Genomic DNA, 288,358 nt, shown 5'->3' on the forward strand with positions numbered 1-288,358 from the left:
TTAATAGCTGTGTGTTGAGTTATTTTGAGGGGACAGCAAATGTACACTATTATACAGGCTGTACACTCACTACTTAACATTGTAGCAAAGTGTAATTTCTTCAGTGTTGTCACATGAAAAGATATAATAAAATATTTACAAAAATGTAAGGGGTGTACTCACTTTTGTGAGATACTGTATGTATATATATATGCTTATATGTGTATATCTGTATGCATGTGTGCACATACACACGTACACATATTTAGACATATATACACATTGGAGGCCTTTCCAGTCAAACACTTTGCCATATACCATATCCCTTTTAAAACATTTTTTTTTTATTATTAAAATGTGTACATGTTAGTGTAATACTTTATTTGAATATGTTTTCGGGGTGTTTTGTGAATTTGATTTTTAATCATTACACTTTACGTTAGGTCTCAAGTTGCGCTAAATATTCTAGTGCAGTTTTGGCTTCACTCAAGGGCAACCTATGACTTTCAACTTGTAGTATGAGCGATTTAGCTCGTTCGCAATCTCCATTGAAAGAATAGGTTGCGCAAGAGCAATGTCAGCCTTGCCAACCCTTTTCTGGTAAATGCGGTTTACCATGGACTTGTAATATCAAGTCGAGTACTAATGTTTGCGCGGTCCAGCGATATTGCATATCATGAACTGCGCTATCATTAGTGAGCCACTTGTAATCTGCTCATAGACAAGACAGGGACAGAAGAATTAGAGACCTGCACCTCTAACCAGTTTCATGCAAATATATTTGTCCTAGTCAACTTTCAAAATAATTGTTCAGTAATTTATTTATTTATTTATAAAATATTTTACCAATAAGGATACATTGAGATTTCTCTCGTTTTCAAGTATGTTCTGGGTCCTCAAAACATTGCATTGATACAATAGGGTACAATAAAATACAGAAACAATAATAATACATAATATATGCAAAATTTAACAGGTAGGAAATATATAATCAACCATGACAGGTGTATTCTGATTTGAGATATGTAGAGATGAATCTCTTAAAGGATTTTAGGCTTGGGAAAGGCTTGAAAGTGTGCGGGAGGTCGTTCCATAATTGTGGTGCTCTGTAGGAAAAGGAGGATCGAGCTGCTTTCTTTTTGTATGGAGGCAGACTAAATAATGTGCTGGTACTGGATCGGAGGTTATAGAAGGTGGGAATAGCCGGGGAGAGCATTCTGCTCAGTTAGGGTGGGAGCTTCCCAGAAAAGCTCTTAAACACAAGGCTGGAAAGATGGAGGGTGCGCCTGGATTCCAGCGACAGACAGTTTAGTTCTTTTAGCATATCACAATGGTGGGTCCTATAGTTACATTGTAGCACAAAGCGGCAGAACAAGTTATACAATGTATTTAGTTTATTAAGGTGAGTTTGCGGTGCAGGTGCGTATACTACATCCCCATAATCCATGATAGGCATCAGCATTTGCTGTACAATCTTTTCCTTTACTGTAGGGCTGAGGCAGGATTTGTTTCTGTACAGGGCACCTAGTTTTGGATAGAGTTTAGATGCAAGTTTTTCTAGGTGGAGGCCAAAAGATAGATTGGGGTCTAACAACATACCTAAGTATTTGAAATAGTGGACTGTGGTCAGTGTGCAATTTGATTTTGTTTTGATGAATAGATGGGAATTTTGTAGTTTGTGTAATTTTGGTACTGTTCCAAAGATCATTGTGACAGTTTTGTCAGTGTTTAGGAAGAGTTTGTTTTTTGAGATCCATTTTTCTGCCTCTGTGAACTGGTCTTGGAGCACTGCCTCAAGCTGCTGCAGATCGGATTTGCTTGCATAGATTAACGTGTCATCTGTGTACATGTGTACAGTTGAGGATTTTGCAGACATTTGGCAGATCATTTATAAATAATGTGAATAGTAGGGGGCTGAGAATGGAACCTTGGGGAACACCACACGTGTCTAGGAGAGTGAGTTGCTGTCAGAAATGGAGACATATTGTGATCGATCCGATACATATGATCGAAACCAGGTTAGCGGACAATCACCAATACCTGAGTTTTTTTAGTTTGAGCAGTAGTATGTCGTGGTCTACTGTGTCAAAGACCTTTGCAAGATCAAGGAAAATTGCTTCAGTTAGGACTCCTTGTTCCATGCCATATTGTGGAACATCTAAAAATGGACCACTAAATACTGTATTTCAAAAACTACAACTTCATATGTTCATAGTTTATAATTATTGTTAAGAAATAAACTAACAAGTTTAAGGTAATTGAGTTTTACTGTTCCCAAGATAGAATCACTTTAAAAGTGACATTTATAGTAGGATCACTTGTTACAAATCTTGAGGGCGTTAGTTCATGTGTTTCATATAAATAACATTGTGCTCATGCACATGGAATTAAGAGTCAGCACTAATTGCCTGAACTGCAAGTCTGTCAAAAGAACTGAGATAAGGAGGCAGTCTGCAAATGCTTAGATACAAGGTATTTGCAGAGGTAAAAAGTATATTTCTATAACAGTTTTGGTTATGCAAAACTGGGGAATAGTAAATAGAGGGATTATCTATCTTTTTAAACAATAACATTTTTGGTGTGTACTATCCCTTTAACATTTTTTTCTCAGATCTTCCAGAATAGTTGGTTGCATTTAAAAACATGCACAATAGAATAATTTCTTGTTGGACAATAGCTTAAAAAATGAAAATAGCTTAAAAAATGATTACTCTGCTCTTAGGTATGAAAAAAAATTAATTTTTATTTATGAATCATGAACTATTGCTTTAAGGCATTGTAGAGAATCAAACTTCAATCGGCAGTTAATTTAAAGGGACAGTCTACTCCAGAGTTTTTATTGTTTAAAAAGATAGATAATCTGCATCATAACAGATACAAAACCTACGGCTAGATTACGAGTTGTGCGTTAGGGTTAAAAAGCAGTGTTGAGAGGTCCCAATGCTGCTTTTTAACGCCCGCTGGTATTATGAGTCTTGAAATGACAGACTCACTGCTCACTTTTTTGGCCAGACTCGGAAATACCGCAAATCCATTTACGTCAATTGCGTATCCTATATTTTCAATGGGACTTGCATAACGCCGGTATTACGAGTCTAACCAAAAGTGAGCGATAGACCCTCTCCTGTCAAGACTGATAACGCCATAGCATAAAACTCTTAACTAAAGTGCTAAAAAGTTCACTAACACCCATAAACTACATATTAACCCCTAAACCGAGGCCCCCCACATCGCAAACACTAAAATAAAATTTTTAACCCCTAATCTGCCGAACCGGACATCGCCGCCACTATAAAAAATATATTAACCCCTAAACCGCTGCACTCCCACATCACAAACACTAGTTATATTATTAACCCCTAATCTGCCGACCCCAACGTCGCCGCCACTATATTAAATGTATTAACCCCTAAATCCAAGTCTAACCCTAACCCCCCTAACTTAAATATAATGTAAATAAATCTAAATAAAATTACTATCATTAACTAAATTATTCCTATTTAAAACTAAATACTTACCGATAAAATAAACCCTAAGCTAGCTACAATATAACTAATAGTTATATTGTACCTAGCTAAGGGTTTATTTTTATTTTACAGGCAAGTTTGTATTTATTTTAACTAGGTAGAATAGTTATTAAATAGTTATTAACTATTTAATAACTACCTAGTTAAAATAAATACAAATTTACCTGTAAAATAAAACCTAACCTAAGTTACAATTACACCTAACACTACACTATAATTAAATTAATTACATAAACTAAATAAAATTAATTACAATTTAAAAAAAATATCTAAAGTACGAAACCCCCCCCACTAAATTACAGAAAATAATAAAATAATTACAAGATTTTTAAACTAATTACACCTACTCTAATCCCCCTAACAAAATAAAAAAGCCCCCCAAAATAAAAAAAAGCCCTACCCTACAGTAAATTACAAATAGCCCTTAAAGGGCCTTTTGCGGGGCATTGCCCCAAAGTAATCAGCTCTTTTACCTGTTAAAAAAAAGTACAATTTCCCCCCCCAACATTAAAACCCACCACCCACACAACCAACTCTAATCTAAAACCCACCCAATCCCCCCTTAAAAAACCTAACACTAACCCCTTGAAGATCACCCTACCGTAAGATGTCTTCACCCAACCGGGCAGAAGTGGTCCTCCAGACGGGCAGAAGTCTTCATCCAAGTTGTACAGAAGAGGTCCTCCAGACGGGCAGAAGTCTTCATCCAGACGGCATCTTCTATCTTCATCCATCCGGTGCGGAGCAGGTCCATCTTCAAGACATCCAACGTGGAGCATCCTCTTCTTTCTTCGTGCGATGACTGAATGAAGGTTCCTTTAAATGAAGTCATCCAAGATGGCGTCCCTTGAATTCCGATTGGCTGATAGAATTCTATCAGCCAATCGGAATTAAGGTAGAAAAAATCCTATTGGCTGATGCAATCAGCCAATAGGATTGAAGTTCAATCCTATTGGCTGATCCAATCAGCCAATAGGATTGAGCTGGCATTCTATTGGCTGTTCCAATCAGCCAATAGAATGCAAGCTCAATCCTATTGGCTGATTGCTATCTTGGATGACATCCTTTAAAGGAACCTTCATTCAGTCGTTGGACGAAGAAAGAAGAGGATGCTCCACGTCAGATGTCTTGAAGATGGACCCGCTCTGCGCTGGATGGATGAAGATAGAAAATGCCGTCTGGATGAAGACTTCTGCCCATCTGGAGGACCTCTTCTGCCCGACTTGGATGAAGACTTCTGCCCGTCTGGAGGACCACTTTTGCCCAGTTGGGTGAAGACGTCTCATAGTAGGGTGATCTTCAAGGGGTTAGTGTTAGGTTTTTTTAAGGGGGGATTGGGTGGGTTTTAGAGTAGGGTTGGTTTTGTGGGTGGTGGGTTTTAATGTTGGGGGGTATTTGTAATTTTTTTTTACAGGTAAAAGAGCTGATTACTTTGGGGCAATGCCCCGCAAAAGGCCCTTTTAAGGGCTATTTGTAATTTAGTGTAGGGTAGGGTTTTTTTTATTTTGGGGGGCTTTTTTATTTTGTTAGGGGGATTAGAGTAGGTGTAATTAGTTTAAAAATCTTGTAATTATTTTATTATTTTCTGTAATTTAGTTGTTTTTTTTTGTACTTTAGATAATTTTATTTAATTGTAATTAATTGTATTTAGTTTAGGTAATTTAATTATAGTGTAGTGTTAGGTGTAATTGTAAGTTAGGTTAGGTTTTATTTTACATGTAAATTTGTCTTTATTTTAACTAGGAAGTTATTAAATAGTTAATAACTATTTAATAACTATTGTATCTAGTTAAAATAAATACAAAGTTGCCTGTCAAATAAAAATAAACCCTAAGCTAGCTACAATGTAACTATTAGTTATATTGTAGCTATCTTAGGGTTTATTTTATAGGTAAGTATTTAGTTTTAAATAGGAATAATTTAGTGAATTGTATTAATTTTATTTAGATTTATTTAAATTAAATTTAAGTTAGGGGGGGATAGGGTTAGATTTAGATTTAGGGGTTAATAACTTTATTATAGTGGTGGCAACGTTGGGGGTGTCAGATTAGGATTTAATAAATAAAATGTAGGGTTCGGCGATGTTGGGGGCAGCAGATTAGGGGTTCATAAGTATAATGTAGGTGGTGGCGGTGTCCGGAGTGGCAGATTAGGAGTTAATAATATAATGCAGGTGTCTGCGATGTCGGAGGTGACAGATTAGGGGTTAATAAGTGTAAGATTAGGGGTGTTTAGACTCAGGGTTCATGTTAGGGTGTTAGGTGTAGACATAAAATGTATTTTCCCATAGGAATCAATGGGGCTGCGTTAGGAGTTTTACGCTGCTTTTTTGCAGGTGTTAGTTTTTTTTCCAGCCGGCTCTCCCCCATTGATTCCTATGGGGAAATCATGCACGAGCACGTTTGACCAGCTCACCGCTACCGTAAGCAGCGCTAGTATTGAGGTGAGATGTGGAGCTAAATTTTGCCCTTCGCTCACTTTCTTCTAAAAACCCATAATACCAGAGCTGTCTGCAAGTGAGCGGTGAGCTTAAACTGCTTATTAGCACCGCACCCCTGTTAACGCAAAACTCCTTATCTAGTTGCTAGTCTTTTAAGATAGAAAGAGTTTAAGGATTGACTTAAAATGAATTCTTAGTTAAAACCACGCTTTACAGAAGTTGGTAGCATCAAGTTACAAAAGTTTGTCCTGTTTTGTTGTGTTTTGAAATGTTTTTTAGTCGGTTCTACTCATATGACCTACAGGTTAATTGATAAGGGTATATATATTCCATGGGACATGGTGAAATTTTGCTGAAGAAGTTACTACTTTTTGCTAACCAAGAGTTTAGGGATGGATCCACACTACTTTCTGCTCTACAGAAGCTGGTAACCTCAAGTTATAAATGTTTGATCTTGTTCAGTGGTGTTTTGAAGTGTTTTAAATTCTGTTTCCCACATATTACTTGTAAATCAATTTACAAAGACATATATATTCCACAGTCCATGTTGAAATATTGCTTAGATATAACCAGAGCCGAGGGCCCCAGAGAGGTGCGCTAGTAAGTGGCAAATATGATTCCCCTGATGGTGGCAGCACTCCCGACAGAGGCAGTTGAGGATAGGTACTGTCCTATTTGGCGCCTCTCTGTTTCTGTCTTCTACAGGATCTATCACCAAATATTGTTTAGGGAGTTTTTGCTTCTAGCTAACTATATCCACTATATTTATTTTACCTCATGTTATTAAAGGTTTAAAAACTCAGTAATTAAACAAAATCATAGAGGGAGATGTCAATACCTCTAATAATATACCCATGGTTCATAGCATCTACATAGATAAATAAGGCATGGGTGTCTAACTAATTTGTATGATCCCTGTAAGGTGGCCTATGGCCGGGGCTGCTAAAGGGTAGAATAGATTAAGTTAAAGGGCCACTAAACCCAAAATCTTTCTTTCATGATTCAGATAGAGAAAACAAATTTAAACAACATTACAATTTACTTCTATTATTTATTTTGCTTCATTTTTTAGATATCCTTAGTTGAAGAAAAAGCAATGCACATGGGTGAGCCAATCACACGAGGCTTCTATGTGCAGCAACCAATTATCAGCTACTGAGCATATCTAGATATGCTTTTCAGCAAAGAATATCAAGAGAATAAAACAAATGAGATAATAGAAGTAAATTAGAAAGATGTTTAAAATGGCATTCTCTTTCTAAATCATGAAAGAAAAAATGTGGGTTTTATGTCCCTTTAACACTTAACTTGACACCTTTTGCCATAAATCTTAAGAACCAACTCACTCATTTACTCACTCATTTACTTCCAGCAATTTTAAGACCCTGGACGCTCCACTTTTAATACACCCACTTGAAGGTGATAACATCTCATTTGCCTTTATTTTATTGTATAAGATGAGATAAAGTTCCAGAGCCCCAAGTTCAAATGCCCATACTATCCCACACTCCCTAGACAGAGACAACACTACATTGAACACCATTGTGGATATATCTACTTCTTCTTTATTGTAATACCTCAGATATAACATCATACTCCCATGCTCACTAGCTCATATTTCCCTATATCCCCCCCCCCCCATATCACTTAGCAACTATAGCCCTATACTTTCCTATCCCTTTGTTTTTCTATTAAACCTTATTCCTATAAACACCTACTATTTCAACCTTGTTTGATTTTGCTAAAGACCCAAGAGAGGTCTGATCTATTATTGTTGGGGCCAAGAATGAAGTACAAAGCATTAGAGAAGATGGCTTTATTGGTATATAAGTATACCAAGTAAACAATATAACTAATAGCCCACCCTAACCCTCCTAGCACTAGATAACATTATAGTGTCTAAGATTATAAAGGTGTATAAACAATGCATGCATTATTCTTCTAAAGTCGTAAATTTTGTGATACATCCTATTGTAATAACTTTCACAAATGCCATGTACAACCAATGTGTGACGTGTACTTTCATGTGATGTTAATAAAGCTCTATTGGAAAAAAAAAGATAGATAGATAGATAGATAGATAGATAATCCCTTTATTACCCATTCCCTACTTTTGCACAGACAACATGGTTATATTAATACACTTTTTACCTATGTGATTACTTGTATCTAAGCCTCTGCAGACTGCCCCTTTATTTCAGAGCTTTTAACAGACTTGCATTTTAGCCAGTCAGTGCTGACTCATAAATTACTCCACAGGAGTGAGCACAATGTTATCTATATGACACAGATGAACTAGATGTGAAAAACAAAGGCTTAGAAATTTGCATATGAGCCTACCTAGGATTAGCTTTCAACAAAGGATACCAACAGAACAAAGCAAATTTGATGATAAAAGTAAATTGAAAAGTTGTTTAAAATTGCATGCCCTCTCTGAATCATGAAAGTTTAATTTTGGCTGTCCCTTTAAAATAGATCTTGGTAGTTTCAAGGATAAAAGGGCTTTTGTGAATTAAGAATTAGTAAGAAGAGCAACTTTATTTAGATAGTCAACACATTTCGATTTTTTTATGTATTATTAACAAAGAATAATATCTCTTAAAAGATGAGTACAATTTTCCTGTATCTGATTTTATGCCATTAGGACTGTACTTGTAAATAGTTGCAAAAATAGTTGAATAGAGGTTGCCTTGTTTTTAAAGGGTTTAGCAAACTTATTGCTTCCAGATAGCAATTCTTATTACTGCCACTAAAGTGGAAATGATGCACTAGTAATCAGAGATAAATCAGAGATAGAGAATATGATTCTAAACAACTTTCCAATTTAGTCATATCATCTAATTTGCTTCATTCTGTTGGTATTATTTTGGAAGGAGCAGCAATGCACTACTGGGAGTAAGCAGAAAGCCAATATCTGTGCAGCCACCAATCAGCAGCTTCTGAGTCTACCTAGGTATACGTTTCAACAATGGATACAAATAGAAAACAAATCATATTAGATAACAGAATTAAACTGAAAGCTATTTAATATTGCATTTTCTATCTGATTCATGAAAGAAAAAAAAAAAGGGGTTTCGTGTCCCTTTAAGCTAAGAGACAGTAAAATGAAAGAACGTTGTACCTGAGTGCACCTGTTTATTTCCCAATGAGATTTGCCAGAGTAGTCCAAAAGACTTTGGTGAATATGAAAAACTGAAGAACACACAGACATACATTTTATTTATCACATTGATAAACATACTGAAACGTTATGAAGCTAAAACTTGCTTTAGATGAAGATATAAGATTCTGATTCAGTAATGTTTCTTGAAAGCGTGTTGTGAATTCCCTGCTGTTGCCTTGTATGCGTCTTCAGTCAAGGCCTTGGCATCTGCTGACCATGAAGAAGAGATTACTCTTGTTGATTGTGTCCTTAGGCCTTGCAGAACTGTTTGTTCTAAGTGTGATAGACTATTTTAATGCATAATACAATTAATCTTGCCAATGATATTTTGGCTCTAAGTAATCCTTTTCTGTATCCTTGAGGGATCAAAAGCAGTATCTTTGTTCTTCTTTGCTTTTGGTGTAAAAATATAAATCTTCAAACCACATCTGAAATATGTGATGATTAATGTCTCAAGTAGAACCAGAAAAAACAAGAAGAAAGCAATCTAAATATTTGGTATGCACGTAGCAAACACTCAGTACAAGAATTCCTGGACAGATTTCTGACTTCTACTTTAAAATGGTGTTTCTTTCTGCAATGTTTAATAATACAAATGTTTCAATATCATAGAAAATGACAAATTGTAAGAATTATTTTCTGGCTATATGCAAAAGGAGGTCAGTGCTCGGGACAAACGTGATTTATTCAGTTTCTTTAGCCTCCATTTTTTCAAGAACCTTTTGTGTACCTTTTTGTAAAGGTTTTAACCAAAGCAATAAGAACATTCAAAGCTGGCGTAGAAGCTCTAGAGAATGACTTACTACCATTGAAGATTCTAAAACCTTTTAACTGGACTTTGACAAAATAGTTTTCCTGGGATTGACAACCTTAAAGGGGCACTGAACCCTATTTTTTTTTTCTTTCATGATTCAGATAGAGCATGCAATTTTAATCAATTTTCTAATTTACTCCTAGTATCAATTTTTCTTCATTCTCCTGGTATATTTATTTGAAAACGCAGGAATGTAAGTTTACGAGATGGCCCATCTTGGATTCAGTACCTGGGAGTGCTTGCTGATTGGTGGGTACATTTAGCGACCAATCAGCAAGCGCTAACCAGGTGCTGAAACAAAAATGGGCTGTCTCGTAAACTTACATTCCTGCTTTTTCAAATAAAGATACCCAAAGTCCAAAAAGAGGCAGCACCACCATATGTATCAAAACTTCTTCTTTATTTATTCCATGAACAAGGAGCAGATAACCTTGCCTGCTCCTTGTTGATGGAATAAATAAAGAAGAAGTTTTAATACATATTTTGGTGCTGCCTCTTTTTGGACTTTGTGTTTCTTAAGGTATGCAGTAACCTTTGGCATGCACACCTCTACTACTTTGTTGCTGGATTATACTAAGGACTCAAATAAAGATACCAAGAGAACAAAGAAAAATTGATAATAGGAGTAAATTAGAAAGTTGCTTAAAATTGCATGCTCTGGGGCCTATTTATCATATGTAAAGGTTATGAATTCTTATTGGTGCGCAAAATGTCCCTTGCATAATCACCTACCTGCTCCCAAAAACAGATATAATAATAGAAAAGATTAAAATGGTAAAGTTTGGTGAAAGTGCGCTGGCAGCAACAGGGGATAATATAAAACTAATGTAAGCAAATGTAATCTAGATATAAAATAATAAAAGATCAATACATCAAACAGTAGATAAAATACATAAACATTTATTATAATGGACACAAAATGTATAATATCACAGATCTATGACCGATCCTAAACAGTTAAATTTTAACCCCTTAATGACCAAGGACGTACGCCACACGTCCTCAAAAAAAAGACAGTTAATGACCGAGGACGTGTGGCGTACGTCCTTGGTCTGGAAAGCAGCTGGAAGTGATCCTGCTCGCTTCCAGCTGCTTTCCGGTTATTGCAGTGATGCCTCGATATGGAGGCATCCTGCAATAACCCCCCTTGGCCATCCGATGCAGAGAGAGCCACTCTGTGGCCCTCTCTGCACCGGACATCGGTGGCCGGTATCGTTGGTGGGTGGGAGCAAGTCTGGGAGGCGGGTGGGCGGCCATCGATGTGCCGAGTGCAGAGAAGGTGGGCGGGATCGGGGGCGGAACCGTCGGGAGCGCGTACGGGAGCGCGCGCGTGCACGGGGGCGGCGGGCGGGCGCGTGCACGGGGCGGGAGCGGGAGGGAACCGCTACACTACGGAAAAATAAGGCTGTGAAAGGTTAAAATTATTTGTAAAATAAAATATTACATATAAACAGCTAAGGGATCTGGAAGGGGTGGGGGCTGGTCTTGGGGGGGGGGAAAGCTACACTTCAGAAAAGGGATTTTTTTTTTAAAAAAAGGCACATTTGTTACTAAACTGGGTACTGGCAGACAGCTGCCAGTACCCAAGATGGCGCCCATTAAGGCAGAGGGGGAGGGTTAGAGAGCTGTTTGGTGGGGGATCAGTGAGGTTGGGGACTAAGGGGGGATCCTACACAGCAGCATATGTAAATATGCCAAAAAACCCCCCAAAAAAAGCCCAAGTATAGCTTTAATTTTAGTACTGGCAGAGTTTCTGCCAGTACTTAAGATGGCGGGGACAATTGTGGGGTGGCGGAGGGAAGAGAGCTGTTTGGGAGGGATCAGGGGGTCTCATGTTTCAGGTGGGAGGCTGAGCTCTACACTAAAGCTAAAATTAACCCTGCAAGCTACATAATTAACCCCTTCACTGCTAGCCATAATACACGTGTGAAATGCAGCAGCATTTGGGGGCCTTCTAATTACCAAAAAGCAACGCCAAAGCCATATATGTCTGCTATTTCTGAACAAAGGGGATCCCAGAGAAGCATTTACAACCATTTGTGCCATAATTGAACAAGCTGTTTGTAAATGATTTCAGTGAGAAACCTAAAATTGTGAAAAATGTAACGTTTTTTTTAATTTGATCGCATTTGGCGGTGAAATGGTGGCATGAAATATACCAAAATTGGCCTAGATCAATACTTGGGGTTGTCTACTACATTACACTAAAGCTAAAAGTATCCCTAAAAGCTCCCTGCATGCTCCATAATTAACCCCTTCACTGCTGGGCATAATACACGTGTAGTGCGCAGTGGCATTTAGCAGCCTTCTAATTACTAAAAAGCAACGCCAAAGCCATATATGTCTGCTATTTCTGAACAAAGGGGATCCCAGAGAAGCATTTACAACCATTTAAGCCATAATTGCACAAGCTGTTTGTAAATAATTTCAGTGAGAAACCAAAAGTTTGTGAAAAAATTAGTAAAAAAGTGAACGATTTTTTGTATTTAATCGCATTTGGCGGTGAAATGGTGGCATGAAATATACCAAAATGGGCCTAGATGAATACTTTGGGATGTCTACTAAAAAAATATATATACATGTCAATGGATATTCAGAGATTCCTGAAAGATATTAGTGTTCTAATGTAACTAGCGCTAATTTTGAAAAATAATGGTTTGGAAATAGCAAAGTGCTACTTGTATTTATGGCCCTATAACTTACAAAAAAAGCAAAGAACATGTAAACATTGGGTATTTCTAAACTCAGGACAAAATTTAGAAACTATTTAGCATGGGTGTTTTTTGGTGGTTGTAGATGTGTAACAGATTTTAGGGGTCAACGTTAGAAAAAGTGTGTTTTTTTCAATTTTTTCCTCATATTTTATATTTTTTTTTATAGTAAATTATAAGATATGATGAAATTAATGGTATCTTTAGAAAGTCCATTTAATGGCAAGAAAAACGGTATATAATATGTGTGGGTACAGTAAATGAGTAAGAGGAAAATTACAGCTAAACACAAACACCGCAGAAATGTAAAAATAGCCTTGGTCCCAAACGGACAGAAAATGGAAAAGTGCTGTGGTCATTAAGGGGTTAAAGACTAAAAAATAGGCATGCCTAGGAAAAAATACTTTATATTAAAAATGATATTACATAGAATAAAAAATGAGAGACCACACATATGACTTATTGGCAAATCTATAAAAGTGGTGCACCACTCCTATATATCAGAATAATGCTGCGGTTTATAACTTAATACGATATGTCACCAATCCACCTTATATAATTTGGAAAGTTAAAAGTACATTTATTTTATGCACAAATATCAATGCAAAGTCAAACTTTGGGGAAAATTGTGAGTATAAAAGTTAGATCGTTTCAAAAAATGGCTTGTCCCATATAATAATGTGTAATCCTTTAGATATATGTACCTGTGTGCTTTTCTGTTTCCTAACTCGTTGTTACAAAGTGCCCAGTCTTAGTTTGGTATAATGGCTTGTAGGTAGGTTGTGTGTGTAACTCGCACTATCGGCTACTTTACCTCTAGGTGCCTGTCGGTCTGTTTGTGGGTATGTCTCCTCCACTCACCGTCTGGCACAGGTAGCGTTGCAGCCCCACAGATAGTCGGTGACGTCACACGCCAATTCATCCTCTTCTGAAAGTAGATCCGTCCCAATAGGGAAAAAAGCTTCAACTCTGCGCAGAGCGTATATGTTGTTATAGACGGGGAAAATAGTGCTAATGCAATCCTTTGCAATCCTTGGTCCCTTTGTGTTTCTTGTGTTGGGCAAAGTTAGATTAATGTAGGTAATGCAACCATCAACGCATCTTGAGAAAGCCACGACAAGTGGTGAAACGCGTTGATGGTTGCATTACCTAAATTAATCTAACTTTGCCCAACACAAGAAACACAAAGGGACCAAGGATTGCAAAGGATTGCATTGGCACTATTTTTCCCCGTCTATAACAACATATACGCTCTGCGCAGAGTTGAAGCTTTTTTCCCTATTGGGACGGATCTACTTTCAGAAGAGGACGAATTGGCGTGTGACGTCACGACTATCTGTGGGGCTGCAATGCTACCTGTGCCAGACGGTGAGTGGAGGAGATATACCCACAAACAGACCGACAGGCACCTAGAGGTAAAGTAGCCGATAGTGCGAGTTACACACACGACCTACCTACAAGCCATTATACCAAACTAAGGCCTAGATTTGGAGTTTGGCGTTAGCCGTGAAAACCAGCGTTAGAGGCTCCTAACGCTGGTTTCTTACGGACTCCGGTATTTAGAGCTCATTTACCGACACTCAAAAATCACCCAAAGCACAAATCTCTACCGACAGCTCAAACCCAGTAGTTAACATACACCGACAAAATAAACAACCACGAATCACAAAACAAATATTACACAAACTATACTTACACTCATACAAACACAACACTATATTTATTTTTCAGATTTAATAATTTTTCTTCAAAATACAAAGGATCAAAGTTGCGAGATCTCGGGTGTTAGAAAAAAAACAACACAAATCCATTTTCCCATTGACTTACATTGACACACGGGAAAAGACCCTCATATAGCTACATCTAACTAATAAGATTATCACAAACATACACTCATCGATGCATACAAAAAATATACACCACATTACATACACAAACAAGTTATTTATTACAAAATTAACACGATTTAGCTACTTTTTCACACAAGCTCATGACGTCACTCACTTTACGAGGAAAACCAGTCTTAGAAAAAAAAAATGACCAAAATTTGGAGCCTCCATTGACTTCTATGGGGAAGATGTGCTTGTGCACGTGAAAGACAGATTTCCCTAACGCACGCAAATAGCGTAGACCTAAAAACTCCAAATACCAGCGCTAGAAAATACATGCTTTTCTGCGTTAGACCCAGCTATGATAAATAGATCAAGAAATGACTATTTCCCTATGGTGGACTTAGGGATTTTACTTATTGAATATTCACAACACCATTAAATTGTTTCAGACTTTTATATTACATCAACTACAAATCAACATCACTAGTAACAAACTTTTTAAAAAAAAATATTACATTTAAACGGACACAAAAATAATTTAAACTTTTCAGGATTCACAAACAGTACACAATGGGAAACACCTCTCATTTACCTTTATTATTGCATTTCATTTATTCAACTCATATGCTTGCAGCAATTGCATATCTACATAGGCTTAACACATGATCAGTCATGGATGCACATACATTACTTTTGCCATTCACTCATACATGTGCATTCAAATGATGGGGGAAAAACACATTACATTCTCTACAAAACAGAACATATGGATTTTAATGTACTTTTAACATCATGATTCCATCACAATATACCATTAGGAATTACGTACAAGAAGAACATCATTACACAAGATTACAGATGTCACTTTATGGGAAGGAACAACAATGCCAGACCGCTATATAGAAGTCAGCATATGTGGGACACAATCACAATATATACGTAGATGTACATAACACGCATCACCCATCACGCAACCACAAAGCACACATTTAGATTTTATTCAGCACACAATAACAATGTAGCACAATACAACAACACAATGAGGATTTCAGAACTACATAGGCAGGTTAATAATATGATGACGTCATTAGAAGATTCAACCATACACATTACAGATTCACCACTGTACCGCCCCTTTCTGAACTTTAACACTCAATACTACAATACAACATATACGTAAATAACAGTTTTGAACAGCATTATTAGGGAGATTTGAATGGGACAATTAATAAATATTGTCAGATCGCAAATCACTTATATATATAATACTACAGATGACAGCCGGAAGTTATTCAGTATTAGTGCCATTTGAAAGGGACGCATACAATATTGACATCTCGGCAATCACTTATATATACAATACTACAGATGGCAGACGGGAAGTTCGGAATTATTATTGCGATTTTAAAGGGACGCATACAATTTTGACAGCTCAGCAATCACTTATATATACAATACTACAGATGGCAGACAGGAAGTTCGGAATTATTATTGCGATTTTCAAGGGACGCATACAATATTGACAGCTCGGCAATCACTTACATATACAATACTACAGATGACAGCCAGAAGTTATTCAGTATTAGTGCCATTTGAAAGGGACGCATACAATATTGACATCTCGGCAATCACTTATATATACAATACTACAGATGACAGCCGGAAGTTAGTCAGTATTAGTGCCATTTTAATGGGACGCATACAATATTGACATCTCGGCAATCACTTATATATACAATACTACAGATGGCAGACGGGAAGTTCGGAATTATTATTGCGATTTTAAAGGGACGCATACAATATTGACAGCTCGGCAATCACTTATATATACAATACTACAGATGGCAGACGGGAAGTTCGGAATTATTATTGCGATTTTAAAGGGACGCATACAATATTGACAGCTTGGCAATCACTTATATATACAATACTACAGATGGCAGACGGGAAGTTCGGAATTATTATTGCGATTTTAAAGGGACGCATACAATATTGACATCTCACCAATCACTTATATATACAATACTACAGATGGCAGATGTTACTTTATCGTTTTCAAACAATGTTGCAGCAACATTGATCGATCACATTCGATGCACATTATACACAACTATGCACTTTCATTCATGTTAGCCTGGACGTGTGCTTGTTACTATAAGATCGCGTTTAAGAAATATTGATTACGCATATGATCAAACATTACAAACATGCACTGTATGTGTGATATTTGACACTTTCACATTGAGATTCATTGGGGGAAAACAACATTTCAGCCCCCCCAAAAAAAACGCCCACTTTGAAAGCATTCGCGCCGCTCACATACAAACAAGTGAATACAATCAGCAATCATTACAAACTCACTACCATTGGACTAATTGTACTATAAATCCCCCAAACAACATGGCCAAAGCATCACTTGTGATCCACATCAGATCAAGTGCATACCTTGTTACGCTGTTTTGAAAGATGGATGACGATGACATGGTAGACGCTGCTGGTGCTTCTATTGGCGAACTAGCTGTTGATCGAATCAGGCAGTCTCGGCGGCTCAGACTGAGACGAAGGGGTCGTCTGGTTCGAGGTCCTCGTGTCTATAGGGTGAGACCCACCTTGGAAAACATGAGCGACTTTGAGGTTTATGATAAGTATCGGCTCAATCGCGAACAGCTCATTGGCCTTTACGATCTTCTTAAACCTCATTTGGAGCCACGTATAAGAATAAGGACTGCTCTTCCCGCCATGAGTAAGATGCTAAGTTGTCTATACGTCCTGGCCTCCGGGAGTTTTCAATCCGGAGAAATGTACATGCATGGTCTGTCTCAAGGTACATTCTCTGTGGTGTTTGATAACTTTCTGGATGCCATGGTACGTATCAGTAAGCATTACATAGGATTCCCACAAAATGATGGTGATTGGAGGCGCCTGAAGCGGGAATTCTTTGATATTGCTCAATTGCCCAATGTCTTGGGAGCCATAGATTGTACCCACATTGCGCTGCGTGCTCCAATTGATGACTTGCCCTTCAGAAATCGCAAACATTTTCATAGCCTCAACGTGCAGTATGTTTGTGACGCACAGATGAGGATTATGCATGTGTGTGCGAATTTTGGAGGGGCTTGTCATGATGCCCGCATCTTCGCTCAGTCGTCCCTGTGGAGACCGTTTGAGGAAAGACAAATGCCCCCTGGTTATCTCGTTGGTGAGTATTTGTGCACAACATGGTTAATTAGTTTGACAATTGCCACTGTAGTTTTAAAATGTTAGCGTAATGTTCAGCTATAGGATGCAATTTAACCATTTATTTCTTTTTCCGCAAATGTCTAGTTTTAGTTCAATGCAGATATGTAGCATGTCTTACCTTAAATGCTCAGATAGAGAATGCAATGTAACCATTTAGTTTGCATTTTACACAAGGTTTGGTTTAGGAGAAATATGCATATGTAGCATGTCTTAGCTGAAATGGGAAGATATTAGCTCATGCAATTTAACCATGTCATTGTCTCTTTCCGCAAATGTCTAGTTTTAGTTCAATGCAGATATGTAGCATGTCTTACCTTAAATGCTCAGATAGAGAATGCAATGTAACCATTTAGTTTGCATTTTACACAAGGTTTGGTTTAGGAGAAATATGCATATGTAGCATGTCTTAGCTGAAATGGGAAGATATTAGCTAATGCAATTTAACCATGTCATTGTCTCTTTCCGCAAATGTCTAGTTTTAGTTCAATGCAGATATGTAGCATGTCTTACCTTAAATGCTCAGATAGAGAATGCAATGTAACCATTTAGTTTGCATTTTACACAAGGTTTGGTTTAGGAGAAATACGCATATGTAGCATGTCTTAGCTGAAATGGGAAGATATTAGCTAATGCAATTTAACCATGTCATTGTCTTTTTCCGCAAATGTCTAGTTTTAGTTCAATGCAGATATGTAGCATGTCTTACCTTAAATGCTCAGATAGAGAATGCAATGTAACCATTTAGTTTGCATTTTACACAAGGTTTGGTTTAGGAGAAATATGCATATGTAGCATGTCTTAGCTGAAATGGGAAGATATTAGCTCATGCAATTTAACCATGTCATTGTCTCTTTCGCAAATGTTTAGTTTTAGTTCAATGCAGATATGTAGCATGTCTTACCTTAAATGCTCAGATAGAGAATGCAATGTAACCATTTAGTTTGCATTTTACACAAGGTTTGGTTTAGGAGAAATACGCATATGTAGCATGTCTTAGCTGAAATGGGAAGATATTAGCTCATGCAATTTAACCATGTCATTGTCTCTTTCCGCAAATGTTTAGTTTTAGTTCAATGCAGATATGTAGCATGTCTTACCTTAAATGCTCAGATAGAGAATGCAATGTAACCATTTAGTTTGCATTTTACACAAGGTTTGGTTTAGGAGAAATACGCATATGTAGCATGTCTTAGCTGAAATGGGAAGATAGAGAATAAGATTGAACTAGATTATTCTTTTAAAGTACAAAAATTTGATAGTGGATTATCGTGTACAAAAACTTTTATTGGAATCAAAATACTATTTTGAGGATTCAGTTTGAATTATGTTCTGTTCATAATTTATAGGTGATTCTGGGTACATGAGCCGGCCTTGGCTTATTACCCCCTTGCGTAGCCTGACTGATGTGTCTGAGGAGCGCTACAATAGGGCTCATAAGAGAACCAGGGCGGTGGTTGAACGGATGTTCGGGCTCCTGAAGATGAGGTTCAGGTGCCTGGACCGGTCGGGAGGAGCCCTCCAGTACAACCCAAAGAAGGTGGCTAAGATCGTTGTAGCCTGTAGTGTCCTGCATAATATTGCACAGCGGGCTGGGATGCTGCAGGGCGTCCAGGCGCACTGAAACCTCCTCAGAGATGAGGAGGATAATCCTGTTCTAGAGGGGCCATTCCGGGACGAGGGGCTCAATGTCAGAGCAGACATCATCAACCGCCACTTTAGACGGTAAATAATAGAAGTTAGACTGGAGTATAGTCAATAGATGTGAACTCTAGGGAAATGACAAGTAGAGAATTGTGCAAACATGTTAGGATTGTTCATCAAATGCTAAAAATGTGTTTGATTTATTAATATAGGTGATGCTCTGGTCATTGGGTCCTGTAGCGAGTCTTTGCCACCTGGTTTTTAAAGAGGACATCAGCTAGTAAGTATAAATGTATGGATTGTTGCTGGCATGAATTGTACACAAATACATCATATGGCATACATTTTCAAAACTAGTATTTAGTTTACACATTACTTAAAATGTACATACTCAGAAAGGGATCCTCTAGCATAACTATCCTCTAGCATGACTATGGTTCAATGTCACACATTAGAGGTTCGTTCTGCTCAATATGACTCATCTTCACACTTGATAGAACATAACACAAGATGCTACACACGCTTAGTAAGCTAGTAACAGAAATTTATTCTGAAATGGGGGGTGGGAGAGGGGTACTGAACTGATTCACACACTTGTAGTAATTTTTATTAAACTTTTTCTGCCATTAGGGAGCTGACTTAATCTAAAGACTGAAAGGGAAGAATTAGAAGCCTGACAGTAAAGATTGCCCAGACTGACAGTGGAAAAAGCCAAGATTGAAATTGAAGTATACCAATGGGATCATGTCTGGCATTATCTTTCCAATCAAGACATGTTCACATGGTAAGTGCCAACTATTTGATAGAATAAGGCTGTGGAGGCATCCTATTGGAGACACTTAGATTATTTTCTAATTTTTAGATGGTATTTCACAGTCCTCTATTTTTGAAATGATGAATAAGGCACCTATTGAAGATCAACTGTTTACCCCTGAATTGACTTTCAAAGACCATGCATTATCCAGGTTGGTGTACCAATGCATGCTAGTGAAGAATGTTGAATATTAGTAGCTTACATACATTAGTCATATTTAGTTCATAATTAGATATTTAGGGATCACAATCAGACACTTAGATGATTTTACTTTTTTAGATGGTATTTCAGTCCTCTATTTTATGAACTGATGAATAAGACACCTATTGAAGATCAACTGTTTACCCCTGAATTGACTTTCAAAGACCATGCATTATCCAGGTTGGTGTACCAATGCATGCTAGTGAAGAATGTTGAATATTAGTAGCTTACATACATTAGTCATATTTAGTTCATAATTAGATATTTTGGGATCACAATCAGACACTTAGATGATTTTACTTTTTTAGATGGTATTTCAGTCCTCTATTTTATGAACTGATGAATAAGACACCTATTGAAGATAAACTGTTTACCCCTGAATTGACTTTCAAAGACCATGCATTATCCAGTTTGGTGTACCAATGCATGCTAGTGAAGAATGTTGAATATTAGTAGCTTACATACATTAGTCATATTTAGTTCATAATTAGATATTTAGGGATCACAATCCGAAAAAGGAATACATATTATAGTTGATATAGAGGTATTTGAATGGACATGAAATATTACATTTATGTTCAGCATACATATATATTTATAATTGGAATGTGATATACATTATTATGTATAATTCGAAATTCTGATATTTAAATTTAATTTTTATTACACAATATAATGGTGTATGTTTATTTTATTTATTTTTAAATTTAAATCATAAATATCTTGATAAAATGTTGAACAAAGTTAGAGCATAGACACAAGATGATTGTAAATGTATTTTATGAATATTTGACAACGTGTGTATTAACTTTGTAAAATTTTGTTTTTTAATTTCAGTTTGTCATCTGATGACTTCCAGGAATATTTTTTTGTTTTTGTTTCAAAAACGTTTTTTATTTAAAATGGTAATAATCAACATTTTATTATTAAATACACTCTTTTGAACAGATTATAATAAATATCCATATAATCTGTCAATAAAAAACAATTTGACTCCCATGACTGGTAGACATGTGCACCGCTAAAAAATTCGGTTCGTTTTCGGTTCGGATCGATTCGGACTTTTCGAATTTCGTTTCGGATCGAATCTGATTCGGCAAAATTTGAATAAATTCGTTTCGGATTTATTCGGATCCGAATAAATTCGTTTCGGATTTATTCGGATTCGGCTGAATTCGGTTCTATTCCGTTCCGAAATTCGGTATGTTTTTAGTACACTAACACCCATTTAGTACACTAAGTCACTAACACCCATAAACTACCTATGAACCACTAAACCGAGGCCCCCCCACATCGCAAACCCTATAATAACATTATTTAACCCCTAATCTGCCGATCGGATATCGCCGCCGCCTACATTATAGCTATTAACCCCTAATCTGCTGTCCCTAACACCGCCGACCCCTACATTATAGTTATTAACCCCTAATCTGCCTCCCCCAACGTCGCCGCAATCTAACTACAAGTATTAACCCCTAATCTGCCGACCCGATATCGCCGCCGCCTACATTATAGCTATTAACCCCTAATCTGCTGTCCCTAACACCGCCGACCCCTACATTATAGTTATTAACCCCTAATCTGCCCCCCCCAATGTCGCCGCAATCTAACTACAAGTATTAACCCCTAATCTGCCGACCAGATATCGCCGCCGCCTACATTATAGCTATCAACCCCTAATCTGCTGTCCCTAACACCGCCGACCCCTACATTATAGTTATTAACCCCTAATCTGCCCCACCCCAACGTCGCCGCAATCTAACTACAAGTATTAACCCCTAATCTGCCGACCCGATATCGCCGCCGCCTACATTATAGCTATTAACCCCTAATCTGCTGTCCCTAACACCGCCGACCCCTACATTATAGTTATTAACCCCTAATCTGCCCCCCCCCAACGTCGCCGCAATCTAACTACAAGTATTAACCCCTAATCTGCCGACCCGATATCGCCGCCGCCTACATTATAGCTATTAACCCCTAATCTGCTGTCCCTAACACCGCCGACCCCTACATTATAGTTATTAACCCCTAATCTGCCTCCCCCCAACGTCGCCACAATCTAACTACAAGTATTAACCCCTAATCTGCCGACCGCAAATCGCCGCCACTATAATAAATGTATTAACCCCTAAACCGCCGCACTCTCGCCTCGCAAACACTATAATACATTTTATTAACCCCTAATCTGCCCTCCCTAACATCGCCGCCACCTACCTACAATTATTAACCCCTAATCTCCCGCCCCCAACGTCGCCGCTACTATAATAAGGTTATTAACCCCTAAACCTAAATCTAACCCTAACACTAACACCCCCTAACTTAAATATAATTTAAATAAAACGAAATAAGTTTACTATAGTTAAATAAATGAATCCTATTTAAAACTAAAGACTTACCTGTAAAATAAACCCTAAGATAGCTGCAATATAACTAATAGTTACATTGTAGCTATTTTAGGATTTATTTTTATTTTACAGGCAACTTTGTATTTATTTTAACTAGGTACAATAGTTATTAAATAGTTAATAACTATTTAATAACTACCTAGCTAAAATAAATACAAATTTACCTGTAAAATAAATCCTAACCTAAGTTACACTAACACCTAACACTACACTATCAATAAATTAACTAAATAAATGAATCATATTTAAAACAAAATACTTACCTGTAAAATAAACCCTAATATAGCTGCAATATAACTAATAGTTACATTGTAGCTATTTTAGCATTTATATTTATTTTACAGGCAACTTTGTATTTATTTTAACTAGGTACAAAAGCTATTAAATAGTTATTGACTAATTAATAGCTACCTAGTTAAAATAATTACAAAATTACCTGTAAAATAAATCCTAACCTAAGTTACAATTAAACCTAACACTACACTGTCATTAAATAAATTAACAACAAGTACCTACAATTATCTACAATTAAATAAACTAAAGTACAAAACCCCCCCACTAAATTACAAAAAAAACAAACACTAAATTACAAAAAATAAAAAAATATTACAAGAATTTTAAACTAATTACACCTAATCTAAGCCCCCTAATAAAATAACAAAGCCCCCCAAAATAAAAAAAATGCCCTAACATATACTAAATTACAAAAGTTAACAGCTCTATTACCTTACCAGCCCTGAACAGGGCCCTTTGCGGGGCATGCCCCAAAGAAAACAGCTCTTTTGCCTGTAAAAAAAAAACACAATCCCCCCCCCACATTACAACCCACCACCCACATACCCCTACTCTAACCCAACCCCCCTTAAATAAACCTAACACTACCCCCCTGAAGATCTCCCTACCTTGAGTCGTGTTCACCCAGCCGGGCCGAAGTCTTCATCCGATGGGGCAGAAGAGGACATCCAGACCGGCAGAAGTCTTCATCCAAGCTGGGCAAGAAGAGGTCTTCCATCCATCATACAAGTACCAAAATACAAACAAACACTAAATTACAAAAAATAATAAAATATTACAATAATTTTAAACTAATTACACCTAATCTAAGCCCCCTACTAGCTATTAATATAGCTTCAATATAACTAATAGTTACATTGTAGCTATTTTAGGATTTATATTTATTTTACAGGCAACTTTGTATTTATTTTAACTAGGTACAATAGCTATTAAATAGTTAATAACTATTTAATAACTACCTAGCTAAAATAAATACAAATTTACCTGTAAAATAAATCATAACTTAAGTTACAATTACACCTAGCACTACACTATCATTAAATTAACTAAATAAATGAATCCTATATAAAACTAAAGACTTACCTGTAAAATAAACCCTAATATAGCTGCAATATAACTAATAGTTACATTGTAGCTATTTTAGCATTTATATTTATTGTACAGGCAACTTTGTATTTATTTTAACTAGGTACAATAGCTATTAAATAGATATTTACTGTTTAATAGCTACCTAGTTAAAATAATTACAAAATTACCTGTAAAATAAATCCTAACCTAAGTTACAATTAAACCTAACACTACACTATCATTAAATAAATTAACTACAAGTACCTACAATTAAATACAATTAAAAAACTAAACTAAAGTACAAAACCCCCCTCACTAAATTACAAAAAATAAAAAAATATTACAAGAATTTTAAACTAATTACACCTAATCTAAGCCCCCTAATAAAATAACAAAGCCCCCCAAAATAAAAAAAATGCCCTACCCTATACTAAATTACAAAAGTTAACAGCTCTATTACCTTACCAGCCCTGAACAGGGCCTTTTGCGGGGCATGCCCCAAAGAAAACAGCTCTTTTGCCTGTAAAAAAAAACCACAATACCCCCCCCCCCACATTACAACCCACCACCCACATACCCCTACTCTAACCCAAACCCCCCTTAAATAAACCTAACACTACCCCCCTGAAGATCTCCCTACCTTGAGTCGTGTTCACCCAGCCGGGCCGAAGTCTTCATCCGATGGGGCAGAAGAGGACATCCAGACCGGCAGAAGTCTTCATCCAAGCGGGGCAAGAAGAGGTCTTCCATCCATCAGAAAAGTACAAAAAAACAAACAAACACTAAATTAGCAAAAATAATAAAATATTACAATAATTTTAAACTAATTACACCTAATCTAAGCCCCCTACTAGCTATTAATATAGCTTCAATATAACTAATAGTTACATTGTAGCTATTTTAGGATTTATATTTATTTTACAGGCAACTTTGTATTTATTTTAACTAGGTACAATAGCTATTAAATAGTTAATAACTACCTAGCTAAAATAAATACAAATTTACCTGTAAAATAAACCCTAACCTAAGTTACAATTACACCTAACACTACACTGTCATTAAATTAACTAAATAAATTAATCCTATATAAAACTAAATACTTACCTGTAAAATAAACCCTAATATAGCTACAATATAACTAATAGTTACATTGTAGCTATTTTAGCATTTATATTTATTTTACAGGCAACTTTGTATTTATTTTAACTAGGTACAATAGCTATTAAATAGATATTTACTGTTTAATAGCTACCTAGTTAAAATAATTACAAAATTACCTGTAAAATAAATCCTAACCTAAGTTACTATTAAACCTAACACTACACTATCATTAAATAAATTAACTACAAGTACCTACAATTAAATACAATGAAATAAACTAAACTAAAGTACAAAAAAAACAAACACTAAATTACAAAAAATAAAAAAAATTACAAGAATTTTAAACTAATTACACCTAATCTAAGCCCCCTAATAAAATAACAAAGCCCCCCAAAATAAAAAAATGCCCTACCCTATACTAAATTACAAAAGTAATCAGCTCTATTACCTTACCAGCCCTTAAAAGGGCCTTTTGCGGGGGCATGCCCCAAAGAAAACAGCTCTTTTGCCTGTAAAAAAAAACACAATACCCCCCCCCCACATTACAACCCACCACCCACATACCCCTACTCTAACCCAAACCCCCCTTAAATAAACCTAACACTACCCCCCTGAAGATCTCTCTCTACCATGTCTTCACCCAGCGGGCCGAAGTCTTCATCCGATGGGGCAGAAGAGGACATCCAGACCGGCAGAAGTCTTCATCCAAGCGGGGCAAGAAGAGGTCTTCCATCCATCAGAAGTCTTGATCCAGGCGGCATCTTCTCTGTTCATCCATCCGGAGCGGAGCGGCAGCATCCTGAAGACATCCCACGCAGAGCATCCTCTTCTTTCTTGATCCGACGACTAGGTGACTGTACCTTTAAGTGACGTCATCCAAGATGGCGTCCCTTGAATTCCGATTGGCTGATAGGATTCTATCAGCCAATCGGAATTAAGGTAGGAAAAATCTGATTGGCTGATTCAATCAGCCAATCAGATTCAAGTTCAATCCGATTGGCTGATCCAATCAGCCAATCAGATTGAGCTCGCATTCTATTGGCTGATCGGAACAGCCAATAGAATGCGAGGTCAATCTGATTGGCTGATTCCATCAGCCAATCGGATTGAACTTGAATCTGATTGGCTGATTAAATCAGCCAATCAGATTTTTCCTACCTTAATTCCGATTGGCTGATAGAATCCTATCAGCCAATCGGAATTCAAGGGACGCCATCTTGGATGACGTCACTTAAAGGTACAGTCACCTAGTCGTCAGATCAAGAAAGAAGAGGATGCTCTGCGTGGGATGTCTTCAGGATGCTGCCGCTCCGCTCCGGATGGATGAACAGAGAAGATGCCGCCTGGATCAAGACTTCTGATGGATGGAAGACCTCTTCTTGCCCCGCTTGGATGAAGACTTCTGCCGGTCTGGATGTCCTCTTCTGCCCGATCGGATGAAGACTTCGGCCCGCTGGGTGAAGATACGGTAGAGAGATCTTCAGGGGGGTAGTGTTAGGTTTATTTAAGGGGGGTTTGGGTTAGAGTAGGGGTATGTGGGTGGTGGGTTGTAATGTGGGGGGGGGTATTGTGTTTTTTTTTTACAGGCAAAAGAGCTGTTTTCTTTGGGGCATGCCCCCGCAAAAGGCCCTGTTCAGGGCTGGTAAGGTAATAGAGCTGATTACTTTTGTAATTTAGTATAGGGTAGGGCATTTTTTTATTTTGGGGGGCTTTGTTATTTTATTAGGGGGCTTAGATTAGGTGTAATTAGTTTAAAATTCTTGTAATTTTTTTTATTTTTTGTAATTTAGTGTTTTTTTTTTTCGTACTTTAGTTTAGTTTATTTCATTGTATTTAATTGTAGGTACTTGTAGTTAATTTATTTAATGATAGTGTAGTGTTAGGTTTAATAGTAACTTAGGTTAGGATTTATTTTACAGGTAATTTTGTAATTATTTTAACTAGGTAGCTATTAATTAGTCAATAACTATTTAATAGCTATTGTACCTAGTTAAAATAAATACAAAGTTGCCTGTAAAATAAATATAAATGCTAAAATAGCTACAATGTAACTATTAGTTATATTGTAGCTATATTAGGGTTTATTTTACAGGTAAGTATTTAGTTTTATATAGGATTAATTTATTTAGTTAATTTAATGACAGTGTAGTGTTAGGTGTAATTGTAACTTAGGTTAGGGTTTATTTTACAGGTAAATTTGTATTTATTTTAGCTAGGTAGTTATTAACTATTTAATAGCTATTGTACCTAGTTAAAATAAATACAAAGTTGCCTGTAAAATAAATATAAATCCTAAAATAGCTACAATGTAACTATTAGTTATATTGTAGCTATATTAATAGCTAGTAGGGGGCTTAGATTAGGTGTAATTAGTTTAAAATTATTGTAATATTTTATTATTTTTGCTAATTTAGTGTTTGTTTGTTTTTTTGTACTTTTCTGATGGATGGAAGACCTCTTCTTGCCCCGCTTGGATGAAGACTTCTGCCGGTCTGGATGTCCTCTTCTGCCCCATCGGATGAAGACTTCGGCCCGGCTGGGTGAACACGACTCAAGGTAGGGAGATCTTCAGGGGGGTAGTGTTAGGTTTATTTAAGGGGGGTTTGGGTTAGAGTAGGGGTATGTGGGTGGTGGGTTGTAATGTGGGGGGGGGGATTGTGTTTTTTTTTTACAGGCAAAAGAGCTGTTTTCTTTGGGGCATGCCCCGCAAAGGGCCCTGTTCAGGGCTGGTAAGGTAATAGAGCTGTTAACTTTTGTAATTTAGTATAGGTTAGGGCATTTTTTTTATTTTGGGGGGCTTTGTTATTTTATTAGGGGGCTTAGATTAGGTGTAATTAGTTTAAAATTCTTGTAATATTTTTTTATTTTTTGTAATTTAGTGGGGGGGGGTTTGTACTTTAGTTTAGTTTTTTTAATTGTATTTAATTGTAGGTACTTGTAGTTAATTTATTTAATGATAGTGTAGTGTTAGGTTTAATTGTAACTTAGGTTAGGATTTATTTTACAGGTAATTTTGTAATTATTTTAACTAGGTAGCTATTAAATAGTCAATATCTATTTAATAGCTATTGAACCTAGTTAAAATGAATACAAAGTTGCCTGTACAATAAATATAAATGCTAAAATAGCTACAATGTAACTATTAGTTATATTGCAGCTATATTAGGGTTTATTTTACAGGTAAGTCTTTAGTTTTATATAGGATTCATTTATTTAGTTAATTTAATGACAGTGTAGTGTTAGGTGTAATTGTAACTTAGGTTAGGGTTTATTTTACAGGTAAATTTGTATTTATTTTAGCTAGATAGTTATTAAATAGTTATTAACTATTTAATAACTATTGTACCTAGTTAAAATAAATACAAAGTTGCCTGTAAAATACATATAAATCCTAAAATAGCTACAATGTAACTATTAGTTATATTGAAGCTATATTAATAGCTAGTAGGGGGCTTAGATTAGGTGTAATTAGTTTAAAATTATTGTAATATTTTATTATTTTTGGTAATTTAGTGTTTGTTTGTATTTTGGTACTTGTATGATGGATGGAAGACCTCTTCTTGCCCCGCTTGGATGAAGACTTCTGCCGGTCTGGATGTCCTCTTCTGCCCCATCGGATGAAGACTTCGGCCCGGCTGGGTGAACACGACTCAAGGTAGGGAGATCTTCAGGGGGGTAGTGTTAGGTTTATTTAAGGGGGGTTTGGGTTAGAGTAGGGGTATGTGGGTGGTGGGTTGTAATGTGGGGGGGGTATTGTGTTTTTTTTTACAGGCAAAAGAGCTGTTTTCTTTGGGGCATGCCCCGCAAAAGGCCCTGTTCAGGGCTGGTAAGGTAATAGAGCTGTTAACTTTTGTAATTTAGTATAGGGTAGGGCATTTTTTTTTATTTTGGGGGGCTTTGTTATTTTATTAGGGGGCTTAGATTAGGTGTAATTAGTTTAAAATTCTTGTAATATTTTTTTATTTTTTGTAATTTAGTGTTTGTTTTTTTTTGTAATTTAGTGGGGGGTTTTGTACTTTAGTTTATTTAATTGTAGATAATTGTAGGTACTTGTAGTTAATTTATTTAATGACAGTGTAGTGTTAGGTTTAATTGTAACTTAGGTTAGGATTTATTTTACAGGTAATTTTGTAATTATTTTAACTAGGTAGCTATTAATTAGTCAATAACTATTTAATAGCTTTTGTACCTAGTTAAAATAAATAAAAAGTTGCCTGTAAAATAAATATAAATGCTAAAATAGCTACAATGTAACTATTAGTTATATTGCAGCTATATTAGGGTTTATTTTACAGGTAAGTATTTTGTTTTAAATATGATTCATTTATTTAGTTAATTTAATGACAGTGTAGTGTTAGGTGTTAGTGTAACTTAGGTTAGGATTTATTTTACAGGTAAATTTGTATTTATTTTAGCTAGGTAGTTATTAAATAGTTATTAACTATTTAATAACTATTGTACCTAGTTAAAATAAATACAAAGTTGCCTGTAAAATAAAAATAAATGCTAAAATAGCTACAATGTAACTATTAGTTATATTGCAGCTATCTTAGGGTTTATTTTACAGGTAAGTCTTTAGTTTTAAATAGGATTCATTTATTTAACTATAGTAAACTTATTTCGTTTTATTTAAATTATATTTAAGTTAGGGGGTGTTAGTGTTAGGGTTAGATTTAGGTTTAGGGGTTAATAACCTTATTATAGTAGCAGCGACGATGGGGGCGGGAGATTAGGGGTTAATAATTGTAGGTAGGTGGCGGCGATGTTAGGGAGGGCAGATTAGGGGTTAATAAAATGTATTATAGTGTTTGCGAGGCGGGAGTGCGGCGGTTTAGGGGTTAATACATTTATTATAGTGGCGGCGATTTGCGGTCGGCAGATTAGGGGTTAATACTTGTAGTTAGATTGTGGCGACGTTGGGGGGGGGCAGATTAGGGGTTAATAACTATAATGTAGGGGTCGGCGGTGTTAGGGACAGCAGATTAGGGGTTAATAGCTATAATGTAGGCGGCGGCGATATTCGGTCGGCAGATTAGGGGTTAATACTTGTAGTTAGATTGCGGCGACGTTGGGGGGGGCAGATTAGGGGTTAATAACTATAATATAGGGGTCGGCGGTGTTAGGGACAGCAGATTAGGGGTTAATAGTTATAATGTAGGCGGCGGCGATATCGGGTCGGCAGATTAGGGGTTAATACTTGTAGTTAGATTGCGGCGAAGTTGGGGGGGCAGATTAGGGGTTAATAACTATAATGTAGGGGTCGGCGGTGTTAGGGACAGCAGATTAGGGGTTAATAGTTATAATGTAGGCGGCGGCGATATCGGGTCGGCAGATTAGGGGTTAATACTTGTAGTTAGATTGCGGCGACGTTGGGGGGGGCAGATTAGGGGTTAATAACTATAATGTAGGGGTCGGCGGTGTTAGGGACAGCAGATTAGGGGTTAATAGTTATAATGTAGGCGGCGGCGATATCGGGTCGGCAGATTAGGGGTTAATACTTGTAGTTAGATTGCGGCGACGTTGGGGGGGGCAGATTAGGGGTTAATAACTATAATGTAGGGGTCGGCGGTGTTAGGGACAGCAGATTAGGGGTTAATAGCTATAATGTAGGCGGCGGCGATATCGGGTCGGCAGATTAGGGGTTAATACTTGTAGTTAGATTGCGGCGACGTTGGGGGGGCAGATTAGGGGTTAATAACTATAATGTAGGGGTCGGCGGTGTTAGGGACAGCAGATTAGGGGTTAATAGCTATAATGTAGGCGGCGGCGATATCGGGTCGGCAGATTAGGGGTTAATACTTGTAGTTAGGATTGCGGCGACGTTGGGGGGGGCAGATTAGGGGTTAATAACTATAATGTAGGGGTCGGCGGTGTTAGGGACAGCATATTAGGGGTTAATAGTTATAATGTAGGCGGCGGCGATATTCGGTCGGCAGATTAGGGGTTAATAAAATAATGCAGGTGTCAGCGATAGCGGAGGCAGCAGATTAGGGGTTAATAAGTGTTAGATTAGGGGTGTTTAGAGACTCGGGGTACATGTTAGGGTGTTAGGTGCAGACTTAGTGTTTCCCCATAGGAAACAATGGGGCTGCGGTGTTAGTTTTTTTTCAGCCGAAACTCCCATTGTTTCCTATGGGGAAATGCCGAATCTTAACGAGCTAATTCGGATTTATTCGGAGATACGGCAGCTATTTCGGATTACTTCGGTAGATTCGGAAGTATTTTAATTCGGAAATCCGAATCGATCCGAATCTCCGAATTTACTGAATTTACCGAATTTCCGAATTAATCCGAAACAAACCGCACATGTCTAATGACTGGTAGTTGTCTATTTGACAAGCACATGCATAAGATCAAATAATGCATTCATTTTAGAAAATCCACTGATTCAGAGAATATTAAATTAAACTATCTTTTTTAAATTAATTGGGGAGTGAGATCCATCGATGCTTTTCTTTTGAAATTCTTAGATGTTAAAATAAATTCGGATATGTAGTCAAAACTTTACATAAATTATTTCGTTTCACTTTTAAGAAGGGGAAGTGGTTCACTTACATTAAAGTGACAGTGTTGTTGAATGTAAAATTAATTTTATAAGATCTTGTATCTTCCTTAGGTATCTCAAAACATTAGTTTATTAAATTTATAAATGTTTACTTTTATAAATGGTAGGTCATTTAACTTCATATTTTTCACAAGCTAGTTATTGGATGCCATGTTAATAGATTTTATTTTCTAGTGGAGTCATTTAAAGGGACATTTAACTATAGTTATTAATATTATGTATTTTTTAAAATCTTACCTCTTGGGTTAGACATCACATATCTATATATAATTTTCATTCCCCTTTAGTTTCTTTTGACAATGTTAAATCAACATTCAAAATGTTTTGGTCCTTAAAGGGACATTCACAAAGTATATTGTGTCTTGATTTTTAAAAAATCATAAAAGAATTTAAACATATTTAGAAAGTACTATAGAATTACATTCAGTCTTTAAATATACTTCAAAAAATATACATCAATGCACATATCTTAGTCAATTACATAAGGCAACTATGTGCAACCAACAATCAGCATCAAAATAGCCTATCTAGATATGTATTTAATCCAAGAATATATATAATTACAATCTAATGATTGAATACCAAAACATATTAAGTTGTTCAAATATTATAATCTTATCCAAAATGCATACATAACATATAGCTTAATGTCCCTCTAAGCTGAAGACTGCGAAATACATCCATTACAATATATATTTCAGTCAGTGTGTAAAACAATCCAGAAGTTAATCTAAATATGCTTTACTCATATGTTATACTAATTTAGCAAAAGGAAGGTGGCTAGGTTTATGATTTTTCAAGCATTATTGTGAAATGTCTCTTTAAAGGGACATGAACTCAAAATATACTTAAAGGGAGACAGTTAAAAAATTAATGATTTATACATTCTGAATGAGTATTCTATTTTAAGCAACTTTAAAAATTGTCTCATATTATCAATGTTCCTCGTGATGTTGCTATCATTACTTTAAAAATAAGGCATTAAATAGATAATTTATTTGCTTCAGTACTCTGGACAGAACTTTTTTTTTTTTGGTTGGATTAATTGATCCAACAATCATCAAAGACAACCCAGGTTTTTTTGCAAAAATTGTCCGTAATCTAAAATATCATTATTGATTTGCAAAGAAAGATAACAAGATAATTCTTAACATTTGAGAATCGGATTAAATTATAAAGTTGCTTAACATTTCATGCTCAATCTGAATCACGAACGCTAAATTGTTTGGACAGTGTCCCTTTAAGAGATTTAAAGAGTGTATTTACTTCTCTTCTTATCTTGACATACTTTGCTTGAAAAGCATATCGAGATAGGCTCAGTAGATGAAGATTGGTGGATGCACAGAGATGCCTTATGTGATTGGCTCAACCATGTGCATTTAAATTTCTTCTGTTGAGGATATCTAAATACTAAGATAAATTGAGTTACATTTTAAAGTCTAAACAATTTTCTATCTCTACAGATCTTTTGATACAATTGTTTGTTTGTAATGTCTATTTAAAAATAAAGACGCCATTGCACAATAACATATATGAGCACTTCAGACAAATACAAGCTCAAGGTTTATTTACTAATAACAAACAAACCTGTAGTTTAACATTTATAAACAGATTATACAAGTTACGGACATTATAACCTGAATTTGAACATTCAGAAAGATTGCGTGAGAAACGGATCTTGAAACACCAGATTTGCATCTTTAAACATTAGAGTCTAATGTCACGCAATAGCACACAATCAATGTGCATTATGAAATACATTTAATAGAGCAATGTCAATACTTCACAATAAGTCAACAAATTGACTTAATGAACAATAAAGACATACAATATTAAATGTGTATTTGTATTAAAGAAACAGACCGTTATTAAGCCGAAAAATGTATACAACATTTAATAATGTGATAGTATTAGATTTTAAAGAGAATTTAAACATTAATATTTAACGGATCACGGATATTAAATCTGCGTCACACATATCCGCATGACAGGCCCATGAGTTACAAATAAGTCTACATGAAAAATGAAGTAACAGCACCACCAGGAGGTATGTGTAAGGAAGTTACTAAGATATGAAACAATAAGGAACGGCCAATCAGAGTTCATCACACAAACACAACTTGAGTCAGGATGGTCTCACAGACATTCTAACAATATTTCAAACTTTTATCCAATCAGATGTACAGATAACTTGTCCCATGGTGCATCTCATGTTTACTTCACCATATAAAAGTCCATTACACGTTGCCATCTTTGTCAGTTCTATAATGCCTGCAGGCAGTTATATATTTATAATATAATATAAATATTTATATTAGACAACCTAGCAGGCATGACGTCTCCCAGGTTCACCAAGCCAGAGAGTGCTGCACTGGTCCACGCCGTCAAGGACTTTTATCCCCAGCTGTTTGGGAACAAGAGGAGGTCGACAGATGCGCCTGTTAAGAAGGCCCTCTGGGAGTCTATCACCAATGCTGTTCAATTGGTGTGTGACGTCCAGAGGAGCCAGGATCAAATCATGAGGAGATTCGGAGATATGAGGTTGCGCTTGACAAAAAAAGTCAACCTCATAAGGGACTGGGTACAAGCCCGTAAAAGAGGGGGCCAAAGAAAGGCCCCGCGGAAACTATACCTACTCCCTTATGAGGTGACTTTATGCGAGCTCCTCAATCTCCGGGTCCCCAAAAGATTTAGATCCTCGCCATCCTCGGCCTCCTCTTCTTCCCTCCCAGCTGCGGGATCTGAAAGTCCTGACGCGGGGGCCAGGGCAGCTGCTTCTCCGTCCGGTGGCCTGGGAGGAGCTGATAGAGAATCTGAACCAGGTAACTATCCAACTTCATATAATATCTTAATATTTGATTATTTTTTTAAAAATGTGTATATAGTCAGATACTAAACCTATACAGATCTCACAACATACACTACATATGATGTTTAGATATCTGATTTTAGATTAGTGACACATGAAATAGGAATGATGTTTCTTGCGCTCTACAGAATATGCGTCACAGAGCAAAAATTGAATTGCGCATACACGTTAACATGGGTTTGCTGTAAGTGGCATTGCTTTATACATGTTGGTCAAATGACGGATGCGTAATTCAGCTTGGAATCATTGCGCAATGATCTTGAAAATTAGAATTGCGCATACACGTTAACATGGGTTTGCTGTAAGTGGCATTGCTTTATACATGTTGGTCAAATGACGGATGCGTAATTCAGCTTGGAATCATTGCGCAATGATCGCGAAAATTAGAATTGCGCATACACGTTAACATGGGTTTGCTGTAAGTGGCATTGCTTTATACATGTTGGTCAAAATGAAATGTGAATTATTATATATGTGAAGAATACAGTATTTTTATTTTCAATATTATACATAATAAAAAAAAAGCAGAATCAAAAACAAAAATAACATATGCCCATCAATTGATGAGAATTAAATAACACCAAAAAATAATTAAAGCTACAGTAAACAACACAACTGATTAAAAATAAGAGTACAGGATATATTTATCATGAATTTAATTGAGGAAACAATTAACTCATGGGACTACCAAAAGATTAATAGTTTTTAATTGATTTGCTAATAATGTAAAGATTTTAAACATGGCATGATTTGTATTAATGATATCCAATCCTCATTTAATATATTACAGATCTGGATGTTGGTGCTGGATCCTCAAGCCAGGGCTTGTCACAGTATGGTATGTCTCATTTTAATTGACATTTGTCTTAGAAACATGGACAGAACATTACATACTAAATCCACATTGTTCAATATTTATATGTATCTGAAAAATGGATTAGTAAAATATTTACAAATAAGAATTAAAAAAAAAAAAAACAGAGGATTACATTGTAAGACTACTCTGAATTTTTATCAAATTTAAAATATCCCATCTATTCTGGATATCTTAATTTTAATGTAAGATTCTTTGAATGTCCAATTTATATTCTTCCCTTGTGTATTGCTTAATCTTATTTGTATAAATTTTTAAAAAACTCACACTTTTGCATATGATTTGTTTTTAAAAATATAGATTCCATTGATTGCGTCATTTAAGGGACATGCCAACGAAATTTTACATTGAATAATTTGTAAACATGATTTTATTGTTTTGTTTAAACATTTTATGAGCTACATTGGTTCAGTCTATTGTTTTAGTTCTTCTAAAAACATATTGATTTTGGTTTAGGTTAAACAATGCATTACTGGTATTATCCGGCTGTTTTTTTATGCATAAATTGGCATTGGGTCAAAAGTTAAAATCATGTGTTGAGATAACAGTAGTACATAGTTTCAAAAAGTATACAATTACACATTTAGAGCTTCATGTCCCTTTAATAGATGAAAATTAAATAATTCTTAGGATATCCTTAAATAACATATTAGATTCGAATTGCATGCTCAATCCCATTCATTACATCAACATATGGAGTAGAGAATTCATTAACACCAACCTTGTCAAATCAATATATTTTTATATTAAAGGGACACTGAGCTAAAATTATTAATGTTGTCATTCAGATAGAGCATGCAATATTAAGCAACATTTAAATATAATACTATAATCATATGTGAAATATTCTATTGCTAAATCTATTTTAAAATCAAGAATGTATGTTTATCTGCAGCTCAATTTTGGTTGACCAACCTGGGTTTTTATTGATGATTGGTGGATACCTTCAACAAACAATATTTATTGAATCCAATATTGCTTATCTGCCTTTAAGATTAAAATGTAGCAACATTAAAATTATAATAGGAGTCAATGTTAAATCATTTGGAACAGTTTGAACAGTGAAATCAATGATTGAAATAAATCATGTCAGTGTCCCTTTAATAAACAATTGATTTATTAATCCTTACATTCTTTGGATTAGACAATATTGATATATAATTCACATATTCACTGTTGGAGTTACTTTCTAGATATAAGCATACTCTAACAGCACCATGATTACATATTTGTACTAATCAATTTGGTTTGGTATTGTGATCAATATGTGTTGTGTCCTTAACAAGATTACTGTACATTGCACAAATGGATCGATGTGCCACATGTCTTTGTTTATATTTGTCAACAGCTGTTATTCAAAATGTGGTTTGTGTGTATTCTTTGAAGAACATTGCTCAATGGGTATATTTAGATATGCAATAGCATCGTATGAGATGAGTTTGATGTCTAATATAGTCAGAAATTAAACATATGTTCAATACATCATTTTTTACAGAATCCCCTTGATTCAATCAAGCATTTTATTTTATAATGACTGCTCTATTCTTCACATTTTAAAGTTGATTATTCTTATAAATCGATACAGATGTGATTTAGTGCTATCCCAAATGTGTTCACTAATATATATCTATATCATTCATAGAGAGAGTTGGTGTGGGGAGCCCAGAGGAATCCAGCACTGACACAGAGCCGCCTTTGCGGTCGTCTGGTAAGTCCATTGACTCATTTATATGTCATTGAAGGTGTATTGGTAATCAATATTATGAGCATGATTCTGATGAAGCATAACATTTGAAACAAACATATAATTGACTCCTCTGATTATATATTAATTTTATTTGAATATTGAAAGATTAAGAATTAAAACTTTCTTAGTCTACACCTTTGTTATTCAGAAGATTTATAGCATATGTTTGTTTCCATGTTCATTTTTGAAAACAATCATCAAGTGATACTCACATGAGAAATCTTAAATGTTCAATGTACTATGCTTTTATGATTTTAAAATTAATACAAACAATAAATAGAAAATCTGAATCATTGATAATAACAAATATAATGTCATTTGTATGCTCCATCAAAATGATGTAAATCATAACTTTGGGTGTGTATATCTTTAATGCAACATTGATGTGTGTCTTTGAGCAACAGTAACATATGTTATAATATCTGATCTTAACGGGTACACAACATGTTATGTTTTACAGAGATTGATTTAACATGTGGGACGGAGGAGGAAGAGGATCCCTTGGAGTCTGATGGTATGTGAAATATATCTAACATATATCCAACATTTTTTTTTTATTGGAAATCATTTTATTGAAGACATTCAAAGTCTACAGCTTTTGCACTTTAAAAAGGAATATTATTTGTCTGTTCAAATACACTACTGCCCCCTTTATATATCAGGCAGCATGAAGATATGCTTGGATTTGTTTAAATATTTGGATTGGAAATTCATGCCATCATGATGTCACATGCATATTCTAGGGCAAACCACAATAATAATTTTAGAATTGTACAGACAGTCATTGATATTCATCTGAGTGCCTATATGCATACCATATCCTCATGTCATCATTGTTTAGAAATTCAAACACACTTCTAAGTATATTGCAAACATAATCAAGTTGAAATGCGTTGATTTGATTTCATGATGTATGAGATGTTAATATATTTATTATATTTATTTCAGATGGATCCTCTGCTTCTGTTCATCATTGTTCCTCCCCTGCCCAGTCCCCTGCCCAGTCCCCTGCCCAGCCCCCTGCCCAGCCCCCTGCCCAGCCCCCTGCCCAGTCCCCTGCCCAGTCCCCTGCCCAGCCCCCTGCCCAGTACCCTTCCCCTCCTGGCCCTTCCCATTTGTCCTGTCGTATCCCTCCCAAAAAACGCCCCTTCATCCCCCTTCGCCGCTCTCCCCGTCTTTTGGCCCGTACAGCTAGCCCAGCTGCCCAGCCCCCAACTCACCACTCCCCAGCTGTACGGGCTACCCCAGAGCAGCAGCCCATCCCTCCCCAACCCAATCCCATCCCCCCCCCCCCTGTCTCAACCTTCATTGTCCTGGGTGTCGGATTGTCCTTCCCAGGCACAGCTGTAAGTATCATTCAAAATCAACATTATAAGATACTTAAAGGTACACTGACTGAAAATTTTTAAATTGTGATTCAAATAGAGCATGCAATGTTAATCAAATTTATAATTTACTACTCTTATCAATTATTCTTCATTCTCTTGCTATATTTATTGAAACAAAGAAATGCCTATATTTTGTTTTTATTTTAAAAAATATGGACATCATTTCTTTATTGTTGGATGGATGTATCCATCAATCAGCAGGGACAACCAAAGTTGATAAACAAAAATGGCCTGCCCTATAAACTTACATTCTTGCATTTAAAATATAGCTCGAGAATTCAAACATTTAAAGAATACGAGTAAATTAATAATTCTTTTTAATGTCATGCTCTATCTGAATCAGTAACTAAAATATTTAGGTTTACTGTCCCTTTAATTTGATATCACTACATATACCAATCACCACTATTTGTATCCAAATATTTATGTCCAAATGATCATACATTATCTCTTGTATAACCCAGTGGGAATGTAATTTCTTCTGGTTGCTATGTTTACACAGCTTGTCCTCAACGCCAAAATGTTTAAGGATAGGTGTGCCTACCACAGTATAACTAAAATCTTAAAATTGCTAATGTAAGTACAATGTAAATCCTTTAACAAGATTTAAGACACTCAAGCTGTAAAAGTGGATCATCAAAAACCAATTAAAGGGGACAACATGTTGGATTAAAATGTCCATTTAATGGTTTAGGTCTGTCTGAATAACATATTTCATGTGTAAATAATCAATGTCAACAAATTAATTAAAAAAATTATTTGTCTTTATGATGACAATGTATATTTGCTTTTTATTTTGTCTGTTGTGTAATTATCATTAATATTTTATTTATTCTTTATTTTAGGCTGTGACTCAACATGGCTCATGCTAGAAGGTATAGCATGCGTAGAGCAGGCCGTGTTGAGGAACACAGCTGTCCTGAGAGGGATGAACAACACCATGCAGGCACAGCTCCAGGTTCAGGATTTGACTCTGCGGCACATCATGCGATTAAATTCAATGCCTGAATCTGGAGCTGGACATGCACAGGACGATGAAGGGGATGACCAGTAAGTGGCCCTTGGCAACTCTCTTCATGGACTGTGATGCACTCTCTTACCTTGTCATATGGCTCAAATGGGGCTATGCTGGCCCTTGGCAACTCTCTTCATGGACTATGATGCACTCTGTTACCTTGTCATATGGCTCAAATGGGGCTATACTGGCCCCTAGCAACTCTCTTCATGGACTGTGATGCACTCTGTTACCTTGTCATATGGCTCAAATGGGGCTATGCTGGCCCTTGGCAACTCTCTTCATGGACTGTGATGCACTCTGTTACCTTGTCATATGGCTCAAATGGGGCTATGCTGGCCCTTGGCAACTCTCTTCATGGACTGTGATGCACTCTGTTACCTTGTCATATGGCTCAAATGGGGCTATGCTGGCCCTTGGCAACTCTCTTCATGGACTGTGATGCACTCTGTTACCTTGTCATATGGCTCAAATGGGGCTATGCTGGCCCTTGGCAACTCGCTTCATGGACTATGATGCGCTCTGTTACCTTGTCATATGGCTCAAATGAGGCTATGCTGGCCCTTGGCAACTCTGTTCATGGACTGTGATGCACTCTGTTACCTTGTCATATGGCTCAAATGGGGCTACGCTGGCCCTTGGCAACTCTCTTCATGGACTGTGATGCACTCTGTTACCTTGTCATATGGCTCAAATGGGGCTATGCTGGCCCTTGGCAACTCTCTTCATGGACTGTGATGCACTCTCTTACCTTGTCATATGGCTCCAATTTTCCTGATATTTACATGATTATTTATAAACGTTGTTGATGTTTTCTGACATACTAATAAAAGACATGTCATTGCACGATTCTTTGTCCTCCTTATTCATGTCATTGATTGAAATCTCTAGTTTATCTGGTTGATCCTTAAAGGGACCTTACCAAAAATAATGGTGTTTCCTGAATCATATATGTAATACAATTGTAAATGACTTTAAGATTAACATCTCCAATGTAATTTTATTATTTGTCTTTATATATTTTTCGAAAAGCTTTATCATTGCATGATTATGATTAGCATAGTAATTGTTTATATATGTATATATAGATAGTTATTTGTGTATATATATATGTATATTTCAAATTTCACATCCATGTGTGTATTTATAAACTCTGCATGAATTGATGCACCTTTAACAAATGATCTGAGGATTGATACAATGATATAATCCCTGTAAAGTGTTCATGTTATTGAATTAGTATTGTCTCTGTGTATCCTCTTTTTATAAATAAAAATCATGTCCCTTTAAGTGATGGTGAGCACAATTGTTAATGAATGTATTTCCATTTCTAAAGCGTTTTTGTCCTTTTTACATGAATAAGGACATATAATCTTATTAATAAACAATCTTATTGTAATGTTGACAGCACATGTATTTCATTTTCAATTCTATCTTATTGTAAAAGTGTAACCAAATCAATCTCTGTGTGTAATGCGCATATTTTAGATGAGGAATATTTTTCCCCAAATATTTTTAAAAAATACTTCTCCTCCCATATATGGCTATAGGTAGGCTGACCATATTTCAACTTGAATAAATGACACGTTTGATCAATACATGTGTCATTATTGTTATTCCAAAACAATCTAAACATATCTTAAAACATCAATGGCATATGTATTTCTCATGTGTATCTTTTAAATGTTAAAGATATACACCATAGCTATAGTTAAAGGGACAGTCAAGTCCGAAAAGATGATTCATGATTTCGTGACATTCCTAGATAGCAATCTAGACACATACTAGTTACTAAAATATAAATACGTTTCTTATTGATATGCCAAGCTGTCAACTGAGTCCTTGTATTGTCTGCGGTTTTTCAGTGATCTCGGATGCGCCATGTTGCTTAAGACGTCACCTGCCAGGCTGTCCAATGATTCCTTGTATTGAGTGACGTTTTTACGCGATCAAGGATGCGCCTTTTTTTGGTTTGCGTTCTTACGCGATCAAGGATGCGCCTTTTTTTGGTTTGCGTTCTTACGCGATCAAGGATGCGCCTTTTTTTGGTTTGCGTTCTACGCGATCAAGGATGCGCCTTTTTTTGGTTTGCGTTCTTACGCGATCAAGGATGCACCTTTTTTTGGTTTGCGTTCTTACGCGATCAAGGATGCGCCTTTTTTTGGTTTGCATTCTTACGTGATCAAGGAAGCGCCATGTTAATTAAGATGTCACATGCAAAGGTAAAAAAACGTCTGATTGTATTACGTATTCCCGCAATATTTGTTTGTGCACGTTAAACACGTTTGTGAATGAGAAGACAGGTTTAAAAACATGGCGAATATGGATTTTTTGCATCATGTTACATTGTTGACCTATAGCTGATAAAGACCACCACATTCTCTTTTGCTGGATGTCTGGTTGAATAAACGAACGAAAGCAAAATGTTTTCATGCATAAGATATTTTGAGGCAAGTGCAAATCTCTATAGTCCATGTTGTTTAATATGTTGGTCTAACAATATGTTCCTTTTTATGAAAAATGACTGTTGTGTTTAATGTTAAAGATATCTAATTCATAAATATGCGCTATTGTGTTAGAATCAAGTAATCAATATGCATTTATCTTTATCATATGCTAAATATATGATGCCGACTTCTTCTAAATGTAATTTCGTCGTATATTTTATTAAAGGTTCATTAGACATTAGAGTGGAAGGAAGAGTACTGGGACGACCAAGGTGAGGAGGAGGAGGAGATGGCCCGGCAGGAGGAGATGGCCCAGCAGGAGAAGATGGCCCGGCAGGAGAAGATGGCCCGGCAGGAGAAGATGGCCCGGCAGGAGAAGATGGCCCAGCAGCAGGAGGCCCAGCAGCAGGAGGCCCAGAAGCAGGAGGCCCAGCAGCAGGAGGCCCAGCAGCAGGAGGCGGGCCAGGAGGCAGACCAGCATGCGCCTCCCGGAAAAAATTAAACATCTCTTGGTGTAGATTAAAGGTTCTGTTTTGCCCTTCTTCTATTCGAGTAAGTATGTTTATTATTTGGTTTTGGCCTTCAATTATTTTGTTTTGTCCTTCAATAATTCCAGTTCGGCCTTCTATATTTTGTATCCTGGAGTTACGCATCTGGTCTATGTAGTCTAGTAGAACCCGCACCTCCGCTATTTCCTCTTGTTGTGCTTGGCGGGGTACCCGTGCACGGCGGGGTGCGGGTCCTTGAGGGGCCTCTGGTTCCGCGGCCTCCTCCTCTGCTTCCGGGGCCTCTTCATCTGCTTCCGTGCCCTCTTCGTCACGGGGGGCCTCTTCCCTCCGAGGTGGAAATTCCTCCCCACCACTCTCATCCCGGGGAGAAGGAGGAGGCTGTATTTGCTGTGCTGCCTCCTCCCCAGACTCTGTATATTAGAAAAATAAAGAAATGTATATATTAGCATATTTCCAAATCAAGCTTTAAATGACTTAGCTTACGATACAATTACAAATGCAGCCTCATTAACACACTTTGAAATCTAACAATCAATACGATTTCCGCATTTTCTAAACAGTGTTTGTGATATCTCTGGTCAATCTGAATGTTTTAGCATTTGTTTTCAGTCTGTTTAAATGCACACCTAACCTATAGCCTAGATACTGATGTAACTGCAAAGTAATTGTGAATGCGTGTAAACAACGTTATAGCATTAATCTGATCCTTAAAGGGACATGAAACCCAATGTTTTATCTTTCATGATTTAGAAGCATACAATTATAATCAACTTTCTAATGTACTTTTCTTATCTATTTAGCTTCATTCTCTGGATATTCTTTGCTGAAAAGCATATCTAAATATGCTTAGAAGATGCTGATTGGTAGCTGAATATAGCTGCCTCCTGTGATTGGTTCACCGTGTGCATGGCTATTTCTTCATTAAAGTATATCTAAAGAATGAATCAAATTAGGTAATATAAGTAAATTGGAATGTTTTTGAAAATTGTATTCTCTACCTCAATCATGAAAGTAAAGGTTTGCGTATAGTGTCCCTTGAAATACATTCGTATGTGAATTTATTCTTAAATGAGCTTACCGTCAGATGAGAATGGCAGGTTCCCGGTATCAATTCCTCCGATACCGACTGCATCCACCTCGGAGATGCTGGGACGCAACATTTCCTCCCATTGGCAGGACTCGATTTCCAGTGCAGGGCCGCCACCGATTCCTGCGGCATGTCGGGCCTCCAGGCTTAACTTTTTCTTGAGATCCATCTTGCAGTCCCGGTATCGATGTTTTATAGAGTCCATATCTCTATTCCGTCCACCCACGGCATTGACTGCATTCCTTATCTCATGCCAGAGCTTCCTCTTCTCAGTCGGGGTAGTCTTCTGATGCTGCAGCCTCCTTTACCTGGCCATATAGGCTTCTACGAGGGCCTCCTTCTCCTCCATCGAAAACCTCGCCTCCCTAGTCGCCTTGGCCTTCCCCTGTGATGATGCCCTCTGTTTCCCGGACTGTGAAGCCCTACTCTGTCCGCCACTGGGCCCAGCCACTTGTTCATCTTGAACCAAGTGGCTGGGTCCACCCACCGCTTCCACCCCCGCTTCCTGCCCCCCTTCCTGCTCCCCTTCCTGCCCTGTTCCTCTCCCCCTCCCTCTCCTCCCCCCTCTACCTCTCCCCTGCCTGCCCTCCATCTCTTCCCTAAACTAAACCCCAACTAAGCAAAACAAAAGTGAGTGTGATCAAATGAAAGGGGGTCAAAATAAAGAACTAAAAAGACCAAAAAAAGTGCTGAAAGTGTGAAAGGGATATAAATAAAAGAGGGTAAGGAGTATTTAAATGAACAAAATGAAGAAGAAGACAAAAAGGAGGATATGTAAACTAAATGTAACTAGGGTATGGGGATGGTATGGGGTATGGGATAAGAGTAAATGGGATTACAGGGAATGGGAGTACAGGGAATGGGGTATGGAGTGTAGTATGAGAGGGTATGGGGTATGGAGTGTATGTAGTGTTATTGATAAGTGTATGTATGTATTGAATGTGTTTGCGTGTAAATGTGTTAAGTGTACAGAAAAAGCACTCGCTCGCTAACTCACACTACTACTAATTCTCACTAACTCACACTACTACTAATTCTCACTAACTCACACTACCACTAACTCTCACTAACTCACACTAACTGACTCTATCACACTACCACTAACTCTCACTAACTCCCACTACCACTAACTGACTCTCTCCCACTACCACTAACTCCCACTCACTCACGATAACACTAACAACTGACTCTCTAACACTAACACTACTTCACTCACAATAATGCACAAACTCTCTAATCTTAAACCTCCAATCTCCAAAGACCCACCAGCAACACAGTCAAAGAAGCCATGCTTGTGTGGTGCTTATATACCCTGTGTAAATGTTTAATGATGTACCTATTTGCGTTGTAAATTGTGTTCATGTGTGCTTTATTAGCAATTAGTATTTGTGCAATGTGTATTAGGTGTGTGAATTTGCGCATGCTCATTTTGAGTTAGTATTTGTGGAATGTGTAGAATGCGATGATGTCATAGTGGTCGTTTTCTATAACATTGTCCAATAGTATTATGTTTAAATGTTAATTTGCGATGGTGTGGTATTAGTGAAGTGTTGTATATGTATGTTTGTCCTAATATATATTGATATTGAATGCGATTATTTTGCTAGTGTATGTATTTTTTTTTTCTTGTTGTTATTTTGCGTATTTCCGCATCTTAAAGTATATGCGTATTCCGTGTATTTTATTTCAATCAAATTCCCCCCGCTTGTGAATGTGTAATGCTTCTGTGCTTTGTTTAGTGATTGTTGTTGTGACATTTGCGGCGTGTTATTGTTGTGCATGATGTGGTATGCGTCATATGACCGAGCTGTGCGTATTTCTCGCGAGATCGAGTGTTAGATGAAAAATGCGTGTTTGTTTGCATTTCCATTGATCTCTATGGGAGACTGTCTAACGCAGGCAGGATTCCGCGTGTGAAATACACGCGTTAGGAGTATCGATAGAAGGTTTTTTTTAACTCTAAATACCGGAGTCATAAACCACGCGTAGCGTTAACAACCCATCTACCGCCAAACTCCAAATCTAGCCGTAAGACTGGGCATTTTGTAACGAGTTAGGAAACAGAAAAGCACACAGGAACATATATCTAAAGGATTACACACTATTATATGGGACAAGCCGTTTTTTGAAACGATCTAACTTTTATACCCACAATTTTCCCCAAAGTTTCACTTTGCATTGATATTTGTGCATAAAATAAATGCACTTTTAACTTTCCAAATTATATAAGGTGGATTGGTGACATATCGTATTAAGTTATAAACCGCAGCATTATTCTGATATATAGGAGTGGTGCACCACTTTTATAGATTTGCCAATAAGTCATATGTGTGGTCTCTCATTTTTTATTCTATGTAATATCATTTTTAATATAAAGTATTTTTTCCTAGGCATGCCTATTTTTTAGTCTTTAAAATTTAACTGTTTAGGACCAGTCATAGATCTGTGATATTATACATTTTGTGTCCATTATAATAAATGTTTATGTATTTTATCTACTGTTTGATGTATTGATCTTTTATTATTTTATATCTAGATTACATTTGCTTACATTAGTTTTATATTATCCCCTGTTGCTGCCAGCGCACTTTCACCAAACTTTACCATTTTAATCTTTTCTATTTATCATATGTCTGTCGGAACAGTCAAATAAAGTTTAGTAAAGTATATGGCAGTTAGTGTTTCTTTTTTTTTTTTACATATTCTCTTAAGCTACATTATCTGTCCTACTTATCTGTGACTAGGGATGGATGAATGTGCTGGAATTGTAATTCATTTGGTAGAATGAATAGTCCTGTGGATATTCGTTTTGGACATTTAAATATTTATAAGAATGAAAATCGATTACAGTTCGGTAATCGAATGTTACTTTCGTTTGCGAATGTTCATAATGAAATTGAGTATCCAGATTTGAAATTTCAAATGTAACATTCTATTTAACAAATGCTATTCAGAAGTTCAATAGTTCATGTGGTAGGGAATTTAGTAAATGATACAAATATATCAATTTAAATGTTTCTATTTCAAATATTGCATAATTCGAATATTGCAGTTAAAGAGAGTATTAGAAATACTAATACAAATATATAGATTTGAATTTTTTTATTCAAATATTGTATATTTCGAATATTACATTTAAAGAAAGCATACATAAAATGAATGTTAGAATCTTGTGCAAACATTTGAAATTCAAAACGAACGAATGTGTTAAAATTCGTTTCAATTTTCAAATGTTGCAAAACATTCACCTTTTCCTATCTGTGACACCTTTAGCCACTAATGTCTCTAGATACCCTGGTTGAGAATCACTAGATTAGATATTATACCTAAAATGCTAAGGGCCCAATAACCTAAAGATCTCTGAATCTTAAAAAAATCTGAAAGAAATCTCGCCAATACTAAAGCTCCTTCATTAATGGGACAGTCTACTCCGTACTTCAGCTTACTTATAACAATTTCTTGTCCCCATGTAATCCTCCTGCATCCAGTTAAACATAGCGCCGGTCCAACTTTATAGGTATTTTAAAAAAGATATATTCACTTACACTATATTTTATTGCAGTAGTCTTTCTGAAACATTACACATGCGTGGCTGCATGTAACCGCACGTGACCACGTCATAGAGCTTACAAGTGAGTCATTAGCTGCAGCAAAACAAAGAGACTGGCAACGCTACCTGTAGGGAGGAGTTTGATGGCGATTTACAAATGGCAGAGTAATGGAATATTTAAAGAAAAATACTTTAATGTTCAATCAGCAGTATGTGGCACAGGATGCAAGAGCATTACATGGGACCATCAAATTGTTATAGGTAAGCTGTAGTAAATACTGGTCCAAACTCTTTTCACAACATTACCATGTTACAGCCAATACTAAGAAAAAGGGAGTATCTATCCTTGTCCATTCATCTCTTAGATCTCACCCATGATGACGGTACATATCTAATCCTGAGAGGACAACTCAATGACACTGATATCACCCTTTGCAACATCTATGCTCCTAATGAGAAGCAAGAGGTATTCTTTAGACACATTTCCCATTTGCTAACTCAATGGTCCCACAGCAAAATCATCTTGGCAGGGGATTTTAACATTACCAAGGCCTCTACAGCGCCATCCCAAAATGGCTATCTCTCTAGCAAATCTCAATGACAAAACCACACCATTAAGTTAATACAAGAATACTTTGCACCCTCAGACATAATAACCTCAGACAACACCTTTTACTCAGCAGCTCACAAAACATATACCAGAATAGACTAGATATACACTAGCCAGGTATTACAGCCATTACTTTTATCCTCAGCAATACATACATGTGCTGGTCTGATCATTCAATGATCTCCCTTCTTCTAGATGGCGTTCAGGACAGGATGAGAGATAGATCATAGACATCATCTTGACCCTATCTACTTTAAATATCCTCCAGCTCAAGAACAAACACTAAAACAGCTGACTGAATATTGGAGCTTAAATATTGATACCACATCTAACCCACTATCCACATGGGCCACCCACAAAGCTTACCTTAGAGGATTATTAATACAAGGTAAAATATTCACATTAAACAGAAAAAAAACTACAAATATCTCAACTCCATACAGAAATAAAAAATCTGGAGGAACAGCATTGGCTAACACAAAAACACTCTAATCCTTCAGACCCTCCAAACTAAATGAAACTCACTGGCAAAGCTACTGACTACCTATTCAACCAGAGCTATACAAAAATCGAAAGCTGCCAGTATATAGCAGGGTTACAATACAATTTATTTAATAATTATTCTTTAAAATAACCCCCTATTAAAATGCATATATGAAACAATTAAAATTCTTTAGATTAGTTAAAATTTATAGACAGATTAAATTATATTTATAGAAACCAGATTATGGCCTCTATTTATCAAGCTGTCAACCGCAAATACTCTGGAATTTCGCAGCGTATTTGTGGCGAGCCTGATTCGCCTTAGTTATCAAACCCTACAGACCGGCAAAAGTAGAATTTAGTGACGTAACATACGATCCGCCGGACTCAGTCCAACACAGATCGATGCTTACGCCACTGCAGATGTTCCGAATGCAAGTTCGGCTCTATCTGACTACTTTTGCTTCTTATCAAATAACTACCAGGTACGCTCGGCACTTTTCCGGTCCAGCGTACCTGGTTTTCAATCCGCCGCCCTGTAGGCAGCGGCGGATGCCATAGGGATCAATGGGAGTCTGAAAGCAGCAAAAGCTCATGTTCGCTGCTGCCCGATATCCCATTGATTCCTATGGTAATGTCTACACCTAACACTCTAACATGTACCCTGAGGGGCCTAGTTATCAAGCCGTCAACCTCAAATATGCTGGAATTCCGCAGTGTATTTGTGGCGAGGCTGATTCGCCTTAGTTATCAAAGGCTAGAGACCGGCAAAAGTAGAATTTTGTGACGTAACCTTCGATCCGCCGGACTCAGTCCGACACAGATCGATGCTTACGTCACTCCAGATGTTCCGCACACAAGTGCGGCACAATCTGACTACTTTTGCTCGTTATCAAAAAACTAGCAGGTACGCTCGGCACTTTTCCGGCCCAGCGTACCTGGTTTTCAAACCGCCACCCTGGAGGCGGCGGATCCCATAGGAATCAATGGGAGTCTGACCATAGCGAAAGTACAAGTTCGCTGCTGCCAGACATCCCATTGATTCCTACGGGAGATGTCTGCACCTAACACCCTAACAGGTACCCCGAGTCTAAACACCACTAATCTGTCCCCCCTACACCGCCGCAACTAAATAAAGTTATTACCCCCTAAACCGCCGCTCCCGGAGCCCACCGCAAGCTACTCTATACATATTAACCCCTAAACCGCCGCTCCCGGAGCCCACCGCAACTGTAATATATGTATTAACCCCTAAACCACCGCTCCCGGAGCCCACCACAACTATAATATATGTATTAACCCCTAAACCGCTGCTCCCGGACCCTGCCGCAACCTATATTAAATTTATTAACCCCTAATCTGCCCCCCCCCTACACCGTCGCCACCTATAATACATTTATTAACCCCTATCCTGCCCCCACTACACCGCCGCCACTGTAATAAATGTATTAACCCCTAAACCTAAGTCTAACACTAACCCTAACACCCCCCTAACTTAAATATTAATTAAATAAATCTAAATAATATTTCTATTATGAACTAAATTAATCCTATTTAAAACTAAATACTTACCTTTAAAATAAACCCTAATATAGCTACAATATAAATAATAATTATATTGTAGCTATCTTAGGATTTATTTTTATTTTACAGGCAAATTTCAATTTATTTTAACTAGGTACAATAGCTGTTAAATAGTTATTAACTATTTAATAGCTTACCTAGCTAAAATAAAGAGAAATTAACCTGTAAAATAAATCCTAACCTAAGTTACAATTAAACCTAACACTACACTATCATTAAATAAATTAAATAAATTAAATTAACTACAAATAACTACAATTAAATACAATTACATAAACTAACTAAAGTACAAAAAAAAGCTAAGTTACAAAAAATAAAAAAAAAATAGGTTACAAACATTTAAAAAATATTACAACAATTTTAAGATACTTACACCTAATCTAAGCCCCTAATAAAATAACAAACCCCCCAAAATAAAAAAAATGCCCTACCCTATTTAAATTAAAAAAGTTCAAAGCTCTTTTACCTTACCAGCCCTTAAAAGGGCCATTTGTGGGGCATGCCCCAAAGAATTCAGCTCTTTTGCCTGTAAAAGAAAAATACAACCCCCCCAACATTAAAACCCACCACCCACATACCCCTAATCTAACCCAAACCCCCCTTAAAATAACCTAACACTAATCCCCTGAAGATCATCCTACCTTGAGTTGTCTTTACTCAGCCGAGCAGCGATGGAACCGAAGAGGAGACCCGGAGCGGCAGAAGTTATCCTCCAAGCGGCGCAGAAGAAATCTTCCATCCGATGAAGTGATCCTCCAAGCGGCGCTGAAGAAGTCTTCCATCCGGGCGATGTCATCTTCCAAGAGGCACTGAAGAAGTCTTCTATCCGGGCGATGTCATCTTCCAAGCGGGGTCTTCAATCTTCATCCCGCCGACACGGAACATCCTTCTTTCCCAACGGACTACCGACGAATGAAGGCTCCTTTAAGGGACGTCATCCAAGATGGCGTCCCTTCAATTCCGATTGGCTGAAAGGATTCTATCAGCCAATCGGAATTAAGGTAGGAAAAATCTGATTGGCTGATTGAATCAGCCAATCAGATTCAAGTTCAATCCGATTGGCTTTTTTTATTTTTTGTACTTTAGTTAGTTTATGTAATTGTATTTAATTGTAGTTATTTGTAGGTAATTAATTTAATTAATTTAATGATAGTGTAGTGTTAGGTTTAATTGTAACTTAGGTTAGGATTTATTTTACAGGTAATTTTGTATTTCTTTTAGCTAGGTAGTTATTAAATAGTTAATAACTATTTAATAACTATTCTAACTAGCTAAAATAAATACAAAGTTACCTGTAAAATAAATATAAATCCTAAGATAGCTACAATGTAATTATTAATTATATTGTAGCTATCTTAGGGTTTAGTTTACAGGTAAGTATTTAGTTTTAAATAGGAATAATTTATTTAAGTATAGTGTAGTGTTAGATGTAATTGTAACTTAGGTTAGTTTTTATTTTACAGGTTAATTTCTCTTTATTTTAGCTAGGTAGGTATTAAATAGTTAATAACTATTTAATAGCTATTGTACCTAGTTAAAATAAATTGAAATTTGCCTGTAAAATAAAAATAAATCCTAAGTAATAATTATTATTTATATTGTAGCTATATTAGGGTTTATTTTAAAGGTAAGTATTTAGTTTTAAATAGGATTAATTTAGTTCATAATAGAAATATTATTTAGATTTATTTAATTAATATTTAAGTTAGGGGGGTGTTAGGGTTAGTGTTAGACTTAGGTTTAGGGGTTAATATTTTTATTACAGTGGCGGCGGTGTAGTGGGGGGCAGGATAGGGGTTAATAAATTTATTATAGGTGGCGACGGTGTAGGGGGGGCAGGATAGGGGTTAATAAATTTAATATAGGTTGCAGCAGGGTCAGGGAGCGGCGGTTTAGGGATTAAACTATTTATTTAGTTGCGGCGAGGTGCGGGATCAGCAGGATAGGGGTTAATAACTTTATTATAGAGGGCGACGGTATAGTGGGGGCAGGATAGGGGTTACTAGGTATCATGTAGGTGGCGGCGGTTTAGGGGTTAGTAACTTTATTTAGTTGCGGGGGGCTCCGGGGCCGCCGGTATAGGGGGAAGAACAGTGTAGTTAGTGTGGGTGCTTAGTGACAGGCTAGCAAGAAAGCTGTCAAAAAGCCAAAGAGCAGCGAGATCGGATGAGTGATAACTCTCGCAGTCTGCTGCTCATCGCCCCGTACTTGGTGCGCAGCTTTTTGACAGCTTTTTTGATAACTTAGGCAAATTTTTGCAGTTCCGCGGCGGCGATGTGAGGCGAGCTTAGGCGGGCGTATTGGGCCGGCGAAGGCAGGAAAAGTAGACACGTTGATAACTACCCCCCTGAGTCTAAACACTCCATAATCTGCCCCCCCTACACCACCGCAACTAAATAAAGTGTTTATCCCCTAAACCGCCGCTCCCGGAGCCCACCGCAACTAAATACAGTGTTTAACCCCTAAACTGCAGCTCATGGACCCTGCTGCAACTAAATAAAGTGTTTAACCCCTAAACCGCCGCTCCCGGAGATCACCGCAACTAATTAAAGTGTTTAACCCCTAAACCGCCACTCCCGGAGCCCACCGCAACTAAATAAAGTGTTTAACCCCTAAACCGCCGCTCCCGGAGATCACCGCAACTAATTAAAGTGTTTAACCCCTAAACCGCCGCTCCCGGAGCCCACCGCAACTAAATAAAGTGTTTAACCCCTAAACCGCCACTCCCGGAGCCCACCGCAACTAAATAAAGTGTTTAACCCCTAAACCGCCACTCCCGGAGCTCACCGCCACCTATTAGTTATATTGTAGCTATCTTAGGGTTTATTTTATAGGTAAGTATTTATCTTTAAATAGGAATAATTTATTTAGATTTATTTAAATTATATTTAAGTTAGGGGGTGTTAGGGTTAGACTTAGGTTTAGGGGTTAATAAATTTAATAGAGTGGCAGCGGTGTAGGGGGGCAGATTAGGGGTTAATAAATATAATGTAGGTGGTGGCGGTGTAGGGGGGGCAGAATAGGGGTTAATAAATATAATGTAGGTGGCGGTGGGCTCTGGGAGCAGCAGTTTAGGGGTTAAACACTTTATTTAGTTGCGGTGGGGTCCGGGAGCGATGGGTTAGGGTTAATACATATAATGTAGGTGGCGGTGGGCTCCGGGAGCGGCAGTTTAGGGGTTAAACACTTTATTTAGTTGCAGCGGGGTCTGGGAGCGGCGGTTTTTGGGGTTAATACATATAATGTAGGTGGTGGTGGGCTACGGGAGCGGCGGTTTAGGGGTTAATACATATAACGTAGGTGGTGGTGGGCTCCGGGAGTGGCGGTATAGGGGGTAAAACAGTATAGTATAGTGTGGGTGTTTAGTGACAGTATACCAAGAAATCTGTAAAAAAGCCGAAGAGCAGCGAGATCGATAACTGTTAGTTAACAACAGTCCACTGCTCATCGCTCCGTACTTGGTGCGTGGCTTTTTGACAGCTTTTTTGATAATTTTGGAGAACGTATTCAGGTCTGCGGCAGCAATGTTAGGAGATCTTAGGTGAACGTATTGGTGCCGTCGAATGCAGGTAAGTTGACAGCTTGATAAATAGAAGCCTATGAATCAAATGATACACACTTAAACTGTTACAATATTCTATACAAAGATAATAAAAAAATATACCTTTTAAAATCAACCTTACTCACAATGAATCGCATTAAGATACCAAAATGAAATACCAGAATATGGACTGTTAACTTAACAATGCTTAGTTAGACAATATAACAAAATACTTTAACCTCCAATTGATATGCCAATTTATCTGAACTGAAATAACTTCATTTAGCTACAATAAAGCAAATTCTTAAATATATAGTTGCAAATATAAATTGCTTAGCACTAAATATGACTAGTTTTAAACTACACAGGACTATGAACACAAGCTTAAAATACAAAGTATGCTCTTTAAATTTACCAGCTGTAATCTAACTATAGCCTTAAGATTGCCCGTGATTTAAATATTATATATATTTAACAATTTCTTATACTTTACCAGATCACCAGTTTGAGAATTCAGTTAATATCCAAATATGCTTATCGTCATATGTTTTAGGAGTATTATGCCCATTTGTTAGAGAATTAATCTTGATAGTCTCTTATCCACAAAGAGTGTCCCAATGTATTTGTCTTACAGAAAACTGTGTTTGCACACTGGTCTCTCTATAAGCAAAAATGGCAACAGCAGGATTGCAAACAGTCACCAACCAAATTTTTTCCACCAAGATCTTTTCTCTCTCTGTGCGGGGAGTTTTTGTCTGAGGCAAAACTCCTCCTCATTTCTTAATCAATCGATAGATTTGGATACGCTCTTTTCTCTGATTGGCTACTGGGAAATTTCATTTTCAACAGCCAAATGCCTTTTGGCTATAATACTGGATTTAGGCCATCGGGGGCAGCAGACAAGACAGTTTCATTTTTAAACTGCTAACAGTAAATACAGTTCATATATAATTTTATTCAATATACTATATTTTCTAGTATTAATAATTCATGTGTTCCATGTGTATTGGATTATGTCATACTATTTATCCTGAGTAGTTCAAGACTAGATATGATATATTTCTCATAATATTTTAGAAGATGCCATTAAAGTTGCATTTGATTATTGTTGTCCAATATTTATATAGATACAGTATGCTCCACATTCAGTACACCTCTTGCTGAGTGCACAAACACATATGACACAATTTACAGCACCAACTACACATGCACTTGTCAGATGCCTGAAAAATAAAAAGAATAGGTTATTAATTTTGAAATAAATGGGTTAATATTTATATATACCAATGCAGTTATTATTCCATACAGCAGACATTTATCCAATATAGTATGTTTCAGATCAATACATGTTGTCACTATAACTTCATATGAAGACTTAGTCACAGCATTCCCACATGTATGTAGGTAACTGAGTTCAGATGCCTTACGTGTATCCAGTTGGTTCAGGGGCAATTAACAGGTCTGTGCTAATTACTATATTCTAAGAATCTCTGTCTGCTTATCTGACTTATTCACAGACTCTTGTCTCCAACATCCCATGATGTATGCTGGCTTGGTTGATCATCAGGCCCATGTTTATTATCCCCTGCGGAGCTGTGAGCTTCAAAGGCCAAATTAGTGATTGAACAATTGTATAATTTAGCATATTGAGTGGAGAGGGGAAGAAAGGTTTAAGTTGAATCCTGATATGTAATTAGCAAGGCATCGCATGTCTGAACCTCAGATTTGCAATACACAGAATGTATCCAGCAAATTGTATTAAGCATGCTCAAACTTAATATTTGATAGATTGCATACTTTATCTTATTATATAGATATGTATTATCCACTGACATTTACAGATACCCTGACAAAGTCCAATACTACATATTCACCAATAAACCAGACACATTTTTAGCTCATAAAATACTAGCTATCCCTAGCATTCAAAAGGCAGATTGAACCCTCACTTCCCTCCCTCAGGGAATAGTGGATGAGTTTGCCGAGTACTATGGAAAATTTTATGATGGCAAAAAGGTACTTCAAACCCCTAATATAGAAAAATCCACTACTAAATTTCTCTTAGAAACCCAACTGCCAACTATATCTGAAAAAGATCTTAATGCAGATATTATGATCTTAGAAGTTATTCAGGTCATTAAAGAACTAAAACCGGGAAAGGCTGCTGGCCCAGACAGCTTTCCTTGGGAGTATTACAAATAATTTAAAACGACCTTTATCCCCCACCTTGCTAAATTTTGTAATTATATCCTAGAAGGCCATGAGATTTTTTATGAATTTCTCCAAGCTAAAATAGTGGTCATCCCCAATAAAGACCTCAAAATATTCACCAAGATTCTGGCCAAATAACCTAAATTGATTCTGCCTTCCATTATACACCCAGATCAGGTGGGTTTTATAAACTAAAGGGAAGCCCCAAATAATATCAGACAGATGGTTAATATAATAGATCATCTCAGCAGGACTCAGACGCCTTCTCTGCTTCATTCTCTGGATGGGGAGAAGGCATTCAATAGACTAGATTGGAAGTATATGTTGGCAGTACTAAATCATAAGGGATTCGAGGGCCCCTTTCTGAAAGCCATCCAGGTTATTTACTCTTTACCAACGGCACAGGTTTCATCGGCGGGATATAAATCCAAATTATTCCCCATCCTCAATGGCACAAGACAGGGGTGCCCACTTTCACCCCTAATATTTGCCTTCTGTATTAGAACCATTTGCAGCAAGAATAAGACTATTCCCAGATTTCACAGGAGCAAGAATATTGAACAACAATTATAAACAGACCTTATTTGCAGATGACATCCTACTAACCATCACCAAGCTCCTCATAATAGATAAATTACAAACATATCAGGATATAATGTCAACCTAGACAAATGTGAGGCAGTACCAGTAGTTATGCTGCCCCATACAAAAAAAGGCTATAGAGATTAAGTATGACATAAAATGGGCAAAACATTCTTTAAAGTATGTGGGCATAAATCTAACAATCCAAAGTAGTCAATAATATAAATATAACTATATTCCAATTTTTAAAACTATCTGACAGGATATTCATAATTGGAGAGCCTATACTTTTTTCCTGGTTAGGACGATTATCAGCAATAAAAATGTATTCCCCTGTCTACTATATCTCATTAGGGCCCTGCCAATTAAAATATTGATTCAAGAACTAGCCACATTACAAGAGGAACTACTATCTTATAACAGAGGTAACAAAATGGCCAAAATTTCGCCATCAATTCTGACGCAACATAAAACAATGGGGTGGGTGGGCGTTCCTAATCTAATCAACTACTATAGAGCATCCAGAGTGGCTCAAACATTGCTATTAGATAGACAATCTAGGGATACTCTCTGAAGTACCTTAGAAGCTGAATTGGGGGGATTGGATTATTTGGATGCCATCCTATAGAATAAACAAATGCAAAAAGGACATCTACATTTGCATAGATTCCCTATTTTAGAATCTACCTCACATTCATTACTAAACATACTAACCTTTTACCCTACACTCTTTGATGATGCCCATTCGATACCTGCTACCAGCTGACACACACAGGTCAATAGTGGGCAAATAAAGGATTATACAGGGTGGCAGACATAATAGATAATAAAAAAAACTCATGACCTACACCCAAATACAAGTCAGACTAGCTCCACAAAACCTACACTGGTATCTCCACTGTGTCTCCAACTGTCCTCCTCATTACAAATATTTCTCACTGGTGTCTTATTTCAACTCATTACAATCGTAGAATCTCTATACAGTTCGAACACTAGATTGAAACATTCTATATTTAAAGTGTACTTAGCCATTCAGACATCCTTTAATAACACTAAAAGCTCACTCATGCTAAAATGGGAAGAGGATCTAGGGGTCCAATTGTAGAAGCAAACATGGGACAAGATATTTAGCTAGGTTGGTAAGGGCCTTTTGAGTGCAGATTTACGAGAAAATTCTATAAAGACTTCTTTTCGCTGGTACCTAACTCCAGTAAAGACATCACATATAGACTTTATATAAATAAAAAGAGAGAAGCGCTCAACCTGGGAACGAACAATAGCATAATAGCTTGTTCTATGGCTAGTTTCCACCCTAGAAGCAGCCTCTTTTTGCTCAATATGTGCCTTTCACAGAGAAGAACTTTCCTATAGCATATCAGTCTAATCCTGACTTCACAGCACAGTCCAGCCCCGAAATACAAGGCAATCCCTCTCTGAACAAGAGAAACAGCAAAACCCCAGATGTACGTTTCAGCCTATTGTGGGCCTCGTCAGTGAGGTGCAGCCATATCCCTCTAGGCACACTGAGCAACGGGTCCAAGTCTGGATTCCCGCATCACACTTAAGAAGACTTCCCTAAGTGTCATAATTTGCATAAATAAAAAGAGAGAAGCGCTCAACCTGGGAATGAACAATAGCATAATAGCTTGTTCTATGGCTACCACCCTAGAAGCAGCCTCTTTTTGCTCAATATGTGCCTTTCACAGAGAAGAACTTTCCTGTAGCATATCAGTCTGATCCTGACTTCACAGCGCAGTTCAGCCCAGAAATACCAGGCAATCCCTCTCTGAACAAGAGAAACAGCAAAACCCCAGACGTACGTTTCGGCCTATTGTGGGCCTCATCAGTGAGGTGCAGCCATATCCCTCTAGGCACACTGAGCAACGGGTCCACGTCTGGATTCCCGCATCACACTTAGGGAGACTTCCCTAAGTGTCATATTTTGCCTGGTATATCGGGGCTGGACTGTACTGTGAAGTCAGGATCAGACTGATATGCTTCAGGAAAGTTCTTCTCTGTGAAAGGCACATGTTGAGCAAAAAGAGGCTGCTTCTTGGGTGGTAACTAGTCATAGACCAAGCTATTATGCTATTGTTTGCTCCCAGTTTGAGCGCTTCTCTCTTTTTATTTATGCAAATTATGACACTTAGGGAAGTCTCCCTAAGTGTGATGCGGGAATCCAGACGTGGACCCATTGCTCAGTGTGCCTAGAGGGATATGGCTGCACCTCATAGACGAGGCCCACAATAAGCCGAAACGTACGTCTGGGGTTTGCTGTTTCTCTAGTTCACAGAGGGATTGCCTGGTATTTCGGGGCTGGACTGTACTGTGAAGTCAGGATCAGATTGATATGCTTCAGGAAAGTTCTTCTCAGTGAAAGGCACATGTTGAGCAAAAAGAGGCTGCTTCTTGGGTGGTAACTAGCCATAGAACAAGCTATTATGCTATTATTCGTTCCCAGGTTGAGCGCTTCTCTCTTTTTATTTAAGCACTAGACTTTGTTATAGAGGATGTGGTGACATAGGCACCTACAGACATATGTGGTGGGATTGTGAAGGGGTTCAGGAGATATGGCAACTCTTGTCAAGCTTACTTAGTACACTGTTATATGAAAATGTACAACTCACTATCTCTCAGGCCCTGCTACATGAACATATCCGGAAATTCAATAAAGCCATTAATGCTTTTTTAGGATACTATGTACAATCACTAGAACTTGTATAGCCAAATACTGGAAAACGGGAGTACCCACCTGGTTAGAAATAAGAAATAAAATAAACCTAACATAAAGGATGTATGAATCAGTATCCTGGGTGCTGGATACAAGAGATTCCTTCCATAAAATATGGTTCTATTGGATAACTCTATGGGGGATATTTATCAAAGGTCTGTCAGACCTGATCCGACAGTGCGGATCAGGTCCAACAGACCTAGCTGAATGCGAAGAGCAATACATTCTCCGTATTCAGCATTGCACCAGCAGCTCTTGTGAACTGCTGGTGCAACACCGCCCCCCGCAGATTTGCAGCCAATCAGCCGCCAGGGGGTGTTAATCAACCTGATCGTACTCGATCGGGTTGAATTGAGGCGGACAGGGTTATGGAGCAGTTGTCTTTAGACCGCTGTTTCCCAACTGCTGCTTAAACACAGGCCCTCAAGCTCCATCCGGAGTTTGGAAGATGGGCCTCTATGACTTGAAGTTTATAAATGTACCTTTATATTCTATAGCCCAACAGGAGATTATATTCAATAATACAAGCTAATTATAGGGATGATTGTTTATCCGAAATTAATATGTGTAAACGAGAATCGACATTTAATTTGTTTTTAGAAACAATCAAACATCATTTTTTTATTTACTTTTCTGTTAATCTGTTTTGTTGTTTATGTGACTGTTACAACCTTTTTCCTAGTATGTTATCTATGGTAGCTAGATGCGATGAGGAAGCTGACATCATTGTATTCTCTTTTTGGACTCTCTTGGAGACATTGAAGAGTGGGGGATAGCTCCTTCATCATTATTAAGGGGAAATGTTGCAGTAAAAGGAGAGTTACCTTTAAGTGACTTGCCTCTTCATCCCAAAGACTTGATTTATATACGTTAAACAGTATTGGAAAGAAAGGCAATGTAACGTTTTGTTTTCACTAAATTGTAAACACATTTCATTAAAAACCTGTTCAATAAAAAAGATTTAAACATAAACAGTTTTTACAACTGTTTTTAAAAACTATCGCCTAGATTTAGAGTTTTGTCGGTAAAGACCCACGTTGCTAACGCTGTTTTTTTCCCCAGCGCACCCTTAAGACAACGCTGGTATTTAGAGTTGTCTAAATGGCTGCATTAGCCTCAGAAAAGGGAGCATTGAGCATAATTTAGCTCCACTTCAAACCTCAATACCAGCATTGCCTACGGTAGCGGTAAGCTGGAAAAACGTGCTCATGCACGATATCCCCATAGGAAACAATGGGGCTGAGCTGGCTGAAAAAAAGCCTAACACTTGCAAAAAAGCAGCGTTCAGCTCCTAACGCAGCCCCATTGTTTCCTATGGGGAAACACTCTCTAAGTCTACACCTAAAACCCTAACATGAACCCCGAGTCTAAACACCCCTAATCTTACACTTATTAACCCCTAATCTGCTGCCCCCGCTATCGCTGACACCTACATTATACTATTAACCCCTAATCTGCCACTCCGGACACCGCCGGAACCTACATTATCCTTATGAACCCCTACTCTACTGCCCCTAACATCGCCGACACCTATGTTATATTTATTACTCCCTAATCTGCCCCCCCCAACGTCGCCGCCACCTGCCTACACTTATTAACCCCTATAATAAATGTATTAACCCCTAAACCGCCACACTCCCGCCTCGCAAACACTATAATAAATTGTATTAACCCCTAATCTGCCCTCCCTAACATCGCCGCCACCTACCTACAATTATTAACCCCTAATCTCCCGCCCCCAACGTCGCCGCTACTATAATAAAGTTATTAACCCCTAAACCTAAGTCTAACCCTAACACCCCCCTAAATTAAATATAATTTAAATTAATCTAAATAAATTTACTATAATTAAATAAATTATTCCTATTTAAAACTAAATACTTACCTATAAAATAAACCCTAATATAGCTACAATATAACTAATAGTTACATTGTAGCTACTTTAGGATTTATATTTATTTTACAGGCAACTTTGTATTTATTTTAATTAGGAACAATAGCTATTAAATAGTTAATAACTATTTAATAGCTACCTAGTTAAAATAATTACAAAATTACCTGTAAAATAAATCCTAACCTAAGTTACAAATACACCTAACACTACACTATCAATAAATGAATTAAATAAATTACCTACAATTAGCTAAACTAAAATACAATTAAATAAACTAATCTATAATACAAAAACAAACAAACACTAAATTACAAGAAGATTAAACTAATTACACCTAATCTAAGCCCCCTAATAAAATAAAAAAGCCCCCCAAAATAATAAAATGCCCTACCCTATTCTAAATTACAAAGTAATCAGCTCTTTTACCAACCCTTAAAAGGGCTTTTTGCGGGTCATTGCCCCAAAGTAATCAGCTCTTTTACCTGTAAATAAAAAAACAACCCCCCCCAACATTAAAACCCACCACCCACATACCCCTACTCTAACCCACCCAAACCCCCCTTAAATAAACCTAACACTAATCCCCTGAAGATCTCCCTACCTTGAGTCGTCTTCACCCAGCCGAGCCGAATTCTTCATCCAAGCGCAGCAAGAAGAGGTCCTCCATCTGGTAGAAGTCTTCATCCAAGCGGGGCAAGAAGAGGTCCTCCTCCTTTTTGTTTTGTTTTTGGGGGGTTTAAGATTAGGGCTTTTAATGGGCCGAAAGAGAGCTTAATACCTGATTAAGGGCAATGCCCATACAAATGTCCTTTTTAGGGCAATGGGTAGATTAGGTTTTTTAGTTAGGTTTTTTTATTTTGGGGTGTTTTTTTTTTTTTAAAAAAACAGGGTATTAGAATAGGAATTATTTTTTAATAATTTTTATTATTTTGGATAATTTGTATGTTATGTTTTGTAATGGGATTTTTTTTTTTTTTTTTTTTTGGGGGGGGGTGTTTTTTTTTTTTTTTAGACTAGGCATTTTTTTTTTAATGGGCCGAAAAAGCTGAATGCCCAAACAAATGCCCTTTTCAGGGCAATGGGTAGATTAGGTTTATTTTTATTTTGTTGGTTATGGGGCGGTTGTAATGTTAGGGGGTGATTGTTTGTTTTTTGCAAAAGACCTGTTAACTTTAGGGCAATGCCCTACTCTCTCCTAATAAAGGCTTTTTGAAGCTGAAACCGGTAGACGTACCCTGATTGGCTAATTTTTTAAAATTTCCCGGTCAAGCATTACAAGCATTTCAAGTTGAATATACAGATGCCGGTAAGGAGTTCACTGTGAGGAACAGAGGAAGGAAGAAGCAACTCAGTGACAGGTTCAACGGAGCAACTGAGTGACATTAATCACTTGCACAAAGATACTTTATGACCCAGCAATGGATTCAACTACAGAGGTCTGTGTGATCACGCAGCTTAAATAAGCTGAGAGGCTGACACACAGGACAGTGAAGCACACAACATCACCAACCTAGGTGATAATAAGGTATTTTAAATCACCCATCAAAAGACACATATCTATATGCACTATCAGTGAAGAATATTATTATTTATCACAACTAACTCTGCACTATCACTATTGGAACAAAATGGACATACAGCACCTGGAGACATTCTATTCATCTTAATTCTGGCACTATCAATTAATAAACATTTCTGCTTGAAATATATATATTTTTTTGCTTAAGATATATATATATTTTTATTCTTTTTTTTTGCTTGCCTCATTCTTTTTAGATTTTTTAAGATTTGTTTTACATTTCATAGATTTTTTCACTTGGTCCACCTGAGAGTATTATAGCTTTTTATTTGGTTAGGATCCGGATCCATGCAATAGCTTTTATTGTAATATATTCTTGTATTCTTGTTAAAATAAACATATTAATTATTTCAATACACAAAGTTGTCACTTATGTCATTATACATAAGATCTATTGATTTTGGATGTTGATTATAGACTTTTAATACACAATTTTAATACACAATTTTACAGTCTAATGGTATTAGCCTATATGTACTACATCATATATTTCAAGTAGAAACCCTATTGCTGTATCTTTGGTGCTACTCCCCATTCCTTTGTTTTATAATGCCCTACAAAATGCCCTTTTAAGTGCCCTTGGCAGTTTATTATAGATTAGGGTTTTTTATTTTGGGTTTTTTTTTTTTAACGGGGTATTAGAATAGGAATAATTTTTATTATCTTGGATAATTTTGTTTGTTATTTTTTGTAATTATAGCTTTTTTATTTTTATTTATTTTTAGTATTTATTATTTCTTGTAATTGTAGTTTTAATTTTTTTTGTAATGTTAGTTTTTTTATTTTTGTAATGTTAGGTTTTATTAGTCTAAGCTTAGGTTTTATTTTTATTTCACACGTAAGTTTGTATTTATTTCTAAATAGGTAGTTAGTTAATAATTGTAACTTTAATTTAGGTTTATTTTAATTATGTTAAAGTTCGGGTGTGTTAGGTTTAGGGGTTAATATAGTTTAATTTAGGTTGTAGCGATGTGGGGGTTAATTGGTTTAATTAGTGTTGGCGATGTTGGGGAGCGGCAGTTTAGGAGTTAATAGGGTTAGTTAGTGTTGGAGATGTTTGGGAACGGAGGTTTAGGCAGGGGTCCAGGCAGTAAACCAGGCGGAGGTCCAAGCGGAGGTTCATCGGTCCGACATGGAGGTCCTCTTTATGCGATCGTCTGCTGCACACTGAGAATTCAATGCAAGGTACCCCTTTTATATTGGGGTACAGTTGTATTCCTATTTGTTGAAAATTTTAAATCAGCCAATAGGAATTAGAGCTGCTTAAATCCTACTAGCTGATTTAAACAGCCAATAGGATTTAAGCAGCTCTCATTCCTATTGGCTGATTTGAATTATTATTATGTGATATTTAACAATACAATTTTATACTCATGTTTTTGATTCAATATTTTATTTGATCCTTTTTATACCATTTTTAAATTATTATAATAATAGATTTAAGCAGCTCTCCTTCCTATTGGCTGATTCATCCCAAAGACTTTATTTCTATACATGTTACCCAGTATTGGAAAGAAAAGCAATGTAACCTTTTGTTTATATCACTAAATTGTAAATGCATTTCTTTTAAAACCTGTTTAATAAAAAAGATTCAAACATAAACAGTTTTTACAACTGTTTTTAAAAACAGTCAGTTAGATTACGAGTTGTGCGTTAGTCTTTTAACGCTAAAAATATGGCATTTTTAGCATTAAACCGGCATCGCAGCCATTACAAATCTTGTCGGTATAGCTGTACTGCAAGCCTTTTAGCCTGTACCACAACGTCAGTACCGCAGTCGTAAAAATTACATTTTTTCATGGGATTCCCATAGCGCTGCCATTACGAGTTTTGCGGTGAGGCTAAAAAACCTGCGTTACAGCCTAAAACGACAAGATCCGTAACGCAATCTAAAAGCAGTAGTTATGAGTTTTAGGCTACAAATCTCTTACAAAAAACTCATAAATAAACTGCTATAAAGTACACTAAACACCCATAAACTACCTATTAACCCCTAAACCAAGGCCCTCCCACATCGCCAACACTATATTAAATTTATTAACCCCTAATCTGCCGCTTCCGACATCGCCGTCACTAAAAAGAATTATTAACCCCTATTCTGCCGCTCCCCGACATCGTCAATACCATCATAAAGTTATTAACCACTAAACCGCCGCCCGCTCGCATTGCAAACAGTATTTAAATATTATTAACCCCTAATCTGCAGTCCGCCCCACTATACTTAAGTAATTAATCCCTACACCGCTGCCACTATAATAAACCTATTAACCCCTAAACTGCAAGCCCCCTCACAGCGAAATATACTAAAGTAAACTATGACCCCTAAACCGAAAGCCCCCCTAACTTTAGATTAAAATTACAATTTCCCTATTCTAAATTAAATTAAAATTTACCTGTCAAATTAAAAAAAACTAACAATTGAACTAATATAATTATTAAACTAAAATTAAACTAACTACCAATTAAACTAAACTAAACCACACATTAAAAAAATCCTAACGCTACTCTAAAAATTAGTATCTAATTACAAAAAATAAAAAAAGAGTAAATTACAAAAAAATAACAAACACTAAATTACCAAAAATAACAAACTAAATTATCCAAAATAAAAAAGAATTACACCTAATCTAATAGCCCTATCAAAATAAAAAAGCCCACCCAAAATAAAAAAACCTAGCCTACAATAAACTACCAATAGCCCTTAAAATGGCCTTTTGTAGGGCATTGCCCTAAGTTAAACAGCTCTTTTACCTGTAAGAAAAAAATACAAAGACCCCCCCAACAGTAAAACCCACCACCCAACCAACCCCCCAAAATAAAAAAACCTGACTCTAAAAAAAACCTAAGCTACCCATTGCCCTGAAAAGGGCATTTGTATGGGCAGCTCTTTTGCTGGACAAACCCTAAATTTAAAAAAAAAAAAAAAGTCCTGCTTGAATGATCTTCATCCAGACGGGACAAAGTCTTCATCCAAACAGCCTCTTCAATCTTCATCCCGGTGACGAAGTCCTCATCCAAGCGGCGAGAAGTCTTCATCCAGGCAGCCTCTTCAATCTTTATCCAGGTGGCATCTTCTATCTTGATCCTGGTGGCGCGGAGCGGGTCCATCCTGAAGACATCCGGCACAGAGCATCCTCTTCATACGGTCGCCACCATATACTGAATCTTCAATGCATGGTACGTGATTCAAGATGGCATCCCTTGCATTCCTATTGGCTGAAAAATTTGAATCAGCCAATAGGAACTAGAGCTGCTAAAATCCTATTGGGTGTTCAAATCAGTCAATAGGATTTCAGCAGCTCTCATTCTATTGGCTGATTCGAATCAGTCAATAGAATGAGAGCTGCTTAAATCCTATTGGCTTATTTTCAACAGCCAATAGGATTTAGCATCTTTAATTCCTATTGGCTGATTAAAAATTTTCATCCAATAGGAATGCAAGGGACGCCATCTTGAAACGGCTCCCTTGCATCGGAGATTTAGTGTACGGCGGCGGCCCTATGAAGAGGAGGCTCTGCATCCGATGTCTTCAGGATGGACCCGCTCCGCGCTGCTGGGATCAAGATAGAAGATGTCGCCTAGATGAAGACCGAAGAAGCCGCCTGGATGAAGACTTCTTGCCGCTTGGATGAGGACTTCACCGCCTAAGGGCCCCCAAAAGGTCCTTGGTAGTTTATTCTAGATTAGTCTTTTTTATTTTGGGTTGTTTTTTTTTTTTTAAAGGGTATTAGAATAGAAATATATTTTTTTGTTGTTGATAATTTCGTGTTTTTTTTGTAATGATAGGTTTTTAATTTAACTATTAGTTATATTGTAGCTAGCTTAGGTTTTATTTCACAGGTATGTATTTAGTTTTAAATATGTATTATTTAGTTAATAATTGTAAGTTTAATTTAGCTCTATTTTAATTATGTTAAAGTTAGGGGGTGTTAGGGTTAGGTTTAGGGGTAGGTGTAGGGGTTAATAGTTTAATTTAGATTTTTGCGATGTGGGGGGGCTGGCGGTTTAGGGGTTAATAGATTTATTTAGTGGTAGTGATGTGGGAGGCCAGAGGTTTAGTTGTTAATAGCTTTATTTAGTTGCAGCAATGTCAGGGAGCGGCGGAATAGGGGTTAATAGATTTATTACAGTGTGTGCAATGTTGGGGTGCAGGGGAATAGGGTTAATAACTTTAGTATAGTGGTGGCGATATCGGGAGCGGCAGATTAGAGGTTAATAGTTTTATTTAGGTGGCGGCGATATCAGGAGCGGCAGATTAGGGGTTAATAACATTATGTAGGTGGTGGTGATGTCAGTGGGGGGCAGATTAGGGGTGTTTAGACTCAGGGTTTATGTTAGGGTGTAAGGTTTAAACGTTAGGTTTTTTTTCCCCATAGGCATCAATGGGGCTGCGTTATGGAGCTTTTCTTTCATCGCAGGTGACTTTTTATTGACTCGCTCTCCCCATCGATGTCTATGGGGAAAGCGTGCACGAGCACCATAAAAAAGCACCATATCGCACGCACAAGCCGGTTTTTAAAAACTTGTAATGGCTGCACTATAGGGGTTAAAAAACACAACTTTTGTTGCGTTCGTTAATTTCTCTATATCGCGCATAACTCGTAATCTAGCTAAGTGTCTCTTAAAAAGTAGTGTTCCCATGCGGTATAAAATTGTATTGTTATATATTACATAATAATAGTTCAAATCAGCCAATAGGAATGAGAGCTGCTTATATCATATTGGCTGTTTAAATCAGCCAATAGGATTTAAGCAGCTCTAATTCCTATTGGCTGTTTTTAATTTTTCAACTATTAGGAATGCAACGGTATCCCAATATAAAAGGTGTACCTTGCATTGAACCCTCCGTGTGCGGCAGATGATTGCATGAAGAGGTCCTCCACGTCGGACAGATGAACCTCCGCCAATACCTCTGCGCATCAATCGCTCTGCCACCGCAGGGATGAAGAAGATGCCGGTCCCGTGAAGGATGAAGATGGAGCCACCTGGATGAAGATGCTTCTCCGCTGGGATGAAGATCTTTCACCGGACTTCAGCGACTGTGAGTACCGATTTTGGGGTTAGTGTTAGGTTTTTTTTTTTTTTTTTTTTGGGGTGTTTTTTTATTTTGTTTAAGATTAGGGCTTTTTTTATTTTAATTGGCCGAAAAAGAGCTGAATGCCCATTTAAGGACAATGACCATACAAATGCCCTTCTTAGGGCAATGTGTAGATTAGGTTTTTTTATTTTGTGGGTTTGGGTAGGAGGGGGTTTGTAATGTTAGAGGGTGTTTTTTTTAAATATTTTTTGCAAAAGAGCTGTTTAACTTTAGGGCAATGCCCTACAAAAGGCCCTTTTAAGGGCTATTGGTAGTTTATTATAGATTACATTTTTTTTTTTGGTGGTGTTTTTTTGTTTTTTTTTAAACGGGGTATTAGAATAGGAATAATTTTTATTATTTTGGATAATTTCGTTTGTTATGTTTTTGTAATGGTAGTTTTTTTTATTTTTTTGTAATTTAAGTGTTTATTATTTTTTGTAATTGTAGTTTTATTTTTTTTTGTAATGTTAGGTTAGGTTTTATTAGTGTAAGCTTAGGTTTTATTTTTATTTCACAGGTAAGTTTGTATTTATTTTTAAATAGGTAGTTAGTTAATAATTGTAACTAATTTAGGTTTATTTTAATTATGTTAAAGTTAGGGGGTGTTAGGTTTAGGGGTTAATATAGGTTCATTTAGGTTGTTGCAATGTGGGGGGTGGTGGTTTAAGGGTTAATAGGTTTAGTTAGTGTCGGCGATGTCAGGGAACTGAGGTTTAGGGGTTAATAGGTTTAGTTAGTCTTGGCGATGTTTGGGAACGGCGGTTTAGGGGTTTGTGATGAGAGTGGGAAGTGACGTCACGGATAGGGGTGTGGTTTAGGAGTCGTTATTGTCTATGTCGCAGTTACCAAGTTAGATGTGTTGTACAAGCTGTTTACTTCTATGCTCTGCAATAAAATAGCATTTTACCTTCTATGCTGTGTCCTGCATCTCATGACATGGTGTCAGAAGTACTTGCCTGCGCTTCTGTTTCCTGATTAATGACGATGTCGAAGTTTACCCCACCTGAGCCTTTTGATTTCTCTCAGCCTGCAGCTTGGTCCACATGGCGTCAGCGGTTTCAATGCTTCAGGATTGCTTCCAAGCTGGACAAGGAGTGGTGAAGTACAAGTTAATTCTCTTTTATACTCTATAGGGAAAGATGTGGAGCCAGTGTTCAATACTTTTACTTTCCAAGAAGGGGAAGAATTTGACTTTGAAATAGTTATAAACAAACTCAGTGCTCACTTTGTGCCCAAAAGAAATGTGATTCATGAAAGGGCTTGTTTTCACAAACGTGCTCAGCGTGTGGGAGAATCTGTGGAGTCATTTGTGCGCAGCCTGTATGAACTAGCTGAATTCTGTGAGTTTTGTGTTGCTAAAGAGGAGCAAATCAGAGACAGAATAGTCATAGAAATTGCAGATGCTGAAGTCTCACTGAAGCTACAGTTGGAGGCTGATTTAACATTGGATGGGGCTATTAGGATGGCCCGCCAGAGTGAACTGGTGAAAAAGCAAAGTGCTGATCTGAGGTCCGAGAGTATTGTGGATGAAGTGCAGCAGTTCAGGAGAGCTGCTAGTGAAAGGCACAGTGTGAGCGGTAGACAAAGGGCAACAGATAGGCCCAGAAGCGGATGGGCGCAGCATGCTCGCTGCACGCGGTGTAACCGTACCTATGATAAGAGTGTTGTATGCCCTGCTAAAGACAAAAGATGTAGAAAATGTAACCGAACGGGCCATTTTGAAGTGGCGTGTAAAACTGAATACATTAAGGAGATGCAGGTGGATAGTGTCCACGAGGGTCAAGAAGTGTCCTTTGTAGGGTCTGTTGTTGAATGGTCTGGTTCAGATGAAGATTGGTGGGTTACTCTTACTGTAATGGGAGCCAAAGTTGCCTTTAAGATAGACACAGGAGCAGGCATCACTGTTATGTCCTTTGCAGCATTTATAAAACTGCTTCGACAGCTTCAGCTGGTGAAAGTTACAACAAAAGTTCATAGTCCTGGTGGCCGCATCGATGGTGCAGGGAAATTTCTTGCCAGCTGCGAGTACAAGCAGAGGAAATTCACCATGTGGGTACATGTGATTAGAGGTCAGTGTGTTAACAACCTATTGAGCAGAAAAGCAGCCTGTGGTTTGGGCCTGGTCGCCAGAGTGAATGAGATTTCAAAAGACATGTTTGGTGAATTGGGCTTACTGAATTGCAACCCAGTCCGAATATCACTTAAAGGTGACGCAGTCCCATACAGCATTACCACTCCTCATAGAATTCCGTTTCCGCTCATGCCTCAAGTGGAGAAGGAACTTCTGCGTATGAAGAATATGGGAGTTATTGAAGAGGTTGTTGAAGCAACTGACTGGTGTGCCCCCATTGTGCCTGTTGCGATAAAAAACGGCAGGTTCCTTCCAGATCTATCCACAATACTACACCCTATCACAGAGTTGCTAAAGAAAGATGTTGCCTGGGTCTGGGGACCTTCACAGGAAGAATCTTTTGTGCAGGTCAAGTCCCTGCTGGGGTCTGCCCCAGTGTTGAGGTTCTACGACCCTTCTAAACAGACTGTGGTTAGTGCTGATGCGAGCAGTTATGGGTTAGGGTCCACCCTTCTGCAGTTGAATGAGAACAAACTACAGCCCATCGCCTACTGTTCCCGTACACTGATGGCTGCTGAGTCAAAATACGCCCAATTTGAGAAAGTTTGCCTGGCTGCAGTTTGGGCCTGTGAGCGCTTCCAGTGTTACCTAGTGGGTTTAGAGAAATTTAGTCTGGAGACTGACCATAAACGGCTAGTCCCTCTAATCAACTCCTGCGATATTGACAAAACACACCTAAGATGCCAGAGACTTTTGATGAGGCTGCTCAGGTTCAACGTTTAGGCATTGCATGTTCCAGGGAAACAACTGGCAGTGGCAGATACACTTTCCAGGATCCTGCTGGCTGCTGCTGAAGAATCTTCAACGCAATCAGATGTGAAAGTGTATGTAGATTCAGTTCTGGCATCCAAATCCATTTTGTCAGGGAAGCTAGAGCAAATAAGAAAGGAGACATATTTAGATACTGACCTTCAAGAAGTTATTAAGTACATAAAAGAAGGTTGGCCCGAGAGCCGGGCAGCCTGGATGTCATTAAGATCTTACCAGTCAGAAAGGTCGCAGCTCACGGAGCTGGATAGGTTGGTGCTGTTCCAGGACAGCATTGTTATTCCTGTTAGCATGGCACTAGGTGTTAAGCAGGATTCATGATGGCCACTTGGGCATTACAATGTGCAGAGAAAGGGCAGCTACGGCAGTATGGTGGCCTGGGATCAGTTTTGACATTGCAAGCCATGTGTCAAAATGTGCTTTTTGCCAGGAAAACCAGCCTACTAAGAGAAGGGAGCCCTTGATTTCTATTCTGCTGCCTGCAGGCCCATGGCAGAAAATAGCTGCTGATTTGTGCAAACTGCACGGGAAAAAGTACCTAGTCGTGATTGACTACTATTCCAGGTATTTAGAGATTGCACCCTTGAATGAGATCACAAGTCAAGCCGTTATCACTCGTCTCAAGAGCTTGTTCGCCCGGTGGGGCATACCAATGGAGTTAGTGAGTGATAACGGAATGCAGTTTGCTTCCACGGAGTTCAGTTCTTTCAGCAGTAAATATGATTTTGTCCATTCTACGTCAAGTCCACATTACCCGCAGGCCAATGGAATGGCTGAAAGGGCAGTTCAAACAACAAAGTTCATTTTGAAGCAGTCTGAGCCGTACCTAGCCCTCTTGGCCTATAGGGCGACTCCCATTCAAGCCACGGGTTTTAGCCCAGCACAGCTGATGCTAGGACGTCTGTTTCACACCACTTTACCCTATTTGGGTGTCTTCCAGCCAACTAGCTCTATTCCTCAGGACGAGGCCCTTAAGAGGGATGAAGAGGCTAAAAGGGCTATTGATTCTTCTATGACAGGAAACATTCTGTGAGGCCCTTGCAGGAGCTGAATGTGGGGCAAAGTGTCAGAGTTAAACTGGATGATGAGAAGAAATGGAAGATGCCTGCCACAGTAATTGGATGCTGTCCAGAACCAAGGTCTTATGTAGTCCTTACTGATGGATGGACAGTCACACGTCGAAATCAAAGATATCTTCAGCCAGTACCTGAGAGTTTGGGACTGGATGCCTTAATACCACTGCCGGTGGTATCCCCTGTTTTAAGAGGGGTGCCTTCCCCTCAGCAAGATCACAGCGGGGCTACTTCTCTGCTTCCAGCAGACTCTCAATCACCTTCTTCTGTATCAGAGGACAGTTCATGTAAAATGACATCAAGTGGAAGGGTGGTGAAACTTTCAGCCCGATATCAGGATTAGCACTAGTTAGAGCAGTGACCGGAAGTATGGGCAGAATAATCCCATGGTCACTGTGGACTAGGGTAGTCTACCCCGATGTTCAAGTCAGGATTGTATTTCATGTTGTTTATTTATATTCTCTTTAACTTGTTATTTGTTGAATACTAAACAAAACTATTCCTGTATGCTTTTTGTATACCTTGTTATTTGATGTATTCAAAAAATAAATACATAAATGTATGCTTTGTCCTTTGAAAAGGGAGAAGATGTGATGAGAGTGGGAAGTGACGTCACCAGATGGGGGTGGGGTTCAGGGCCGTTATTGTCTATGTCGCAGTTATCAAGTTAGATGTGTTGTACAAGCTGTATACTTCTATGCTCTGCAATAAAATAGCGTTGTATCTTCTATGCTGTGTCCTGCATCGCATGACAGGGTTAAAAGGTGTAGTTAGTGCCGACGATGTTTGGGAACTGCGGTTAAAGGTTTAATAGGTTTAGTTAGTGTTGGCGATGTTTGGGAACAGCTGTTTAGGGGTTAATAGGTTTATTTAGTGTTTAGTTAGTGTTGGCAATGTCGTGGAATGGTGGTTTAGGGGTTAATAGCTTTATTAATAGCTTTATTTAGTGTCAGCGATGTGTTTCACACCACTTTACCCTATTTGGGTGTCTTCCAGCCAACTAGCTCTATTCCTCAGGACGAGGCCCTTAAGAGGGATGAAGAGGCTAAAAGGGCTATTTATTCTTCTATGACAGGAAACATTCTGTGAGGCCCTTGCAGGAGCTGAATGTGGGGCAAAGTGTCAGAGTTAAACTGGATGATGAGAAGAAATGGAAGATGCCTGCCACAGTAATTGGATGCTGTCCAGAACCAAGGTCTTATGTAGTCCTTACTGATGGATGGACAGTCACACGTCGAAATCAAAGATATCTTCAGCCAGTACCTGAGAGTTTGGGACTGGATGCCTTAATACCACTGCCGGTGGTATCCCCTGTTTTAAGAGGGGTGCCTTCCCCTCAGCAAGATCACAGCGGGGCTACTTCTCTGCTTCCAGCAGACTCTCAATCACCTTCTTCTGCATCAGAGGACAGTTCATGTAAAATGACATCAAGTGGAAGGGTGGTGAAACTTCCAGCCCAATATCAGGATTAGCACTAGTTAGAGCAGTGACCGGAAGTATGGGCAGAATAATCCCATGGTCACTGTGGACTAGGGTAGTCTACCCCGATGTTCAAGTCAGGATTGTATTTCATGTTGTTTATATATATTCTCTTTAACTTGTTATTTGTTGAATACTAAACAAAACTATTTCTGTATGCTTTTTGTATACCTTGTTATTTGATGTATTCAAAAAATAAATACATAAATGTATGCTTTGTCCTTTGAAAAGGGAGAAGATGTGATGAGAGTGGGAAGTGACGTCACCAGATGGGGGTGGGGTTCAGGGCCGTTATTGTCTATGTCGCAGTTATCAAGTTAGATGTGTTGTACAAGCTGTATACTTCTATGCTCTGCAATAAAATAGCGTTGTACCTTCTATGCTGTGTCCTGCATCGCATGACAGGGTTAAAAGGTGTAGTTAGTGCCGACGATGTTTGGGAACTGCGGTTAAAGGTTTAATAGGTTTAGTTAGTGTTGGCGATGTTTGGAAATGGCTGTTTTGGGTTAATAGCTTTAATTAGTTTCGGCGATGTTGGGGAACTGCGGTTTAGAGGTTAATAGGTTTAGTTAGTGTTGGCGATGTTTGGGAACAGCTGTTTAGGGGTTAATAGGTTTATTTAGTGTTTAGTTAGTGTTGGCAATGTCGTGGAATGGTGGTTTAGGGGTTAATAGCTTTATTTAGTGTCAGCGATGTGGGGGATGCAGTTTAGGGGTTAAGAGGTTTAGGTAGTTTTGGCGATGTGGGGGGAGGGCGGTTCAGTTAATGTTGGCGATGTCGGGGAACTGAGTTTAATAGCTTTATTTAGTGATTTAGTTAGTGTCAGCGATGTCGGGGTCTGCGGTTTAGGGGTTAATAGCTTTATTTAGTGTCGACGATGTGGGTGGCGGTGGCGGTTTTAAATAATTTTGTTTCGGCATTTGTCGGCAAATTAGTTATGTTAAATTTAATGGTTTTTTTGGATCCCTTTGATTTTTTTCGGTTCCATTCTTTATTCATATGCATTATTCTATTCTAAACGTCAGAATAAAATAATGCATATGAATAAAGAATGGATCCGAAAAAACAAATAGATCCGAAAAAACGATTTAACTTAACATAACTAATTTGCCAAAACAATTTTTTTTTTATTTTAAGTGTGATATGAGCTTTATTTTTATATTGTTTTTCTTCTTTTTTTTCTTTCCTTTTTGACTTCTATATATTTTATTGATATATTCAGTAATACAAAGATAAACGCCTAGATTTAGAGTTTTGCGTTAGAAGGGGTGCGTTAGCTACGCGTGTTTTTTTCCCCTGCACCTTTTAAACAACGCTGGTATTTAGAGTTTTCTGAAGGGCTGTGTTAGGCTCCAAAAAGGGAGCATACAGGCATATTTACCGCCACTTAAACTCCCAATACCAGCGTTGCTTATGGACGCGGCCAACTTAAAAAACGTGCTCATGCACGATTTCCCCATAGGAAACAATGGGGCAGTTTGAGCTGAAAAAAAACCTAACACCTGCAAAAAAGCAGCGTTCAGCTCCTAACGCAGCCCCATTGTTTCCTATGGGGAAACACTTCCTAAGTCTGCACCTAGCACCCTAACGGGCAACTTTGTATTTATTTTAACTAGGTACAATAGCTATTAAATAGTTAATAACTATTTAATAGCTACCTAGTTAAAATAATTACAAAATTACCTGTAAAATAAATCCTAACCTAAGTTACAATTAAACCTAACACTACACTATCAATAAATAAATTAAATAAACTACCTACAATTAGCTACAATTAAATCAACTAAACTAAATTACAAAAAAAACAAAACACTAAATTACAAAAAAAAACAAAACACTAAATTACAAAAAATAAAAAAAGATTACATGAATTTTAAACTAATTACACCTACTCTAAGCCCCCTAAAAAAATAACAAAGCCCCCCCAAAATAAAAAAATGCCCTACCCTATTCTAAAATAAAAATTTAACAGCTCTTTTATCTTACCAGCCCTTAAAAGGGCCTTTTGCGGGGCATGCACCAAAGAAAACAGCTCTTTTGCATTTAAATAAACATACAATACCCCCCCAACATTACAACCCACCACCCACATACCCCTAATCTAACCCAAACCCCCCTTAAAAAACCTAACACTAAGCCCCTGAAGATCTTCCTACCATATCTTCACCACGCCGGGTATCACCGATCCGTCCAGAAGAGGCAACGAAGTCTTCATCCTATCCGGCAAGAAGAGGTCCAGAAGAGGGTCCGAAGTCTTCATCCTATCCGGCAAGAAGAGGGCATCCGGACCGGTAGAAATCTTCATCCAGGCGGCATCTTCTATCTTCTTCCATCCGGCACGGAGCGGGACCATCTTGAAGCAGCCGACGCGAATCCATCCTCTTCTTCCGGTGACTCCCGACGAATGAAGGTTCCTTTAAGTGACGTTATCCAAGATGGCGTCCCTCGAATTCCGATTGGCTGATAGGATTCTATCAGCCAATCGGAATTAAGGTAGGAAAAATCTGATTGGCTGATTGAATCAGCCAATCAGATTCAAGTTCAATCCGATTGGCTGATACAATCAGCCAATCAGATTGAGCTTGCATTCTTTTGGCTGATCGGAACAGCCAATAGAATGCAAGCTCAATCTGATTGGCTGATTGGGGGAGCCTCTACAGATCGGTGATACCCGGCATGGTGAAGATAAGGTAGGAAGATCTTCAGGGGCTTAGTGTTAGGTTTTTTAAGGGGGGTTTGGGTTAGATTAGGGGTATGTGGGTGGTGGGTTGTAATGTTGGGGGGATATTGTATGTTTATTTAAATGCAAAAGAGCTGTTTTCTTTGGGGCATGCCCCGCAAAAGGCCCCTTTAAGGGCTGGTAAGGTAAAAGAGCTGTTAAATTTTTATTTTAGAATAGGGTAGGGCATTTTTTTATTTTGGGGGGCTTTGTTATTTTTTTAGGGGGCTTAGAGTAGGTGTAATTAGTTTAAAATTCATGTAATCTTTTTTTTTTTTTGTAATTTAGTGGGGGGTTTTGTAATTTAGTTTAGTTGATTTAATTGCAGCTAATTGTAGGTAGTTTATTTAATTAATTTATTGATAGTGTAGTGTTAGGTTTAATTGTAACTTAGGTTAAGATTTATTTTACAGGTAATTTTGTAATTATTTTAACTAGGTAGCTATTAAATAGTTATTAACTATTTAATAGCTATTGTACCTAGTTAAAATAAATACAAAGTTGCCTGTAAAATAAATATAAATCCTAAAATAGCTACAATATAATTATTATTTATATTGTAGCCATATTAGGGTTTATTTTACAGGTAAGTATTTAGTTTTAAATAGGATTAATTTATTTAATAAGATTTATTTAATTTCGTTAGATTTAAATTATATTTAATTTAGGGGGGTGTTAGTGTTAGGGTTAGACTTAGCTTTAGGAGTTAATACATTTATTAGAGTAGCGGCGAGGTCCGGTCGGCAGATTGGGGGTTAATACTTGAAGTTAGGTGTCGGCGATGTTAGGGAGGGCAGATTAGGGGTTAATAAAATTTATTATAGGGTTTTTGAGTCGGGAGTGAGGCGGATTAGGGGTTAATACATTTATTATAGTAGCAGTGAGGTCCGGTCGGCAGATTAGGGGTTAAAAAGTGTAGGTAGGTAGCGGCGACGTTGGGGGGGGCAGATTAGGGGTTAATAAATATTATGTAGGTGTCGGCGATGTTAGGGGCAGCAGATTAAGGTTACATAGGGATAATGTAGGTTGCGGCGGGTGTGCAGTCGGCAGATTAGGGGTTAAAAAATTTTAATAGAGTGGCGGTGATGTGGGGGGGCCTCGGTTTAGGGGTACATAGGTAGTTTATGGATGTTAGTGTACTTTAGAGCACAGTAGTTAACAGCTTTATGAACCGGCGTTAGCCCATAAAGCTCTTAACTCCTGACTTTTTTTTCTGCGGCTGGAGTTTTGTCGTTAGACTTCTAACGCTCACTTCAGCCAAGACTCTAAATACCAGCGTTAGAAAGATCCCATTGAAAAGATAGGATACGCAATTGACGTAAGGGGATCTGCGGTATGGAAAAGTCGCGGCTGGAAAGTGAGCGTTAGACCCTTACCTGCAAGACTCTAAATACCAGCGGTAGGCCAAAACCAGCATTAGGACCCCCTAACACTGGTTTTGACGGCTAACGCAGAACTCTAGCAAAAAAAAAATACACGTGGGATGGTAAATTTACAGTTGTAACAGTTGTTTGTTTGATACAGGTTAAACAATCAATATCACACCATGTCATGCTTAGTTATCAAAAGTCCTATGTAACATACAAAAACATCAACATGGTTATGCATAATTTGGAGAAAGGAAATGTACACCTGTTGATAGTATACTGTTGGAGCCGTGAATCCCATCTAAATTCCTTCTTTTAAGCCGTTATTGTATGGAGAGGGGGATATGGGAGGCAAATATGGAAGGAAGAAATGGGTATGATGGGATATAAAAAAAAAAATGTTTTGAGGGATAAAGGTATACTATACAGATTGGGGATTCGGTGGAAATGACAATTGCGCAAGATCCACCGGATCTAGCTTCTATTAGATTTTAAGGCCACTCCACAGGTCAGGCATCCCTTGGTGATTGTCCTGCTTGTCAGTTTTTAAATAGTGGAAGCGCTCTAATCCTAGCAGCTCAGATGTTTGTGAGCGCCATTTTTGTAATGAAGGGGGGAGTGGTAGATTTCCAATGTCTAGGGATCATTTTTTTGGCGCTGTTAATCATAATGAGGAGAAGTGATGTTTTAATGTCATTTTGCAGTTTGGGTATTTCCAGGAATAAGAGTGTGTTGAAATTCAGTATTATTTTAGTGTCAGTGACTGTGGACATGGAATTAAACACTTAATTCCAATATTCTGTGAGAAGAGGGCATGGCCACCAAATATGGTGCATGGTACCTCTTTGGCCACATCCCCTCCAGCATCTATCGCTAATGTGGGGAGCAGTTTTATGGAGTCTGGAGGGGGTTAAATACCAGCGACTCAAGAACTTGAAATGTACTTCTTGTATTGTGGCAGATGATGAGGCCTTGATCGCTTGTTGGAAGGACCTATGCCCCATTCTTGGCTCAGGGTCCATACCAGTCTCTGTGTTCCAGGTCCATACGTATGCAGGCAGTGTTTGTTCGTCTGGGAGTAGGAGGATTTTGTATGAAATACAAACATGTGCCTTTAGTTGTGTACACAACTTTTCGAAAGGTGTAAGATCGCAATGTAATTTAGATTGGTGTTTGTGTGTTAAAATAAAATGTATGAGTTGTGATCGGGATAGCCAGTTGAGAAAGAGTGTTTTGTCCCAAAGTTGTAGTTTCTCTAAAGTTATGTTTTTCGTTGTTCAATTGCAAAATGCAATATTCCATCACTTAGGCTGTATGTTGGTCTGTTGAGAATGTGTTTGCTGCATAAAGGTAGGTCCAGATTTTCTCTGATAGGGAGTAGTGGTGAATAAATGGAAGAGATTTGTGGGTTTGTGGCTATAAGCTTGTCCCACTCCCTAAAAGTTTCCGATATGGTTGGGTAATGGAATATTGTGTCTGGTCGCTTTCTGTGTTCCATCCAAGCTAAAGTTGCTACATTGCCCTTTTTCAGTATATAATTATCTAATTGAACCCAGGCCTTTTAGCCCGAGTTGTGGCTCCAGTCCATTATCTATCTGCTGTAAGGTAATAGCTTTCCTATAGAGAGCCAAATTGGGGACTCCCAGTCCTCCCCTCCCCCTAGGCAGGCACATAGTCTGTCTACTCACTCTGCTTCTCCCTCCTCGCCCTATACAACTGTCTATGAGAGTTTGTAGTTGTGGGAGGAATTTTATGGGTGTGGGAATAGGCAAGGTTGGGAATAAATATAATAAGCTAGACAGAATATTCATCTTGATGATTCCTACTCTGCCCAGCCATGATAGGAGTTTATTGTTCCATGAATTTAGGTCTCTAGAAATCTCACTTTTTAGGTGAACGTAGTTGTATGAGAATACATTCTTGGGATTGTCGGTGAGATAGATGCCTAGATATTTTAGTTTGGATGTAGCTACTGTAATTTGGAATTTTGAGACTAGTTGATCAACAAGTTGTGGGGACGATGAAATATTAAGTAGTTCAGATTTTGATAAATTAAGGTGAGGTGCAATACCATTAGCAATTCTGGTATTGTGGTGTCTATGTTAGATAATGTAAAAAGGATGTCGTCTGCATACAAAATGAGTTTATTATGTAAGTTGCCTGTTCATATTCCAGTGATCTTTTCATTGAGATGTATTTTTTGGGCTAGAGCTTCAAATGAGAGAACAAACAGTAAAGTTGACAACGGCACCCCTGTCGGGTTCCGTTAGTTATGTTAAATGTATCAGACAATACGCCTTTTGCCCTCACCCTGGCATTTGGAATGGAATACAGTGAGAAGACCATGTGTAAAATAGTTCACCAAAGTTCATCTTGGTCATTACCTGCCTAAGATAGAGCCAATCCACTCTATCAAAGGCCTTTTTGGCGTTTGTTGAAAAGAGTGAGAGGGGAAGAGAGTTATGTTTGGTGAAATTTATAATGTGTTGTATTCTAATGGTGTTGTCCTTTGCCTCACACCCCGGGACAAAGCCCACCTGATCGGTGGATATTAGTTCTGGGAGGATTTTATTTAGTCTGTTGGCCAATGTTTTTGCTAAAATGTTCACATCCGTATTCAAGAGTGAAATTGGGCTGAAGTTACTTGGACTGTTGGGGTGTTTGCCTGGTTTGGGTAACACAGAGATATAAGCCTCAAGCATCCGTTGTGGTAGTGTCTTGGTTTTAGTCAAATCATTAAAAAGGGTAAGAAGGTGTGGTACAAGAAGGGTTTTAAAAATGTTGTATAATTTAGGGGTGATTCCATCGGGTCCCGGGCTTTTCCCAGATGGAAAGTCTTTTATGGCTTGTGCTATTTCTGTGTTTGTAAGAAGTGAGTCCAGAGCAGGTGACTCCTCTTTAGTGAGAGTACTGAGGGGTAAGTCTTTTAGGTAATCTGCCATGAGTGATTGTTTATTTGCATTCTGTGAGTTGGTAGTGGTGTCTGCAACAGAATTTAGATTGTACAGTGACTGATAGTATTGGCGAAATAAATTAGCTATACCTTTGCTATCCTTAACCTCCTTAGAGTCGCCTGTCTTAAGGGAGTGGACGAATGATTTATATTTTTTCTGTTGTATGGATCTGGCCAATAGTTTGCTGGGTTTGTTACCTTCATCTTTTGTCTATTAATTTTTTCACTCTAATTTTAATCAGCTTCCCCTTATAACACACTTATGTGCTTCCCAATTATTTGGACTGGAGGTGTCTGTGTGTGTATTGAGGGTGAAGAATTCTGTAATTGCTTTGCCTATAGTTTCATTTGTGAGTGGGTCCAGTAGTAAATAGTCGTCTACTCTCCATATGAATTCAGTCAGTGGGGTCTAAGGCCAGACTATGGCACAGGAGACTGGGGCATGGTCCGTCCAAGTAATTGTGGCTACTTCGCACTTAGTCATAGATGATAGTCCAATTGAATCTGTAAATAAGTAGTCAATGCGTGAATACTTTTTATGGACACTAGAATAATATGTGTAGTCCTTTTTCGTAGGGTGCAGAGTGCGCCAGATGTCATGGAGGTTAAGGTCAGTTATGGTAGTTTTGACTGATTTTAGGATGTTTTTAGGAATGCTGGAAGTGTGGTTTGAGGTGTCTAGTAGTGGGTTAGGTGAGAAATTGAAGTCACCGCCCAGCAGTACCATCCCCTTGCGATGGTTTAGTAAAAGGTGTGAAATCTTTTTAATGAAACAATGCTGTTCGTTATTGGGGGCATAGATGTTGAAAAGGGTGAAATAATTCCCAAATAAGAGGCCTACAATTAAAATTTAATGGCCCTCTGGGTCATTAATTACCATCAGTGGTTGTAAAAAGATGGACCTGTGGAGCAACACTTCCAGCCCATTTCTTTTGTGAGTATTAGAGGCAAAAAATGTGGTGGGGTATTTGGGATTGGACCATTTAGGTTCTTTCTCTCCTGTGTTTCCTGTATAAAATTATGTAGTGGTTAAGTTTTTTTGCATTCCCTAGTGGCGATTGACCTTTTTCCAGGGCTATTCAATCCCATGACGTTTATTGTGGTTACTGTTATGGTGTGGTCAGAGTGGATAGGTGGTTTAGAATGCGCCATGACTGAAAGCTATATGAAGAATATGTGTAGTACTCGATCCCTGGGGAAGGGGAGAGGGAATAAGTGGTAGGTATTAGGAAGGGTAAAGGGATTATCTGTAGTCAATGTTCAGGTGGGTAGAATGTAGGAAGGGGGATATTTATTATCAGGGTATTAACGTAGATTTTGTATTAGTGGGAGGGGGATATAGTATATCGTTGGAGTGGTAGAGTAAAGATACTCAGTGGTATACTAAAGAAAAAGACAAAGGTGTCCCCATGGCACTTGTGTGCTTTGTGTCATTACTTTGAAGTTTTAGAGGCAGAGAGTGTAGCAAATTTAACATTGTTGGCATTTTACTCCGCGACAGGGGAAGCCTGGGGAGCCAGCAACTTTTGTGTATAGTAGTGTTAGATAGGTATGTGGAACAACGTAAGGAGGAAATGAATCACAGGGTAAACAACAGGTCAAACAACAACAAGTTAAACAATAACATCAATGTTCAGCCCAAGGCAACTATTTATTAATTCCTTTTAACCCAACCTGCAAGCCCTTGGAATATAAGACATGCTCTGTAGATTCGATATCTGTCTTGGTCAACTGTTGTATCAAACCCGATTGCTAAAATGTTTCAGAGTTGTTTCAACAATTGTCCCAGTGTTTAACTTTAATAACTCGGTGAAAAGCATTATATTAAACTATTCATGTCTGAACACTCGGCAATCTGTGGGACTATAGGGTTGGCACTGAACAATTTTAAAACTGTGCCTAACTATGGCATGATAACAATCTTACCTGTGTACAGAACAATAGTCAACAATTTACTGGGATTAGTTAAAAATGGTAAAATGGAAAAGGAAAAAAAAAACAACTTGGGTCCCAGTTCTTTGTAACTCTGCCCGTCAGCCTCCGGGACTTACAGTGTGTTCAAAAGGTTCAACATCTGTCTGGTTTGGCATACACACCCATCCCAACAGCAATAGTGTCCCAGTGTTGCCCGTCTGGTGTACAGGTGATTAGCTGTAGTAACCCGTGTTCACCATACATAAGTGTTTTCTGATGCCTTCCCATCTGCTGGCGATCCTTGGGCAAGCAGGCTACCCAAGAGAAAGGAGATGTGCCCTATGTGGGTCTCTCTAAGTCATCCGTTGTTGTTCTCGGTGGGGAGTCGTTGTTTGAAGAAGATGGAGACTGTGGCATTTCAATTGATAATTCTCGGCAGAATTGTTGGAGGTCATCTTCTGTGCGATATATCACATTTTTATTGTCCTTTGAACCAATCATAGCCACCGGAAAACCCCATCTGTATGGTATCTTATGTGTTTGCAGTATAGAGGTGATATGTGATAAGGATCTGCACTTCTGCAGCATCACTGGGCTTAGATCACTGAAGATTTGTATTGGAATGCATATTGAAGTGGTTGTTTTGCCCTGGAGTTGCGTAATATGTTCTCTTGAAAGTTGAGCAACTTGAGAATAATATCTCATGGCTGGCTTTAGGAGGTGGCCTGGGTCGCAGCGCCCTGTGCACTCTTCCAATAGGGATGTCTGTTGAGTTTGGAGTCCCTTTAATGGTCCTGAATAGGTTTTGGAGATACCCCCTATAGCAGTAGGAGAAACAGACTCTGGGACACCCTTCAGTCGCAAATTATTGCGATGGTTGCGATTGTCCAGGATAAAACTATCCTGAGAGGTCACTTTAGTGGTGAGCTGTGTTAGATTAATGGAAGTAGATGTCTGGTCATCTTCGACCACAGTGATCCTGTATTTCAGTGAGGATATATCTTTATTAAGTTCTTTATATAATGTGCGTACCTCGTGATTTACTACCTTTATGTCCTCTTTAGATGATAAGTGACTAAGATCTTCTTTGGTAACGTAGTTTGGGGGTATGGTGTCAACATTATGTGTCTCCGCCATTGTGGTCTGTTGGCCGCTTGTAGCTTGGCCCGTAGGTGCAGCTCCCTGCAATTCCTTTGGCTTTAGATAGTGGCCTAATGTTCTGTTAGTATTGGCTTTCTCCCCTCTGGTTTGCTTTTTATTGGGCATCCCAGAGTGTGTTGTTTAGGGTATAAGACAGTCAATGTGATGCCTTCTCAGGAAGGTAATAAGAAGATGTACTATAACTGTGCCTTCCTGTGCTGGGTGCTTCAAAGAGAAATATTCCAGATAAAGTACAGCATGTTGCTCTATGAGTGAAAGCCTGAAAGAGCTTACCACCTTGCTGGGGGCAGGGTATTATTTGCTATGCAATTTTGGGCCTGACCTGCCTGCTGGCCTAAGATTATAAGCCCCAGAGTGAATGTTAGGATGTTTTAATGGGTCTGTTACCGATGACTTAAGATTTAATGTTGAGGGCTTGTTTATTTTGCCCTATTCAAATTTCCAAGTGTGTCTTGTGCCTCTTTTATCAGGAATATTTGTTTAAGTTTTTATTCCCCTCAGAGCTACCCACGTGGCTGATGGCTGCCACCTCTGCAGTTCATTTCTATCCCACCTTTACTGTGTGATTCCGGTGTTATTTGTTTACCTGATCTGCCGGTTGTGTTGCACTGTCATGCACAGCTTTCATCCAACGGCCACACTGATCACTGTGGACCATCCCATAGGCCCCGTGGCACAAAAAGTGTGTAATATGAGCATGTAGGACTTCCATTACTACCCACAACAGCACCCGGTACACAGGGGAACAGCAAGGATCACATCTGGTGACTGTGGTGTTGCGGCATTGAACCAAAGGGACAAGAGGACCCTTGCCGTTCCCCTGTGTACCGGGTGCTGTTGTGGGTAGTAATGGAAGTCCTACATGCTCATATTACACACTTTTTGTGCCACGGGGCTCAGGAGCTTTAACACAAAGCTGCCTTCGGCCTGCGTGGCTAAGCTTCGCCCCAACATTTTTTTTTTTAAAACTTAACTAAACTAATTTGCTGAAAGAAAATGATTTATTTAACTAATGAAAATGAAACGAAACAAATTTATTAGCTTCGCACATGTCTATTATGTTCTATGAGAGACATCTCGCAACTTGCAGGGACGGTCACTTGTTTTTGGAGACTTCCATGAGGGCAGCACCTGTGAATGCTATTTTACATCTGATCTGGAGATTGTACTATAATCAGGCCTTAGTCCTTACCTAACGGTTTTGAAAATCATAATATATAGAAAAAAGTAAATCAAATACAATGAATCTTTACTTTTGTATATAGACAATTCGCTATAACTGTTAAAGGGACATTATTCATTTGTTTTTCATCTGAAAGAGAATGTTTTAAAGTGTTTTAATATTATTATTATTATTATTATTTTTCCTTTGCTGAATAAGCCAAGCAAAAGACCTAGATGCACAGAATCAAAATTAAACTTTGATGATTCAAATAGAGAATACAAATCCATTTTACTTCTATCAGATTTACTTTTTTCCCTTTATAAACTTTGTTGTAACAATATTTCAATGTTACCCTCTAGTGTTTAACAATATATAACTTTGTTAAAAACATTGTTAAAGGGGGCGGGGCGGGCCACGCAGCGCAATGGCCGTGTAAATGTTTAGCTCTTAGGACTCACTTCAATCAATTTAAACAATCAATTTAAACAGTCACTTAAATCAATTTTAATTTAGTGGCAATCTTCCTAAAAATAAGCCTAAAAGTCTCGGAAGGGGCACTTGCCTACCCAGCATCTAAAATGGAGGTGAAATCCCGGAATCTGCGGAAGCAGAGTGTCTACACAGACGGCTTTGCCTTCTCTCGTAAGGAAACAGAGAGGAAACTGCTGAAGGCAGGTAATCCAACGATCGCTCTCTGCATAAAACAAAAGGCAGACTTGGCGATTTTTATCCTCATAACCCCGCAGGGTTCAAAAGTTGGTAAAAATAATTGCTGCAGTATCTGGGATCACTACAGAGAATGTATTACTACGCCACAGCCATTATAGGATCCTGAGGTTATTACACACATGGCAGACATATAATTTAATTAGCACAGCATTATTCTTCAGGCTAACTCAATACAATATTAAAGTCCTACCTACTTAATGTGGAACAACCAACTATCATTTGTCAGATGAGAGTAGGAAAGAAAAGTGGAGGAGTTGCTCTGTATGTAAATGAAAATATAAAGGTTACTGAAATTGTAGGAACAAATGATGAGGTGGAAAGTATTTGGGTGACTTTGGAAATTGGAGATAAAAATGTTTTTAGAATAGGGGTTGTATATAGGCCTCCATTGCAGGATGAAAAACTGGACAATCTGTTATTAGAAGAAATAACCAAAATAAACCTGAAGGGTAAGGTTATAGTACTGGGGGGCTTTAATTTGCCAGATATAGACTGGAAGATTCCTTCTGCTAGATCAGCTAGAAGCAGGTATATTCTTGAATCTCTGCTAGGGGAATCACTTGAGCAATTAGTCAAGGAACCAACTCGTAAGGAAGCTATATTAGATCTAATACTTACAAACAGTGATACAGTTTCAGATATGTCTGTAGGTGAGAACTTAGGATCCAGTGATCATCAATCTGTTTGGTTTAGTATTCATGTGCAGGAACTGTCCACCCAGACTAAAACAAAAGTTTTAGGCCTAGATTTGGAGTTTGGCGGTAGCTGTGAAAACCAGCGTTAGAGGCTCCTAACGCTGGTTTTAGGCTACCTCCGGTATTTGGAGTCATTAAAAAAAGGGTCTAACGCTCACTTTTCAGCCGCAACTTTTACATACCGCAGATCCCCTTACGTAAATTGCGTATCCTATCTTTTCAATGGGATTTTTCTAACTCCGGTATTTAGAGTCGTGTCTGAAGTGAGCGTTAGAAATCTAACGACAAAACTCCAGCCGCAGAAAAAAGTCAGTAGTTAAGAGCTTTCTGGGCTAACGCTGGTTCATAAAGCTCTTAACTACTGTACTCTAAAGTACACTAACACCCATAAACTACCTATGTACCCCTAAACCGAGGTCCCCCCACATCGCCGCCACTCGATTACATTTTTTTAACCCCTAATCTGCTGACCGCCACCTACGTTATACTTATGTACCCCTAATCTGCTGCCCCTAACACCGCCGACCCCTATATTATATTTATTAACCCCTAACCTGCCCCCTACAACGTCACAGCCAGCTACCTACAATAATTAACCCCTAATCTGCCGACCGCAAAGCGCCGCCACCTACATTATACTTATGTACCCCTAATCTGCTGCCCCTAACACCGCTGACCCCTATATTATATTTATTAACCCCTAATCTGCCCCCCTCAACGTCGCCTCCACCTGCCTACACTTATTAACCCCTAATCTGCCGAGCGGACCGCACCGCTATTATTATAAAGTTATTAACCCCTAATCCGCCTCACTAACCCTATAATAAATAGTATTAACCCCTAATCTGCCCTCCCTAACATCGCCGACACCTAACTTTAATTATTAACCCCTAATCTGCCGACTGTAGCTCACCGCTATTCTAATAAATGTATTAACCCCTAAAGCTAAGTCTAACCCTAACACTAACACCCCCCTAAATTAAATATAATTTTAATCTAACAAAATTAATTAACTCTTATTAAATAAATTATTCCTATTTAAAGATAAATACTTACCTGTAAAATAAATCCTAATATAGCTACAATATAAATTATAATTATATTATAGCTATTTTAGGATTAATATTTATTTTACAGGTAACTTTGTATTTATTTTAACCAGGTACAATAGCTATTAAATAGTTAATAACTATTTAATAGCTAAAATAGTTAAAATAATTACAAATTTACCTGTAAAATAAATCCTAACCTAAGTTACAATTAAACCTAACACTACACTATCATTAAATTAATTAAATAAAATATCTACAATTACCTACAATTAAACCTAACACTACACTATCAATACATTAATTAAATACAATATCTACAAATAACTACAATGAAATAAACTAACTAAAGTACAAAAATAAAAAAGAACTAAGTTACAAAAAATAAAAAAATATTTACAAACATAAGGAAAATCTTACAACAATTTTAAACTAATTACACCTACTCTAAGCCCCCTAATAAAATAACAAAAACCCCCAAAATAAAAAATGCCCTACCCTATTCTAAATTACTAAAGTTCAAAGCTCTTTTACCTTACCAGCCCTGAACAGGGCCCTTTGCGGGGCATGCCCCAAAGAATTCAGCTCTTTTGCCTGTAAAAAAAAACATACAATAACCCCCCCCCCAACATTACAACGCACCACCCACATACCCCTAATCTAACCCAAACCCCCCTTATATAAACCTAACACTAAGCCCCTGAAGTTAGGTGTCGGCGATGTTAGGGAGGGCAGATTAGGGGTTAATACTATTTATTATAGGGTTAGTGAGGCGGATTAGGGGTTAATAACTTTATAATAAAAGCGGTGCGGTCCGCTCGGCAGATTAAGGGTTAATAAGTGTAGGCAGGTGGAGGTGACGTTGTGGGGGGCAGATTAGGGGTTAATAAATATAATATAGGGGTCGGCGATGTTAGGGCAGCAGATTAGGGGTACATAGGGATAATGTAAGTAGCGGCGGTTTACGGAGCGGCAGATTAGGGGTTAATAATAATATGCAGGGGTCAGCGATAGCGGGGGCGGCAGATTAGGGGTTAATAAGTGTAAGGTTAGGGGTGTTTAGACTCAGGGTACATGTTAGAGTGTTAGGTGCAGACGTAGGAAATGTTTCCGCATAGCAAACAATGGGGCTGCGTTAGGAGCTGAACGCGGCTTTTATGCAGGTGTTAGGTTTTTTTTCAGCTCAAACAGCCCCATTGTTTCCTATGGGGGAATCGTGCACGAGCACGTTTTTGAGGCTGGCCGCGTCCGTAAGCAACTCTGGTATCGAGAGTTGCAGTGGCGTTAAATATGCTCTACGCTCCTTTTTTGGAGCCTAACGCTGACATTCTGTGGATTCTCAATACCAGAGTTATTTTTATGGTGCGGCCAGAAAAAAGCCAGCGTTAGCTATGCGGGTCCTTACCGACAAAACTCTAAATCTAGCCGTTAGACTTTAGGACGGCAGATCTTTCATTAATGGGAGAGTACCTAAAAAAACTATTTAAAAGGGAAAACTCTTATTACAGGGGTTCAAGAACAGTGGGAATTTGTGAAAGGTGCCATTTTAGATGCAACCGCACACTCTATTAGACATGTCTGTAAAAGTAAAAGAAAGCGGAAACCAATTTGGTTTTCCAAAGAAGTAGCACATGCTGTAAAGACAAAAAAGATAGCTTATAAAAATTACAGACACACACAAGCAGATGATGATATAAAAATATGGAGACTCCAACAAAAAAAGACTAAGCAGTTAATTAGGAAGGTTAAAGCTCATGCAGAAGAGAAGATAGCACAGTCAGTAAAACAGGCATGATTAAGAGGTGTTAACCTCGAAACGTCGCTACCTTATATGTCCTAATAAAGATTATTTTTATTATTGGAGAGCTGTGGACACCCTCTTTGTTTTGGACTATTACCTGGTGAAAGGGCAGTTCACGTGTCTTCGCGGGCACTCCACTCCTTTAGTGCTGTTCTACTCCTGTTTGTTTGTATCAGTAAAACATGGGGACAAAACATTCTTTAGATATATCAGTGAAAGAAGAAAAAATAAGGTAGGAATAGTAAAATTGAAATCAGTTGATGGTAGAATAATAGAAGGAGATAAGCAGATTGCAGACTGTCTCAATGATTACTTCTGTTCTGTTTTCTCAAAAGATTGTGAAGATACAATGTCTACATTAAGGGATGCTACGAAAAATAGAAACAAGCTTAACAGTAATCTTTTTACAGAGGATGAAGTTTTGTTAGCATTATCAAAAATAAATGTTAAAAAGGCAGTAGGTCCTGATAATATTCATCCAAGGGTTTTAAAAGAACTTCAATCAGTGCTAACTGTCCCATTAACTGATCTGTTTAATCAGTCACTATTAACAGGAGCTGTCCCAGATGATTGGAGAATAGCAAATGTAATACCTCTTCATAAAAAGGGCAGTAGAGAAGAATCTGGCAACTACAGGCCAGTTAGTTTAACTTCAGTAGTAGGGAAATTAATGGAAAGCCTCTTAAATGAAAGAATTATGACTTACATAAAGACAAACAATTTAGAGGACCAAAATCAGCATGGTTTTACTTCAGGGAGATCATGTCAGACTAATCTAATTGACTTCTTTGATTATGTAACAAAAGTATTAGACAGGTGTGGAGCAGTTGATGTAGCATATCTAGATTTCAGCAAAGCATTTGACACCGTCCCACACAATAAACTAACTCACAAACTGTATCTCCTGGGTCTAGAATCAAAAATTGTGAACTGGGTAGAATGCTGGCTTAAGGACAGAAAACAAAGTGTCTTAGTAAATGGAGTTCATTCAGCAGAGGGGGCTGTTACTAGTGGTGTTCCTCAGGGGTCAGTTCTGGGGCCTGTTTTGTTTAACATATTTATCTGCGATATCAGCAAAGGGCTACAGGGGAAAGTATGTCTCTTTGCAGATGATACAAAAATTTGTAACAGAGTGGATGTTCCAAGGGGGGTAGACAAAATGAGAAGTGATATACAACAATTGGAGGATTGGACAAACGACTGGGATCTAAAGTTTAACACAGCAAAGTGTAAAATAATGCATTTAGGGAAGAAAAATCCAAATGTTAATTACACTTTACTGACTGTTACAGATGAGGAACAGGACTTGGGAATTATTATTTCAGATGATTTAAAACTTAGTAAACAATGTAGTAATGCAGTGAGTAAGGCTAGCAGAATGCTTGGATGTATTGGTAGAGGTATTTGCAGCAGAAATAGTAAGGTTCTTATGCCACTTTATAGATCATTAGTTAGGTCTCATCTTGAGTATTGTGTGCAGTTATGGAGGCCATATCTTCAGAAGGATATTAACAAACTTGAATCTGTGCAAAGGAGGGCTACCAAAATGGTACATGGTCTAAAAAATAAAACTTACCAGGATAGGCTCAATTACCTAAATATGTATAGCTTAGAGGAGAGAAGGGAAAGAGGTGATATGAAAGCAACTTTCAAGTACATTAAAGGGTTTAGTAAAACTGAGGCTGTGGGTATTTTACATAAAATGGAAAATTCAAGAACAAGGGGTCATGAGTTCAAGCTAAAGGGTAGTAGATTCAGGAGTAATTTGAGGAAGCACTTCTTTACAGAAAGAGTGATTGAATTATGGAATAAACTTCCTCAAGAGGTAGTAGCAACAAACACTGTGGGGAACTTTAAAAATGCATGGCACAAGCATAAGGCTATCCTACGAACTAGATAAGTTTATACTGTTAGGTAAGGTCGGGCAGACTTGCTGGGCCTATGGCTCTTATCTGCCGTCAATATCTATGTTTCTATGTTTCTATGTTTCCTGTATATCCTGTTCTCACCATTATCCACATAGTTAAACTGTATCCCTTCTCTACATAGATAGCACTAGGGACACACTGGTTGGAAATTATTATTAAAAGTTGAAATGCCGGAATTATTAAATCTGTGTCTATTATATAATGTTAAAATTTACGTTAAACCAAGAAACTGTACGTTCATTGAATATTGTATGCATCATTCTTAAAGCTATGTACAAATACCAGGTTGCCACTGATACAAGTCAGTTCAATGAAGGGTAATATACTCCATAGAAAATTACCTGATGACTCATAAATAACCTCAAGATCCATATGACACTTTACTCTATACTATTTCCCCCTCCTGCATATTAATCTTTACCATATAGGCAAGTTACACCTTTAACGCCAATGCCACTTAAAGACTTTATAACGTTATATATTTATATATACATATATCCTAATATTTTAATGTTTAGGAGCAGCGGTGAGGATACAACCCTCACTAACTTTTCAGTTTTTAAGTTAACTGTCCGGTCCCTTTGATTACTACACTAAACATTCTTGCTAGTGATTGAATAAGGACTGAAGAATCTTCACAGCTATACAAGAACACCTTGTTGACATTAGCACTAATTTCTTTAATTGGACATTACATCAGATTCCAACCTTCCTGCCCACGAGTTGAGTGGTGATAGGAGAAAACTGCATTTCCAGACGTAGGAGTATCTAGACACATGCTTCCCTTAACCCTCCTATCCTTTTTTTTTCTTTCCCCTCTCCTTTTCTACCACTCCTTTTTTTTTGGACTGGCACATACACCATATCTTAACTTCGTAACACTAAACACCAAGGCCTAGATTTAGAGTTTGGCGTTAGCCGTGAAAACCAGCGTTAGAGGCTCGGTTAAACGCCGGTTTATAAAGCTCTTAACTACTGTGCTCTAAAGTACACTAACACCCATAAACTACCTATGTACCCCTAAACCGAGGTCCCCCCACATCGCCGACACTCTAAAAAAAAATTTTAACCCCTAATCTGCCGACCGCCACCTACGTTATCCTTATGTACCCCTAATCTGCTGCCCCTAACACCGCCGACCCCTGTATTATATTTATTAACCCCTAATCTGCCCCCCTCAACGTCGCCTCCACCTGCCTACACTTATTAACCCCTAATCTGCCGACCGCAAAGCGCCGCCACCTACGTTATCCTTATGTACCCCTAATCTGCTGCCCCTAACACCGCCGACCCCTATATTATATTTATTAACCCCTAATCTGCCCCCCACAACGTCGCCTCCACCTGCCTACACTTATTAACCCCTAATCTGCCGACCGGACCTGAGCGATACTATAATAAAGTTATTAACCCCTAATCCGCCTCACTAACCCTATCATAAATAGTATTAACCCCTAATCTGCCCTCCCTAACATCGCCGACACCTAACTTCAATTATTAACCCCTAATCTGCCGACCGAATCTCGCCGCTATTCTAATAAATGTATTAACCCCTAAAGCTAAGTCTAACCCTAACACTAACACCCCCCTAAGTTAAATATAATTTAAATCTAACGAAATTAATTAACTCTTATTATATAAATTATTCCTATTTAAAGCTAAATACTTACCTGTAAAATAAATCCTAATATAGCTACAATATAAATTATAATTATATTAGAGCTATTTTATGATTTATATTTATTTTACAGGTAACTTTGTATTTATTTTAACCAGGTACAATAGCTATTAAATAGTTAAGAACTATTTAATAGCTAAAATAGTTAAAATAATTACAAATTTACCTGTAAAAGAAATCCTAACCTAAGTTACAAATAAACCTAACACTAGACTATCAATAAATTAATTAAATAAACTACCTACAATTACCTACAATTAACCTAACACTACACTATCAATAAATTAATTAAATACAATTGCTACAAATAAATACAATTAAATAAACTAGCTAAAGTACAAAAAATAAAAAAGAACTAAGTTACAAAAAATAAAAAAATATTTACAAACATAAGAAAAATATTACAACAATTTTAAACTAATTACACCTACTCTAAGCCCCCTAATAAAATAACAAAGCCCCCCAAAATAAAAAAATGCCCTACCCTATTCTAAATTACTAAAGTTCAAAGCTCTTTTACCTTACCAGCCCTGAACAGGGCCCTTTGCGGGGCATGCCCCAAGAAATTCAGCTCTTTTGCCTGTAAAAAAAAACATACAATACCCCCCCCCCCCAACATTACAACCCACCACCCACATACCCCTAATCTAACCCAAACCCCCCTTATATAAACCTAACACTAAGCCCCTGAAGATCATCCTACCTTGTCTTCACCATACCAGGTTCACCGATCGGTCCAGAAGAGCTCCTCCGATGTCCTGATCCAAGCCCAAGCGGGGGGCTGAAGAGGTCCATGATCCGGCTGAAGTCTTCATCCAAGCGGGCCAGAAGAGGTCTTCCATCCGATTGAAGTCTTCATCCAAGCGGCATCCATCCGGAGCGAAGCGGCAGCATCCTGAAGACCTCCACCGCGGAACATCCATCCTGGCCGACGACTGAACGACGAATGACGGTTCCTTTAAATGACGTCATCCAAGATGGCATCCCTCGAATTCCGATTGGCTGATAGGATTCTATCAGCCAATTGGAATTAAGGTATGAATATTCTGATTGGCTGATGGAATCAGCCAATCAGAATCAAGTTCAATCCGATTGGCTGATCCAATCAGCCAATCAGATTGAGCTCGCATTCTATTGGCTGATCGGAACAGCCAATAGAATGCGAGCTCAATCTGATTGGCTGATCAGATCAGCCAATCGGATTGAACTTCATTCTGATTGGCTGATTCCATCAGCCAATCAGAATATTCCTACCTTAATTCCGATTGGCTGATAGAATCCTATCAGCCAATCGGAATTCGAGGGACGCCATCTTGGATGACATCATTTAAAGGAACCGTCATTCGTCGTTCAGTCGTCGGCCAGGATGGATGTTCCGCGGTGGAGGCCTTCAGGATGCTGCCGCTTCGCTCCGGATGGATGCCGCTTGGATGAAGACTTCAATCGGATGGAAGACCTCTTCTGGCCCGCTTGGATGAAGACTTCAGCCGGATCATGGACCTATTCAGCCCCCCGCTTGGGCTTGGATCAGGACATCGGAGGAGCTCTTCTGGACCGATCGGTGAACCTGGTATGGTGAAGACAAGGTAGGATGATCTTCAGGGGCTTAGTGTTAGGTTTATTTAAGGGGGGTTTGGGTTAGATTAGGGGTATGTGGGTGGTGGGTTGTAATGTTGGGGGGGGTTATTGTATGTTTTTTTTTACAGGCAAAAGAGCTGAATTTCTTGGGGCATGCCCCGCAAAGGGCCCTGTTCAGGGCTGGTAAGGTAAAAGAGCTTTGAACTTTAGTAATTTAGAATAGGGTAGGGCATTTTTTTATTTTGGGGGGCTTTGTTATTTTATTAGGGGGCTTAGAGTAGGTGTAATTAGTTTAAAATTGTTGTAATATTTTTCTTATGTTTGTAAATATTTTTTTATTTTTTGTAACTTAGTTCTTTTTTATTTTTTTGTACTTTAGCTAGTTTATTTAATTGTATTTATTTGTAGCAATTGTATTTAATTAATTTATTGATAGTGTAGTGTTAGGTTAATTGTAGGTAATTGTAGGTAGTTTATTTAATTAATTTATTGATAGTCTAGTGTTAGGTTTATTTGTAACTTAGGTTAGGATTTCTTTTACAGGTAAATTTGTAATTATTTTAACTATTTTAGCTATTAAATAGTTCTTAACTATTTAATAGCTATTGTACCTGGTTAAAATAAATACAAAGTTACCTGTAAAATAAATATAAATCCTAAAATAGCTCTAATATAATTATAATTTATATTGTAGCTATATTAGGATTTATTTTACAGGTAAGTATTTAGCTTTAAATAGGAATAATTTATTTAATAAGAGTTAATTAATTTCGTTAGATTTAAATTATATTTAACTTAGGGGGGTGTTAGTATTAGGGTTAGACTTAGCTTTAGGGGTTAATACATTTATTAGAATAGCGGCGAGATTCGGTCGGCAGATTAGGGGTTAATAATTGAAGTTAGGTGTCGGCGATGTTAGGGAGGGCAGATTAGGGGTTAATACTATTTATGATAGGGTTAGTGAGGCGGGTTAGGGGTTAATAACTTTATTATAGTAGCGTTCAGGTCCGGTCGGCAGATTAGGGGTTAATAAGTGTAGGCAGGTGGAGGCGACGTTGTGGGGGGCAGATTAGGGGTTAATAAATATAATATAGGGGTCGGCGGTGTTAGGGGCAGCAGATTAGGGGTACATAGGGATAATGTAAGTAGCGGCGGTTTACGGAGCGGCAGATTAGGGGTTAATAATAATATGCAGGGGTCAGCGATAGCGGGGGCGGCATATTAGGGGTTAATAAGTGTAAGGTTAGGGGTGTTTAGACTCGGGGTACATGTTAGAGTGTTAAGTGCAGGCGTAGGAAGGGTTACCGCATAGCAAACAATGGGGCTGTGTTAGGAGCTGAACGCGGCTTTTTTGCAGGTGTTTGGTTTTTTTTCAGCTCAAACAGCCCCATTGTTTCCTATGGGGGAATCGTGCACAAGCACGTTTTTGAGGCTGGCCACGTCCGTAAGCAACTCTGGTATCGAGAGTTGAAGCTGCGTTAAAAATGCTCTACGCTCCTTTTTTGGAGCCTAACGCAGCCTTTATGTGGACTCTCGATACCAGAGTTATTTTTATGGTGCGGCCAGAAAAAAGCCGGCGTTAGTTTTTCGGGTCGTTACCGACAAAACTCCAAATCTAGGCCCAAAGGTCTTAACACACCAGAAAAATGGTCAATGATAGGCCGCAAACTTACCAGATTGCAAAGCGATGTAGCATTTCTACAGGAGACACACTTCAAAAGGGGAAGAGAGCCAAAATGGTCTAATACTAAATATCCCACAGCGTAATTTGCTTCTGGCCCCCAAAAACGAAATGGAGTTGGTATTATATTTAAACACACAATACCCTTTCAGGTGATACAGGAGGAAAGGGACCCAGAGGGCAGATACATGATTTTAATAGGATTATTATATGGGAAACTTACCACACTGGTAAATGTATATGCTCCTAACATTAAAAAAAACTCTTTCCTATGACTAGTCAGCAACAAAATTCTAGACTGTACAAAAGGTGCCCTAATCATTGGAGGCAATCTTAATTTTCCTTTGGATCCCCTCATGGATACATCCAAAGGGAAAGCAGCCACCAGCAAAAAAATAATCAAACAATGCAATGACAGATTGACAGATCTTGCCATACATGATGTATGGCGTACCTTGCACCCAGGTAGACAGGACTTCACATTCTACTCGCATCCCTACCAGACCTACTCCCGCATAGATTACTTCTTTATGGACCAGATGAGTCTTGCTCACTTGGTGAGCTTCAATATTCTTCAAATATCATGGTCAGATCATGCTCCAGTTAGATGTCGAATGAAATGGCAGTCCATAACGGACTGTCTGTTCATGTGGAGGCTAGATGATCATATCTTAAATAATCTCTTGGTCAAACTAGAGATAGAAAATGCAATTCAAGAATATTTCACACTAAACGTCACAGAAGACTTACATCCAGCTAAAATCTGGGAAGCACATAAGTGTGTCCTTAGGAAAGAATTAATTAAACAAAGAGAAAAGATACTTCGACAAAATAGGGAAAATTATAACACCTTATTATTACAAATCAAAACATTAGAAACTGCACATAAAAAGAACACATCAGACACTGAATTACTCTCCAAATTGAAACAAGCTAGAGAAGCAGTTAAATTGCTGGGAAGAGGCAATTATTAGGAATTGTAAAGATGATATATGGCAGCTAGGGAGGCCAGAGAGGTTGGATTTGCAATAGTTAAGGTGGAAAATAATGAAAGAGTGAATTAAAAGCTTATTTGTGTCTTTTGTGAGAAAGCAATTAATTTTGGGGATGTGAGGAGTGAATGAAAAATCTCAATCAAGTGTGACCCCCAAAGCAATGGGCAGGAGGGGATGGGGTGATGGTGATATCAACAACAGTTTGGGGTAGGGATCTTGGAAGAAGGGAGTAATAAGGAGCTCAGTTTTAGAGTTTTAGCTTAAAGGGACATTGAACCCTATTTTTTTTCTTTCATGATTCAGATAGAGCATGCAATTTTAAGCAACTTTCTAATTTACTCCTATTATCAATTTTTCTTCGTTCTCTTGCTATCTTTATTTGAAAGAAAAGGCATATTTTTTATTGTTGGATGAATGTATCCACCAATCAGCAAGGACAACCCAGGTTGTTCACCAAAAATTGGCCGGCATCTAAACTTACATTCGTCATTTCACATAAAGATACCAAGAGAATGAAGAAAATTTGATAAAAGGAGTAAATTATAAAGATGCTTAAAATGTCATGCTCTATTTGCATCACAAAAGAAAAAATGTGGGTTCAGTGTCCCTTTAAGCTGGTGAGACGACATCTAGTATGAAATATTTGTCTCACAGATTAATTCATAAGGAGGGGAACAGGTCTGTTACAGACATGTATATTAGGACGTCATCAGAGTACATTTAATACTCCAAAATTGTATTGTTTAAAAAGATAGATAATCTCTTTATTACCCATTCCCCAGTTTAGCAAAACAACATGGTTATATTATATAGATCATAGTAAACTTTTTACCTATGTGATTATCTTGTATCTAAGACTCTGCAGACTGCCCCGTTATCTCTGAGCTATTTACAGACTTGCATTTTAGCCAATTAGTGCTGACTCATGAATAACTCCACGGGATGATCACAATGATATCTATATGGCACATATGAATTAACAGTGTCTTGCTGTGAAAAGCTATAGGGGCCCATTTATCAAGCTCCGGATGGAGCTTGAGGGCCCATGTTTCTGGCGAGTCTAAAGACCGCTGCTCCATAACCTGTCCGCCACAGACATTGCCGCAATTCAACACGATCGACTACGATCGGGTTGATTGACACCCCCCTGTTGGTGGCCGATTGGCCGCGAATCTGCAGGCGGCGTTGTGAGCTGCTGGTGCAATGCTGAATACGGAGAGCGTATTGCTCTCTGTATTCAGCGAGGTCTGTTGGACCTGATCCGCACTGTCAGATCAGGTCCGACAGACCTTTGTTAAATAAGGGCCATAAAATGCACTGAGATAATAGATGGTCTATAATGGCTTAGAGACAGGCATAAATTTAGAGTTTTAAAGGTTATACTGTATATTAATATAACAATGTTGGTTGTGCAAAGCTATGGAATGTGTAGTAAAGGCATTATTTATCTTTTTTAAAATTAAACATTTTGGAGGAGCCTGACCCTTTAAAATAAATGCTCTGTCTCAAACATGTTTAAATTTGACTTTCATGCCCCTTTAAATTTGAACAAATTTTACTTTTCATGCAAAAAATATGTTTAACATGACCCACAGACGCTTTACCATATACATCATTGAACATATTTGAGTATTAAGTTTATTTTTTTTATTTATTTAAATCAAAGTTTTTTTTATTAAGGTAATTAGTAATACAATCTTCATATCCTAACAACATGAATAATATCTCCACAACAGAAACCAATCAGTTGACCTTAAGTATAAGAATCATAATAGGCAAGAAGCAATATGAAGACTATTCTTGGTGCAAATATGGAAAACCAAATTTCTAATATGGAACACAAATATACATTGCCAAACTTATATTGATACCGTAGGTTTTTATTTTGTTGAACAATATTATTGAAGTACCTCTTTATTAGGACATACTACATAGTAGGATGATACTTTAGACTAAATTACTTAGGGTAATATCACATAATCTTATATGAAAGGTACAATTCTTTATTGTAAATTATGTAACATTTGATAATAAAGCAAATGAAATAGTAAAATAATATTGAAATAATATAATGTAATATCGTGAGGATGTTTGGGGTAGAAATACAATTAAAAAAAAAAAGAGATGAATATTGGGATAAAATTGAATAAAGTAAATAATAGGAGGTGGAAGTAAAGAGACATGGAAATCTGAAATATAGGAGTGACTGAAGAGTGACATTAACAATTAAGTCTTTAGTGGGTCATTATCATGCATCCCATAAGGAACAGTCATTTAGCTAAGGAGTAGCCATATCCCTTGTGCCTTAGACAGAGTGTCACCTTATGTTAGGTATAATGGAGTGATGTATACATCCGGTGCAATTTTACCCCACACCAGTTCTTAGATTTATTTGGCTTCTAAGACCCTGATAGTTTTCTAACCGGTGGTTGCAAAAGTTGGAGCTGTAGAAGACATGTGCATTGGAATGACCATGGAACATCTTTTTACAAATGAATGGTGCTGGGTCCTGTGTAAGGCAAAGACCAATGCTGTGTTCAATAATCATGCAGTGTTCCATCATGTCAGCTGAGGAAAGTCGGGTCTCATCCACAAGCTCGTGGTGACGTCCACCAAACACTCACATTGCTGCACCCTTAGAGCAATAATGGAGGAACTCCCGCTGCCGGCTTTAAGAAAACCTTCTTGTTCCGGAACCCGGTAAGAGGTTTCTGATGTTTCAAGGATATTTCCAAGTGCCAAGAACTCCATGTCTGATGTGGGTGAGGATGCATTGCTATTCTCAGAGTTGCGATCGTGTGCATGTGTGCCACAACAGTTAGTGATATCCCAGGATAGCTGTGCATGATAAACATCCAGAGAGTCACTCAGATTTTTAAAGAGCAAAAGCAGTGTGATCTCCATGTCTTCCTCAGTTTAGCTCATGTAGTACATTTCAGCAGTTGGTGTATACCTGCTTGTTTGCAGCCTGACCCGTGCTGCCGGGGAGAGGATGAGATATTTTCTTGGTAGGCCACCGTCTAGAGATTAAACAATCCCAAACACAGCAAAAGTGTCACTAAAACAGCAATGATTTAATAAAGATCTATTCCGTAGATGATAATGCATCGATTTATAGCTGTAACAAAGGATGATGCTGTAGATTCTATGGGATAATCTATGAATTTCTTTGATCTCTCTTGCAGGCTCAAAATTGCGGCCGGCCATGACCGTTGCTTAGACACGCCCCCCAAGTTTATTTTTAAGTAGCCATAAGTTTACAAAATGGCTTCCAATAATTAAAATGATACTGTGAGTGACCTTTTTATGCAGAAATATATATTGTGCTAACATTTATAAAATCTAAGAACAGATATTGGGCTAGACTAGAAGTGGAATGGTATATTGCATTTTTGCGATCATGGAAACTTACGTTTTTTGCCCTAGTCGTGCAGCGCTTGTATTAAAAGTAAAAAAAATTTTTTGCGCAAGCGTTAACCCGACTAGCGCAAAAATCTGAACATCGAATATTGTGTGCGCATTAACGTATTCCCCCATAGAAGTCAATGAAGAAAATAAAGTGGGAGAAAAAAAAAACACCCAACTATTGTCCAAACATCATAACAAATTCTCGTTAACCCAACATGAAAATATGAATACTTAATATTCCAATGTTCTTAACATAACGGAATATGTTCTATGTTAAATATTTCTACATATCTTTGATGGTATTTTAGTACAATATATATTTATACCTCTCTCTCTCTCTCACTCTCTCTCTCTCTCTCTCTCTCTCTATATATATATATATATATATATATATATATATTTATATAAACAAAAACTTTCAGAACCCAGCACTCAGTTTCTCCAGATTTGTAAATCAACTGCCAGGGTGCACGTTCGATATGATAGCATAAAATGTCCTGTAACAAACCGCACTCACTGGTCTTCTCTTTACTGTGTCAAATCATTTATTGTGATGTTTCAGGGTTTCCCCCTTCCTCAAACAGATAAACACAGTACAAATTCTTACCCTGAATCCCCCAATATACACACACTGTTTCATCACCTATCTCAGCTCTGCCAAACTGGAAGACACCCAGCGTTCCACCAGCACAAATGCGCATGCGTGGTTCAAACTACGGAGTCACAGGCCGGCCAACTGTGTCAAAAATCAAAGCAAAAATAATTACCATACATATAACAATCCTGTCATCGCTCCGTGCTGTCAAACCTGCTTTGCTATCTCGTCATATTGATACATTATACAGCATGCAATCAAAATTTTATATATACATTTCTAACCACTGCATATACGTCTGAAATAATGTTTAAATATACATATGTGCTTAATTTTCAGTATGTTTTATGGTGTATCCATATTTAAAGAACTACAACATTTGACTAATACTTCAACTACCTATAATAAATATATGCATCCATCATGCTCAATTTCTATATTCAAATTCACATTTTGAGGCAAATTCTGCATATACAGAAAACCTATAGATTTACAGAAAACAATGCATGTCACAGTAGGTATTTAGACGACCAAAGTGTCCAGCTTATGTATCCACTTTGATTCACACTGTAGCAATTTCTAGGCCCTATCTCCCCCTCTGGGTAGTTTTGGTACATGATCTATAATTATGTACTTTAGGGTAGATACATTGTGTCTCTCTCTTGCAAAGTGTCTTGCCACTGGTTGTTCTGAGTCTCCTTTTTCTATTGCTGATCTTATGGCCGAACGATGGTTAGCCATCCTTGTTCTCAGATCATCAATGGTTTTCCCAACGTAAAATTTCCTGCAGACACAATGCAAGAGATAGACTATTAATGTAGTGGTACATGTCACCCTGTGTTTGATCCATAATTTACTATTGGTCCATGGATGTATAAAGAGTGCACTTTGTGTGAGTCCATTACATGTGGTGCACCCTGCACACCTAAAACATCCTTTTTGTGGTTGTCAACCACATTGATGGCATATATGCGGTTTTATTATCCGGTCTCATCAACATATCTCTCAAGGAGCTCCCTCGTCTGTAGCTGATTCTTGGTGGGTCAAACTCCTGTAAAGATAAATTTGGTTTACTGTTTACAATGTACCAGTTCTTGTGAAGTATATGTGTATAGTTCTTTTTTTCAGGGTTATACTGTGTGACAAATGTCATGCGTTGTTTTGATTCCATAGTACTGTTGGTTTTAATACCTTTAAGGCTTCTTCTTGTGTCATATCCAATGCCACATGGTAGGCTTCATCAATGTTGTATTATCTGTGTTATTGACTTATATCTTTGATGTACAAATTTCTGGTACATCTGTTGTAGTTGTAGTTCTTTACCTTCAGCTTTGGCATTGTTCCTTACCACCTATCTAAACTGTGATATAGGCAGTGATTTTTTGCTCCCTGGTGGGTTACAACTGATTTGCAACAACATAGAGTTCCAATCAGTTTCTTTGGAATATAACATGGTGCGTAAACCTTTGTCCTCTTTACTGATTCTTAGATTTAGGAAATCTATTGTATTCAAATTCCATGTAACTTTAAACTTCATGACTGTATTGGCCTCATTTAATCTCTCTAGCTACTTCTCCATTTCAGTCACTGTTCCGCCCCAAACCACAATCAAGTCATCAACATATCTCTTGAATATATTGATGTTGGGGTCCTCAAAGATGTCTGGTCTTTTCCTTCTTCAAGATTACCTAAGAACATGTTGTGGGACAGAGATGTTAATTTTATATTAGTAACAATAATAACTATTAGAACACTTTTTTTTAAATATTGGACTTCCTGTAAAACACCTTCTATTTCAGAGGTGAGGAAAGTATTATTAGATGCATCAATTAAAGCTGCTTATGAATTAAAACTAGGGGGGTCCTCAAGAGAAAAATTTTGTAGAAAATGGAAGGTCTTTGTGTGTTCCCAGGGTAATGATTTCGTACATTATATAGAACAAATTATCAATATAAAGTTAAATTAGAGAGGGGATTGGGGGAGGTAGGGTGGGGGAGAGGAGAGGGAGAGAAATATAAAAAAAAAATTCTTTTTTTTTTCATTCTTTCTTTTCCTCTTCTTTTAGATTATGACTTGGGCTGTCCGGGAAATGCTATTATATTCTATATAAGAAGAATTTTCTTCTGATTTGTTTGTATGTCTTGAGCTTCTGTTTATAATTTTCTTTTATGTTCCTTTCTCCATTGTATGGAGAAATGTTCGTTATTTCTGTTTTTGTATGTAATAATAAAGTAAAAGAAAAAAAATAAGAACATGTTGGCATACGATGGGGCCACATTCGACCCCATTGAGGGTGCCTGCCACTTGCAAGAAGTAATTGCGTTCAAATTTAAAATAGTTATATCTGAGACAGTAATTCAACAACTGTACTAGTACATCCTCTGGGGGACCAACTTAGGGATGTCTTCATGTTTCCTCAATGACAGCTTTCACCCCTTCATCATGGGGGATTACTGTATATAGACTTGCAACATCTAAAGTCATGAGCATATCTTGTTCGTTGATGTTGGTTAATCCCGGCAGTATCTTATTTAATTGTGTCGAATTCTTTAGATAAGACGGTATGATTTTTACCATGGGCTGCAGGATTCTGTCCAAATATGTGGCAATGGGTTGCAGAATAGACCCCCTTGCCAAAACAATGGGCCTACCAGGTGGCTTAGTTGAATTTTTATGCACTTTAGGATAAGTGTATAAAATGGGTATAATTGGAAAATCAACCATCAGATACTTCTGTATTTATTCCATCTTCATTTAGCCCTTTCATATATCCATCGATCTTTTCTTTGAATTCTGTAGTGGGATCCTTTGTTAGTTTTTTATATGTTAGAACATCAGTTGGCTGTCCCAATATTTCCGTCCGGTAATCCACATAATCATGCAACACCAATGCCCCACCTGTGTCCGCTTCCCGTATCACCAATTTACTATTGTGGGTAAGCTCCTTTAGGGCCGTTCTCTCACCCTTGGTGAGATTATTTCTGATACCCTTTTTGTAGTTATTACTCGTCTGCAGCATTTCATCAGTAATTAGTTGTGTATAAGTTGAACTACTCGGATTACTGCTCTTAGGGTCAAAGGTACTCTTTCTTTTTAATTCTTCAGTGTTGTTAAAGTATTCTTTCAATCTTAAAGATCTCAGGAACTTATAAGTGTCCACCTGTACATCAAAATCCTCTGTATATGTTGTGGGGACAAACGAGAGACCTTTGTTTAATACCCTTGCTTCATCACTAGTCAGTTGGCGGCTGCTCAAATTAATAAGGTTGCTGTCCTCTATTTCTTCCCCTGTCGCAGGGGTCTGCCTCTTGTGTTGGTTCTTATGCCCACCCCCCTACTGCTGTGGGGTCTGCTCTTATCTTTAGCAATGTATCTGTATGTATCTCTATTTTAAATATCATATCTTTGAGCACTTATAACTTTTTGTGCAATATTTTTTAACATAATTTTGATGGTGTTATCATGAGTGTAACTGTTATTTGTAATGTATTTTTGAAGTGTTTTGTGACAGTTTTAATTTTGCAAAACAGTTAACCTCAGCTCTGAGATTGTGGTAAGAATTGTAAATTAAATCGCAATTGATTTTGCTCAATTTAAAACGCATCACGAAAACACGATATCACTTGCGCAAAAACATTGGCGCCTCACTTGTAATTTAGCCCACTGTGTTTGATTTTATTAATTTAAGCTGATACATAACATTGCAGAATAGTAGACATTGTGCCTTGATTAAAAAACGCAGTAAACAGAAGACACATAAAAATGCCTTATACCAGTAAAATCTCCCTGAAATTTAGGAACAGCTGGGGATTTTGTTTATGATTCATTAAATTCACATCATTCCAAAGAAATCTTCCTGCCGCTTTATCTCTCGTGCTGCAGTTGTGTCTCCAGAAATGCAGTTTCCTGATTACTGTCAGCCCAGACAGACAAGGTTTTGGCTATAGACTCACTTTCACTACATGGATATTCATAAGAATTAAAACATTGACATTGTTTTCCATTATCAATATTGCTGAGTTTTCTAAGCAAAAATCATCAACATTCAAAACGGTAGCCTAAAGCTCTGCATAAAATATGCTAATTATGACAAGATGTTTGGTAGGGTGATGTTTACAGGTTTACCTTTGTATGCATTTGATCATATAAATGACATGTTATAAATCAATGATCACCTTAAAAAAAAAGATTCTTCCCTCCAGACATTATGCACTTGAATTATACAATTATCATGGTTACTGTGCATTTTAACACCACGTTACATGATTTGTTGCAGAAAATCTAGCAGTACATGTTAAACATATTTATAATCAACAGAAAGAGAAGTAGGCAGGACAGACCAAGCCCTGGGGACATATATTTAAAACTACAGCAGAGCCGTGAAGTATTGGTAAAAACATAAGAGATGAAAGGTATGTTTGTTACAGACACGTGAACATATATGTCTTTTAGACTATATTACTTTAATAAATTGCCAGCAACTTGCACGGAGAAAATGAGTACAATTATTCAATAAGCATTGAAGTTTTTAGTAAATGAGTTTGGTGATCCTGAAGAATGACTCACTATACAAACTTAATTGGTCGAAATCCATAATCTAACAAGTTAATAATTACAGCTCATAATTCCTTGGTGGAAAGGGAGTGGAGTACATTAATTAATGGAGGGCAATTTGATCCTGTGACAGAGAGGTGTTAGAGTTTCTCACTGTTTTCCCATCTACCAGTGCTAAGGTGATTTCAAAGGCTGAGAAAGAGGTTAGCATCCTAGGACCTCTCTCCTGGTAGGTTGGTTGTTTTGCACACAGTTTGGGGGTTTGCAGGAACCCTGGCAGCAAGCATTGGGCATTTAAAGTGAAAGTAAGCCCTAGCGTTGTACAAACGCTAGGATTTACTATTGAAACAAATAAAGGGCACTTTCATTCATGAAGTATAAGATACTTCATGTAGAAAGCTCCTTTATTTGATTCAATCGATCGCCGTTTTTAGCTGCTACAGCAGCCCACGGCTAAAAAAAATTTTGCCTAAGAGGTGACGTTTTCACCTCTTAGCCAATAGCAGTGCGGTAAATCCGGCTTGGCGCCCATGGGAGCCGGATTTACCGCACTGCTATTGGCTAAGAGATGAAAACGTAACCTCTTAGCCAAAAAATTTTTTAGCCGTGCTCTGCTGTAGGAGCTAAGAGCGGCAAGTGATTGAATCAAATAAAGGAGCTTTCTACATGAAGTTTTATACTTCATGCATGAAAGTGCCCTTTATTTGTTTCAATAGTAAATCCTAGCGTTTGTACAATGCTAGGGTTTACTTTCACTTTAAGGGTGCTGGACTTTTGACTGTTTGAGGTTGGTTGTTTTGGCCAGGCCCTTTCGTAAACGGACTCCTCAACTGAGTACATTATTCCTCAGAGTTTCCAGTGGGGACTTTCCCTGCCCTCAACTTCATATGTAGCTACTGTTTAAGAGTTGATTATATTCCACAAGCACTTACTTTTCCATGGCTAACCTACTGGTGCAGGACCCCTTCTAGACTACATCCTTAGGAGCCTATAGAAGTGCGCTCTCATGAGCACAATGCTTCCCAGCAAGAAAAAAAAAACCTACAACAGTGAACTTGTAATACCAGTACACATAAGCGTGTGTTGGTATTACACGTAGCGCTAATATAACTTTCATGGAAGTGATATTTAGCACTCCACTTGTAATCTGACCCGTAGGGGCATATTTATCAAGCTCTGTATGGAGCTTGATGCCCCGTGTTTCTGGTGAGTCTTCAGGCTCGCCAGAAACACAAGTTATAAAGCAGCGGTCTAAAGACCGCTGCTCCATAACCTGTCCGTCTGTTCTGAGGCGGCGGACAGACATCGCCGGAAATCAACCCGATCGAATACGATCGGGTTGACTGACACCCCCTGCTAGCGGCCGATTGGCCTCGAAACTGCCGGGGGCAGTATTGCACCAGCAGTTCACACACAAGAACTGCTGGTGCAATGATAAATGCCGATAGCATATGCGCAATATCAGATCATGTCCGCTCGCACAATGATAATTCGGCCCATTAGTGTTTAATGCCCATGTACCTTGCTGTATATACAGAAATTGTTGTAAGGATTTATTGAGAGGGGTTAGGTGATATTACTGGGCTATACATTTTACAGTTCATAAAGTTAAAATGAAATAAAATCTTATAATTATACACAGATTATATAACCATTTAGTTACTTTTGCAGTGATTTATTCCAAAGCATATATGTAGTTTTCTAAAGAAAAAAGAGGGGAATGGAAAAATAAATCAAATCCTCAGAATTCCAGGAATATTAAGTGTCTGATTAATCAACTAATGCAGAATTAATCAGTAAACTCATAAGATAAATGCAGAATAAATACAACTGCAGTATAGGGAATGATGCCAATTGTATGAGCCACTCTCTCTGTATTAAGCTTTGGGTATTTACATGCACCAGATGATGAATATATAAGCTCTGGATAACAACAGAAATGTTAGTTAATGTATATATTTCCACATGTTAAATGCCTGCTGTGTAGTAGTTTAATTAATTCTCAAATCTGAAATGTAACGTCAAAATAATTAAACAAATGTAAAACGGTTAAATATTTTACAGCATATTTAAATATTTTAAATATTTCATATATATTCTATATGTTACTAGACCAGATTAAAAAATTATTTAAGAAATTCTATCCCACATTCTGTGATCAAATGTTAAACATGCGGCTCCCCTAACAGACACATGTAAGTAGAATGCACATGCATCTGACATGTGCACATGCTCAGAGTATGGGTGGTAATATCTGCCACGACATCACTGGCATTCCAAGCAAGTATCCATGTATCAGATACGCCTCCACACAGCTTACATGTGTAAAGCTGAGGAAACAGTGTATTCAAGAATAGTCAGCAGAAAATGTATAACTATGTATAACTATTCTCATAAGTAAACAAAAATGAATTGAAAAGTTGAAATGCATTACTGTGTACTGAAATAATTTAAATACAGTACGTATTTGTTTTAAAGAAAACACATGCATTCACCTATATATTCACACTAATACCATATTACATATATACATTACATACTTATACCCCCCCCCTCTCTCTCTCTCTCTCTCTCTCTCTCTCTCTCTCTCTCTCTCTCACACACACACACTATTCAAACAGCTGACTCACCAAGCTCAAAAATAACTCTTAGGGAGCATCAGAAGAGTCCAACTGCAGAATGACTCAAGGAAGACCGAGCAACTGCAATACCCAAGGGCCAGATAAACAACTTGCAGATGAGTCTACACATGAGTCACAAGAGGTTAAAATTCTGATACCAAAATATACAGATTTAATGCAGAACTCTTTGATAAATACCTCTAAAAATGGTTCAAATGTAAACCTGTACAAAACATTGTTTCAGACAAATCATTCCTTGCAATATATATATATATATATATATATATATATATATATACACAAACAAAGGATACTGGAAGATATTAAGCACTAAAAAATAGTTAATGTTAATGAGTCCTCTGTAAGCTGTATTCCAGATATTTAAAAAGCTGAAAAAGCTATCCAGTTGAGAGTGTTAGATTTAGAAAGTCAATGTGACATATATACAAGTGGTGTCGATATAGAATGGTTCCCGTGATATCCCTTCTTGTGTTGTACTCACAATGAGGTAAGGATACTGCAGCATGCTGTTCAATGGCACCATTTGTTCCTACGTGACAAAATTCCTCCACTGTTCAGGAATTTTGGAAGAGGACATGTGTCTATATTGTCTCAACGCATTGTGAAGAGGATGGTTCGGGTAGCCAAAATATCTCCAAGGATCAAAGATGGAGAATTGCAAAAGTTAGTTGCGTCTTCGGTTTAGAAAGTCTCCAAAACTACAATGTGACATTACCTATATCACCACAAGTTGTTTGTAAGGGTTTCAAGAAAAAAACATCTACTCTCATCCAAAAACAAACTCAAGCATCTTCAGTTTGGGAGACTTCAAATGGGATCGGGTTCTATGGTCACTGAAAACAAAATAGAGCTTTTTTTGCAATAAACCCAAGAGGTGGGTTTGGCGATCACTGAGAGGTAGCAATATGGAAAAGTACCTGATGCCCATGGTTAGATATGGTGGTGGCTCTGTAATGCTTTATGGGCTGCTTTTCTGCCAGAAGAACTGGACATTTTGTTAGGATACATGGCATCATGGACTCTATCAAATATCAACAGATATTAAATGAACACCTGACTGCCTCCACCAGAAAGCTTAAAATGGGCAGTGGTTAAATCTTCCATCAGGACAATGATCCAAAACATACATCAAAATCAACATAAAAATTGTTTACTGACCACAAAATCAAGGTCCTGCCATAGCAATTCCAGTCCCCTGACTTGAACCCCAAAGAAAACTTGTGAGGTGAACTGAAGAGGAGAGTTCACCAGCATCGATCTCAAAATTTGAAGGATCTGGAGAGATTCTGTATGGAGGAATGTTTTTTGATATCCATATATACAGTGGGGCAAAAAAGTATTTAGTCAGCCACCAATTGTGCAAGTTCTTCCACTTAAGAAGATGAGAGAGGCCTGTAATTTTCATCATAGGTATACCTCAACTATGAGAGACAAAATGTGGAAACAAATCCAGACAATCACATTGTCTGATTTGGAAATAATTTATTTGCAAATTATGGTGAAAAATAAGTATTTGGTCAACTACAAACAAGCAAGATTTCTTGCTCTCACAGACCTGTATCTTCTTCTTTAAGAGGCTCCTCTGTCCTCCACTCATTACCTGTATTAATGGCGCCTGTTTGAACTTGTTATCAGTATAAAAGACACCTGTCCACAACCTCAAACAGTCACACTCCAAACTCCACTATGGTGAAGACCAAAAAGCTATCGAAGGACAACGGAAACAAAAATGTAGACCTGCACCAGGCTGGGAAGACTGAATCTGCAATAGGCAAGCAGCTTGGTGTGAAGAAATCAACTGTGGGAGCAATAATTAGAATATGGAAGACATACAAGACCACTGATAATCTCCCTTGATCTGGGGCTCCATGCAAGATCTCACCCCGTGGGATAAAAATGATCACAAGAACAGTGAGCAAACATCCCAGAACCACACGGGGGGACCTAATGAATGACCTGCAGAGAGCTGGGACCAACGTAACAAAGGCTACCATCAGTAACACACTACGCCGCCAGGGACTCAAATCCTGCAGTGCCAGACGTATCCCCCTGCTTAAGCCAGTGCATGTCCGGGCCCATCTGAAGTATGCTAGAGATCATTTTGACGATCCAGAAACGGATTGGGAGAATGCCATATGGTCAGATGAAACCAAAGTAGAACTGTTTGGTAGAAACACAACTCGTTTTGTTTGGAGGAGAGAGAATGCTGAGCTGCAACCAAAGAACACCATACCTACTGTGAAGCATGGGGGTGGCAACATCATGCTTTGGATCTGTTTCTCTGCAAAGGGTGACTGATCCGTGTACATGAAAGAATGAATGGGGCCATGTATCGTGAGATTTTGAGTGCAAACCTCCTTCCATCTGCAAGGGCATTGAAGATGAAATGTGGCTGGGTCTTTCAGCATGACAATGATCCCAAACAAACCGCCTGGGCAATGATAGAGTGGCTTCGTAAGAAGCATTTCAAGGTCCTGGAGTGGCCTAGCCAGTCTCCAGATCTCAACCCCATAGAAAACCTTTGGAGGGAGTTGAAAGTCCGTTTTGCCCAGCGACAGCCCCAAAACATCACTGCTCTAGAGAAGATCTGTATGCAGGAATGGGCCAACATACCAGCAACAGTGTGTGACAACCTTGTGAAGACTTACAGAAAACGTTTGACCTCTGTCATTGCCTACAAAGGATATATAACAAAGTATTGAGATTAACTTTTGATATTGACCAAATATTTATTTTCCACCATAATTTGCAAATAAATTCTTTCCAAATCAGACAATGTGATTGTCTGGATTTGTTTCCACATTTTGTCTCTCATAGTTGAGGTATACCTATGATGAAAATTACAGGCCTCTCTCATCTTCTTAAGTGGGAGAACTTGCACAATTGGTGGGCGGCTGACTAAATACTTTTTTGCCCCACTGTATATATATATATATATATATATATATATTATATATATATATATATATATATATATATATATATATATATATATATATATATATATATATATATATATATGTGTGTGTGTGTGTGTGTGTGTGTGTGTGTGTGTGTGTGTTATTATTATTATTTATTTAAATGGGGTAATTCTTTATTGAAAAAAAATATGTTCAATTACTATTTCCTATGGACAATGTCTTTGGGGCAGCATTTTAATCTTAAATGAGGTTAACGTATAAATTAGTGCTATTGCTACAAGCCAGAGGCAACACAAATATAAAATGATCATTTTTAGTGAGGTCGGGATTAGTTAAGAACAAAAGTGAAGTTTACATACTTATAGACTAGCACCAGAATCAATCAGCCGACAAGGGCATTACTAAATAACTTTTGAATAGTGTAATTCAAAAAATACTAAGAAAGAAAAGAAGGATCTCTATTTTAAAAGATCCTTGCAGAAAGACAGGAATACAGCACTCTTTTACTTAGTCAAATAATGTTCAGTTTATTCTTAAATAGAATGTAGGATATAGAATTGCAAGTGCGACAAAATCACAAACCCATTCATACATAAAATCACACCAAAAGCAGATTTGATCTATCCAAAGGCATATATTGTTGAGATTCCTATTGTGACAAGTATTTGGTTATATCATATTAAATCTTTTTGCACAATTAGGAGTCTTTCTTCTAACAGTATTGCTGGATGTCTCTTAAGCATGCTTTTTACTAACTTTGTTCCAGCTGTGGCCACTAATTTTTGACCATCTATATCTTTTTGTGTGCACACATAATAGACTCAACAGTGGACTGTTTAATAAGCTGAAGCTACAATATATGCCTTTGGATAGATCGAATCTGCTTTTGGTGTGATTTTATGTATGAATGGGTATATGATTTTGCTGCACTTGCAATTCTATATCCTGCATTCTATTTAAGAATAAATTGAATGTTATTTGACTTAGTAAAATAGTGCTGTATTCCCTGTCTTTCTGCAAATATCTTTTAAAATAGAGATCCTTCTTTTCTTTATTTTTTTAAATATTTCTGATACGGGTATGCACCATTTGTATTACATTTAATAGGAAAGTATATATATATATATATATATATATATATATATATATATATATATATATATATATATATATAGCAAGTAAGAGACAGCACTCTGTGGTCCGGTTCTGATGAAAACGTCACTGAATAAACTACATTGTTTGCTGTAACTAAGACAGTACTGTCTCTTACTTGCTGTACCTAATCTTTATTCAGCACTCTGGCTTTGAAAGACTGTTTGTGAGCGTGCACCTTTCCTCGCTCCTTTCAAAGCCTTCTTTGCCTAAATAGTAAAATCTAAACTTTTTGAAGCCTTCCCTGTCTGCAATAAAGTTTTTCCAACCTTGCATTAATCTTACAATTTTTTTCTGCCTGCATTTGTTTTTTTTATTAAAGGGACACTGAACCCAAATTTTATCTTTCGTGATTCAGATAGAGCATGCAATTTTAAGCAATTTTCTAATTTACTCCTATTATTACATTTTATTTATTCTCTTGGTATCTTTATTTGAAATGCAAGAATTTAAGTTTAGATGCCGGCCCATTTTTGGTGAACAATCTGGGTTGTTCTTGATGATTGGTGGATAAATTCATACACCAATAAAAAAATTGCTGTCCAGAGTCCCGAACCAAACAAAAAGCTTAGATGCCTTTTTCAAATAAAGATAGCAGGAGAACGAAGAAAAATTGATAATAGGAGTAAATTAGAAAATTGCTTAAAATTGCATGCTCTATCTGAATCACGAAAGATAAAATTTGGGTTCAGTATCCCTTTAAATTGATGGTAAACTTAGTGCAATCACTAAGTACAGTCTGATAGACCTACATTTGAAATGATTGCATACATTTTTTAACAAGGCTTAAAAATATTTACCTTTAATTAAACAATTCTACTTACAGGTCATCTGCTGCCAACCCCTGGCTTCTGTGTTGTAGTTTTTTTTTCTTGTGACCTTTTTCACAGTCACCCAATCAACAGATGTTTTCTATGTGGGGACTTCCTAAACTGTTCCACACATGCCCAATATTATCTCTCTTACTGAAGCGACATTATTAATTATGTATAGAGCAGGTGGGACCGCTCTATACGTCACTACACTACAGAAAAATGAAATGCAAGGGGGAGGAGGGAAAAATAAAAATGGAATAATAAAAACATATATTTTACATCAACATAACATAAAATAAAAAATACAGATGATTAACCAATTAACCCAATATGACGTCATGTGGTACTTTGCCTATTGTACCACATGACGTATATAGCTCCAGCTGTCTTGGCTGTAAAGTAAATGAGCTCCAGGCATCTGTCTGCATATGGAACTGGAGCTTGATTGGTGCTCCGGTTCCATATGAAGGCAGATGTCAGATCGTTACAAACGGTGACACTGTGTGTGTCACCGTCTTTACCAATCATCTGCTGGTGCCGGCGGGTGGTGTGGGAGGTAAACCGGGAGGCAGAAACATAGGGAGGAGGGAGTGGGATGGCCTTACACTGCAGAAAATAAAAATAAAGGGAAAGGGATGGTTGGGGAGCTACACCACAGAAAAAAGTTGGGATGGGGGGTCCCTAACTAATGATCAACGGAGTAAAAAATAAATATATATATATATATATATATATATATATAGTTTATATATATATATATATATACGTATATATATATGTAATTTATAGACACTGACTGCCCGTACTAAAGATGGTCGCAAGTAGTGGGAGGAGGAGGGTTAGATAGTCATTTGGGGACATCAGGGAGGTGGGAAGGTTGAGGAGGATCATTACACTGCAAAAAAAAAATATATGTAAAAAAAAAAAAATTAAAATAAATAATAAACTTCATACTGGCAGACTGACAGTTCCTAAGATGGTGGTGACCAGTGGGGGGTGAGGGAGGGAAGAGAGCTTTTTGGAAAGGATCAGGGGGTGGGAGGTGTCAAGTAGGAGGGCAATCTCTACATTAAAGCTAAAATTAACCATACCTGATTAACCCCTTCACTGCCGGAAATAAAGTAAGTGTGGTGCGCAGTTGAAATTAGCAGCATTCTAATTACCAAAAACCAATGGCAAAGCCATATATGTCTGCTATTTCTGAACAAAGGGGATCCCAGAAAAGCTTTTACAACCATGTGTGTCCTGATTCCCCAAGGGGTATGTAAATAGTTCCAGTGAGAAACCCAAAACTTGTGAAAAAGTAAAAAAAAAAATTATATTATCGCATTTAGCAGTGAAATGGTGGCATGCAATATACCAAAATGGGCCTAGATCAATACCTTGGGTTGTCTACTTAAAAAAATATATATAGTTTTGACAAGTAAATAAAAACCAAAAACATGAATCTAAGGCCTCTAGTTATCAAGGTCTGGCAGACCTGATCCGACACTGCAGATCAGGTCCGCCAGACCTCACTGAATACGGCGAGCAATACGCTCGCCGTATTCAGCATTGCACCAGCAGCTCACAATGGGCCGCCAGCAGAGGTATGTCAATCAACCCAATCGTACTCGATCGGGTTGATTTCCGGCAATGTGTGTCCGCCTGCTCAGAGCAGGCGGACAGGTTATGGAGCAGCGGTCTTTGTGAAACACGGGGCATCAAGCTCCATGATACATATGCCCCTATTTCTGTTTAAATGGAGTGATAGCAAAAATGCTAAAAATTCTCCGTTATTTTGGGTGTTCTTCTCTGAAAGCCCTGGTAGCGAAGGGGTTATTTAAAAATGTGACCTAGGAACTAATGATAGGTTCCAAAGAATTAAAATTTACCATCACTTTAAAAGGATTGCACATTTATAGTTTTCAGACAAATGCAATGAATAACAAAACTAGTTTTTTTTTTTTCATTTGTTTGAATCTGAATACACATCTTGGAGACCTCACACGAAAAGGTGACAAATGACCACAGAGAGCCATCACCTAGGACACTAAAAGAAAAAGCTGACAATATGACTCAGATTCCAATTATTGTTTAGCTGCACTTATATAAATCAGATAAATGTTATCATATAATTCATTAATATATGCACGAGGCTCATCCTTTCAGCTGTCCCGGGACAGACATACTAATATGCTGCTTAGAAATCCTTTACAATGGGATGTGGCTACTGAGGAGCTTTTGAGGTAAAATATCTTTCTTTTTTACATAGAGATGTTCAGGTGATATTTTCTAATCAGCTTTTTACAGCTATGCTGCATCACTTTCAAGTGTTTAAACATTTGGTTATTATGGCCCTTTAAGTAATTAAATCAGAACAGTTAACGGAGTAGTACAGAGAAGATCTATATGATTTTGCTCAGAATTTGTTTAATCCAATCTCATTATCCACATCCATGTCATACAGTGTTTATTTTTTAAAATACTTACTATTTAACCCCTTAAATGCGGATGATGACAGGTGGTTGCCATCCACACAATAATTTAAGTGCAGATAGGGGGGGTGATTTCGGAGCTGATCACGGCCCCCTGCACCTACCGCAAAGGTGGCCAAAAGGCTCAGGATTGCCAAGGAGAATAGCTGCAGGGAGCTTAAAGGGACAGTAAACTCCTTGACATTTGTATATATAAAATGTTTTGCTATGCAAAATTAAACAACTTTCCAATGGCATTTATTGTGCCCCCTTTCATGCAATTTAGCTCTGAAATGTAGCAATTTCTAATTCTCAGAACTTGAAATGCACCCTGCTGACTGCTCAAGGCTAACTCTGCTACATATATGTCTCTTATTGGCTTTGTCAGATAACAACTGCAAAACAATGCACTTTATACTAACTTTATTATGGAGGCTAGCCTCATTGTCTGTGGGATAAAGCCCAGGCTGACTCCTCCAAATAAGGCAAAAAAAATGGAGCTTGTCTATTGAATAATAATTGACATAAAAAAGAGTGTTAATTTATTTTGAAAACACTTAGGTTTGAGTGATATGTTATTTTATATCAACACAACAGAAATGTCTTGTAACTACAAGGTGCTTACTGTCCCTTTAAGTCCTAGAAATACCCAAAAGCCGCTGCTTCATAACTTCTGTTTCCGGCGAGCCATCAGGGGCATCACGCGCCATACGGAGCTTGATAAATATGCACCTTTGTGTTGTAGATTTCTCATATGTCATGATATATACATAAAAATAATGGTACCATTTAAATCTGCTTGATTTGCTGAAAAAACAAACAAAAAAAACCCCAATATATAACGAGTGGGCTTCTCACTAAATAAGTATGTAAGTAGGGCTTAAAGGGACAGTCAAGTCCAATATAAACTTTCATGATTCAAATAGGGCATGTCATTTTAAACAACTTTCCATTTTACTTTTATCACCAATTTATCTTTGTTCTCTTGGTTTTCTTAGTTGAAACCTAAACCTAGGAGGTTCATATGCTATTTTTTAGACCATGAAGGCTGCCTCTTATGTGCATACATTTTGACAGGTTTTTTTTACCACTAGAGGGTGTTCATGTCATATAGATAACATTGAGCTCATGCACGTGAAGTTACCTAGGAGTAAGCACTGATTGGCTAAAATGCAAGTCTGTCAAAAGAATTTAAATAAGGGGGCAGTTTGCAGAGGCATAGATACAAGGTAATCACACAGGTAAAAAGTGTATTATTCTAACTGTTGATTTTGCAAAACTGGGGAATGGGTAATAAAGGGATTATCTATATTTTTAAACAACAAAAATTCTGGTTTTGACTGTCCCTTTAAATATAAGCAGCAACTAAAAACTACAAAACAGCCCAGCTCTAATGTGAAATGGCTGAGCAGTTAAAGGGTTAGGAAATTGTTTTATTGAGCCAATTTCATAGCACTCTTTGTGAGGAGCTTAGGATGTTTGGAACTCAGAATGCAGGGACAGATACACTGAACAACATAAGTCTTTTTTAAAGCTTTACTAAATGAGAAGTAAAAGAACAGTTGGTAGTTTAAACTGAAGATCACAGAAATAGCAGGTTAGAACATAGGCCCATGGCAGAACACTAAAGTCTTATTCAAGTTTCAGAATACTTTAGTAGGTTGTAGTAAATCCAGTGGATACTGATACTTGAATAGTGCAATACACCCAATGGTATAGAAGGTGAGATTGTTACAGGATACCAGGTAGGTACAGCAGGCACAGCTGGTTTGAGCAAAGCTTTCACTGGTACAAGTACAGGAGACTCAGCAGGCACAGGATACCCAGCGGGTACTGTTGGTAAGACTGTCATGGGATACCAGGTAGGTACAGCTTCAAGAACAAGGTGAGCATATGCAAGTACAAGGTAAGTATGTGTGGTCTCTGAAACAAGGTGAGCATATACTGAGTCAGATATCAGTTAAGTGTGCTTGGATTTCAAGAACCGGGAGAGCATATGCAGGTACATGGTAGGTAGGCAGGCTTTAGGAAAAAGTTAAACTTTCAATAACTCAGGCCAGAGTTCCAGTAAATAGGACTTGGCCTCTTCAAATCTAGGCAGCGCCTAGAGAGCTACAGCAGCTGTTGGAGTTGAGTCTCGACTTTACCCTCGGCATTCGACAAGACTGGGAGCGGGGGCGGCGCTGACTGCAGGTAAAAACATGACACCCTTCATGATAAATAAATCATAAGAGGTAAGCAAGTGAAACCAAGAACCTTGTGGGTGGGAACTAGAAAAATGACTTTGTATATTATTTATTGCTAATGATGCATTAATATTTATTCATTGATGTATGTGCTTACTATACTGCTGATGAAGGGATGCATGGCCATTGATTTATTGCAAGGCCCTGAAACTGAAACCAAGACATTCAGCTTGTCCACCTATTAACCAGTTTGTATTGCTACTCAGCTCAGCTGAGATTATGTGTAAACACCTAAGGTTTACAGCCAAAATAGACATCACCTGGGAAGAAAACTATAAGAACAATGTGTAAAAGATGGCATATAATCCTATAAAATAATCCTATAAAACACAACGCACTTGGAGGCTTTGATAATCACTTTAGTGCAGTCTGTGGCTCACCTGATTGTTGACAATACTTCCAGGTATTTGAAAATTCTCCTTAACTGTTTCAGTATTATTGTAATACTAGCAATTTCATCTGAAAACTGTAAAATGTGTAAAAGAGTTTACTATAAATCTTAACATCTTAGCCAATAGTTGATACCTCTTAAAAATCTTTCCATACCTCAATGACTGAAGCATACCCTGTGTAGTAGTACACCGGGCCTTCTCTCAAGCTTACGCCTGTCTGGGGTTAATAGCAAAATGGAGTCCATTTTCTCTCCCTCACATTCTTACATCCTGTCTTTCCTACTGATCAGTATCTCTCACAGACTGATACTCTCAACAATCCCTCTTACATCAAGTCTTTTGTCCCTCCTAAGCATTCACCACAGTTGCATCCACATTTCTACAAATAAAAAATCCATGTTGCCGATGACTGCCTTGTATAATTGTGTCCTAACACTTTAAGTTTGTTTAAGTTTAAAATTAAACCTTTCCTTCTCATCTTGCATAAATCAGTGCTGCTTAAAGACAATTTTAATAACGAGCCTTGCGGGGCTAACGAGCCTTTTTTTCCCACCGCTCCCTTAAGACAACGCTGGTATTAATGTTTTTTTTAAACCTGACGTTAGCCGCAAAAAGGTGAGCGTAGAGCAGAATTTAGCTCCACATTTCACCTCAATACCAGCATTGCTTAAGTCAGCGGTGAGCTGGCTAAACGTGCTCGTGCACGATTTCCCCATAGGAAACAATGGGGCTAAGCTGGCTGAAAAAAAAACTAACACCTGCAAAAAAGCAGCGTTCAGCTCCTAATGCAGCCCCATTGATTCCTATGGGGAAATTAATTTTATGTCTGCACCTAACACCCTAACAGGAACCCCGAGTCTAAACACCCCTAATCTTATACTTATTAACCCCTAATCTGCCGCCCTCGCTATCGCTGACACCTACATTATATTATTAACCCCTAATCTTCTGCCCCCAACATCGCCGCCACTTACATTATAGTTATTAACCCCTAATCTGCCCCCCCAATGTCGCCGCAACTATATTAAATTTATTAACCCCTAATTTTCTGACCCCAACATCGCCGCTACTATATTAAATTTATTAACCCCTAAACCTAAGTCTAACCCTAAGTCTAACCCCCTCAACTTAAATATAATTTAAATTAAACTAAATAAATTTAACATAATTAAATAAATTAATCCTATTTAAAACTAAATACTTACCGATAAAATAAACCCTAAGATAGCTATAATATAACTAATAGTTACATTGTAGCTAGCTTAGGATTTATATTTATTTTACAGGCAACTTTGTATTTATTTTAACTAGGTACAATAGTTATTAAATAGTTATTAACTATTTAATAACTACCTAGCTAAAATAAGTACAAAATTACCTGTAAAATAAACACTAACCTAAGTTACAATTACACTATCATTAAATAAATGACCTAAACTACCTTCAATTAATTAAAATTAAATTAAATAAACTAAATTACGGAAAACCCCCCACTAAATTACAGAAAAAAAAAGAATTACAAGAATTTTAAACTAATTAAACCTAATCTAATCCCCCTAATAAAATAAAAAATCCCCCCAAAATAATAAAATTCCCTACCTTATACTAAATTACAAATACCCCTTAAAAGGGCCTTTTGCAGGGCATTGCCCCAAAGTAATCAGCTCTTTCACCTGTAAAAAAATACAATACCCCCCAACATTAAAACCCACCACCCACACACCCAATCCTACTATAAAACCCACCCAATCCCCCCTTAAAAAAACCTAACACTACCCCCCTGAAGATCTCCCTACCTTGAGCCGTCTTCACCTAGCCGGGCACAAGTGGACCTCCAGAGGGGCAGGTCTTCATCCGATCCGGGCAGTAGAGGTCCTCCAAGCAGCAGAAGTCTTCATGCAAGCGGCATCTTCTATCTTCATCCATCCGGAGCGGAGCGGGTCCATCTTCAATCCAGCCAACACGGAGCCATCCTCTTCAAACGACGTCCTAACACTGAATGAAGGTTCCTTTAAATGACGTCATCCAAGATGGTGTCCCTTGAATTCCGATTGGCTGATAGGATTCTATCAGCCAATCGAAATTAAGGTAGGAAAAATCCTATTGGCTGATTGGATCAGCCAAATAGGATTGAGCTTGCATTCTATTGGATGATTGGAACAGCCAATAGAATGCGAGCTCAATCCTATTGGCTGATCCAATCAGCCAATAGGATTGAACGTCAATCCTATTGGCTGATTGGATCAGCCAATAGGATTTTTCCTACCTTAATTCCGATTGGCTGATAGAGTCTGATCAGCCAATCAGAATTTAAGGGACGCCATCTTGGATGACATCATTTAAAGGAACATTCATTCAGTGTTAGGACGTCATTTGAAGAGGATGGCTCCGCATCGGCTGGATTGAAGATGGACCCGCTCCGCGCCGAATGGATGAAGATAGAAGATGCCGCTTGCATTAAGACTTCTGCCGCTTGGAGGACCTCTTCTGCCAGGATCGGATGAAGACTTCTGCCTCTCTGAAAGGTCCACATGTGCCCGGCTGTGTGAAGATGGCTCAAGGTAGGGGGATCTTCAGGGGAGTAGTGTTAGGTTTTTTTTTAAGGGGGGATTGGGTGGGTTTTAGAGTAGGGTTGGGTGTGTGGGTGGTGGGTTTTAATGTTGAGGGGTATTGTATTTTTTTTACAGGTGAAAGAGCTGATTACTTTGGGGCAAGGCCCCGCAAAAGGCCCTTTTAAGGGCTATTTGTAATTTAGTATAGGGTAGGGAATTTTATTATTTTGGGGGGATTTTTTATTTTATTAGGGGGATTAGATTAGGTGTAATTAGTTTAAAATTCTTGTAATTCTTTTTTTCTTCTTCTGTAATTTAGTGTTTTTTTTCCGTAATTTAGTTTATTTAATTTAAATTTAATTAATAGTAGGTAGTTTAGGTAATTTATTTAATGATAGTGTAGTGTTAGGTGTAATTGTAACTTAGGTTAGGATTTATTTTACAGGTAATTTTGTACTTATTTTAGCTAGGTAGTTATTAAATAGTTAATAACTATTTAATACCTATTGTACCTAGTTAAAATAAATACAAAGTTGCCTGTAAAATAAATATAAATCCTAAGCTAGCTACAATGTAACTATTAGTTATATTGTAGCTATCTTAGGGTTTATTTTATAGGTAAGTATTTAGTTTTAAATAGGATTAATTTATTTAATTATGTTAAATTTATTTTGTTTAATTTAAATTATATTTAAGTTAGGGGGGTTAGGGTTAGACTTTGGTTTAGGGGTTAATACCTTTAATATAGTAGCAGCGACGTTGGGGGTGGCAGATTAGGGGTTAATAAAATTTAACTAGTGTTTGTGAGGCGGGAGTGCGGCGGTTTAAGGGTTAATATATCTATGGCGATGTCCGGTTGGCAGATTAGGGGTTAATATATTTATTAAAGTGTTTCCGATGTGGGGGGGGCTTGGTTTAGGGGTTAATAGGTAGTTTATGGGAGTTAGTGTACTTTGTAGCACTTTAGTTAAGAGCTTTATGTTCTGGTGTTAGCCCATAAAACTCTTAACTACTGACTTTTAAATGCGGTAGGAGTCTTGACAGGAGAGGGTCTACCGCTCACTTCTTCCAAGACTCGTAATACCAGCGTTAGGCAAATCCCATTAAAAAGATAGGATACGCAATTGACGTAAGGGGATTTGCGGTAGCCTCGAGTTGCGGAAGAAAAGTGAGCTGTACACCTGTACCTGTCAGACTCGTAATACTAGCGGGCGTTAAAACTCGTAATCTAGGCGACTGTTTTCTTACAATAAAATTTTATTTGAAATATATATCATAGTTCTGTGATTGTGTAAGTAATTATACAATTTAGATGAGAACAGGAAGGGGATGTGTCTGTTGGAATGGGGACTAGGCTTGCATAATGTGGATAACTGAAAAAATGAAAAGACCATAACCTTATTGAGAAGAGGCTAGACTTATGTTAGAGTTTATAGACAAATAATAATCCTATAACAACCATCATTAGTTTTAATGCTGAGAGGTCAATTGTTTTTACTAGGAAGCAATGTCTCAGGACCTGATGAGCTAAAGCTCTCTGTACTTGTGAGATTCTATAAAAAATGTCTCCAGTATTATGAAGCCCCTATACTAATTCTCTAAAGGCTGCTTTTACATTGAGAACAGGGATGGGCGAATGTAGTGCAAGTGCAATTCGGTTGGTAGAACAAACAGTCCTGTGGATATTCATTTTGGACAATTAGAAGTTTGTTAAGAACAAAAATCCTTAAAAAATCGAATGTTATTTATGGTTTTCGAATGTTACTTTTATTTTTGAAAGTTCATAAATAGATTAAATATCCAAATTTTCGAAAATTTGAATGTAACATTCGATTTAACAAATGATACTCAGAAGTTTAATAGTTCATGTGGTAGGGAATTTAGTAAATTGATATATAATAGATACAAATATATTTTTCTATTTTGATGATTGCATAATTTGAATATTAAATGTAAAGAAAGCATTAGAAATACTATTACAAATATATCTATTCAATTTTTTCTAATTCAAATATTACATATTAAAAAAAATAATTGAATTGAATATTAAAAATAAAATCTATACTATAATCGTGTTTGTAATGCGTCCGTCTGTGTCGCCAGTTGCGCACGCATCCTCAAAGGAATGTTGGCTGTACGAGTCAGCCAAAAAAATCCACCTAGATGCTCTGGATGCAGCGTAGGCAAACGAAGCCGTAAAAAAAAAAAAAAAACGCAACCGCACGAAACAACGAAAAAACATGTAACCATCGGCAAGAAATAAAAAAAAAAAACTGCCCGCACAAAGCATAACACAAAAAACCTAACCTCCCACACGAAGTATTAACAAACATGAAACCGCCAACATCACAAAATAATAAAGTAATTAACCCCTAATCCGCAAATAAGATAATTAAAATATTAACCCCCTAAACCAACAAACCCCCACATTGCAATAAACCTAATTAACCTATTAACCCCTAAACCGACAAACCCCCACATCGCAATAAACCTAATTAACCTATTAACCCCTAAACTGGCAAACCCCCACATTGCAAAAAACCTAATTAACCTATTAACTCCTAAACCGCAATCCCCCACAAAGCAAATAACTAATGGCTAAATTACGAGTTTTGCGTTAGGAGTGGCTTGGTACTAACTTGCAAGTTATTGTCACCGCTCACCTCCCTATAGCGCTGCTATTACAGGTTTGCAAAGACCTGGCGTTAGCAGGCAATATTGCAGTGTAAAGCTCCATTGAGCTCCATACCACACTCCAATACCAGCGCTGCTGTGAGCTGGTTTTACGTGCTTGTGCACGATTTCCCCATAGACATCAATGGGGAGAGCCGGCTGAAAAAAAGCCTAACACCTGCAATAATGGAGCGTAAAGCTCCGTAACGCAGCCCCATTGATTCCTATGGGGAAACAAAATGTATGTTTAAACCTAACACCCTAACCTAAATCCAGAGTCTAAACACCCCTAATCTGCTGCCCTCAACATCGCCGACACCTACATCACACTTATTAACCCCTAATCTGCCGCACACGACATCGCCGACAACCTACATTACACGTATTAACCTCTAATCTGCTGTCCCTAAAATCGCCGCCACCTACCTACATTTATTAACCCCTAATCTGCCACCCCTAATGTCGCCGACACCTACATTATACTTATTAACCCCTAATCTGCTGCCCCCAACATCGCCGCCACCTACATTACCCTTATTAACCCCTAATCTGCCACCCCTAACATTGCCGCGACCTACAGTACACTTATTAACCCCTAATCTGCCACCCCTAACATCGCCGTCACCTTCCTACATTTATTAACCCCTAATCTGCCTCCCCAATGTCGCTGTCACCTACATTAGAGTTATCAACCCCTAATCTGCCGCCCCCGACATCGCCTAGCACCCACTAACTTTAATGTAGTTAAAATAAATCTAAATAAAACCTACTATTAATAACTAAATAATTCCTATTTAAAACTAAATACTTACCTATAAAATAAACCCTAAGATAGCTACAATATAACTAATAGTTACATTGTAGCTATCTTAGGTTTTATTTTTATTTCACAGCTAAGTTTGTATTTATTTTAACTAGGTAGACTAGTTAGTAAATAGTTATTAACTATTTAATAACTACCTAGTTAAAATAAATACAAACTTTCCTGTAAAATAAAACTAAAACCTAACCTTAAACTACAATTAAATAAATTACATTAATTAAATACAATTAACTAAATTACAAAAAAAAAACACTAAATTACACAAAATAAAAAATAAATGATCAAATATTTAAACTAATTACTAGGGATGAAAGAATGTGTTTATATTCAAGTTCGAATGTTAGAACGAATGTTATTGTAGAAATTCGATTTACATAATAGAATGTTGATAAGAACGAATATTCTTAAAAATTCGATTTTTGAATGTTATTTACAGTTTTCGAATGTCACTTTCGAATTCGTATATTATATTTATAAAACACAATTGTAGACTAGAAACACTATTTCAAATTCGAATGTCACATTCGAATAGAATGTCATATTCAAATTGAATATCACATTCGAATTTGAATATTACATTTATAAAGCACAGTATTAGACTAGAAATACTATTTCAAATTCGAATGTCACATTCGAATCGAATATCACATTCGAATCGAATATCACATTCGAATCGAATATCACATTTGAATCGAATATCACATTCGATTCAAATGTCACATTCAAATTCGAATATTACATTTAAAAGCACAGTATTAGACTAGAAATAATATTTTGAATTCAAATGTCACATTCGAATTCGAATGTCACATTCGAATTTGAATATTACATTTAAAACAGTATTAGACTAGAAATACTATTTCAAATTCGAATGTGACATTCGAATGTAGCATTCAAATTCAAATATTACTTTATTAAACACAGTTGTAGACTAGAAATACTATTTCGAATTTGAATGTCACATTCGAATTCGAATATTACATTTCAAAATTGAATGAATACTTAGCAAAACATTCTATTATTCAAACAAATATTTTTGAATTTTATTTAAAAATTCAAAAATAAAAATTCGAAAATAGAATGTTATATAAACATTCGAAATTAGATTCGAACGAACGAATGTATCAAAATTCATTTTAAATTTCAAATTTTTAGAAACATTCACCCATCCCTACTAATTATTCCTAATCTAATAGCCCTATCAAAATAAAAAAGCTCCCGCAAAATTAAAAAAAACCCTAGCCTAAACTAAACTACCAATAGCCCTTAAAATCAGCTCTTTTACCTGTAAAATAAATACAAACACCCCCCCAACAGTAAAACCCACCACCCACACAACCAAACCCCCCCAAATAAAAACCTATCTAAAAAAACCTAAGCTCCCCATTTGGATGGGCATTGCCCTTAAAAGGGCATTTAGCTCTTTTTCAGCCCAAACCCTAAGCTAAAAATAAAACCCACCCAATAAACCCTCAAAAAAACCTAACACTAACCCCTGATCCACTTACAGTTTTTGAAGACCCAACATCCATCCTCAACGAAGCAGCAGAAGTCTTCATCCAAGCAGCAAGAAGTCCTCAACGAAGCCGGGAGAAGTCTTCATCCAACCGGGCCGAAGTCTTCATCCAAGTCGGCATCTTCTATCTTCATCCATCCGGCGCGGAGCGGCTCCGCTTGGATGAAGACTTCTGCCGCTTCATTGAGGATGGATATCGGGTCTTCAAAAATTGTAAGTGGATCTTCGGGGGTTAGTGTTAATTTTTTTTTAAGGGTTTATTGGTTGGGTTTTATTTTTAGCTTAGGGTTTGGGCTGAAAAAGAGCTAAATGCCATTTTAAGGGCAATGCCCATCCAAATACCCTTTTCAGGGCAATAGGGAGCTTAGGTTTTTTAGATAGGTTTTTATTTGGGGGGTTTTGTTGTGCGGGTCGTGGGTTTTACTGTTGGGGGGTGTTTGTATTTTATTTTACAGGAAAAAGAGCTGATTTCTTTGGGGCAATGCCCCTCAAATGGCCCTTTTAAGGGCTATTGGTAGTTTAGTTTAGGCTAGGGTTTTTTTTTATTTTGGGGGGCTTTTTTATTTTGATAGGGCTATTAGATTATGAGTAATTAGTTTAAATATTTGATCATTTCTTTTTTATTTTGTGTAATTTAGTGGGGGTTTTTGTAATTTAGTTAATTGTATTTAATAAATGTAATTTATGTAATTGTAGTGTAAGGTTAGGTTTTAGTGTAACTCAAGTTAGGTTTTATTTTACAGGTAAATGTGTATTTATTTTAGCTAGGTAGCTAGTAAATAGTTAATAAAATAAATACAAACTTACCTGTGAAATAAAAATAAAACCTAAGATAGCTACAATGTAACTAATAGTTATATTGTAGCTAGCTTAGGGTTTATTTTATAGGTAAGTATTTTGTTCTAAATAGGAATTATTTAGTTATTAATAGTAGGTTTTATTTAGATTTATTTTAATTACATTAAAGTTAGGAGTGTTAGGGTTAGACTTGGGGTTAGGTTTAGGGGTTAATAACTTTAGTATAGTGGCGGCGATTTTGGGGGCAGCAGATTAGGGGTTAATAACAGTAATGTAGGTTGCGGCGATGTTAGGGACAGCAGATTAGTGGTTAATAATATTTAACTAGTGTTTATGATGCGGGAGTGTGGTGGTTTAGGGGTTAATATGTTTATTATAGTGGCGGCGATGCAGGAGGGTCTCGGTTTAGGGGTTAATAGGTTTAGTGGTTAATAGGTAGTTTATGGGTGTTAGTATACTTTTTAGCACTTTAGTTATGAGTAGGGATGGGCGAATGTGTTTATATACGAATTTGAATGTTAGAACGAATGTTATTGTAGAAATTCGATTTACATAATAGAATGTTGATAAGAATGAATATTCTTAAAAATTCGATTTTCGAATGCTATTTACAGTTTTCGAATGTCACATTCGAATTGAATGTAACATTTGAATTCGAATATTACATTTATAAAACACAGTATTAGACTAGAAATACTGTTTCAAATTCGAATGTGACATTTGAATTTGAATGTCACATTCGAATTCGAATATTACATTTCGAAATTGAATGAATACATAGCTAAACATTCTATTATTCGAACGAATATTTTCGAATTTTATTGAAAAAACTAAAATAATTGGGAAAGAGAAGAGCATCTTAATGGGTGGACCTAAACCCCTATAATAATATGGAGATGTCCTTTATAACTGACATAAAGTATTTGCATCAAGTGAGAGTTTATAAAACATCTGTTATTTGGATGAGGGAGCAGTAGTAGTAGGACTTATCCTTATCATATTTGTGTCACCACATCTTCATTATTAGCATTGCTAGCACATAGGTAAAAGAACATGTCACCGGATATAAGTGAATAAAAATTAGAAACATATATTAATATAAGTGAACTAAGTAACTGAACTGAGTAACGATATGTAAAGATCATCTTACAAATAGTGAGTTTAGGGTCACTGATTGACTGCCACCTTTTATCCTATTCCACAGTCCTCAATCTAATGTGGAAATTGTGAGAAAAAACATGCAGCATTAGAAAAGGGGAAAACCCCCAGGATCAAGCTAAAAGGTAACAGTGCCAGTTCGGAAAGGACTGCAAATATCACTGTGATCTCCGGTATTTTTATAGGGGTATTAGTTAAGGTTTCATTTTTTTATTTTGGATAGCTTTCTTTATTTTTTTCTGTAATTTAACATTTTTTATTTTTAGTGAAATTAGCTTGGCGGTTTGGATTTTTTAAACATAGACTGCACTCTGGGCAGGCTTATCGACTAGTTAGAAAACAGAATTTATGCTTACCTGATAAATTTCTTTCTCTTGCGATGTATTGAGTCCACAGATTCATCCAATACTTGTGGAATATTCTTCTTCTCAACAGGAAGTGGCAAAGAGAGCACCCACAGCAGAGCTGTCTATATAGCTCCTCCCTTAGCCCCACCCCCCAGTCATTCGACCGAAGGTTAGGAAGAAAAAGGAGAAACTATAGGGTGCAGAGGTGACTGAAGTTTTTTAATAAAATACACTACCTGTCTTAAATAGACAGGGCGGGCCGTGGACTCGATACATCGCAAGAGAAAGAAATTTATCAGGTAAGCATAAATTCTGTTTTCTCTTGCAAGATGTATCAAGTTCACGGATTCATCCAATACTTGTGGGATAATACCAAAGCTTTTGGACAAGGATGAAGGGAGGGACAAGACAGGTACCTAAACGGAAGGCACCACTGCTTGTACAACCTTTCTCCCAAAAAAAGCCTCCGAAGAAGCAAAAGTATCAAATTTGTAAAATTTGGAAAAAGTATGAAGCGAAGACCAAATCGCCGCCTTACAAATCTGTTCAACAGAAGGCTCATTTTAAAAAGCTCATGTGGAAGCCACTGCTCTAGTAGAGTGAGCAGTAATCCTTGCAGGAGGCTGCTGGCCAGCAGTCTCATAAGCCAAACGGATTATGCTTTTCAGCCAAAAATAAAGAGAGGTCGCCGTAGCCTTTTGAGCTCACCGTTTTCCAGAATAGACAACAAACAATGAAGATGTTTGACGGAAATCTTTAGTTGCTTGCAAGTAGAACTTTAAAGCACGAACCACATCTATGTTGTGCAACAGACGTTCCTTCTTGAAAGAAGGATTAAGACACAAAGAAGGAACAACAATTTCCTGTTTGATATTCCTATTAGAAACAACCTTAGGAAGGAATCCAGGTTTGGTACGCAAAACTTTCCAAGATAGAAGCTTAATATCTATGGCATGCATAGGTTCAAACGGAACCCCTTGAAGAACTTCAAGAACTAAATTCAAACTCCATGGCAGAGCACCTCTTAAACTTTACCAGCTTCCTATGAGTACAGGCAAAGAGAATGACTGGGGGGTGGAGCTAAGGGAGGAGCTATATAGACAGCTCTGCTGTGGGTGCTCTCTTTGCCACTTCCTGTTGGGAAGGAGAATATCCCACAAGTATTGGATGAATCCGTGGACTCGATACATCTTGCAAGAGAAATATAATTACATTACATGAATGTTAGAATGTTGTACAAATATTTGAAATTGGAAACAAACAAATGTGTTAAAATTTGTTTCATTTTTTGAATGTTGCAAAACATTCGCCCATTCCTAATTGAGAACAGTGTGTCTTGCAAAGGGGTATTCCTTGTATTTAAGTAAATTAAAGTGAAGGTCAATTTACGAATATTGCCCCACGGCATTGCATAGACATTTAAAAATTAAGAAGGGTTTAAATCATGAAAAGTTTTAAATTTATATATATTGAAGAATTATTACCTATTTACCACTGCGACAATAAGCGCAGCTCTTCAGTTTGCCATTTTGTCAAATTGACAGACGTGACATTTAAGCAAAGGGGCTGAATGCCCTAGTGGGGGGGGGGGGACAAGAATCCTATCAGCCAATCGGAATTCGAGGGACGCCATCTTGGATGACGTCATTTAAAGGAACCGTCATTCGTCGTTCAGTCGTCGGCCAGCCAGGATGGATGTTCCACGTCGGAGGTCTTCAGGATGCTGCTGCTCCGCTCCGGATGGATGACGATAGAAGATGCCTCTTGGATGAAGACTTCAATCGGATAGAAGACCTCTTCTGCCCCGCTTGGATGAAGACTTCTGCCGGATGGAGGACCTCTTCTTGCTCCGCTTGGATGAAGAATTTGGCTCGGCTGGGTGAAGACGACTCAAGGTAGGGAGATCTTCAGAGGCTTAGTGTTAGGTTTATATAAGGGGGGTTTGGGTTAGATTAGGGGTATGTGGGTGGTGGGTTGTAATGTTGGGGGGGGTATTGTATGTTTTTTTTTACAGGCAAAAGAGCTGAACTTCTTGGGGCATGCCCCGCAAAGGGCCCTGTTCAGGGCTGGTAAGGTAAAAGAGCTTTGAACTTTAGTAATTTAGAATAGGGTAGGGCATTTTTTTATTTTGGGGGGCTTTGTTATTTTATTAGGGGGCTTAGAGTAGGTGTAATTAGTTTAAAATTGTTGTAATATATTTCTAATGTTTGTAAATATTTTTTTATTTTTTGTAACTTAGTTCTTTTTTATTTTTTGTACTTTAGTTAGTTTATTTAATTGTATTTATTTGTAGGAATTGTATTTAATTTATTTATTGATAGTGTAGTGTTAGGTTTAATTGTAACTTAGGTTAGGATTTATTTTACAGGTAAATTTGTAATTATTGTAACTATTTTAGCTATTAAATAGTTCTTAACTATTTAATAGCTATTGTACCTGGTTAAAATAAATACAAAGTTACCTGTAAAATAAATATTAATCCTAAAATAGCTATAATATAAATATAATTTATATTGTAGCTATATTAGGATTTATTTTACAGGTAAGTATTTAGCTTTAAATAGGACTAATTTATTTAATAAGAGATAATTAATTTCGTTAGATGTAAATTATATTTAACTTAGGGGGGTGTTAGTGTTAGGGTTAGACTTAGCTTTAGGGGTTAATACATTTATTAGAATAGCGGTGAGCTCCAGTCGGCAGATTAGGGGTTAATAATTGAAGTTAGGTGTCGGCGATGTTAGGGAGGGCAGATTAGGGGTTAATACTATTTATTATAGGGTTAGTGAGGCGGATTAGGGGTTAATAACTTTATAATAATAGCGGTGCGGTCCGCTCGGCAGATTAGGGGTTAATAAGTGTAGGCAGGTGGAGGCGACATTGTGGGGGGCAGATTAGGGGTTAATAAATATAATATAGGGGTCGGCGGTGTTAGGGGCAGCAGATTAGGGGTACATAGGGATAATGTAAGTAGCGGCGGTTTACGGAGCGGCAGATTAGGGGTTAAAAATAATATACAGTGGTCAGCGATAGCGGGAGCGGCAGATTAGGGGTTAATAAGTGTAAGGTTAGGGGTGTTTAGACTAGGGGTACATGTTAGAGTGTTAGGTGCAGACGTAGGAAGTGTTTCCCCATAGCAAACAATGGGGCTGCGTTAGGAGCTGAACGCGGCTTTTTTGCAGGTGTAAAGTTTTTTTTTCAGCTCAAACAGCCCCATTGTTTCCTATGGGGGAATCGTGCACGAGCACGTTTTTGAGGCTGGCCGCGTCCGTAAGCAACTCTGGTATCGAGAGTTGAAGTTGCGTTAAATATGCTCTACGCTCCTTTTTTGGAGCCTAACGCAGCCATTCTGTGGACTCTCAATACCAGAGTTATTTTAAAGGTGCGGCCAGAAAAAAGCCAGCGTTAGATACGCGGGTCCTTACCGACAAAACTATAAATCTAGCTGTAAGATAGCTACAATGTAATTAATAATTACATTGTAGCTATCTTAGGATTTATATTTATTTTACAGGTAACTTTGTATTTATTTTAACTAGGTACAATAGTTATGAAATAGTTATTAACTATATAATAACTACCTAGCTAAAAGAATTACAAAATTACCTGTAAAATAAATCCTAACCTAAGTTACAATTAAACCTAACACTACACTTCATTAAATAAATTAAATTAATTAACTACAAGTAGCTACAATTAAATACAATTAAATAAACTAACTAAAGTACAAAAAATAAAAAAAACTAAGTTACAAAAAATAAAAAAATATTACAAGATTTTAAAGCTAATTACACCTAATCTAAGCCCCCTAATAAAATAATAAAGCCCCCCAAAATAAAAAAATGCCCTACCCTATTCTAAATTACAAAAGTTAACAGCTCTATTACCTTACCAGCCCTTAAAAGGGCCTTTTGCGGGGCATGCCCCAAAGTATTTAGCTCTTTTGCATGTAAAAATAAATAAACCCCCCCAACATTCAAGCCAACCACCCACATACCCCTACTCTAACCCACCCAAACCCCCTTAAAAAAACTAACACTAACCCCCTGAAGATCATCCTACCTTTAGCCATCTTAAGCCAGCCGACCACCGATGGAACAGAAGAGGACATCCGCAGCAGCCGAAGTCATCTTGCAAGGGGCGCTGAAGAGGTCTTCCATCCGATAGAAGTCTTCATCCATGCGGCATCTTCAATCTTCATCCATCCGGAGCGGAGTGGAGCCATCTTCAAACGAGCCGACGCGGAGCCATCCTCTTCCAACGACGCCTACCCGACGAATGGATATTCCTTTAAGTGACGTCATCCAAGATGGCATCCCTCGAATTCTGATTAGCTGATAGGATTCTATCAGCCAATCGGAATTAACGTAGGAAAAATCTGATTGGCTGATGCAATCAGCCAATCAGATTCAAGTTCAATCCGATTGGCTGATCCGATTGGCTGATCGAATCTTGGATGACGTCACGTAAAGGAATATCCATTCATCGGGTAGGCATCGTTGGAAGAGGATGGCTCCGCGTCGGCTCGTTTGAAGAAGGCTCCGCTCCGGATGGGTGAAGATTGAAGACGCCGCATGGATGAAGACTTCTATCGGATGGAAGACCTCTTCGGCGCCCCTTGGATGATGACTTCGGCCGCTGCGGATGTCCTTTTCTGTTCCATCGGTGGTCGGCTGGCTGAAGACGGCTAAAGGTAGGATGATCTTAAGGTGGTTAGTGTTAGGTTTTTTAAGGGGGGTTTGGGTGGGTTAGAGTAGGGGTATGTGGGTGGTGGGTTTTAATGTTGGGGGGTTGTATTTTTTTTTAAATGCAAAAGAGCTGAATACTTTGTGGCATGCCCCGCAAAAGGCCCTTTTAAGGGCTGGTAAGATAATAGCGCTGTTAACTTTTGTAATTTAGAATATGGTAGGGCATTTTTTTATTTTGGGGGGTTTGTTATTTTATTAGGGGGCTTAGATTAGGTGTAATTAGCTTAAAAATCTTGTAATATTTTTTTATTTTTTGTAACTTATTTTTTTTTTGTACTTTAGTTAGTTTATTTAATTGTATTTAATTGTAGCTACTTGTAGTTAATTAATTTAATTTATTTAATGATAGTGTAGTGTTAGGTTTAATTGTAACTTAGGTTAGGATTTATTTTACAGGTAATTTTGTATTTCTTTTAGCTAGGTAGTTATTATATAGTTAATAACTATTTAATAGCTATTGTACCTAGTTAAAATAAATACAAAGTTACCTGTAAAATAAATATAAATCCTAAGATAGCTACAATGTAATTGTTAATTACATTGTAGCTATCTTAGGGTTTATTTTACAGGTAAGTATTTCTTTTTAAATAGGAACAATTTATTTAATGATAGTGTAGTGTAATTGAAACTTAGGTTAGTTTTTATTTTACAGGTAAATTTGTCTTTATTTTATCTAGGTAGCTATTAAATAGTTAATAACTATTTAATAGCTATTGTACCTAGTTAAAATATATTTAAATTTGCCTGTAAAATAAAAATAAATCCTAAAATAGCTACAATATAATTATTAGTAATATTGTAGCTATATTAGGGTTTATTTTATAGGTAAGTATTTAGTTTTAAATAGGAATAATTCATTTAATAAGAGTTATATTTATTTAGATTTATTTAATTAATATTTAAGATAGGGGGGTGTTAGGGTTAGTGTTAGACTTAGGTTTAGGGGTTAATAATTTTATTATAGGTTGCAGCGGTGTAGGGGGGCAGGATAGGGGTTGATAAATTTATTATAGGTGGCGACAGTGTAGGGGGGGCAGATTAGGGGTTAATAAGTTTAATATAGGTGGCGGCGGGGTCCGGGAGCAGCGGTTTATGGGTTAAACAATTAATTTAGTTGCGGCGGGGTCCGGAATCCGCAGGATAGGGGTTAATAAATTTATTATAGGTGGCGGCGGTATGCGGGGCAGGATAGGGGTTAATAGGTATTATGTAGGTGGCGGCGGGGTCCGGGAGCGGAGGTTTAGGGGTTAATACATTTATTATAGTTGCGGCGGGGTCTGGGAGCGGCGGTTTAGGGGTTAGCATGTTTAATATAGGTGGTGACGGTGTAGGGGGGCAGATTAGGGGTGTTTAGACTTGGGGTACATTTTAGGGTGTTAGGTGTAGACGTTTCCCATAGGAATCAATGGGATGTCGGGCAGCAGCAAACATGAACTTTCGCTATGGTCAGACTCCCATTGATTCCTATGGGATCCACCACCTCCAGGGCAGCGGATTGAAAACCAGGTACGCAGGGCCGGAAAAGTGCTGAGCGTACCTGCTAGTTTTTTGATAACTCCCAAAAGTAGTCAGATTGTGCCGAACTTGCATTCGGAACATCTGGAGTGACGTAAGAATCGATCTGTGTCGGACTGAGTCCGGCGGATCGAAGCTTACGTCACTATATTCTACTTTTGCCGGTCTGTAGGGCTTGATAACTTAGGCAAATCAGCCTTGCCACAAATACGCTGCGGAATTCCAGCGTATTTGAGGTTCACGGCTTGATAACTAGATGCCATTGTGTTAAATATTGTAATGAAATTGTTCTGTGAAAAATGTATTTTATAGAAATATTAACAATTTAAATAGAAATCATGCAGGCGGGAAAAAAGTATTTAAGGTGTACAGCAGCAATCTAAATACAACTACACTGCACATGCAAAAATGCTTTGAAATTACTAAATTGGTTTCCTTATAGTAAATTGAGTATCACTTGGCTGAACAGGGGCGTCCAATGGGTGTAGCTGTTAGTTCTGGTTTCTTTCTATAAACATTTTTTTCTGCAGAGCATGCTGTTTTATCTTGCATAATGAAAGGTGACAGGATTGTGTCAAAAGAAACAACACAATAGCCTAATAGAAAAACACACAGACACACACACACACACACACACACAGACACACACACACACACACACACACACAGGCACACACAGACACACACACATCAGAGTAACAGGAAGTCTCAAGCTTACTCCCATACAGTGAGCTTCATATTCACTTATCTTTAAACTTTATTAGCTGTTAGATATTTAGATGGCGTTTTGTTCTAAACTTTATTGTAGAAGGTGTTCACTTGGTAATACCACAGCTTTTGCTGGCCTACACTTACTGTGAGTCTTTATTAAAACAGTCACACAGGATGTTTTGCATATTTTTCAATATGTATGTTGCAGAAGGATCAATGACTGGGCAGGGCTACAGACTGTATAAAATCAGCATTCTCTTATCAGGATGCCAAGCTTTACCACGTTTGATTTTCAGAGCATTTTTACTCATTTGGGAGTGACATAAATTCAGAGTGGAAGCTGATATAAAACGTCTTGTAAGAAAGGCTGATTTTTTTTTAATGTTTCGCACTAATGAAGCATTTGAATAATTGTTCTGTTTCGATTTGTTGTAGATTTGTGATCCAGCTCTTTAATTCTTCTTTCGTGCTTTGGTGATCTATATTGCATCTGAAACGTGTGTAATTGCAAGATGTTGATAATTTGATACTTTTGTTTTTTATATAGCAATTTCACTGGGTAATGGACATCTGGACATCTGCTATACATTTTTTTTTTAATTGTGTAGAAACAATTATCTTCACTGCTGGCTTTTAATCATCCTTTTATCTTATCTATCCATCTCAAACAGTCTAAGCTATTGAAGCCATGCCAAGCCCCTCCACTTTCTGGCAGTGTTTTGATTCTGTCCCCCCGACCAACAAACTAAATTCAGCTCCTGATATGGTTGTTTGTATATGTTTTGATCCCTTTTTTATATAGTGTTTTGATATAGTTTTATATTTATGTTGTGTATGTTTATATTTCTCAATGGTTCACATATCTAGACTTTAATCAAGGTTAAAGGGCTATAATATCCAAATGTTTAAACACTTGAAAGTGATGCAGCATAGCTGTAAAAAGCTGACTAGAAAATATCACCTGAACATCTCTATGTAAAAAAGAAAGATATTTTACCTCAAAAGATTCTCAGCAGCCATATCCCATTGTAAATTACTTCTAAGCAACAAATCAGTATGTCTGTCCCGGGACAGCGGAAGGAGTGAGCTTACGTGCACTTTCATCTTATTTCCCTATTCAGCTTAAGGAAGTTTAAAATGAAATCTCATGAGAGTTAAGTCAAATCTCATGAGATCACAGTAAAAGAGTTCATGACCTCAGCACTGTTGATGCTGATTGGCTGCTGTTCATTTCTTCATTTTTTTTTTTTTTTTACCTGCAGCTGAGCAGCAGTTGAGTATAACTTTTTACACAGAACTTACTCTGCTGAGCTGAGGAGATTGTGAGGTAAAATATCTTCCTTTTTTACATAGAGATGCTCAGGTGATATTTTTCTGTCAGCTTTTTACCGTTTTACTGCATCAGTTTCAAGTGATTTAGCATATGAGTATTATGTCCCTTTAAACAATTTTTAAGAAAGGTCATGTGCTATTGCTTTTTTTCTGAAAGTGAACAAATAGCCTATAATTAACCTATCAACTGAAATACAATTCTGGAATAGAAGAACAGAAGAGCGCATCCACGACTCAAGGTAAAAAGTATAACATCTTTAATATGAGCACATAATCAACTGCACTTACAAGAAATTAAAATTCAAATCGCCTTGATTTACAGGTATGCGGATCTGGCTGACAGATCTAGCTTCCAGCACTGTTATCCCTTGTTGATTTAATCACTATCCTCCGCTTAAGGCAAGTGTAGTAATAACGATTTCTTTTTTCAGAAGTTAAATATCGTCTGTAGACCGTCCTTGTCTAGGGCATAGACAAGGACGGTCTACAGACGATATTCATATGCCTATATCATATTAAAGATGTTATACTTTTTACCTTGAGTCGTGGATGCGCTCTTCTGTTCTTCTATTCCAGTGTATCGTTGCCTGAGCACTCCTTAGTGCTCAGTGAATGTGGAAGCTGCACCATTGATTCACCATAACAGGAGAGCTATCCTTTGGAAGCTAAGACCGTATACTTTAGTAATCTATCCATATTCCCAGAGCCACGAATGTAAGTTGCGGTTAGTGGATCTTTATTATAAGACTTTGATATCTGAAGAATAATCATAATAAATAAATAAGGGGGTCATGTAGAGCGGGACCACCTATTTTATTATTGTGTTTGTATGTAAATATACTCAGGACTGTAATATTACAATTTTTTATTTGTTACACTCATTAACATTGATTGGAGCAGCTATTTCGCTGCCTATTATTAATTGAAATGTATTATTACTACACTTTGAGGCCCATTTATCAAGCTCCGTATTGAGCTTGTGGGCCCGTGTTTCTGGTGAGTCTTCAGACTCGCCAGAAACAGCAGTTATGAAGCAGCGGTCTAAAGACTGCTGTTCCATAACCCTGTCCGCCTGCTCTGAGCAGGCGGACAGGAATCACCACAATTCAACCAGATCGAATACGATCGGGTTGATTAACACCTTCCTGCTGCCGGCCCATTGCTGCAAGTCGGATCAGGTCCGCAAGACCTTTGATACGTAGGCCCCTGTGTGTCTATTATTGTGCTTTCAGTTAGCGCAGCTGAAGATTTGGTTGTGTCATTTTTTTTAAATAGAATTCTGACTTCATATGATTGATGATATGTTTTTACCGGACAATATTTCGGGTATTGGGAAGTAGATGTATGCTTTCGTCAGTTTTGTTCACTGCCGAATACGGAAGTAGGAGGCTATTTTGGGGATTTGGCTCTTTTCGTAGCCGAATATCCTCTTGTGCAAGTGAAACACATTAGGATCTGTGCAAAACCAGATCTTAGTGTGTTTCACTTGCACAAGATATTCAGCAAAAGAGCCAAATACTGAAAATAGCTTCCTACTTCTGCATTCGGCAGTGAATGAATCTGCCAAATGCATATCTATTGGGAAGTCCACTGTTGACGGTACTATTTATATCCTACTCATAACGGAGGGCAATTACTTTGAATGTGAAGTTTATTAATTTATTTGCCTTTTTTATGTTTCAGCAAAAACTTTTACGAAGAAGTGCATAAAATTTTGTATAAAGCCATGAAGTGACTTAGGATAACAAATGATGACACCACTGCCACAAGTCAGTTTGTGAAATTTATGCCCCATTATATCTGCCCATAAACTGCAGTGTTATTATTGTGAAGTGGAAGTGTCTAGGAGCAACATCAGTCCAGCCAGGAAGTGGTAGACCACGCAAACTCTCAGAGTGGGGACATGGAGTGCTAAAGTGTCTAGAGTGTAAATATCTCCTATCATCTGCTGCATGAACTTATTACAGAATTTTAATGTTCCTCGCTCCTTAGACATTCAGTAATTGTCCAGTGAGCCTGATCCCAGCATGCATTGCAGTATACCAGTATCTAGACCCCATTTTATTTGACTACTACTGTACTGCTGCTGAATAGCTTCACATTTAGGCTTCCAGCAACAGCATGAGATACACACTGATCACAGCGTGTATCACATGTAATGGAGACACTCCATTGACCGGCATGCAATCACAGCAACACCAATGTCCCTGTAATTGCTAACCTGGGGTGGTCGCCATTATGCTATTTGTGCAATGGCTCACTTGCTCTGTCTTGCTCTCTGAGAACCCAAGACGCATGGACAGTACAGTGCACGGCATATATCAGTAAGTGCATTTGACATTAAGAGGTTAAAAGATTCCTTCTCAAAACCACTGTGGGACTCATTATCCAAGTCCTATCACAATGGGCTACCCAAGTAGGATATTCTTGGACGTGCACAGAGCACACATATGCATTGCTAGTTAGTTCCGGAATCTCATAATAACTAGCATAATGACAGGCAGCACTGAGCTAAGAGGAGACATTACATCTCATTGATGATGGAATAGATTATTTTAGCTGATGTTATCGTCTGCTGTGAGGACAAATGTACACTGTATATACAGTTCATAATACCCATTAAGGCGCATGTGATTGTTAGTGTGTGTTTAATTCATGAATATGCAAAGTAGCTATTGGATATGGCATGATGATTGTCTACTTGATTTTCAGGATGAACTGCCTACTTTTGAGAGTTAGTCAGAAATTACTATAGCTATTTTATACGTTTTATTATTATTAATAATCCATCAGTTTTTAAACATTGTTTATTGAAAAATGTTATGACCTTTTAATATATAGCACATAATTCATGAAATACTCCGCTACTTGTGCACCATCGGCTTAGTGCTTAAGCAATATCTGACATACATTTTACTGTGTATCCTTTGCTGTAGCTGAAGCATTTAACTACTGATATCTAGCTGAACACATCAGATCAGCCAATGACAAGAGTCATAAATGTGCAGCCACCAATCAGCAGATAGTGCCAGATAGTGCATTGCTGCTTCTTAGCCTATCTATGATTTTCAACAAAGGTTACCAAAAAACAAGTTATGTTTTGGTTTCATGTCCTTTTAAGGCTGCTTTGCCAAGACAGGCTTCCTTTTTGATAACTTGCATCTTAGGTAGTAAAATTGGATTTATAGTTTTAAACAATGTATCAGTTTAGTCTTCAGCCTGGGAAAAGGGGGATTTCTGTTACTGAGTCAAATAATTGTGTGATGCTCTTTGAGTTATATACCAACATACTATTAAGATGCACTGGGGACCTTTGAGTTATATACCAACATACTATTAAGATGCACTGGGGACCTTTGAGTTATATACCAGCATATTATTTAAATGGCACTTGGTGCCTTTAAGTTATATATCAACATACTATTCAGGTGGTACTGGGTCCCGGTTAAATTTTGTATATCCAGATTATTCTGACAGTTACTTGCAGAGCTGTGGATCTACATTCTAAGTTCTTCACATTTGGCGGGGATGGGCTATCCCCTGTTATGGGACCAGGTATTCTAAATATGAATGGAAATGGTCCCTACTGCTTAGTTGACACCAGAACTGGGGCTTTTCCACCAAGGTTTGCCGGGTGTCTCAACAGATTCTCCTTTTGGTGATAGAATTTTCTTTAGTAAGAAACTGGTTGAGAAATTATGCTCATTCTTGGGCACAAATTTGGGTATGGTTAATGATATTAGAAATATTGAAGAATATGTTAAAAAAATCTGCTCTGCATTGTGAGATATGGATGCTGTTGGAAACACACATACAGTAGATATGTCTGAGAGATGTTGAGGGGGGAATGTGCTTCTGTGTGTTTGTTTTGTTTCAGGAAACAAATTAAGTATATATATATATATATATATATATATATATATATATATATATATATATATATATATATATATATATATATATATATATTTCATAAACAGGTACTGCATTTGGCCAAATGGTGATAAGCCCAGGAACCGCTTCAAGGTATCTTATTATCTTGGTCTCTAACCTACAACCACACATGCTAGCTTTCAACCAAACTGAGATGCACTCAAGGGTGTCACAGACAAATGTTTATGTTCCCTAGACACATACAAAACATGGAAATGAACTATAGACTCAGACTAGTAAGGGAATATATGTCATACTACTGGTATGAGACCAATAGGAAATTCACAAGATATCAAACACAACACACAGAATAACTAGCACACAGTTAGGCAAAATGAACAGCTAGATGCATTATATGGTCAAATGGGGAATGACTCAGGAATCGCTCCAAGGTTTTTTCATACTTTGATCCATACTCTACAGCAACATATGCTAGCTAGATTGTTGTGTTGGATATTTTTATATGATTTTCTTTCCTATGGGCTTTGCACCCAAACTTGTGTGAGGGTAACTACCTAAATAGCTAAATGCAAACACAGCTGGATGTGATTGCTAGAGAGCACTCAGAGTTGTACGTTTTGCCAGGGTACTCATTCCAGTTTGACATTGCAGTCTATAAACATGATTGGCTTATAGCATTTTATAATTCCATGGTCTGTGTGTGCTTAGCTAGTGAGTTGCTATTATTTCTAGAGTGACCATATATGATGAACTTTCTGATGTGCTTCTAATATTTCTGCATTGTTACCTTGCACTACTTGCATTTGTTTGGTACCATAGTATTGTTTATTTATATTTTATGGTATGAATTCTTATATTATGCTACAACAAAAAAGTATACATTTGTGATGTCATTGGTTTATTGATGATTGCTTTGAGAAAAAGCATATACAGAGTGTCCACAGCACCTTTTCTTAAAATAAATCCTTCATTGCGACAGATAAAAATACACGCAACATTTCAGGCCGTTCAGCCCTTAATCATGAATCATTAATGTCTCAAAGGCCTGAAACGTTGCATGTATTTTACTCTGTCCCAATAAAGGAATTATTTTAAGAAAAGGTGCAGTAGACACTCTGTGTATGCTATTATAAGGGTGAGGTTCTTGCAGAAAACCTTAGCCTTTATAAGTACATTTGTTACTCTTTTGCTGGGAGATACATTGTGTATATTTTTGGAGAAAAAGAGAATAAACATTTAATCCCAGAACTGTTACTGCTCTTTTTTGGTGAGTATTAATACTGAAATATCAGATGTATCCATCAAAGGTGCTAATGAGCTGTTTTGTTGCTTAGTCTATCAGTCAAATGATCATTTCAGCACTTGGAGTGGCTTGTTATGCCGATAGTATAACTTTGACACTTATATTTTGCCTCTGTTTCAATACCCCTAGCACTGACACCACCACTCTTATACCACGCAACCTTATCGCTTATCTCGTACACCACTCCCATAAAACTGGCAGATCCCGTTAATTGCTATGTTCAGATGCTAATCTATAGACACTGTTACCCCATTCCAAAATACTTCAACTCATCAAGAAAACAAATTATAGCACCATCAACGGAGTTAGAAACCCATTAGAATTAGATAACAATACAACAGAAAAATGTAGTTAAATACACAAACAAAAATGAAAAACAGGCATATCTAATTTTTTTCAAGTAGGTTGTCTCAAGGATTTTCAGGAAACTTCACGAAAGCAAAATTCGACAGATAATTCATTATTGATGAGTATTTTATAATTCATTTTTTTAGCTTGCAATGTATAATTAAAGGGACACTAAAGTCAAAATTAAATTTGTATGGACTACTGGATAGAGCATGACATTTTTAACAACTTTCCAATTTACTTCATTTGCCAATTTTGATTAGTTCTTTTGGTATCCTTTGTTAAAGAGTAATTATAGGTGAGTTTAGGAGCATGCACATGTCTTTAGCCATCTGGCAGCGTGTGTGCAACAGTGTTTATAGCAAAGTTATACATAGTTGCAAACACAGCTTCCATATAATGTAACATACACTTAATATCAGCAGAGTTTACAACTATGTATAACATTGTTTTAAGCATTTTTACTAACACTTACTTGATCACGCGTCTTAGCTCACCTAGGATTACTCTTTAACAATGGATACCAGGAGAACCAAGCAAAATTGATAATAGAAGTAAATTGGAAAGTTGTTTAAAATTACATGCTCTATCTGAATCATGAAAGTTTAATTTTGACTTTACTGTTCCTTTAATTATATTATGTAATTTTAAAAAAAAAAATCATAATTTTTTATTGAAGTCATTAGTAAAATGACATTATCAAATGACTTTATATAATACAGATTTCTGAAAGAACGATACACACAGAGAAAAGTACAATAATAGTCATGCTATAAGCGACATTCAGTAATATCTGTCAAATTGAGACCTCTGTTTTTCCATTCTATAGTTGTCCCCCCAGTGGCAAGAGGTCATTTGTACCTTGTCCAAATTGGCAATGTAATTAAAAGGGAATCTAGTATGCTATTTTAATTATATTTATCTAAGGTAAAACATATTGCAGCCAAAACTAGTATTTTTCCCACCCCCCATTTACACTTGGGCCACTCTTGGACCCCCAAAAGCAAACAGAGATGTATTGGGGTTATGGGAGAGGAGGATCAGGCTTTGATTAAAGACTGGCTCAGTGAATGCTTAATAGGAGCCCTGGCTTGCAGTAATATACTAAATATATACTGTATGTGTATTTTGCCAGGTCCACCAATTATGGTCTAATTCGATATTTCAAACTGGATATTCAAGAGATTAATGCATGATCCGGGGAAACATATTGGGAGCTAAATGTTTAATTGTGTGTCATATACAGAATTTGCCAATGGATTCAGTGTTAGAATGACTACACATAGGGCCCTGGTCTTATGCATGTAGAAAAACTCCTATATGATAGTTGTATGTGGGCTATAACGGCTAGATTTAGAGTTTTGTCGGTAAGGACCCGCGTAGCTAACGCCGGCTTTTTTCTGGCCGCACCATAAAAATAACTCTGGTATTGAGAGTCCACAGAATGGCTGCGTTAGGCTCCAAAAAAGGAGCGTAGAGCATATTTAACGCAGCTTCAACTCTCGATACCAGAGTTGCTTACGGACGCGGCCAGCCTCAAAAACATGCTCGTTCACGATTCCCCCATAGGAAACAATGGGGCTGTTTGAGCTGAAAAAAAAACTAACACCTGCAAAAAAGCCGCGTTCAGCTCCTAACGCAGCCCCATTGTTTGCTATGCGGAAACACTTCCTACGTCTGCACCTAACACTCTAACATGTACCCCGAGTCTAAACACCCCTAACCTTACACTTATTAACCCCTAATCTGCCGCCCCCGCTATCGCTGACCCCTGCATATTATTATTAACCCCTAATCTGCCGCTCCGTAAACCGCCGCTACTTACATTATCCCTATGTACCCCTAATCTGCTGCCCTAACATCGCCGACCCCTATATTATATTTATTAACCCCTAATCTGCCCCCCACAACGTCGCCTCCACCTGCCTACACTTATTAACCCCTAATCTGCCGACCGGACCTGAGCGCTACTATAATAAAGTTATTAACCCCTAATCCGCCTCACTAACCCTATAATAAATAGTATTAACCCCTAATCTGCCCTCCCTAACATCGCCGACACCTAACTTCAATTATTAACCCCTAATCTGCCGACTGGAGCTCACCGCTATTCTAATAAATGTATTAACCCCTAAAGCTAAGTCTAACCCTAACACTAACACCCCCCTAAATTAAATATAATTTACATCTAACGAAATTAATTATCTCTTATTAAATAAATTAGTCCTATTTAAAGCTAAATACTTACCTGTAAAATAAATCCTAATATAGCTACACTATAAATTATAATTATATTATAGCTATTTTAGGATTAATATTTATTTTACAGGTAACTTTGTAATTATTTTAACCAGGTACAATAGCTATTAAATAGTTAATAACTATTTAATAGTTACCTAGTTAAAATAATAACAAAATTACCTGTAAAATAAATCCTAACCTAAGTTACAATTAAACCTAACACTACACTATCATTAAATTAATTAAATAAAATATCTACAATTACCTACAATTAAACCTAACACTACACTATCAATACATTAATTAAATACAATATCTACAAATAACTACAATGAAATAAACTAACTAAAGTACAAAAAATAAAAAAGAACTAAGTTACAAAAAATAAAAAAATATTTACAAACATAAGGAAAATCTTACAAAAATTTTAAACTAATTACACCTACTCTAAGCCCCCTAATAAAATAACAAAGCCCCCCAAAATAAAAAATGCCCTACCCTATTCTAAATTACTAAAGTTCAAAGCTCTTTTACCTTACCAGCCCTGAACAGGGCCCTTTGCGGGGCATGCCCCAAGAAGTTCAGCTCTTTTGCCTGTAAAAAAAAACATACAATACCCCCCCCAACATTACAACCCACCACCCACATACCCCTAATCTAACCCAAACCCCCCTTAAATAAATAAATAACACTAAGCCCCTGAAGATCATCCTACCTTGTCTTCACCATACCAGGTTCACCGATCCGTCCTGGCTCCAAAATCTTCATCCAACCCAAGCGGCCAATCAGATTGAGCTCGCATTCTATTGGCTGTTCCGATCATCCAATAGAATGCTAGCTCAATCTGATTGGCTGATTGGGTCAGCCAATCGGATTGATCTTGATTCTGATTGGCTGATTCCATCAGCCAATCAGAATATTCCTACCTTAATTCCGATTGGCTGATAGAATCCTATCAGCCAATCGGAATTCGAGGGACGCCATCTTGGATGACGTCCCTTAAAGGAACCGTCATTCTTCAGTTGGACGTCGCCGGATGAAGATGGGTCCGCGGTGGAGGTCTTCAGGATGGAGCCGGTCCTCATCGGATGAAGATAGAAGATGCCGCTTGGAAGATGATGGTTGCCGGTCCGGATCTACTCTTCTTCCCGGATAGGATCAAGACTTTGGAGCCTCTTCTGGACCTCTTCAGCCGCCGGAAGATGGATCGCCAGCCCCCGCTTGGGTTGGATGAAGATTTTGGAGCCAGGACGGATCGGTGAACCTGGTATGGTGAAGACAAGGTAGGATGATCTTCAGGGGCTTAGTGTTAGGTTTATTTAAGGGGGGTTTGGGTTAGATTAGGGGTATGTGGGTGGTGGGTTGTAATGTTGGGGGGGGGTATTGTATGTTTTTTTTTTACAGGCAAAAGAGCTGAACTTCTTGGGGCATGCCCCGCAAAGGGCCCTGTTCAGGGCTGGTAAGGTAAAAGAGCTTTGAACTTTAGTAATTTAGAATAGGGTAGGGCATTTTTTTATTTTGGGGGGCTTTGTTATTTTATTAGGGGGCTTAGAGTAGGTGTAATTAGTTTAAAATTGTTGTAATATTTTTCTTATGTTTGTAAATATTTTTTTATTTTTTGTAACTTAGTTCTTTTTTATTTTTTGTACTTTAGTTAGTTTATTTCATTGCAGTTATTTGTAGGTATTGTATTTAATTTATTTATTGATAGTGTAGTGTTAGGTTTAATTGTAGGTAATTGTAGGTATTTTATTTAATTAATTTATTGATAGTGTAGTGTTAGGTTTAATTGTAACTTAGGTTAGGATTTATTTTACAGGTAAATTTGTAATTATTTTAACTATTTTAGCTATTAAATAGTTCTTAACTATTTAATAGCTATTGTACCTGGTTAAAATAAATACAAAGTTACCTGTAAAATAAATATTAATCCTAAAATAGCTATAATATAATTATAATTTATGTTGTAGCTATATTAGGATTTATTTTACAGGTAAGTATTTAGCTTTAAATAGGAATAATTTATTTAATAAGAGTGAATTAATTTTGTTAGATTAAAATTATATTTAATTTAGGGGGGTGTTAGTGTTAGACTTAGCTTTAGGGGTTAATACATTTATTAGAATAGCGGCGAGATTTGGTCGGCAGATTAGGGGTTAATAATTGAAGTTAGGTGTCGGCGATGTTAGGGAGGGCAGGTTAGGGGTTAATAAATATAATATAGGGGTCGGCGGTGTTAGGGGCAGCTGATTAGGGGTACATAGCTATAATGTAGCTGGCGGCTCTTTGCGGTCGGCAGGTTAGGGGTTAATAAATATAATATAGGGGTCAGCGATGTTAGGGCAGCAGATTAGGGGTACATAGGGATAATGTAGCTGGCGGTGGCGTGCGGACGGCAGATTAGGGGTTAATAAGTGTAGGTAGCTGGCGGCGACGTTGTGGGGGGCAGATTAGGGGTTAATAAATATAATATAGGGGTCGGCGGTGTTAGGGGCAGCAGATTAGGGGTACATAAGGATAACGTAGGTGGCGGTTGGCAGATTAGGGGTTAAAAAAATTTAATCGAGTTGCGGCGATGTGGGGGGACCTCGGTTTAGGGGTACATAGGTAGTTTATGGGTGTTAGTGTACTTTAGAGTACAGTAGTTAAGAGCTTTATGAACCGGCGTTAGCCCAGAAAGCTCTTAACTACTGACTTTTTTCTGCGGCTGGAGTTTTGTCGTTAGATTTCTAACGCTCACTTCAGACACGACTCTAAATACCGGAGTTAGAAAAATCCCATTGAAAAGATAGGATACGCAATTTACGTAAGGGGATCTGCGGTATGGAAAAGTCGCGGCTGAAAAGTGAGCGTTAGACCCTTTTTTGAGTGACTCCAAATACCGGAGTATTTCACGGCTACCGTCAAACTCTAAATCTAGGCCTAAGTTTGATAAAAGGTGTCCACCTAATAACTTTAAGAAATCAGTGACATAAGCAGATAGAGTATATTTTGTAAACAAAAGCAGTATTGGTTATAAACAATGCAGGCATACTAAACTGAATACCTACAAACTTGGCATACATAAATATATATATACATACCTACACACACACACATATATATATATATATATATATATATATATATATATATATATATATATATATATATATATATGAATAAATGATTCTTAGTAGAGATTATATACTAGAAGATCTCTATAACAATTATTAATGCAGGTTATAATTCTTGTTAACTTAATAAGCTAGCCTAATGAAAACAATGCTGCGAATGCTGCATAACAGTGCAATCCTCTTATGAAAGTATTAAGGCAGTCTCTGAAATATCATACTTGTATATAATAGTAAGAATTGTTTAGCTAATAACTGAGACCAGTATGTAAACTGTGCACTTATTTGACACAAATAGACAATAATGGAGGGTATTAACATTCAGTAATATGGGGTATCCCTGTAGCTATCAGGCTGTGCCGTCATCCTAAGAACCAGTGATCCTCCCTGCTGAAGATATGGTAGATTACAGACCTGTGAATGTTTTAGCCTACTCCAGCTCTTCTAAGGACGTACATTCCCTCTTCCCTTCCATGATGGTTTAGATCGAGACGGATGAGAAGTTTGGAGGATGTTGTATAGTCCAGTAGTTGGAGGCTCAGTGCTCTTGTGAGAAATACTAGATTATTTAAGTCCCACAACTTGTCTGACATAATAAGTAAGCACCTGGGAGTAATGTGCAGGGGCGATGTCGCTGGGATCCATAAGACACTTCTATTCCCTTCCGGGAGGTCTGTCGCATCCTCCGTGACCGGAAAAGAGGGTTGTGAGCTATGTTCTATCTTTTCACATAGATCTCCTGCGTAGTAGCCAGGATCCAATGTAGGTACACTTAACCCCATGGCTGTCTGAAGGCAATCATAGTGAGATGCAGAATCCATCTTGTCTGTCAATTTAGGCTCTGGAACATCTTCTGTATCCTGTGGATTTTGTAAAGTTAATATGAGATCTTCAAAGCTTTTTTGCATTTGCAACTCCAGTTTGGCTAGTAGTATCTGTGTTAGCCTGTATTCATCCTCCATGGTGTTGTCGAGTGGATTACCGGGGGGGAGTTGAGAGATGTTGTTAAGGCCGCCGCCTAAATCTTCAATGGTCTAGAACAGGGTTCCTCATAGGCTATTTGTAATAATATCAATATCTGGCGATGTAATGTAAACTTATAAAACTGATACTTGAAGGTTTGATTGTCAATGCTGCTGTATAAGTGAAGTAATCGGCAGATTATTAGAATGAGGTGAGGAGTCCCCTGTTTTTGACCTATCATGGCCGCTGCCTAGACATGCCCCGATATTATGTAAATTTTAATTAAAATACTTTCAAACACTTCATAATACATAATAGCCCTACCTGACAGCTGGTGCTATTAGCAACCATCATGGAGTTTCTAACTCCAGTCACTATAACACAAGTGGCGTTATGACATAAGTACCCATGTTATAGTCCATTTAAGTAAGTACAGCCCTTCCAGTGCAGCTTGACCCTAACTTGATGCAGAACCCTCTGGATATATGTCATTAACGTTGCTTCCTGCCAGTCTGTAAAGTTATCACTGTCACCAGGTAGGCGAGAGGGGTTGCTGCCTAGGGCCCGGAAGGTTTCGGGGGCACCGCAATGTCAGGAGTAAGGGTATGAGAAGATGCAATTTGCATCCTGTATTTATTTTAGAAAGAAGTGTTTATGATATCAAGAGGTGTAATATATAGTGTTATTCTTTATGTACATAAGGTTGACTGTTGGGTAGTTTGGTCCCTAAAGGAGGAGGGGCATACAGGGGGTGGGGAATAAAGGTGCTGGGTTGAGGGGACCCACAAATGTTTCTTGCCCAGAGCCCTGCAAATGCTAAGGGTCGCCCTGAATTTCACACAAGTAGCACACTAACGAGCGGAATGGCTCAACATTATAACCTTAGTACCATATCATTTGACATTAGAACTATTATAAATTCACAGAAAACAAAGATATATAAAAATTAAAAAAAGAAAAACAGATCCAAACATCTTTAAACACATTTATTATTTATTTTTACCATTTAATTGCAATCTCATTCAATTCAATTCAACTGTATTGTATCATCCATTATTTCATAATTTCTTAGTGTTAGAGGGAAATTCTTTTGCACTCTGGAGCCCACCCTCAAATATTTTAGCTCATATTTGCCTCTAACAAATAGAACCTAGGGAAATGTGCCCTTGCCCTCCTCCCTCACTAGACAACCACTCTTTTAAAGAGACATTTCAGTCACAATTGAACAGTTTTCAATAGAATCCTACAACACACACACCACACACACCCTTCTACAACACACACACACACATACACCCCATACACTCTCCTACAACACACACACCCTCTTACAACACACACACACATACACCCCGCACACTCTCCTACAACACACACACACACATACACCCCGCACACTCTCCTACAACACACACACACAAGTCACAACCCAGTAAACATAGTGTTGCGAACCCTGGTTTGAAGAACCAATAATAGATGGGTTATTAAACAGATCTCTATGCCTTATTTAGCAGTGTCCAATGTGTCTTCTTACAGCTTAATAGAACATTAAATTGGCTTCAACAAAAATAATCTTTTATAATGTATTTATTTAAGCTCTAATTGTCAGAAGTAAATGATTTGATTATTTGTAAAATTATTTCTAATCCCATCTTTAATCAAATCCATACTTACAAATTATTGACTGCCTGAATCAATTCTTAATATTAAAACCATCAAATTCCATTTAAAATAAAAAGGAAATGCTTGAGATTACGGCTTAAGTACACCCATCAAATTATAAGATCAATTTCATACCAAAGTACAAATCCCAAACTTCATCTAAAACACGCTGACCCTAAAAACTATTTCAAGCTTGTTCTAATCACAGGAGATATATTCTGATGAGGACAGAGCTATGTCTGCTGTTAAATCCTTAAGTCATCGTTTTTACAGCATCTGAAATATTAATTCGTTCTCAGAAATATTCTCCTGTTCTGCTAAAGGGAAAAAAATATCTCTGATGTAGAGTGACAGGATTATGAAGTGACCTCTTAGGTTAGCAGAAGACATTTCTTTTCTCATCAAGTAAATCAATTTCTAAGTCCAAGTCTTTTAAAATAATAGTCTTGCAACTCACATGTTGTTTGTTTTTTTATATCTATGAGCAAAAGAGGATCAAATGTGGTGATGGTATTTTATAATCTTGCACACTCACACATCAGCCTTTCACTAAGTAATTCCAGATAAATGAGGATTTACATATTTAAGATTAAATGGGGTGAAAACATTGAAACAAAAATACTGCAATAAAACAATATTTGATGATTTGGTCTTACTATGGTAATATTAAAGGATGTTATGTTATTTAATTTAACAGTGGGTTTTATTTATTTGTTTTTTTTTTAGATATGCAGCTTTACAGTAAGACAATATACTTTAAGTTGCCAAATAAACAAAATTATATTTGGGATATGAAAAGAAAACACAATACAAATATATAAGTGGATATAAAAATCCTACACACCCTTATGAAATTGTAGGTTATTGAAATGTAAAGACAAGAATAACAACTATGTAAATGGCAGATTTTTTACATTTGCAATGTGATCTTTCAACAAACATCCAAAAAGAAACAAAAAAATAATAGTTAATTATTTGGAACATTTTAAATAATAAAAAAAAACTACAAATCATGCCTGTAGCTAAACAGCATACACCTGCCACCAAAAAGTGATTCTGATTAAAACCAGATTAAAGTCAGCCGTTGCTGTAGGTTTTGCTTTAATGTTTGGGGTTTCATCCTACTGGGAGATCCACGGTCTGCAAAGAGTTGCCAAATAAACTACAATAGCAAATTGTTGAAAAGTTCCAAAGATATCTATCTATCTATCTATCTATCTATCTATCTATCTATCTATCTATATATATATATATACACACAAAGCGAAAAGATCTGCACTCTCTGGAATTTTTATACTGGTTTATTCAAAACCACTATAAAAATTCCATAGAGTGCGGACCTGTTGGCTTTGTGTAATGATTTTTGCTCCTGTCACCCTGGTAAGCTGCAGAGGAGGTGAGCGTGCTTTTCCTTATTGTTTGTATATATATATTTGTGTGTGTGTGGATTTGTATGTGTGCACATGCATGCATACATATAAATACATATGCACACACATGCATGCATACAAACACATACATATGTACTGTACATACATTCCTTACAGTACATATATAAATAAATACACATAGAGTTCCAGACCCTTCAATCCTTGGGTATTTGTGACACAGCTCTACTGTGGCTCTCTTACTACCTTTCTAACCATACCTTCAGTGTATCCTTCTCCGGCTCCTCCTCCTCCTCCTCCCCCCTTACCCTCACTGTTGGGGTACCCCAGTTTAGCTTTAGGTCCCTTTCTTTTCTCATTCTACACATCACCTCTAGGCTCATTTATCAAGTCCTGTGGGTTTCAATATCATCTTTGTGCTGACGACACCCACATCTACTTTTCTGCACCAGACATTTCCTCCTCCCTGCTGACTTGTGTAAGAGCTGGCTAACTAATATCTCATCCTGGATGTCTTCTCACTATTTAAAACTGAACTCCTATTTCTCCCCTCTACCAATCTCCCTATTCCCCAAATCTCACAACACTGCCATCACCCCTACCCTCAGGTCTGCTGCCTCAGGGTCGCACTTGACTCAGATTTTTATTTTACTCCCCACATTAAGTCATTAGCTAACTCCTGCCGATTACACCTTAATATCTCTAATGTTTATCACTTCCTCACTTAAGACAACTGAGATTATTATCCACTACCTTATCATTTCCCACTTTAACTACAGTAATTCTGTCTTCTCTGGTCTCCCAAGCTACCGCCTGTCCCCACTGCAGTCCATCATTAATGCATCTGCCTGGCTAATTTTCCTTAAGCATCGCTCCACATCTGCTGCACCTCTAACACCCCCACTGGCTTCCCTTAGCCTCAAGAATAAAATTAAAAGTGTTGACCTTAACATACAAAGCCCTCACCAACACTGCACCCTCCAATACCTCTCATTACTTCCTCACACTCTAATCTGCAAGACTTTTATAGAACTGCACCTATCTAATGGAACTCCTTGTCTTGCTCAGTCAGACTTGCCTCTAGTCTCAAAAACCTTGTGCTCCTTAAAAAGTATCTGTTCAAGGACGCATACAACTTACTTTAAGATGTCTCTTCTACTTATATTTCCCCCTCCATCAACTTCCTCATGTACTTCCATTAGATTGTAAGCTTGAGAGCCTCTCTAATTATAGCTCACTTTGTATAAAATTGCATTTACAACTGATTGTACTCAAGGGCACAGAGCTGCTCTACTTTTATGTCTGTCAATGCAAGTGTAGTAATGTACATTGTATAGTCTTACATTAAGAGGCCAATTTAACAAATGTCTTGCGGACCTGATCCGACAGTGCGGATCAGATCCGCAAGACATTGCTGAATGCGGAGAGCAATACGCTCTCCGTATTCAGCATTGCACCAGCAGCTCACAAGAGCTGCTGGTGCAACGCCGCCCCCTGCTGACTCACGGCCAATGGGCCGCCAGCAGGGGGGGGTGTCAATCAACCCGATCGTACTCGATCGGGTTGAATTCCGGCGATTCCTGTCCGCCTTATCAGAGCAGGCGGACAGGGTTATGGAGCAGCGGTCTTTGTGACCGCTGCTCCATAACTTGTGTTTCTGGCGAGTCTGAAGATTCACCAGAAACACGGGCCGTCAAGTTCTGTTCGGAGCTTGATAGAAAGGCCCCAATGTCTCATCTTTTATTGTACCCTTATGATTGTAATGTACCTTTGTATAGCTCTGCTTAAATTTTTTTTTATAAATAAACAATAATAATAAACATACATATACACACATGCATACAAACACATACATATACACACATGCATACAAACACATACATATACACACATGCATACAAACACATACATATACACACATGCATACAAACACATACATATACACACATGCATACAAGCACATACATATGCACACATGCATACAAGCACATACATATACACACATGCATACAAACACATACATATACACACATGCATACAAACACATACATATACACACATGCATACAAACACATACATATACACACATGCATACAAGCACATACATATGCACACATGCATACAAACACATACATATACACACATGCATACAAACACATACATATGCACACATGCATACAAACACATACATATACACACATGAATACAAACACATACATATACACACATGCATACAAGCACATACATATACACACATGCATACAAACACATACATATGCACACATGCATACAAAGATAAGAAGTCAAGAACCGTTAGAGTCCAGAGAATTCTTTATGTTGATATATCAAAATCTTATATTTGTATATTTAATACCTGTGAGGATATGTCCACTTGTGTGTGAGGTTTAACTTCAAAGTTCAAGAGAGTAGAGCAATAAGTACATATAGGTATGTGTATATAACCCTTAATGGGCACTTCATAGGTATGATACTACCAAATTCGGGGTTAATTCCAAACTTTGATACTTTTCAGTCTCTTGTGTGTTGCTACAAACAGCTCACTTCATACATAGAGTAAATTTCAAAGTGCTTACCCCAATGCGTGTATCAGTCCGTCCTCGATCTGCAAAACCATAGGCATGAGAGTGTCACTGAAAACCAAGTACTGGTATTCCGGAAAGAACAGATAGAAGTACTGCCTGCTTCACTGTGGAAAATCACGGTGAACACCACTTCGTTCCTCGTAAACGCCAAGACATGGACGTTGTCTCACCAAGTAAGTAGCGATTGGACCAATCGGTTTCCCAGGGTGGAGCGCGGTCCGCTCAAGCACACCCGATGAAGGACAGGAATATACTCTTCGTAGACGCCAAGACGTGGGCGTGGTCTTACCGGGGGTATGTAGCGATCTGTCCAATCCCTTCCTTGAGGAAACGAAAGTCCGTAGAAACAAACGGTATCATAAAAATTGAAGCCCAGGTTATGAAAATAGCAGACAAGGAACAGTTACGCTCCCACTCACAACACTGTAGACTTGCCTTCAAACTGGTATATAGCAAGGGGGGATATCCACTCGGGCTGGTCACAAACAGGATTCAAAAAACTTGGAGGAGAGGGGTATCCTTAAGTATAAAACATAGCTTTTATTCAATGCAACAGCATATAGTTTAAAAGTTCATGGTATCCCACAACACCATAGGTTAAAACATATCTTAGAACAGCTGCTTAGGATTAGCTTACGCGTTTCAGCACACAGGCCGTAGTCATAGCTTGTCAGTACTCTATAAGCAAACACTACTAATTACCAGTCCTAAACTGCTATAGGTTAAAACTAAAATGATCACAGCTGTAAGATAATTAGTAAGAGAAAGTTAACACCCCCTGTACCTTAATCAGAACAGTTTATTCATATACAAACTGAATCGAATTAACAATACTAAAACAGTATGAAGGAATACAATTCAAAGATTCTTGGCAAAAAACGTGCATATATATATATATATATATATATATATAGTGTACACATGAGTTTCTCTCTGCAAAAAACTGACCCTAGGACGTATCATCAAAGGATAATATGGACAATCTTATCCAAAACCATTATCCAAAAACATTTAGCAAATTACTTCTTTAATCTCTGTAAATTCTAAGGAAAGACCCAAGAAAATCATATACCACCTCCCAGGGGAATCGAACCTGGGTATTCTACTTCTTAAGTACTGGTAAAGCCCATTAGGCTATGGGGCAAAACGGATTATTAGTATGTATGTATGTATGTATCTAGAGTATATAACATATATGTTTGTATAAAATTCTGAAAAAGGTAAATTTCAGAACTAATGGAAAAGATTTTAATATGAATCAAACCTAGGAAGACTACTTCATAGGCTTAGAGTAAACCTACTATACTGTGGTTTAAGTGAATGAAAGTAAAGAGATTTGATAATATTGTTTAGATTGGCTGGCTTCATTTTTACCCTACACTTGCCAATGGTTAAGAACCATTGGCATTACCTTTTTCAGAATTTTATACAAACATATATGTTATATACTCTAGATACATACATACCAATAGTATGTATTGCCCCATAGCCTAATGGGCTTTACTAGTACTTAAGAAGTAGAATACCCAGGTTTGATTCCACTGGGAGGTGGTATATGTTTTTCTTGGGTCTTTCCTTAGAATTTACAGAGATTAAAGAAGCAATATGTTAAATGTTTTTGGATAATGGTTTTGGATAAGATTGTCCATATTATCCTTTGATGATACGTCCTAGGATCAGTTTTTTGCAGAGAGAAACTCATGTGTACACTCTATATATATATATATATATATATATATATATATATATATATATGCACGATTTTTGCCAAGAATCTTTGAATTGTATTCCTTCATACTGTTTTAGTATTTTTAATTCGATTCAGTTTGTATACGAATAGGCTGTTCTGATTAAGGTACAGGGGGTGTTAACTTTCTCTTGCTAATTGTCTTACAGCTGTGATCATTTTAGTTTTAACCTATAGCATTTTAGGACTGGTAATAAGTAGTGTTTGCTTATAGAGTACTGACAAGCTATGACTACGGCCTGTGTGCTGAAACGCGTAAGATATTTCTAAACAGCTGTTCTAAGATATGTTTTAACCTATGGTGTTGTGGGATATCATGAACTTTTAAACTATATGCTGTTGCATTGAATAAAAGCTATGCTTTATACTTAAGGATACCGCTCTCCTCCAAGTTTTTTGAATCCACATGCATACAAACACATACATATGCACACATGCATACAAACACATACATATACACACATGCATACAAACACATACATAAACACACATGCATACAAACACATACATAAACACACATGCATACAAACAAACACATACATATGCACACATGCATACAAACACATACATATACACACATGCATACAAACATACTATCCGTTTGATAGCTCAGGTCTGGTTAAACTCAGCTTGCTTGGCTTTTCTGCAACACAAGCGGACAGCTCCACCTACTGGCTATTTTAAGCAATGTACTGCTTCTCAATGCTTTTCAATAGCAGTCACATGACTGGAAAAAAAGGTTGTTATTCTGAAACGGTGTAAATTGAACCGTTGTAAACCGAGGGCCACCTGTATTATGAAAATGTTCCCTATAATGTTCTCTCTAATTTCTTTCAGTATAATGCATATGATATTACACTTCATACACACATGTACTGTGTACCCATAATTCCCCAGCTCAAATGGATTAAACAATATATTTTTTTCTTTAAAACAACAAATACTACTGTCTGCAAATATATATATATATATGACATTCTTTCATTTCAAAAGTAGCCTTAATTAATCTAGACCTTTGTATATTAAAGGTACAGTGTACTGTCATTTTCCCCCCTCCACTTTAATGTATTCCCAATCATCTAATTTTACCTTTCTGGAGTGTGAAATTGTTTTCATTTAATATTTTTAAATTTGAAATAGCTGGTTTTGCCTGTTGTTTTTTAAACAACTTTCTAATTTACTTCTAATTTACTTCTATTATCAAATTTGCTTCATTCTCTTGTTATTATTTGTTGAAGGAGCAGCAATGCACTACTGGTTTCTAACTGAACACATGGGTGAGCCAATGACATTCAGTGTATATATATGCAGCCACCAATTAGCAGCTAGAACCTGAGTTATTGGCTGCTCTTGAGCTTTCCTAGATAAGCCTTTCAGCAAAGGATAACAAGAGAAAGAAGAACATGTAATAAAAGAAGTAAAATGTCTGTCTAAATCATGAATGTCTAATTATGACTTTACATGAAATTAAGCTCCCATTGGGGGTAGGGAACAGAGAGATAAAAATGTTAATGTTTCATTGCTCTCTCTCTGAGTAGTGGTAGTGCTGTGTATAGAGAGAATAGATAAGGAGAACCTGGAATGAATATAGAGATACGTTATCCCTGCAAGCTTAGCCACTTTCATTAGATTGTGGTATCAATTAGCAGAGTCAATTAGCTATCTCATATAAAAATATACCTAAAGGATCAATTTCCCATAGATTTTAATCTCTGATAAGTCATTCTAAACACATCAAGGGGAAATTAATTTTTACAATTTGCTGTCCCTTTCAGTACATCCAAAAGTAGCATTAATGTGTTTTGTCTATGCATAAAAGCAATGTTGTTTGTAAAAAAAAAAAGAGGCCAGTTTTGTGGTTTGTGAAGTGATGAGCAGTCACAATGACTTTACCAGTGTTAAAGGGACATTCCAGCCAAAATTGTAATCCACATGGATGCATTTCAGTTTTGAATAGAAGCATTTTGTAATATACATGTATTAGTAAAAATGCTTATGATTTATTAAAAAAAAAAAAAAAAAATTTGGAAAAAACAGCTTCTATAGGTTAAAGTGGCAAGTATTTAGTGTGACCTCTCTTTACACTTGAGCAATAGCAGAAACCTGTCTCTCGTAAACCTAAATGGAATGGAACCCTAATTAATGTCATTGCTAACACCTGTATTTGTCCTATTTCATGTCAACATGACTGCTGTGAAAAATGTCTAATACACCATGATTGTGCAAGACATGCTTGAGTATTACATACACATGTGGTATGAGTTTAATTAATTGGAAGCTTGCTAATAATACCAACTTTTAATCACATAATTCCATTTAAAATGCTAAAGATCAAAGAATTTGACAGTCATAAAATCATACTTTTGCATCAACAAGGCCACTCTCAAAGGGAAATCAGCATTCAAGCTGTTATAAAGAAATTTGAAGAAACAGGAGAGGTCAAGGACAAAAAAAAAAAAGACTGGAAGGCCAAGAAAACATTTAAAATCTGATGAGAAGTTTCTCAGAGTTTCTTCTTTGGGAGACCTGAACAAATCCAGGATGGACCTGGATCAGCATCTGGTAGCTTCATTGACATGCCAAGTTGACTGTTCTACAGTCCAAAGAAGCTTGATCATGAATGGTCTTTGTGGAAGGGTAGCAGCCAAGAAACCACTTTTTCGGAAGGGGAACAGGGTGAAAAGGCTAAAATATGCTAAAGCTCACTAAGATTGGAATGAAGATCAGTGGAAAAGAGTATTATCGATTGATGAATCCAAAAAAATCTTTGGGTACAATCGTCGACAATATGTGAGAAGAAGAGTTGGAGAGAGATGGAAGATTGAGTGTTTGTGGTCTTCAGTTAAACATGGTGGAGGGTCTGTCCTGGTTTGGGGCTGCATTTCTGCCAGTGATGTTGGTGATATTGTTCGAATTGATGGGTTCATGAATGCTGAAAAGTACAGACAGGTTTCTAATTCATCATGCCATACCTTCTAGAAAGATCCTGATTGGGAATGGTTTTATAATTCAGCATAATAATGATCCTAAGCACACTGCTAATGCAGTGAAATCATATTTGGAGAGAAAAACAGCTGAAAAAACACTGAAAGTCATGGAATAGCCTCCACCAAGTCCAGACCTGAATATTATAGAGGCAGTATGGAATCCCCTGGACAGAGGAAAAAAATACAATCTAATGAAGAACTCTGGGAAGTGCTGAAAGAAGCCTGGTATAATATACCAGAGGATTACTTCAGAAAACTTCAGGACAGTCTCTCCAAAAGAGTTCAAGATGTGCTTAGTGTCAAGGGAGGTCATACTAAATACTGACTTTTGCCAGAAGAACCCATTTTGTTCTGAAAACTGTGCTTTTTAATATTTTGTGTACATATTTCCTGTATTTTCTGTTTTTATCTTAATAAAGAGACTGAAAAATACATTTTAATGGTCAATAAAACTTTGCTAAAACAGCAAAGCTGGTGGTGGCCTAACTATCGTATATATATATATATATATATATATATATGTATATATATATATAGATAGATAGATAGATAGATAGATAGATAGATAGATAGATAGATAGATAGAGATTGGTATACACTTTTTAAATAATTATATATATATATATATATATATACACACAACACACAGAAAACCTGGCACTCGCCAGCAGATTCACAGTAATGTTTAAAAGCAAAACTGAGGGAAGTCAGTTACAATACTTTTGATGAGAGTGTGGGTGTGACTTCACAGGAAGGGTCATGGCCTAGTGCCGGTACAACCTGTGTCGCAGTAACAAAGCTGGAAGTAATGTGTGCAGTCTGTTAATCCGATGCTCCTCAATAAAATCGAGATGTACCTACCATACTGTGTGCTGCATCTCATGACAAGGTGTCAGAAGTACGTACCTGCGCAAATGTTTCCTGATTAATGACGAGGTCGAAATTCACTCTACCTGAGCCTTTTGATTTCTCCCAGCCTGCAGCATGGCCCACATGGCGACAGCGGCTTGTATGAATTAGCAGATTTCTGTGAGTTTAGAGCTGCTAAGGAAGAGCAAATTAGAGACAGAATAGTTATAGGAATTGCAGATGCTGAGGTCTCACTGAAGTTACAGTTGGAGGCTGTATTGACGCTAGATGAGGCTATTCAGATGGTCCGCCAGAGTGAACTAGTGAGGAAGCAAAGTGCTGACATGAGGTCTGAGAGTATTGTAGATGAAGTGCAGCAGTTCAGGTGAGCTGCAGGCGACAGGCAAAGTATGAGCGGAAGACCGAGGGCAGCAGATAGGCCCAGAAGCGGCGCAGCAGACTCGTTTCACATGGCGTAATCGTAACCCCTGAGCAAGCTGGGTGACAGGCCCAGGATGAAACAGGCTTTTGTAATCTCCCCTATGTAAATACAAAACACAGGAATGGACCGCACTCACAGACTTTACTGGGTACACATCCTAAGCCACTGTAAACTCCACAGCCCTGAACACTGACAGACAGCTGCACAGTTCCCAGCAACCCAGGCAGTTAACCCCTGAGCAGCCTGGGTGACAGGCCCACAGGGAAGCATTACAAACATTATCAACACAACACACAGAAAACCTGGCACTCGCCAGCAGATTCACAGTAATGTTTAAAAGCCTTTGTCAACCTGGGAGGTTCCCAGTAGCCAGGTTTTCTGTGTGTTGTGTTGATAATGTTTGGAATGCTTCCCTGTGGGCCTGTCACCCAGGCTGTTCAGGGGTAAACTGCCTGGGTTGCTGGGAACTGTGCAGCTGTCTGTCAGTGTTCAGGGCTGTGGAGTTAACAGTGGCTTAGGATGTGTACCCAGTCCAGTCTGGGAGTGCGGTCCATCCCTGTGTTTTGTATTTACATAGGGGCGATTACAAAAGACTTTGTCACCCTGGGAGGTTCCCAGTTGGTTTTTTGGAAAGTATACATTGTGTGGGAGCTGGTTTAGGGTCCCAGGAAGGGGGAGACATTGACATGGTCCTGGACTTGATCCTTTGGCACCAAATGTAACTGACTTCCCCCAGTTTTGCTTTTAAACATTACTGGGAATCTGCTGGCGAGTGCCAGGTTTTCTGTGTGTTGTGTTGATAATGTTTGTAATGCTTCCCCGTGGTCCTGTCACCCAGGCTGCTCAGGGGTTAACTGCCTGGGGTGTATATATATATATATATATATATATATATATATATATATATATATAGTCCTCCAATGGATTCAGCACTCCCAAAACCAAAATGCATGCCAGATGCCACAGTGCACTTTGAACAAAGTATACACAAATGAATTCCAATCAGGCACTCTCCAGTCTTTGAAACTTGTTAATTTGTGTATATGTGTGTGTATATATATATATATAAATATATATATATATATATATATATATATATATATATATATATATATATATATAAAGACAATTTTCTTCAATGTGAAGAACATTGGAACGTAAAATATTTGTAACCCACTTCGGCTTTAGCGCAGTTGATCTAATGCGGTGTTGGATTAGCACACAAGCAATAAGTGTCATTTGTTTGTTGTTTTTTTCAAAAGTTTATGGGGGGAATGCATTAACGTGGTCATGATATCTGAAGCGCACATCGGGTTTTGCTCACGCATTTAATTTTTACTTTCAACTTGTAATACGCACTCTAACGTGTCCGCGTTACAATTTAACTTAGAGCACAGTTAGCACACAAGCGAATAACCCCTATAGCGCGCCACTTGTAATCTAGCCCAATGTATTCAGCTGTCCGTATATCAAACGACTTGCGAATCAGCAAAATTCAGAAGAGTTGACATTCGTCTGAAGCCCGAATGCAAATCTCTACATTTTACATTACACATCTTTAAAAATGAATAGTTATCTTGGTCATTATAACATATTGAAGTACTTAGTATTATTTTATAGTAGCCCATGAGACTGCGCAATTAGAATGAGATTTCCACTTGACCCAATCATAAAATGCCTGTTTGACACAAATAAGCATCATACAGAGAAGTAAGTTACAATGCGAAGTAACAATCACAGCGCAAAGATGCAGAAACCGAGCAGATGGAAAACAGGAGGAAACCAGCTGGAAGTCTGTTTATCTTAGAACTGTTTTAGCAGCATGCACACAAATACAGCCTCAGCAATACAGAGAGAAAAATAAAACATAAATATTTAAAAGGCTACTGTTGAAAGGGACAACATGAACTAATCAACCGCCTTTCTACAGTCCATAAATGATGTTCACCGCACAAATGAAAACAAATTGCTAATGCTTTAGTGATAGAGAATTTAGTGAATGAAAGACAAAAATAATATCATCTACAAATAATATTGTTTATTTAAAGGGACAATTAAGATTTCATGTTTCAGATAGAGCATGTCATTTTAAACACTTTCCAATGTCAACTTCCATGATCAAATTTTGCACATTTTCTGAGACATCTGCTACTGAGTACAAGAGTTCACAGAATATACATATCTGTGATTGGCTGGCTGTGATACAGGACACAGGAGGACAACTTTTGTCAGAAGTAAATCTACTACTCATATGAATTAAATAGTCTTTTTATTATGCATTTGGTCATTATGCAATTCTAGTGTATTTGATGATCTTTAAAAAGGAATGTTAACTCAAAAGCTAACTCCCCATAAAAGGGCAGGAACGCTATTGATAACATATATTGCTGGGAATCTGGTGTTGCAAGTCGATGGTAAGAATGATTAAATAGAGAATGTTAATGTCCGTGACATTTTTTTAGTGTGCCCTATATTTTTATTGGATAGTTCTGGGAGTGTTATTAGTGCTAAAATTACCAGTGTTAAAGGGACAGTCTACTTGAAAATGTTTATTGTTTAAAAAGATAGATAATCTCTTTATTATTAATTCACCAATTTTGCATAACCAACACTGTTATATTAATACACTTTTAAGCTCTGTGATTACCTTATATCTAAGCCTCTACAGACTGCCCCCTTATCTCAGTTCTTTTGACAGACATGCATTTTAGCCAATCACTGCTGATTCCACAGGAGTGAGCACAATGTTATCTATATCACACACATGAACTAGCTGTGTCTAAGGGGTCTATTTATGAAGCAGCGGATGCTGCTTCTAACCCTCTCCGCTTCAGTTCCGACTGAAGCGGAAGTTAAGAAGCAGCGGTCCTAAGACCACTGCTCCTTAACTCGTCCGTCACCTCTGAGGTGGCGGACAGCTATCAGCCCCAACAAATACAATTGGGTTGATTGACACCCCCTGCTAGCGACCGATTAGCCGCAAATCTGTAGGGGGCGGTATTGCACCAGCAGTTCACCAGAACTGATGGTGCAATGATAAATGCCGACAGCGTATGCTGTTGGCATTTATTGATGTGCAGCAGACATGATTCGCTATAGCAGATCATGTCTGTCCACACCTACATAAATAGACGAGGAAAATCTTTTAAAATGCACTGAGATAAGAAGCGGTCATCAATGGCTTAGAAATCAGTTTATGAGCCTACCTAGGTTTAGCTTTCAACAAAGTAAATTTGGAAGTTGTTTAAAATTGCATGCCCTATCTGAATCATGAAAGTTTTTATTTTGACTTGACTGTCCCTTCAAGTGTTATGCTCAAGCGCAACACAAAATAAGACTAAAAATATATTCATTTATTTCACTCATAATTATACACATTAAACGCAAAATAAAGGTTTATTATTGAAAAAAGGTTTTACATTTAGCCACCAATAAGCAAGCGTAACCCAGGTTCTGAATAAAAAATGGTCTGGCTCCTAAGCTTTATGTTGATGCTTTTTAAATAAAGATAGCAAGAGAATGAAGAGAAAAATGATAATAGAAGTAAATAAGAAAGTTGCTCAAAATTTCATGCTCTATCTGAACCTTAAATTAAAAAAAAATAATTGTTTAGTATCCCTTTAAGTTGAAATCAATTTTATAATACAGTGTCCCTTTATGGCCCTCTTTCTCCTGTATTAATTCCAGTCTCAAGTCTTTTTGTATTGTACAGTATATACTTAAGTGATCATGTAGTCAGCACATGACGATAATAATAATAATATGTTTAAAAGAATATTATATGTAGACATTTTAAATGCTTTGATTATTATAAACAAATGTAAATGTTCCTACGCTACAGGTAAAAAAGTTCACCTGTAGTATTATACTTACCTTTAGCACCTTGAAGGGCCTCACCAACCCTTTCCTTGTCTTCACAGAGCACCAGCCACGCTAATAGGAGGGTAAGCCCGGCGTCTCCTAAAAGAGCATCTCCTAATAGAAGGCTTAGTGTGGTGGCTCCCAAGGCCCGCACTAACCCTCCTATTAGGAGAAGGTCCTTTAGCGCAGGCCTTGGGAGCCGCCACACTAACCCTCCTATTAGAAGGTCCTTTAGCACAGGCCTTGGGAGCCGCCACACTAAGCCTCCTATTAGGAGAAGGTCCTTTAGTGCAAGCCTTGGGAGCCACCACACCAACCCTTTCCATGTCTTCACAGAACCCCAGCCACACTAATAGGAGTGTAAGCATGGTGTCTCCTAAAGGCCTGCGCTAAAAGAGCTTCTCCTAATAGGAGACTTAGGGCCGAATTATCATTGTGCAAGCGGACATGATCCGATATTGTGGATCATGTCTGCTGGACATCAATAAATGCAGACAGCATACGCTCTCGGCATTTATCATTGCACCAGCAGTTCTTGTGAACAGCTGGTGCAATGCCGCCCCCTGCAGATTGGCCGCTTGTATGAATAAGTTCTGTGAGTTTGGAGCTGCTAAGGAAGAGCAAATTAGAGACAGAATAGTTATAGGAATTGCAGATGCTGAGGTCTCACTGAAGTTACAGTTGGAGGCTGAATTAACGCTAGATGAGGCTATTCGGATGGCCCGCCAGAGTGAACTAGTGAAGAAGCAAAGTGCTGACATGAGGTCTGAGAGTATTGTGGATGAAGTGCAGCAGTTCAGGAGAGCTGCAGGCAATAGGCAAAGTATGAGCGGTAGACCGAGGGCAGCAGATAGGCGCAGAAGCGGGTGTGCGCAGCAGACTCGTTTCACACGGTGTAATCGTAAACATGAAGCAAAGACAAGCGGTGCAGGAAGTGAAACGGGATGGGCCGTTTTGAAGTGGTGTGCAAAACTGAGTCTATTAAAGAGATTCAAATGGACAGTGACCAAGAAACCCAAGAGGTGTCCTATGTAGGGTCTGTTATAGAACAGTCTGGTTCAGATGAAGATTGGCGGGTTATCCTCACAGTGATGGGAGCCAAGTTGTCTTTAAGATTGACACAGGAGCAGACATTACAGTAATGTCCCTTGTAGAATTTATGAAACTACTTCGACAACCCCAGCTTGAAAAAGTCACAACAAAAGTTCACAGTCCTGGAGGCCACATTGATTGTGCTGGAAATTGGACTGCTAGCTGTAAGTACAAGCAGAACAAATTCACCATGTGGGTACATATAATCAGAGGGCAGTGTGTTAACAACTTATTGAGCCAGAAAGCAGCCTGTAGTCTGGGCCTCGTCACCAGAGTAAATGAGATCACGAAAGACATGTTTGGCGAATTGGGCCTGTTTACACGTGAGCCAGTCCGAATATCACTTAAAGTTGATGTAGTCCTATACAGCATTACTCCTCCTTGTAGGATTCTATTCCCACTCATGCCTCAGGTGGAGAAGGAACTTCTGTGAATGAAGAACATGGGAGTTAGTGAAGAAGTGGCTAAAGCCACTGACTGGTGTGCTCCTATTGTGCCAGTTGAAAAGAAGAATGGGAAGGTACGCATCTGCGTAGATTTAGAATGGCTGAATGAGGCTATGAAAAGGGAAAGATATGTGCTGTCGACACTTGAAGACAAAGCTCTGAAATTGTCTGGGACAAAATTATTTTCTACACTCAATGCTTCCAGCAGATTCTGGCAGATACCTCTAGACCTGAAGAGCTTCAAACTGCTTACCTTCATTACACCGGTAGGTCGGTTTTGCTTTTGCAGACTCCCCTTTGGTATATACCCTGCCCCTGAAATTTTTAGAGAGAAATGAGTTCCCTCCTGAGGGATCACAAGGGCACTGTTGTTGTTATGGATGATATCCTGGTGTATGGGTCCACCCTGGAAGAACACGATCAGCAGTTGAGCTGTGTGCTGCAGGCCATCAAAGAGTCCGTGCTGAAATTGAATAAAGAAAAATGTAATTTTAGAAAATCTGAATTATGTTACTTTGGTCACATCATTAGTAGTAATAATATCAAGCCGGACTCTAGTAAAGTCCTTGCTATTAAGCAAATGAAAAGTCCTTCAGACGTACACGAGCTGAGACAAGTATTGGGCCATGTTAATTATGAGGGCACATTTTTACCAGAATAGTCCTCAGTGTTACACCCCATCATCAAATTGTTGAAAAAAGATGTTGCCTGGGTCTGGGGACAACCACTAGAAGAGGCCTTTACACGGGTCAAGTCCATGTTGGGATCCGCCCTGCTGCTGGGGTTCTATGACCCTTCAAAAAAGACTGTGGTTAGTGCTGATGCAAGCAGTTATGGGCTAGGAGCCACTCTCCTGCAGTTAAATGAGAATAAACTACAGCCTATCGATTACTGCTCCCATACACTGACGGCAGCAGAATCAAAATATGCCCAAATTGAGAAAGAATGTGTGGCTGCAGTTTGGGCCTGTGAGCGCTTCCAACATTATCTAGTGGGTTTGGAAAAGTTCCGTTTGGAAACCGACCATAACTCATTAGTTCCTCTTATTAATTCCTATGATATTGACAAGACACCCCTAAGATGTCAGAGACTTCTGATGAGGCTGCTCATGTTCAATGTTCAGGCAGTGCATGTGCCGGGGAAACAACTAATAGTGACAGATACACTTTCCAGGCAAATGCTGGCTGCTGCTGAAAGGGGACATGGATTCAGTTCTGGCATCTAAATCCATCTCTTCGAGGAAGTTAGAGCAGAAAAGAAGGGAGACATGTCTTGACACAGATCTTCAGGAAGTTATAAATTATATAAAGGGAGGTTAGCCCGAGAGCCAGGCAGCCTGGATGTCATTGAGCTCTTACCAGTCAGAGAGGGCACAGCTCTCAGAGCTCGATGGTTTGGTGCTGGTTTAAGACCGGCAGACCGCATTGTTATACATGCCAACATGCGACAGGAAGGGCTAAGCAGAATTCACAATGGCCCCTTGGGCATTTCAAAGTGCAGAGAAAGGGCAGCTACGTCGGTGTGGTGGCCTGGGATCAGTACCGACATTGCAGGGTATGTTTCAAAATGTGCCTTTTGCCAGGAAGACCAGCCCACTCAGAGGAGAGAGCTCTTGATTTCCACCCCACTGCCTGCAGGCACTTGGCAGAAGATTGCTGCAGATCTGTGTGAACTCTATGGGAAGAAATACTTGGTTGTGATTGACTACTATTCCAGGTACCTATTCCAGGTCATCAATCGCCTTAAAAGTTTGCTCACCTGGTGGGGCATACCGATGGAGCTAATAAGCGATAACGGGATGCAGTTTGCTTCCATGGAGTTGAGTTCCTTCAGCAGTGAATACAAATTCATTCATTTTACTTCAAGTCTGCATTATCCGCAGGCCAATGGAATGGCCGAGAGGGCAGTTCAAACCAGCAAGTTCATTTTAAAGCAATCTGAGCCCTACCTAGATCTCCTAGCTTATAGGGGGCGACTGTCACACTCTCAAGGCCTTTGAAACGTTAAAAAATGCTTTTTGTGCTGCTTCCATTCTTGCTCACTCAGACGCTTCTTTACAGTTTACCATGGAAGTGGATGCTTTGGATGTTGGTGATTGGGCAGTACTTTGCCAACGTAATCCACAGACTGGAAAAAATCATCCTGTAGCTTTCTTTTCCAAGAGATTCTCTTCAGCAGAGTCACTCTATGATGTGGGAGAGAAAGAGCTGCTGGCTATCAAGATGGCTCTCTCTGAATGGAGACATTTACTAGAGGGTACCATATTACCTGTTGTTATCCTTACTGACCATAAGAACTTGAAATACCTTGCAACTGCTAAACGATTACATTCATGACAGGCCCGCTGGGCAATGTTTTTCTCCTGCTTCAACTACATTGTGTCTTACATTCCTGGATCTAAGAACACTAAATCTGATGCCTTATCTAGGCAGTTCCCTCCAGATACCTCACTATCTGTAGCCCCTCGATCTATTATTACAGCAGAAGGGATTATTGGACAACTTTCTACATCTCTCTTAAAGTATTTGCAAGCAGCCCAATACAAGATTCCTGTTTCCCTTACAGTTCCATCACAAAAATACTTTGTCCCTGGTTCTGTTCCCAAGAGTCTATTATCTTGGGCCCATGATAGTAAGAGTTCTGGCCATCCCGGAGTACTACATACTACTCAACAACTCCAGTCACATGTATGGTGGCCAAACCTTCAAAAAGATGTCAAAGAATATGTTTCCTCCTTTGCTACTTGTGCAGCAATCAAGGTACCCAGAACGCTGCCTTATGGTCTCCTGCAGCCTCTCACAGTGCCTAAACAACCTTGGACACATTTGTCTATGAACTTTATTGTGGACCTACCCCCATTTAATTGCTTTCCAAACAGGCTCGATACATACCGCTTCCTAAATTACCTTCTGCCGCAGAAATGGCTACACAACAGTCAAAACAGTCAAACTGGGCAGATCTTCCATTAGCAGAGCTGGCTAAGAATTCCTTGTGGAACAGCTCCCTATTTCTGGCTGCTCTAGGGTATCAACCCAGAACCTTTCCTCTATATTAACCACAAATTGATGTACCTGCGGCTGACCGTCATGTTCAAAATCTAGTAGCCCATTGGTGCAAGATCCGCATCATACTTCAATGTTCTACTTGTCTTTACAAAAAGTATGCAGACAGATCCCGTCGGATTCCTCCTAAACTGAGTGTGGATTCTCAACCTGAAACAAACCTCCTACAAACTCGGCCCTAGATACATTGGTCCTTACCGAATTGTGCGACATGTGTCTTCAAACTAGCACTTCCATCATCTCTTCATGTTTTTCCAGTATTTCACGTGTCTCTGCTAAAACCAGCTGTTTTTAAACATTTTTCCCGAACTGTACCCCCACCTCCTCCAGTTACAGTTCATGGCCAGCCAGAATATATAATTTCAGAGATTCTGGATTCCAGATATTACGGTCATCGACTCCAATACCTTGTTCCCTGAAAGGGCTATTCTGTTGCAGGTCGCTCCTGGGTTCCTGGAAAAGATGTCCATGCTCCAGCCCTTCTTAAAGCATTTCATCTTGCTCATCCACATAAGCCTGGTGGCCCTCAGAGAGGTCCTTAAGGAGCGAGTACTGTCACATCCTGGGATTGAACCTAGGACCTTAGCTTCCTGGGCTGTTGCTTTTGCTATGTGCTATCCTCGCAACTGGACTGCAGTCTGTTTCTTTTGCCTAGTTAGCTTTTTGCTTTCCTGCACTTTAGCTCCACCTGCCTGCAGCTGACGGTAATTGGCAATTACTCTCTGCCTATATAAACCAGCTCTTCCAGCAGTCATTGACTGTTTATTGAGTTTCTACTCAGGGTGTGCTGTTTATTGCTATTTTGGATTGCTCACTATTACAGACTTGGACTTGGATTTGGATTCTGGAATCTGCCTTTTTCTCTGCCCCTTACTTTATTGGATCTGCTGTTTTATTTGATCTTGGAAATGGACTTTGACTATGCTTTGCTTTAACCACTTGTACCTCACTGGATTGTTTGCCTTACTGTTGCTGACCTAGATTGTCTTTGGCTATGCTCAAGTCTGAGCCCTAGTGACTGTTTCCTGTACTACCGGATTGTATCCTTTTGCAGTACTAGTTTACCTTGCTCAGTATCACAAGATTGATCTAGTACTGTACAGTCCAGACTGCATCCAGAGCTTCAGGCTGGTTGTTATTCCTGTCTCCACCTTAATCTCTGGGTTACTCCGTAGCTATACTTCGTGTAGGTATTGTATTTTACTACCTGTCTCTCCATCTGACACTGAGGCAGACGTGACAGCGACTCCTATTCAAGCCACGGGTTATAGCACAACACAGCCGATGCTAGGACAACAGATCCACACCACACTAGCTTCTGTGGGTGAGTTCAATTCAGTCCCCCACCTTTCCACGGGAGAAGGTGCTAAGGAGGGATGAAGAGGTGAAGCAGGGCTACCGATTCCTTTACGACAGAAGACACACTGTGAGGAACGGAACGTGGGCCAGAGTGTCAGAGTTAAACTGGATGATGAAAAGAAATGGAAGACACCAGCCACTGTAATAGGACGCTCCCCAGAATCAAGGTTATATGTAGTCCTTACTGAGGAAGAGACTGTCACACGCTGAAATAGAACACATCTTCAGCCAGTGACTGAGGGTTTCAAAGTGGATGCTTCGGAGCCACAGCCGGTTGGATCCCCTATCATAAGAGGGGTACCTTCCCAGCAGCAAGACCACAGTGGGGATACTTCGGTGCCTTCATTAGACTCTCAATTACCTACCACTACATCGGAAGATGGTTCTTGTAAAATGTTGTTCATTGTTATCTGTTGTATTTAGAAAAAAAATTTGTTTGGTTCTTTGAAAAGGGGGGAGATGTGATGAAAGTGTGGGTGTGACGTCACAGGAAGGGGTGTGGCCTAGTGCCAGTACAACCTGTGTCACAGTCTGTTAATCCGTTGCTCCTCAATAAAATCGAGTTGTACCTACCATACTTTGTCCTGCATCTCATGACAATACTGATGAATTTCATCAGTATTTATTAGTTTTAGATTTTTGAGTGCATTCATTCGGATATTCATTTTGTGGATTTGAAACGAATATCCCTGTTTCTTTAACAAATTAGCATTTGTTACTAAATAAATGTACATGCCTTGCTGATACTATGCACACATGAAGTCTTTAAAGGGACATGAAAGTCAAATTTAAATGCTCATGATTCAATTAGAACATGTAGTTGTAAGAGACTTTTCAATTTATTTATGTTAGCTAATTTTCCTTTGTTGAAAAGCAGCAATGAACTACTGGGAATTAGCTGGTGATTTGCTAGCTACATACATTGTCATTGGCTCATGTATGTGTTCAGTGTGCTCCCAGCATTGATGCTCTGGAGCTGACTTTACGTGTTTAAGACTTGATCACAATTTATTATAGATTTGCTCTTAAAATGCTTTTGGCTTTTTAACCAAATTGGTCATTGAGTTTCTTGAGTGATCAGAATTCAATATCATTTTTTTTTATTAAAAGCCAAAGAGAAAAGTTCCTGAAAATAGCTTTTCGTATTTTAAGTACCTGCTTTAAAAATATAAAATGTGAGGTCTCCTGAATCTGACTGATACAATAGCCCATTCACACCTCTTAAGGTTACAGTAAAGCTCTATTCTTGAATCCCCTTCATTCATGCTGCAAGTAAAATACTAATTTTCATGTGTGACATTAACCTATTGTAATCAGAATCCATCCTCATCGCTCATTAACCATATGAATGTCATAGGTATCTTGGCATGATGGGTATACTTCTATAGTCACTTCGAGACACCAACATCTACAAATGCACTGATTTTATTTTGTATTTTAATATTTGATTATAAGTCACACTACCATAGCTGTGATTGTTATAACAGACTCCAATACACATTTCAAGGTACATGCCTCTTCTCCTCTCCTGATGAAGAAGCGTGTACCTTCAAATGCTTAGTGGAGTTTGTGTATGAGTCAGGTGGCTGTTTGTCCTGCAGCCACTTGTTTTATGATGGACACAGTATTTTTTTTATTTTAGAATTTTACTGTACTATTTGTATTTGTATGACTATTCATTTTAAGTAGTAACATATGTTTAAATCAAATCTTATTTTTAATAAGAGGGTTAAAAAAGTGCTGTTTCTCTGTTTTTACTGTTTGGGAATAACATTGGAAAATGTAGTTTGTGATAATTATGTTTTGTTTTTTGTAGATAGCTTACATATTATATAGTTTGATAAATAATAGAATAAATATGATTTAATTTTTTGGTAGATATATACTATTATACCATAAAGATTTATTTGATTTTACGGCATTTGGCACGCTCTAAGGTATATACATAAATATATCTATCTATATATATATATATATATATATATATATATATATATATATATATATATATATATATATATATATATTTCCTAACAGTATATATTGTGCAAATGCTGCTGCCACCTAGTGCTCAAAGTGGTATAACATTGTTAAAATCATCTTTGTAAATGTGCTGCCATATTGTCATGGGAACTTGTCTTGTTTTGTTTGGTGATTAATCAGTTATACAGGAGAATGCAGGAACAGGCCAGAGAGTCAAAATCAGGAATCAATCTAGATAAGTTTCTCAGCAAGGGATATAGCTTTAAGAAAACTCTGTAGGAGGCCCAGGTCATATACCATAAAGCATACAAGCAAAACTGTCAGAACTATAATAGTCTTACACCCCAAACAACAAACAAATGTGGTCTAAACACAGGATACAAGCATAAATAAAATGATAGTCATATGAATATATAAAACATATATAAATAGTCACCAATGTCCATTAGTGGAAAAACTTGATGCAGCTATATTCAAAATCGGTCGGTCTTCATACAAATTGGAGTATGGTATACAACTATAATCTGTGCAGATATAATGAAGAAAAAGCACATTTCCGACTCACGTGATTGATTAAAACAAGTAGTAAGCACTCAATACTCTATGTACTTACAAAATAAAATCAAAGAGAATGCACATAAATGTATCCTTATGATGCCTGTAGTTCTCCGCACATGTGCGTGCCAAGCGGAGTAAACCAGGTGCACAATGTTTGATTTTGGCCGCGGGCTCTTCAAACACAAACGTCGTTTCTAGGAACTTGCTGGCGTCATCACTGAATGTACGGAGGCTCCAAAGGACCAGACAACCTTTGGAGCCTCCGTACATTTAGTATTGAGTGCTTACTACTTGTTTAAATAAAGCACGTCAGTGGGAGCTAAGTTTTTTCTTCATTATAGCTTTAAAGATTTTAGTCATATACCATAAAAACCATCAGCAAGGTACAAATAGGGGTAAGGCAATACCAGAGTCTAGTAAACTAGACAGGGTCAAACACAGCGATCAGTCCTTATTCCAAATGTCACAACAAATGGGATAAGGCAAACGAAGAATCCAGGAAGGTTAGCCAGGTTCAAGAATCCAAATTCAGAAAGGTAATCAGGATAAAGTGCCAAGAAACAGGTGCTAAGTACACAAATGTCTGAGTACTGACTGCAAACAACATGGAGGATTTAAAGAGAAAGTTTTTTTCCTAATGTCTTAGCACTGAGTGCAAACAACAAATAGTATTTAAAGGGACAGGTTCCTCCATCAGGTAAAGGATCCAGACACATATAGGGATAGATTACAAGTAGCAGGGTAACATTAGCACGCATACAATATAGAAATATCACACCCGTGTTACAAGCTTAAAGGGACAGTCAACACCAGAATTTTTGTTGTTTAAAAAGATAGATAATCCCTTTATTACCCATTCCCCAGTTTTGCACAACCAACACGGTTATATTAATACACTTTTTAATTCTGTAACTAACTTGTATCTAAGCATCTTCTGACCGCCCCTAATCACATGACTTTTAGTTATCTATTGACTTGCATTTTAGCCAATTACTGCAGTGTCTGCCACTAGCCACGGGCGTGATTACAATGTTATCTATATGGCCTACATGAGCTAGCTCTCCCCTGTTGTGAAAAGCAAATAAAAAAGAGGCGGACTTCAAGAGCTTATAAATTATTATATGAGCCTTCCTAGGTTTGCTTTCAACTAGAATACCAAGATAACAAAGCAAAAACATAATTTATGCTTACCTGATAAATTTATTTCTCTTGTGGTGTATCCAGTCCACGGATCATCCATTACTTGTGGGATATTCTCCTTCCCAACAGGAAGTTGCAAGAGGATCACCCACAGCAGAGCTGTCTATATAGCTCCTCCCCTAACTGCTACTTACCAGTCATTCGGCCGAAGACAAGCAAGAGAAAGGAGAAACTATAGGGTGCAGTGGTGACTGTAGTTTAGAGTTAAAAAATACCTGCCTTAAAATGACAGGGCGGGCCATGGACTGGATACACCACAAGAGAAATAAATTTATCAAGTAAGCATAAATTATGTAAGGTGTATCCAGTCCACGGATCATCCATTACTTGTGGGGTACCAATACCAAAGCTAAAGTACACGGATGAAGGGAGGGACAAGGCAGGTACTTAAACAGAAGGAACCACTGCCTGTAAAACCTCCCAAAAATAGCCTCCGAAGAAGCAAAAGTATCAAATTTATAGAATTTTGAAAAAGTATGTAGCGAAGACCAAGTTGCCGCATTACAAATCTGTTCAACAGAAGCCTCATTTTTAAAGGCCCATGTGGAATCCACAGCTCTAGTAGAATGAGCTGTAATCCTTTCAGGAGGCTGCTGGCCAGCAGTCTCATAAGCTAAGCGTGTTATACTTCTTAGCCAAAGCGAAAGAGAAGTTGCCGAAGCCTTTTGGCCTTTCCTCTGTCCAGAGTAGACAACAAACAAAGCAGATGTTTGACGAAAATCTTTAGTAGCTTGTAAATAATACTTTAAAGCACGAACCACGTCAAGATTGTGTAATAGACGTTCCTTCTTTGAAGAAGGATTAGGACACGATGACGGAACAACAATCTCCTGATTGATATTCTTATTAGATACCACCTTAGGTAAAAACCCAGGTTTGGTACGCAAAACTACCTTATCTGCATGGAAGATCAGATAAGGGGAATAACATTGTAAGGCAGATAACTCGGAAACTCTACGAGCCGAGGAAATAGCTACCAAAAATAGAACTTTCCAAGATAAAAGTTTGATATCTATGGAATGAAGAGGTTCAAACGGAACCCCCTGAAGAACTTTAAGAACCAAATTTAAACTCCATGGTGGAGCAACAGGTTTAAACACAGGCTTGATTCTAACTAAAGCCTGACAAAATGCCTGAACGTCTGGAACATCCGCCAGACGCTTGTGCAAAAGAATAGACAGAGCAGAAATCTGTCCCTTTAAGGAACTAGCTGACAATCCTTTCTCCAATCCTTCTTGGAGAAAAGATAATATCCTGGGATTCCTGACTTTACTTCATGAGTAACCCTTGGATTCACACCAATAAAGATATTTACGCCATATCTTATGATAGATTTTCCTGGTGACAGGCTTCCGTGCCTGAATTAAGGTATCAATAACTGAATCGGAGAAGCCACGCTTTGATAAAATCAAGCGTTCAATCTCCAGGCAGTCAGTCTCAGAGAAATTAGATTTGGATGGTTGAAAGGACCCTGAAGTAGAAGGTCCTGTCTCAGAGGCAGAGTCCATCATGGAAGGGATGATATGTCCACCAGATCTGCATAGCAAGTCCTGCATGGCCACGCAGGCGCTATCAAGATCACCGCTGCTCTCTCCTGCTTGATTTTGGCAATCAGACGAAGGAGCAGAGGAAACGGTGGAAACACATAACGTTGAACCAATTGTGCAAATACCTCCGGATGGAGTTCCCACTCCCCCGGATGAAAAGTCTGTCGACTTAGAAAATCCGCCTCCCAGTTCTCTACACCTGGGATATGGATAGCTGATAGGTGGCAAGAGTGAATCTCTGCCCAACAAATTATCTTTGAAACTTCCAACATCGCTAGGGAACTCCTTGTTCCCCCTTGATGGTTGATGTAAGCCACAGTCGTAATGTTGTCCAACTGAAATCTGATGAACCTCATTGTCGCTAGCTGAGGCCAAACTTGAAGAGCATTGAATATCGCTCTTTGTTCTAGAATGTTTATTGGGAGGAGGGTCTCCTCCTAAGTCCACGATCCCTGAGCCTTCAGGGAGTTCCAGACTGCCCCCCAGCCCAGAAGGCTGGCATCTGTCTTTACTATTGTCCAATCTGGCCTGTGAAAGGTCATACCTTTGGACAGATGGGCCCATAGCCACCAGAGAAGAGAATCCCTGGTCTCTTGATCCAGATTTAGTAGAGGGTACAAATCTGTGTAATCAACATTCCACTGACTGAGCATGCAGAGTTGCAGTGGTCTGAGATGTAGACGAGCAAACGGCATTGTCCATTGCCGCTACCATTAAGCCGATTACTTCCATACACTGAGCCACCGAAGGGCGAGAAGTGGAATAAAGAACACGGCAGGAATTTAGAAGTTTTGATAACCTGGTCTCTGTCAGGTAAATCCTCATTTCTACAGAATCTATTAGAGTTCCCAGAAAGGAGACTCTTGTGAGAGGGGATAGAGAACTCCTTTCTTCGTTCACTTTCCACCCATGCAACCTCAGAAATGCCAGAACTATGTCTGTATGAGACTTGGCAATTTGGAAATTTGACGCCTGTATCAGAATGTCATCTAAACAAGGGGCTACTGCTATGCCCCGCGGCCTTAGGACCGCCAGAAGTGACCCCAGAACCTTTGTAAAAATTCTTGGGGCTGTAGCTAACCCAAAGGGAAGAGCTACAAACTGGTAATGCCTGTCTAGGAAGGCAAACCTGAGAAACCGATGATGATCTTTGTGTATCGGAATGTGAAGATAAGCATCCTTTAAATCCACTGTAGTCATCCTCCTGGATCATAGGTAGGATGGTACAAATAGTCTACATCTTGAATGATGGGACCCTGAGTAAATTGTTTAAGATCTTGAGATCTAAGATTGGTCTGAAGGTTCCCTCTTTTTTGGGAACCACAAACAGATTTGAATAGAATCCTTGTCCCTGTTCCTCCTTTGGAACTGGGTGGATCACTCCCATAACTAGGAGGTCTTGAACACAGTGTAAAAATGCCTCTCTCTTTATCTGGTTTGCAGATAATTGTGAAAGGTGAAATCTCCCTTTTGGAGGAGAAGCTCTGAAGTCCAGAAGATATCCCTGAGATACAATTTCCAATGCCCAGGGATCCTGAACATCTCTTGCCCAAGCCTGGGCGAAGAGCGAAAGTCTGCCCCCTACTAGATCCGTTACTGGATCGGGGGCCAATCCTTCATGCTGTCTTAGAGGCAGCAGCAGGCTTTTTGGCCTGCTTACGTTTGTTCCAAGTCTGGTTAGGTCTCCAGACGGACTTGGACTGGGCAAAAGTTCCCTCTTGCTTTGTATTAGAGGAAGTTGATTCCGCACTTGCCTTGAAGTTTCGAAAGGCACGAAAATTAGACTGTTTGGCCCTTAATTTGGACCTATCCTGAGGAAGGGCATGACCTTTTCCTCCAGTGATATCGGAAATGATCTCCTTCAAACCAGGCCCGAATAGGGTCTGCCCCTTGAAGGGAATATTAAGCAGCTTAGACTTTGAAGTAACGTCAGCTGACCATGATTTAAGCCATAGCGCCCTACGCACCTGAATAGCAAAACCAGAATTCTTGAATGAACAATGGCATCAGAAACAAAAGAATTGGCTAGCTTAAGTGCTCTAAGCTTGTCAAGTATATCATCCAATGGGGTCTCTACCTGTAAAGCCTCTTCCAGAGACTCAAACCAGAAGGCCGCAGCAGCAGTGACTGGGGCAATGCATGCAAGGGGTTGTAGAATAAAACCTTGTTGAATAAACATTTTCTTAAGGTAACCCTCTAATTTATAATCCATTGGATCTAAGAAAGCACAACTGTCCTCGACAGGGATAGTAGTACGCTTAGATAGTGTAGAAACTGCTCCCTCCACCTTAGGGACCGTTTGCCATAAGTCCCGTGTGGCGGCATCTATTGGAAACATTTTCTTAAAAATAGGAGGAGGAGAGAACGGCACACCTGGTCTATCCCATTCCTTAGTAATAATTTCTGTAAACCTTTTAGGTATTGGAAAAACATCAGTGTAAACAGGTACTGCATAGTATTTATCCAATCTACACAATTTCTCTGGCACTGCAATTGTATCACAGTCATTCAGAGCAGCTAAAACCTCCCTGAGCAACACGCGGAGGTGTTCAAGCTTAAATTTAAATGTTGATACTTCAGAATCAGGTTGAATCCTCTTCCCTGAGTCAGAAAAATCACCCACAGAAAGAAGCTCTCCTTCCTCAGCTTCTGCATATTGTGAGGGGGTATCAGACATAACTACAAAAGCGTCAGTATGCTCTGTATTTCTTCTAACTCCAGAGCTGTCTCGCTTTCCTCATAACCCAGGTAGTCTGGATAATACCGCTGACAGTGTATTATCCATGACTGCCGCCATGTCTTGTAAAGTAAACGCCATGGGCGCCCTAAATGTACTTGGCGCCTCTTGAGCGTGAGTCCCTTGAGCGGGATTTAAATGTTCTGACACGTGGGGCGAGATAGTTGGCATAACTTCCCCCTCGTCAGATTCCTCTGGTGATAAATTTTTTAAAGACAAAATATGGTCTTAATTACTTAAAGTGAAATCAGTACATTGGTACACATTCTAAGAGGGGGTTCCACCATGGCTTCTAAACATAATGAACAAGCAGTTTTCTCTATGTCAGACATGTTTAAACAGACTAGCAATGAGACCAGCAAGCTTGGAAAACACTTTAAAGCAAGTTAACAAGCAAAAAATAAAAACGGTAGAATTTGAAAAACAGTGAAAAAAAGCAGTAAATCAAATGAATTTTTTTACAGTGTGTATAATAAGCTAACAGAGCATTGCACCCACTTGCAAATGGATGATTAACCCCTTAGTTTAAAAAACGGATCAAAAAAACAATATAGACGTTTTTTAACAGTCACAACAAACTGCCACAGCTCTGCTGTGGCCCTACCTTTCCATACAAACGACTTTGGAAAGCCTAAAAGCCCTTTAGAGAGGTCCTATAGCATTCAGGAGACTTCTTGAGGGAAGCTGGATGTCTCAGTCTGCAAAAGTTACTGCGCAATTAAGCGCTAAATTAGGCCCCTCCCACTCATGTCTACACAGTGGGAGACCTAAGAAAACTGTTTCTAGGCAAATTTAAGCCAGCCATGTGGAAAAAAACTAGGCCCCAATAAAGTTTTATCACCAAAACATATATAAAAACGTTTAAACACTCCCAGCAAACGTTTTATATGACAGGAATTGAAAAATAATAAGAGTATTACCTCTGACAGTAAGCATGATACCAGTCGCTATTAAATTACTGTAATCAGGCTTACCTTAAATAAATCTGGTATCAGCAGCATTTTCTAGCATTTACATTCCTCTAGAAAAAATTTAAACTGCCCACACCTCATAGCAGTATAACCTGCACGCCATTCCCCAGCTGAAGTTACCACTCTCTTCAGTTATGTGTGAGAACAGCAATGGATCTTAGTTACAACCTGCTAAGATCATTAGAGACCACAGGCAGATTCTTCTTCTATTTTCTGCCTGGGACCAAAATAGTACAACTCCGGTACCATTTAAAAATAACAAACTTTTGAATTGAAGAATAAATCAACTACATTTCACCACATCTCTCTTACTGCTTCCATGCTTGTCGAGAGTTGCAAGAGAATGACTGGTAAGTGGCAGTTAGGGGAGGAGCTATATAGACAGCTCTGCTGTGGGTGATCCTCTTGCAACTTCCTGTTGGGAAGGAGAATATCCCACAAGTAATGGATGATCCGTGGACTGGATACACCTTACAAGAGAAATTGTTGCTAAATGAGAGTGGAGGGCCCTCTAGTGGGTCTGGAACAACATTAAGGGATTCCCAACTTGAAGTATGGAGGAGGCTATAATGTGTTTGTTACAATGTTGCAGGTGTGGAGGCGGGTGTTTTGTGCTTACCTTTATAGGGTCCTGCAGCAGTGGGATAGTCCTCTTCCTGTTCCAGACTTCAAGGAGAAAGTTTCCCCACCCACCCGTCCCTGGAGAAGAAGAGGTTGGTGGCAGCAATGCGGCAGAGAAAGGGTGAGTCAGCCCTGCTGGGGTAGGTTTAGTTGAGCTATCCTTAGTAAGCCCGGGTTATTAATATAGCCTTCCACCCCTATCAGGAGGGTTGCATGATTCGACTGTAAGAGGTTGCCTTACAAGGTTGGTTGGAGATGCCCTAACTGGCGGGTGGTCAAGGCCCTGGGGAGCGGGTTCAGGGAGAGAAGAGTGACGGTCAAAAAAGGGGAGGGGTTACGCCCACTAGGTGCCGACCTAGGGGTCCCCTCCCTTGCGAAAGCAGACCGAAGATCTCTGAACATCACAGCTCTCTCCCTGTGCCAGTGGGCGTGAAGAGCCGGGTGTCACTCTGCAAACTTCTGCTAGTAGGGGTTAGGTTAGGGTCAGATGCCGCCACTGATTTATGACAAACTTGTTTAAAGTTTTAAGCTAAAGATATGTTTGGGTGCCTAATAATAACAATAAAGAATATTAGGCACTAGTTAATCGTTTATTAAATAAACGTGACCGTGACCGGTCTTTCTCCCAACAAAGTTGTCTGGCCTTATTTATCTAGGGTTGTACTAGTATACGTAGGACGGAATAGGTGGTTTATACCTTAAGTTAAATTACTTGCCCTATTTTAAAAATGAAAGTTTTTTTTTGGACTTGACTGTCCCTTTAAAGTAAACGCATCTGCACAAGGGCAAACTTAATTTGCACTCGTTGGGTTAGCGTGACTGAAGACTTAATTAGTTAGAGCATCCTATATAATTTTACTGCGCTATACAAATAAATGATAATTTTATATATATATATAGGTAAAGGTATAGCTAAATATTTTACATATTATACATTAGATTGATAGATAGATAAATAGATAGATATAAAAATAAATAGAACATATTATTTATGTGAAGAACATTGGAAGGTTAATTATTCCTAACTTCCTTTGGGTTAGCACTGAAGGTTTAACTCCTTTCGGGTTATAGCACAAACAGTAAATGTTAGTTTTTTTCCAGCTTGTGCTCTCCATTGAGGTATATGGGCAGAAGAAGTTAGTGCTGTCACAATAGAGCGTCGGCTTTCGCTTGCACGCAAACATTTTACTTTTAACTTGTAATACACATGCTAACCCGCACGCATTAGATTACTTCTGGCGGAGTTTGTGCACGATCACAAGCTCTACTTGTAATTTGGCCCATAGTGTTTCAGACAGGCACACTACCAACCTAGGTATGCTTTTAACAAAGAATTACAAGAGAATAAAGTAAATTTTATAATAAAAGTAAAATACATGTTTAATTTTATGTTCTATCTGAATCATGAAATAAAGAAACATGGGTTTCATACTCCATTTGTGAGTAATTGAAGCAGATACAGTTCTAAAGGATTGGAAAAAGGGAAACTGAAAAAAGCTGAATATAAAAATAAAAAGTTTTTGCATAAGAAATGCTTCTGAGTACGTAAATAACTTAAATTGTATGTATTTAAAAGAAAATGTTATAATGTTTGTAAATCATAATTTTTTTCTTTACTGTCCAATATAAAAATGTCTGTAAATTAAAAATGTTTTTATTAATTCATTGATTTAATAAGTTTCTGATCTATATTTTATTGCATTAGATATCTCTAGAAGTCTTCTGATCTTTATAAGGTTGTCGTTCGTTTGAGCACAATTGAATTTAACGTGCGTTGAGAAAAGCACATTTTCAGTGCTCTGGTTAAGTTACACTTGACTAAAAAGTTGCACAAAACACATCAAAAATGCATTTAAAAGGACAGTTAAAGTTAATAAGACTATCTAATTAAAATTATTTTTAAAAAATTGCATAAACAAGTAGACATGTGCGATTCGGTTCGGTTCGATTCGGAAATTCGGAAAATTCTGCAAATTCGGAGATTCGGATCAAACCGAATCGCCGAATTAAAATAGTGTCGAATCTACCGAATAAATCCGAATAACTTCGGATTAATTCAGATTTATTCGGATTTATTCGGTAGATTCGGATGGCCATGGATTACACTAGTATTGTACAGTATATTAGGTTATATCACTCTGCTATGGGTTACACCTAATGTACAGTACATAATACTAGTCTAATCCCACCTAACACTTACTGAAATCCCGAATTTCCGAACTGAACCGAACAGAATCGAACCGAATCCAGACGAATTTATTCGAATCCGAATGAATCCGAACCGAATTGATTCAAATTTTTCCGAATTCGAATCGCTCCGAACCGAAATTTGAAAAAATCTGAATCGATCCAAACCGAACCAAATTTTTTCGCCATGCACATGTCTAGAAACAAGTGATAAGGGCTCAAAGATATGAAGGCTCTGCAAGGGTTTTAACACATTTATATATTTTTATATGTGTGATGTGTGTGCAGATGTATTTATGTATTTATATGTGTATATACTGTGTAATTACTGTAAATATTTCACATTCCAGTGCTCTTCACCAAGGGGACTCTGTTCTAAGTATTTTAAAATAGATATTCCAATATATGTATCTGTATATAGCTATACCTAATTAAAATTATATATATATATATATATATATATATATATATGAAGGTGGCCCTCGGTTTACACCGGTTCAATTTGCGCCGTTTCAGAATAGCTTTTTTTCAGTCATGTGACTGCTATTGAAAAGCAGTGAACTAATTAAAATAGCCAGTAGGTGGAGCTGTCCGCTTGTGTTTCAGAAAATGTATGCAAGCTTAGCAGACTTAAATTAATCTGTGTACATAGAACAGACCTTAGCTATCGAGCAACAAGATCTAGCAGCCACTTCCCTATTATCTTATTGCCCAGCTGCTTGAGGTGAGGGTGCCTAACTGCCTATTAATCACAAAACAAAAAAAGTCAGAGTGCAACCTAGACTCAAGGTAATTATTTATTGCTAATAATAATTAAGACACTTAAAATAAATCTGCTTACAGGATTGAATATATAACACAACACATCACCAGTTGGGAAGTCCCCCTGAATTTACCCTTTCCTTAAAGGGACAGTCAACACAATAATTTTTGTTGTTTTAAAAGATAGATAATCCCTTTATTACCCATCCCCCAGTTTTGCATAACCAACACGGTTATATTAAAATACTTTTTACCTCTGTGATTAACTTGTATCTAAGCATCTTCTGACAACCCCCTGGTCACATGACATTTCATTTATTATCTACTGACTTGCAATTTAGCCAATTAGTGCAGTGGCTGCCACAATCCACGGGCGTGATCACAATGTTATCTATATGGTTTACATGACCTAGCTCTCCCCTGTTGTGAAAAGCAAATGAAAAGGTATGTGATAAGAGGCGGTCTTCAAGGGTTAGAGATTATCATATGAGCCTTCCAAGTTTTAGCTTTCAACTAAGAATACCAAAAGAACAAAGCAAAATTGGTGCTAAAAGTAAATTGGAAAGTTGTTTAAAATTACATGCCCTATTTGAAACATGAAAGTTTTTTTTGGACTTGACTGTCCCTTTAAGTTTCAGCCACTCAGCTTGGACATCTGATCGGCATCTGTGTCTCTGTTTCACAGCATTATGCTGTGTGGGCAACTGGGCAAGCACTGTTACACTAAGGTGGATTAGTTGCACTATCAGTCAACTGCTTTGCCTGCTCTATTATTGACTTACAAAGTTTGTTACACTTCCCCTAATTTAAGCATTTTGGCTCCTTCCTTCACCCGCATACCCTAATTTCTTTGCAATGCAATGACTGCTCTATTTACCTGCGGTTCGCAGCTACTTTCACAGTAATGGGACTGACATGTGAGGACTCAACATTCGGCACTTGGCAGCAGCTCCCTCCTTCACAACTTGTTCCCGCCAATGCCAGCCAGACTCAGTCCAACCAACATCACTACCTCCACTGCATGCCCGGCATGCCTCCCCAGCAGCGCGGACAGCTGATTGGCTGTCTGGATTAGCTCTATCATAGAGGCAGTTTGGAGCGTGGTATGTGCCCGGTGAGATACCACTGGGTGTCGCTAACTCATAGTGAGCTAGTAACACTATGAAGCATCTATATTGCGCAATCAATGGAGGGCAGCTGAACGGCTCACTGCCTCTTGATTGCGCAACATGGATGATTGATGGATAAGGATTCTGCCATTGATTGAGATCTTATTATGGTGGTGCCGGCGGACTCAGAGGAAGGGGGTGGGTACCTGGGGGGGCATGGTCAAAAAAAGTAAACGGAAAAAACACTCAACTATTATTTTTTTTTATTAATCATTGAAAATGTTTATATGATTTGACAGGGGAGGTGGTGCCTACCTTGCCTCCTATTACTGCACGTCACTGATTATAGATAGATAGATAGATAGATAGATAGATAGATAGATAGATAGATATATGGACAATCTAATCAATATTTAACTTCCATGATTCCAATTTACTTTTATCATCAAATTTGCTTTGTTCTCTTGGTATTCTTTGTTGAAAGCTAAACCTAGGTAGGCTAAAATGCAAGTCTGTCAAAAGAACTGAAATAAGGGGGCCGTCTGCAGAGGCTTAGATACAGGGTAATAACAGAGGTAAAACAATATTTTAATATTACCGTTTTGGTTATGCAAAACTGGGGAATAGGTAATAAAGGAATTATCTATCTTTTTAAACAATAAACATTCTGGAGTACACTGTCCCTTTAATATTTCATGTCAGGTTAGCACACTTTAGAAAATCTGATCGTGTTTGCGAATATGGGTGTTTTTTTCCCCACTTTTCACGTCCATTGAAGTCTATGGAGGAATACGTTAATACGGTCACAATATTCGAACTTCTGCTTTTTGAGTGTGTCGGGTTAGCGCTTGTGTAAAAACTTTTTACTTTCAATTTGTAATACGTGTACAAACCAATACATGCAAAAAGCTTACTTCTAGCAGAGTTAACATGCTAACAGGATTATTGCAGCAATACAGAAATTTCTGTATTGCTGCAATAATCCTATTAAAAGGATCGCTGTGTTAAAACAGTATTTGAAGCAAAAAAACTGAGAATTTGAATATCTAATTTGCATATCTTACCCAGAATTCTCTTGTGCATTGGTAACATTGTATATGGAGTATTTCTAGGGAAAAGCAAGCGGGGGATCTTGCCTAGATGTGCTAATTTCCTATGCAAATATTTGTATTGATTTAAGATATAATTTGTAAATTCCATTGCATTTGTCAGTATTGCTTCAGACTTGAAAAAGGAAGGAACACTTTTGAAAGCTTGTAAAGTAAATGTATAGTTAGTCCAATAAAATAAAAAAGTATCATTGCTCAATGCAATACTCTTGTTATTTTATATTTTACCATAAACTGTTTTAAAATTTTACTATTACAACCTGATGGTTAGATTACGAGTTGTGCGTTAGGCTGAAAAAGCAGTGTTAACAGGTCCTAGCGCTGCTTTTTTCCTACCGCTGCTATTACGAGTCTTGCAGGTTTAGGGGCACTGCACACTTCTTCGGCCTTACCGCAAAACGACTTACGTAAACTTCGTAAAGTCTTTTTTCTATGGGACTTCCATAGCGCTGATATTACAAGTCTGTCCTGGGAGGCCAAAAAGTGAGCGATACATCCTCTACCTCCAAGATCCCTAACGCATTTAAAAGTCAGTAGTTAAGAGTTTTATGGTACAACGCCGTAGCATAAAACTGTTGGGGGAGCTGTTTGTATTTTTAATTTACAGAAGAGCTGATTACTTTGGGGCAATACCCCGCAAAAGGCCCTTTTAAGGGCTATTGAAAGTTTAGTTTAGGCTAGGGTTTTTTTTATTTTGTGAGGCTTTTTTTTATTTTGATAGGGCTATTAGATTGGGTGTAATTAGTTTAAATATCTTGTAATATGTTTATTATTTTCTGTAATGTAGTGTTTTTTTTTTTGTACTTTAGCTAATTTAATTTATTTAATTGTTGTTAATTTAGTTAATTTATTTAATTTTAGAGTAGTGTTAGGTGTTATTGTAACTTAGGTTAGTTTTTATTTTACAGGTACTTTTGTACTTATTTTATCTAGGTAGTTATTAAATAGTTAATAACTATTTAATAACTATTCTACCTAGTTAAAATAAATACAAACTTGCCTGTAAAATTAAGATAAACCCTAAGCTAGCTACAATGTAACTATTAGTTATATTGTAGCTAGTTTAGGGTTTATTTTATAGGTAAGTATTTAGTTTTAAATAGGAATTATTTAGGTAATAATATTAATTTTTATTTAGATTTATTGTAATAATATTTAAGTTAGGGGGTGTTAGGATTAGACTTAGATTTAGGGGTTAATAAATTTAATAAAGTGGCGGCGACGTTGGGGGGGCAGATTAGGGGTTAATAAATGTAGGTAGGTGGCGGCGATGCTAGGGATGGCAGATTAGGGGTTAATAATATTTAACTAATGTTTGCGAGGCGGGAGTGCGGCAGTATAGGGGTTAATATGTTTATTATAGTGGCGGCGACATTGGTGGCGGCAGATTAGGGGTTAAAAAGTGTAGGTAGGTGGCGGCAACATTGGGGGCAGCAGATTAGGGGTTAATAAATATAATGTAGGTGTCAGCGATGTTGAGGGCAGCAAATTAGGGGTTAATACATATAATGTAGGTGGCGGCGGTGTCTGGAGCGGCAGATTAGGGGTTAATAAGTATAATGTAGGTGTCGGCGATGTCGGGGGCGGCAGATTAGGGGTTAATTGGTGTAAGATTAGGGGTGTTTAGACTCGGGGTTCATGTTAGGGTGTTAGGTGTAAACATAAATTTTATTTCCCCATAGGAATCAATGGGGCTGCGTTACTGAGTTTTACGCTGCTTTTTTGCAGGTGTTAGACTTTTTTTCAGCCGGCTCTCCCCGTTAATTCCTATGGGGAAATCGTGTACGAGCACGTACGACCAGCTCACCGCTGACTTAAGCACTGGTATTGGAGTGCGGTAAGGAGGACAATTTTGCTCAACGCTCAATTCTTGCCTTTTAACGCCGGGTTTGTAAAAACCCGTAATACCAGCGCTGCAGGTACATGAGCGGTAAGACAAAACTGCTCGTTAGCACCGCATAGCCTCTAACGCAAAACTCGTAATCTCTTCTTTCACTGATATTTTTAATTTTTACTGACAGTCCTATCTTCTTTTCCGCATGAGCTTTAACCTTCCTAATTAACTGCTTAGACCTTTTTTTGTTGGAGTCTCTGTATTTGCATATCATCATCTGACTGTATGTTTCTGTAGTTTTTATAAGCTATCTTTTTTGTCTTTACAGCATGTGCTACTTCTTTTGAAAACCATATTGGTTTGTTCTTTCTTTTACTTTTACGGGCATGTCTATTATGTGGTTGCATCTAAAACATATATGTGTGTGTGTATATAAATATATATATTCTCACTACAAATACATGATTAATTAATCAGCCAAAAGAAATTTAAGGGTACCCCTATATAAAAGTGTGCGGCTGGAGACCGCATGAAGTGGGAGCTCCATGTTGAAGATCAAAAACAGACCACCGACATCGCCGCCGACCTCGCCGCCACCACCGGGATGAAGATAGAAGATGGAAGAAGATGGGCCCGCGATTTAAGGGGTAATAGAATAGGATTTTTTTTTATTTTTTTTATTTTTTGTAATGGTAGGGTTTGTTATTTTTTGTAAATGTCATTTTTTTTGTGATGTATTTTTTTTCTTTTTGTAATGTTAGGTTGTTTCTTTCAGTAATGGTATTTTTTTTGTTAAGGTCAAAATAGGTTTTTATTTAATTTTACACGTAAGTTTTTTTTAATTTAAAGGTAGTTAGGATTTACTTTAGTATATTTATGGGTATTTAATTTGGGTTAGGTAAGGGGTGTTAGGTTAGGTGGTTTAGATGTTAGTTTATTACTTTGCGGTTTAGAGGTTAATAGTTTATTTAGGTACTTGACGTTGTGGGGGGATGGCGGTTTGGGTTAATAGTTTATTTAGGTACTTTGCATTGTGGGGGGATGGAGGTTTAGGGGTTGATAGTTTATTTAGGTACTTTGCATTGTGGGGGGATGGCGGTTTAGGGGTAAATAGTATTATTTATTTATTGTGATGTGGGCGGATTGTGGGTTATTATTAGGCTAGGGGTTTATGGCAGGGTGTTAGGTTTTTTTATTTTGTTTTTTTGTTGTTGTTTTTGCGAGTAGGTTTTTTTCCACTTTTTTTTCTCTATTGATTTCTATGTGGGAACACATGCACGCATATGCAAAAACTTAGCTATCGCTTTTCGCACTTTTCAGGCTACTACCAGCACAAAATAATGTTTATTGTAATTTTACATTTTATTTTTATTGTAATATACCATTTCTTTAATAGGACATTTTTAGAGAAAAATAGCTAGTTTATTTGCTAATATGTTGAATATAAATTAGCTAGCAAGCATAGAACAGGAAGCTTTTGAATGTTAAATTTTCTTTTTTTATACAATAAGAATCTATATCAATTTCAAGTGCAATAAGCTCACTTTAACTCAAAACTTAGCATCAGTTTACCTATTTATGAAACTAAAAGGAAGATATTCTCTTTCAAAGCCTTGTTAAGATAACAGTGTCAAATAGATATGACTAAATATAAGGAAATAGGCAATTATGGTTTGTTGATTCAAAAGAAATGGTTCACATTGTACAACTGTATCTTATCGTTTTCATAAGTGGACACATGATAGTGTAATGTCTGATGGACATAAAATAAATTGTACATTATGGTCATCCAAACAGGCTAAGTGATGTAGATCTTACACATTCTAAGCCCATCATTCAATGGACTGGTGGAAGTATTTTTTTTAAAGAGCTATGCTAAGTCCATATTTAAACATGTTTAAATGTGTTTTTTGTATTTTTAATTTTTACAAAAATTAGTTCCCCACTATATATAATTTAGACTTCCTGATTTTCTTCCTTTTTAAAGAAGTATTTAAAAAAAAAACATTTGCTCAGTTTATTTATGTAGATCATGATTCCTACCATATCATAAAACAAGCACACATAATTTACCATATCAGTTAAAAAAACAGTTAATTAAGCCTTTAACCCCAGCATTTCCCAACCTAATAATATATCATTAACCTTAAAGCGAAGGTAAACTTTGATGAATGAAAGCCTGGTTTTTAAAAATACTATTAGGCACTTTTATTCATCAAAGTTTAGAAAGCAGCCGTTTTGATTAAAAACGTACCTTTGTTCTTTTCACAGCCAGAGCAGCTTCCCCCACCTGGAGATCCTCTCTTCACACGTCATCAATGACTAATCCGGCGTCCTCCAATCACGGCATGACCTCAGGCAATGACTACCCTTGGCAATAAAGCAAATTTGATAATAGAAGTAAACTAGAAAGTTGTTTAAATTGTGTGTTCTACCTAAATCATGAAAGAAAAACATTTGGTTTCATGTCCCTTTAAGTGAAAGTTACCAAAAAAGAAAACTAATTGGTTGAAAAATGTTATATTACATGGAACCATTCATTCTAATTGATTCAAAAAACCTTAATAGGTTATTAGGGTATTTTAATTAACAGGAGAAAAATTATCTAAAAGAGCACTTAAAGGGATATTAAACAGTCCATTTCGTTGTTGTAATAAAAAATGCACTAAGCAGTGGTATATACTTAGAAAGATTTACAATATTTATTTTTCATATATTTAAATAGATTTTACCTTTTATTAATTTTTTAAATGTCATTTGTGCAGTGTCAATTAGTTCCTGCCACAGCCCTGCAAAGAGGCTGTGGTCTCTACAGGAAGCTTATCTAGCATGATGTCACAAAACTTCCAGAGTTGGTTAAGTATTAAGTGAAGAGACTAGATAAACAGGGAGTCAGATTCCAGTTCTCATTGTTTTTTATAGCAGTGCTGTATTGTGTATAAAATGCATGGGGCATGTACAGCTATTATCAACAAATAAGTATTCAAAAAATCATGTTAACTGCTCAGAAATATCTGACTGATTAAAGGGCATGTCATTTTAGGACTAGCTACCCTTAGCAAAGCACTGCTGATCCAGAGAGGAAACTGATGCTGATCCAATTAGATAATCGCACAACTCAAAAGCGGTAATTCTATTATGTGTTTAACCCCTTTGGGAGGGTTAAAAATTTACCATTAGCCCTTTGAGTGCTAAGCACTTTCCCACCTGGGTGCTAAGCTGATTTAAGATTACGAGTCCCAACGCTGCTTTTTAATGCCTGCTGGTATTACGAGTCTGGCAGGTACAGGTGTACCGCTCACTCTTAACTAAACTGCTAAAAAGTACACTAACACCCATAAACTACCTATTAACCCCTAAACTGAGGCCCCTCACATTGCAAACTGTAAAATAAATGACGGCATCCAAGATGGCGTCCCTTCAATTCCGATTGGCTGATAGAATTCTATCAGCCAATCGGAATTAAGGTAGAAAAAATCCTATTGGCTGATCCAATCAGCCAATAGGATTGAGCTTGCATTCTATTGGCTGTTCCAATCAGCCAATAGTATGCAAGCTCAATCCTATTGGCTGTTCTAATCAGCCAATCGGAATTGAAGGGACGCCATCTTGGATGACGTCATTTAAAGGACCCGTCATTGTTCAAGTCATTGTTCAAGTCGACGTCGAAAGAAGAGGATGCTCCACGTCGGATGTCTTGAAGATGGACCCGCTTCGCTCCGGATGGATGAAGTTAGAAGATGCCGCCTGGATGAAGACTTCTGGCCGTCTGGAAGACCTCTTCTGCCCGGATAGGATGAAGACTTCGGACCATCTAGAGGACCTCTTCTGCCCGGTTGGGTGAAGACGTCTCAAGGTAGGGTGATCTTCAAGGGGGTAGTGTTAGGTTTTATTAAGGGGGGATTGGGTTGGTTTTAGAGTAGGGTTGGGTATGTGGGTGGTGGGTTTTAATGTTGGGGGTATTGTCTTTTTTTTTACAGGTAAAAGAGCTGATTACTTTGGGGCAATGCCCCACAAAAAGCCCTTTTAAGGGCTATTTGTAATTTAGTATAGGGTAGGGATTTTTATTATTTTGGGGGGCTTTTTTATTTTATTAGGGGGATTAGATTAGGTGTAATTAGTTTAAAAAACTTGTAATTATTTTATTATTTTCTGTAATTTAGTGTTTGTTTTTTTTCGTAATTTAGTTTATTTAATTTAATTGTAATTAATTGCAGTTAATTTAGGTAATTTATTTAATTATAGTGTAGTGTTAGGTGTAATTGTAACATAGGTTAGGTTTTATTTTACAGGTATATTTGTCTTTATTTTAACTAGGAAGTTATTAAATAGTTAATAACTATTTAATAACTATTGTACCTAGTTAAAATAAAAACAAAGTTGCCAGTAAAATAAAAATAAATCCTAAGCTAGCTACAATGTAACTATTAGTTATATTGTAGCTATCTTATGGTTTATTTTATAGGTAAGTATTTAGTTTTAAATATGAATATTTTACTTAATAATAGTATTTTTATTTAGATTTATCTAAATTATATTTAAGTTAGGGGGGGTTAGGATTAGGGTTAGACTTAAGTTTAGGGGTTAATAACTTTATTATAGTGGCGGCGACGTTGGGGGTGGCAGATTAGGGGTTAATAATTGTAGGTAGGTTGCGACGACATTGGGGGCAGCAGAATAGGGGTTAATAACTATAATGTAGGTGTCGGCGATGTTGGAGGCGACAGATTAGGGGTTCATAAGTATAATGTAGGTGGCGGCGGTGTACGGAGTGGCAGATTAGGGGTTAATAATATAATGTAGGTGTCAGCGATGTCGGGGGTGGCAGATTAGGGGTTAATAAGTGTAAGATTAGGGGTGTTTAGACTCGGGGTTCATGTTAGGATGTTAGGTGTAGACATAAAAATTATTTCCCCATAGGAATCAATGGGGCTGTTTTAGGAGCTGAACGCTGCTTTTTTGCAGGTGTTAGACTTTTTTTCAGCCAAATCTGCCCCTTAGATTCCTATGGGGAAATCGTGCACGAGCACGTTTTGCCAGCTTACCACTACTGTGAGCAGCGCTGGTATTGAGGTGAGATGTGGAGCTAAATTCTGCTCTACGCTCACTTTTTTGCGGCTAACGCTGGGTTTCTAAAAACCCTTAATACCAGCGTTACTGTAGGTGAGCGGTAAGGAAAAACTGTGCATTAGCACCGCACACCATTACCGACAAAAACTCTATAATCTATAAAATAAAATATCACAAAAAGGAAAAAATGTGAAATAAATGTGATGACACAAACGTAAGATCGTGTAACAATAAGGCACTAGATAAAAAGTTCATATAAGGATATGTATGTTCTTCCTAGGTGTCTCCGGCCTTTCCGATGTTTCTTATTGTGTTCTCAGAGAAAAGGAAACATAATATACAACATAGTGTAACTCTGTGACACTATCCAGAAGATATGAAACACTTGTTTGCAAATGGTTACTCACATGGGTTGGAGCTATAACCAAGCTCAGGGGAATGCGCACATCCACTTTATACTGGTGGTTAAACAGTTACTCTCACGAACATATAGTATAAAACAATTTATTAAAACATATGTAAAAGCGTCACAAATGCTTAAAGTACACCATACACAGAGGTCAGTAAAGCAACAAAATGTCTATTATTGCTCCAAGAAGCAAGCCCAGATACTGGATGTAAGTGTATAGGAAAGCAGAAGCTTAACCGCTAAACCTTCCACCCTAATAACCAGTGTGAGATGCTCCTCCCCCAGGTGTGCAGGCAATTGTAAAGACGCACTGGAGAGACAGTAGTTCCGACGTACGTTTCGCTAGATAGCTTTGTCAAGGAAATGATGTGCGCATGTCTGTGTATTCTTTTAAACCTCCATGTTCTGACAAAACGGAAATCCGGTATCTTATCCTCCATTTTGGAAAAGGGCATTGAGTCCCAAATGTTCCGAAAACACTTTGCTTTAAATTTATATATTTATCATTTTTCTTTACTGAGAATCAATAGGGCGAACTGTTATTCAATTTTGTATACATATATAAATATTTTGGTTAAGGAAAACCGATGGTAAGACTTTTCTATAAATATGACTTATACTTTAAAATGGTTTCTATAAATATGACTTATACTTTAAAACTGTTAACATTCGTTATTTACAAGATAGATTCAACATTGACAAAAGTTCTGTTATATATCTATATATACCATTGTCAACTATAAGACAACACTACGCTGTATTACACTTAATACCTGTTACGATTCTTATTAGTATACATATTAGATATTTATGATGTTACTCTTCACCAATATCCATATACGACAGAGAGGCCGGAGACTCCTAGAAAGAACATACATATCCTTATATGAACTTTTTATCTAGTGCCATATTGTTACACAATCTTACCTTTGTGTCATCACATTTATTTCACAAAAACTCGTAATCTAGCCATTTATGAGTTTGTTTTTTTTTTAACTTTTGTAATTTTTTTAAGATCCCCAAGACTTACACCGTTGGAAATTTTAGGCGATTACCTTTCCAACGGTGGGTCTTGGGGGTTTGTAGCTGCTTAGATACCTGAGATACAGGCTTCTAAGCAGCATGCCCCCTTTCCCTATACTTTGTATTGTAAATTGTTAATAAAGTTGCGCAGTGACGTCATCACGTCATTGCGCGTGACGTTACTGCACAAAACGTGAAGCCTCGGTGATGCCTGTCATTATGCAGGCCCGATCACCGGGGTAGGAGCTGGTGGGAGCCCCCAGATCTCCCTCAAGGTGGGAGAGTGCTAGCGACGGCTCTGAGCCGTCGTTAGCACCAGAGTGGGAAACTCTGCAACGGCTCAGAGCTGTCGTTAGCACTTAAGGGGTTAAAGGTTCACTAGTCTTAAAATTACATGAAATAATGAATTAGAGCATGTCATTTTAAAATATAATGACCCTTTAAATCAGACTAATTCTGGACTAGAGTGGATCAGTATTGCGCTCCTGCATGTGCATGTTTGCACACAAGCTCTAACTGGACGCACACAAAAAACTGAACTATGAATATCTCCCATAGACTTCAATGTAGAGTGAAAAGTAAAAAAAAAATGAACATCCTTACTTGCGAGCAAACCCGATTGCGTTTACTCAAGTGTGCTAACCTGACATGAAATATGAATATTTCACATTCCAATGTTCTTCACATAGCAGAATATGTTCTATTTATTTGTAAATTATATATATATATATATATATATATACATACAGAATATTTTTGTTTTTTGCCAAAATATATATACATACCTATATATATATGATTATATATAGCTCTAGATTTATATATATACTGTATAATATATATAGAAATATATATAGTATTTCAAACTTTCCAGCACTGCCTTAACCCTCTTGGGCATGGAGTTCACCATAGCTTCACAGGTTGCCACTGGAGTCCTCTTCCACCCCTCCATGACGACATCACGAAGCTGGTGGATGTTAGAGACCTTGCGCTCCCCCACCTTCAGTTTGAGGATGCCCCACAGATGCTCAATAGAGTTTAGGTCTGGAGACATGCTTGGCCAGTCCATCACCTTTACCCTCAGCTTCTTTAGCAAGGCAGTAGTCGTCTTGGAGGTGTGTTTGGGGTCATTATCAGGTTGGAATACTGCCCTGCGGCCGAGTCTCTGAAGGGAGGGGATCATGCTCTGCTTCAGTATGTCACAGTACATGTGGGCATTCATGGTTCCCTCAATGAACTTTAGCTCTCCAGTGCCGGCAGCACTCATGCAGGCCCAGACCATGACACTCCCACCACCATTCTTGTAGGCAAGACACACTTGTCTTTGTACTCCTCACCTGGTTGCCGCGACACACGCTTGACACCATCTGAACCAAATAAGTTTATCTTGGTCTCATCGGACCACAGGACATGGTTCCAGTAATTCATGTCCTTAGTCTGCTTGTCTTCAGCAAACTGTTTGCAGGCTTTCTTGTGCATCATCTTTAAAAGAGGCTTCCTTCTGGGACGACAGCCATGCAGACCAATTTGATGCAGTGAGCGGTGTAGGGTCAGAGCACTGACAGGCTGACCCCACCTTCAACCTCTGCAGCAATGCTGGCAGCACTCATACATCTATTTCTCAAAGACAACCTCTGGATATGACGCTGAGCATGTGCACTTAACTTCTTTGGTTGGCCATGGCGAGGCCTGTTCTGAGTGGAAGTGTGAGAGATATTAAGTTGGCGCTTAAGGATCCCTAAATTGCCAAGCACAGGGTAGGGCCCCCCAATTAGAACCCTGAGTACAAAAGATTGGAACGAGTTGGGAAGTGCTGGCGCTGGAAGAGCTTAGGGGCAGTCGGTGTGTATAGATATCTATAATAGGAATATTGTATTCTATTCTAGGGGAATGTTAACACCAAAAATTAGATGCTTCATTTAAACACAGGTGAATGTAATTTAGGTATATTATTAATAGGATGACTGTGTGAGTCTATTAAATCCTATGAAACAGCACTTATTGAGTAATATTAATAATGATAAACCATCTATGCAGTCTGCTAAATTTGCTATCGATAAACACTAGACCTCTGTAGAGTTACCAAAATATCAAATATATAAAAAATACAATGAGAAAAAAATGGGGAATCAAAATAAATTTTATTTAAGTAAAAGAGCTATGTTAAAATAAATATGCTGGACGTCCAGACTCAATTGGTAAAAACTGATATACTACCGTTAATTCAGTAGAGTTAGGGTAAAATATAAGGTAAGAGAAGTCCAAGGAGTTTAATTGGCATATATGATCAACTCCAGTTTTATATGGGGATTAAGATCACAAACAAACATTAAAATTGTACCTTGGGGGATAGTCTCACTCTACGTCTAGAGTGAGATCAACTAAGTTCAGTCTACTTTGATTTCAATCCGTTTTGAGCGTTGTACCACGGTTGTATCGGTGCTTAGTAATACCGGGTGTTACCTTGCTTATGGTGTATCTGTGCTCGATGCGATGTCCGTTTGCCTTGTTAGTGCGCTTCGTTCCTTAGCGTCACTCCGGCGTGTTTATCCTTGCTGCTTCTGTTGTACGTTCTGGTGCAGAGTGTGCTGTTAGCCCAGTTTAATCAAACCGCAATAAGTTCAATAAAGTGGCTATTAGTCCATAAATGAATCACAGTGTCTTTTTACTGCCGCATCTGTGTTATTGTAGATGCGGCGCAATATGGTGCAGTCTTTTAGGCTTGGATCAAAATAGCTGTCAGAAAGTGCAGGTATGGAATGGAGTAATTTGTTGTCAGGCTAATAGCCTGTGTCTGTAGACCGATATTCCCAGCTAGGCACTTTTCTAAGTGCAATTGGGATATATTGCAGTAGTCTTGAATTGCCCACCGTTTGGCAGCAACAAAAGTATCAGAGTGTTGAAGGCTGCTCCTTTGGGTAGCGTAGCTTGCTCCAGATTAGTGGTGGTGTAGTAGCAGAGTTGTAGAGTGTTGAAGATCCGGTTCCTACACATAAAAAAAGGGTTACTCAAATCAACTAGTTTCACCCCACGCTTGGGGCTTTTTCAAGAATGAGTAACCTTGTGAGACAGCAGTCTTTATATAGGCTGAGCCTTCTTCTTATTGGTTGATCTGTTGTAGGTGTGTCAAACAGGTGTTCTTCTGGTGATTAGTTCATTTCTTGTTAAGGTGGAATCTTTCTTCATTCCTTTATCTCTTAAAAAAGAGGGGGGATTTTTTACCCAAGTACTTATTTCTGTAGGAGGCTGTATGGTCTCTCATTTTGCCTGTTTAGGCGTTAGGAGGATTGTGCAAAATTCATGGTAGGCTTTAGGCACTATGGTACCAAAAACCAGATTGAAGGATTTTTAAGGAGTACATTTTAGGTACATTAATAAGGATACAAAGTTGAGTGGGTACAAGTCTGAGTGGATACATTGCCTTTTTTATAAAAAAAGAGAAATTCGATATCTCTATGAGGTCATTTTTATAAATTTAATACAATATTTTGTTGATAATAGATACTAGAGTCTCATTGGTTATATGATAATATATATTCTACTCTATTAGATAGGAGATCTGTTGGAGAAAGTATTGTTGTTTCTAGGCAGTTGATCTTTGGTGTGTGGGAAGACTATTATTCATACATGAATGGGGTAACATCCAATTCTGAGTTCAAACCTAATGGGTGTAATGTCTTCATTTTGTAGATAAGCTCAGCTTCTTTTGAATTCTTCACCAATATGAACCAGAATAGCATGGGATTAAAATTCACCTATGAAACTAGCAAGAATAACATATCTTTTTTGGATCTGGATATTGAAATCGGAATGGATAGCTTTAACACTAAAACTTTCTTTAAAGATGTAGACTCTAACAATTTTATCCATGCTAACAGCTGCCACCTAACACAATGGAAAGAAAATACACCTAAGGCACAATTTCTACGAGTAAGAAAAAACTGTACTACAATACTAGACTATGAAGAACAAGCACGCATACTTAGCAAGAAATTTTCAGATAGGGGCTATAAGGAAACATCTATTCTGAAGAATTTTGAAGCAGTTAAACAAGTAGACAGAGATTCTCTACTACAATACAAAGACAAACAACTGACTGACAATCTCATAAACTCAGATGACAGAGATATTAATGTACCATTTATAACCAACTACAATGGGGACTATAGAAGAGTAGAAAAACTGATAAAAAAAACACTGGCACCTAGCTAGGGAAGATCCCATTATAGGGGATAAACTACAGATAAAACCGAAATTCGTATACAGACGTTCAGATAACCTAAAACTAATGCTAGCCCCCAGTGAATACAAAAATAAGGAAAAACATATGATACAGAAAGACCTACAAGGGAATGAAGTTAATGGATTCTTCCCATGTTTCTGCTGTAAGTCATGCCACTTCAGCTCGAAAACTAAATCATTTAAGTCTAACCACACAGGAGAAGTCTTCAAGATAAGGGACACTATCAGATGTACTGATAAGGGAGTCATCTACCTTATTCAGTGTAGCTGTGGGAAACAGTACTTGGGAGAAACAACGAGAACCCTAAGAGAAAGAATTAGGGAGCACCTTTGGATCATAGAGAAAGGTAATAAGGACACTCACCTTTCTAAACACTTTAAAGATGCACATAATAACAAGCTTAAAGATTTCAAATTCTGGGGGATTTTAAAAGTAGAAGCTCATTGGAGAGGAGGAAATTATGAGAATAAACTCCTCAAAAAAGAAGCTGAGCTTATCTACAAAATGAAGACATTACACCCATTAGGTTTGAACTCAGAATTGGATGTTACCCCATTCATGTATGAATAATAGTCTTCCCACACACCAAAGATCAACTGCCTAGAAACAACAATACTTTCTCCAACAGATCTCCTATCTAATAGAGTAGAATATATATTATCATATAACCAATGAGACTCTAGTATCTATTATCAACAAAATATTGTATTAAATTTATAAAAATGACCTCATAGAGATATCGAATTTCTCTTTTTTTATAAAAAAGGCAATGTATCCACTCAGACTTGTACCCACTCAACTTTGTATCCTTATTAATGTACCTAAAATGTACTCCTTAAAAATCCTTCAATCTGGTTTTTGGTACCATAGTGCCTAAAGCCTACCATGAATTTTGCACAATCCTCCTAACGCCTAAACAGGCAAAATGAGAGACCATACAGCCTCCTACAGAAATAAGTACTTGGGTAAAAAATCCCCCCTCTTTTTTAAGAGATAAAGGAATGAAGAAAGATTCCACCTTAACAAGAAATGAACTAATCACCAGAAGAACACCTGTTTGACACACCTACAACAGATCAACCAATAAGAAGAAGGCTCAGCCTATATAAAGACTGCTGTCTCACAAGGTTACTCATTCTTGAAAAAGCCCCAAGCGTGGGGTGAAACTAGTTGATTTGAGTAACCCTTTTTTTATGTGTAGGAACCGGATCTTCAACACTCTACAACTCTGCTACTACACCACCACTAATCTGGAGCAAGCTACGCTACCCAAAGGAGCAGCCTTCAACACTCTGATACTTTTGTTGCTGCCAAACGGTGGGCAATTCAAGACTACTGCAATATATCCCAATTGCACTTAGAAAAGTGCCTAGCTGGGAATATCGGTCTACAGACACAGGCTATTAGCCTGACAACAAATTACTCCATTCCATACCTGCACTTTCTGACCGCTATTTTGATCCAAGCCTAAAAGACTGCACCATATTGCGCCGCATCTACAATAACACAGATGCGGCAGTAAAAAGACACTGTGATTCATTTATGGACTAATAGCCACTTTATTGAACTTATTGCGGTTTGATTAAACTGGGCTAATAGCACACTCTGCACCAGAACGTACAACAGAAGCAGCAAGGATAAACACGCCGGAGTGACGCTAAGGAACGAAGCGCACTAACAAGGCAAACGGACATCGCATCGAGCACAGATACACCATAAGCAAGGTAACACCCGGTATTACTAAGCACCGATACAACCGTGGTACAACGCTCAAAACGGATTGAAATCAAAGTAGACTGAACTTAGTTGATCTCACTCTAGACGTAGAGTGAGACTATCCCCCAAGGTACAATTTTAATGTTTGTTTGTGATCTTAATCCCCATATAAAACTGGAGTTGATCATATATGCCAATTAAACTCCTTGGACTTCTCTTACCTTATATTTTACCCTAACTCTACTGAATTAACGGTAGTATATCAGTTTTTACCAATTGAGTCTGGACGTCCAGCATATTTATTTTAACATAGCTCTTTTACTTAAATAAAATTTATTTTGATTCCCCATTTTTTTCTCATTGTATTTTTTATATATTTGATATTTTGGTAACTCTACAGAGGTCTTGTGTTTATCGATAGCAAATTTAGCAGACTGCATAGATGGTTTATCATTATTAATATTACTCAATAAGTGCTGTTTCATAGGATTTAATAGACTCACACAGTCATCCTATTAATAATATACCTAAATTACATTCACCTGTGTTTAAATGAAGCATCTAATTTTTGGTGTTAACATTCCCCTAGAATAGAATACAATATTCCTATTATAGATATCTATACACACCGACTGCCCCTAAGCTCTTCCAGCGCCAGCACTTCCCAACTCGTTCCTGTTCTGAGTGGAACCTGTCCTGTAAAACCGCTGTATGGTTTTGCCCACCGTGCTGCAGCTTAGTTTCAGGGTCTTGGCAATCTTCTTATAGCCTAGGCCATCTTTATGTAGAGCAACAATTCTTTTTTTCAGATCCTCAGAGAGTTCTTTGCCATGAGGTGCCATGTTGAACTTACAGTGACCAGTATGAGAGAATGTGAGAGCGATAACACAAAATTTAACACACCTGCTCCCCATTCATACCTTGTAACCCTTACGAGTCACATGACACCAAGGAGGGAAAATGGCTAATTGGGCCCAATTTGGACATTTCCACTTATGGGTGTACTCACCTTTGTTGCCAACAGTTTAGACATTAACGGCTGTGTGTTGAGTTATTTTAAAGGGACAGCAAATTTACACTGTTATACACCTTGCATTCTATTGGCTGATCCAATCAGCCAATCGGATTGAACTTCAATCCGATTGGCTGATTAAATCAACCAATCGGATTTTTCCTACCTTAATTCCAATTGGCTGATAGAATCCTATCAGCCAATGGGAATTCGAGGGACACCATATTGGATGACGTCATTTAAAGGACCAGCCATTCGTCGGGTAGTCGTCGGCCAAGAAGGATGTTCCGCGCCGGAAGTCTTCACCCCGGCTGGGTGAAGACGGCTCAAGGTAGGGTGATCTTCAATGGGGTAGTGTTAGGTTTTTTTAAGGGGGGATCGGGTGGGTTTTAGAGTAGTGGTGTGTGGGTGGTGAGTTGTAATGTTGGGGGGGGTATTGTATTTCTCTTTTTTACAGGTAAAAGAGCTGATTACTTTGGGGCAATGCCCCGCAAAAAGCCCTTTTAAGGGCTGGTAAAAGAGCTGGTTACTTTGGGGCAATGCCACGCAAAAGGCCCTTTTAAGGGCTATTTGTAATTTAGTGTAGGGTAGGGAATTTTATTATTTTGGTGGGCTTTTTTATTTTATTAGGGGGATTAGATTAGGTGTAATTAGTTTAAACTTTTTTTTATTTTCTGTAAGTTAGTGTTTATTTTTTTTCGTAATTTAGTGGGGGGGGGTTTCCGTAATTTAGTTTATTGTATTTAATTGTAATTAATTGTAGGTAGTTTAGGTAATTTATTTAATGATAGTGTAGTGTTAGCTGTAATTGTAACTTAGGCTAGGATTTATTTTACAGGTAATTTTGTACTTATTTTAGCTAGGTAGTTATTAAATAGTTAATAACTATTTAATAACTATTGTACCTAGTTAAAATAAATACAAAGTTGCCTGTAAAATAAATATAAATCCTAAGCTAGCTACAATGTAACTATTAGTTATATTGTAGCTATCTTATGGTTTATTTTACAGGTAAGTATTTAGTTTTAAATAGGAATAATTTATTTAATTGTAGTTATTTTATTTCGATGTATTTAAATTATATTTAAATTAGGGGGTGTTAGGGTTAGGGTTAGACTTAGGTTTAGGGGTTAATAACTTTATTATAGTAGCGGCGATGTCCGGTCAGCAGATTAGGGGTTAATAAGTGTAGTTAGGTTGCGGCGACGTTGGGGGCAGCAGATTAGGGGTTAAAAAATATAATGTAGGTGTCGGCGATGTTAGGGGCAGCAGTTTAGGGGTTCATAAGTATAATGTAGGTGGCGGCGATGTCCGATCGGCAGATTAGGGGTTAAAAAATTTTATTATAGTGTTTGCGATGTGGGGGGGGGCCTCGGTTTAGGGATTAATAGGTAGTTTATGGGTGTTAGTGTACTTGTTAGCACTTTAGTTAAGAGCTTTATGTTCCGGCGTTAGCCCATAAAACTCTTAACTACTGACTTTTATATGCGGTAGGAGTCTGGACAGGAGAGGGTCTACGGCTCACTTCTTCCAAGACTCGTAATACCGGCGTTAGGCAAATCCCATAGAAAAGATAGGATACGCAATTGACGTAAGGGGATTTGCGGTAAGCTAGAGTCGCGGAAGAAAAGTGAGCGGTGGGCCTGTACCTGCCAGACTTGTAATACCAGCGTTAGAAAAAAAGCAGCGTTGGGACCTCTCAACGCTGCTTTTTAAGGCTAACGCAAAACTCGTAATCTAGCCGTTTCTTTTACAGGTAAGTATTTAGTTTTAAATAGGAATAATTTATTTAATGCTAGGAATATTTATTTAGATTTATTTAAATTATATTTAAGTTAGGGGGTGTTAGGGTTAGACTTAGGTTTAGTGGTTAATAAATTTAATATAGTGTCAGCGACGTTGGGGGCGGCAGATTAGGGGTTAATAAATGTAGGTAGGTGGCAGCGGTTTAGGGGGGCAGATTAGGGGTTAATAAATATAATGTAGGTGGTGGCGGTGTAGGGGGCGGAAGATTAGGGGTTAATAAGAATAATGTGGCGGTGGGCTCCAGGAGTGGTGGTTTAGGGGTTAATAAGTTTATTTAGTTGCGTCGGGGTCCGGGAGTCGCGGGATAGGGGTTAATAACTTTTATTTAGGTGTCGGCGGTGTCGGGACGGCAGATTAGGGGTTAATATGTATAAAGTAGGTGGCGGCGGTGTAGGGGGGGCAGATTAGGGGTGTTTAGACTCGGGGTACATGTTAGGGTGTTAGGTGTAAACATTCCCATAGGAATCAATGGGATATCGGGCAGCAGCGAACATAAGCTTTCGCTGCTTTCCGACTCCCATTGATTCCTATGGCATCCGCAGCCTCCAGGGCGGCGGATTGAAAACCAGGTATGCTGGGCCCGAATAGTGCCGAGCGTACCTGGTAGATATTTGATAACTTACAAAAGTAGTCAGATTGTGCCGAACTTGCGTTCAGAACATCTGTAGTGACGTAAGCATCGATCTGTGTCGGACTGAGTTCGGCGGATCGTATGTTACATCACCAAATTCTACTTTTGCCGGTTTGTAGGGTTTGATAACTAAGGCGAATCAGGCTCACCACAAATACGCTGCGGAATTGCAGCGTATTTGCGGTTGACGGCTTGATAAATAGATGCCTAACTGTTTAATCAAAATGTTAATTTGATTAGGGCAGCAGAAGTTATTCCGAGGTAAATACAAAGCTTTTATTTAAATAACCATTATCGGCCATTTTCAAAAATTCTAGCCAACATCCAAGAAATACAGAGAGCTAACTTTCAAAAATCCATTTATTAAATTCTAAGTGCAGTTTAGGTTAAATGTACTGGTTTATCTTTATATGTTCAGAGCTAGGAATCGGATTATCTAACTTGACTTGGAAGAATAATTATCAAAGCTTTTAGAGAGAGCATTGGCTTGCTATTGTTTGTATGTGTTAGGTCTTTAGGTGAGATAGAAATCAAATCATAGAGTCCTTACAAATTATGTAATCTTTTAAAGGTATAAGTCACAAAAAAGAAGCAGCCCCACCAAGTTATCTTCAACAGATTTATTTGTGCAAACTGCACAGTATCAAAGCCAGACCAACAAACAGCTGCTTGTTGGTATGGCTTTGATAATGTGCAGTTTGCACAAATAAATCTCTTGAAGATAACTTGGTGGGGCTGCTTCTTTTTTGTGACTTATACCTATTTGGGTATTGTGCAGTACCCTTGAAGTTTGCACACCTTCCTGATCCCAGGTGCTGGAATTTTCATTTGCTTTGCTACATTGTAATCTTTTAAAGGGACAGTCTAGTCAAAATCATATGCTAATGGATAAGCCCTTCAAGGCCACCTTTTATTTTGACAGTTTTTCACAGCTAGACAGCGATACTGCATGTGTGCCAAATAGATAACAATTGTGCTCACTCCTGTGGAGTTATTTATGAGTCCACACTGATTAGGTAAAATGCAAGTCTGTCAAAATAACTCAATAAGGGGCAGTCTGCAGATACAAGGTAATCACAGAGGTAAAAAAGTATATTAATATAACCATGTTGGTTATTCAAAACTGTGGAATGGGTAATAAAGGGATTATCTATCTTTTTGAAAAATAAAAATTCTGGAGTAGACTTTTCCTTTTGACTGTTCTTAAGTACTCTTTATTAGGATAAATATATGCTAAGGGATGGCTCCACACTGAAAATGGTCTCAGTCTTTGACACTCCAATGTTCTTCAGCAGGAGCAACATAAAAGGAAAAAACACAGTGGCTGTCAAAAATGTTTTGAGTAAATTGTATAGACAAGAAAGCCCCCCAAAAAGTGTCTAAGGTATTTACCTAGCTGGATCTTGTTGAGAGAGGTCCGGTGCAGAGGTAATTTTTTTCTAAAGTACACTTAAGCTTCTGTTTGAAGCAGCATTTTATTTCACTGCAGTTATATTAGTAAAGTAAATGGAACAATGTTGCATGTGCCACCATATTCAAACCTAAAGGGGAAAAAAAAATTCTATTTAAAATTCCATTAAAAAAAATCTAAGTAAATAAAAAATGTACTAGAGTGGGATATGCAAAGCAACTCTAACAGAAAGAATGAGAAACAATATCACAAGACTGCTGCCCTGGTAGCTAACACACAGGTTAGAGACCTCTGATAATATCATAGAGAAGCATTTTTATGGGCTGCAGATGATGCACCTGGAACAAAGGTTTACCGTCTAGCAAGACAGTAATGTCTCTTACTTTGATAATATTGGAGCTCTATGTTGTAAAAATAAGTTTACAAGGGAAATAAAGGCCTAAACTTCATCTTCAGGAAACATCTCATGAGAAGTTGATAAGTCACTACAACCAATATGGGTCTGCTTGTTTTAACTGTCCAAGAAGACGTATCTGTTGACTGAGATCAAAAGGTAGCGCTGCAGAATCTGTTGGCGCTCTACAAATACCTGATAATAATAATAATGAGATGGGTCACCTGTGGGCTTCTACAGACAGCATAGTTTTAGCAAGTTTAAGGGGTAGAAAACCAATGGGAAGGTAATTACTAGAGTAAGGTATACAATCAAAATACCAAGCTCTGAATGAAAACAGGTCAAAGATCAAGGCAGCCATAGCTAAGAATATCAGATACTACTAAGAGATGCAACATACATTTGCGTATGCTATTAAAGTGGTTTGATGTTTATGACATTGCATTGAAGGATGACATGTCTGGAATGAAGCTTGCGGGGCAAAAAGGTAAATAGAAAGATGATGCATGGACCTGCACATTTCTGGTAGGACACTAAAAATATTGTTTACATCAGGCCTATCCATATTGTGGCCTTGCACAAAGTACAGTGCACATACTGTTTTATAAGTCAATAATAAAATAGTTTTACCAGAGAATGTAAGCGTGGATGGCATTTTTTAGCATGCCCTATGCTTTCAATGGATAGCACTTGGAGGCACTAGCATAGTTGACATTACAAGTGGTGAGTTACATGTTGCTCGCAAGCTGTTAACGCAAAGATCCCTTGTGCATTGTGATCACTTGGAAAACTCGTCTGAAAAACAAAAAAGTATTTCAGAGCAAAACACTGATAGATTGTGATCAACCCCATAGTTGATATATTGGGTTTGCATAGGTCATGCTTGATGTATTGTTTAGGTATATAGATGATACTGTAGAAATTGATCTCATCTTTGTCCTCTGGTTTAGTTTCACAACTGTGGATGTATGCTTTTGACTTTAGCAGTGACAGATTGGGTCTTTCCTTTTAGACACTCCAAAATTTCACTTATCTTACTGAATTGTAATATCATAATCAGATACAGTGTGCTTACAAGTGGAGTGTAAAAATATTAAGCACTATTTAGTGCTACAATTGCTTGAGTGCAATCAATTGCGCTTCCATTTTTTAGGTCATATAACAAGACTGTATGTTAACATCTGCAAGTTGTATAGCACGGGTGCGCTAAATCCCTAACATATTAAACTTCTATAGGGGCTTAGTAAAATTCATATCAGATATCGCTCAAGTGCTAAGCAGATGGTGCACTATGCTGATGGTGGAGTTATTTGTGTAGTTCTGTGCTATAATATTTCAGTTGAAGTTAAGTTTAAAACATCTCACACCTATATACACATACTCTCATTTATATACATACATATACATGTACACCTGTTACCTCTTCCCAATCGTGTATCTTTTCATCTACGCTATCCCTTTAATTTTGTCACAAAACCTTTATGTTAATATTAAACCTTTGTTAAGTAATAAGTCTAATTATAACTTAAAAAAATTGTAGAATTTGCATGTGTTTTATTATGCAACTAGTAAACAGTAATTTTAAAAATGACATAGAATTTTGTGTAAGAATTGGTATATGTTGCATGACATGAAATTATATTTGCCAATCTTGTTAGGTGGTCTATGCACGTAAAAGCCCTTGTGGCTTGTTATATATTGGTGAAACTTCATATAAAGATCAAAGAACACATAGATCATCATAAGTAAACTATACTTAAACCTAAACTAAGTCACCTTCCTGTACCATCTCACTTTCAGGAGAAAGGACACAAAATAAATCCCTTAAGATTTATTATGTTGGATCATGTCTCTTTTGTCTGTATAAATATGGAGAGAAATAAAGGTTTACTATGAAAAAAAGCTCAGTGGATACATAGCTTGAGTGCATTATATCCTAAAGGTTTCTATTGTGATTTTAACAGATTCCCTTCTCTAAGGGTTTTGTATTTTAGTTTTTCTTATTCTCTGGTGTATTATTTGAACGGTTTTTATATTTTGGGGTTTCTTTTTATCAGTAGAGACTGTATTGTATTGTATTGTAGTTTAACTGTTTATCCATTGTCAGCGATAAGATTTGTGATGTCACTAATGATGTCATGGGGTGTCATGTTTGACTTCTTATAAATGTTTGTGTTTGTAACATATGTAGTCAGCTTGAGGAAGGTGATGGAACCCCAAAACATAACTGTTTGACTTGCACCATTGCTATGAATAAATAATTGCTGTTAATGGTTAACTTCAGGTCTTAAAAAGAGCTACATTTTACAGTGGTATTTTGAATTGTGCTTTAGCACAACACTAAACTCACCACTTTTAATACAAAATTTCTATCCATCTGCTTGTAATACCAGATTGTATGTTATTCTTAGCAGAAGACCAAGTTCAAGATAAGGCACCCTTTGCTAATGATTGTACTCTACTTGTAATTTAGCCCAGTAAGTCTATCAATACTTGTCTTGTAGACCAGAATGAGGGTAAATCACCTCTTCTATTACAATTCTTTCACAATCTTGACCTCCTTGACCTCCATGATAGATCAAACATGTCCTAAATGTCCCTCATCTATGCTTTGCCCTCTGCAAATAACTCTAGCTGAGTCGCCCTGAGATGAAGATATTATTTAGTGACCAAATAATGCACTTTGTTTTAGCTCTTTTCCAGTATTTATGTTAACAATATCATGAAGCTCAGAGCGACTTTTAATTGGTGGAGGAAGACAAAACTATTAACTCCATGAAATCTAAAAAAAAAAAGATTAAATAAATGTTATACCTATCTATCTATATAGATGTGACTTGGTTATCATATGAACAGCAAAATCATTCAGGAATGTATTGTAGCTTAAAGAGTAGTGAGTTATGACATATAAACATAACATAATAGATGAATTTGAAAGAAGACATAAGTCCATTGTGTTCAACATATATAAATCCTACCCAATTTACAACAAAAACTCCAATTGAGTTTAACTTAATCCCATTAAAAAGGTTATGTATTTAACACAAGTAATCATACCCCTGAAATCTGTTTCTAACAAGAAATTAATCTAAGCCATTTTTAAATGTATCTAAGGTGTTGGCATTCACTACCTCCTTAGGCAATACGTTCCACAATTTTATTGCTCTTACAGTGAAAAATCATTTACATTGCTGGAGATTAAATCCCCTTTCCTCTAGCCTTAAAGGGTTATAAATAAGTCTTTACAATGCGTTTCTCAGCGTATCAAAATGCTATTGCATCAGGCATTTCTGATACGCCTGATGAAACAGTATTTTGATGCGCTGAGAAACGTGTTGCAAAGTCTTGAGAGGGTGAGCTAGCAAGCCCTCTCATTGTCTTTATTGGTTCAATTGTTTTTATTCCATGCCACTTGAGTTTACTTTGAACCGATGCATCTTTCCTGAGTCCCACAGTGAACCTGGGTTCCAGTCTTAGCGTTGGGGTGACTGAGTTTCCAGTATCCTGGAGTTCAGCAAGCTTGATTGCTTTAAATATCCAGCATGCTCCATATATCACTCTGGTGTGCTCCACTCAAATGTGAGTACCCTGTATCAGAATCTCTGCATTGGCAAATTGTGATTAGACTGATGCGCACTGCCACCTCTCTTGTTTTTTTTATTTCTTTTAGAACTTTTTACACTGTCGATGAGAAAGGAGAGCAGCAGCCAGTTGTTGTGCCAGGTAACAGAGTGATCACTTCACCGTTTTAATATGAGACGCATTGATGAACAGAATCCCCCTCTGGGGATTGGATTCAATTTGTGGACAATTCTGGACTTTGGGTATTGTTGTTTGTTGTGGACACACACTGTAATTTTACCCACCCTGCATATATATGTGGATTTATATGAAATGTACATATATTTCCCTATTTTTTAGGTTTTATACACATATATAGGTTCTTTTATAGATATATCCACTGTTTCACTTTTACTTTTTAATTACCCACTACAGATATTTATTTAATAGCTTTGTGCCATGTGGCGCCCCCTACAGGGAGTTTTTTTCCTTTGTTAAAATTTAATTATATCATATAAACTTATTCCTCTTTATCTATATTTTTACTTACTTCCTCATAGAATCTAATTAGATTAGTCTGACATGATCTATTTCTCATAAAACCATGCTGATTTGAACTCATAGAGGCCAATTTAACAAATGTCTTGCGGACCTGATCCGACAGTGAGGATCAGGTCCGCAAGACATCGCTGAATGTGGAGAGCAATACGCTCTCTATATTCAGCATTGCACCAGCAGCTCACAAGAGCTTCTGGTGCAACGCCGCCCCCTGCAGACTCGCGGCCAATCGGCCGCCAGCAGGGAGGTGTCAATCAACCTGATCGTACTCGATCGGGTTGAATTCTGGTGATTCCTGTCCGACTGCTCAGAGCAGGCAGACAGGGTTATGGAGCAGCGTTCTTTGTGACCGCTGCTCCATAACTTGTGTTTCTGATGAGTGTGAAAACTCGCCAGAAACACGGGCCGTCAAGCTCCGTTCGGAGCTTGATTGATAGGCCCCATAATCTTGTTTACACAAATATACTCATCGGTATTTTGCCCACTACTGATGTCAGACTACATGGTTAATAGCTTGCTGAATCAGTTCTGCTTCCCTTTATATAAAAATGGCACCACATCAGCTTTATGCCAGTCATGGGGTACTAAGCCTGAGGATAATGAGTCTTGAAAAATTAATAGTAAAGGTTTGTCTATAATAGTGCAAAATTCCCTTAAAACCTTTTGGTGTATTCCATCGGGACCTGGAATTTTATTTGCATTAATATTATCCAATTTTTTTCCAGATATCCTCTAGAGATAACCCAGTTATTGGTATGGGTTGTTTGTTCTAGTTTGTTTCAAAGTATCCCCATGGGTCATCTCTTGTGTATACTAAAGAAATGCAGGCCGAAACGATCGTCTGGGGTTGTCATGTTCCTTGTTCAGAGGAGAATTGCCTGGTATTTCGGGGCTGGACTGACCTTACTTGGCAGGATCAGACTGATATACTTCAGGAAAGTTTTCTTCTGTGAAAAGCACACTGGTCTAAAAGAGGCTGCTTCCAGGTGGTAAATCGCCATAGAACAAGCCACTGAGCTGTTGTTCGTTCCTGGTAGAGCGCTTCTCTCTTTGTATGCAAATTATTATGACCCTGGGGAAGTCTCCCTATGGGTAATGGGGGAAACCAGACATGGACTCCTTGCCCAGTGTGCTTAGAGGAATGTGGCTGCACCTCACTGACGAGGCCCATAGGAGGCCGAAACGATCGTCTGGGGTTGTCATGTTCCTTGTTCAGAGGAGAATTACCTGGTATTTCGGGGCTGGACTGACCTTACTTGGCAGGATCAGACTGATATACTTCAGGAAAGTTTTCTTCTGTGAAAAGCACACTGGTCTAAAAGAGGCTGCTTCCGGGTGGTAAATCGCCATTGAACAAGCCACTGAGCTGTTGTTCGTTCCTGGTAGAGCGCTTCTCTCTTTGTATGCAAATTATTATGACCCTGGGGAAGTCTCCCTATGGGTGATGGGGGAAACCAGACATGGACTCCTTGCCCAGTGTGCTTAGAGGAATGTGGCTGCACCTCACTGACGAGGCCCATAGGAGGCCGAAACAATCGTCACGGTTGTCATGTTCCTTGTTCAGAGGAGAATTGCCTGGTATTTCGGGGCTGGACTGACCTTACTTGGCAGGATCAGACTGATATACTTCAGGAAAGTTTTCTTCTGTGAAAAGCACTCTGGTCTAAAAGAGGCTGCTTCCGGGTGGTAAATCGCCATAGAACAAGCCACTGAGCTGTTGTTTGTTCCTGGTAGAGCGCTTCTCTCTTTGTATACTAAAGAAATGAACTGGTTTAGTACCTCAGTCTTTTCCTGTCACTGTTAATCATGCTACCCTTTTCACATTAAAATGTACCTATTTTCCTTCTTAGATTTTTTGCCATTTATATACTTTAAAACAATTCAATTTGGCTAATTTGATTGCTTTTTTGCATGCTTTGTTACAATCCTTATATATTTGGATGATTGAGGTTTTTGTACTATTTTCTTTGAATGTACTACATTTTTTCTTAATTTCTCCTAACACATTTCTATTTTTGTATTTATTTATTTTACTTTTATATGTGTTATTTGTTTAACAAAGTTTTACATGGTATCCATTTATTCTCTGTGCTTTTTTTAAGGAATAATTTGTCCAAATTTATCGGCTAGATTATGAGTTTTGCGGTATGAGTGAAAAAGCAGCGTTATGGCTCTTTTTCACTACCGCTGGAATTACGAGTTTTGCAGGTATAGCTGTACCGCACACTTTTTTGGCCATAATGCAACGTAACTACCGCAGCTTTTAAAAGGTAATTTTTCAATGGGACTTCCACAGCACCGGTAATACGAATTTGCCTGTCAGGCCAAAAAGTGAACGGTACAGCCTATACCGTCAAGATCCATACCGTAAACTGAAAGTCATTAGTTATGGCTTTTATGTTACAAAGCCGTAACATAAAACTCATAACTAAAGTGCTAAAAAGTACACTAACACCCATAAACTACCTATTAACCCCTAAACCGAGGCCCTCCCGCATCGAAAACACTAAAATAAAATTATTAACCCCTAATCTGCCGCTCCTGACATCACCACCACTAGAATAAACATATTAACCCCTAAACCACCGCACTCCTGCATCGTAAACACTAGTTAAATATTATTAACCCCTAATATGCTGTCCCTAACATCGCCACAACCAACATTACTGTTATTAACCCCTAATCTGCCGCTCCCGACATCGCCGCCACTAGAATAAACATATTAACCCCTAAACCGCTGCACTCCTGCATCGTAAACACTAGTTAAATATTATTAACCCCTAATATGCTGTCCCTAACATCGCCACAACCAACATTACTGTTATTAACCCCTAATCTGCTGTCCCTAACATCGCCGCCACTATACTAAAGTTATTAACCCCTAAACCTAACCCTAAGTCTAACCGTAACACCCACTAACTTTAACATAATTAAAATAAATCTAAATAAAAATTACAATTAATACCTAAATAATTCCTATTTAAAACTAAATACTTACCTATGAAATAAACCCTAAGCTAGCTACAATATAACTAATAGTTACATTGTAGCTAGCTTAGGTTTTATTTTTATTTCACAGGCAAGTTTGTATTTATTTTAACTAGGTAGACTAGTTAGTAAATAGTTATTAACTATTTACTAACTACCTAGTTAAAATAAATACAAATTTACCTGTAAAATAAAACCTAACCTGTCTTACACTAACACCTAATCTTACACTACAATTAAATAATAATAAATAAAAAAGCCCCTCCAAAATAAAAAAAACCCTAGCCTAAACAAAACTGCCAATAGCCCTTAAAAGGGTCTTTTGTGGGGCATTGCCCCAAAGAAATCAGCTATTTTACCTGTAAAAAAATACAAACAACCCCCCAACAGTAAAACCCACACAACCAAACCCCCCCAAATCAAAATCCTATCTAAAAAAAACTAAGCTCCCCGTTGCCCTGAAAAGGGCATTTGTATGGGCATTGCTCTTAAAAGGGCATTTAGTTCTTTTTCTTCCCAAACCCTAAGCTAAAAATAAAACCCACCCAATAAACCCTTACAAAAACCTAACACTAACCCCCGAAGATCCACTTACAGTTTTTGAAGACCGGACATCCATTCTCAACGAAGCGGCAGAAGTCCTCAGCGAAGCCGGCAGAAGTCCTCATCCAAGCGGGCTGAGGTCTTCATCCAAGCAGGCAGAAGTCTTCATCCAGACGGCATCTTCTATCTTCATCCATCTGGCGCAGAGCGGCTCCATCTTCAAGACATCCGGCGCGGAGCATCCTCTTCTGATGACGGCTAACAAAGAATGAAGGTTCCTTTAAGGGACATCATCCAAGATGGCGTCCCTTGAATTCCAATTGGCTGATAGAATTCCATCAGCCAATCGGAATTAAAGGTGAAAAAATCCTATTGACTGATGCAATCAGCCAATAGGATTGAGTTTCAATCCTATTGGCTGATCCAATCAGCCAATAGGATTGAGCTCGCATTCTATTGGCTGTTCCAATCAACCCCCCTAAGTTAAATATAATTTCAATCTAATGAAATTAATTAACTCTTATTAAATAAATTATTCCTATTTAAAGCTAAATACTTACCTGTAAAATAAATCCTAATATAGCTACAATATAAATTATAATTACATTGTAGCTATTTTAGGATTAATATTTATTTTACAGGCAACTTTGTAATTATTTTAACCAGGTACAATAGCTATTAAATAGTTAAGAACTATTTAATAGTTACCTAGTTAAAATAATAACAAAATTACCTGTCAAATACCCAAGAAGTTCAGCTCTTTTGCCTGTAAAAAAAACATACAATACCCCCCCAACGTTACAACCCACCACCCACATACCCCTAATCTAACCCAAACCCCCCTTAAATAAACCTAACACTAAGCCCCTGAAGATCTTCCTACCTTGTCTTCACCATACCAGGTTCACCAATCGGTCCTGAAGAGCTCCTCCAATGTCCTGATCCAAGCCCAAGCGGGGGGCTGAAGATCCGTAGAAGTCTTCATCCAAGCGGGGCAGAAGAGGTCTTCCATCCGATTGAAGTCTTCATCCAGGCGGCATCTTCTATCGACATCCATCTGGAACGGAGCGGCAGCATCCTGAAGACCTCCGACGCGGAACATCCATCCTGGCCGACGACTGAACGACGAATGACGGTTCCTTTAAATGACGTCATCCAAGATGGCGTCCCTCGAATTCCGATTGGCTGATAGGATTCTATCAGCCAATCGGAATTAAGGTAGGAATATTCTGATTGGCTGATGGAATCAGCCAATCAGAATCAAGTTCAATCAGAAATTGAAACTCTGCCTGGAAGTGCAACTGCGCAACTCAATACGGTATTTGCGCAACTAAAACAGTGAGGCCGCTAACAGGTACAGGTATTTAGTTGCGCAAATAGCGTATTGAGTTGCGCATGCGCAGTTGCATTTCCAGGCAGAGTTACAAGCACGGGAGCGTGCTGTTAGTAAAATCCATGGGGCGCATGGTAAGGCTCCTATTGGCTGAAAGAGATGCCAATCAAATACTACACTCTGAAAATCTCTGACAGGGGCTGTATAAAATCAGGTAACGGAGCTTGGCCACGCAGGCAAATGGCCGCACTTTAGATTAGCTCCTAATCCATGAAGTAGAGCAACAGTAAAGAAATGGCCATATAGACCCAAAAATTTAAGAAATTGAGCACTGGGGATATGAAGACCTAGCCTTGCTAAAAGCAATATACAAGCGCATTCATCGCAGCTGATAATCACAGGAGACAGTGGGCCTGACCAGCGCTTCCCGGCACACCGCTACTCAAATTATACAGCTGCGCAAAAGCCTTCACGCTCCGGGACTTACACAGCAGCAGGTGACCTGCGGCTGAAACACCCCACGGAGAGAAATTGGGTGCAGGACCTGAGCGGCAGCTGGATCGCACCAAGAGCGCAATCAAAATTGGTGAGAATTGAGACACACACTCAGACACCCCATCCAACATACAGACGCGCATAGATCTCCACACCGACAAACAGACAGGAGACGCTAGACATAGAGAGAAGTTACAAACACCTGGTCTCACATAGCAGCTCCAAAGCATAACCGGATCCTTCCCCCCACATACGGCAATAATATGATAATGCCGGAGGGCGAGCAATAGGGCCGGCACAAGCACTAACATTGCGAGGAGCATATAAAGAGGATAAAATCAGGCAAAGAGGACATATAAAAGCTGCATAGGCTACGGCTAGCTAAAATCCACACCTAATTAGTAAACAGCAGCAAGAGTCAGGCAATATCCGGTAAGGGTCATACAAAAAACGATCGGGCACTGCTGGCAAGAAAGCTGCTACTTTGAAACCTAGTACACAGCCTCTTTTCAAGCAAAATACTCAGCACAATCTGCATTAATCTCACATGGTGGGGAATGCCTATAAAAAAGCACCACAAAGCTGAGAAAAAAAAACCCCAAAAACCCTTAAACAAATTTTTAAAACCTATTGGGCAACACGTGGAGTCAGACAGAAACACCATGGAGGGGTTACACTCAAAAACCTCTGCACTGAATGAGCAGGAGGATGATCAAATGCAAGCCAATGTCGCCAAAAAAGACCTGTTACACCTATCTTCTAAGGAAGACATACAAAATGTGCTGCAGGAGATGCGAAGCTTATTCCAAGATCTGCGCAAAGACATCAGTTCACTAGAGAGCAGAGTCACGGCGGTAGAGGAGGCACAGTCATCTACAGAAACCAAAGTTCAAACTAACGCCACTGAACTACAAGATCACACAGCAATTATACAATCACTGTCAGACAAATTGGAAGATTTGGACAATAGGGGACGCCGAAATAACGTAAGGGTCAGAGGAGTCCCAGAATCTGTCCACCCCCCCGCCATTGAGGGATATTTACAGAGCCTATTTCGTACAGTGAAAGGGACACCGACCTCAGCTGAGATCCCTATAGAACGAGCTCACAGAGCGCTGAGACCTAAACCTCCTCCTAAAGCTCCCCCGCGGGACATAATAATTAAATTCCTTAACTACAAGGACAAAGAAGAGCTCCTACGCTGCGCAAGGTCCAAAAACTCCATCCAACATGCAGGCACAGAACTTCAACTGTTTACAGACCTATCACCAACCACCCTACAAAAAAGACGCGAGTTAGCTCATGTAACAACACAACTAAGAAACCGCAAGGTCCAATATCGCTGGGGATTCCCGGTATCACTAATAGTCACACACCACAATAAGACCCTGATCTTCAGGCCAGGCTCAGACTTACAAGCTTTTCTGATGAACATAGACTCTGTAGACCCGCAACAACCTGAAAAGAGCAGGCATGGAGAAGACCCAGGAGAATCATCCAGGACATAGCCAATTAACCACAATGGGAACTCAAAAGAACTGAGTGTATATAGACTATCTCTCACTTTTTAGGTACCTGACCTGGGTTAACATGTATCACTGGAATGCCCACAATACATAGTGGAGTCTGTTGCTCGCCTGAATCTAGCACCCTAATGTCCAATGGATACTACCACAGGAAGCATAGTGTCAGCGAATAAATAACATCCTCAAAGAATGACTTTACCTATAGCACTGACTTAGTCAAATTTCTTAATCACGACCACATTTGTCCAATAATAACCAAACTAGATACAAAAATGTTGCTAAAAATGTTATTGAATGTTGTTGATAATATGTTTAACTGTTTTTACTTAGTAAGTTGAATATACTTAGCTCTTTTTGGAGTCTAGGCCCAGGTTAAGGATCCTACAAGCAGATTGGTGAGTACACTTGCTAACCCAAACTGAATACACACTTTTGTAAACCCTAAATAATAAGTGGTACCCCCTTGCTAATTCGAATTCTGGAAAAAAACTGTTAAGAGTTACCCCTTCTGCTCCTTCTCATACTATCAATGATATCCCCACTTCTTCCAACTGGGTCTGTTGGGCCCCATAGATACTCCAGACCTTCATTCAGGGGTCTTGGAAAATGTTATAGTATTAGATGTTGCATATTTTCATGGATTACTTCCCTCTGAAATATTAACAAGTTTACTGTAATTTACAGGTTTTTCTTTTGTTCTCTTTTTTCTTCATATTGTCTTTTTGAATTGTTTATTTTGCAATTGTACAGTAACTATTGTCCTTCTTAACTGAGCAACTAGTGCAAGAATTATCTGACTTATATAACAATAACTAGTCACCTGGGAGCCAGGCGAATACCCAAACTCTGATTTTTGTTAAACCCTAAAAAAGAAGGGAAAAAAGGGATTTTATATATATATATATATATATATATATATATATATATATTTGTGTTCTTTTTTTTTTTTTTCTCTCTCTACCCCCCCCCCCCTTACCTTCCCGATTACCTACCCTCCCGCACCACACACGGCACGATGAGTACCCAGCACAGCAAATTTCAAACACATAACCTCAACTTCACCACAATCAATGCTAAGGGCCTAAACAACCCGGGAAAGAGGTCCATAGCCTTCAGAGACCTAAAAAATTTACATAGTCACCTCATATTCCTGCAGGAAACACACTTTTTAAAAGGCAAAGAGCCCAAATGGCACAACACACAATATCCCACAGCATACTTAGCATCTGGCTCCTCAAAAAATGTGGGGTTGGAATCTTGATTAAACACTCGATCCCCTTTAAACATACTCACATAGAAAGAGACCCAGAAGGACGTTTCATAATCCTGACGGGCACGCTCTATGAGCACCCAATCACCCTTGCTTCACTATATGCTCCAAATAGCAACCAACACCTATTCTTAAAAAGGTTCTCTAAATCACTGTTAGACTATGCGAAAGGTCCAGTCTTTGTGGCAGGCGACATAAACATACCCCTAGACCCACTAAACGATACCTCCAATGGCACCTCCAGTATTAGTAAGACAATACTAAAGTCGGTGAAAGCAACGTTAGCAAACTTGCTCCTGCACGATACCTGGCGCATAGCACATCCTACATCCAAAGATTTTACCTATTATTCGCCACCTTGTGCCAAATATTCACGCATAGATTATATATTCACAGACACAGTGGGATTGGACATGGTGGGAGAATGCAAAATAGGGCATATAACCTGGTCCGATCACGCACCGGTCACCTCTGAAATTTTCTGGCCAGACTTGCCCCCAACATCTTACATCTGGAGACTAGATGACACTCTACTGGACAAGCCTCTAATTAAATTAGAACTACAAAAATCACTAACTGACTATTTTCTGCATAACACACCAAACCACACCTCACTACCAACCATGTGCGTAATTAGAGGAGAAATCCTTAAACAAACAGCTAGATTGCGTAAACAGTACAGAGCAAAACACAAATCACTATTAGACTTAATTGCAGCTCTGGAATCAAAGCATAAGCAAAACACAACAGATAGTGAGGTAAAACAACACCTTCAAAGCGCCAGATCAGAACTCAACCTACACCTCGCGGATGCATATCAGAGCAAGATGCTATCCATTAAACAACAATACCATGAAAATGGTAATAAACCAGGGAAGCTACTGGCCCGGTCCATCAAGAGACAGCAACTTCGCATGCACATTCACAATATTACAGACAAGGAGGGCACTAAAGTAAAAGGCAACAAACAAATAGCTAACGCATTTAACCAATATTACAGGGCCTTATACAACATCACTGAGAAGTCCGGCAAACACACACACACACACTAGCTAAAGAGAGATCTATAGACGCCTATCTATCGTCCCTGGGTCTACCCTGCCTTTCAAAAGAAGACGCCGACACATTAGACTTACCTATATCCCGAGAAGAGCTTTCATTAGCAATTAAGGATTTGCCAAACGGCAAGAGCCCAGGCCCAGATGGGCTCACTATTAAATATTATAAAACCTTTTTTAACACTCTAGCTCCTAAAATGCTCCAACTCTTCAACAACTTAATCAAAGAGCCACAACTTCCCCGCACAATGCTTGAGGCCTATATATCAGTAATTCCTAAACCGGGTAAACCTCACACCGCTCCCGAACACTTTAGGCCTATATCACTTTTAAATGCTGATATTAAGATCCTTGCCAAAATACTCTCACTACGTCTCAATAAGCACTTGCCGGCCCTGGTCTCCACAGACCAGGTGGGCTTTGTCCCAGGTAGGGAGGCCAGGGACAATACCTGTAAAGTAGTACAACTAATAGAACATGCACGCAATGAGAAGGTGCCAATGGTACTATTCTCGACCGACGCAGAGAAGGCCTTCGACCGTGTCGATTGGCTCTTCCTGCGTCGGGTAATGAAGGCTATGAAATTTGGAGATGTGTTTACGAACCTGGTGTTCTCTTTGTACTCCAATCCGAATGCAAGAGTGAGAGTGAATGGAACCCTTTCAGATGCTTTTAGTATCTCAAACGGGACGAGACAAGGGTGCCCCCTTTCCCCACTTTTGTTTGCCTTAACTATAGAAGCACTGGCACAAAAAATTCGAAACAATCCTAACATCACTGGAATAGCAGTAAAAGATAGTGAATATAAACAAGCGTTATACGCTGATGACATTCTATATACCCTCACCAACATCGAGGTCTCTATTCCAAAACTCTTAGAAGATCTTGCGACATACGGCTCCCTTTCTAACTTTCACCTAAACATCACGAAATCGGAAATCCTCAATATAACGGCGCCACAAACACAATTGTTACATTTATGCGAAACACAACACATACCAATAGCTACTTCCCAACTAAAATATTTGGGGGTTCTTCTCACAAAAGATCCTCGTGACCTATTTAAATCAAACTACCTCAAACTGAAAAATGAAATAACTAGGGATCTCTCCTCATGGAAGAATAAGCCCTTGTCATGGCTAGGTAAAATTGGAATTATAAAAATGAACATCTTGCCACGCATACTATATATACTGCAAACACTCCCAATCCCTATCCCTAAAAACTTCCTCCCACAGCTCCAAAAAATACTTGAGCAGTTCATATGGAATAACATAAAACCCCGAGTCCCAAGAAAAACGCTTTACATGGCTAGAGATAGAGGAGGGTTAGGCTTCCCAGAAATAGCACCTTACAGACAGGCCATCTTCCTGCAGAGAACTGTAGAATGGGCTCACAATTCCAACCAGAAAGCATGGGTGAAAATGGATGGCCAGCTCCTTAACCTCAACAATGTAAGTGTTTTAGCATTCACATCACCAACAAAACGCCCGAAAATCACCAATAATTACACTATCATAGCAGAAACTCTAAAAATATGGGATAAGACAGTCAATACTAGCACATATATCTCATCTAAACACTCTCCGCTATTACCCATTATTGAAAATCCTGACCTCCCATATTGTCATCTGGGAACACAAATGAGTAGGCCTTACAGCCTCCGTGAAGGTTCCTTACACTTCGCTATGGCGGGCGGTAAACTACTACCCCAACAAGATATGATAGAGAAATTTGGCACAGTTTTCCACTCCTGGTTGAGATACAACCAACTCCAACATTTTCTAATACGCCACAAGCACAGGGAGAACTTTATGAGAACCCTAACTACATTTGAAACTCTATGCACAACAAACAAACCAGTGCGGCGATTGATCTCACTTATATATAAACTTCTTTCAGCACCTCCTGGTTCAGCTCTCCCCTCATACACAAAGGCATGGGAAGGGGACCTAGGCAAGGACATAGACGAGGACACATGGCTTAAATCTTTTAAATTGACTAAGCGCTCATCCATCTCCGCTAATGTTCAGGAGATACATTTAAAACTCACTAGTAGATGGTATTTGACCCCAACAAGACTACACAGATGTTTTCAGACAGTCAGCCCCATGTGTTGGAGAGATTGTGGAGAACATGGCACGCTCTTGCACATATGGTGGGAGTGCCCAAAAATAAAAGATTATTGGGACACGGTGCTTAACATTATATCAGACAAATTGCAGATAACCATACCAAACACGCCTGAGGCAGCCCTCCTGTTTCAATTGCCAGAAGTTAAAACACAACATGCGCGAGCGCTGATGCTTATAATGCTCACAGGAGCTAAAAAATTAATACCTAGAAAATGGAAATCAGGGATTGTCCCGACACTTGAGGAGTGGAGACACACGGTTGATGAGCTACTTACTAATTAGAGAGATTCCACTACTTTAAAATCAAACAAATAGAGACACACGAAATGATGCTGGCCGCCTGGAGGGGCACTGGTCTCTGAGCATATCAGAACTGACAAAGGCAAACTCAAAAACACACTTCTCAACCTTTCCTCCCCCATCCCCTCCCACACATGAACCCTTCCCCCCCCCCCTCTTTTTTTTTTTTTTTTTATGTTGTACTTACTTAGTTAGATATTTTAGATAGCACTGGTTAGAAAAATGTCAAAGGAGGAGAGTATTGGAAACGAAAAAATATAGCAAGCTTGGTAAGCAAAGAAGATTGATAAAAAAAATGCGTGCATGATTATATAATATATAATCGGATATATCCTTAAATGACACATTAATGAACAAATTTGTTAAAACGCAAGCAAAAGATGTGTGTTGTGTTATGTTTTCAATGTATGCACAATTTTTTTATTTATTTTTTGTTCTCAATAAAGCTTGCTTAAAGAAAAAAAAAAAAAACGCTGATTTTTAGAAGTTTAATTGAGTTTTGAAATAAATAAGCAGATCAATATGCTAATAATGACAAGAGCTTTCAGAATATGTAAAGTTATGGAGACAAATTTACCATCACTTTAAGCAAAGAAACTTACTTTTAACAGGGAAAAAGATTAAAACATGTATTTCAAATGATTATAGAATATTGGGCACCTGTCTTATACCAAATGAGTTGTGATATTGATTTACATAATAAACTACACAGGTAAGCAAATAAGCTAACCAGGTGACCACAATGAAAAAAGTCATTTAACCCCTTAATGACCAGCGACGTACCTTATACATCACTGGTCTTTCAATGGGGCTTGCTTTAATAATAGCGTGGTTCTTGCCACCAGCAATAAAACTGCGCTATTCTAGGAGGCTTGCTGGAGGAACAGACGTTGTAATAGTGCTATTACAGGCAAAAAAAGCCTTACCGACCAGCTACGTACAGGGTACATCATAGTCATTACTGGGGTTAAGCCGCTTACTTGTTAGCTTAAGTTTTTTATATCAGGTATCATATCCAAAAACAATTGTGAACATTTTCGACAAGTTATTTATAATACAGATTATACAGAGCACCAAGCACTCTTCTGCATATATTTCTTTCTTTTGCCGTAATGGCAATAAAATGATTTTTCTTCTCTTTCCTTTTTAACAAATATCTGATCTAGAAAAGAAACAGCAACACGATTTATTCCTTGCAGCCTCAATAATTGGGATCAGAGCCCTATGTCCAGATTACAGGAAAAGTACTATCCCCTGCAATGCACAGTGTCTACAACACACATAAAATGTCATGGTCAAAAGAAAACGCACACAGGGCATTCAGATCTTAGATCTTGGTGACAGTAATTATTTAGCTCAGTGCCTTTCTTAAGCTGTTTCAAAATGCAGCAGATTTCATAGAATGCAGAAACAGAGCTGTTATACATGAAAAGCAATCAATTTCACTTACAAGATTAAAGGGGGGGAAAAGAAGGAAAGTTTGTTTGGCATACATTTTTAAGTGTTTAAATCAGTTGATCAAACGTGGTATGTTGAAGCAAGCCTTGCCCTTTGTCTTCTGTGTTTGACTTGGCTGAAAAGGGCACATTCCATAGAAAAAAAAAATATTGCTAACATCGTGCTGAGTTAACTTATTAAAAAAAGTCTGTCTGAAAAGAATGACCACTGCCAAAGCGCAATGCCCTAAGCTCTAAGCAAGCACATACTCTTACAACAGGATCACCAATTAAAGAAAAGGCTTTGAAGACCTCTAATAAAATGGACATAGGAAATCAGGCTTGCTGCCCGCATATAAAGATTCAAAGCAACTCTGAATACAAAAACCACTGTTCATCGCTAAACATTTCCAGGAGTGGAACTGACCCACTGTTTAACTTTCAAGTGCAACTGTAAAAACATTATGCTTTCATATTATTTTTATATATTTTTATCAGAAATCTATAAGATGAAAGCAATAAGGCACTCCACAGAAACACTATCTAAGAAAATGAACACATCTTATAAAGCACCTTACAGCTTCAAGAAGACTACCTTATGGGGGCGTGACCATATTTTTAAAGCCCTGCGTGTCCTCATTATTGATAATAGTTCCTATTGTGTAATGTCATAAAAATACTAAAGCACAACAGGCCATTGGAGTCACACAATTACATTTCTCAGATGTGATGGGAAGTAAAAAAAATCAGTTTTCAATTTGAGGGCAATAATATGCTCCCTAGAGTCCATTGTTGCTTTCATACAATTGTTTTTTAATCCGTCATTCTCCTCGTATCTTGAAAGCTTTTTTTTCAAGCTGAAATTCCATCATTGAATTACTTGATTGGGGAAATTGTTTATGATGTTATTGCTGTATAATGGGTTTCAATTCTTTTTTGTCATTATTTCAAATAAATTATGATGTGCATTAGATATAAGGTTTCTTAATGGATAAAGGAAAAAGACCTGATGATTATATCAAAACTATTATAATAAAAAAAAACATTTACTACTGAATCTTTAAAATGTGTAAATAAGAGTCTACTCATGTACCTAATTATTCAGTTTATTTAATATACAGCAAGAACATTCTACTTCAGTCTGAGAGGTGCATGATGGGATACACGCTATGTTGTGGTAAAACATTGCATGCAGACTCTGGTGATTTTTTCCCCTTTCATTTTCAAAGATATTTAAATCCAAGAAAAGATTGGCTGTTTGTTGTGTGTATGATACAGAGGGCCCGGTCCTCGCCAGGGCTGCCCTGGTGGAATTATAGTAATCATATTTTTGTGTGAACTGTTTAATTGTTTAAGATTTTGAAAATACTAATTTTATTGTGCACTTTTGTAATCTATGCATCTCCTTCCCATACATAAATGCATCATACGCCCCTTAGCGAGACACCAGGTTTTCAGGGTAAAAAGTGGCTTTAGATAATTTCACCAGGGAAATAGAAGTACTGAGTATTCTTAAAGAATCTATTCAGCCCAGAGACCATTAGATCATTGGGCCCACAGAGAGAATTGCTGAAAAAAAATATTATCTTCCAATAATACAAGTGGAGCGCTAATTTATCGAGCGCTAATTTTTACAGACGCGCAATAAATAACCAGCCATTACAAGGGGTTGGTTATTGCTACAGCGAGCTCACGGTAGCAATTAGCACTCCGAAAATTAACCAGAGATCAGATATGTGGTTAATTTTCCAAAATTGCCCCAATTGGCCCCAAAATAAAGTATTTTTTAGTTTTCTTACTTTAAAAAAATGTAGCATTTCAAAGAACAAAAAACTGCATTTAGCAGTTTTTAGGGATTAAAGTTTGCGGGTTGGGGTGTTAGAAAGAAAACTGCAGTGAAAAGTGCCTTTACATTGCAGTCTATGCGGAACTGTGTGTTCCCTGTAAATATATATGCATTTGCTTATATACATATATATTTAAGTGTTAATGTAGTGAAAGAAAACCTATCCAGCTTTTCTTAAAACGTGACTTTTATTCCAAATCGTTAAAATGAGTACAGGAGGCTCTCACAAGCATGTAGAGGTGTGGATCAGATAAGGCTTACGCGTTTCAGCTGTGTAGCCATAGTCATAATCATAACTACCTGATAATGATAGGCTGTTGCACAATGTAACCCTACCTCTTTAACACAGTGAAAACATGGCTACATCAATGTCAGTTGATATTGCTCTAAAGGAAACAGTGTATAAATACTTTAAATAATTAAAGAAGGTGTCTAAGCTAAGGAGCCACCCAATATTTGGTTCAGCACACTGGACAGCAATTGTTTATTGGTGCTGTCCAATCAGCAAGGACAACCCAGGTTGTGAACCAAAAATGGGCCTGGCTTCTAAACTTACATTCTTGCTTTTCAAATAAAGATAGAAAGAGAATGAAGAAAGATTGATAATGAGAGTGAATTATAAAGTTTCTTAAAATTGCATGCTCTATCTGAATCATGAAAGAAAAAATTTGGGTTCAGTGTCCCTTTAAGTAAATAGAAAAGCAAGAGTCTTACTCAAAGCAGTAAAGAGTGATGTCCCATCATCAAAGTTTGGGTATGTGCATATGTATGTATGTATATATATAGATGACATATATAAGCAACTGAATAACTATACACACAAAGATTATGCAGCGCAAAACAACCATTAAAAACAATGAACATAAGTGATATGTTAAAAGTCAATGTGCATATTATATTATTAATATTGTACAATATTGTGGTAGCACAAAAAAAAAAATTCATATTAAACAATTCATTCTATATAAAATCCAGTGATTAAACCATATATATAAAATGACATATTTGTGCAAAAGCAGCAATTCATACTTCAACTACAGCTAAAAACCTATTATTAATTCATAAAACATAGTTCCCTAGAAGCCCCAAAGCTAATGACTTAAAGGGACAGTCAAGTCCAAAAAAAACTTTCATGATTTAAATAGGGCATGCAATTTTAAACAACTTCCCAATTTACTTTTATCACCAATTTTGCTTTGTTCTATTGGTATTCTTAGTTGAAAGCTAAACCTAGGAGGTTCATATGCTAATTTCTTAGACCTTGAAGACTGCCTCTAATCTGAATACATTTTGACCACTAGAGGGCATTAGTTCACATGTTTCATATAGATAACATTGATTGGAACAGCCAATAGAATGCGAGCTCAATCTGATTGGCTGATTGGATCAGCCAATCGGATTGAACTTGAATCTGATTGGTTGATTCCATCAGCCAATTAGATTTTTCCTACCTTAATTCCGATTGGCTGATAGAATCCTATCAGCCAATCGGAATTCGAGGGACGCCATCTTGGATGACGTCCCTTAAAGGAGCCTTCATTCGTCGGTAGTCCGTCGGGGAAGAAGGATGTTCCGCGTCGGCGGAATGAAGATGGATCCTGAAGAAGATTGAAGACCCCGCTTGGAAGATGACATCGCCCGGATGGAAGACTTCTTCAGCGCCGCCTGGAGGATCACTTCATCGGATGGAAGACTTCTTCAGCGCCCCTTGGAGAATCACTTCTGCCGCTCCGGATCTCCTCTTCGGTTCCATCGGTGGGTCGGCTGGCTGAAGACAACTCAAGGTAGGATGATCTTCAGGGGGGGTAGTGTTAGCTTTATTTAAGGGGGGTTTGGGTTAGATTAGGGGTATGTGGGTGGTGGGTTTTAATGTTGGGGGGGGGTTGTATTTTTCTTTTACAGGCAAAAGAGCAGTTTTCTTTGGGGCATGCCCCCGCAAAAGGCCCTTTTAAGGGCTGATAAGGTAAAAGAGCTTTGAACTTTTTTAATGTAGAATAGGGTAGGGCATTTTTTTATTTTGGGGGGCTTTGTTATTTTATTAGGGGGCTTAGATTAGGTGTAATTAGCTTAAAATTGTTGTAATATTTTTAAAATGTTTGTAACTTATTTTTTTTATTTTTTGTAACTTAGCTTTTTTTATTTTTGTACTTTAGTTAGTTTATGTAATTGTATTTAATTGTAGTTATTTGTAGTTAATTTATTTAATTAATTTAATGATAGTGTAGTGTTAGGTTTAATTGTAACTTAGGTTAGGATTTATTTTACAGGTAATTTTGTATTTCTTTTAGCTAGGTAGTTATTAAAAAGTTACCTGTAAAATAAATATAAATCCTAAAATAGCTACAATGTAATTATTAATTACATTGTAGCTATCTTAGGGTTTATTTTACAGGTAAGTATTTAGTTTTAAATAGGAATAATTTATTTAAGTATAGTGTAGTGTTAGGTGTAATTGTAACTTAGATTAGTTTTTATTTTACAGGTAAATTTCTCTTTATTTTAGCTAGGTAGCTATTAAATAGTTAATAACTATTTAATAGCTATTGCACCTAGTTAAAATAAATTGAAAGTTGCCTGTAAAATAAATATTAATCCTAAAATAGCTACAATATAATTATTATTTATATTGTAGCTATATTAGGGTTTATTTTACAGGTAAGTATTTAGCTTTAAATAGGAATAATTTATTTAATAAGAGTTAATTTATTTCGTTAGATTTAAATTATATTTAATTTAGGGGGGTGTTAGTGTTAAGGTTAGACTTAGCTTTAGGGGTTAATAACTTTATTATAGTAGCGGCGAGGTCCGGTCGGCAGATTAGGGGTTAATACTTGAAGTTAGATGTCGGTGATGTTAGGGAGGGCAGATTAGGGGTTAATACTATTTATTATAGGGTTATTGAGGCGGGAGTGAGGCGGATTAGGGGTTAATAACTTTATTATAGTAGCGGTGAGGTCCGGTCGGCAGATTAGGGGTTAATAAGTGTAGAAAGGTGGAGGCGACGTTGGGGGCGGCAGATTAGGGGTCAATAAATATAATATAGGGGTTGGCGGTGTTAGGGGCAGCAGATTAGGGGTTCATAGGGATAACGTAGGTTGCGGCGGTGTACGGAGCGGCAGATTAGGGGTTAATAAGTGTAAGGTTAGGGGTGTTTAGACTCGGGGTACATGTTAGGGTGTTAGGTGCAGACTTAGGAAGTGTTTCCCCATAGGAAACAATGGGGCTGCGTTAGGAGCTGAACGCTGCTTTTTTGCAGGTGTTAGGTTTTTTTTCAGCTCAAACTGCCCCATTGTTTTCTATGGGGGAATCGTGCACGAGCACATTTTTTGAAGCTGGCCGCGTCCGTAAGCACCGCTGGTATTGAGAGTTGCAGTGGCGGTAAATATGCTATACGCTCCCTTTTTGGAGCCTAACACAGCCCTTCTGTGAACTCTAAATACCAGCGGTATTTAAAAGGTGCGGGGGGAAAAAAGCACGCGTAGCTAACGCACCCCTTCTAACGCAAAACTCTAAATCTAGCCGTATGATTTTCAAACCCATTTTTTATATTCTCTATGTGTTCAAAAATGCGGCTCTTTACTTTTCTTTTGGTTCTACTAACGTAGATTTTTTCACATTCGCAAGTGAGGCTATATACCGCATACATGGACACACAGGATGCTTTTTCTTTTAATTCATATTCTTTTGTATTATTGCAATTATTAATAATGTTCCCTTTCTTATCAACCCGCACATACAACTGTTCAGACGTCCGTATCTAAATGTCCGTCCTTTCTAAGTGCACCATGCTAACAAATTCTCTCTATTTCCTTTTTTTTTTTGGCTCTTAGCTTTGAGGGTGCTAATATATTTTTTATGCTTTTGTTCTTTTTGAAGATGGTAATGGGATTCTTATTCAAATGTGTCCCCAGAATAGGGTCGGACAATAAAACATTCCAATGTTTTTTGAGGGTGGACTTAATAAAGCCTGCCCCTAAATTATAGGAACTAATGAATTTCACCCCTTCCTTATGTTTTGTTTCTTGTGGTTTGGATTTATTCTGTAGTAAATCCTCCCTATTTCTAGCTCTACTTGCTTCCTTTGCTTTTTGTATTAAATGTAAAGCAACAAAATAGCGGTTCCACAAACAGGGGAGCTTGTTTGGACACTTTCAATCCCTCACAGCCTTTGCTGAAATAACAAAGTGAGTCCGGATGGAAGAGGGGTAAGCCTTGCTAATATTGAGACATCTTTATTCATACTTATACTGTGAGGTATATATTTTTTCACTGTTAACCCAGTGATAGCCGCTATTTGTGGAACTCTGGGAGAGTTGATTTCACAGAGGGTTACATAGAAGCTTATATTAATGGTTACATTTTGAACAGTACTCTGTAAAAAATAAAGGGGTGTTTGTGGTTCTTTTTGTAATAAACCTGCCTCATAGCCTTTTTGTAGGAACTTCTGTTCTAGTACCTGGGATTCATCCTCAAAATCTCTAATCGATGTACAATTCCTACGGATTCTGAGTAATTGTCCAAGAGGCATATTAGTTTCCCATTGTGGTAAATGTCCACCTTTCGCAATTAAGAAGCCATTACTATCCGTAAGTTTCCTAAAATTCTTGAACACAGTTTTCTTAGTAGTGTTGTCTACAAACAACAAGTCCAGGAATTCTATTTTCTCTTTATTTACCTTTCCAGTAAATTCAAGATTAAATTCATTATTATTGATATGCTTCATAAAATTCATTGCACATTCATCCTCACCCTTCCATATGATCAGAATATCATCTATGTATCTACGATACATGATGACATTCGTTTCAAAAGGATTATTCTTCCCCATGGCTGTCCCTTGCAATTGCTGGTAATATTTGCCCTCAAATGAGAAGTAGTTATGGGTTAGAATAAACTCTTTTCCCCTGGATAAAAAGTCTACTTGCTTATATGGTAATGTGCTATGGTGGGAAAATAATTCTTTGAAAGCCTTTACCCCCTGAACATGTGGGATAGTTGTATACAGAGATGATACATCACATGATATCCGTTTAAAATCATCTTCCCAGTTAACACCTTCAAAGATCTTAATGGTCTCTGTTGTATCTTTCAAATATGATCTAGTGATTTTCACAGTAGGTTGCATGAACCAATCTAGATAACATGATAAGTTGCTAGTCAATGATCCCATTCCGTAAATTATGGGCCTCCCTGGTGAACTGATCATGTTCTTGTGCACCTTTGGTAGTTGGTAAAACAAAGATGTACAAGGACAGGACACAAGTATAAAATTAGATTCTTCTGTACTTAAAATACCATCTTCCCTACCTTAAGATACTAGTGTATTAAGTTCTACATTGAATATCCGAGTGGGGTCCCTTTCAAGTTTCATATATGTATCATCACAATCCAATAATCTATATGCCTCTTGTGGGTATGTGTTTCTATCTTGGATTACTATCCCTCCACCTTTATCTGCCTGCCTGATGTCTATATCAGTATAATTTTTCAGGGTATTTAATGCTTTCCTTTCTTGGTGAGATAAATTATCCTGATATTTAAATAGTCCTTTTTTGGATTGTTTTTCAAAATAGTTTCTAAATTTCTCTTTAACTAATTCATTAAACACAGGGATGTATTCCCCTTGGTCAAAAATTGGATTAAAGGTGGAGGGACGTTTGAAATTACTATGCAAATATTCATTTTTCCCTTCATGTAAACTCAATTCTAACAAATTGTGTTCACTAGATATTTCTTTATTTGTATGTATTTCATCCTGTAGACTATGAAGTGTACTTAAAACCTTATAGTCATTTTCTTCCAAAGCTGCTATCATTCATTCCTCTCTTTTTTTTACTTTTGGAAATTGTTCTTTAAAATGTATCTCTGTAAGGTTAACTTTCTGATGAATTTCTGTAAATCTATAAAGGCAAATTTCAACCCCTTTCCTAATAATTTATACTCATCATTTGTTAGAGTTCTTCTAGTCAAATTAAAAACATCCTTTTTTTTTTTTTTGGTTTCAAAAAGCTTTATTGAAAAAGATAGATCAATTAACACAGAGTAACACTTGCAAAGTGTCCAAAAAATAAAACCCTACAAGAGCAAACAGAAATGTTACAACCAACATAAAACATAAGTTAGGCTTATACTTGGGGTAGGAGGCAAGTAAGGGTGGGGAAGGAGGGGGGGAAGGCAGACACTGCCTCCTGATTTACATCACATTTTTTCATAATATCACAAAGAAACTGCGGGTTGCCAATGAGGTTTAAATAGGGCCGCCCAATTCTCCCATATAAGTTTGTGAAGGTCAATATTATTTAGTGTAAAAAATACATTATTTTCCATAGCTTTAATATAAGCCATGATCTCTAAGATAGATTTCCACTCAGGGGGCCTATCTTTTTTCCAGGATCTAGCAATAGCTAATTTCGTGGCAGTGAAAAAGTAGATACATAAATAGCTTTGGTATTTGGGGTGAGGATGAAGTCCTATGTGGAGAAGGGCAGTCTTCGGAGACTTAAGGACCCGGATGCCCAATTTCAATAGAGTCGCAAAGACCCTGTTCCATAACAACTTAATCTTGGGGCATCCCCACCAAATATGAAGGGAATCACCTGGAAGGCCGCAAGACCTCCAACACAGAGGAGAAATAATTAGAACCAGCTTGAACAATCTCGTGGGAACAAAGTACCAATGTGATAATAATTTGTAGAATGTTTCAAATAGAGTTGTGCAGTGGATGGCTTTGGAGGTAAGGTCAAATACTCGTCTAGCCCATATCTGTGAAGGAAAAGAAGTGTGCAGTGTGTTTTCCCATTTCAGTAGATGGGATGGCTTATCTATGGGCAGTGCCCCTTCCATTAACAGATAATGTTGGGACATAGGTCTAAACAGCTTCCCACCTCTTTGCCACCTAGCTTCCCAGGGAGTCAGAGGATGGGGAGGGGAAGGGGAGAATCCCTAGAGCAAAGTATGCTCTTAAATCGTGTGAATTCAAAATGTACCTTGAGGGGGATTGCCTGAGAACCCACAAGCTGGGTGGGGGGGGGGGGGAATGGTTTGGTGATTGAGGGACCAACAGGTCCTTGAACTTTATGAGCCCAAGATTAGTCCAGGTATTAGGGTGGAAGTCAGTGAGACCTAAAAGGAGGCCTGCGATAGAGTGAATGGGTGATGGATGTGGTGCTACCCCAGAGTAATGCCTGAGTTTGTCCCACATAAGTAAGCATTCCTTAATTACTTTTGTGTCAATGTAGAGGTGTTGCTGACAGTGAGGAGGGATCCAAATAAGATCCCGCAGATGAACATGGTTGGGCAAGGATGCCTGCTCCAGAGTGCTCCATTTGCTGGTGGGATTGATAATTCCCCAAAGCGATATATGAGTGAGCATAGCAGATTCATAATATCTGGTGATAGAGGGCTTAGGGAACTGAAAAACTTTATGAGCCACACTGGCTTGCTTCCCACGCCAGATGTATCTAGTAAACCTGCTCTGGAACTTTATTAGCAGGTGCCTAGGGAGCCGAAGCGGAAGGCACCTAAACAAATATGTCAATTTTGGAAGAAATTACATCTTAAGGGCAGTAATCCTGCCCAACCATGACACCGCCTGAAGGTTCCACTTGGAGGTCAAAGATCTCAGTTCAGCTAACAACGGGGAATAATTGTCTTGAATGAGCTGAGTAGTGTTGTGTGAGATGTAAATCCCTAAATGCTTGATGTTTTCCTTTCTACTCTGGAAGTCGTGTATATTTACAAGGTCTTGGATATAATCTGAGGGGCACCCTCATGAATATAGTTCAGTTTTTGTAAGGTTTAATTTGTAGAAAGACATATCACCAAAGAGTTTCAAAGGGACAGAAGCGGAGGAATAGTATCTTTAGGGGAAGAGGAAAAAATGGTGATGTCATCCGCAAAAAGCGCGATTTTGTGAGAAGTACCGTGTAAGGTAATACCTTCCAAAGAGGGCTCCCAATGAATGAGCTCGGCGAGGGGTTCTATAGCTAAGGTGAACAAGAGAGGGGATAAAGGGCAGCCTTGGCGGGTGCCATTGGACAGTGAAAATGGAGCAGAGCAAAACCCCATACCCCTGACCCTTGCTGAAGGGGAAGAGTACAGAGCTTGTATATGAGAATACATTTCCACTGGGAACCTAAATGCCTTCAGAACCTCCCAGAGGTATTCCCATCTGATCCTATTGAATGCCTTCTCGGCATCTAATGATAGAATCGAAAAGGGTTTATTTAGCCGAGTGGCATCCATAGCAATATTGAGAAATCACCTGGTGTTATCGGGCCCCTCTTGGTTGGGCATAAAGCCCACCTGGTCCTCATTAATAAGATTGGGAAGTAGTATAGCAATTCTATTAGCTAAAATTTTTTAATACATTTTAATATCTGTGTTTATGAGGTAGATTGGTCTGTAACTGGAGCATAAACATGGATCCTTATCAGGATAGTTATAATTGTGGCTTCTAGGAATTCCCTTCGAAATGAGCCCTGCGAGCCAGCCATATGGAAAAAACATTGTAACAGGGGGGTTAATTCAGCCCTGTATGTTTTATAGAATAGAGAGGGGAAACCGTCAGGACCTGGGGCTTTAAGCGGCTTAAGATGCCTAATTACCTGTAAAACCTCAGATAGGGAAATGGGGCCTCTCAGGGAATCCTGATCGGCCAATGACAAAGTAGGGAGATTAAGTCGATTGAGAGTTTGCTTGATAATAGGCCAGGGCATGGCAGAGGGGGACTCAGAATTCATAATTTTGTAAAGGTCTGCATAATATTTGGCAAAGAGAGAGCCTATCTGTCTGGGCAAGGTAGTGGACTGGCCATTGTGCTTGAGCATTTGAATGTGAGAGACGCTTTCTTTATGGCGTAATCTATTAGCTAATAATGTGTCGGCTTTATTGCCCTTATAATAGAATAGTTGTTTAGTCTTAATGAGTTGTTGTTGTGTGTGTTTCAGTTCCAGTTCACAGATATGGGCTTTCAAAATACGAATCGCTACCGTTTGTGGCGATGTAGGAGAGCTGCAATTCTGAGCTTCTAAGTTTTTGAGTTTACTAAAGGCTTGTGATAGGAGTAATCCCTGGGCTTTCCGCAAGTTAGCCTGTTTTTTAATAATCAAGCCTCTAATAGAGGCCTTCAAATCTCCCCAAAGAGTATAATCGGAGACTAAGTGGTTATCATTTAATTCAATTAATTCCTTCATAGAGTTCCGTAACTCTTCTCTAAAGGGGATGTCAGAGAGTAAGGTGTGTGGCATGGTCCATGAAGAAGGGCTTGGTTTATCAGTAGGTTCGCTAAGAATAAGGGAAACCTGATCATGGTCTGACCATGGGCAGACGTGGATTTTAACTTTTCTAACATGGTCTAAGGTTTGGACTTGGGAAAAGATATAATCCAACCTGGAATAGGTTGAATGGGCATGTGAGAAATGTGTGTAATCAATGTCCTGCGAGTTGAAGGCTCTCCAAACATCATAGAGCCCGAATTTCAACATAAGGGGCCTAAATTTGAGGGAGAGGGCGTCAATACAGGAGATTCCCGAGCTAGTTCTATGTGTCTTTTTGTCTAAAAGAGTGTTCCATACCATATTGAAATCCCCACCAATAATTACCCTACCCTGTCCATACTTATCTACCAATTTAAGGATTTTATGAAGGTACTTACACTGGCCAGTATTAGGGAGGTATATAGAGGCGATGGTATAGAAAATTTGATTGCGCTTACACGTTAATATTATGTATCTGGCCTGGGGGTCTTTTTCTATGAAGGTTATTTCACACGCCATGCGTCTGTGAATCAGGATAGCCATCCCTCTTGCCTTGGAGGAATACGGGGAAAGTTCAATTTTAGTATAATTTTTAGAGATGAGTCTAGGGATATCTCCCCCTTTCCAGTGTGTCTCTTGAAGGAGAACCACATCCGGGTTAAAGTGTGAGAGTGATCTAAGAAAAATGCTACGCTTGCCTGGCGAATTCAAACCCCTAACATTATGAGTGAGGAATTTTATATTATTACTATTAGCCATTTACCAAAGTAGGAGGAAAGGAATGCCAGGGCCTGCTGGGGGTAAAAACAAAGGGAAAGAGGGAACAAGGGTTAAGCATGTACAACGTAAAATTAATCTGCTGACAAATTATGGGGGTATTGTGGTGGAAGTAATCCACCGAGATGAGCCTGAGACACGGGCGAATTTGGAGGGGGGAGGTACAAAATATGAGCAATAAGGTCAGAGTGGTATGACCCAAAAAGATATGAAATATTTAAACATTCTAAACGTTCTATAACACAATTATTAAATAGGAACAGTTAAGTAAGGTGCAACAGACATAGGCCCATAACTTTATACTTTTAACAAAAACCCAGGATCCACTAGAAGTAGTTAAACAAGTTAGCTTACCCCAAGGGCGCTCAGTAGGTAAGACAAAGATTTGGGATCATTACAGATCAAGGTCGAGCAAGATGAGTACAGCAAAAAGAAGTGCAACTATAATAGGCATGTAGCTTTTAACGAAAACACCAAAACTGCCTGAAATAGACACACCATCTAGCTTACCCAGGGGGCACAAAGTGGGGTGATACCCAGGTTCGAAACCGTTATAGATCAGGGTCACCTGGAGGAGGATGGTGCTTAGGCCTTTTTGATCTTTGTTCCTTGACCTGCCATTCTGGTGCAGAGGCTCTGAGCTTGGCTTAAGGGGGTGCTTGGGCGTTGCTTCCAGGTTGTCGCAGGCCCCAGGACTCAAGAAGAAAGAAGCCTTGACTTAGGCTATTGATTGTGTGGGACTGGTTATCTTTAGTAACAACAATTTTGATTGGGTACCCCCACCGATATTTGATGTTTTCTCTCCTGAGAACTTCTGTAACTGGGGAGAACAATCTCCTTTGCTGGAGGGTGTGCTGAGAGAGATCTTGAAGTAGTTGAATCTCTTTGAATCTCTTGGAAAGAGAAGGCCTACGAAAAGCCGCTTGCAAGATCCGTTCCTTAACGCTATAGCTATGGAAGCATACAATATCGTCTCTAGGTTTGTCAGATGAAAGCGAACGGGCCTGAGAGCCCGGTGGCACCTTTCCAAGGTGTAAGGTAACATTTTGAAAGTCCCAAGCAGTTCTTGAAAAAGGTCCGAAAGGAAGACCTGCAGCTCAGAGGGTGAAACTGTTTCTAGAATACCCCTGAATCTAGTATTGCTCCTGCGAGATCTGTCTTCCAGGTCGGCTAGCTTGGATTCCCATTGTGTTATGTGATCTGCTAGGGCTTCTGAATACGAAAGGAGGTTGGTATGATCTGTGGCCAGATTGTCTTGCTTGAGCTCCAGGGCATCCACACGTTCTCCAATCTCAGATATATCTTTACGTAATTCAGCTGAGCTGCAGTGAATCTCCTTTGTGATGGATAAAGTCTGAGCAGCTAGCATCTTCTGCATAGCAGACTTTGTGAGGTATCTAGAGGAGGCTATGCTAGAATTAACACTAGACTGGGAGCCTTCATCTTGCGAGTCTTGATCCACTTGGCTAGATACTGACTTGCAACGAGAAGTGGTCCAGAACTGTCTTCTGAGGTTTAGCTTGAGATTTGGATTGTCTCCTGGCAGTGTGAGGCATTGTTCGAACAAGTTGCAGGCCTTGATGGCTAACAGTAAGAATACACACTCCTAGCAAGCAGACCCATATAACAGAATGGACAGGTTATGTAAAACAGTTATAATGACAAGTTACATATTAGAGTGTAAAATAATTTATATATCTTAGAGTACGCATGCTGATCATGAAGGGCAACCACTCTGACCTTCCCGCTAACCTGCATACCACATCGGGTGAGTAAAATCCCTCTTGAGAACCCCAAAAGAAGGGGCAGTCAGTTTACAAGAATCGGCGTGGAGGCAGGACAGCACGAACAATTATATCATATAAATAAGAGCCTGCAGAAGCAACCGTAGACAAAAACTTAGGCTTGTACTAGGCCCCAACCCTCACCTCGGGGAAAAGAGGATACGACCCGAAGGAAGGGGAAAGGGAGAGAGGCTTTGACCCACCCAGACAGGCTGGGCGGGAGCGGGGAGGTGAGGACTAGGAGTGCAAAAACTCTAAACCGGCAATAAATGAGTGAGAAACAACAATACAATAATCATACAGATGTACCAATAATAGCTAGGCAATATGTAAGCAAAATTTAGACTGTGCAGAGAAAATACACTACACTTTGAGCAAATAGCCCAAAGACACCACAGCTGACACAGCAGCTTTTAGCAAAGTGAATACTCCTAAAGGGAGAACGCCAGGATCAGGAATGTTCAGTGATGTAAGGAACTTCAGGGAGTCAGATGCTATAGCTGCAAACCCTTTTTATTACCTCTATTAATTCTTAACTCTGACTCTTGCTTGTATGTTAGGGTCTTTTTTCCACTACTTATATGGCTGCAGTTATAATTATTCTTTAATTAACAGCCTCTCCTATTTCCACCTCAGCAGCTCTAGCTATACACCTTGTTTGTGTCCTCTTGCCCCTCTTTTACTGCTAGGGCCCATTTAGCTTAATAGATTAGTTCCTCTCCAATTACTCTGGGTGAGTTTATTTCAGATGGCTACTGTAGGACCAAAGTCTGAGCAGCTGAAGCAGCCTAAGTAGATGGGGGATCGGAGGAGATAGGGCAACTGTGATGGAGGTCCCTAAATCATATTCTTAAGTAATTAGAGGATCGGAGGAGTAATGGCTGCTGTGGGAGAGATCCCTAAAACAGGTGAGGGAGGAAGTCTTAATGTTCAGGTAGCGGAGACACACCAGCCACGTGGGACAAGTGCAAATGGGCGCAGAGCCAGATAACAAGGCAGATCGCTTACAGCAGGGAGGCAAGGGGAAAATTAGATGATCTTACCCGCTGCTAATAGTCTCTGGTAGAGGAGTATTCCCAGGCCTGATTTAATGGGGGCCATTGTGGTGCCGGGAGGCCAGTATGCAAGATGGTGGATGTTCGCGCCAGAGAATATAGTGGTGCACTTGATCCCAGAGGTCTCCTCTGCAGTTAACTAAGGTGCTGGGCTGTTGGAAAACAGTGGGCAGGAGGGGTCCTTAGAAGATTAGTCTTCTGAGCAGAAGATAGGCCTAGATTTACAGATAAAGATGCAGGCTGCGTGCGAGTCAGGGCCTCCCTGAGCCAGAGGATCCTCATTGCTACACCGTTGATGTCTGGTGTTAACCTACTGCTCCAGAGCGGAGCCACAACCCCAGAAAGGAGCGTTCAGGCTACCACAGGTTCTCTGGCTTCAGGGCATCACATCCTTCTTTTTTGAGTCTAATATCTGCACCTTGTTCTTGATCTGTCTAATTCATTTACCTGCTCTGGCTCCTCTTCTTGTTCCCATCTTCTTTTTACCCCCTGTCTCCTCTCCTCCAACCCTTCTTTTTGATAGTATTCTTGTTGAGCCCTCTGTAACCAAGTTTGCTGGGGCCTCTCTCTCAATAAAAAAGAAGAAGAATTTCCTTGATAGGTATTAGGCTGTCTATTGTCTCTAGGTTTGTTGATTGCGATTATACTTGTTATTTCCTTTCTTTTTATAACATTTGGGTTTAGCCCCTTGTTCATTCCACCTAAGATGTGGTGGTGGTTTGTTTGTTTAATGTCTCATATTGATTCTAAGTTGGAATTTCATAGTTACTAACATTATTATTTTCCATCTGAATGTTATCCAACATATTTTTGTCCCTTCTTGCATATAATACAAACAAAGTGCCCTAAGAAAACAACAGCATCAACCCGAATAAAAGTATAAAATAATTTATTTATAAACAATTTGAAGAAAAATCTTCCTCTATGCAATATTATCACTATTAGTGAGAGATTGCCTAGATAATCATGTAGCTGCAGTATTACAATCACACTATACCATTCATACCTAGTGTAATGTGGGGACCACCGGTGGTATAAAAATACTACAAAATGGACTAATGTCCAAAAAACGTAAAAACAAATGTCCAGAAAAAGTATCCTCTATTTCATTAGCAGCGGATATATGACAGCTTTAAAGTTAATGTTATAACTCTGTATTTCACTGTGAATATATAGCAGCTTTCATTTTAAATATCCACAAGATGGTGTTTTTTCAAAGGGTTTGTAGAACTTATGTCAAGTTATCTAGACTATGTTTAATCCTATGTTGAGAAAAAGAAAGAATGGCACTAGCACTACAATAATGTTAATACAGGGTTGCTCAAATTAGATTAGATTGATATGTGTTTATGTACGTATATATTTATCTATGCATATGCATATATCTGTACACACGTTCAAGTCTGTGTGTATATCAATCTTAATAGTGTAGCTTGTGGTGAGCTGGGGTGCTTGTGCACAGGAACAACTTTTGGATTGAGTCTAGAGCCCAAGAGAAGGGATCAAGACTGGAAATAGTGCACTTAGGCAGCACTCCCGTCCCTGATTTGAGTGAATAGTAATAATAAACTCACATTCAGGACCAAAAAGTTTCTATTCAAAAAGGATTTACTTAAAACATAACTTTTATTCAACAATGATTGTAAAATCAATATGTGTATGTGTGTGCTTTAAAAACACATAGGAACTGGATTGTAAATATTGGCTAATGGTCAATTTGGCAACCTAGTTATACTGTTATAAGGGACACCTCTGAGGGGTCCCACTTTTTTATATATATATAGGTGCTTGTTTATATTTTGTATCATACGCTAGGGGTGGATTGGAGTGTTTCACAATGGGTTCACACCTGGGTGCTGTATATGGCACTTACTGGGTTTGTGGTTAGGCTTGTCAAATGTCTAATTCTGGTTTTGCATATAGGATGTCTGATATAATAGTTGTCAGATTGACTTTTTCCAGACCTTCTACTTTGGTCTGGTTTAGTATATTTGACTTCAGACTCTCTGGTAATATGATAAATTATACGTTGGTTATTAGGCTTCTGTCAGTGCCCTAATATCTCATAGAATACTTTTAGACTTTATGTCTTCTGGGTGGAGATATATATATGCCAGGAATTAAATTGGAGTATCTTTTACAACTTGTTATGGCATGTAATACTGATGGTGCCTAGAGTTCTTTGTCCCTTTTATTTCAAGTGTAATCAATTAATAATGATGCCAATGGGTTTGATAGCAGATTTGTTGGAATAATTATAATACTAGCTTCCAATTGGTACACAGGGTCTACGTTGCACCTTATTTAAAGCTGTAAGACATATACATTTTGGGATGAAGGATTGAATTTTCTTAGCTAAACTGGAATTTACTTGGTGCAATATATTTTTTCTTCTTTTTTTATTTTTTTAAATATATTATGTATCAATTTCTGGTTTTGATATCTATTAACATATATGATCTGAAATGACCTGTTATTTAATCCACATCTTAGGGTGTTTAGTGTAAAATTTCAGATTTTAAGTCTTGTATTTGACTGTTGTAAAAATATAATGATTTTATTTTTTTGACTTTTTTTACTTTTGTATAGGCGATTTAGAGAATGCCTTATTTTGGCAAGTGTGCTTACAGGTTAAGTCTGTATGACATCACCTGACATTCACCTCATAAATGTGGCTTAATTCAAGTTACCCACATACAATACCCTTTATCTGTTTAGCTGTATTTGAATTGAAGATACATTACTCTTGAAGCTAAATCGTGCAGTAACTGTTTGTGCGTGTTGTAACTGGTCTTGGTGGCTGTTTAACTTATATGTTAATTTTTTTGAAAAAAGGCAAAAGAAAAAACTGTATCTTAAGAGAGGCCTTATTTTGGCCTTGTTGGTAATATATTAAATCTAAATTCCAGTTCAAGTTTGTGTGTCCTTTACATTTATTATATCACTGGCGTGTAGCACAATTGTCAAAATACCATGGGGGTCAGTGTATGATTACTTGAATACAATATGCTTAATAAAGTTTGTAGTTAGTATTGGCTTGATATCATATAGCACTCGTACTGTTTGGAATGCTGTGAGCTGAAATAGCGTAATATGAGTCTTGTAGTGATTCTCAAACAGTGTCTAATAGAGTTAGGTGTCGGCTTGTCTAGTAACTTAGAAGAAATATCTTATTTTGCCACCTGTAGTTTGTAGATTACGCTTCTACAGTTTACCTAACCACTTTTAAATATTCGTTATCCCCAAATTGACTCCCCCCTTCTAGCGTGTCACCGAATTGCTGAGTGTAATTCTGACCGTTCCGGTCAATATGCTATGGTTGCTTTTTAGCAAATGTGACTATATATATGTATTAATCTTTACCGGATTGCCAACATTTAGAATTAAATAAATTGTGAAACCAGTTCCTATGCCATTAAAAAAACCAACTAATTGGGGTGTTTGTTAGACTATACCCCCCCTGACATGTTTCGCCGTTTCTATTTCGGCTTTCTCAAAGGTGACGCGCGCCGGCGTCTGGGGCTTTTTAAATCTCTTGAACGAAAATGATTGGTCCTTATCAGCCAATCATGTTCCTCTGAACCGGAGGTGTGTGAATTTCGAGTACTGACGTCACACCTCTACTATGTTGTGCTGCGTGATCCTCATGTAGTTTATGAACGGAATAGCATCTGAATACCATTGATATAATGGATAGTCTCCAATAATTTTACTCAGATGAGAAGTTTGTAACCGACCTGGTTGCTTATTAATATTAAGGTATTGAAACCAAATGAAACAATTCTGAAATAGTAAGATAAAGTATGGCTGATATTCTATCTCTGTTTACTGACGATCATAATTATATATCAGATTACTGAAACCTCTTGTCAACTTTATTGATCTGAATGTTTTTTTGGGGGGAAGTAAAATGATATGATCCATAAAGTGATATTATGTATTATTTTTTATTTTCTGTTATTTATTTTTTAAGAGACAAACTGAATTTAAGTAAATTACAATGCACTATATTATTAGTGCTTGAACATAAATGTACTTTTGACAACTCAAGTGTAATCATATCAACTTAGTGAATGTCATATATTTTAATACTTAAGAGAAGAAGAGAGCTATTTATAAATAAGTAAATATTTAGGTGCGGTTGACATTGTGAGATGGGGAAGGGGATTGTGAAATGGTGCACATAGAGAAAACGTGAAACATTAATGAATATGATACATTAACATTATGGAAGCAATAAAAAATGTGACTCATAGGCTAGTGCTTGTTATCTTGTGAGTAATAAAAATAAATGTGCGATAAATAAATGAATGAATAAATAGATATTTGGGGAAAGAGTTATTGGATATACTGGTATAACATGATGATCCCTAATATGCAAAAAGATGAAAGGAGTGAAATGCTGTGTGAGAAGAAGACGTGAATTCTGCAACACTAGTGTTAGTTATTCTAAAGTGCATTGGGAATGTGAATAGAGCTTGGGAGGAGTTGTTTAAAATGTGTATATAAGAACAAGTGGATCAGTGGATACTGTGATCAGTGTATTGTTCCAACTCCTTGAACATACTACTGTACTGAAATAGAATGTGTTAAAGAGGGGGTTGGTGTTGGCCCAGTGCTGAGCAAGTGTCTCTTAACATAGAGAAAAATAAAAACAAAGGCAAAAATAAATATACAACCAATATTATTGATCATAATAATGTAATTCGGAATGTATATTGAATGAAATATATTTGGTTATCTGGTTTAAAATAAAATATTAACCAATCGTGATGTTTGGGTCTGCAATGGAGACCTTGTTTTAACCTTGGCTGATTTAACTATTTCTTTTGTATCTGCAATTCAGATCTGCATGTCCCTAAAGGAACATGGAGTAGTTGTTTTGTTCATTCATACCCTTAGGGTATACTGAGTCCATTAAGTAGATCCACCTGGTTTCAGCCTTTAGGAGGGCTTTTTCCAGGTCACCACCTCTTAGACCTAAGGATATTTTTTGGATTCCATAGCACTTGAGTTCTGAAGTTTTCGATTGGTGATACCTGAAAAAGTGAGATGCAACAGACGTGATTTTCCTATCTTTCGACAAGTCAGATGGGGCATTTCGGATATTTCGCATGTGTTCCATCAATCTTGTGTGTAACGTCCTGGTTGTCATTCCTATGTAGATTCGGGGACATTTGCACTGAAGGGCATAAATTACGCCCGAGGTGTTACAGCTAATATATGTCTTAATTTTGTGATGATGTCCGAATCTATCCATTATAGATTTCTTTTTTATCATGTTACTGCAAGATGAGCAGTTTCCACAGGAAAAGGATCCTTGTTCTACTGGTCGTGTTTTTCTGGACTTATGTACGTAATGGCTGGGACTGAGTATTTCTTTCAGATTTTTGTTTCTTCTATAACTTAATTGGACTCGGTCTCCTATTAGATCTTTAAGTACAGGGTCAGCTTGAAGAATATGCCAATTTTTCTGGATTATATTTGTGATTAAATGGGTGTCTTGATTGTGCGTTAGCACTAATCTGGTTTTTGTATCACCTTTCATGGCTTTGGTCTTTAGAAGATCCGATCTTGGAGTTTTAAGTGCTCTTGTTTTCGCTTTCCGAATGGATCTTTTGCTGTATCCTCGTTGTATAAGACGCTTTTCCAATTCTATAGCTCTTGTTTTAAAGGTTTTATCTTGAGAACAGTTTCTCCTTAACCTTAGGAATTCACCTATTGGTAAGGATTTGGCAGTGTTGGGAGCATGGGCACTGGTAGCAAAAAGGACATTGTTAGTAGCTGTCTCTTTTCTAAATAGATCCGTACTTAATGATCCATCTGCTTCCTTTTTGATTAACAGATCAAAAAATGCGATCTCGGTTTGGCTCTTATGATGTGTCAGCCTGATGTTAAGATTATTTTGATTTAATTTTGCAAGAAAGGTTTCAAGATCTTGTTCAGTTCCTTCCCATAAAAATAGGATGTCGTCTATGTACCTGATCCATAGTGGGATCTTCATACAGTATTCATCATTTGTGTCTGTGAATACCTCAGTCTGCTCCCACCAACCTAAGAACAAATTGGCGTAGGTGGGGGCGCAGGTGGTGCCCATCGCTGTTCCCTGCGTTTGCAAGTAGAATCTGTTGTTGAAAAGAAAATAGTTTTTGGTCAGTACAAATTTTAGTAGATCAAGTATGAATAGGTTATGGTCAGGGCTTTCTTCTGTGGACATTTGCAGAAAATGTTTTACAGCCTTCAGTCCTAGATTGTGTTCGATGCTAGTATACAGGGATTCCACGTCACTGGTGACTAACCATGTGTTCTCTGTGATGTTAATGTCTTTAATTATTTGCAGAACCTCCATGGTGTCTCTCACATACGATGGTAATTGAGTTAAGAAGGGTCTTAAGCGTAAGTCTACATACTGACTTGCTTTTTCGGTCAAGTTTTCATTCCCGGACACAATCGGTCTGCCCGGTGGTTCTTTACTGTTTTTATGAATCTTAGGAATTAAATAAAATGTTGCCGTTTTTGGATGGGTGACCTGTAGAAACTTCTTTTCTTTATTGCTTAGGAGCCCTTTCTTACTGACTGTATCAATCAATTTATTGTATTGGCTGTGGAATTCTGTAGATGGATTTCCCCATAGTTCTTTATAGCACGTCTTGTTTTTTAGTTGTGTATTTGCTTCCTTCAAATACATATCTCTTGGCCATAATACAATATTGCCGCCCTTGTCCGCGTTGCGGATAATAACATCATTCCAAGATTCCAATTCAATTAGGGCCTTCTTTTCCTGTTTTGATAGGTTAGATGGTTTGAAATTAGTTTTCAAATTGTTAATACTTTGACATACAATTTGATTAAATACATCAATATTAGAGCTGGTGTTAGACGAGGGGACGAACTTGGATTTAACTTTCAATGTTTTCCTCCAATTAGGATGTTCATTGGATCCTTGTTCTGATATTAAAAAGTGCCCTAAGAAAACAACAGCATCAACCCGAATAAAAGTATAAAATAATTTATTTATAAACAATTTGAAGAAAAATCTTCCTCTATGCAATATTATCACTATTAGTGAGAGATTGCCTAGATAATCATGTAGCTGCAGTATTACAATCACACTATACCATTCATACCTAGTGTAATGTGGGGACCACCGGTGGTATAAAAATACTACAAAATGGACTAATGTCCAAAAAACGTAAAAACAAATGTCCAGAAAAAGTATCCTCTATTTCATTAGCAGCGGATATATGACAGCTTTAAAGTTAATGTTATAACTCTGTATTTCACTGTGAATATATAGCAGCTTTCATTTTAAATATCCACAAGATGGTGTTTTTTCAAAGGGTTTGTAGAACTTATGTCAAGTTATCTAGACTATGTTTAATCCTACTAGGTCTAGTTTACATACATAACTGAAGGTAAATATATCTTCATCTACATTCTTGGAACATGCACAAACTCTATCCGCAATGTAACATCTAAGATCACACATACATAGTATTTTTAACACACATGCACACTTGGTTTGTACATGTACAAATTGTGTGCCCAAAATAATATCCAGTAAACATTGTGTAGTATTTATGTTATTCTATCTTCCTCGCATTTTTCATGTAATATTAAGCTCCAAAAATTCCTCTGCAGAATCGCATAGTGCTATCACATAATATATAAGTGAACTGGACTTTGCGGTATTAAAAAAAAAAAAAAAAAAAAATATATATATATATATATATATATATATATATATATATATAGTCTATATCATTATATAAGAGAGAATACAATATATAAGTGAGTTACACCTAGTGAGATTCACATACACACGCTGTAACAATACAATTAATAAAATTAATATTGTAAGACAAATTAATCAATGATGAGAGAAGTGAAAGAATAATAATATTAATATACAATGATTTTCTATAGGCTCCATTTGAAAGTATCAACTGCATGTTTGTATGATTTGGTATTCATTCCACTAAATGGATACAATGTTCTAAATGGTAACATGTAAAAGAATCCCGTTTAATATAGTTTCCTCTTAGTATAATCAATGAATATATATGACTATTGGTCACAATGTCTTGAAACAATATCTACAAGTATCCTTCACAAGCAGTAAGACACAGAAAATTGGATTGACAAGCTTTAGAACCAATCAGAGAGCAGAATCACAGCAGGAAACTCCCATGGAGGCTAGGAGACACAATATAAAAGATACAACAAAGAAAGACCGGGTCATCTTGATAAAGGCCCACGACTGGCTGAAACACGTAGACGCACCTGGACATTGCTATAGCCCAAGAACAGAGTGCTCTGACATACACTTGGGAGAAAACACGCTGAAACTTACCTGATCGAACATACGGCAATCTGATTGGCAGAAGGGTAACACGTAACAACACACACAGAAGCGGCTGAATAAAACAGAAAAGAGGATGCCAAGAAGAGGACGCCAACAGCTGAGTGCTGTAGATCCCGTAGTCGCATTACACAAGTAAAGGGAAACTGTGGTAAGAAACCCCAATGGCCCCTAAAGGACATAAACTTTTATAAGGTAAACGTAAAATGTACCATAATAGTTGTTTTTGAACTGGGGGAATTAGAGGTTCCACTTATCCCTACTGTCTGAATAAATGACACCCTGAGACCAAAACCTTTTGAAAAAAACACCATCTTGTGGATATTTAAAATATTTAAAATCAAAGCTGCTATATATTCACAGTGAAACACAGAGTTATAACATTAACTTTAATGAAATAGAGGATACTTTTTCTGGACATTTGTTTTTATGTTTTTTGGACATTAGTCCATTTTTTAGTATTTTTATACCACCGGTGGTCCTCACATTACACTAGGTATGAATGGTATAGTGTGATTGTAATACTGCAGCTACATGATTTTCTAGGCAATCTCTCACTAATAGCGATCATATTGCATAGAGAAAGATTTTACTTCAAATTGTTTATAAATAAATTATTTCATACTTTCATTCTGGTTGATGCTGTTGCTTTCTTAGCACACTTTTGTTGTATTATATGCATTTTCTTTTTGGAAAGTTGTAGAGGCTTTCCTTTTTTAAGTTGCTTACGCATCAGGGGGTTTGATAGGTTAGATTGTGTTTTCCTATATTTTTGTCCCTTCCTGTCGGTTCTTTTTGTTTGGCATATCCCAACTAACACTTACTTCCTTAGTGGGTACAGGTTCTGTGCTTCTGGGTTTGTAATCTGACTTTGGGGCATACGTATCAAGCTCCATTTGGAGCTTGATGTCCCGTGTTTCTGGCAAACCTGCAGGCTCGCCAGAAACAGCAGTTATGAAGCAGCGGTCACAAAGACCGCTGCTCCATAACCTGTCCGCCTGCTCTGAGCAGGCGGACAGACATCGCCGGAAATCAACCCGATCGAGTACGATCGGGTTGATTGACACCCCCTGCTGGCGGCCGAGAGCTGCTGGTGCAATGCTGAATATGGCAAGCGTATTGCTCGCCGTATTCAGCAAGGTCTGGCGAACCTGATCTGCAGTGTCGGATCAGGTCCGCCAGCCCTTGATAAATAGGGGCCCTAGTCTTTTCCTTGTTTGTGCGAGTCTTAAAATTCCTATTATACACTGTCATTTTTATAATCTTCTTGATCCCTCTTTAATTTCCATATCTTTTGGGCAATTAGTTATTTATCTAATATGCTAACACGTGCTAAAATATCACTATTTATTTTCTTTCATTTCTCTTCTCCCTTAAGTGTGCGTATTTTCACAGTCAGTGCTTTAAAATCTGTCTTAATGTTTTTCTAATTTAAACTCTCTATATTTAATCAATATTTTAATTATGGTCATAGAACACAGATGTAGAGCATTTCCCACTCTGTTGAAATTCAACTTCATCAAGGTTAAAAGCTGGAAATTTCTTAATTCTGAGACCTCTAGGTATAATGCAAAAACCATGATGATGGCAGCACACCAAATAGGTTCCAATATCAAAGATTTATTAGAACATCTCCTTCAGACAAGAATTAGATTTGGGTATACAAGCAATGGGTTTAAAAAATAAGAGTACTTTTATTCACTCAGTTTATGACAAGAGTATTGATACCTTTGCAACCTTGGTACACCATAATATTGAAGTGTTAAAAACTAAAGTTAAAAAAAGGAAAATTGGGTTTAAACACAAATCCAATTTTGATAAAAAAACAAAAAAGAGGGTGTATTAAAATTGGCCGATAAGGGTGGATCTACCGTTGTTTAAACAAAGCATATTATGTCAAGGAAATTGAATGCCAACTAGCAGATAAGTCTGTATATAAAGGGATTAACTATGATGAGTTATACAATACCCAAAGAGAAATAACCAAATGTATAAAAGATGATGTGAAAGATGGTATTATAGATATTAAAACTGAGTAATTTTTAATATGTAAGGACCCTAGAACAGCTGTCCTTTATACGTTGCCAAAAGTGCACAAAAACCTCTATGAACCATACGGTCGCCCAATTGTTGCCGGTACAAGTTCTGTGTTATCTAATATTTCTATATATTTAGATCAGGAACTGAGGAAATGTGTGATAGAGTCAGCCTATTTTTTGTAAGACACTGCTGATTTCTTAAGAAAGTTAGATAATGTGGCTGTACCTATAAATAAGAAAAAAGAGGCTATACCCAATAACTTAATTTAAGCAACCAATGAGAAACGAGTGACTTCAACACATTGTTACACCAAGGTTTCTGACTTCTGGGTCTATGGAGGAGAATAAGGTAATTCTGGTTGGTGTATGCGTAGTATGGGCCACTTCATCCCAATTCAGGTAAAACACACACAGAATGTCCCAAGCCCTATACCTTATGCAGCCTTCGAGGATAGAACCTCGTCTCACTCACAGACTTAAGCGGCTCACAGGGTATTCTCTCTTGGCACTTAGCCGTTTCTTTGACGTTTCCCTTATTACCTCTACGTCACTGTCATGTGACCTACCCTCCAGCCAACCTGCTGTAAAACACCTGCTCCAACCAAATGCAACCAGCTACGTGTCCGGATCTTCTGGAGTTGAACAGTAAAAGAAAAGACCTGATCCATAAACGTTAAAACACAGTCTTTAATCTATTCCACTCAGGATAAAAGAAGAAAGGTACCAGCAAACTTGGGTTTACATACATTCACTGATTTTGCCAGGTTTGATAAAACCTTGAAAGAATTTATGGCAAAGGGTAGATTTTCTATTCTGGAAACTAAGCATACAAAAGAAAGGGTCTAAGATGCTCCTATAAGAAAAGCCCAACATTATGCATTTGGCCCCAACACTATTAAAATCCAAACAAGATCTCAGTGGTTCATGGCTCAAACATGTTGGTATGTATAAATGCGGACACCATAAGTGTAAACCATGTGACTACGTTAAAGTTACAAAAAACTTTGTGAGCACAGTAACTAATAAAAGTTACAAGACTGGTGCCTGCATGAATTGCACATCCAAATATGTAATTTATCTTATTGAGTGTGTCCAGTGTAAGATCCAGTATGTTGGACTCACTTACAGAGACATCAACACCAGGATAAGGGAGTACCTTTCCTCGTTTAGTACTAAGAGGTCATCCACTACAATAGTACAACACTTTGGAGTTTACCACAAAGGTAGCCTAAATAGTTTTACTTGGTGTGCGATAGAGAAAATCCAGAAACCCAAGAGGGGAGGTGACTTGGACTAGTTATTAGCTAAACGTGAGGCAAACGTGACACACATTTACCTGAAGGTCTTAACTCCAGACATGATGTCATGAACCACTGGGATTAATGTCTTTACAGTTATTAAAGGGTATGTAGGAGGATTTGACCCAGTATATAGCATCATTATACCATATATTCTTTCTACCCATGTTGTATTCACACTAGGGTTGTGTGTATTACCCATTTATGTAGATCTATGTTTACATGCATGTACATATGGTTATCATTTGGAGAGTCTCTCCTCCCGCTATATTGTAACAGTTAATCAGTTACGTTATGTGTTTCTTTACTGTCTAACTTAATGTTTTACAATATGCAAGCCAATACTTAAAGATTGAAACAGCAACATAGGATTCTTGATCCTGCGCAAGTGAAGACAGGGACTCTGCAAAATCCCCCAATCACATAGGTATTATACAAACATCCACAGCGCGGGTACAACAAATTCTTCTTTATTATATCACACAGATGTTACATAATATAGCGACGTTTTGGGTTAATAACCCATATTCATGCATGAATAAGGGTTATTAACCCAAAACGTCGCTATATTATGTAACATCTGTGTGATATAATAAAGAAGAATTTGTTGTACCCGCGCTGTGGACTTTTTTATTTTACAATATGCAGATAGGCTCAAAATGTTTTTCACTAGCAAAGTTGAGCATTATTTTCTCAATTTTTTAGTAAGACTTTGTTAGGCTAATTCAGACTTACTAATGACTGTTCTATATTATACATTACCTTCTGTCCAATTTATTGATTCATATTAAATAGATGTTGGAGCTTAATAATCCTCTAAGGTTATAGATGGGTCCTACTAATTCTTTTTCAGTGAGAATAACAGTGAATATACGTTTCCTGTGACTTAAGTGTCCTTGCCAGGGTGTATGCATTTTATAATTATTTGAGTTGTAATGCTCATGTGATTAACAGCGTTTCTAAACTGTCCATGCATTTATTCACGTTTGCTTTCTAGCCCACAGATTGAGTTATGTTTAGACTAGCATTTTATGATGCATTTTTATGTTATCTTCATCTGTCAGGTATATATACTTTTGGTTGAGATTGCTCATTTACTTACCTATTGAATTGGCTTGAAACTATACAATGTATATATAACTATTATAAAACTATGTTTATACATTAATTTTATTAATGGTTATGTGACATTTTCTTTGCTGTGGAGGGAAATACTTTTGTTTAATTGGTTATATTTTGGTGGGCGTGTGTTTTTTTTTATCCTATCCAATTCTGGCATATGGTTTTTAAACTAATGTGGGGTTAAGCACTGCAGGCTGTGACTACGGATGCATATCTGAAACGTGTAAGCTCATTAGTGCTTCGCCCATGAATGTATGTGAACCCAAGTTTGCCAGTACCTTTCTTCTTTTATCCTGAGTGGAATCGATTAAAGACTTTGTTTTAACGTTTATGGATCAGTTCTTTTCTTGTACCTATAAATTAGACATGTGCACAGCGGAATTTTTTTTTTTCCGAATTTCGTTTTCGGATCGGTTTGAATTTGAATACATTCAAATGTATTAGTTTTGTATTCATTCATATTCGAATAAATTCGGATGTATTCGGATGTATTCATTTCGGATTTGATTCGTAAATTCGGAAGTTCAGTATGTGTTATGTTGATTCAGATGGTTCCAAGTTACACAAATGGAATTATTTCACTGTTCTATCTCACTAAATTATATTTTTATACTGAATTGTATTGAATTGAATTGAATTGTATTGAATTGAATTGAATTTTATTGAATTGAATTAAATTGAATTGTATTGAATTGAATTGTATTGAGTTGAATTGAATTGAATTGAACTAATTCGGATTTATTCATAACAAATACATTCGGATTTCGTTGCTAGGGTAATTAGTTAATTCGAATCGACTGGAATCTCTGAATTTGCCCAATTCGTCCGAATTTCGATTTGGAACGAAATGAAACGCACATGTCTACTATAAATAAAAGTATTCTTTTCAGCCTAGATGTATCTAGTCTATACACTTCCATTACCCATTCTAGTGGACTGGGATCGATTAAGAAAATTCTGATGCAATCGAATTTGTATAATATGTATAATAATAGACAGATTTTGTTTATTTTCCAACTACTTGACATTATCTTGAGATGTTATTATTTTCTGTTCCAGGACCAATACTATATGCAGTTACAGGGCACAGCAATGAGATCCAATGTCCCCCAACATATGCCAACCTTTTTATGAATAACTTTGAAGAAACTTTTGTTTATCAGAATGATTTATTTATTTTATTTATTTTTTTACTGCTGCTGATTCCTGTCTGCTTACTGACTACCCTACCTGGTTAACCCCTAAATTGCTGGACTGATTTACTGCTGCTGATTCCTGCCTGCTTACTGACTACCCTACCTGGTTAACCCCTAAATTGCTGGACTGATTTACTGCTGCTGATTCCTGCCTGCTTACTGACTACTCTACCTGGTTAATTCCTAAATTGCTGGACTTTTATACTGTTGCTGATTCCTGCCTGCCTACTGATAACTCTACCTGGTTAACCCCTAAATTGCTGGTCTGTCTTTTCGTTGCCGAACCCTGCCTGCCTGACCATTCTAGTGGTGTGCCTTTGGACTGCTCTGATGTTGCCGCTGGGGACTGTCCTGCCTGTGGTGAGTGCCGCTCTCCTCATCTTACTACTTTCTTGCTCTGGGATATTCCCTATAATTCCGGCTCGACGCCGGGATAACAAGACTATTGGTCGAGTTCGGTCTGATAGAGGAGTATCCCATGAGCATTACACCCATGCTATATATTTACTCAAATGTCCTTGTGCCCAGTTTTATGTGGGGTAGTCTATCCGTCAGATATGGGATAGGATAACCGAACATACATTTTTTTTAAATGCAAACCATAATGTTTCACAATTGAGATTTCAAATTATTGATCATATGCAAACCCCCAGGAGGGGAGGTAACAGAGAATTTTTTTTGAAACAACATGAATTATTTTGGATCTATAGATTAGAAGCATTGAGTCAGGTAGGGATGAACAAGGATTTTGATTTATCTATCTGTGAAGAATATGTATACTTTATATAATGGGTTTTATTAGGATTCCTTTGATATACAGATTGCAGTTAAGAACATACTTAATGACATTCGATTAAGATATTAATCTTTTATGAAAAATTGTAAATAGATACATGTATATGTTTGCTATTTTGCAACTATGTGTTTATATGTATAAATTCAATTTTTAATTGACCACTAGAGGGCATAGCCACATAACTTTGTATAGTACAGTATTGTGTTTACCTTCTAACACAGGAGTACTAATTTGTGTGGGAGGGATTTAGGGTATTTGAAGTGAGCTTTCAGTATAATGTTTGTATAACATGATTAAGGGCTAACACCCGAAACGTTGTTGCATTTTTCTTGTCTGAAGGAGGTGTTCTAATAAATCTTTGATATTGGAACCTATTTGGTGTGCTGCCATCATCACTGTTTTTGCATTCATATTGAGAACATAGGTGTGGTGTCCTGTATGGCATTTGCACCCTTAATATACACAGGTGCTGGGTAAGAAAGATTATTACCTCTAGGTATAATGTCATGTAACACATAATTATCCATATCTGCAAGGAGGGAGGACCTTTTTGACTTAAATAGCCTTACAAACCGCTGATGAACTAACGCACTAACATTCCTCTTGAGAAAGTTTGCATAGAGGAAAACGAAACACGTAGAGGGTGGAGCTGTGGCAGGTAGCTGCAGACTCAGACGGAGACAAATTGCAGTTGTGGTGAACCCTGGTAGTCCGGGGCGGGAGCCAGTGGATGGAATTTTGTCAGCCACAGACCGACTTTATTTATGTTACTGCAGATTATGCACTGATATCTTGTGAGTGTTTCTTGTGAGTGTTTTTAACTGTATTAGCTCAATTAAAGTGTTTTGCTACCTTGATGTGGAGTTGCGCCTCTTTCTTCTGTTTGTTTTAAACTCAATAACTATCCTTCTAATTTCTAGTATTTACCCATTATCAACAGTGCGGAAAAAAGTTAAAGAAAATGGGAAATAAATTCAATAAGAACGAAGTAACACAATACAGTGCATAACAAATGTCAATTCATGAGTAATGCAGCATTAACCTGTTGCTCAAAAATAATAATAATATATATATAGATATATATATTATTATTATTATTATTATACTTTATTTATTAAGCGCCAACATATTCCGCAGCGCTGTCCATGGATACAATTCATTTAAATAAAACAATACAAGACTTGTAAGATACAGGACAAAATTTACAAACACATACAGGAGGGATTGAGGGCCCTATTCCCGTGGGAACTTACAATCTAGATATATATATATAGCATTATATTATGCTAATGCATCAAAAACGGGGCTGGAGATGAAAGAGGAAAAAATGAATTTTAAACTAAAAATCATGGTGGTATGTATTAAATATCACACAAATATTTATCAAGCCGTCAACCGCAAATACACTGGAATTCCGCAGCGTAATTGTGGCGAGCCTGATTTGACCCATTTATCAAAGCCTACAGACCGACAAAAGTTTAAATTTGTGACGTAACATACAATTCGCCGGTCTCAATCCAACACAGATCGATTCTTACGTCATTACAGATGTTCCAAATACAAATTCGGCACTATCTGACAACTTTTGCAAGTTATCAACTTTCTAACAGGTACGCTCGCCACTATTCCGGCCCAGCGTACCTGGTTTTCAATCCGCCACCCTGGAGGCCACGGATGCCATGGGAATCAATGGGAGTCTGTAAGCAGCGAAAGCTTATGTTCGATGCTGCCAGATATCCCATTCATTTATATGGTAGAAAACCAGTAAAGTTTACACCTAACACCCTAACATAAGCCCCGAGTCTAAACACCCCTAATTTGCCACCCCGACATCGCCGCCACCTACATAATGCTATTAACCCCTATCCCGGCGCTCCCGAACCCCACCACAACTAAATAAATATATTAACCCCTATCCTGCCGCTCCCCGACATCGCTGAAACTAAATAAATATATTAACCCCTATCCCTCTGCTCCCGGAGCCCACCGCAACTCTAATAAAGTTATTAACCCCTATGCCGCTGCTCCCGGACCCTTCCGGAACTAAATAAATGTATTAACCCCTAAACCCCTGGCCTCCCACATCACTACCACTTACTAAACCTATTAACCCCTAAACCGCCAGCCCCCCACATCGCCATAAACTAAATTAAGCTATTAACCCCTAAACCTAACAACCTGCTAACTTTACATTAAATATTAACTCATCCCTCTAATGTCTTGAAGATGGAGCCGCTCCGCGCCGGATGAATAAAGATAGAAGATGTCGTCTGGATGAAGAATTCTGCCGGCTTGGATGAAGATTTCAGCCTGCTTGGATGAAGACTTCTCCCGGCTTCATTGAGGACTTCTTTCCACTTGGATGAAGACTTCTGCCACTTCGTTGAGGATGGATGTCCGGTCTTCAAAAATAGTAAGTGGATCTTCGGGGGTTAGTGTTAGTTTCTTTTAAGGGTTTATTGGGTGGGTTTTATTTTTAGATTAGGGTTTGGGCAAGGAAAAAGAGCTAAATGCCCTTTTAAGGGCAATGCCCATCCAAATGCCCTTTTTAGGGCAATCGGGAGCTTAGGTTTTTTTAGATAGGTTTTTATTTGGGGGATTTGGTTGTGTGGGTGGTGGGTTTTACTGTTGGGGGGTTGTTTGTATTTTTTTTTACAGGTAAAAGAGCTGATCTTTTTGGGGCAATGCCCGCAAAAGGCCCTTTTGGTAGTTAGTAAATAGTTAATAACTATTTACTAACTAGCCTACCTAGTTAAAATAAATACAAACTTAGCTGTGAAATAAAAATAAAACCTAAGCTAGCTACAATGTAACTATTAGTTATGTTGTAGCTAGCTTAGGGTTTATTTTATAGGTAAGTATTTAGTTTTAAATAGATATTATTTAGGTATTAATTGTAATTTTTATTTAGATTTATTTTAATTATGTTAAAGTTAGTGGGTGTTAGGGTTAGGGTTACGTTAGGGTTAGGGTTAGATTTGCAGAAATCAATCAATCAGCATATTTTTAACGCTATAAAAGCGCATCAATATGACTTGGGAGCATATCCTCTGACAAAGTGAAAACAGTTTCACGAAACGTGTAAGGGCACGCCCACTTGTGACATCACTTCCGGTCGGCGAGACTGCAACGCTCCAGAAGCAAACGTGAATCCAGCGCCATTCTACCAAGTGGAAAACCTGAGAAGGACTAAAACTACCTAATCATTTACAGAACAATATCAGGTATTTTCCACCAACTGCATTGACAAACATTGTGCAAAGGGAACTTCACAGTGGCACACTTTGTGACTTCCCATCGTTTGTGCAAAGAGACATTCATCAAAATCTCCTTTGTGGAAAGAAGCTATTTCAAGTCTCTGCATGAAAACAAACTAATACCATCTTGAGACTTTTTTTTTAGATCAGCACTGACACTGGATGTTGTGCTCCAATAAAGGATATCTGGTTTTATCACATACTCGCATCTGAGTCTTTTCTTAAGGAATCTACAATACTCCAGAGAAGGGAAGCATATTATTTGTTTTCCCCAAAAGACAACAGCATACTCTTGAAAAAGAAATGATTCGACCCACACCATACAGATGAAATTCATCACTAAAGATACCATACTCCACAGAGGAGAAGCACTCTCCAAAGGCACCAGAAAGTAACAAGTATCAAGGACCATAATCCAACCAGTCACCAAGACAAACATCTTTAACACAGATAGGGATAAAATCCCTCCAACGCTCCTCACATACCTCACATGTTTGAGGTTTAAAATGGTGAGCAACATTTTCACTTCTCGCACTATACTGTTAACTAGTATATTCATACTGTACCATAATTTGTTTTTTGTTTATGTTTCCTCCATTCTACGAGCGCTACAGTTTGGAGCCCTTTTTTTTTTTACCAAAATACCATCAGATATATATATAGAAATATGTATTTATGAATACATAGAATATATTCTACAATGTGAATAAAATTGGAATGCTAAATATTCATATTTTTATTTAAACCTATGAGTTTAGGTTAGCGCTAGAGTGGGGTGTTAGGGTTTTTTTCACACTTTTTTTTTCTCCCTTGACTGCTATGAAGGAATAGGTTAACTTTTTACTTTCAAATCATAATACGAGCACAACCCGTAGCACACAAAAAGTTTACTTCTAGTGCACTTAATGCTCAAATGGGAGCGTTTAATAGCGCTCCACTTGTAATCTGGCCAATAGTGCATAGTTGTGCCAGCTGTAGCAATTCGATTGTGCTTGTAGATATCTGCTACACGAGCGGTGCTGCAGTGCTGTGAGCTAGTGACTACTGTCCATTAATATCAATTTTCTTCCTTTTCTTTTGTTACACCTCATGATCACTCCTTTGAGCTGTTTGAGGTCAATAGCCTGTGATTTGCTGTTGCGCTAGCTGGAGAAGTTGCTGAATCAAACACTTATTGGCCTGGTCAAGGTGTTCTCTGTCTCTATTTTTTTTTTTCTGCAGTGTAGGGACATCCCACACTGTGTATATAATTATATTACAAATATATATATATAGACAGGGGTGGGAAAATATCACTAATGTTTACTAGTCATGGGTTAAGAGCTACTAGCCTAAAGGAAAAAAGTAACTATTCCACTCAATGTATAATATCAAAAAGTCAAACTTCTAAGCTGTCTGCTGCAATTTCTAGTCGTTCGGGACCACTAGAAATTTCAAGCCCTGTATAAATATATATATATATACATACTCTCACTCAATGGTTACCGGTCACTCAGTGGTCATTTAGTTATCACAGGTCACTCAGTTGTAACCAGTCACTCAATGGTCACTTAGTGGTAAATCAGTGGTCAAAAGTCACTCAGTGGTTGCATGTGGTCATTGAGTAAAAGGTCACTCACTTGTCACTCTGTAAAATAAATATGTTTTTTATTGTTGTTTATACAGGTATATATCTAGCACTGGGTGCATTTAGCTGTTTATAAGACAACTTTTCTATGTTTTATATTTAGTACAGTTTTTTGTATATATTTCAAAAGTGTGCTGTATACTCTTTCTTTTTCAAATATGTAGTAAAATGAAAACCATAGAAGGTATTGTGACATGAAGAGACCACTTTTGGGCCTTCCATTACTCATTTTTACAGTATTTTATAGAACTCATATTTGTAAACAAAATATGACATCTTGGGGGCTAGTTATCAAGCCGTCTACTTTTCTGGCTTCGCCGGCCCAATACGTCCGCCTAAGCTCGCCTACCTTCGCCGCCGCGGACCTTGAATACGTTCGCCTAAGTTATCAAATAAAGCTGTCAAAAAGCCGCGGGGCGATGAGCAGCGGACTGTGACAGTTATCACTCATCCGATCTCGCTGCCCTTCGGCTTTTTCCCAGCTTTATTGCTAGCCTGTCACTAAGCACTCACACTAAACTGCACTGTTCTACCCCCTATACCGGCGCCCCCGGAGCCCCCCGCAACTAAATAAAGTTATTAACCCCTAAACCGCCGCTCCTAGACCCCGCCGCAACTATTAAAAATGTAGTAACCCCTAAACCGCCGCTCCCGGACACAGCCGCCACCTACATTATACCCAGTAACCCCTATCCTGCCCCCCCTATACCGCCGCCCTCTATAATAAAGTTATTAACCCCTATCCTGCTGATCCCGCACCTCTCCGCAACTAAATAAATAGTTTAACCCCTAAACCGCCGCTCCATGAACCCGCCGCAACCTATAATAAATTTATTAACCCCTATCCTGCCCCCCACTACGCCGCCGCCACTGTAATAAAATGATTAACCCCTAAACCTAAGTCTAACCCTAACCATAACGCCCCCCTAACTTAAATATTAATTAAATACATCTAAATAAATTAACTCTTATTAACTAAATGAATCCTATTTAAAACTAAATACTTACTTATAAAATAAACCCTAATATAGCTACAATATAAATAATAATTATATTCTAGCTATCTTAGGATTTATATTTATTTTACAGGTACCTTTCAATTTATTTTAACCATGTACAATAACTATTAAATAGTTATTAACTATTTAATAGCTTACCTAGCTAAAATAAAGAGAAATTTACCTGTAAAATAAAAACTAACCTAAGTTACAATTACACCTAACACTACACTATACTTTAATAAATTATTCCTATTTAAAACTAAATACTTACCTGTAAAATAAACCCTAAGATAGCTACAATGTAATTAATAATTACATTGTAGCTATTTTAGGATTTATATTTATTTTACAGGTAACTTTGTATTTATTTTAGCTAGTTAGAATAGTTATTAAATAGTTATTAACTATTTAATAACTACCTAGCTAAAAGAAATACAAAATTACCTGTAAAATAAATCCTAACTTAAGTTACAATTAAACCTAATACTACACTATCATTAAATTAACTAAATAAACTACCTACAAAGAACTACAATGAAATACAATTACATAAACTAACTAAAGTACAAAAAATAAAAAAAGCTAAGTTACAAAAAATAAAAAATTAAGTTACAAACATGTTAAAAATATTACAACAATTTTAAGCTACTTACACCTAATCTAAGCCCCCTAATAAAATAACAAACCCCCCCAAAATAAAAAAAATCCCTACCCTATTCTAAATTACATAAATTTCAAAGCTCTTTTACCTTACCAGCCCTTAAAAGGGCCATTTGTGGGGCTTGCCCCAAAGAAAACAGCTCTTTTGCCTGTAAAAGAAAAATACAACCCCCCCTAACATTAAAACCCACCACCCACATACCCCTAATCTAACCCAAACCCCCCTTACAAAAACCTAACACTAATCCCCTGAAGATCATCCTACCTTGAGTCGTCTTCACTCAACCGAGCCACCGATGGAACTGAAGAGGACATCCGGAGCGGAAGAAGTTAATCCTCCAAGCGGCGCTGAAGAAATCTTCCATCCGATGAAGTCATCATCCAGGCGGCGCTGAAGAAGTCTTCGATCCGGCCGATGTCATCTTCAAAGAGGCACTGAAGAGGTCTTCTATCCGGGCGAAGTCATCTTCCAAGCCGGGTCTTGAATCTTCCTTCCGCCGACGCGGAACCACCTTCTTCACCGACGGACTACGACGAATGACGGCTCCTTTAAGGGACGTCATCCAAGATGGCGTCCCCTCAATTCCGATTGGCTGATAGAATCCTATCAGCCAATCGGAATTAAGGTAGGAAAATCTGATTGGCTGATGGAATCAGCCAATCAGATTGAGCTCGCATTCTATTGGCTGTTCCGATCAGCCAATAGAATGCGAGCTCAATCTGATTGGCTGATTGGATCAGCCAATCGGATTGAACTTGAATCTGATTGGCTGATTCCATCAGCCAATCAGATTTCCCTACCTTAATTCCGATTGGCTGATAGAATCCTATCAGCCAATCGGAATTGAGGGGACGCCATCTTGGATGACGTCCCTTAAAGGAGCCGTCATTCGTCGTAGTCCGTCGGTGAAGAAGGTGGTTCCGCGTCGGCGGAAGGAAGATTCAAGACCCGGCTTGGAAGATGACTTCGCCCGGATAGAAGACCTCTTCAGCGCCTCTTTGAAGATGACATCGGCCGGATCGAAGACTTCTTCAGCGCCGCCTGGATGATGACTTCATCGGATGGAAGATTTCTTCAGCGCCGCTTGGAGGATTAACTTCTTCCGCTCCGGATGTCCTCTTCAGTTCCATCGGTGGCTCGGTTGAGTGAAGACGACTCAAGGTAGGATGATCTTCAGGGGATTAGTGTTAGGTTTTTGTAAGGGGGGTTTGGGTTAGATTAGGGGTATGTGGGTGGTGGGTTTTAATGTTGGGGGGGGGTTGTATTTTTCTTTTACAGGCAAAAGAGCTGAACTCTTTGGGGCATGCCCCCACAAATGGCCCTTTTAAGGGCTGGTAAGGTAAAAGAGCTTTGAAATTTATGTAATTTAGAATAGGGTAGGGATTTTTTTTATTTTGGGGGGGTTTGTTATTTTATTAGGGGGCTTAGATTAGGTGTAAGTAGCTTAAAATTGTTGTAATATTTTTAACATGTTTGTAACTTAATTTTTTATTTTTTGTAACTTAGCTTTTTTTATTTTTTGTACTTTAGTTAGTTTATGTAATTGTATTTCATTGTAGTTCTTTGTAGGTAGTTTATTTAGTTAATTTAATGATAGTGTAGTATTAGGTTTAATTGTAACTTAAGTTAGGATTTATTTTACAGGTAATTTTGTATTTCTTTTAGCTAGGTAGTTATTAAATAGTTAATAACTATTTAATAACTATTCTAACTAGCTAAAATAAATACAAAGTTACCTGTAAAATAAATATAAATCCTAAGATAGCTATAATATAATTATGAATTACATTGTAGCTATCTTAGGGTTTATTTTACAGGTAAGTATTTATTTTTAAATAGGAATAATTTATTAAAGTATAGTGTAGTGTTAGGTGTAATTGTAACTTAGGTTAGGATTTATTTCACAGGTACATTTCTCTTTATTTTAGCTAGGTAAGCTATTAAATAGTTAATAACTATTTAATAGTTATTGTACATGGTTAAAATAAATTGAAAGGTACCTGTAAAATAAAAATAAATCCTAAGATAGCTAGAATATAATTATTATTTATATTGTAGCTATATTAGGGTTTATTTTAAAGGTAAGTATTTAGTTTTAAATAGGATTCATTTAGTTAATAAGAGTTAATTTATTTAGATTTATTTAATTAATATTTAAGTTAGGGGGCGTTAGGGTTAGGGTTAGGTTTAGGGGTTAATAATTTTATTACAGTGGCGGCGGCGTAGTGGGGGGCAGGATAGGGGTTAATAAATTTATTATAGGTGGCGACGGTGTAGGGGGGGCAGGATAGGGGTTAATACATTTAATATAGGTTGCGGCGGGTTCAGGGAGCGGCGGTTTAGGGGTTAATACATTTATTATAGTTGCGGTGGGCTCCGGGAGTGGCGGTTTAGGGGTTAATATGTATATAGTAGCTTCCGGTGGGCTCCGGGAGCGGCGGTTTAGGGGGTAATAACTTTATGTAGTTGCGGCGGTGTAGGGGGGGTCAGATTAGGGGTGTTTAGACTCGGGGTACATGTTAGGGTGTTAGGTGTAGACAGCTCCCATAGGAATCAATGGGATGTCTGTCAGCAGCGAACTTGTACTTTCGCTATGGTCAGACTCCCATTGATTCCTATGGGATCCGCCGCCTCCAGGCTGGCGCTTTGAAAACCAGGTACGCTGGGCCGTAAAAGTGCCGAGCGTACCTGCTAGTTTTTTGATAGCTAGCAAAAGTAGTGAGAATGTGCCGCACTTGTGTGCGGAACATCTGGAGTGACGTAAGAATCGATCTGTGTCGGACTGAGTCCGGCGGATCGAAGCTTACGTCACAAAATTCTACTTTTGCCGGTCTCGAGCCTTTGATAACTAAGGCGTATCAGCCTCGCCACAAATACGCTGCGGAATACGCAGCGTATTTGAGGTTGACGGCTTGATAACTACCCCCCCTTATGTAAAATAAGGAACTATAATCTTTTGTTACTAAACAAAGCCACTTATGGGCCCCTCCAAACCATATATATGTAAAGCTAGTCTAACAGCAGGTAAATATGCTTATACTGGAACTAGTACATTTATGGTTTCTACATCAAAAAAATATAAAATATAGCAACGGATCATTTAAACAGATGGTTTCCCTGAGATAGCTGAATTATCGGAAAAAAATGAACCCCTTTAACGAGACTAAGGGTCATTCTTGGGCTCTTAAATAGGGATCATTCTAGAGGAGAAGACTGAGTAATAGGACTATATAGTGCTACTATTGGACCCTTAGATAAATATCTCAATATATGATCTATCATGGGTCAGTTAGGATATATATGGGCCTTAATACTGGTAGATGGTATTGCAGAACAGTCTATGGAATTACCAAGGAGATTGTAAGCACTATGATTTTGACTAATAGGACCTATAAACATATTAAGATAAGTAAGCACAGTATTATACTTATATCAAAGGAGAATAACTTTTTATAATCCAAAAGCTGCCATATCCTTATAACTTATATAACAACTTGCAAGTAAACCTGTATGGGAACTTAATTAGAAAATCTATATGCAGTCACAATATATAGGTAAGATCTCGAAAGTGTATGTATATATCATTCATGATCTTTACAGGGCTGTATTATGTAGTTTATCTCACTGGCAGCAAAACAGTATCTCTGTTGCTAAAATGATGCCCTAATACCGAACAGGAATAAGATACAAAGATATTACACTAATATATGAGCCTAAAAAGCTTAGCATATGGAAGGAACCTATGCTCTTTAGGGGAAAGTGTTAAACTCTAAAAACATTGCAGTAAAGGAAATGTAAGGCAAATTGCCTGGAATGCATATAAGGGTTAAGGCCAAGATGGAGGAGTGGAAGTGTTCCTGTGTGTGTGTGTGTGTGTGTGTGGGGGGGGGGAACAATGTTGCAGTTAAAGAGGAGGGGTTTGGCTTACCTTTTTAAGACCTGTGAAGGAAGTCCAAATCATCTTTCTGCTTGTTTCTCTGAAGTTTTCACATGAAGCGTTCAAAGAGAGTTAAGGTACTTCCAAAATGGTTCCTAGAGGCCCCGAAGGAATCTGCAGAAAGAGAAGTCATGGAGGAAAGTGATGCAGAAGCTGAGGAATGGATTGCACCTTCACCTGATGCGGTGGGTCATACCCTTTTACTTAATCCTACCCATGTCCCTTCCCAGGTTGGGCTTAGTGAGGGGGGGTAGCTCCATGACCATATCTGAAATTGTGTATCAGGCCTTGTTGGAGGCCATTGATCCGGAGGGTGGCTGGGGGGCACAAGGCAATTTAGGCCTCTCAGATGTGGTGTCTGAGTTATTGGGCCCTATGGCTCAGACTGGGCCTTCCCAGTTTGGGGGTGATGCGGTCGCCGGTTCCTCCCATACCTTTCTCCATTCCCTTTGGCCTATTCAATTCCCTTCTATCAGTGGTGGGCATAGTATGAGCGCCAGGGCCTTCATCGGCTTTGTCCAGCGAATCCATTGTGACAGCAGTGTCCCTCTTCCAAATGCTGGCGATGTCAGGGGATCTGGGCGGGTCCCATGTGGTCCAGGGTCCAGCGGTTGATGGTCCATGTGCTCCTCTGGTGGCTTCGGCCTTCTCTGTGTTGTCTTCTGGTCTTGGGTCCACCAGTAGTGGTACTTCCGGTGACGTCGCTTCCGGTGACGTCACTTACGGTACCGCCATTCGATGCCCGGCCGTGAAGAGGAGCACATAGAGTTCCCCGCCCGGCTCTGTAGGTAAGAAAGGAGTGCAGCGTGGGGGAACTTTAGCTCCAGGGGGTAGGCCTCAAGGGGCAGTAGGCGTGCAGGTAACACAGGGGCCTTTTTCGGTTAAAAACGGGAGCAGCAGAGCTACCATGGGGCAATCTGGGACCAGAATGGGTTCAGGAAACAGGAAAATAGGGTCCAATAAAAGCGCAAGTGTGCGTTCGGGGGCAAAGGCCACAGCAGGCCGCAATAAAGGTGCAGTGGCACCTAACAAGCCTAGTATGAGCAGGAATGAGGGTGAGTGCTCGGATAGGGACCGTGCGGTAGCAGGTCAGGCAACAGCTAGGAAAGTGGTTACTAGATCAGCAGCTAGGCAGGGTCACCCATCACAATTCCATAGTCTAGATATGGAAATGGTGCCAAACAGAAGTCGTAAAAAGACTCCACCACCAAAATTATCACGAAGGAGCCTGGCATGACTATGATGAGGAATTTCCAGGCTGGGTCCGGAAAAGGTCTGTGGGACTTCCGCTCCTCCAACTGGTACACCACAGCTACGTTCTGGCAACAGATTTCGTAGGTGTTCCGCTGGGTTCTGTTGGAAATTCCAGGACAAGCATTGCGCACTGGGAACTGCGGGTTCTTTTTGGCACGCATGCCGCAACTGCGGGGGCCTCACCCAGCCACAGATTGCGTTAAAAAATTTGAGAAGCAGGAGAGGGCAGGACCAAGAGGCACTGCTGCCGGTAAGGGCGGTCACTACGCTGACGGTGGCAGCAATTAGGCCATGACTCGCTTTGTACCCTGATAAGGATACGGCGGCCATGCTGAGGGATGGCCTTCAGGAGGGCTTCATCATTCCACACATGAATTTGAAATCTGCATACCAGTTCCCTGATGCACTGAAGGAAAAATTTTATTGGGTCGTATGGCAGGCCCCATTAAGGAAAAGCCAATACCGGGGTTGGTTATTTCACCATTGGGGGTCGTACCAAAGAAAGACCCAGGGAAATTTAGGATGATTCAACAACTTTCCTACACCAAGGGTAAGTCGGTGAATGATGCCTTTCCAGGTCAACTGAGCATGGTGCACTATCAGTCATTTGACATTGCACTAATGGTGGTGCGGAAGGCAGGACGAGGTGCCTTGCTGACAAAGTTAGATGTGGAATCAGCCTTCCGTTTATTGCCTAATCACCCTACTGCTTTTTACTTATTGGGTTGTTTTTTCAACGGATCCTACTATGTTGATTGTTGTTTCCCCATGGGTTGTTTGATCTCCTGCACTTACTTTGAGGCCTTCAGCACCTTTTTGCATTGGGCTGTTGCTGAGGTGGCGTGGGAGGACCGAGTTGCTCATTATTTAGACAACTTTTTATTGGTAGATAGACAGTGTTCCATGGAATGTGAGCTGCTCCTGCACACTATGAGGTTTCTGATGAATACATTTTGTGTTCCCCTGGCACAAGATAAAACTGAAGGCCTGTGCGCATTTCTCACATTCTTAGGGATAGAAATTGACTCTGAGGAATGCAGACTCCCGGCTGATAAAGTTCAGAAGATGCTGGTGGAGGTTAGAAGAATTGCTTCTGCTGTTTTCTGCACATTGAAAGAGCTGCAATCCCTTTTGGGTCTGCTCAACTTCGCGGGGCGAGTTATCCCTACGGGGAAACTTTTTCTGAAAAGAAGGGAGTGCTTGTTTCCAGGGGGGACTTCCCAGAAGGCAAGGATCACAGTTAACAAAGACATGATGGATGATCTCCGGATCTGGTATCAGTTTCTGAGGGATATCAATGGGTTTGCATTTGGTGTAAACTTTAGACGTCCACACATTCCATCCACCTATTCATGGATGCTGCGGGATCCTTTGGCTACGGAGCTTACCTAAATGGTAAATGGAGTGCGGAGCCATGGCTGGTGAAATAGACAGTTAAAGGGCTTACCAGGAACTTTTGCCTCCTGGAGCTCTTCCCCATATTGGTGGCACTGGAGATATGGGGTTTTCTGAGGGATTTCAATGGGTTTGCATTTGGCGTAAACTTTAGACGTCCACACATTCCATCCACCTATTCACGGATGCTGCGGGATCCTTTGGCTACGGAGCTTACCTAAATGGTAAATGGAGTGCGGAGCCATGGCTGGTGAAATGGACAGTTAAAGGGCTTACCAGGAACTTTTGCCTCCTGGAGCTCTTCCCCATATTGGTGGCACTGGAGATATGGGGTGATGAACTGAAGAACAGATCAGTTGTTTTTTGGACAGACAATATGAGTGTGGTCTTTGCCATCAATAGACTCTCATTATCATCCCCAGCAGTGGTAGGATATCTTCGGATTCTGCTCTTGGGGTGCCTTAAGCAGAACATTGAGTTTAAGGTGAGGCATGTCCCTGGGTTTTCTAATATCATAGCTGATGTGCTTTCCCATTTTCAATGGGATACTTTTAGGAAGGTTGCGCCTAACGCCGTGACTCATGGTGTTCCCTGCCCTCCTTTCCTTTGGTAGGTGGCACTGGATGGCAATCACTGATACCGCTACTGAAGGCTTCCCTGGCACCTTCCCCTTGGAAATCATACGTGAGGTATTGGGAAGAATAGGTTTTCTTCTGTGAGGTTCAAGGATTTTCATCCTGTGCAGGTGAGCAAGAGTGGTTATTGCAATGGCTCGCGGAGCTTAGAGGTCGACAGGTAAAAAAGGGGGTGGTAACAGTGAAATTAGCAGCGGTATCCTTCTTCTGTAAGTTGTTTACCCTGACGGACTCTTCCAAGACATTTTTGGTTTGCCAAATTCTACCGGGCTGGGGGAGGTCAGAAATACAATGACCGGACATTCGGGAAACCCATAACCACTGATAGGTTAATCCTTTTACTCAAGGTTCTACAAGATGTCTGTTCCTCAGGCTATGAGGTGCAGCTTTTTTCCAAAGCATTTGCCATGGCATTTCACGGGGCCCTTAGAGTGGGAGAATTGGTACCATAGTCAAAGACGGCAAAAGTTGGAGGGGTATTGTGCAAACATGTGAGATTCACCGAAAATGGGGAATTGTTATTTATACCCAGATCCAAAGTGGATCAGGAAAGTAGGGGTGCATGGTTGTCGCTCCCTACAAATTGGGAATCGTCCAGTTGCCCTTATGCTTTGTTGAAGGCCTTCTTGGACGTGGGTCCAGTGGTTTCTCATAGATTTCTAATTTATCGGGACGGTACTCCTTTCACGAGATTTCAATTTCGTAGGGTCCTAGGATGGGCTGCTCACAAGTCTGTGTTAAATCCTAATACGATAGCCCCTCAGTCATTTAGGGTTGGGGCTGCTACAACAGCCGCGGCTTTAGGCTGGTCAGCAGACCGTATAAAGGCACTGGGGAGGTGGAAATGCAAAAGGTCAGTTATATGTAAGACCCCTTTTATCCCACTGCTAAGTTAGTATGGTGTGTTTATGTTGTGATGTTTCACTGTTGTGGTGTTGAGTTAACATTTTTTTCTTTTGCAGGGCCTAGAAGACGTCCGCTTCATGTCTGGATAGTGGGGCACTCATTAGTGCACTGAGAAGCTATTCGAGCGTCAACCCGACCTGGACGACAGCAGCTGGGATTTTCTTCATTTAGGGTGGTGATTAAGTGGCTAGGGAGGAGAGGTCTTTGCTTGGCAGGTTTGCCTGGATTGCTGCAGGATGCCATGAGATGTTGGGAGAAACCCCACGTTTTGATCCTTCATTTGGGAGGTAACAACCTTGGTTCAATTCCTGGATGGGATTTGAGTGCGGTGATCCAGTATGACCTGCGCGCATTCAAAGCTTGGATGCCTGGTGTGAGAATGGGATGGTTCAATATTATTCCCAGATTGACCTGGTGGCATATGACCAACCACAGGGCTGCTTTCCAGGTCAGGAAAAGCTCAACAGGGATGTGAGAAATGTAATGTTCGAGCTTAGGGACTTTGTTGTAGAGCACAGAAACATTATGGCAGCTGACCAGAGCCTCTACCGAGGTGACAGGGTGCATCTTTCTGACCATGGCATGGACCTGTTTATTGAGGCTTTGAGACAGTCCCTACTCCTATTTGTGTGAGTTTGGGTGGAGGCAAGAGTTACCCTGAATATGTGTGTGACCTCATGGCGGGTGGACAGTGTCCGGGGGCAGGATGTGATCAAGGTAGAGTGATGGCTATTTCGGGTCAGGGGCAAAGTCCTCAGACGCGCGTCTGGGGTGTTCCCTGTCTGTGTGATTTGAAGCCGAGAACTCCCTAAGCCATTACAGTATTGAGCCTTTTTTATTATTTTAGGTGGCAATCATTAGAGGGATCATCACTATGGTGGTCCCTATAGTGTTAGGGGAGTCCGAGGCATGATGAGGGCTAGCCAGCCTATTTCTACAAGTCCAAGGACGTAATGTTTCAGTTCCCCAGGTGTTCAATGTGCTTTGCACCTTGTTGACCCTGGTCCTAATGGTCTGGAGTGGTGGGTTAGCACCCTGGGCTGGTGGGTGGACAGTGTTCAGGGGGAAGGATGTGATTGAGGTAGAGTGATCGAGGTAGAGTGACGCGCGTCTGGGGTGTTCCCTGCCCGTGTGATTTTAAGCCAAGAACTCCCTAAGCCATTACAGTATCGAGCTACGCTCTGCTTCCTCTCCTGCATCCCTGTACTGCCCATCTTGTTAGCATGGGTTACAACGCATTAGCTAGTACCTGATTGCCGTCCCCCTTGTCCATGTTTATTTGTGCTGGTCGTTTGGTTCCTTGTGTTGCCACAATAAACGTGACCTGCAGGTTTTATAACCAAGAAGTTGTGTTTTTATTTCTACGTTAGAAATAAGGTTACAGTTTACATTAAACATTATTATATAAATAAGATAAGTTATTATTAATGCTTCCCACAGAGGAGTATATGGCATTTAATCCCTTATGTAAAACTGGGACAGTAATTAGGCAATGCCTTAAGATCATATAGCACATATCTATGAGGCATCATATGTACAGAAATCATATAAAATTGAATACTACACAACCTGATGTATATTAACTAAGGGATATATCTCCAATGAGTATAGTATATAAAGACTTGACACCGGGACAAACAATAAGCAATGAGCATTATAAAACCTGGTATAAAGGCTCATTTGTGGCAAAAACAATAAGAGTTCCAGTATTAATCCAAATGTCTGACACAGTCTTCCCAAAAAAAATAATAATCTATACGCAGATGTAAAAGGAAATAACAATCATGTTGCAGTAGAATTGTATTGCAAATATCAAAAAACTAAAAAGTAATAATACAGCAGAGAGGTACATATTAACCATGCAACAGAGTACAATACCCTTACTGGTGGTTTAGCAACATAACAAGTAGAAGAATTGTGAAGGCATAAAGTTTTAAGTTGCAACATCAATTACTAACACTAGCTAAGGCAGTTCCATTTTAAGGTCTCCGTGAGCAAACATACATTATCATCTTATTGAAGCCCTCAATACAAATTTAGGAGTCCTAAAAAATTGAGGCAATAAGTAACCAAATCTCTAGCCCACTCCTGTTTCTGGGTTTTGGGGTTTAACTTTAAACTACCTCTGTCAGTTGCACCAGAACAGATGTCCCAGAGAGTAAGTCATTATGGAAAAATTGGGCAGTCTCATGCAAAGTTTTCTTCATATATGAAAGGCTTAACTGTTTCAAAATCAGAGCTTTATCCTTGACCCTTAAGAGCATTTGCTGACTCCAGGGTGGTTCCATCTGTGAACATTGAGCCAGAGCAGGAACATTTATGTCCGTATCTTCTGGGCTTCCCCATTTTTCATATAGGGCATAACACTTAGTCCCCACAATATAATTATCGGAGAACACACACTTAGGTCTATGTAGCATTAGAGGATCCACGGAGACTCTAGTTGCCCCATCCTCATGGCTATCCAAGTAGTTGTCTTATCCATAGCAGGTAAAATCCCAACTAGGCTGAGCATTCTTTACCTAACAAGAGGCTCCGGTTAGGTTCTCGTGTGGCTCTCAACACTTCACACAGCCTTTGTTCAATTTTTGTAAAGTGGTCTTCAAGAAGTTGCAAAACTTCAAACTTTCGTCTGTCAAGGGATACCATGGTATGTTTCAAATAGCTCACTATAAGGTGCTTAATTGTTAGCTCCTAAGTACTAGTAGCAATACATAGATGTTAAGAGAGACATAGGGGCCTATTTATCAAGCCGTCAACCGCAAATACGCTGGAATTCCGCAGCGTAATTGTGGCGAGCTTGATTTGCCTTATTTATCAAACCCTACAGACTGGCAAAAGTAGAATTTTGTGACGTAACATACAAACCGCCAGTTTCAGTCTGATACAGATCGATGCTTACGTCACTACAGATGTTCCGAATGTAAATTCGACACTATCTGACTACTTTTGCTAGTTATCAAATAACTACCAGGTACGCTCGCCACTATTACGGACCAGCGTACTTGGTTTTCAATCCGCCGCCCTGGAGGCGGCGGATGCCATAGTAATCAATGGGAGTCTGAAAACAGCGAAAGCTCATGTTCGCTGCTGCCCGATATCCCATTGATTCCTATGGGAGAATAAAAGTAACGTTTACACCTAACACCCTAATATGCACCCCGAGTCTAAACACCCCTAATCTGACACCCGACACTGCAGCCACCTACATTATACTTATTAACCCCTAATCTACCGCCCCCTACACCGCCTCCACCTACATTACACGTATTAACCCCTATTCAGCCGCTCCCGACACAGCCGCCACCTACATAAAGTTATTAACCCCTATCCCGTCGATCCCGGACCCCACCGCAACTAAATAAATGTATTAACCCCCAAACCCCTGGCCTCCCACATCACTAGCACATACTAAACCGCCAGCCCCCCACATCGCCATAAACAAAATTAAACTATTAACCCCTAAACCTAACAACCCGCTAACTTTATATTAATTATTAACTCATCCCTATCTTATAATAAATTTAAACTTACCTTTAGATTTAAATTAAACTATATTTAACTAATAATTAACCTACACTAACTATTATACTAAAATTACAATAAACTATATTAAACTAATAATTAATTTAATCTACCCTATTATACTAAATTAAATTAAACTATATTAAATTAATAATTAATCTACCATAACTTTTATACTAAAATTACATTAAACTACAAATTAAAGGGACAGTCTAGTCAAAATTAAACTTTCATGATTCAGATAGGGCATGCCATTTTAAACAACTTTCCAGTTTACTTCTATTATCTAATTTGCTCAATTCTTTAGATATCCTTTGTTGAAGAAATAGCAATGCACATGTGTGAGCCAATCACACAAGGCCTCTAGGTGCAGCAACCAATCAGCAGCTACTGAGCATATCTAGATATGCTTTTCAGCAAGTGATATCAAGAGAATGAAGCAAATTAGATAACAGAAGTAAAATAGAAAGTTGTTGACGGCTTGATAAATAGGCCCCTATATCTGCACAAGACAAATTTTATTACATGCTCTATCTAAATCACGAAAGAAAAAATTGGCTTTCATGTCCCTTTAAATTAACTATATCATAAACTTTAAACACCTAACCCTACTCAAATAATTAAAATCTACACTAAAACATTAATAAATTATAAAAATAAAAAAACCTAACCTACAATAAACTACAAATAGCCCTTAAAAGGGCCTTTTGTGGGGCATTGCCCCAAAGAAATCAGCTCTTTAGCCTGTAAAAAAAAAATACAAATACCCCCCCAACAGTAAAACCCAACACCCACACAACCAACCCCCCAATTAATTGCAACAGCCAATAGGATTTTGGCTGTTGATTGCAACAGCCAATAGGATTTTTTCAACCTTAATTCTGATCGGCTGATTATATCAGCCAATCGGAATCTAAGGGACGCCATCTTGGATGACGTCATTTTAAGGAACCTTCATTCCGAAGAAGACGTCAATTGAAGAGGATGCTCCGCATCAGATGGAGATGGAGCCGCTCCGCACCGGATGGATGAAAATAGAAGATGCCGTCTGGGTGAAGACTTCTGCGGGCATGGAGGAAGACTTCGGCCACTTGGATGAAGACTTCTGCCGTCTTCTTGGAGGATGGATGTAGGATCTTCAAAACTGTAAGTGAATCTTCTGGGGTTAGTGTTAGGATTTTTTAAGGGTGTATTGGGTGGGTTTTAGTTTTAGATTAGGGCTTTGGGCAGCAATAGAGCAAAATGCCCTTTTAAGGGCAATGCCCTTCCAAATGCCCTTTTCAGGGCAATGGGGAGCTTAGGTTTATTTAGATTAGGATTTTATTTGGGGGGGTTGGTTGTGTGGGTGGTGGGTTTTACTGTTGGGGGGGTATTTGTATTTTTATTTACAAGTAAAAGAGCTGATTTCTTTGGGACAATGCCCCGCAAAAGGCCCTTTTAAGGGCTATTTGTAGTTTATTGTAGGTTAGGGTTTTTTTATTTTTTTTTGGGGGGGGGGGGTATTTTCATAGGGCCCTTAGATTAGGTGTAAATAGTTTAAATCTTTGATAATTTCTTTTTAATTTTTTGTAACTTAGTGTTTATTTTTTTGTGTAACATAGTAATTTTTTAGTGTAGATTTTAATTATTTGAGTAGGGTTAGGTGTTTAAAGATATAATATAGTTAATTTAATTTGTAGTTTATTTTAATTTTAGTATAAAAGTTAGGGTTAATAACTTTAATTAGTTGCGGTGGGCTCCGGGAGCGGAGGGATAGTGGTTAATAACATAATATAGGTGGCGGCGGTGTAGGGGCAGCAGATTAGGGGTTAATAACATAATGTAGGTGGCGGTGGGCTCCGGGAGCAGAGGGATAGGGGTTAATACATTTATTAGAGTTGCGGTGGGGTCCGGGAGCGGCAGTTTAGGGGTTAATAACTTTGTTTAGTTGCGGCGGGGTCCGGGAGCGGCGGGATAGGGGTTAGACATTTTAGTATAGTGGCAGTGCTTAGTGACAGTACACAAATAAAGCTGGGAAAAAGCTGAATAGCAGCGAGATCGATGATTGTTAGTTAACAACAGTCCGCTGCTTATCACCCCGTACTTTGTGCGCAGCTTTTTGACAGCTTTTGTGTTAAATATGTAGAGCGTATTCAGGTCCGCGGCAGCGATGTTAGGTGATGTCAGGCGAGAGTATTGGTGCCGGCGAATGCAGCACAGTTGACGGCTTGATAAATAGGCCCCTATATCTGCACAAGACAAAACGGTCCAAGTGCTTTTGGCAACCCCGAATTAACTTGTTGTTGGGTGCTGAGGATTCAAGTCAGGCAGCTGCCAGAGGTCTCAGCAGTCTGGACCCGAAGCCCACAGTCATGAATATATCAATCCTGGCAACAATCTGCTAGACAATGTATAGAATGGCAATGAATATCAAATGTATCCAGGGATAGTGTAATAAACTAGTGATAACCGGCAGGTTAGCTGTTTCATGTTAGGAGCTCCAGATATGGCGTCTTGTCTTAAACGCTGCCTGGACATGCTCCCTATCCTTCTTTTTTTTGAAGAATTACATATTGTCTTTCTTCTTATACTACCTTTTAATTTGTTCATGAAAAAATAAAAAAAATCAGAGAAGGCGCCTTATAGTGTTAAACTGCCAATGGTACCATAAATTCAAATGAATGAAATGTACTCACATTTGGCACAGCACATATATATATAAATAGGCAGACTGGATCCTTTTGAGTCCTCTGGCTAACTCGCCCCCCGTCCCTGGAACCTGATAAGAAGTCTTCCCCAACAACTATAAATCTATTCCGACAATGGAGTATTCGATAGTGAGTAGGTGTCTTAGTGTCTTTAAAGTCCTGGCTGTGACGCCATTAAGTCAATATCATTTCGATTTCTGGCAACTTTTTACCCTATTGTTGTTTTTTTACCTCAAATCCACATTACAAGTGGTGCAGTGTTTAAATTACTGCAAATTAGTTTAGTTTCCCATATTTTTTATGGGCGGGATTGAGCGTCAATGTGTGCCTGTATTACAAGCTGTGATTGCTCAAACACAATCGCATTTTATGGGTAAACTTTTTACATGAATTCAAAGCTCACGGAAAGAGTTTAGGCTGAGAAAAAAGTTGCACTAAGAACAAAAAAAATAATAGGTAATAAAGTTTTCCCACCGAAAATATCCACCCTCTACACTATTAACCCCTAAACTGCAGCATAGCCCAACGCAAATTACCTCACTACAATATTATTCCCTAAACCACCACATAGCCCACCACTATAAACTTGTTATATTAGTAACCCCTAAACCTCCACAGCCCCCCATCGCAATCTTCCCCCTAACCTATTAACCCCCTAACCACCACAACCCACTCATTGCAAACTTCCCCCTAACCTATTAACCCCTTAACCACCATAATCCTCCATTGCAAAATTCCTCCTAACCTATTAACCCCTTAACCACCACAACCCCCATTGCAAAACTAATACTAAAAACTACTAAAAAAATTGCCCTGAAAAGAACATTTGTTGGGTAGTGCCCTAGTTGAAGTGATTAGCTCTTTTGCATGAAAAAAAAATCCCTATACTAAAACAAATGTAACCAAAACCTATCTTTAAAAAAAAAAACAATACTAAAAAATGATGCCCTGAAAAAGGCATCAGTTATTACACTCTTTTGCAAAATAAAAATAAAAAGATGCCCTGAAGAATGCATTAGTGATTAAACTCAGAACTCATATGTGCATGTTCTGTCATATATATATATATATTATTTTTTTATATTTTATATTTAATATTTCAAGAACAGGTGTTGAGTTTATCAATTCTTTATGTGCGCTAACCGGACACTGCGTTAGACCTAAATCTCAAAACATGAAGCGAGATATGCATATTTTACATTCCTATGTTCTTCATATAGAAAACAATGTAATATTTATTGTTAAATATATATTTATATATATATATATCTGATAATGTTAATGTCAAATAGATATCTATACCAGTATATCTATTGGAATAAAAATTACAATGTGCGTTAACTGAAGAACATTGAAATGTGAAATATGAATAACTCCTGTCGGGTTAGCGTGCGAGCGATAGGTGTTATGTTCTTTTCTTCTGCACTCTTCATTGACTTCAATGAGGAGAATACGTTAATGCATAATTACGCTCGAGAAAAATCGCTAAATAGGAGGCCATTTGCAATCTGGCCCATGTTGGTTTTTCTGTTCCATTTGACAAAGGCACAGGTTCGAGCTGAAACGTCATGGCTACTATGGTGGTGAGGATTCCTAATAATAGTTTAAACTGTGTTTTAGCAGCCTATGCAGTGGGTGCAAATTATTCGCAGTGGATGTCTGGAGAAGGAGAGAGCTGCTGTTCCTAACAAGTCTGTGTTTATATCTATATATATCTATATCTATATCTATATATATATATATATATATATATATATATATATATATATATAAGGAAAAGTATAGAAGGAGACAGGCGCACAGGGGCACACTTCGTGTAATATGTTCACAGAAGTTACATAAATAACAAACAGTGGGGGAATTATCAGCGCTCACCTGGTGTACCCTCAAGTAGTGAGGTACTAGAAGTGCACTTCTATGGTTATACTCTGTTCCTTTGCTCCCTTCTCGTTTGTCCACGATCCTCCAATGCTGGGTGTATCTTCAGTGGATCACCGTTATCCGTTGTCGGTGGTATAGGGAGTACGGGGATATTATATGTATAGAGGTGTGTGTATAGTCTATATATCTCAATTGACCACACAATACATTATAATATAACAGAGATTATAAAACCATAGATTTATTTTAAATAGTATAAAATAGTATAAAACAGACACCCTTGTCTTGTTAAAATACAAGTATACAGTTATAAAATTAGACAAACATGTATATACACAATGGTAGTGAGCCGTAGTGCTGACAGGTAGCTAGATCCTTGTACAAAAGGTCTGGTCAGATGAAGTAACCCATTGGTTACGAAACGTGTTAGGCTCCGCCCCCCCCCGCCACACGTCACACCTGCACGCTTTGAGTGCACAGCATACACGGAGCTGCATAAGGTAATCGGTTGCTGGGCCATGAAATCAGCCTGATAAGCTCCGATTTATACCTTTGGTGCTCCATATTTGTATATCTTTGATATTGTCAACTCTTAACGTTTGTGGAGCAATTTAGTGCATGCACTTGGAAACAGACCTTTTGTACAAGGATCTAGCTACCTGTCAGCACTACGGCTCACTACCATTGTGTATATACATGTTTGTCTAATTTTATAACTGTATACTTGTATTTTAACAAGACAAGGGTGTCTGTTTTATACTATTTCATACTATTTAAAATAAATCTATGGTTTTATAATCTCTGTTATATTATAATGTATTGTGTGGTCAATTGAGCTATATAGACTATACACACACCTCTATACATATAATATCCCCGTACTCCCTATACCACCGACAACGGATAACGGTGATCCACTGAAGATACACCCAACATTGGAGGATCGTGGACAAACGAGAAGGGAGCAAAGGAACAGAGTATAACCATAGAAGTGCACTTCTAGTACCTCACTACTTGAGGGTACACCAGGTGAGCGCGGATAATTCCCCCACTGTTTGTTATTTATGTAACTTCTGTGAACGTGTTACACGAAGTGTGCCCCTGTGCGCCTGTCTCCTTCTATACTTTTCCAGACAATTCGAGAGGAACCTCACCTTGCGGGGGATCATCTTTAGACCAGATGGGCTGCCCACACCTATAGCACACGGGAACTAGCTTTGTGGACTATATGGAATATTATACATCCACAGACTTTCCATCTGAATAAGACTGCCATTTGCACTAACTATAAATTGTTGTACACATAGATATACATCTATATGTAAATATATTTATTCTTACTAGTAGATGAGAATATATATTTATTGTGAATAGCAGTTTAAACATCAACTTCAAGCGCTGACCATTCTTTTGTTTTTGTGATATATATATATATATTTATATATATATATATATATATATATATATATATATATATATATATATATAAATGAAACAACAAGAGAGCGATAAAAGGGGACTATGTAGCGCTGGTTGTATAGAAATATATTGAACACGATAGATTTATGTTAGGAAATGACGTGGAAAACAGCAAAACACATAGTAAATGTACCAGCATAAAGTATGTGAGATTATGCACTATACATGTCTATCTATGAAAAAATAACAGTCACAAATGCTAAACACTGATGTGTTATGACTGGGTAGTTTAAAAGTTCCGGACTTAGAATTTAAGTGAGGTGCACACTTACAAGACTTAACCTCAATCGTATGAGGTAAGTGATCAGCACATCAGGGAATTCCTCTCAGTGGTTTAAGCTGGCCCCTTAGGATGTTGGTGAAACTTCATATAGTTGGTTCGCCTGTTTCCCTCTGCTTTCTTGGGTGTAGGTGAAACTTCAGGATGTTAGCACACTGGTTTCCCTCGGCCTCTCCAAGTATGGTTTCTCTCAGGATAGGGTGGGTGTTCCAGCTTTTTGTCTGTAATTCTTCCTGCAGCACAAGTAGCAGCTCTCTCGCTAGTACTTTTTTTTAGTAGTTTTTAGTATTAGCGAGAGAGCTGCTACTTGTGCTGCAGGAAGAATTACAGACAAAAAGCTGGAACACCCACCCTATCCTGAGAGAAACCATACTTGGGCCTAGATTTGGAGTTCGGCGGTAGCCGTCAAAACCAGCGTTAGAGGCTCCTAACGCTGGTTTTGGCCGCCCGCTGGTATTTGGAGTCAGTGATTAAAGGGTCTAACGCTCACTTTTCAGCCGCGACTTTTCCATACCGCAGATCCCCCTACGCCATTTGCGTAGCCTATCTTTTCAATGGGATCTTTCTAACGCTGGTATTTAGAGTCGTTTCTGAAGTGAGCGTTAGAGCTCTAACGACAAAATTCCAGCCGCCTGAAAATAGCAGGAGTTAAGAGCTTTCTGGCTAACGCCGGTTCATAAAGCTCTTAACTACTGTACCCTAAAGTACACTAACACCCATAAACTACCTATGTACCCCTAAACCGAGCTCCCCCCACATCGCCGCCACTCGATTAAAATGTTTAACCCCTAATCTGCCGACCGCCACCTACGTTATACTTATGTACCCCTAATCTGCTGCCCCTAACCCCGCCGACCCCTATATTATATTTATTAACCCCTAATCTGCCCCCCTCAACGTCGCCGACACCTGCCTACACTTATTAACCCCTAATCTGCCGAGCGGACCTGAGCGCTACTATAATAAAGTTATTAACCCCTAACCCGCCTCACTAACCCTATCATAAATAGTATTAACCCCTAATCTGCCCTCCCTAACATCGCCAACACCTAACTTCAATTATTAACCCCTAATCTGACGACCGGAGCTCACCGCTACTATAATAAATGTATTAACCCCTAAAGCTAAGTCTAACCCTAATACTAACACCCCCCTAAGTTAAATATAATTTACATCTAACGAAATAAATTAACTCTTATTAAATAACTTATTCCTATTTAAAGCTAAATACTTACCTGTAAAATAAATCCTAATATAGCTACAATATAAATTATAATTATATTATAGCTATTTTAGGATTAATATTTATTTTACAGGCAACTTTGTAATTATTTTAACCAGGTACAATAGCTATTAAATAGTTAAGAACTATTTAATAGTTACCTAGTTAAAATAATAACAAATTTACCTGTAAAATAAATCCTAACCTAAGATATAATTAAACCTAACACTACCCTATCAATAAATTAATTAAATAAACTACCTACAATTACCTACAATTAACCTAACACTACACTATCAATAAATTAATTAAACACAATTCCTACAAATAAATACAATTAAATAAACTAGCTAAAGTACAAAAAATAAAAAAATTTCTGATTGGCTGATGGAATCAGCCAATCAGAATCAAGTTCAATCCGATTGGCTGATCCAATCAGCCAATCAGATTGAGCTCGCATTCTATTGGCTGATCGGAACAGCCAATAGAATGCGAGCTCAATCTGATTGGCTGATTGGATCAGCCAATCGGATTGAACTTGATTCTGATTGGCTGATTCCATCAGCCAATCAGAAAATTCCTACCTTAATTCCGATTGGCTGATAGAATCCTATCAGCCAATCGGAATTCGAGGGACGCCATCTTGGATGACGTCCCTTAAAGGAACCGTCATTCGTCGGGAGACAACGGAAGAAGAGGATGGATCCGCGTCGCCTGCTTCAAGATGGACCCGCTCCGCACCGGATGGAAGAAGATTGAAGATGCCGCTTGGAGAAGATGTTTGCCGGTCCGGATGTCCTCTTCTTGCCGGATAGGAGGAAGACTTTGGAGCCTCTTCTGGACCTCTTCAGCACCGGATGATGGATCGCCAACCCCCGCTTGGGTTGGATGAAGATGTTGGAGCCAGGACGGATCGGTGAACCTGGTATGGTGAAGACAAGGTAGGAAGATCTTCAGGGGCTTAGTGTTAGGTTTATTTAAGGGGGGTTTGGGTTAGATTAGGGGTATGTGGGTGGTGGGTTGTAATGTTGGGGGGGGGTATGGTATGTTTTTTTTTACAGGCAAAAGAGCTGAAATCCTTGGGGCATGCCCCGCAAAGGGCCCTGTTCAGGGCTGGTAAGGTAAAAGAGCTTGTAACTTTTTTAATTTAGAATAGGGTAGGGAATTTTTTATTTTGGGGGGCTTTGTTATTTTATTAGGGGGCTTAGAGTAGGTGTAATTAGTTTAAAATTGTTGTAATATTTTTCTTATGTTTGTAAATATTTTATTATTTTTTGTAACTTAGTTCTTTTTTATTTTTTGTACTTTAGCTAGTTTATTTAATTGTATTTATTTGTAGGAATTGTGTTTAATTAATTTATTGATAGTGTAGTGTTAGGTTAATTGTAGGTAATTGTAGGTAGTTTATTTAATTAATTTATTGATAGGGTAGTGTTAGGTTTAATTATATCTTAGGTTAGGATTTATTTTACAGGTAAATTTGTTATTATTTTAACTAGGTAACTATTAAATAGTTCTTAACTATTTAATAGCTATTGTACCTGGTTAAAATAATTACAAAGTTGCCTGTAAAATAAATATTAATCCTAAAATAGCTATAATATAATTATAATTTATATTGTAGCTATATTAGGATTTATTTTACAGGTAAGTATTTAGCTTTAAATAGGAATAAGTTATTTAATAAGAGTTAATTTATTTCGTTAGATGTAAATTATATTTAACTTAGGGGGGGTGTTAGTATTAGGGTTAGACTTAGCTTTAGGGGTTAATACATTTATTATAGTAGCGGTGAGGTCCGCTCGGCAGATTAGGGGTTAATAATTGAAGGTAGGTGTCGGCGATGTTAGGGAGGGCAGATTAGGGGTTAATACTATTTATGATAGGGTTAGTGAGGCGGATTAGGGGTTAATAACTTTATTATAGTAGCGCTCAGGTCCGCTCGGCAGATTAGGAGTTAATAAGTGTAGGCAGGTGTCGGCGACGTTGAGGGGGGCAGATTAGGGGTTAATAAATATAATATAGGGGTCGGCGATGTTAGGGCAGCAGATTAGGGGTACATAGGGATAACGTAGGTTGCGGCGGTTTACGGAGCGGCAGATTAGGGGTTAAAAAAAATATGCAGGTGTCAGCGATAGCGGGGGCGGCAGATTAGGGGTTAATAAGTGTAAGGTTAGGGGTGTTTAGACTCGGGGTACATGTTAGGGTGTTAGGTGCAGACGTAGGAAGTGTTTCCCCATAGGAAACAATGGGGCTGCGTTAGGAGCTGAACGCTGCTTTTTTGCAGGTGTTAGGTTTTTTTTCAGCTCAAACAGCCCCATTGTTTCCTATGGGAGAATCGTGCACGAGCACGTTTTTGAGGCCGGCCGCGTCCGTAAGCAACTCTGGTATCGAGAGTTGCATTTGCGGTAAAAATGCTCTACGCTCCTTTTTTGGAGCCTAACGCAGCATTTGATTAAACTCTCGATACCAGAGTTAAATTTATGGTGCGGCCAGAAAAAAGCCTGCGGAGCGTTAACAGCCCTTTTACCGCCAAACTCCAAATCTAGGCCTTGGAGAGGCCGAGGGAAACCAGTGTGCTAACATCCTGAAGTTTCACCTACACCCAAGAAAGCAGAGGGAAACAGGCGAACCAACTATATGAAGTTTCACCAACATCCTAAGGGGCCAGCTTAAACCACTGAGAGGAATTCCCTGATGTGCTGATCACTTACCTCATACGATTGAGGTTAAGTCTTGTAAGTGTGCACCTCACTTAAATTCTAAGTCCGGAACTTTTAAACTACCCAGTCATAACACATCAGTGTTTAGCATTTGTGACTGTTATTTTTTCATAGATAGACATGTATAGTGCATAATCTCACATACTTTATGCTGGTACATTTACTATGTGTTTTGCTGTTTTCCACGTCATTTCCTAACATAAATCTATCGTGTTCAATATATTTCTATACAACCAGCGCTACATAGTCCCCTTTTATCGCTCTCTTGTTGTTTCACATTCTGTGGAGAGGGAGTGCTGCGCAAGCTAGGGAAACCTCTCTCTGTCTTGGTGCAGCTCCCACTCTCCTTAAAGGGACAGCTGCTCTGTGGTTGGTTTTTTGCTCAGAGGGGATTCTTGTCTTCTAGTAATTATATAGATATACTTTATTGTATATATACATATGTTTTTGCCCTTTCAGTCTAGCGCCTCTATATATACGCTTTCAGTCTCATATATATATTTAAATATACATGTTTATATATTTATGTATGCATGTATATACAATATATATATATATATATATATATACACAGTATACATGTGTGCCACATTTTTGTAAATATTTATTATATCTTTTCATGTGACAACACTGAAGAAATGACACTTTGCTACAATGTAAAGTAGTTAGTGTACAGCCTGTATAACAGTGTAAATTTGCTGTCCCCTCAAAATAACTCAACACATTAATGTCTAAACCGTTGACAACAAAAGTGAGTACACGCCTAAGTGGAAATTTCCAAATTGGGCCCAAAGTGTCAATATTTTGTGTGGCCACCATTATTTTCCAGCACTGCCTTAACCCTCTTGGGCATGGAGTTCACCAGAGCTCACAAGTTGCCACTGGAGTCCTCTTCCACTCCTCCATGACGACATCACAGAGTTGGTGGATATTAGAGACCTTGCGCTCCCCCACCTTCCGTTTTAGGATGCCCCACAGATTCTCAATAGGGTTTAGGTCTGGTGACATGCTTGGCCAGTTTATCACCTTTACCCTCAGATTCATTAGCAAGGCAGTGGTCATCTAATAGGTGTGTTTGGGGTCGTTATCATGTTGGAATACTGCCCTGCGGCCCAGTCTCCGAAGGGAGGGGATCATGCTCTGCTTCAGTATGTCACAGTACATGCTGGCATTCATGGTTCCCTCAATGAACTGTAGCTCCCCAGTGCTGGCAGCAATCATGCAGGCCCAGGCCATGACACTCCCACCACCATGCTTGACTGTAGGCAGGACACACTTGTCTTTTTACGCCTCACCTGGTTGCCGCCACAAATGCTTGACACCATCTGAACCAAATAAGTTTATCTTGGTCTCATCGGACCACAGGACATGGTTCTAGTAATCCATGTCCTTAGTCTGCTTGTCTTCAGCAAACTGTTTACAAGCTTTCTTGTGTATCATCTTTAGAAGAGGCTTCCTTCTGGGATGACAGCCATGCAGACCAATTTAATGCAGTGTGCAGTGTATGGTCTGAGCACTGAGAGACTGAACCCCCCACCCCTACCCCTTCAACCTCTGCAGCAATGCTGACAGCACTCATACATCTTTTTCCCAAAGACAACCTCTGGATATGACGCTGAGCACATGCACTCAACTTCTCTGGTTGACCATGGCGAGGCCTGTTCTGAGTGAAACCTGTCCTGTGAAACCGCTGTATGTTCTTGCCCACCGTGCTGCAGCTCAGTTTCAGGGTCTTGGCAATCTTCTTATAGCCTAGGCCATCTTTATCTAGAGCAACAATACTTTTTTCAGATCCTCAGAGAGTTCTTTGCCATGAGGTGCCATGTTGAACTACCAGTGACCAGTATGAGAGAGTGTGAGAGCGATAACACCAAATTTAACAAACCTGCTCCCCATTCACATTTGAGACCTTGAAAAACTAATGAGTCACATGACACCGGGGAGGAAAAATGGCTAATTGGGACCAATTTGGACATTTCCACTTAGGGTTGTACTCATTTTTGTTGCCAACAGTTTAGACATTAATGGCTGTGTGTTGAGTTATTTTGAGGAGACAGCAAATTTACACTGTTATACAGGCTGTACACTCACTACTTTACATTGTAGCAAAGTGTCATTTCTTCAGTGTTGTCACATGAAAAGATATAATAAAATATTTTTGTGAGAGACTATATATATACATATATATATACAATGTATATATATATATATATATATATATATATATATATATATATATATATACAGGTGGCCCTCGTTTTACAATGGTTCAATTTACACCGTTTCAGAATAACAACCTTTTTTTCCAGTTATGTGACTGCTATTGAAAAGCATTGAGAAGCAGTGCATTTATTAAAATAGCCAGTAAGTGGAGCTGTCCGCTTGTGTTGCAGCAAAGCCAAGCAAGCTGAAATTAATCAGTTTAACCAGACCTGAACTATCGAGTAGATTTCAAAGGAACAAGATCTTCCTGTCTATAAATCAGTCCAGATTGAAATGCATAGAAAGAACTGTTTGCAGAAAAATGCAAGTTAACTCTGTGTTGTGTGATTATTTTATTAGGTTTATAATGCTGATTAACATTTGCAGTCCTCATTTCAAAGCATTAAAAATAATGTATTAGGTGTTACTTATGACAATTTTGAGAGGGGCCTGGAACCTATCTCCCTCACTTCCCATTGACTTACATTATAAACTGGGTTTCAATTTACAACGGTTTCGATTTACAACCATTGCTTCTGGAACCTAACCCCGGCGTAAACTGAGGGCTGCCTGTATATATATATATATATGTATATATATATATATATATATATATATATATATATATATATATGTATATATATATATATATATAATTTAAAAAAAATAGGAATTTCAAGTATTTCTATAAATAAATAATAGTTTATATGGCAAGGTGTTTGAACAGGAAGGGCTCAAGGGTGTTTATATATATATATATATATATATATATATATATATATATATATATATATATGTATATATATATGTACGGTATATATATATATATATATATATATATATATATATATATATATATATACAGTAATAGCCAACAATATTGTCACCCCTGCATTTCTGTCAGATAATGCACCACTTCACCCAGAAAATTGTTGAAATTACAAGTGTTTGGAATTCTCATGTTTATTTATTTTGTTTGTATTGGTATGACACAAAAAAGAGGAGAGAAAAAAGCCAAATCTGACACATTCCACGCAAAACTCAAAAAAATGACAATTTTTGGCACCTTCCCAAAATTGTAAGAAATAATTGCATTCCAAGTTTATGATGCTCCTGTAATTTGTAATTAAAGGGACAGTTCACCCAAAAAATTTCTCCCCTTTAAATTATTCCCAATGATCCTTTTAACCTGCTAGAGTGTATTAAATTGGTTACAAGTAGCTCCTTTACTCCTATTTCAGCATTTGAAATGGCTGATTTAGCCTGTGGTATCGCCACCTACACTGAAAAATTAATACTGGAGTATAGTCTATTGAATAGCCTAAGTATACACAGCCAGCAGAAGAGATTACACTCTCAGTGGGATGCAGGATACTTAAGTGATAAAATGATCATTTTCCATTGTATTGAGCTTTGGTGTTCCAGCCAAATAAAAGATAAGGAAGCAAGTCTGTTTACCCAAACTTAGAACATAATGAGATCTGATATCACCTTTAAGTTCAATCCATTGTAATAGGCTGTGGTTTCAAAGCACAAAATCAGCTACATCATATACACAAATAAGCATGAAAATGGAATTTCTCAAATATTTTATACTCTGCAGTTGGTATAACAAGTCATTTAAAATACATTAATGGAAAAACAATTTTACAGAACAAAAATTGTGGAAAAGCATGGACAATCTCAAAGTTACACGTCCATCTCCAGAGATCTTAATGTTCCTGTGTCCACTGTGCGCAACATTGTTAAGAAGTTTATAGCCCATGGCACTGTAGCTAATCTCAATGGACGTGGATGAAAGAGAAAAATTGATCAAAGATTGCAACAAAGGATTGTTCAAATGGTGGATAAAGAACCTTGATCAACTGCCAGATAAATTCAAGCTGACCTTCAGGAACAGGGTACAAATGTGTCAGCTTGCACTATACGTCACCATCTGAATGAAAAGGGGCAGGAGGACCCCACTGCTGACACAGAAACATAAAAAAGCCAGATTGAAGTTTGCCAAAACTTACCTGAGGAAGACAGATTCTCCTTTTGGGAGAATGTGCTGTGGACAGACAAAACAAAATTACAGCTTTTTGGTAAAGGCCCTTATTCTACTGTTTTCAGTAAAAGAAATTAGACTTTTAAAGAAAAGAATACAGTCCCTACAGTCAAACTTGGTGGAGGTTCACTGATGTTTTGGGGTTGCTTTGCTGCTTCAGGCACTGGATGTCTTAACTGTGTGCATGGCATTGTGAAATCTGAAGACTACCAAAGAATTCTGTGGTGCAATGTAGGGCCCAGTGTCAGAAAGTTGGGTCTCTGTCAGAGGTCATGGGTCTTACAGCAGGACACATCAAAAAGAACCCAGAAATTGTTTAAGACAAAGGGCTGGAGAGTACTGAACTGGCCAGCAATAAGTCCAGATCTCGATCCCATAGAGCACCTGTGGAGAGATCTCAATACAGCAGTTAAGAAAAGGAACCGTTCCAATCTGAGAGACCTTGAGCAGTTGGCAAAAGAAGAGTGGTTCAAAAAAGTAATGCAGGCAAAATGGAAAATGATTCCTGGAGAGGGGCTATTCAAAAAGGAACATAAATCAGGCTAGAAATATAGCAAGACACACTGACAGAGATACTCTCCTATTTCCAAAAAAACAAAAGAACAAACCCCTAAGATACATCTTATTACCAGCTTCAATTGCCATTGGAATGGTCGGAAAGACATACTAAAAAACAATTGGAATGTACTAATGAGCGATAAAAATGTTGCCCGTGAAGTAGGGGAATACCCTAGCATTACAGCAAGGAGAGCCCCTAGTCTATGGGACAAACTAGTTAGGAGCCAATTGATTTCAAAACCACCAGAAAAAAACTGGCTTGCAAATCACAAAGTAATAGGCAACTATCCTTGTGGAAAATGTGTGGCCTGCAAATTCATGGGAAAAACTAAAGAATTTGTAAACAATGATGTAAAGGTGTATACATTGAAACATTTCATAAATTGTAACACAGAAGGGGTGGTTTACCTCCTCTCATGCTCCTGCCCCAGCTTTTATGTTGGAAAGAACAAAAAGAGCCATAAAAGACAGAATCACTGAACATCGAGATGATGTCAAGTATAAGGTCCAGACTAGCAGTGTAGCAAAACATTTTGAACAATTCCATTCAAGCAATCCTGACTCTCCACAATTCATAGGCATAGACAAAGGTATAGCAAATGATAGAGGGGGTGAGGAAAGAATGCAGATGGATATCCACCCTCTCTACCATGTTCCCAAACGGCATGAATGAAAAGCTAGATATTGCATGTTTCCTATAATAAAAAATTATATTTTGACATTAGACGGATACCTGTCTTTATATGCATTGTTGTATTTTAACCTGTAAATAATTATTTCTTCTATGTATAAAATTATTATGTATTTTGCTTAATAATATAATATAATAATAATAATAATTTGCGATTTATATAGCGCTTTTCTCCCTGTGAGACTCAAAGCACTTTACAAATATATCAACATAAGACATAAAAGTTAGGAGTTTCTGAAGGTCAGATAAGCGGACTGAATGCCTGATGGAAGAGGTGGGTATTTAGCTTTTTTTTAAAAGTCTGTAAGGACGGTGCCTCTCTGATTGCGCACGGTAAAGAGTTCCAGAAAGTAGGGGTTAGGTTTATGTTATGTACCTGAACTGAGATGATAAACTATTACTTGCAGTTTAAAGCACAATGTATATACTTTCACCCATCGGCAGAGTGAGCGAGTGTATAAAAGAAAGAGCGCTCTAGACATCAATCATATGCACTGATGAAGCCCCGTCCTACCAACAGACGAGGGGTTGAAACTCGCGTCGGCATTGGCTGACCGGCTCACATGATGTGAGCTCCTGACTCCAGTGTGTAAGCTGAATACGGAGCGGTTGTTTGCAAATCTACTAATGGAGGCACAGCGTTGATTACCGTTTACACTAGCAAGTGACCAAAAGAAGCCATGAGTGACAAAAGGAAGGTGCAGTATTAACCTAAAAGACTTTGAGTACTTGGAAATACTGATTTGCTCTGGGGGGATCTATGTGCAGCGAGGGTGTAGTTGGTCAGGAAACCATCCTATGTAATCCTTACAGTACTTTTCATGCAGCTACACTGGCTTCTTGTGTTTTCAGTACTTTTCATGCAGCTACACTGGCTTCTTGTGTTTACTTTGACCGGTCAAAGGTTTTTTATGAGTGTCTTTTTTTGTATGTTCATTTAGGATTGTATTTTTGCACTATGCAGGTCTAGCAGAGACGTGATCTGTCTGCTTTTTTTAGAAAAATCTGTGGATTTCCTATTTTTGATACCAATAAATTGTTTTTTATAATCATTTTTCTTGAGCTGTTTGATTACGTGTCTAAAAGAGTGCTGGTTCCCTTGTCTTTACTTGAAATGGTGATATCTACACCATTTCTCCCTCTTTCTCCTTTTCTACTTTACATATACAGTATATATATATATATATAAACACACACATACACATATTTAGACATTTAGATATCCATTATTGCCCTTTCCATTCAAACACCATTCCATATACTTTTTAACCCTTATAAAATATTTGTATTAATATTTATATCAATACTTTTTATCAGATAGTATATATATATATATATATATATATATATATATATATATATAAGTGCAACACTTTATTTTAATGACTTTATCTTGTGCTTGGTGCATTTTTTTTCTAACTCTAACTCTTTATGCTAGAGGGTCAATTTATTAAACCCCGGGCGGACATGATTCGCTATAATGAATCATGTCCGCCCTGTATCGCTAAATGCCGTCAACTTACGCTGTCGGCATTTAACACTGCACAAGCATTTCACAAGAAATGCTTGTGCAGTGCCACACCCTGAGCATTCACGGCCAATCGACCCTAGCAGGGGGTGTCAATCATTCTGATCGTATCTGATCGGGATGGTTGCAGTCCGCCACCTAAGAGGTGACGGACAAGTTAAGGACCAACGGTCTTACAATTGCTGCTTCTTAATTTATGTTTCCGGCAAGCCTGAAACATCGGGCGGAGAAAGCAGAATCCACAGCTTAATAAATCTCCCCCTAAGTCTTTACTTGCGCTAACCTGAAGAGCGCAAATTTAGATTGCATTTGAGCGAAAGCACTTACTTTTAACTTGTAATATGTGAACAGCTTAGCGTGGGTTCAACAACACACACAACCCAAGCTAACAATATCTAGTCCATAATGTATAAAATACTTTCTCCCATACAGTGTATATGGTTCTAAATCTCAAGATCACTGTCTAAAATATATAATTACCATCCTGTTCCATATCTGGTCAGCATTTCTACTGAGGAGGTGAGATGGTCTTCATACAACATTTTCTAACAGAAGCAGGCTAGGGTGCTACAAAATCAATACTCCTCTCTTATTCAGATCAACAGTCATAAGCACGAGGGACAGTAGGAAAGTTAAATGCACCAAAACATTCTAATGACAGCATATGGGCTCAAAAGTCCTTTAAATGGGTTAAGACCAAATATTTCACTGCAGTTAACTTGTGGGGCATATTTAATAAGGCGGACATGATCTGATATTGCGGATCATGTCCGCCGCACATCGATAAATGCCGACAGCATACGCTGTCGGAATTTTTCATTGCACCAGCAGTTCTTGTTGACTGCTGGTGCAATGCTGCCCCCTGCAGATTTGTGACCAATCTCCCGCTAGCAGGGGGTGTCAATCAACCCGATCGTATTAGATCGGGTTGATTTCCGGCGATGTCTGTCCGCCTCCTCAGAGCAGGCAGACAGGTTATGGAGCAGCGGTCTTTAGACCACTGCTTCATAACTTGTGTTTCTGGCGAGTCTAAAGTCTCGCCAGAAACACGGGGCATCAAGCTCCATACGGAGCTTGATAAATAGACCCCGTGGTCTCAAGGCGTTCTTGAACTGTTTAATCTTCATTCTGGGTGATTCTGGGCCACAGTCCAATGGGAACAGATTTGTGCCTTTCTTAAAGGGATACTAAAGTCAACTTAAACTTGATTCAGACAATATAAATAACTTTGCAATTTACTTTTATTATCAAATAGCTTAATTTTCTTGATATCCTATGTTAAAGGTGCAGCCATGCACTATTGGGAGCTATCTGAACACATTGGGTGAGCCAGTGACAAGAGCCATATAAGTGCAGCCACCAATCAGCAGCTCCTAGTAGTGCATTGTTGTTCTTGAGCCTGCCCCAGGGACCATTTTCAATAAAGGATACAAAGAGAATGAAGTTATTTGATATTAAAAGTACATTGTAGTTATTTAAAATTGTATGCTCTGACTGAATCATAAAAGAAAAATGTTTAGTTTCATATTCCTTTAACTTTTTGCAATTTTTTTAAAATAATTTTTATCAGACAGTGTTATTATGAGTGTAACTGTACTTTGTCATGTATTTTGATTAGTGATGGGCGAATGTGTAAATTTCCGAATTCGAATGTTAGAACGAATGTTATTACCGAAATTTGAATTACAAATCCAAATGCGGATACGAACGAATATTCTTAAAAATTCTATATTTACAGTTTTCGAATGTCACTTTCGAATTCGAATGTTTATAATTAGATCGAATGTCCACATTCGAAATTTCGAATTTAACATTTTATTTAACAAATACTATTCAGAAGTTCAATAGTTCATGTGGTAGGGAATCTAGTAAATTGATACATAATAGATACAAAGATATAATTTTGAATGTTCCTATATAGAATATTGAATAATTCGAATATTAAATTTAAAGAAAGCATTTAGAAATACTATTACGTATTATGTGTTAAAATTCGTTTCATTTTTCTAATGTTGTGAAACATTCGCCCATCCGTAATTTTGATGTGTTTTGTGACACGTTTAGTAAAACAGTTAACCAGAGCTCTGAGTAAGCTCTATCCCATTGCACGTTAACTTCAATTGCACTCAAGCGATCGTGTTTACTTTCAACTTTTAATACGAGAGATAAACCCACCTCACGTAAACCCTGGTGTCCCTTCAATTCCGATTGGCTGATAGAATCCAATCAGCCAATTGGAATTAAGGTAGGAAAAATCCTATTGGCTGATGCAATCAGCCAATAGAATTGAGCTTGTATTATATTGGCTGATTGGAACAGCCAAAAGAATGCAAGCTCAATCCTATTGGCTGATTGGATTAGCCAATAGGATTGAACTTCAATTCTATTGGCTAATTGCATCAGCCAATAGGATTTTTCCTACGTTAATTCCGATTGGCTAGTAGGATTCTATCAGCCAATCGGAATTGAAGGGACGCCATCTTGGATGACGTCACTTAAAGGAACCTTCATTCTTCAGTCGCCATCGGATGGAAGAGGATTTCCCTTGTCGGATGTCTTCAAGATGGACCCACTCTGCTCCGGATGGAAGAAGATAGAAGATGCCGCCTGGATGAAGATTTCTGCCGGTCTGGATGT

This window comes from Bombina bombina, chromosome 4 (assembly GCF_027579735.1).
Source record: "Bombina bombina isolate aBomBom1 chromosome 4, aBomBom1.pri, whole genome shotgun sequence".
NCBI classification, from domain to species: domain Eukaryota; kingdom Metazoa; phylum Chordata; class Amphibia; order Anura; family Bombinatoridae; genus Bombina; species Bombina bombina.